General features: G+C 41.3%; 2 protein-coding genes across 6 annotated transcripts; one reads left to right on the plus strand and one right to left on the minus strand.

The window, feature by feature from the left end:
• Nucleotides 1-17,103: 17,103 nt before the first annotated feature.
• On the minus strand, nucleotides 17,104-99,156 carry LOC120406368 (cytosolic beta-glucosidase-like). Of its 4 annotated transcripts, XM_039541110.1 has the most exons (7): nucleotides 99,127-99,154; nucleotides 88,695-88,794; nucleotides 61,801-62,000; nucleotides 54,087-54,314; nucleotides 47,890-48,695; nucleotides 47,086-47,209; nucleotides 17,104-17,352 (listed from the first exon to the last, which is right to left on the minus strand). In XM_039541110.1, the coding sequence occupies exons 3-7, from the start codon at nucleotides 61,916-61,918 to the stop codon at nucleotides 17,141-17,143; spliced, it is 1,488 nt and encodes a 495-aa protein (XP_039397044.1). In that variant the 5' UTR covers nucleotides 61,919-62,000; nucleotides 88,695-88,794; nucleotides 99,127-99,154; the 3' UTR covers nucleotides 17,104-17,140. The 4 variants fall into 4 exon arrangements, with proteins under 4 accessions (XP_039397044.1, XP_039397040.1, XP_039397041.1 ...); XM_039541106.1 differs by lacking the exon at nucleotides 54,087-54,314; XM_039541107.1 differs by lacking the exons at nucleotides 54,087-54,314; nucleotides 88,695-88,794 and having other exon boundaries at nucleotides 99,127-99,156.
• ADGRA3 (adhesion G protein-coupled receptor A3) lies at nucleotides 98,070-212,843 on the plus strand. Of its 2 annotated transcripts, XM_039541104.1 has the most exons (19): nucleotides 98,070-98,629; nucleotides 124,260-124,331; nucleotides 145,653-145,724; nucleotides 148,700-148,771; nucleotides 149,793-149,864; nucleotides 153,576-153,736; nucleotides 155,480-155,693; nucleotides 157,796-157,960; nucleotides 172,257-172,458; nucleotides 177,737-177,886; nucleotides 180,936-181,097; nucleotides 181,383-181,586; nucleotides 184,670-184,883; nucleotides 185,110-185,318; nucleotides 195,884-196,008; nucleotides 197,061-197,184; nucleotides 200,002-200,147; nucleotides 210,954-211,049; nucleotides 211,243-212,843. In XM_039541104.1, the coding sequence occupies exons 1-19, from the start codon at nucleotides 98,409-98,411 to the stop codon at nucleotides 212,483-212,485; spliced, it is 3,924 nt and encodes a 1,307-aa protein (XP_039397038.1). In that variant the 5' UTR covers nucleotides 98,070-98,408; the 3' UTR covers nucleotides 212,486-212,843. The 2 variants fall into 2 exon arrangements, with proteins under 2 accessions (XP_039397038.1, XP_039397039.1); XM_039541105.1 differs by lacking the exon at nucleotides 177,737-177,886.
• The last annotated feature ends 37,180 nt before the right edge of the window (nucleotides 212,844-250,023 follow it).

Consider the following 250,023-nt stretch of genomic DNA (forward strand, 5'->3'; position numbering starts at 1 on the left):
GTGCTCTGTATTTTCTGAAAAAATCAAGCCCCCTTAAGGTGTCTCAAATCAGGCACCCAAAAATGGAGGTGTCCAAAAATCATTGGTCCATTTTTAAAATCTTGGCTGTAATTTCCTTTCACTTCCTAAGTCAGTCCCAGACCAGCAGTGATTATTAAATAATTGGGTTTGAAATGTCCCATGTACAATATTTCTACATATTATGCACTTTAAAACCAAATATTATTTATAACATGGAAAGCATGGTGGTCTCAGGTACAGAAAAATATAACTAAGGAATCTTGAAGAAGTTAGTCCATCATAGCCTCCTAGTCTAGTGAGCAGTTTTGTTCATGAAGATGGACAGATACAACCAGCCTTTCAAACTCATCTGTTGCTGTTACCTGTAATTAATATTAATTAAGGTTGAGGCTCTCAGACATTAAATGACTGAGGGAATCTGCAGGGTTCAGTTTCCTATTTGTCAACTTTTATTTGAAAACAGCAGGTGAAATTCTGATCTGAGCAATGTTTAGCCCCAAACTATCATGCAGATTGTTTTGTATCTATGTAATTGCAAAAAACTGCTTTTGGTCGAAGCTCATGAACACTTTTTATTGCTAATTTTGGCAATAAACCTGTTAATGAGTTAATTGTAAAACATTAGTGAATCAAGCAAAAAGGATCCATCTGTTTATAAAATTTCAAGCATTTCTTCTGGCCATCACATTTAAAAATCATGATGATAGTCACTGTATTACCTATATTGAGAAAATCCTTCATTTTCAGAATCCTATATAGCCAACTTTTATAGCCAAAATGTGAACATTTAATGGAAGCCCATCATATATCAGCCAACGCTAACAGTGCCACACTCTTATTTTAAATACAATTTGGGTGGACTGGATGGCTTGGAGGACTGGTAACAGGACACAAAACCCCAATTGATCTGAATCTAGCCCAGATCCATAGTGACAGAGGTATAACCATCTGACAGCTGTTCTATAACATAAGCACAGACCAGATTTTACTGGAAAGGTATCTATATACTATTCCCTATAAACCACGGTCTCAGTCTTAGAAGCAAGAACAAGGGCTAAGGGTGAGAAAGTTTTACCATTGACTTGAATGGGAGAAGGATCAGGTAGCTTCTCCAGGTCAGTGTTTAAGCACTCTCTGAAATTTACATTGTCGCTACTTATCTATTCCATGGTCTGTTAAACAGTCTTCTTTTCTCAGTGCTTTCAATGTGGCAGCTTTCATGAGCACTACATTCATTTTTAAAGGAGAAAAACATGTAAAAAAATTTAATGTTCCATCAGATTTAAAGATATTGTAAAAAAAAAAATGTGGATTACAAAGTAGTTTTCATACCAAAATATTATATTTCTTTTATCAGAGCCAAAGTAAAGATGATATGATACTGTTGTCTGGGATTAAAAATATATATAAGAATGGAATATTGATAGCACCATACAATATAAAGTAAAGGAGGAGTGGATGAGGTACTATGGGAGCTGATAAGAATTATATGGAAATAAAGAGATAGAGATTGATGGCAATAGGAAATAAGGCTATAAAGTGGATCACAGGAGTAAACAGGGAATAAGTTTGAGCAATTCTGTAGATAGAAGAATATAACAGATAATGTTAATTGAATTATATGCTGTGGCCAGCTAGTGTTCTGCTGCTGGAAGATGAATACTGAGGCAAAGCCAAGGCATCTTGGCTGTCACAAGGTACTTCCTTTTCCCCATTCTGTTAGCAGGATTTAGAATCCTGCACGAAGCAGATGATGTTCTGCTGCTCTATTTGTGGCTGGTGTGGCTTTTCAACTCCACCTAAGATATATGGGAGGTGTGAGTAGATCTCTGGGTAGACAAGCAACAGAATTTTCCCTTCAGAGCTTGGTCTAGGGATGTCTAAACTCAGGAAGGAGCTTAGAAGCTTTGGTTTATCCTGTTCTATTGTTATCAATAAAGCCAACCTGCAGGAAAGCAGTGAAAGTTTGCACACTAACTTGACGTCTGCATGCTCTCCTGAAGATGGGGTGGGGAGTGAGCCATTAACATTAGTACAAGAGACAGGATTTCTAGAACCTCTCTGCACAAAGCAAAGGAAATAGAAGCAGTCCTGGAACATCTGGTGGCACAACAAACGGACAGTGTTGTTCTGCAGCACTACAGGCCTTGAAGCAATTTACAAAGGAGCAGCAAGACCACCCTGACAACAATGGACACACAATAAGCCTGCAGCCCAGCAGTGGAAACTGTTCCAACACCAACTGTTTCAGAAAGTTATTAACTATTGATGCTGCTAGTAAGCCAGCCATTCACTATCCATGCTAGGATCAGAAGAGGACCCAGAGGCTGACTTATTCACTTAGGAGTATGTAGCTGCTACAGCTCAGTGGGAGCTCTGATCTCTTTGTCTGGTCTCTTATGGTGCGTGCACAAGCTGCTTATCCAACCTGAGATGAGGACATTGCTACAAATGGAGGCCATGAAACTGATGGTGCGTCTCTGAGGAAGAATCCCAGTTATGGTTTCAAGGTGATCCTCTTTCTCTAGGAATGTGGCTCTACTCCTTTGCCTGGCACTCAGAGGTGAAAGTAAAACTGAAAACTTACCGGTATGGACGCCGACTCTGCACCCTGCCTCCGGAAGGGCCGTTGGCAGCCGGGGGTGGGGAAGGGACAGCAACCATAAAGTGCTGTTGCTGCAGCGCTTTAAGCAGGGTCCGTTGCTGCCCCTTTTGCACTCCCCCGTCAGTGGCCCTGCCGCTAGAGACCTGGCAGGGGCGCCGACGGGTGGGCACAAAAGCAGCAGCACTTTAAAGTAAGTCGGTAGGGGCCGGTACCAGCGGTATACCATACCGGCCCGTACCGCCTTACTTTCACCCCTTCTGGCACCTGACAGACTTGGCAACTGACTGGTTCAAGTCTGAGACCCAAACAGTATGGAAATGAATGGACTTGGTATTGGAGCAATTCGTAGTGCCGTGCCTGGGAGATTGTGGAGTATGTTAGCACCTCATAGGGCCACTGAAGATACCACTGTGGACATAGCTGTATGCTAAATCTGAAGGACAGCTACACGGGCCAACAAGCCATCGGGAGGGGGCGGGAAATAAGGGAATGGGGACTTTGAGGGAGGGGACAATAAAAGGTGCTTACTTAGAGTATAGGAAGAATACACAAGAGGAGGGTCTGGTGGATTTTTCTTGTGGGAAACGGGGACACAAAGGAACATTGCCCCTATGCCGATTGCAAGCACGGGAAGATAGGTGGTTTGACTAAGGTCATGGACTCCACTAAACCCTGTGAGCATTCTGGGTCCTTGCAACTGAAAGGGGAGATGGTGTCTGGTCTGGTAGTTTTGGGATGTGCCCACATGTTAGCATAGGAATGCTTAGTAAGCCCCATGCCATGTGTCATAGCAGCCAGGGTTATAAGATTAAGAATAATGAAATAAATAAGCTTCTTGGCAGACTTGGAGAAATCTGACAATGCAGCATTCCATAGAAGCCAAATTAATTTCAAATGAATTCAAGAGCCATCTCAGGCACGTCAGTTTGAAAGAAAAATGAGACACATTTCCTCATTCTCAAAACATTTGTCTAGTTGTTTATAACAACTATTTGGAAGCTTGAAACTATTTTTTCTCCAAATCCTGCCCCATTGGTTTATCATTATACAATTTCTCATGAATTCTAGGTATTGGGAATCTTAATACGTAAATCATGTAAAATATTTATTATAAAACATATTGACTGAAATTTTTAAACAAATAAGGGACAATTTAGGAGCATACCATTCTTGGCTATGTTAAATTCTCATTAATCATAAGACAGAGAACAGTGTGAGATAATAGAAATCTGACCAGCCAAAACCCTAGCTTATTCCAATGGGTACTAATGTAACATAGTGAACTAATGAAGCTAATAAAGGTCTCATGCATCTGTTAAGTCCCATTTAAGTGCTTGTACAGTTGCTGAGCACAGAGCTGAATTTTGCCCTTTGAGTTTTGAAAAACTACCTTTCATTCTGATTGTATCAGAAAATTAATTTGTTCAGTGCTTCAGCAAGTCAGAAACTGGTTCATTCATAAAAGTGCAGTTTTGGACAATACATTCAGGAATAAACTGGTTTCAGATTGATTGAAAGGTTTTTATTCTTTTTATCAGTAAAAAAATGGTTAGTTGGTAGAGGCATTGACATGTACAGTATTTCAACTGTCACGACTGGAAACTATAAAATAGAAAGCCCTTGACAATAACATTTGGTGAGACACATTCAGATACGCTAGTACAAAAATATGAAGACAAATGTATGGAAAATTATTAGTACTAAGAAAGCAAAGTGCCCTTAAAGGCTGGAAAATAGCTTGGGGAACTGCATAAAGGAAGAGAAAATGGTGGGGCAAACATGGCATGAAAGGACTGAATTAATAGCACAGAACATTGTAGTTAGGAGGTCATGATGCTGCAGCAAGAGGTAGAACAAAATAATTAACAGGACATTTTCAGCTTACAAAGAAAATGAAACCGAATGTATTGAAACACATAGAGAGGAGATAGTGGGTCAGATCCTCAGCTGGCAGAAATTGCCAGAGTACCACTGAAAGCAATGGAGCGACATTAAGTCACACCACCTTGGGATCTGGCCTGAATGATTTCACCAGCATCATGAGGTTATAAAATGATAGAACAAGAGAGCTTGGTCATAATGTTCCTCATCTTTTATGTAGGTAATTTCTAAATTAAGGTGGAATGGTCCCCAAATGAGGAGGGAAACATACAGAGTGTGCTGGGCCACTTTTAGCCCATAGTGCCTCTTCTCGGGGTGGATGAGAGCAGTGGTCTGTGCAGCCCTCACAGCCAGGAAGGGCAGATATCAATGTTGGCCATAAGTAAAATCAGTAGAGACCGGCCTATTGGGTCTGCAGTTCCTCAGATCCAAAGGCACAAGAGCCTCACATAGGTACTGTACACGTGAAGCTCCTCATAAGCTGTAAATATGGTCATTGTGAGTGGGCGATGTAAAGTGCAGCTCTGTAGTGAGTCTCCAGGTTGGGAGGTGAAGTCTGTCCTTCAGCCCTGGAGAGTTCCCCACACAAGGCCTGATTACTCCAGTTTTGTGCAGGGAGGGTTGAATTTCAATCAATCTGCATATCACATCATCCTAATTATCCAGCTCTTTGTATTAATGATGAAATAATGCAATCTTCTATTTTCTCTAATTGAGTTTATTATGGAGACATTTTATGTGCCTATTTTTAAAAAATGAAATTCCATTAAAAGTCAGTGTCTCAGATCTTATCAATTCTATTACATTACAACATGAAACATTTCATTGGGAAAAAGAAAAGGCTGAATCAAAACCAACCCTAGTCTTTGATAATACAGATAAAAAATCCAATGCATTCACTTTTCAATTTTTTTGTTAACATTCTGAATAAAACTTTCCTTATGTGAAGTTTTTAAATCAAAAGAGAATGAGGTATCTCATTCTCCTAGAGACACATTTTGTCTGCTTTTCTGGGGTTTTGTTGTTTTGTTTTCTTTTCCCTGGGAATGCTATGAAATACCTGTGCATCTCACTGTGGCAATATTTCTTCTCAATTTAATAAAGAAAACTTGATAAATAAATTGACACCAATTACCACTGGGAAAAATGGGTTTGTCTAAAAGATCTTTTAATTATTAGGATGACATTACACTTTGCATGCTGTCAGTGCCCAATGACAATAGCTACAAGACAACTGATACGCTGAGATGTTTTCTTTGTCATTGCTGGACAGTAGGGACTTTAGTTTCAATGATTTTCTGTCATCATCTGAAAGTGATAGGGTCTATGAATGGTAATAGCAAGATAAAGGATTCCTTGATACCCCATAGAGGAGGCAATATGTTTTGCTGTTCTCCCAGCACATTCCACAGATGTGACTCTAGGGTGAATACAACTTAAAATTTTGGCATAGGCTTGAAATCTTATATTTCTCATGGAGCTACTGCACAGCATGGTTGGTATGCTGCTTTGACTAAAGATAGATCACACCGGGTAGCTGACAGCAGTAAAAATATTGGACCTCATTTGCAGCTGCCAGAAGCTGAGGGAGTCTTATTTTACTGTTTTTAGAAAAGAAAGTCATAACCCATTTGAATAGATGTAGCAGGAGAATATATAGACTGTGTCGGGAGAGTAAAAATATCACTGATAAAGCACATAGTAGAATTACTTGTAGCACATATCTAATTGGCTTAAATTGCTTACTTCGATCTTCACTAAACCACAAATTTATGCCATATCACTTGTCTAACCTCAGCTATTTTCCTTATGTAAGAGTTCGTCACTCTAGAAGGAAGTATAATTCCTTGAATTATATACAGTAGAAAGACAGAGGTTTCAGCCTTATTCCTTGTCATGGAAGCGACTGGAATTAGGATTGTTGGTTCCTGTTTCCCAAGGTTGTGGGAAAACAGATGTCTGATTCTGACTGCAATTGTACAGATTCAAAGCTCGCTGTTCTTATACTAGCTTGACTCCACTGACTTCAACAGAGTTACCCCTGATTCATATCAGCTGGACTGAGATCAGATTCAGGCCCTGTAAGTTTATGGTGGGTCCAGATGTTTTCCTGAACTGGCCTTGAAAAAAACCCTGTTTATAATCAAAGACGGTAGTTTCTTTCCAATATTTTAAAAGTGAATAGAAAATAAGGAAATCAGAGGTAAGAGTTCAGAATCATGTATAAATAAAATGAAAACTTGACTCTCAAGTGGACATTTTTAGGCTAACAGAAAACTAAGCACTAAAGCTGGTTATTCAATGGCATTTCAAAAGCAAAAGTTACAAACCCTCAAGGAAAAAATGCATAAATATTTGTGAATTCCCCTGTCCCTCCACTGACTCCCCCTTTTTTAACCAGTTCTACTGAGGATGTATCAGAACTTAGGAAAAACAAGTAATTTATAAAAAAAAAAATACCGGTGTGGTCCAGTGGGTAGGACAGCAGTCTGGGCCTCAGCAGACCTGGGTTCATAGTCCTGGCTCTGCCATTGACCTGTGATGTCACATCAGGAAAGTCACTTTATTTCTCTGTGCCTCTATCTCCCCTCCCATGCTCTGTCTTCTCAATTTAAATTGGAATCTCCTTAAGGTAGGGAATGTCTATAACTATGTTTGTATATCACCTAACTTAATGGGGCCCCAGTCTCATCTGGGACCTCTAGGCACTACTAGCATAAATAGGAATACGTTTTTCCATATGATGAGCGCTGCTTTTTGATCCAAGGCCAAGGTACACCTCTTTGGCCTTGCCTTCACAAATTAAAGTGCAAAGCACATAAACTAACCATCCATATACATTTTTCCCCTTAGGAAGAGGAATGAAGAAGGAACCACCTGTAACACATTCTAGTCATCTTGCTTAATGCACCATTGCTCAGAACTCAGATAGCATAGTGAGGGGTGCAGTTAAAATCTGAGTAGAATTATTTGGCCTTTCACTCAAGCCTATAATGGGTAACAGCATAAAACAAATTACATTGTATCTCTTTACTAAGAAAATCTATGAATATTACTCACTGTTTATGTAACAGCATAAAATGCCTGCTGTCTAAATGGTTGGTAACTACTGAGATTTCAGACCACCGTTTCAATAATGATCTCTCTGTTTTTCTTTCTTAGAAGTCATTTCCTTACAATGGAGGGGTGGGAAGCTAACGATTTTAGCCATTTCCTAATACTGGTAATGAAAGAGTTGCTCTTGCATTGTAACCCCATGTTAGATTGGAGCACAAAGCATAGCCTGTATTTCATTATTGCTTAATTCCAGAATAAATGTTATCATCATCCGTTCACAGAATTATGAACGGGGCTTTTATTTACTTGCATGGCGCAATTTTCACACATTTGACAGACCATTGCTCATGCTCTTCATTGTTAAAGTATTAGTGAAATGTAGCATAAGCTTTAAATTTGCAACTGCTGTCCAATCAATAAGAAGATCACACCATCCGAATAATGCTATGATATGTGACATTATCTATTCAACTGTTACGTTTCTTGGGACTTGTGAATGCTGTCATATTGAAAACGAACACCATTTGTACTGGCAGACTTCCCTTCCCCCTCCCCATTCAACACTTTTCATGAATATATTGAAAAATGAGATACCAGATCAAATAAATTGTGTGTGTCATATCAAAACAAAGATATTAATATTATTTGTAGCAGCAATGGTCCAAGTAAACTGTAGTGAACTTACCTATGCAATGCATTGAATAAGATTTTCAAATAGTATATATCTTGTTAGGTGTCAACTTGCCACAGCGGGGATATGTAGACTTTATTCCCCATATTTTCACAACAAGAACAAAAGTGCCATTTGGCATAGTTTTCAAATGCATCAAATTAGTATCCAAACCAGAATTTATTGCTAATAAAAAAAGTTTAGTAAAGAAGGCCCTGTAAACTGTAATAAAAGGCTCCTATATCTTTGGTGCCCTAGATCCTAACGTGACAAGCGCATTATTATGCGCTCTATCCCCAACGTCTTCTATATAGATATTTTCCCTGCAGCCATGTTATTTTAATTTGTGCACAGCAACAGCATTTTCCCCCCCTGAAAGGTATCTCCGTTAATCAAATTGCACCATCTCCAACAGAATGGCCTATGGCTTACAGCTCACTGGGCACATCATGTATTATCCTGTATGGTACAGAATGTACTTCCTGTGCAAAAAGAATTACTTGTACTGATCTCCCCAATACTGTCAGCTGAGGCCCCACACAGCATGACAATGTTGTAAAGTTACTGTGTTGGAATGTTTCAAAACGGTTCACATTCTGCCAATCTGTTCTCTCAGTTCCGGAGCCCTTTTTCAGTGTCATCACAAAGTGGTCTTTGTCTTTCAGTAAAGGTGATCCTAACAGGATTAAATGTAATTTAGAATCAATAAGGTGAAGACTGGTATCAGGCAGTCTTATAGGAGAATGGTTTATCAGAATGTATAGGATTTGCAAGGTTTTCCATGACCCATTCTGCTGTAAAAAATCAAATCGCAAGAAAGATGTCATTCTCAGTCAAAGCTGCCCTCTCACTGCTTCTACAGTACAAGCAAATCCATTCACAGTCCATTAAAGAAATAAGAACTGTATATTATATTTTATGAGTAAAAGCACATTTGCAAGAAAACTGAAAACATAATGTAGAATTCGCATCACGGTCTCGTTTATTGCGGCTATCATGGTAAATAAAATGTTTTCAGTTCTGCATGATACTCTGCCTTAATATACAAAGGCATGTAAAGCCAACTGCATGAAAAGACTTGAGCTTGGATTCCCAGAGTGGCAGCTCCTAAATCATAACACTGCTAGCAGTAATATTCAGCATATTGGTTCCTCAGGTCTGTCTCTATATGTATACAGTACATGTTGTGAGAAGGTCATTCCTTACAGAAGTTTCCTTCCCATTGGCAAGGCAAAATCAGGAAGGAATGGCTTCTCAGCAGAGAAATGCTGTGCTGTTTAAACAATGGTGGATAAAGACATTAGCAAAATTCTACCACAGGAAAAGTCTGATTTTTATTTCACCTCTGATAGAAGTAATAACACTTTGTACTTCTGTATCACCTTCCACCCAGGGGTCTCCCAGTGCTTTAAAGAGTCAAGGATATCTGTGTAATCCTCATCTACCCATTCGCCTATTCCTCCTACTGTTTGTTGCTCTTTCTCAAGCTACAAACCACTAGAACTTGAGGTTAAGGCGAACAGTCATTCGTCATAGTAGGATGATTACCCTTAGGGTGTCAGCAACCAGAGGGTAATACATTCTCACTCACTAGCTATTCTGGGTGAATTGATGTCTGTTTGCTGGAATTAAGGGTGTGGGCATATCAAAACTGCACTGAAAGGAAAGTTAGTTACAACCTTCACTGTGGTGAGACCTTCTCTCCATAATGTAGCATGTTCCATTTACAAAGCACCTTACTAATTAATCCTCAGGGTTGTCCCTATGAAGCAAGTATTTTAGCCCCATTTTTACAGATGAGGATGCAGAGAGGGTATACATGACTTAGCAGTGTGTGAGAAAGGGAAGGAATGACCCTTATATAGAGGGTGAAATCCAAACATATATAGGAAATAAAATGTTCACATACATAGACAGGTAGATATTACCCCAATATACAAATGGATAAAATGAGAAACAGATGTTAAGGGATTTCCCTCAGTGATACTGTAGATTAGGCATCTGCCTATCAAATTCCCAATAAGCACTTACTGTGTGAGAAAAGTTACCTAAAACACACACACATACTCTCACTCTCACTCTTTCTCTGTGCCTTGGTTATTCCATTTTAAAGTGGGAATCATAACTGTTTACTTCACAGTGGTTATCTGTGGCCAAACTAAATTATATTTTTAAAGTCAGCTAATGGAAGAGAACCCAGGACTTCCTTGTAGCCAGCTTGTGCTCACTCCTTAAACCTTGGGGAAAGTAGTGAAAACAAGATGATCATTATCACTTTTTTTTAGGGTAATTTTATTCAAGATTTTGTACCTGTGGCACTATACCATGAAATTTGCAAGAAGCATAAGTGTGCACTTATAAGCTCATCAGTGCCTGACTGGAGCTTCCTATGCTGCCCTTTTTTGGGAACTATAGCACAATATACAACTATGGCAACAGACTGTAGAAAGTGGTACTTGAGGTCCAATTAAAAGTCTGTGGATTCACTGAGAAGGAATTATTCCAATTTTGTGGTACAGATGTGTCTTTGGTGGTGAGTGGGGCAGGACAGGGGGAAAAATCCCATTGCATTTGTAGATACAATAAAGGGGTAACAAAAAGCAAAAAAAAAGTGTTTAAGGTATCGATTTTTGTGTGCCACAATCCTGATAAGATGCAAATAACTCACACTAATGAAATCCAAATGTAAAGCATTAAAAAACAAAACAGAAAAAAACCCAAGCAACCAGTTTTCCCAAGTACCTTTGGTACTATTTTCTTGGAAATACCACATCTCTTGTGGAAAAATGAAAAACATTTGTAAGGTTATTGTTCTCCTTTCTTGATGGGTGAGCATCATTTATTTGCACCAGTACACACCTTATTGTGTTATGATTGTACAAGTCCATGTACAATTTCTTTATAAAAACCCTCCAAGATAAAAACACCCATTCAGTTTTAAAAATAATTAAGTCTCACGTTTATCATCTTTCCTCTCCGCTTTTTTAAAGCTTTTTCATACTTTATGTTCTGTATTATATGCCACTAAGGACAATTATATCCTAAAATATGGTGATCACTACCAAATATGGTAATCCAGTATTAGACACTATTAATTCTCTCTAACTTGATTTATCATCTGCTTCTCTAGTAATGAAACACAGCATCCTATTTGGCTTGTGCACTGCATCTAGAAATTCAACAACAGATTTTAAGAATTATCAAACAAATTCTGTGCTAGTCATTATGCTGGGGATTTTTTTAGTGTATTAACTGTGGATATCCTCATTTATATACAACATTGTATATAGAATTTGCTCATTTATATACATAAAAAATAATGACTGACTTTTGCAGCCTTGTCTATTTGTGATCACTGTTTCTCATGTGATCCCTAGTCACTTCACTTATCATAGTCTCATTACTTAATCAAATTAAATCTAAAGTATTGCCTCTAATATTAAAAAAGGAAACAAAAAAACCCAGCTCCTCTATTAAATTGACAAAAAATCTCCTTCAGTTTTAACAGAGCCGGTCAACATTTTTCTCATGAAAATATTTACCCTTGAAAAATATGAGTTTTTCAATATCAAACATTTCTTGAGAACATGTTGATTTCAGTGTAATTTTTTTTTCCAATTGGAAAATTTGAGACAACAAAATCTTCAGCTTGAATTGAAATTTCAAAACAAAACCATTTTTGTTTCATTTTGACTTAAAACACTGTTTCCTCCTTTCAGTTTTTGGGAAATGTTTTTCATTTGGGTGTTTGGATTATCAGTTTTCTCCCCTTTCTCTCCCTTTAATTCAACTGCAAAACGTTAGAAAGTGTGGAAAGCTCTACTTCCCTCCCGCACTGCTACCATGGTGGGAAGGGCCAGGGGCATAAGGGGTTTCCTTGCACCCGCTTACAATATTGCACCACTGCAGGAGGTGCTAGAGATCTATTTTTAGCTCACTAGCACAAGTATGTCTCCTCAAGGTGGAAATTAAATCTCCAGCCTGAAGTGTAGAAACAGTCTAAAGACAAGATGTGACAGGATGACACAAGCAAGTGGGTCAGGATGGGAACAGAGAAGACATTGCAACAGTGTCGATTAACACTTCAGTTTTGTTACCTTGGCAAGATTCATATCCTTCATTTATGGACAGGTACTGTAAGGGTGTTAGTCACTTTCAGGTCCCATTGAACAACCAGGCCTCTCGTGTATAAGGATTTAGGCCCCAGTTCTGCAAAGCATGTGGAAAAGCCCATTAATGGGGCAGATCCTCAGCTGGTGCAAATGGTGATCACTCAGCTGAAGTCAATGGAGGTCTAACAAATTAAACCAGTTGAGGATCTGCCCCATTGACTTTGATGGGACTAAACAGGTGCTTAAATGTCTTGCTGAATAGGGACCATTTACTGAATTGAGGCCTTAAAAAGGATCAGTCATGACAGCTTTAATAGGAGTTTTCATGCTGGCAGCTTTAATCACAAATTGAGAATTAACTAATCATTTAAAGTTTAGCAACTTCTAAAATTACTTTCAATAAGCAGACACAATAGTAAAGCTGTTTTGTTTTTAGAGTGATTTTGGGGATGTTAATTTCTGTAATCAATTAAGCGAACGTGAGAAATAAATGTCGCTCTATCCAAACATGTACGTTTTCGTTTAAATAAAACAGAAATAAAATGCACCCTCTCCAGCACTCTGATGACCTTCCAGATTTCTATATACAGTATCTTTGGATATTTAAGTATAATTAACAACTTCCATTTCAATATTTAACTTCTTCAAGTTCTGGGTTTTTTTGGCGGTCAAAAGCTAATCAATCTTGTTCTCAAATGCTAATACAAGCAATTAAAAATAACATTAATTGAAATACTGCAGGGGCTGTTAGGGTTTTTTTTTTTATTTTAACCTCATGGCAACACTAATTTACAGTACTAATTAGTGAATTGCCCTTTGTATTATAAATCTTTGGAAGGGAGAACTGGCCTTTAAAGCCCAACAGAGAGATGCAGATGGTCACTGCACTTTCAGTAAGCCTGCATGCCAGCACTCGGAATATTTATTTTACCTGGTAGACCAAATGTGATGGAATATATTATTTACAATGAAAACTATTAATTTCTTTTGCAGACAAAAATGCATTGCCCATTTGTACTGTTGTAAAACTTATAAATCTGCCCTGTAGAATAAATAATATTCCACCAATGTCCTAATTAAAATCAAGAAAATACCTCTATCTTCTACAGGACTATAGGAGAAGGTAAATTGTAAATAAGATACACTATAAAACGTAACAATGGAAGAATGGGTAAGAAACACAAATAAGATAAAGACTCCATAAGAAACACAAATAAAATAAAAACTATACATTAGTTTTGAGTAAATGTGGTTTAAGAACTTTTATCGTGCTATTTGATATTAACAATTGACAAAGTACAAAACATTAAATAAAAATTAAATCATTCATATTTTACCTTTTTTTTTTTTTTTTTACATAAATCCAGTTTAACATTAGGGCTATTTAACCCTCTATCCCAAGTCACTTAGGGTATCTTCATTGTGTAGAAACTATCTTCAAGTGAACATGAAAGACATCCAGAAGTGTAACATAAGCTCAAGGAGACTTTGATTTAACAGCAGGGCTGAGCACTCTTAGTGATCACACTATAATCTGTGCTAGCAAGTGAGCCCTAATTCTCTTCTTGGGCTACCATTACAGCACTTTCCTGATGATACGGGGCTCAATTTTGCAACATGCTGTCAGCAGGATTTGAGGGTATACGTCATATTCTATCAGGTGTGTGGCATATTCCAGGATCAGGACCATTGATAGGAAGTTTTTTGGCTTTTTAAAAAGACTGGGAATGAAATGTGTCATACTTTACTTCCTATGCAAGCAGAGCACTAGACAGTGCCAGCTATCATAGTGTACATAGGCACATGCTTAGACAGCTATAACAATGGAAGGGTGGAAAGTAATAGTTTCAGACGTATGAGTCAACAAAAAGTGAAGGAAAATTATCTCATTAAGGTGGAGTTGGTCAATCCCAGAAGGACTGTGTAACGCCACTCTAGAATTCCTATTTATGATGTTCATTAGGCAGGTATACCATGGACACAGCTGTAAAGGTCTGACATACCAGAAATCCAAGTAGGGCTCTCTTACAATAGAAAGTAATGCTGTCCCTGACTGTATGGATTAGTGATAGGATCTCCTGCTATGGGAAGCCAAAGGTCTAATTTTGCAAACGCAGGAAACCCAAATTAAGAGTATCAGAGGGGTAGCCGTGTTAGTCTGGATCTGTAAAAGCAGCAGAGAGTCCTGTGGCACCTTATAGACTAACAGACAAAAGCTCATGCTCCAAATTAAGAGAGACTTGAAGCATTCAATAGATCTACTCAGGGATCTAGATCCAAAACCACGGAATCAAACAGCCAGCACACTGCATGAAAATATAAAAACAGGATTGGTTAGAATCCCACTGATATTTCACTGTTTATGCAGTGCAAAAGTGGAACTGTCAAGCATGGTGCAGAAGTGATTAGTTACTAACAAAAATGCTGATTCAATTACACTTTATATTATTTGGGCTGTTGTTATGATGTGCCTTAAAGCCCTATCTTCACCTTGCATGAATATCAAGAGTTGCACACAGTCCTTCTTACACAATATGCTTGAGAGTGATGTTAGATCATACTCTCTATTGTTGGCTTTTATTTCAATAAAAAACTAAAGGAAGTCTGGTTGAAAGGACTCCTCAGGACTCTCCCCTGGCCTGCTTTGTTTCAAACATGCCTGTGCTGTAAATAACCTGGATAAGCAACAGATATTAGCCACAAAAGTTTATGACCCATCTCTTTGGCTGAATCTGAAGTGCACACAGGATAACTCAGGGGAGAATCTCTATCATGCGCTGGATGCTAGTGGCCCTATGGGACCAATCTAGCAGCCAATGATAGTAATACTGGGAGTGTAGACAAGGATTTCATGTCAGTCTATGCTATGCTGCAATAAAAATGCTGGCAGCCAGCGTTGCCTTGTCTACACTAAGGTTCTCAATATTGCCACCATTGGCGGAGTTACACTGGTGTTAGCAATACTGGAAAATTAAAGAAAAAAATGCCTAATGCAAACAAGAAAGTGAATAAAATGCTCCTTGAAACTGATGCAAGTTAGAACAAAGCAATCAGGCAAAAGGAGAGAAGAGAAAAAGAAGAACAAAAGAAGCTTACTCCAAGGTGAGGAGAGAAAAATCACGCCAATGGAGCATAACTGCAGTCCCAGCTTTGCTCTGAAAGCTGCTGCTGCCAACAACCCTCACACTGCAGTTAGTGAGACCAAGTCTTCCATCTCTAATGTCAAGGGCCAGGATGTTAATTTTTACAGAAATAGATTTTAAGCAGATATTCAGATGTTATTGCAACTTGAAGTTTATTATGAACTTTGCCTTTTAGATCTTGATAAGCCGGACAACCTAGAGAGGAGGTATGTGACTCCTATGTGAAAAGAGAGCATGTGTAAGATTTAACTTCAACATAAGAGCTGAATATAAAATTCTTATTCTTCATTAATCTATTTCCCCAGCTGTAAAATGGGAAAATTAATAATAATAATACCTACTGTCCCCATCCTTTGAAAAGCACTTAGAGATCCTGGGATGAAAGACACTACACAGAGTAACAGCAAAGTGTTATTAGTTTCTCTCTTTCTCTCTCCTCTGTGCACACCCAACACAAATGCCAAAGAGAGAAAAATAAAGCCTTAATCCTACCAGAGCACATTGTTATAACAGCGGAACAGGTAAAATAGATGTGGCTTTTATAATAAGAAAGGAACAAAGCCAGCAATCTTACTCGTTTATATATTAAGTCTTCTGGTCTTTTGTGAACAGCTGCACATTGTACACATCACATGTAAGAGCAAAACAACTTGTTTTTAATCTAAGCATCAGAGCTGTGTGTTTCATTTCTAAGAAAGGTTTACAGTTTTTCATATTACTTTTCCTATTGCAAATGCTTCTTTTTTATAAAGAGTGATTTCAACTTTTTTCTCCCCGTTGTTAGAGGCGGAAGGCTGTTTGGTATTGTACACTGAACCCTTTGCTATAACAGGGCTTTTTTCTTTGGCTCAGATGTGAGCTTTGTTACAGCAAGAGTATACTGACAACATTTTCAAAGCTGTGTGAATAAATGTTAAAGGGATCCCATCAACTTCAAGATTCACATTTCTGTCTGACAACTTTTTACCTACGGTGGGCCAAATTGTGCCTTTAGGCACAGCCCTGCACAAGGCTTGGTCTGGAACCTGCCCCACCCCGGAGGCACTGTGCTTGAGAGAGGTCCTTCTGAGGTGCAATTCCCATGCTGCTGCCCCTTCTCCTTGGTAGAGGGTGGGGGCAGTAATTATATTTATAAGATTACTCAAACTGAAAGAATTAGAAGGTGTGTGTGTGTGTGTGTGTTAAATCCTATACTTGTGTTGATTTGCTTTCTTCATTTGTCAACACTTTCTGTATAATTGTTTTCACTATAATCCTTTTCTTCTGCTTGTTTGGGGCTTTCACACAGCTTCAGAAGAAAGAAAAGCATATGAACACAGGAGAAGGTGGCTGTAAAATTACAAGAGCTGGCAGGAAAGTCACAGGCAGTTGAAACTACTAGTAGCTCACATTTAAAACTAATTAGATTTCAAGCTGACAGTGTTCCTTTAAACATACAGTTGCCAAATCCATTACAAAGTAACTTGCCAGTTATTTTACTTTCTCCCTCCTTACACAACAAGGAAAACCATGTATTCCTAACTGAATCTGTCAGTTGAATTATTATATAAAAACACAGAGACTAGTCAGCATTTTGGAAAATATTTTTTTTTATTTTACCATATATGGCTTCTTAGGAAGGAGACAGCTCTTGGTACCAAAAGGCAGATCGTCACAGCTCTTCAGTTGATTTCATTAGCCCATTGTTGGCGATAACTTTGGCATATTCTATTGCTGATCCATAAGGAACACGAGGGAGAGCTGGGTTTTCGAAGTCAACATGGAAAAGTCCAAATCGACAGCTGTATCCACAAGTCCATTCAAAGTTGTCAAGGAGGGACCACACAAAATATCCTTTAAGATGGACATCATCAAGAGAGATGGCTGAAATTAACACAACAAATGTAACCTTACAAATGTAGAACATATATAGCTTGCTTAAATGAATCCACAAGTTCCAGAGAATATTTATAGATAATCCTATGCTCTAATAAGAATATAACAGTAGGGATCTATTACTGACCACCTGACCAGGGCAGTGATAGTGACAATGAAATGCTAAGGGAGATTAGAGAGGCTATTAAAATAAAGAACTCAATAATAGTGGGGGATTTCAATTATCCCCATATTGACTGGGTACATGTCACCTCAGGATGAAATGCAGAGACAAAATTTCTCAATACTTTAAATGACTGCTTCTTGGAGCAGCTGATACAAGAACCCACAAGGGGAGAGGCAATTCTTTATCTAGTCCTGTTTGGAGCACAGGATCTGGCCCAAGAGGTAACTATAACAGGACCGCTTGGAAATGAGGAGATTAGTTAAACAGAAATTAAAAGGTACAGTGACTAGAGTGAAATCCCTGCAAGCTTCATGGACACTTTTCAAAGACACCATAATAGAGGCCCAACTTAACTCTATACCCCAAAGTAAAAAACACGTAAAAGAACTAAAAAAAGAGCCACCGTGGCTTAACAACCATGTAAAAGAAGCAGTGAGAGATAAAAAGGCATCTTTTAAAGAGTAGAAGTCAAATCCTAGTGAGGTAAATAGAAAGGAGCATAAACCCTGCCAAATTAAGTGTAAAAATGTAATAAGAAAAGCCAAAAAGGAGTTTGAAGAACAGATAGCCAAAAACTCAAAAGGTAATTGTGACAGTACCTCCCATAAGGTTTTATGGGACTATGACATAACTGGAATATGTTTTGTGCTGCCTGTGCCATGTAACATATCTCTGTAAAGGTTATGGTCTACTGTATCTATTCATCCTATTTGTACACATATATCATTTTGTACCTGAGGTTAAGAATATTGGCTATATACTTGCTTGATTTCTAAGCAAGCTTTGTGAGGCATTTGGTCAGCTTCTTTAGGAAGGAATTCGCAAGCTTAAGTACCCGATCAGGAAGCACTTGGGGAACAATGCATCTTGGAATGCTCCAATCCACATAAGAAGTCTTCCTGGAGACATACAAGGTACCATGTGGACAAATGCTTCTGCCTGTAAAGACTGTGAGTCATGAATGGACATGTGACTTGCCCAGGTGACTCCAGGTCTCCACCCACAAGAGAAAGTCTATTTAAATCCATGGGAGACCCCTCCATAGTGGTCTTCAGCTAGCTAAAGAGGGAGCCGCTCCACCCCCTAGGATATTTGGAAGAAACTGGAACAAAGGGGTGTGAGTGATTGCTGGACACAGGCTAAAAGGAGATTAGTCTGTAAAAGGGAGCATTCTGGAACTGGTGAGGATCTTATCTGTATTCAGTTTGATAGGACATAGATTTGCACATATTATATATATGACATGTAAGGTTGCCCACTTGCGCATAAATGTGATCACATAACATACAACAGCAGGAAAATAATGTGCACAATTTATTTTGCTTCATGACTTGCTTTGTTCTGTCTGTTACTACTTGGAACCACTTAAATCCTACTTTCTGTATTTAATAAAATCACTTTTTACTTATTAATTAACTCAGAGTTTGTATTAATACCTGGGGGAGCAAACAAATATGAAATTGCGGAACTATTAACTATGGTTTGTAACCTGTTCTATAAATCAGCTTCTGTACCCAATGACTGGAAGATAGCTAATGTAATGCCAATATTTTAAAAGGGCTCTAGAGGTGATCCAGCAATTACAGACTGGTAAGTCTAATGTCAGTACCCGGCAAATTAGTTGAAACAATAGTAAAGAATAAAATTCAGATGCAGAAGAACATAAATTGTTGGGCAACAGTCAACATGGATTCTGTAAAGGGAAATCATGTCTTACTAATCTATCAGAGTTCTTTGAAGGGGTCAACAAACATGTGGACAAGGGGGAATCCAGTGGACATAGTGTACTTAGATTTCCAGAAAGCCTTTGACAAGGTCCCTCACCAAAGGCTCTTATGTAAATTAAGTTGTCATGGGACAAGAGGGAAGATCCTTTCATGGACTGAGAACTGGTTAGAAGACAGGGAACAAAGGGTAGGAATAAATGATAAATTCTCAGAATGGAGAAGGATAACTAGTGGTGTTCCCCAAAGGTCAGTCCTAGGACCAATCTTATTCAACTTATTCATAAATGATCTGGAGAAAGGGGTAAACAGTGAGGTGGCAAAGTTTGCAGATGATACTAAACTGCTCAAAATAGTTAAGACCAAAGCAGACTGTGAAGAACTTCAAAAAGATCTCACAAAACTAAGTGATTGGGCAACAAAATGGCAAATGAAATTTAATGTGGATAAATGTAAAGTAATGCACATTGGAAAAAATAACCCCAACTATACATACAATATGATAGGGGCTAATTTAGCTACAACTAATCAGGAAAGAGATCTTGGAGTCATCATGAATAGTTATCTGAAGACGTCCATGCAGTGTGCAGCAGCAGTCAAAAAAGCAAACAGGATGTTAGGAATCATTCAAAAAGGGATAGAGACTAGACAGAGAATTGCCCTTATATAAATCCATGGTACACCCACATCTTGAATACTGCATACAGATGTGGTCTCCTCATCTCAAAAAAGATATACTGGCATTAGAGAAAGTTCAGAAAAGGACAACTAAAATGATTAGGGGGTTGGAACGGGTCCCATATCAGGAGAGATTAAAGAGGCTAGGACTTTTCAGCTTGGAAAAGAGGAGACTAAGGGGGGATATGATCGAGGTATATAAAATCATGAGTGGTGTGGAGAAAGTGAATAAGGAAAAGTTATTTACTTGTTCCCATAATATAAGAATTAGGGGCCACCAAATGAAATGAAGGGGCAGCAGGTTTAAAACAAATAAAAAGGAAATTCTTCTTCACACAGTGCACAGTCAACTTGTGGAACTCCTTGCCTGAGGAGGTTGTGAAGATGAGGACTATAACAGGGTTTAAAAGAGAACTAAATACATTCATGGAGGTGAAGTCCATTAATAGCTATTAGCCAGGATGGGTAAGGAATGGTGTCCCTAGCCTCTGTTCGTCAGAGGGTGGGGATCGATGGCAGGAGAGAGATCACTTGATCATTACCTGTTAGGTTCACTCCCTCTGGGACACCTGGCATTGGTCACTGTCAGTAGACAGGATACTGAGCTGGATGGACCTTTGGTCTGATGCAGTATGGCCATTCTTATGTTGAGATTAACTGAATTTTTTATATTCCACTTTTTGACAGTACCTGCTATGGCAAAAACTATGTAAATATCAATACTGACAGCCCATGAAAAGATATATTCTTTGCCAGGATAGTCACTACAACTCACTAAACTACAAAAAGGACAGTTGACTTTATGTGGAACTCTCTATAACAAGATAATAGGAGCCTCTTTGGCTTCATTCTACCAAGCTAGCTCAAAGGTGAATACAAGACAATATTCAGTGTAGACCTTCTCTATTTAAAATGTCTTAATTTCTTAAAATAGACAGGCCAAGAAAGTGAAAAATATTCTTCAAACAATTCCTTATAAAACAAAATCCTGAAACCTAGAACATATGCCATGCTCTTTCCTCTTTTCACAGCTAAGACCTCCAACCCCTCAGAAGTGACTCATTGATTTAGAGACTCTGTTTTAAAGTGTTCTCTAATTCCATAGAGTATATATGACATGTAAGGTTGCCCACTTGCGCATAAATGTGATCACATAACATACAACAGCAGGAAAATAATGTGCACAATTTACTTTTGAAACAATATTTTAAATCCCAAATTCTTCAATATGTAACATACATATTTCCTGAACCAAAGCTAAAGTTACCATTCATTGTTTGACTGACCTCTGCTGCAGTTGTACATGATGCAGGGACATACGTGAGAGAAAAAGGTTGAAAAAATAATCAAGTGATAATTTGTCTGACTAGCTGGTGGTTTCCTTGAATAAAATATGAAGAGCAATTGCATGAAATTTGATAATGCACATATAACTTGGATAATCAAAAAGCAAGCAAAAATTAAGTATACGAAAACCTGGATTCCTTTGATTGGTTTAACTGGGAAGATAAAACAAAACTAATCTGCTTCTTTCTTCCATATTCCTGGAACCATAATTGTGTGTGTCACTAATTATATCTTTGCATAAATTTTGAACAAAATGTAACAGAAAATCAGTGTATCAACAATAAATGCTGTTTCTCCTGTAAACCAAAGGGAAGGACAGGAAAAAGTAATCTTTTAAATTGCCACTAGTTCCACAGCAGCCATGAATATTCAGAAGCAATGGTGGGAACATGCCTCTGCTTTTTGTCACAGAAAAATATTTAGGTATAGAATTGCTTAGGTACAATCCAAAAAGAGTCTGACATAGTCTCTGAACTACACAATGCTGTGCTATTGTTAGGAAATAAACCACTGAGGAACCTACTGTACATGTCTTTCTGCGTCCAATAGACAAAATAGGGAATAAAACATCATCATGTGACTTGTCAATTTGATTTATGAGGTACCTAAATCTTGGAGGGGGGGGGAACTTGTGTATGAAATCTCTGCTCAAAACAGCATTGCACACAAAGATAACTAAGACTGACAGGGATGGCTGTTGGTCCAAGGAAGCTGGAAGAAATGTGATAAGCACGGCTCTTCTTGTGTTTCTAGTGCTTTTGACTTAAAACTATTAAAAGGGAGGGGGAGGAGAAGACAAGTCAAATAAAAAGATGAGAGACAAAAATAATATCCATGGTGAACTTTTGATACACTGCTGCCTTGATAATAGGACATTCTCCAAATAGTGAATTTCATGCCGATACTTTGATTAGAAAACACATTAGGAGCTCATTATTTCTAAGCCTTGAGCACGATTTCTCAACATTCCTAGTTAAACTGTGCACTCTCTCTATACTGCACAGACCATTAAAGACTTTTTTTTTGTAAATGATAGTCCCTCCCAAAGTTCAATAAAGGGTATTTTCGCTGCAGTTTCAAAATACAAATACTTCATGCTTCTAACAATTATGATTAATTCGTTTCTCACCACCTTTAGAGCACAGGACAAGACACATCTCTTTACAAAGTCCTTTTCCAGTTTTGACAGGGCTGACAAGCTTTTGCTCACCTAGGATATCTTTTTACACTGGACTCATCTAAGTATGTTAGGAGAGAACAGACCACGACTGGATAGCAACTGCCTCTTTTAATCTTTGCTGTGCTGTCTAGATACTATGATGTCAGGCACGATATAAATAGACATAGATCTCTCTGCCCCCATTATGCCATTAATCACCATAACTGGAAGTTGTGCTAATTACTCTGCCAATGTGGGTGGCCACAATAGCTGAAGGAGATCCTTTAGGTGTACTGCCAAGTATCTAATTTGTCTTGTCATTTTTCACATTAACTATCTATTGCTTGTAGGGTCACTTCTCTGTACTCATTTTTCCTTGATAGCTCTGCTACCTTTGACACCATAAGCCACCTACTCTCCACCATCCTCTCATCCTTGGATTTCTGCAACACTGGCTACTTGCTTCTTCACCTAGTTGACAACTCCTTCAGTATTACTATTAATGGATCCTCTCCTTCCCTTCCTGTCTCTGCTGGCATTTCCCATGCTCTGTCATCATTCCTCTCCACAGTCATCCTTTGGGTGACCTTGTCTGTTCCCACAGTCTCTCTTATCTCCACAGGCTAATGACTCTTTAATCTACTTCTCCACCACTGACATTTGTCCAGGCTTACATCACATGTCTCTGCGATATCTTCTCCTGGACTTCCCACCACTTCCTCCAATGTTATATGGCTAAAAATGAATATCCAGTCTCTGCTTCCAGCTTTACCTGTCATTGACAACTACCCTCCAAATAACTGAAGCTTGCAACCTTGGGGTAATTTGCCTTCTCCTCATGCTTTTCTCTTCACTTCCAGGGTCTCACCAAATTTTATCACATCTTTCTCTACAACACTTCTAGCCTCTTTCCTTTCCTCTCCATTCCCACGGCTTAAAGTTTGCTTCACCTCTTCATTCTCGCCCTCTAACCTGAACCACTGTAAATGCCTCCTCTCTCATCTCCTTCAGCCTGCACTCCTTTTTCAATTTAACCATTGTTTCTGCTCCAACTATAATAAACCCCACTCCGCATCAGCTTGCATTAAGTCAGTGAGTTTTGTGTATACATTTTGCTAAGGTCTTTTGGGAACCATATCTGAAAAAAAGAAAGTGGTTGTACTTGTTCAGTATATAACTATTCTTTGAGCCAATGTGATCAATACATTTGACACAATTAATACTTCAAAACAATATCAGCAACCTGTGCCTTCAGACCAGGCTAGTAAAGGATTTCTCGGGCTTTGCTTTTGCTTAGTTCGTGTCTTCATGAATGTGCTATAGGATTTCTTTTTGCATGCTGCATTCTGTGCTAATCACTGATTCCTCTCCTGTAAAAATTACATCACTAACAATCTTAATATGAATGTCAAAGTCCCAGTCTGCAGGCTTGTTCCAGTTCACTTGATGTAAGTTAGTTCTCCAAGACAGATTCAGATTCTGCAGAATGAAACCTATTATTTAAATAATAAGACTTTTAGCCCTTATGATTACAAAGAAAGACTTCTTAATATAAACTTATGTAGCCATATTTGTGGATCTGGGCCCATATCAATTTACCAGTTCCCTGAGATACCAACTCTCCTGTCCCACAGAACTGAAGCACTTAAAATCTGCTGCTGGTTGTTCAAAGTAGATTTCAAATACCATTATTGACAAACATTTTACATGTTCCTCTACCTCCTGTTTCCTATTAAAGGTGGTACAGTGAAGTTAAACACATAAGCATCAATCAACAGGGTTAATGAGAAGTACCAGGGAATATCTTAAGAATAGCATTTCTTAAAGTGTTATTCTGAGACTGACAACTTTACGGCATCTAATGTCTGCAGAAAGAAAAGCAAAAGATTTGTGAGTATGGAAGCAGACATTTTCAATGAACTACTCAGCATATTAATAAGAGAAAGAGTAGGGGACAACATTGGATGCAATGCAATAAACCTGTTTATTAGAATTCTCCAGCTTTTATCAGTTTAGGGGCTTAACTGGCAATCAGTGCAAGTGCTCCAGGCATTCTCATGTGCTGCCAGAAAAGTGAAGACCCAGAACCGATGACTGGCAAGAAAGTCATGCAGTCACTTGCTGTAAGGAATGTGACCTCAAGGTCCAGCTAGGCAACATTCAATTTGAGAGCTGATGAGCAGAAATACACCTGCAGTACTGAGGGTTAACTGGTGCGGGAAGGGAAAGGAAGTAGGCTGGCTGCTAAAATGCCCCCACTAAGGACAAGTTTGGATGTGTGCTTCCTGTGACATTTGATAGATTTTTAATGCCTTTTTTATATATAAAGCAACTTAAGATCGCCCTAATTTAGAGTGCCTTCACAGCTACTCACAGCTTTTAAAGGTGTTATTACTAATACCTGAACAACACTAGATGCTGCCCAGTCAGGATTATTCTGCACTGAAGATTTAACTGGAGAGGTTGCACATGCATAAACCAATGAGAATACACTGGGGATGATTTAAAATCTTTACAGAAATGGGCTTGTTTACAGTATTTGTTCTGAACATGCTCATTAGTTGCTAATAAGTTCACATTATTTTGTTGGGTTGGGTTGTTTTAAGCAATGATTGGGCTGGTCTTTGCCAGTACAGTTGGCAACACTGTCAAGTGTACAAGAGAGCGAAACTCACTGACATGGCAACATGAAATATGAAAATATATTTCAAGTCTTGCTTTTGATGCAAGTCTTCCAGTGGTGCAGTTCTCACATGCTCACCACTTGAACATCAAAATTTGCATCTGTCTAGTTTCAATATATACTTTAAACCAAGTACAATTATTAAATTGCATGTCCCAAAGTGTTTATCTTCTGTTCAAGTGACAAAAATGATGTTCGCCAACAATCAAATACATTCCTTTTAATTAAAAGGAATGCTTTCAGGTTTGCAGTATTCTTTAATCTGCAATCAGAACTTGTTTGGAAAATAAAATTCCTTGTAGAGTGCAAAGTAGAAACTATGAAATATGTTTCTCCTTCAAAACTTTTGGGACTAGAACATTATTGCATACAAAATCTCTCCCACTGGCCAGAAAAATAATTTAATCATGCAGCAATGGAAAAGTAGAAATCAAGTGAACAGGCAAATGATATATATTGATTTAAATAGATGTTTGTTAATCAAGAGAATGAGAAACAACATTAATTTAATGCTCAAGTACATTATTATACCTCAACATACCTGGCCAGAGTTATAAAATTAAGCCGATCTATGCCTCGGAAAACTTTTAACTTGAACGGTAGAGCTAGTTATCATGACTGACACTTATGCATTCAATAAAGTGAACTAAAAAGTACAGGGAAAAGATCCAAGAAGAAATTTACATTCAGGAAACATTGGTTGAAAGTTAAACCTGGCTTGCCAGCAAAAGGGTGTCACAGGCAAAAATAGCCCAGATAGAATCGTGATTGTAGCTCTAAAGAATGTTTAAACGTTTGAAATAGATTTGTCTGTCCCTTGAAGGAAACAGTAAATACTGCCAAAGGAAAGTCTGTAGGGAAGTTCAAAATGCTGAACATTTACTGAGAGTCAAAAGATATTTATTTCCATTTGTGAGGCACAGATGGAAAATATAGCATAACTATTGAACAGATTTTATATTCACCTGGGGTTAAGTTCGGATCACACATCATTACTTCAATGGCTATTTTCACCCATGTGTCATGTCAGAGATCTGTAGGCTACAACTTTTTCCTAACATCATCATTCAAGTGGCTTCAAAATCAGTGAACCCAGTCTGAAAAAAGTTAGAGAGCCACGTTTTGCCCCTGCTATACCTGTGTGTGGCCTCCTTCCAAGCCTGAGGGGGAGGAACCACTTTCTGCCCCCTTTGGGAGGACCCAGGCCGGGCCCACTCCCTCATGCTGGATGCAGAGAGGCAGAACAGGAAGTCTAAGGGGCGGAGCCTCTAGCTCAGCTTTGAGAGAACCAGGGAAGGAGTTGGATGCCTCTGCCTTGTCGCTGGCCCCCTGCCCAGCCACAGCCCTGGAGGAGTGATGGCCTCTATAGACAGATGGGCTGGTTGAATGCTTCAACAGGACGCTAAAGGAGATGCTCCATATGTTTCCCACACAGGAGCTCTGCCAGTGGAACCAGCTGATCCCTGCCCATACTGTTGGCCATTAGGGAGGTGCCCCAGTCCTCTGTGAAGTTCTCTTCCTTTGAACTACTGTATGGCTGCCAACTCCAAGGGCTGTTAGACCTAATGAGGGAAGCCTGGGAACACACCCTGTCACCGGTCCAGGAGCTTTTACAGTATGTCCGCCAATTAGAGGGGTGCCTGACCTGAGCTGGGGATCTGGCAAAGGAGCTGCCCAGGGGGCACAAGAGCAGACCTACAACCAGGGAGCCCAGATTTGCACCTTCAAGCCTGGCAACTGAGTACTCCTCCTGCTCCCCTTGGAGGAGTCAAAACTCCTGGCCTGCTGGCAAGGCCCCTATGAGGTAATTCGCCGAATGGGCCCAATTATATGTGAGCTTAGACAACTGGAATGATAGAAGAAAAGACAGATCTATCAGGTGAACTTTCTGAGCCATGGTGAGAGCGAGAGGGGCTGCTGATTACACCTTTCCCCCTCCCTTCCGAATCAGATCTGGGTCCACAGGTCCCCAAGACAACTGATCCTGAAAAAACACAATTAGGGGGACACCCTCACAATGGACCAGCAAAAACAAGCCTGGAGCCTGTGAAAGGCCTTTCCCAAGACCTTTACAGCCATACCAGGCCAAACCACCCTCATCCGACACACTGTCCTGACAAGCCCAGGAGAGGTGGTCCAGGAAACCACGTGGCCTCTCCTATGATGGATGCAGGAGGTTGTGGAGAAGGAGGTACAGGCAATGGTAGAGCTAGAGGACATTTAGCAGTTCGAGCAAGTGGCACAGTCCCATCATGCTGGTCCTGAAGCCCAGTGGGGCCCTCTGATTCTGCATCGACTTCCAGAGGGTGAATGAGATCTCAAAGTTCGATGCCTACCCAATGCCCTGAATCAATGAACTCCTCAGCTGGCTCGGTGAGGCCCAGTACATCGTAATTCTTGCTCTCACTGGCAGATTCCCCTTGCTCCAGAGAGAAGAATGTGTTTGCCACCCCAACTGTGCTCTATCAATTCACCCAGATGCCTTTCAGCCTTCATGATGCCGTCATGATGTTCCAGCAGCTGATGGACTGCCTCCTGAAGCCCCATACTAAGTATACTGTGGCCTATTTAGATGATGTAGTGGTGTACAGCCACCACTGGGAAAACCATCTGAAACAAGTGGCAGCTGCTCTTCAGGTCCTACGAGCTGCTGGGCTGACTGCAAAACCTGAAGAAGTACTGGATTGGGTGGCAAGAAACTACCTACCTCAGGTACACCCTGAGGTGAGATCAAGTACACCCCCTCATGGGGAAGGTCCAAGCACTGAAGGCCTGCTTGGCTCCAACCACAAAGAAACAGGTGAAGCAGTTCTTGGGGCTAGCTGGATATTATCAACAGTTGGTTCTCAATTTGCCTCGATCGCAGCCCCCAAGACTGAGCTCCTGACCAAGGACTGCCTACGATGGGTGTGGTGGTCTGTCAAGTGTGAGGATGCCTTCCAGACCCTCAAAGACCACCTATGCCAAGAGTCAGTGCTCTTTAGCTCCGACTTCAACTGCAAATTCATCATCCAGACAGATACTTCCGAGGTGGGACTCAGGGCCATCCTCTCCCACAAGGTGAGAGAGAAACTACTTTGTCATTGAAAAGGAAGCACTCGCCATCAAGTGATACTGTCTCCTAAGTGGCCCCTTTGTGCTGAAAATGGACCATGCCACCTTGAGTTGGCTGAACACTATGAGAGGCACCAACACCAGATTGATGCACTCGTACCTCACCCTCCAGCCACATGCTTTCACTGAGTGGGTAAGAACAATGTGAATGTAGCCTTTCTGTCACACTTGGGGGGAAAGCGAGGATGCCAGCCCCGGGGACCGACAGCTGGATTTTGGGAGGGGAGAGTGTAGTGAGGCAGTGTAGCCTCTCTCCGAGCCTGTGGAAAAGGGACCATTTTCTGGCCCCTGGTGGGCAGAGCCATGCCAGGTCTGACCCTCACAACGGAAACAGAGAGGTGGAACAGAAAGTATAAGAGGTGGGGTCTCCAACTCAGTTGGGCGAGAACCAGGGGAAAAAACAGACCCCTCTGCCTTGCTGCTGGTCCCCTGGAGCAGGGACCGAGTTGCAGAAACCCCCAGCCGTAGAGCAGCTGCCATGACTGCTGTCCAATGAGTTCCCTGAGTTGCTGTTGGGACTCCAGCTGCTGAGTACCCCAAGGAGATGGAGGACCCTTGAACTACTGAGCCCTATCTGCAGACTGTGGTAGGATGTAGTCCAGGGAAACCAGACTTTAGTCCGGTTTTGCTGCCAGAGCGCGAGTCAGCATGTTTCAGTGGGATCTCTGCTAATTCAGTAGCAGAACCCTCCACCACTGTTAGGGCCCTGGGCTGGGACGAGTTGAAGTAGGGTGACCCCAGGTCCCTTTACCCCCTGCTGCCAACACTACCCCTGGGGTAGCAGCCTACCCACCATAGGCCAAACAGCCTGTGTTTGTCTGCTGTCTGCACAGCCATGGAACTGGTCTATAGACTGCTATTGTGCTGCCCTGCCCAGAGGGCTGAGCCTGACTGCATTTGTTATCTGCCTTAGCCAGGAGGCTGGGCTAAATCCTGCTCCTTGTGCCACCCCTGCCCAGAGGGCCAGAACAACAGACTGTATGTGCTGTCTGTCCAAGCCAGGTGACTAGGCTAAAGACTGATTGTTGCTAGATCCCGCCCAAGGGGCTAGGGCTATCTAATCCTCTGCTAATTGACTTTTGACCGCTGTGCCGGATGAGGCTGAGTGGCATCCATCTGAGCCTGAGGGACCAGGAGGGATGACCGCCAGCCCACTACACTTTACAATTCCAGAGGAGTCAAGAGAGTTGTACTGGTGTAACTGAGGGAAGAACTCCCCCAATTACTTTAAGGTCACCATAAAATCCTGCAATGCTACCAACATTATGCAAACAACATGCTAATAAAATATGTCTGAACTGAGTAGATAAAAGATTGGGGTTTGGGGGAGGAAAAAGGTTTCAATGACACCCAGTTTCTCATTGTACTACATTCCCTGTGTCTAGATTTTCAGATACATTTAGCAAAAGAACAATATGGAATAGCTCCTTTGCATTTCTGAAAAGATGAAAGTAGAGAACATAACATCTCAATGGTTATACTGAATGGGTAAGGGCGTACATCTTTTCCCACTGTGATATGAAAACTGATTCCTTAAAGGGACACTGTCACAAATAACACTCAGAACTTGACATTATCTTTTTGTCCCCTTGTAACAGATCTATTTTACGTACATCAATTTGATTTTAAAACAGTTATTTCCTCCACTGCCAATCAAATATATTAAAGATATATTTCTAAAAACAAGGGGGGAAAACTTTGCTAGCACTTCAGCAGCACTCATTAGTTACCCTACAATAACATCCCACAAGCCAGGGAGTGCAGGAAGGCAAGAGGAAAATCATTTTTGGTATGAAAACAGATTTGAGTTTCAAGCCTCTAAGGAATTATTAAAACCCTAATGAATGTTTTTAATTAACTTTCACAGCATCCTTTAAAGTGAAATCATTTAGCAGTTGCAGTGGAAACCTGTTAAACAAATTACTAGTTGAACAAAACAGCTATACTTGTTAATAGGGCTTTTACTCCAACAGACTTCATACAGCCCAGTTGGGGTGTTTGGAGACTGCCATTGCAAGAAGTTACAACGATTAAGATTTTTTTTAAAGGGAAATATGTGCCAAATTCTTTGCTGGTGTAAATTAGTGACAGCGATAGAAAGGCACCAATTTACACCAGCGGATAAATTTGGTCCTACACTTTGAGTTGGTAAAGAAAAAATGTAATTTGAATACATATATTACTTTGACAGATCTATGTTCTATTGTATTTTAGCTTCTGACACACTCAATATTTGGTCTGGTTAGTTTAAAAAAAGACATACCATGATTTCATTTTTTTTTCTGGTACCCTGTACCATGGATCGAACAGTCAGGGTTGTGTTTAAGCACAAGGAATCTTATAACTGAATCTTATAACAGACTTATTCCTCTAGCTCAGCTACAACTAATCTTCTGCTCCTCCTGCAAAATCTCTCACAATTAGTAGAATTCTGCAAGCTAGCAGTCTCTGTTCAGTACTCAGAGTGAACTACTTCTCACCCCAGGAGGGAAAGAGAGGTCACCTCTGTAGCACAGCTAAGGGTATGACTGGCAGGGCAGCTAAAACACAGTGCTTTCTTTTTACAGCCTATAGATTGTAGATATATTGAAGACTTCTGAAAAAACAGCAACCGTGCAGCATATTCATCTCCTATCTATCCCTGACTAAAAGGGATGTCTCTCTTGCATTAGAACAAGACTTGCCTTTGTTGCATGCAGAACTGATGTTATCCCAGATGGGTTTTTTATATATATACAGTAATTTATAAACATCATGTATATTAATAAAACTAAGGTTCCAGAAAAGCTTTTTGTTTAAGTAAAGACATTTTTTCATATCATTTTAATCTTTCTTTCCAATTACAACCTTCCAACAGGTGCACATGCTTAGCTGATTTAAAATCAGTAGATATGGGCTGAAAGAATTAAAGTGGACTTTCCAGGACTAAAACTGAATATGGAATGGATGTAGCAGAACACTGCCATCTCGAGTTTACAGTTCTTGTACAGTATATATAGTGTATATTATATACCCACAAGAATTGAGAGAAGGGGAAGATGCAGAATAAATGAAAAACACAAGTGAACTCTGGTGATAGACACAGAGTTTGAAGGGAAGTGAATGCTTGTGAAGACCTACAGACATACTTCTGTCTTTGATCACAGTTTGATAACTTTTTTATCTTCATATAAATTCCCACAGAAAAGAAAAAATTGTGTTAACACAAAGTTAAGTTGACATGGTGAAATTCTCACAGTCATGTAATGGTCAATTAAGAGTTTCACTGCTAAGTCAATGCTTCCTCACGTAATCCAATTCACCCTTTATATACACTCAAGAGAAACCCATTGCCTCTACCCCTCTACCCTATTGCCGTACCAAACTTCACTACTTCTTGCATACAGGCATGACAAAGATATTGGGAAATAATATAAATCTTCTCCCAACCTTCCCTGATGTATCAGGGGTGTGAGCAGGGGTAGGGTCTCAAGGTCAGAGCAAGTGGGTTTGTGGCCTGTCTGGAAAATATAGCTGGTTCTCCTGCCTACACTGGAAGACTTCTGTAGTGAGGCTCTGTTGCTCACATGCAGAGGGAGGTATTGGTCATATATATATCAAGCTGTTATTTAGAACATGAGAGGGGTTCTTCTGCCCATGGGTAGAGTGGACAAGAGATGGAGGGCAGAGTTAAGGCTGGTGTGGTAATGGGTGTGAATGAGGAGTGTGGTTTGTCCTTATGTGCATGAGGACATGAGAGGATGTTTAGCACAATATATGGAGGAAGGGTGGGTTGGGTAGGCATTAAAAGTTCTGCATTTAAATTCATCATGTTGAATTTAATAGTGAACAATAAATTAGACATGAGCTTGCAAAATCAGACTGCATAAACAAATACATCACCTGTCAGAGCAATGAGGCAACAGTCACTCTCTGTGCAGCTTTGGTGTAAATGTTGTCTTGTGTTCTGGGCATGATGTTTCCAGAAAGACATTGAGAAATTGGATGGAGCGCAGAGAAAAATAAAAATGATCTGGGATGGTGAGAATGACTTATGAGGAAAGCTTTAAAAAGACAAATATGTACAGCTCGGTTAAGTGATGACTAAGGCTGAAGGAGAAGAAACAAGTCTACAAATAGTTGAAAAGTGTAAATACAAAAGAGGGAGAGACATTATTTAGTGTGGTACATTGGAGTAGAAGTAAGAATAGTAGGATGAAATTAAGGAAAGGGAAAATTACACTGAATAACAAGATAAATTTCTTGCAGTGATACATATCAGTGTGGAATATTTTCCCAAGGAAAATGATCAAAGCCCCAATCTTGGGTCTTATAACATTAGGGTTCTAGTTTTAAAAGTTTGTTGACTATGATAATCCCTTTTAAATTTCAGTGCTAAAAAATAAAGCTATTACAGTCATTTAAAAACCTGTCACGGACTGCATACATTATAATGGGTGTCAGAGGGGAAGGCAGCTTAGGACCAACAGCACTGTGCTACTGGGGCACATATTTCCCTGTTATTCTGGAGAAGCAGGGCCTAGAATTCCAATGGGTGCTTCAATGCTATCTCTCAATATTACGCTTTCATAATGTGTGAGTGGTCACAGTAGCCAACACTTGTAAATGGGGGTAGACAGAGGCAGTCTCAGGTCAGGCCCTATGAGGAAGCCTGCCTGGTTGTGGACAGTTGCAAAAATTGCAAAGGGAGGGTGGAGTGGATGAGATATACTTGTAATATTGCACCCAAACAGGCTTAGAGTTGTACTATCTAGATTGTCCTGGTTGTCCAAGGGGTCCCCTGTTTGCCCATCTGGACTCTCCTGAATATCAGCACACTGTAAAACATGGACAATTAAAGTTGCTGAGGGAAACCAGGATGGGCCTGCTGGTAAGCGTGGCCCAGCTTGTGGAACTTGCCAAATTACCACGCTTGGCCAGGTTGGTTGACACTAGCAGGGAAAAGAATATAAGCAAGAAGAAGTCTGAAAGGTTCCATCGTATCCAAAGGAGTAAAAATGAAGGGTGGATTTTATAAGCTTATTTTATACTGGTTTATAAAATGAACCCAATCTTAAAAGTCTCAGGATGCACATGCAGTATTTAACCCAATCCTCTGTCCCCTTGGCAAAAGTCTGAGGAAATAGATTGGCTTTGTACCATGCCCTAAGATCAAACTCTGGTTCTGTGAACCAGAGAGGCAAATATCAGAGTCAAGGGCCCTCCTCCAAAACCCACAGAAGTTGAGACAAAGGCAGAATGTAGAATCTGGGGACTGTTTACTTCAGCTCTAACCTGCTGGGGCAGTACATCTGAAGAAGGCAGACATTCTGAAACCCATGGCCCAAGATACATAGGGCCATACAGTACAGAATTGCAATCAGAAGAAGTCTACAATGTGTGAGTGCTTTTGAATTCCTGCTACTAAAGTCTAAAGTGGTGTCAGAAGCACCTTTCCCCCTTTCTGTACATAAGTAAGACACCTGGGATAGATCTCTGACTCTGGACTTTGCCATGGTTATTCATTCCACGGTAATCTTTAGACTGGTTTCTGCAATACACTGTGCATGGGGATAACCTTGAAGACTTCATGGAAGCTTCAGCTGCTGTAGCACAAGGATTCTTATTAATTGGGCTGTATTAGTCCATTTAGTTGGTATTATGTTACCCTAGAGTAGAACTTCATTGAGGGCACTGGCTCTATTTACTTTTTTTCAAGCAGCCCTGCTATTTACTGGGATTCCTCATATAGAATAGGTAAAATTTACTTCTCTATGAGTGTAGACTCTCTCTACATATATTTAAGCTTTTCACAACAACGTTTATGAGGTTTCTTAGTGAGAAATTGAGTATATGATGTACTGTATGTTATTACACCTCTATATCTTGATCTTTTGATTATATTTTTAAAGCATTCAAACAATTAAGACTTATAAGGACTATAATTGACCCCCTTCTTTTTTTAATTGAAGACTTTTTTTGTTGTTGCTTAACCAAAACACCCCCAAAACACCTGTAACCACTAATTTCTACAAACTTTGTTCCTTGATTGACTCATTTTGTGCCAAATGTCACCCAAACCCCAAAAAATCTGGCAAGACCTAGAAGTTTGGCAGTGCAAACAATGCTTTATTGAAGGGAGAGATTTATGATTTACAAACAGCCTTATTTAATGTTCAGGTTTTTCATTATGCAGAACTGTTGGCATTGGGAAGGCAGTCCAAAGTGTGCCATCTACATCACATGCCAGAGTCAGAAGCTTATTTCTAATGACTGAAACAAATACCAACTGGGTGGGGAAATTTCCATGCATTCTTTCCATTAAAGATCATAAGATGAATGTTTGACCCTGATCCTTGCTTTTAACAGCCATCTCAGTTTCTTCTTTTTCTGGATGTGACCTAGAGTAACATGCAGCTGCATAATTTACATGCCACATTAACCCCTTGAGCACTACACCAGAAAATGCCTCTCATGCCAGTTGTTAAGCTCTTCTGCTCCAGCTTTATTTTATTTCTCTCCTATAATTTTTTTCCACCCAATTTTTTCTTTAAAAGAGTATTCAATGGTTCTGTGGTGCTCCCAGCCAATTTTACATTGTGTGTATGTGCTGACTAACACCCAGGGATGCATAAACTGTGAGTAGACTATAAAATTACCGTAAAAATGATCTTTAAAGGCTTCACTTTTATGAAATAAAATAGTGCAACAACAAAAAATTCCTCCCAGCAGGGGATAATCAGTAGAAACCATATTTAATTGTAACACTGTTGTAGGGAAATTGTATGGAGAAGTAAGCCTTCTTTTCAAGCATTTATAGATATGAAGAATTTAATTACCCTTTAGATTGAAACTCTTTTATTTTTATTTCTTCTTCCCAAAGATATTCTTTTGCAAAGTTTGGCAAAACTCCATTTGTCTAGTTTTTTATTATCCCAGCACGAAGAAGGAGTAAAAAAAGGTATTTTTCCAACTCACATTTTTCAAATTGTTCTATGCAGAGAATTATATAATCATACAGATGAAGGTAAGAAAGATTTATAATATCTTGTTTATCCCCTCACCTGTAATGGATTACACCCTACACTATATATTCTAATACCTTTGCCAGGTTTATTTTCAAAGACTCAGAAATGGGGATTCTTCTACCCTTCCGTAGGCAAATTATTCTAGTCTAATAGACCTAATAATTCCCAAAAATATGCTCTGTAAACATCCACCTTGCTTCACTGAGGAAAAGTGCTCTTGAAATATTAAAAAAAAAATTATATTTATTTTTCAACTATTATGCAGGTGCAGTATGTGATTTTTTCCACTCAATGTTTTTAATACAGTAAGATAAAGATATTCTAATACAGTGTGTATAACTGGACCCCCACACTCTGAAATAAACAAGTGTTTATTTTAAAATGCATGTTGTGTGTATAAATATCTATATCTCAGTTATATATTTTACTCACATACATACCATATAGTATGTGAGTAAAATATATGGTTAGGGCACTAGATCAGAATCAGGAAACCAAGATTTTGTTTCCTGTTCTGCCACTGATCTGCTCCTTGACCTAGGGACAGTTACTTTGCACTTTCACTGCCTGTGTTTCCCCAGTTACAAAACTGAGATTGAAATAATTACTTGGCTCTGTAAAGTGCTTTGAAATCTACAAATTGAGATTGCTATTTATAAAATTGTGGAAAATCTTTTAACAAGAGCAACTTCACTGCAAATAAACTAAAGTAACGTTATGACTCAGAATTTTATCAGAGCAACCAAAATGTGTAAAGGCATGACTCCCACAGAAATTATAAAGTAGGTAATATTGTATGTATATACAGGTAGGGCATAGAAGTAACATATACATGCAATGTGGCTGAGTTACAAATATTGTGGAAATCATGGCTTTACATGCCCTGACATTTGGGAGTTCAAATTCTCAGACATAACACCATACTACAGTTGTTATTTTCATTTAATATTAGTAAAACTTCATAAGAGATAATGCATTGTTTGCATTTTATCCAATCACTTCTGATCCTTTGCTTTATTGATCAATGTGGTTTCTTTTCATTTTATCTTGGCACTATAACAGCACATACATAGAACAGGAATGACTTTGCTTCATTTTGACATTGTAATATTCTCTATGTACACTTGCATTTACATCATCTTGAGACCTTTGGAATGACAATAAGTCTCATTAAAGCAAGCAGTGAAATAGGATATCACAAAAACATCACAAAAAATAACTAGTATGAAATGTAGGTAGCAATTTATCAAACAAACATCCAATTGGTTCAAAACATTGATTTTTCCAAATACATAATAATTTGTCTCTATAGCCACTCCTGAGTCTCTCCTTTCTCTCTCACTCACTCTTTCTGCCACTAAAAGAAGTGGGCTGAATAAAGATCCAAATTCCCTTGTTTGCCACTCTGAATGGCTTCATCTGCCTTCATTCACTGGTGCAGGAGAACTGGAACAATGAGTCTGTCCACTGCCCCAGTGAGTGTCCTGACAATTGGGATAGTTTATCATTCTCTTTCATTCTGATCCAGTGACTAATTATTTATACAAAGGGGAACAGTTTTAACAGATGAGATTGAGAGCAATCCCCAACTGAGTAGTCTATATGCCAGTGCTTAGAGCACTCTCCAAGCAGGTGGGCCAATCCCTTCTCCATCTCAGGCAGAAGAAGAAATTGAACCCAGGTATCCTACATCTTGTGTGGGTACTCTCACCATTGGGCTTAAGGTTATAAAGGGGGGCAGCAAGCAGCACCATCTCCTCCTCAGTTTATGCATCCTCTGAGTATGCCTAGCAGTGTGGGCCACACAGGTGAGATAGGCAGGGGAACGCCCAGTTTGAGGATCCCACTGTAACGTTACACCTCATACTCCTCACAGAATTATGGTTATGATATGAATATGGCATAACTACGATATATGCAAGATGTCTCATGTAAGATATCATTGGAAAGGTTATGATTTACTGAATGTGATTATCCAATTTGTATGCATGTATCATTTCTGTACCTGAAGTTAGGAATATTGACTAGGTAACAATTACAACTGTGTGTGTACTTGGGGAAACGCCCACCCGACAGTAAACAATCAGACTTAATGGGCCATTAGAAAAAGACAATGAGTCTTTGAAGATGTGGATCTCCCGTCTGCCTGGTGTTCCTTCCTGTAGACATTGCAAATAAATCTGGTTTCATAGTTGCTTTGACACTGCAATGTGAGGTGATAAGATCACCTGATACAAAATACCACCTTGGACACTACTGGTACTTTTCCTCTGTAGGGGGATGGGGATAAAACAAAGGCTTCCCGCCTTAGGTAAATCCTTTTTAAGGCTGGGGAGGGGGTTAATCTAGACTCTCCTTCACTGCCTACCCCAGAAGAAAGTGCTGAAGAGACAAAGGAACTAACCTGAGGGGAAAGGCAGCGGTGAGTCCAGACTGAGACAGGCATCCAGTCTGTAAGAAGAAATAACTGGAACTCTAAGCTACAGAAACTCTGCAACTTGCCTAAAATAGCATTTAGGGTGAGAAATTACTTCTTGAAACCAGTCTCTTTAAGATCTTAAACTTAATATGCATGTTCTGTTTTGTTTTATTTGCTCAGTAATCTGCTTTGTTCTGTTTGCTATCCCTTATAGTCACTTAAAATCTGCCTTTTATAGTTAATACATTTGTTTTGTTTATTATTAAACCCAGTTTATGCAATTTATAACTGGGGAGGGGGCAAGAGGTTGTGCATATCTCTCTTCACATTGAGGGGGAGGGCAAATTTTTATGACCCTGCGCTGTGCAGATCTTTCTGTACAGTGCAAGACAGTATTGTTTTGGGTTTATTTCCCCATGTGAGTGCTGTGTGAATCCTCTCACACAGAGATGACTTTAAGTCTGTGTCTGCAGCTGGGTGTAGTCCTACTGTGTGTGTGCTGCAAGAGGCCGGAGAGCCCAAGTCAGCAAAATAGGGAGAGGGAATCCAGGCTGATGGAGCAGGAAGGGCTCAGTGAAATCCCAGTACATCAGGTGGCATCTCAGAAGGGGGAGGGGGTTAATCTGTCACACCCATTGAGGCTTGGGTATGGGTCTAGGCACAGGGGTGCCTGAGTTAGCTGTGCACATGCTCACTGGCAGATTCATAAGTCCCAAGAGACTTTACCAGCTGACTTGTCGGCACCTAAGGATTTTAGGTGCCTACAGAGTTAGGTGGCAGTTAAGTGGACATATTTAGGATCTCAGTGGCACCTAAATGTTGGACTTGAGCATGTCAGTCCTTTTGTTGTCTACTCTTTAGTCTATCTGGGTAAAGTTTTCAAAAGTACCTCTGTGATTTAATAGCCTTAGGCCTGGTCTACACTGCAGGGTTAGGTCGAATTTGGCTGCGTTAGATTGATTTAAAAATGAATACGTCCACACAACCAACCCCGTTCCGTTGACCTAAAGGGCTCATAAAATTGACTTCTGTACTCCTCTCTGGCAAGGGGAGTAGTGCTAAAATAGACTTTTCTGGGTCGAATTTGGGGTAGTGCGGACACAAATTGATGGTATTTGCCTCCTGGAGCTATCCCAGAGTGCTCCATTGTGACCGCTCTGGACAGCACTTTGAACTCAGATGCACTAGCCAGGTACACAGGAAAAGCCCCAGGAACTTTTGAATTTCATTTCCTGTTTGATCAGCGTGGCGAACTCAGCAGCACAGGTGACCATGCAGTCCCCCCAGAATCATAAAGCGTAGAATGTTTCTACACTCCCTCATCATCTCCATTCCTGTGGTTATCGCAGACTAGAAGGCGAAAAAAACTCACTCGCAATGACATGGTTTCCGAGCTCATGCCATTCTCCCGCACTGATAGGGCACAGCTTAATGCATGGAGGCATTCAGTGGAAGAAGCCAGGAAAGAATTAAGTGAGCGCGAAGAGAGGAGGCAGGATGCGACGCAGAGGCTAATGGGGGAGCAAACGGACATGATCAAGCATCTGTTGGAGCTGCAGGAAAGCCAACAAGAGCACAGACCCCTGCTGCATCCACTGTATAACTGCCTGCCCTCCTCCCCATGTTCCATAGCTTCCTCACCCAGACTCCACTGCAGAGGATGGCCCAAGCAACAGAAGGCTGTCATTCAAACAGTTTGATTTTTAGTGTGGTTACAATAAGCAATGTGGCCTTGTCCTTCCCTCCTCCCCCACCCCACCCAGGCTACCTTGTCCGTTATCTCTCTCTTTTTTTAATTAATAAAAGAAGAATTCATGGTTTCAAAACAATAGTTACTTTATTTCGAAGCGGGGAGGGTGGTTGGCTTACAGGGAATTAAAAAAAACAAAGGGGGCGGGTTTGCATCAAGGAGAAACACACACAACTGTCACATCGAAGCCTGGCTAGTCATGAAACTGATTTTCAAAGCCTCTTTGATGTGCAGCACGCCTTGCTGTGCTCTTCTAATCACCCTGGTGTCTGGTGCAAAACGATTGTCTGCTGTTGCTTTCACGGAGGGAGGGGCAACTGATGACATGTACCCAAAACCAGGCATTGGGAGCTTAACCCAGAATTCCAATGGGTGGCAGAGACTGTGGGAACTGTGGGAAAATCGATAAATAAATCGATGCTAGCCATAGTAGTGAGGACGCACTCCACCGACTTAATGCGCTTAGTGTAGACATACACAATTGACTGTATAAAATCGATTTCTAAAAATCGACTTCTATAAAATTGACCTCATTTCATAGTGTAGACGTACTTTAAGTCTCATTTTCAAAAGTGACTTAGGCACTGATGATCCTAAATCCCACTGACTTTGAATGAGACTTAGGTTTCTAAGGGCAAGACTTTAAAACATATGTAGGGGTCTAGAGATGCAGACAGATGCCTAGTGAGATTTTCAGAGTACTTAGGTGCCTAATTCCCATTGAAATCCATTTTTCCTGATAGGAATTTTTTTTAAAGTCACATAACAAAAGTGATGTTGGAGAACAAGTCAACATCCCTTCAAATTCCAATGCCTTCAGTGCATTGGAAATCACCTTTCTATGGTTTGAAGGACAAGGAGCAATGCAGTGCACCATTTGGCAAATGCAATCTAGCTAGTGTAATTCCGAGATGTTCAGTTTTATGAACTTTTCAATTTTATGAACTCTTCAATCCCAATTAATTTGTAAAATAGGAGCTCTATTGCATTTAACATCTATATTGTTGTACTATAGGAAGGCCTCAAACAAAATGGGATACATCATGCTTGGCACTGTACAAACGTAGGCATTGATTTAACACAGCCCTTATGCATATGCATAACTGTGATGGGTGTACCAACCCCACACTGTGAGGTGAGGCTTAGGGAGTTGCTCTGGATGCAGGAAGCCACATCCCCCCATTCCTGCAGGGCGTGCGCCCAGTGGAGGGAGAATTCAAAAGGAGCAACTCAGCTCAGTCTGGATGGATCAAGCAGGAGAAGAGTTGGGTGCTGCAGCCTCCTGTAGAGAAGCTGCTGGGGCTCCAAGTGACTGGGACTGCACTGCATAGTCAAGCCACTGCAAGCCTTTCAACTGTAGCGGCCAAGGAGGACAAGCCACTGCCGAAAGGGGAAGACACGCCGGAGAATGATCCAAGAGAACTCCAAGGGGGACACCAAGCCAGAAGTGTGGCACAGATGGAGGAACAGAAGCAGGGGTAGGAGTGACCCAGGGAACCGGCATAAGGGCATCCACCCCTAGGCCATGTATTGGAACCATTATTTTGAAGGGCCCTGGTTTGGAACCCAGTGGATCAGGGTGGGTCTGGGTTCCTCAACCCCAGTCACAGACTCTGACCATTGGGTGACTGCCACTGATCGTAGCCAGTAGGCAAGGCAGCCACAGACTCTCACTGTGGGGTGACATTACCACTGACTCTGGCTGCTAAGCGAGGCACCCACAGACTTTTGCCTTTGGGTGACTTTGCCACTGATCCTGCTGCTAGGTAAGATGGCCACAGACTCTTGTCATGAAGTGATCTTGCCACTGATTCTAGCCACTAGGCAAGATGGCCACAGACTTTCACCATTGGACAACACTTCCACTGATTCTAGCCACTAGGCAAGGCAGCCACTGACTCTGCATGAAATAGCCTGGAGTATTGCCACTAGGCAGTATTGCTGCCCTTGGGTACAAAACCCCACGACAATAACTTTAAGCATATGAGAGGAGCTAGTGAACAAGAGCGGCTAATAGGGAAGTTTTGTGCAGGACTTCTCCAGATGAAGGAGGAGCGGTTATGTGACTTAGGTAACTTTGTTGCCTAGTGTGTGTGTGCTTGTATTTGTTGTGGTGTGCTTGCTGCTGGACTGAAATATACCGTGTATTCTGTTTGTTTGGGGGACTGTGTGCTGAGAGTGTGGGTGCTGAGCCTAGTGGTCTGCTAAGCAAGACTGAGAGCTGACAACTTCTTAATGAGGCTTTGATCCCTAAGCCCTTTAGCACCCATCAGCCCTTAACCAGGGGGCGGGGCTACTCAGGAAGAACAGGGCTTTAAAAAGCCCACTCCTAAGTGACCAGAGGAGCTAACAAACAGGAGCAGCTAACAGGGGAGTTTTGCGAGGGTGTTGAGGCGGGGAAGTGGGAGAGTGAGGCCTAGATACACTTAACATTCCTTAAATTTCTTTAAACTTAAGCCAAAAAACACCCCCTGATAAAAACAAAACAAAAACAAAGAAACCAGGTACAGGAGTAAAAAGATAATGGAGGCAGAAATCCAGCAACAGAGTGGGGGCTACCCAGTTTATTGCACCCAATGCAGCATGTATGATTACCTGCCTGCCCTATGGGCAGGTGGTATATGTGTGCATTTGGTGCAAGGAACTTCTGGTGCTCAGAGACCATATAGGAGCTTTGGAGACCAGGGTGGCTGAGCTGGAGGAGCTAAGGGAGACAGAGAGGTACATAGATGAGACTTTCTGGGACACAGTAGAATGGTCCCACCCCTGGTATGACAGCCTCTGTGCTGTTGAGGAGGATGAAAGCCTCATGGAAGGAGAACATCCACCTGGAGCAAAGGCAAATGATCACATAGTTGGGACCCTCCTTCCAGATGATGTTGTGGTATCCTCTCGCACTGAGAATATCTCTCCAGGGGAGGGAACTCCAGTTATTAGGAAGAGACAGGTATTAGTAATGGGCGAGCTGATCATTAGAAACATACATAGCTGGGTTTGTGATGACCAGGAGAACCACATGGTGACTTGCCTGCCTGGTGCGAAGGCTGCGGATCTCTCGAGACATCTAGACAGACTTATGTGTAGTGCTGGAGAGGAGCCAGTGGTCGCAGTACATGTAGGTACCAATGACATAAGGAAGGATAGGAGAGAGGTCCCTGAGGCCAAATTTAGGCTGCTAGGTAAGAGATTGAAGTTCAGGACCTCAGAAGTAGCATTCTCTGAGATGTTCCCAGTTCCATACACAGGGCCAGTTAGACAGGCAGAATTTCAGGGTCTCAGTGCATGGATGAGACGATTGTGTAGGGAGGAGGGGCTTAGATTTATTAGGAACTGGGAAAACTTTTGGGAAAGGGGGAGCCTATACAGGAAGGATGGTCTCCACCTAAACCAAAATGGAACCAGATTGCTGGCATTTAAAATTTAAAAGGTCATAAAGCAGTTTTTAACTAAGGGCTGGGGGAAAGCCAACAGGTGCAGAGGAGCATGTGGTTCAGACAGAAACATCCCTTAAGAAAGGATCTACTAATGGAGATTCTCTGTGTCCTAATAAGGAGGAGAGCGTGGAAGATAAAATACAGGTAGGATCTGATGAGAAACAGTCAAATGAAAAAAAGTCTAATTCAATTACATCATGTCATGGGAGACAGCTAAAAAGTGACAAGTTTTTTAAGTGCTTATATATCAATGCTAGAAATCTAAATAATCAGATGGGTGAACCAGAGTGCCTCATATTAAATGAGGATATTGATACAATCGCCATCACAAAACTTGGTGGAATGAGAATAATCAATGGGACACAGTAATACCAGGGTACAAAATATATTGGAAGGACAGAACAGGTTGTGCTGGTGGGGGAGTGGCGCTATATGTGACAGAAAGCATAGAATCAAATGAAGTAAAAATCTTGAATGAACCAAACTGCACCATAGAATCTCTATGGACAGTAATTCCATGATTTAATCATAAGAATATAGCAGTAGGGATATATTACCGACCACCTGACCAGGATGGTGATAGTGACTGTGAAATGCTCAGGGAGATTAGAGAGGCTATTAAAATAAAAAACTCAATAATAATGGGGATTTTCAACTATTCCCATATTGACTGGGTACATATCACCTTAGGACAGGATGCAGAGATAAAGTTTCTTGACACCTTAAATGACTGTTTCTTGGAGCAGCTAGTCCTGGAAGCCACAAGAGGAGAGGCAGTTTTTGATTTAGTCCTAAGTGGAGTACTGGATCAGGTTCACAAGGTGAATATAGCTGGATAGGTTGGTAACAGTGACCATAATATAGTTAAATTTAACATCCCTGTGGCAGGGAAAATACCACAGCAGCCCAACACTGTAGCATTTAATTTCAGAAAGGGGAACTACACAAAAATGAGGAGGTTAGTTAAACAGAAATTAAAAGGTACAGCACCAAAAGTAAAATCCCTGCAAGTTTCATAGAAACTTTTTAAAGACACCATAATAGACACTCAACTTAAATGTATACCCCACATTAAAAAACATAGTAAGAGAATCAAAAAAGAACCACCGTGGCTAAACAACAAAGTAAAAGAAGCAGTGAGAGGCAAAATGGCATCCTTTAAAAAGTGGAAGTTAAATCCTAGTGAGGAAAATAAAAGGAACATAAACACTGGCAAATGACATGTAAAAATATAATCAGAAAGGCCAAAAAAAAAATTGAAGTACAGCTAGCCAAAGACTCAAAAAGTAATAGGATTTTTTTGTTTTAAGAACATCAGAAGCAGGAAGCCTGCTAAACAACCAGTGGGACCACTGGACAATCGAGATGCTAAAGAAGCACTCAAGGTGGTATGATAAGGCCCTTGCAGAGAAACTAAATTAATTATTTGCATCAGTCTTCACAGTTGAGGATATGAGAGAGATTCCCAAACCTGAGACTTTTTTTTAGGTGACAAATCTGAGGAACTGTCCCAGATTGAGGTGTCATTAGAGAAGGTTTTGGAACAAATTGATAAACTAAACAGTAATAAGTCACCAGGACCAGATGGTATTCACCCAAGAATTCTGAAGGAACTCAAATGTGAAATTGCAGGACTACTAACTGTAGTCAGTAACCTACCATTTAAATCAGCTTCTGTACCAAATGACTGGAGGATAGCTAATGTGATGCCAATTTTTAAAAAGGGCTCCAGAGTTGACCCCAGCATTTACAGGCCAGTAAGCCTGACTTCAGTACTGGGCAATCTAGTTGAAACTATAGTAAAGAACAATATTGTCAGACACATAGGTGAACATAATTTCTTGGGGAATAATCAACATGGTTTTTGTAAAGTGAAATCATGTCTCACCAATCTACTAGAATTCTTTGAGGGGATCAACAAGCATGTGGACAAGAGGATCCAGTGGATTTAGATTTTCAGAAAGCCTTTGACAAGGTCCCTCACCAAAGGCTCTTAAGCAAAGTAAGCAGTCATGGGATAACAGGGAAAGTGCTCTCATGGACTGGTAACTGGGTAAAAGATAGGAAACAAAGGCTAGGAATAAATGGTCAGTTTTCAGAATGGAGAGAGGTAAATAGTGGTGTCCTCCAGCGGTCTGTACTGGGCCCAGTCCTATTTAAATGATCTGGAAAAAGGGGTAAACAGTGAGGTGGCAAAATTTGCAGATGGTACAAAACTACTCAAGATAGTTAAGTCCCAGTCAGACTGCAAAGCACTACAAAAAGATCTCTCAAAACTGGGTGACTGGGCAACAAAATGGCAGATGAAATTCAATGTTGATAAATGCAAAGTAATGCACATTGGAAAACATAATCCCAATTGTACATATAAAATGATGGGGTCTAAATTAACTATTACCACTCAAGAAAGAGATCTTGGAGTCATTGTGGATAGTTCTCTGAAAACATCCACTCAATGTCAGAAAAGTGAACAGAATGTTGGGAAACATTAAGAAAGGGATAGATAATAAGACAGAAAATATCATATTCCATCTATATAAATCCATGGTACGCTCATATCTTGAATACTGTGTGCAGATGTGGTCGCCCCATCTCAAAAAAGATATATTGGAATTGGAAAAGGTTCAGAAAAGGGCAACAAAAATAATTAGGGGTATGGAACAGCTTCCATATGAGGAACCATTAATAAGACTGGGACTTTTCAGCTTGGAAAAGAGACAACTAAGGGGATAATATGATAGAGGTCTATACAATCATGACTGACATGGAGAAAGTAAATAAGGCAGTGTTATTTACTCCTTCCCATAACACAAGAACTAGGGGTCACCAAATGAAATTAATAGGCAGCAGGTTTAAAACAAACAAAAGGAAGTATTTTTTCACACAACGCACTGTCAACCTGTGGAACTCCTTGCCAGAAGATGTTGTGAAGGCCAAGACTATAACAGAGTTCAAAAAAGAACCAGATAAAATCAAGCAGGATAGGTCCGTCAATGGCTATTAACCAGGATGGGCAGGGATGGTGTCCCTAGCTTCTGTTTGCCAGAAGCTGGGAATGGGCAACAGGGGATGGATCACTTGATGATTACCTGTTTTGTTCATTCCCTCTGGGGCACTTGGCATTGGCCACTGTCGGAAGACAGGATACTGGGCAAGATGGACCTTTGGTCTGACCTAGTATGGCCGTTCTTATGTTCTTAAGAGTAGTACCATTGATTTAAGTTGGACTACACACGTGCTTAGACCCAAATCCTCAACGTATTTAGGTGCCTAATTTCCACTGATCTGAATGGGAGTAAGGAGCCTACACATCTGGGGATCTGGGCCGAAGTGCTTTGCTGGATTGAGCCCACAGTGAAAGACTGTCTAGACCCAAACAACGTACAATGTAAGAGAACTAAGTGTTATTACTGTGTATCTCTTTACAACCTCTCCAAAAGTCTCAGCAGAAGCCAAGCCCTGTCCTGTTGAGTCAGGAGGGTCAGACCAAATTGGGATTTGGAGTGGGCAGGGAGTGGGGAGGAGAATAATGGCACAAATACGAGCAGAGCTATGCCAATATTGAGCACTTTTGAAAATCCCCTCCTAAGGGCTGAAGCAGAACTGATATGATGCATTAGCTCTGCACTAGAGTGAATTTCACTGTGTGAACATTCCAAACACTGCATGGAGCTAATTGCATGCAGTCTTCCTTAAGCTATATGCAACAGGATCATATTCTATAACAAAGAATATATACTAGATCTAAGGGCCAGATTTTCAAAAGTCCCCAGCATGCAGCAATTCCCATTCTTTGCAATTAGAGTTGCTGGCTGCTGAGCAGTTTTAAAGATCTCTCCCCCAGTTGCAGGTGCTGTGGAAATTGAGCAAAGCTGGCCCTAAAATGTGCAGTTTTGAAAGTGCATTTTTTTTTAAACCAGGCAGGCCATAAAAAAGTAGAAAATAGAAAATCCACCATTTTTGCTTTATGAAGATATCAAAAGAGTACAATTCCAAAATACACAGTGCTAAACATTTTCATTTGATTCCATTCCAAGATTGTGAAGTAGGATTAAAGGTACCTTTCTGCTAAATATTCTGCCTTCCTTTCTGCCAAACATTTTTTTCTAATCACATTACTTTACTCTGATTTACACGAGTTTTAGCTTCAAGAATCAATGGCCATTGCTGAATGCAAATAGGCACACAGGAAAATTATATTAAGTTTGCACAATTGATCTTTCATCATTTAAAAATGTACCTTTTAAAATTTCTTGTAATGTCAGCCTGAAATACTTCCAGCGCTGAGTGTCATCAAGTGGAGCAGGGTCACTCTGGGAAAACCCATTCTCAGTGATGTAAATTATAGGATTATTATATGTATCCTAGAACAAGAGAGCAGAAGTTTTATTCAGAACAGATGTAAGATAACCCATAAAATCAGGTGTATTAGCCTCTATATTCTCTAAGCTACAACCCAAAACTAGTTTTCATCAAATTGCACTGACCCTATTAACTTAATTTTCCATGTGCTGACCTTTCATGACTAACAGTGGAAAAGCAAAACTGTGCAAATATCCATGAAGACAGTGAAATGACTTATTTTAATAAGAATACAAAAATATCTCTCCTGCATTAGCATCTGCGTATTGTCACTGCTCCTTAACCCTTTGATACTAGCAGTCAGAGCATGTCCCACTGTCAGCAATGGGTTGCATGCCAGGAAAACCTGACTGCTGGCATCCAAAAAATTATTTCTGAAGTTCAACAGATGATAGAACACTCACGCATCATTTCAAATTGTAACTCATGCTCAATATGAGTTATCAAGTATAATAGCAACAAAAAATACCCCAAAGTCTTCAACTCTCTCAGTAGTTATGATGCAAAAATGAAACAAAGAATCCCAAGTTAACTTGTTTACACTCTTGCACGGTGCCTTTTGCTACAGCATGTGGGTGCCTCCCAATAACTGAGTCACCCATATTGCACTGCACAAATCCTTTTCCTTGGTGGTGGTTAGCTAACTAAAAATCTGGATGATCCAGTGAGTCTCACACCATACCTTGATATATTTCAGCAGTCTACGTAAACCCCAGGGAACTACAGCCAGCCATGAGCTGCCAGCAGCCAAAGGCCAGGAATGGTCCAATATTTGTTCAGCTTCTTTGTCCCCAGAAACACTTGGTTCACTGCATGTATTTTCTTGATGCTTTACTTTGCGAGTAGTATAATAATTTAGGGCAAAAAAGTCAGCAGTTCCCTTGATCATCTTCTTTTCTTCCTCAGTAAATTCTGGAAGCCTTGATGATAGGTAGCCTTGCTTTGTACTCATTACAGAGATCTGGGATTTCATGATGGCTGGATAGTCACCACTAGTAAATATGGGTTCAGCAAACCAGTCTAAGCAAAAAGCCATATATCTTTTAGTAGCTTCTTGGTCTGCCAGACAAGTTGAATCTAGGGGTTCTGCCCAATCTGAGTTCAGAGATATTGACACAAGCCCCTGTTGCTTTTTTCTAAATAACAAATCATAACTGTGCCAGGCTTTAGCATGAGCCTTTATCATGTTATGAGCTGTCCGATAAGCTCCAATACCAGGGTCCATTATTCCTGGAGCCACAATGCCTTTTTCATAGCCATCTTTAGCAACAACATAAGGCTCATTAATAGTGATCCACAGTTTCACTTGGTCTCCAAATGTTCTGAAGCAAAACTGTGCATAGTTGTCAAAGACCTCAGTGATTGCATCAGAGCTCCAACCACCTTGATCTTCTAAATGTTGAGGTAAATCAAAGTGATATAATGTCACCATGGGCACAATGCCATTTGCCAACAGGTCATCAATAATCTTGTCATAGTAATCAACTCCTGAAAAAGTTAAAAGAAAACAGGTTGGGTTCATATTTTATTACCTTAAAAATGCAGAAACCTCACTTACAAATAATAAATAATGTTATTATCACAGCATTATTTTTCTCTGTCTCTGTATTATGTATCATCCCAATGGTGTACGCTAAATCTATTTTAAAACCGTAGGGACAGATTTTCAGAAGTTGTCTGCACCCAGCAGCTGCTATTTAGGCACCAAAAGGGACCACGTTTTCAGAAGTAATCAGTGCACAGGAGCTTCCACTGAGAACAGTGGGAGCTGCTGAATCCTTATCACATTTGAAAATTTGGTCTCTTCATTTAGTGGCTGAATGGGAAAGTTCTCAAAAATCTGGCCCTAAATGTGGGAGCTGAGCTCTTTTGAAAAGTGTACCCCCAATGTATAGTTTGATCAATACCAAAGCTAAGTCTAATGGAGGGATTTTTCTCCTGGAGAACTATACAGCCACTAAAAAGCAAACAGTGCAGTATTCACCAAGATCAAGGCACGATGTAACCAGTTTGCATTTTACGATTTGCATCTGGTCAGTAGGGTGAGCCATTTCCTTTTGGATGTGGACCTTGCTATTGTTATCCCTGAATTTCTCAACTCCAGATTAGCCAATTGCAATGAATTCTACAATTTACAAGTATCTTGAGACAGAAGCTGGGGCAACATGCAGCAATTCCCTCTAGCTTGGGCATCTTGTCAGGCCTATCTGACATTTGGTGTTCTTCATTGGTTGCTATTGGTCTCTAGATGGTCTTGGTCTTGAGCTACCACACTTAATGGCTTGGGATTAGCTCACCTGAGAGACTAACTCCCTCCTTGTGACACTGCCACGGCTGCAGGCAGCAGAGGCACTCAAGCTAGATCCCTCTGGTTATAAAAGAGAGGAGACAGACAGTTGGTCATTCACTATGAGGATCCTGGCACTCTGAACCCTTCCCCCACCACTTTGGTCTGAAATAGCCTGAACTCGATCACCTGGGAAAGCAACAAAAGCCATTTATTTGACAGGCTTTTGGGGCAAAGCTTGAGAGGATATTTCTGGAGGGCGAATGGGGATTTTCAGTTACTGGGCTTTATCAGCTGGCTAAGTTAATGTGTCTCTTGTATTTTGGGCATTTTTTTAGCTTTGTTTAAATATAAATAAATAAAACTAAATAGATTTTTTCAAGCCTCCTTAGAATGCTGGGTCTTGCATCATATGCAAAATATGGTGTTACTTTTTCAGACGTGGGCTAACAGTTAGCTTGCTCCTTCACAAGAACCATCTGACTTTAGACTTTCCCAGTCGCATTCCTACTAATAATATGAATGTTGAATTATTTATATTACAGTTAAACTCAAAGGGTCCAGTCAGGACAGAGGGTGCCTTATGCAGGTGCCATACAGACAAAAGGCAGAACTTGCCTCAGAGACTTGGATTCACTTTTGAAAATTGCCTAAGTGACTTAGGAACTGCCGTTCCATTTTCAAAAGTGATTTAGGCACTTACAAGTCATTAAGACATAAGCTCCTAAATCTCTTTTGAAAATGGGACTTAGGCCCTGGGACAAGACTTGACACTTTGAAGACTTGAACACAATGGAGGAAAGGAGCAGACAACAATACGGTTTCATATATTAGCTAAGTATATGATTTGGAGAGTTCATAGTGTTTTGTTTTGTTTTTAATATGATAACAAGAGATGTTAATGAATCACTAACAGGCCACCTGTATTAGTGAGTGAAGGTGTTGGTACTATGCTAACTACTTCTTTGCACTGGTTTTTGGATTCAGTGTGTGCTAACATTTAAAAAAAATGCAGACACGATGCCCTGGTCTACATTGTCAGTGTTAGCCCTTAAAATTATCCTGCTTTCACAGTTGTACCATATGGTTGGTCTTGTCTCAAGGATTCTACTCATACTGTTTTTTAATCCAACATCTGATGCAGCAATAAACTGAGAACCCCAGACTTAGTGCACATCTTCTTGCAAGCAGACCAGTACCTACACATCCACTATCACAGCAAGATTTGATGGGCTTGTTTACAATAAGCTTGGCAGGCAATTTGTTTTTCCTCTCTAGCTGCAACCCCATAAGAATTTAGGGAGATGCATGTCTGGGGGCAGAATTCATCAAAAATTCCTTTAATTCTCAAAAAAATAATTTCAAAGTTCAAATTTACAATCAATTAGGGCCAGATTGTGAATCCTTTACTCCCATTGGTGAACAGTGACTCACATGGCTTCAGCAGGGCTATTCATGTGGGTCTCTCTGGTGGGAGTGTTTTCTCCATCTAGCCCTTAGTTGGCAAAACAGAAGTCCTTTGCTGGTACAGCATCCTCTTTTTTAACATGACAGCAAAACTCCCTAGAAATTTATAAGCGGTAGCCTGTGCAATTTTACAGATTACTCAGTAGAATTTGGGTAATTTAAAAGCGATCAAATATCTATTTTCCAGATTTCAATTAATTATTGAAAAAGGCTTATAATCTTGTGTGATCCAGAAAGAGAAATGCAGCTATATCACTGGAAATCATCGGCGTCATAAAAATATCTGGTTACCTGTTAATGCTAAAACTGGGATGACGCCATTTTTACATTTGTACCTATGGATCAGTTAGAAGAGCAAAGAAGGGCAGCATATAGAGTTCTGGCAATATGTGTGTATGTGCTCTGAGGGGAGACCACATCTTTGGGGTGTCCTAATAAGGACCAACTGGCAACAGGAGGTGGAGAGGAAAATGCACTTCATATCAACTGGATGGGAAAGGAATAGGTTAAGGCCTGGAGGAGAGTCAGAGTGCGTCACTGGAGCTGGTATGGATTCCCATGTGATTCTGAGGTTGGGGGTGGTACCCATTCTGCCTGGGATACAGGCCCCATTTCTCTCTTCTTTTCTGCCTTCCTCTTTCCTGGTCCTACCCTAATGTTGAAGTCAGGCACAGAAGAGAATTATATTCTGGGTCCAATAAACCACACACGCTGTCTGCCAGTTCTGGCTCCCTCCTCACTGCAATCTGCCTTTCTGCAGCTAATACACAACACTCCTTGGAGGACACAGGACATAGAGAATTGTAAAACAAAACAAAAACCAGCCACTACATAAAAAACAAAATAAACTCACAGTAGGTTTAAACCTGACATTTGATAGGAGTAAAACCCCTGCAACTTTGTTCCTTTAGAAGAAAACCCCCTTACAACTGGAAAACAAATGTTAAAGGTTTTTCCAAATGTCCCATGTTTTAGGTGTGAAATTAGTAGTGAATCAGTTTGTGGGAATGGTTTTTATTTGAAAGGACATTGCTTTAAGGTTTCTATTCTTCTCATGCTCTTTGTAGAAATGTTTATACAGAAGATAGTGGCCTTTCCATGATATGCAGCTACAATTGCTTCAACAGATCACTGCACAGGACAAGTGAGCGCCTGCCTAATGAAACACCCTTCCAATGCCCTTTCGCTAAATGTAAAGTTCATAAAATTAATCAGGCAGCTGTTTAAAAGAGGGATCAAGTGAACATTTTCAAAAATGTTAGTTGAATTTGGTCAAAATGTTGTTAGCTTTTTTTCTTACCAACTCTATGGCTGTTCACTATCTCCCACCCTTACTTCTAAATAACAAAGCCTGTTCAACAGGCAGCTCTGTGGCAGCACCTGTAGTACTACCTGAAATAAATTGTGTTCTAGGGGGGAAATCTAAGGATACTCAGTCAAATTTAATTTCCATATACCACAAAAAGCATCCAAACTAAAAGGTGAATCCTGCCCTGTGGCACAGGCTTCATGCTTAGAAATTCTGGTGGTGGTGGGAAGGAATCTTCCTATCCCTTTCTCATTCAGCTGGTGACATGAAGTGCATTTTCCTTCCCTCTTCCTGCTGCCAAATTGGTCCTTATTAGAACACCCCAAAGATGTGGTCTCTCCTCGGAAGGCTGGAGTTACTCCTGTGTCCATGCTGTGAAGAAGGAAATGGCTGGTTGGTCTGCTGTCTATGGATGCATCAACCCACTCTCATGGCTCCTGCACGTCCACCATCTCCTTATGGCAGAAGCTGTGCTCTGCAGAATGCAGGAGGTGAATAGAGGTCTGCACGGGCAACCCAAATTCTGCAACCTGAACACTCTTATCAGAACATTATTGGTTCTGTGTGTATGGATCTGCACAGCCCTGGAGTGGGGAATTTGCTAATAAATTTTCCCCCTCATTCTCTTTCCAGCCCTTCCCTTTCTTGAATGGGGAGAGGAAGGAAGGTTGCCCCAGGATGAAGGTTGCCCCAAGAGCACAAAGATTGACATCTTCCCAGAAGGAGCGGGGAGTCCAGGTAGCAACAAGGAAGGAGTGAGGAACGCTTCAGACACAGCTATCATCCAATTCTATTTCCTTTTTGTTTTGTTAGGGACATTTTCCTTGTTTGTTCAGACCCCTCCTCTTACTCTGTTCCTCACAGTCTCTCTGATGCAGCGTCACTCCCCCTAGTCTCCGCATTCTCCTCCAATCCTCCTCACCCTGGATCCTTTTCCTCTGCACTCAATATTGCCTTTCCCTTCCTTTGCTTATTAACTCAGCCACAACCTTTTCCCCTTGCCGATTCTCTCTGAACTTAAAAAGCAGAACAAATGTGGAACCAACATATTTGCTAACCATCAATTTGATCAGTCTTTGTATACTTCGCATCTCTTTTCTCCCACCCTATTCCTGTCTTGCCATCTTACACTATATAGTCTCCTTGGAGCTCTTTGTAGACTCTTTTTCTCGTGTGTGTTTGTACAGCACCTAGCACAATGCCTACCCTGTCCTGAATGAACCTACAGCCATTACTGGAAACCAAATAATAAAAATGAACTGTGAGATCCCCTCTCATTGGCCAGCTAAGGAGTATATTGCTTGAGTACCTGCAGAAAAGTCTGTCCTACTTAGACAATGTATGCTATTCAGTGTGCAATTCAGAATGTCAGTAGATTATGCTGATACACTATCCACATGCATTTGCCAATTCTGTCAAATATGGGATTGATTGATTGATTAATTTGTTTACTTATATTCCATGAGAAAGTTTTTCTCTTATTTGCTTAGCAAGTTCTGCAGGGGTTCATTGTAACTTTGCACAAGCCCATGAAATAGAATTTATAATCACTTTTTTAAAAATTTAGAACAGGCAAAAAATACATGGTAGGGAACATAATACTCATCCCATCCCAAAAGATCATGATATCCAAGGGGATCTAGAGTATTAATTAGGAAGTTGTTGCAAACCTATAAAAAATCATCCCATAATTACTCTGAAAAAAAGTTATAATTTCAAAGCTACACTGCAGAATAGCATACTGGATTAATTATGCCAGACTGCAGCAATAACCTTGAATTAAAGCTGCAACCTTCTATTTTTAAGAAACAATTGCCTTTCTGGTTGATGAAACCTGTCGTCCCATCAGGTAACAGACGTGACCAGGAAAGAGAAAAGCGATAATGAGTCAATCCAAGCTGTTTGATACATTTCAAATCTTCCTCCCACAGAGTGTAGCTGCCACAAGCTACATCACCAGTCTGGTTCTTGAAAACTCGATCTCCTCCCTGATGGGTGAATGTGTCCCAAACATTAGGGCCCTTTCCATCTGCATTCCAGCCTCCTGATTAAAAACAAAACTGAATCATTACACTTTTGACATCAAAAGACATATGTTGAATGTAAATATTTATCATATAAAGTAGACACAAGAATCTTAGTACCTTGTAAGCAAATCAAGCAAGGCTTTCTCCAGTTCTTTCACTTAAAATGAATAGTTTTTTCTCAAGCTATAGAACATTTGTATTAAGTTCTGCATTTATTCATGGTTTTGTCACTGCTCACTATTTGAAAAATCTGTTTCAAACAGCACTTACAGAGGTTCTGACACACTGCATATTATTTTTAGCCAAAGATCAGATGCTTGTGAATCTTCTGAGATATTAACAAAAAGTATTTGCTAATGCAACTTCCACCCATGAATGTAAAAGATCTGGCCATATCAAAGAAAGCCTTTAGGATATGAAAAATACATCCAACAAATAGGCACTTATGGCTTTCTGGATGTCCTTTGAAAGTCCTGACAGTCTGTTAAGAAGAAAGGAATACCATTATGAGCCATGGCCCTAGGCATGTATAACATGAATTAATAACAAAGCTCTGTGAAACTTCTGCCTTTTGCTTAGACAAACGTTCACGGAAAAACTGCAAAGATTTCCACTAAATTAAATTTTACACTAAATGTTCATAATCTCTGCACCATTTTCTGCATTCTGGTTATGCTGGGATATTTTGTAGTGCTTTTGAAAACTGAGGTATATTTAGCCATAGTTTGAGATCTGAGATACCACAGTGTATAAACTGAGTAAATTCAGATTTCTTTACGACAATCATTGCAGTCTTTGCAAAACCATGTTATAATATGTGCAAATGTTTAATGTGAAAAGCCCTGGAAATCCCCATCCCTGCAAAGTACAGTTAAATCACAAAACTCAGAATATGCCAAAATTCTCCAGTTTCCTTTACAAGCAAAATTTTTCAGAGTTCCAGTTAATGCATGTTTCCTGGGTTACTGTCTAAAAACTAAAATGACATTGTAGATTAAAATCATGTATAAATTAAATATCAGTTGGCTGTAAGATTAATACCTATATAATAGCTACATATCAATCCTCAGTAAAAGTGTTTTAATAATCAATTAGTATCATAGAAATTAGAGATGGAAGAACCCTATTAGGAGGTCATCCAGTCCATCCCCTGCCAATGTGAGATTGCTCCCTAAAGTATATTCAGTACTTAATGCACATCTGTCTTGTTAAATTTAAGTTTAATGCAAGGTTAAGCATATTGCAGACACTTAATTTAAAGCGTTACTAGAATCTGTAATATCATTTCTATAGCCTAGTTTCTGAAAGATCATTGTCATATTTCATGTCCTTTACGGAATTTTGTAACAGCACACAAGCACCAATATGGCTACATAAGGTTATTCAGTAAATTGAGCTCTTCTGTGGGACAGCCTTCACACTAGGTCCATTTTTAGATCTAACAACTCTGAGTGTCCCTTAAGGTTCAAGTTTTCCTACAACACAATGACTCAGTGCTGCAGTATTCTCAGATATATACAGTAATGACAGTTTCCCATGGGTAGTATTTGACTTTAGTAGTTACATTTTAAGTCAAGATTCAAATTATTTGTGCAGGAAAACACTCAAAGTAAAGTAAAGAGTAATTATTTTGTATTATTTAAGAGATTTAGAGTATTTAAAAGGCAGATTCTGTTTGCCCAAAACCAGATTTAAGGTGCCCAGTTCTGGGCCATAGCATGGCCCCTTTGCAGTGCTCTTCTTGGGCAGCTAAGAATTCCCCTGGCATGTAGGAATCCCCAACTGGCACAAACTCTACCACCTTCTTTATCCAGTCTACTCAGCAAGTGGGAGAGTGCCAGGGATTGGATGGAATAGGGCAGAAGCACCTTGGTGGTTCTCAGCCAATGATAGCATCCCAGAGTGGGCTGATACAAACGAGCTGTCTGAGGCCAATATAAGATATGCCAGGGCTGAACTGGCCTCCAGGCCAGCTTCAGGACTGAGGAAGAGCAAAGGTCAGGATCTGGTCATACATTTCAGCTATTGTACACACAGTTGATTGGCCAAATCACTCTAGATTATAGTAATATGCCCTCAAATATTTAAAAATAATGATTATAGACCATTTATATTTCAATGCACATACCTCAGTCTTTACAATTATTAAAATGGAATGCATTGGAGTAGTTCTCCTTTAAAAATTAAGTTACAGCAGGAATATCAGTGTGCACTACTTTTAAGGTTTTATGTGCTTTTCCAGACTAATCTCTCAAGTGTACCTTTCCAAAACCTTCACCTTTTGGGCTGAAGTTTTCTAGACTTGGTCTCCACCCAAAGGTGAATATCTGCTTAGTATAGCTCAACAGAGTGAGTGAAGAAAATACGTTTTTACCATTACTAAAAATTCTTGCAACTTCTCTCTCTTTTTTTAAGAGCTCTAATACAGAGTTGAAATTTACCATAGAAATGGCCCTCGTAAGGAGAAGTGCCTTGGAGTGTTCTGGTGAAAATTGATTTTGATTTGACTGAGTCATGCACCTTTGAAAGCTGCATTTTGAGCATACAGAGTACAATTGCTATGATTTTTTTAGCACTTTGAAATATATTAAGTGAAGTAGGCTGAACTGTGCATAAATACATAGCTGACAGTGAAAAATAAAAGTACACTCCTAGACCTCGCCTCATTCACTGTGCAACTTGTGATATGTGCAACAGTTGAGTTGGGACTCCACAAGAACTCTTGACTCAGTCACACTGCCTTGTCAGGTAAAGGCTGCAAGGCTCCTAGGCTTTGAAGTGTGAGTTAACCCCTGTGGACCTCTTCGGTTTTGTGGGGGTAGGGTATTTCCAATAGTGTCTAGCTGAATATTTTCACATTATAGATTTTTTTTAAAAATTAATAAAACCCTAGGAATTTCCATTAACAATTATAGAGAACATTAAAGTTGTGCATTGTCAAGGCTGGGTCACGGGCAGCCAGCCTGAATCTGGAGGATATCAAAAGTGCTCACTCTTCTAAAATCCTGAAAGGACCCACACAATGCGGCAAGCTACCAACCAATCTTTCTGCTATCTGTCATCTTTAAAGTCCTGGAGCAGCTTATCCTCCAGTGTATGTCTCCAGAGGTGGAGATAACTCTCAGCGTCAACCAGGCTGGCTTCCAGAAGAGTCAAAGCATATGTGACCAAGTCCTAGGCCTCACTACAAATATAGAAAATGGGTTTCAACAGAACTTGAAGACAGGAGCTGTTTTCTTGGACCTGACAGAGGTCTATGATACAGTATGGCACACTGGACTTCTGGTAAAACTTTTAAGAGTTCTTCCAGCATGGGTGGTGGACACTGTTGAACTTCTGCTTTCTGACAGTCATTTTCTGGTACATATGGGAGACAGAACAAATGCATGGAGAAGATAATCCAATGGCTTACCCTAATGCTTCATGCTTGCGCCCACCCTGTTCAGCCTGTACACAAATGACCTGCCACTGACTCAGTCATGCAAGTTTATCTATGCAGATGACATCTGCTGTGGTACCCAGTCATTCTCTTTCACCAAATTGGAGAATATCTTGAACACCAACTTAGCCAAGATGGCAGCCTACTGGAGCAGTTGGTGCCTCCAACCAGGTATGACCATGACAGTTTTGAGCATCTTCGAACTCCACAACGCAAGCACTAAAGGTGAGTTAGACGTCTTCCTTAATGGTAAACAACTGAAACATGAGGCAAAACCTGTCTACCTTGATGTCACATTGGACTGCACTTTGACTTTCCATGACCATCTAAAAAATACTGCTGTCAAAGTCAGGACTAGGAATAATCGAATCAGCAAATTAGCTGGTTCGATCTGGGGCACAGGCACACAGACACTTCTGGCACTGTGCTATTTCTCAGCAGAATACTGTGCCCGGGTGTGGTGGTGTTCGCCTCACACTATATTGGTTGGTGTCAAATTGAGCTTGACCAGGCATATCATCACAGGCACTGAACACCCCAATTGTATCCCATGGCTACCAGTTCTGAGCAACATAGCCCCTCCACACATTTGTCACAGAGACTCTACAGGCAGACTGGTGGAGAAGCTGCGTGCCAACCCAGGACTCCCACTGTTCACAGACATTTTTAGTCACCCCAGAGGACAACTTAAGTTGAGTTGTCCATTGTTGTCTCAACTGCCAAATCAGAATCTGTCAACAGCAACCCTATGGTGCAGTGAGTGGTCAGCTGAAGAAGTTTGAAATGTCGCTTTTTACAGATCCAGACTAACACGGCTACCCCTCTGATACTTGACGTAACTGAGATATACTTCATGCAAGATGGCTCATGTGAGATATCATTGGAAAGGTTATGATTTACTGAATGTGATTATCCAATTTGTATGCCTGCATCTGAAGTTAGGAATATTGACTATGTATCTGTATTTCAACTATGCTACTTTGGGTGATGCCCACTGCTAACACTTCAGGTACAACAATGGAAAAGCCAGACAGTGCAGATGGCCCATCAGTGAGGACAATAGACTGTGAAAAGCTTGGCCTTCCTGTGGACCCTCCATACTGCCACTGACTCATGGACACTGTGACCCTACAGAGTCAGGTGGTCTTGTCATCCGATATTAAAACATTACCTGGGACTTCTTGTAACTTTCCACTGTAAGGAAAGTGAGGTCAAGTTTAGGAAACTATTTCGGGTCGGGAGAAAGGCAAACAGGACTCTTCCTCTTCATGTCCTCCCTGCCCAAGAAGAAAGACTACGAAAGGAAAGGTGAGGGGGGAGTCCAGACTGAAACATGGGTCTAGTCTGAAAAGGAATAAAACTGTAACTTTGAACCACAGAAACTTTGAAAACTGCCTGCAACAATATCTAGGGTGAGAAATACTATTTGTAACCAATTTCTTTAGTGAACGAGCTTAGTTTGCATATTTGATTTAGTTGCTTAGAAATCTGCTTTGTTCTGTTTGTTACCCCTTTTACCACTTAAAATCTACCTTTTATAGTTAATAACATTTGTTTTGTTTATTATTAAACCAAGTTTCTGTAATTTCTGACTCGGGGTAAGAAGTGTGTACACCTTTCTCCACATTGAGGGAGCAAGCGAATTTCATAATATATCTTTGGGTCTGCACTCCAAGGGAGATGGACATCTGAGTGCTGGAGCAAGTCCCTTAAGCTGAGTCTTCCCAGAGCTGATCCACAGCTGGGTGTGGCCCTGCCTGTGTGTGTGTTAGAGGAGGTTTTAAGAGCCTGGCTCAGTTTAAATGGCGCCGATGCTGGCAGAAGAGGTAGACTCAGTGGTATGTCAGCATATCAGGTGGCTTCCCAAGGAGTCCAACCCATCACATCATGGTGGCCTTAGGGCCCTTCATTCTGCAGATGAAGCCTCTTCAGGGTGGCTTAGCAAGCACTACAAATGCTAGAAGAAGAAAAAGCCAGCCTAGTGGATAAAGACAGGGCAAAACATCAGGAATCAGAGTCATTTGTCAATCTAGAGTCAGGTAATCAGGAGTAAGAAGCAGAAGGCAAAACCAAATCATAAACTTGGTGTCAGAGCCAGGAGATAAATGTTGGGGTCAGGGACCAGGATCAGCATAAGGAAACAGGATGTGCAGCAGCATCTAGCTGGAGTTCCACTTAGTTGACAGACAACTTTCTTGTATCTTTTCCAGATTAGAATAGTATGTCCAGATTAATCAAGAATTAGCAATGTCCTGTCAATGAGGCCCTCCATAGGTGGTAAATTCTACAGTGTGTGGGGGCCTCCGATGCTCATGATTCTCCAAGTGTTTCTTATGCCATGCATGGCACCAGTTGCCACCCAAGGAATCCTCAGACCCAGTGCTGCTCCATATACTCATCTAGCCACTCAAAAGGCAGGATGTGATATAATACTAAGCTTCCATGTGAATTTCAGCCCAGAGAATAAAGGAGTAGTTCCTACTCTCCCCCAGGGCCCATGGAAGCTGTCCTCAGCAGAAGAAAATGGGTAAGAAAGAGACAGCAGGCTGGGCTTCCCCGAGTTCCCCACCACCTCAAACTTGCAGGTAAAGCTGAATTTATGCTGTTTCCCTCTCTGTGGTTTAAGACCTGCCCCTATTGAGGGTTAGAAAAGAATTTAGAATTAGGCCCCAAGGATGGTGTTTTAAACCTGATATTGTATTTCCCGGGTTTTAGAGAATGAAGAGGTCATAGTTTCCCAATCTCCTTCCCTCCATTGCTCCAAGCTTTGATTATCACTCTCTGGTCTTCAGGGGTTCCCCTGCGGTCTTTTCTCCAGTTGCCCCAGTCAGATCACTTGCCTGAGGATCCTCCAAATCCCTGAAGTGTTGCCATCTTCTCATCAACTTGCTTTCTACTGTCTCCTTCCACCTATCTCTGCAGGGACACTGTCTCCCTCCAAACCCCACTGGCTGCAACACTCACCTCATATACTCCAAACCTGCTCCCCTAGCCTCCTCTGTACACATCATTCTCACTAACACCTGATTCCATGTGCCCCCAACTTCCCCAGGGTGCCAACTAACAAACTCTTGCTGGGCCCTTCTACTTTACCCTGCTCCCTCATCCATAAGCCAACAACTGCTTTGGCTCTGGTGTCCCTACCCTGCTGGTCTCCCAAGCCCCAGCTACACCCACAAACATGTGGGAGGTCTGGGAGCCTTATCCCATCCCCTCTCACAATCTCATGGAATGGTCAGTGACCTACCCTCCATCCGTTCATGGGGAGTCACCAGAGAGGATCACTGTCATTCAGTCCTCTGAACAGGTACTATAGATGTTTATGTGAAGGACATACTCACACACTGAGGATGGCTGAGCTCTGCTTACTAAAGGCAGGTCCCAGAAGAAGTTTGGCACCAGTGGATGAGTTTCCCTGCGATCATAGAAGTCCCAGGAAATGTAGGCAGGGCTTCCTCTGAGCACAGGAAAATCCTGCCCACCGTGGAAGGGGATCCCAAAGGCCTAGCACTGACCTTCCAGTTTGCTGTCCTGCATGCTTCCAGGAGATGGGTTCTGACTTGTGACTCTCCCCCAAACACCTGCTTCTGGGGAATTAATTATGACTGTCACCTATATGCACACCTGTTCTCAATTCTTAGGGCATGAAGAGGCCCTTGCAAGCCAAGCAATCTGCTCATGTCTACCCCAACAGAAAGGAGGGAGTGAAAGCCTAGTGAGAATGTAACCTGCTGCTGCTTCCTTCTCTCACTTTGATCACTGGGAGGAGGAACACACACCTATTTTCCCCACCTGCCATGGTCTTGTTTCTGGGGTTTGGGGATAGGTTTTCCCACCCCAACTGTTCAGGGCAAGGAACAGTTAAGTGAGAAATGTAACATGGAGCCACACAAGACTTAAAAACTATGCAATGGGTCAAAATGGAACATGGAATCCCGTCCCCTCCACCTGTCCTCTCAATATTGGTGACTTTTGGATCCAGACTTCATGACTTGGGTCCCATCTTTGCTTTAAAACTATTTAACCCCCCTTCTTCCTTCCTTTGGCACATGGAAATCTGATACCTTCAACTTGATAAGCTGCTGTAGCAGCACCCCAAGCAAATCCACTGGGGAAAGAAATGTCTTCTGGGTGCCAGTCACAAGGGGCAGGAGCAAAGGAGGCAGCAGCAGCTGAAGCCATGTGGCTGGTGGATCTGGACCTCCTGTGGGGCTGACACCGCGCTTCCTGGACGGACTACTCTTCCACTTGTCGTAAGCAGATTCTGTATCAAACACAAACACAGAAAAATAAACCCTGAGCAGCTTCTCTCTCTGAAGGATAAATAGTTGCAACCATATCTTGCATGTCTCATGATCTGAACACAGAGGCTTAGCTCAGCCTCCCACGCACACTGAAAGGGGAGGGGCAGCAGTGCAGCCAGCTACAAGGGCCTCGTGTACAAGTAGCTCCTTCCAGTGCATGGTACTGGGCTGTCCAGATCAGGCCTCTGTCCTTCGCTGCCCATGTAAGCTGCCAGACTCCCCATACCTAGAGCTACTTACTCTGAATAAGGTGCTGAGCCACCCAGACAGAAGCTCCTCCCACTTTCCTGTAAGTCATTCAAACCTGGACCCTACTCTTTTTCTGGCACAGAGTCCCTGCCATGTCCCCACTCCATACATGGCCCAGATCTGGTCTGGTCTGATCACTTTGCAGCACATGGTAAGGGCTGTTGCCCCCAGTGTGTGGAATTGTAACTGTCAGGCTTGTGTCTGCTGCATGTTTCCTCTATTTATCTAGGGTTAGGTATTCACTGCACCTGGTCAAAGAGAGTCTGAGGAGGCCTTCTGTAGATGGACACTCAAAACTGCTGCCCTCTGCCTCCTTTCACACCCCAGAGAGGCTCCCTTACTCCTAGACTGAAAGTATAAACCCCTAACTGAAATGTGTGAAACTTCAGACATGGCACGCTAGATGGCACTATTGCAACTTATTTTTCAGGCACTGCAAGAGCTGTTTTCCCTCTCTGGATTACAGTAAACACATATTGATTTATGCTAAGGTCAGTATCCCCATTTATTGGACCACTGGGCTACATAGGCCTCCTAGAAAATCAGATGCTAGCCATGACACCCAACTCTTTGTATTTCTGTCTTGTGTTGCATTATTTGCCTTTGCTTCTACCCTTTGATTTATAAACATTTCCAGGTGGGGATCTGTTACAAACAGACTTACCACTGCAATGCATCATGCACATTAATAATAATTTATATAGCATTGTAAATCAGACAAAAAATTGACATTGCCTGAAAAGCATGTATGCAGTTATGTGCAATCTCTTACCAAAACTGGTTTTGTATTGTTTTTTTTTGGTGGTGGTGGTGGTGTTTTTTTTTTAAAGAAACAAGCAACTTTTATCAGAAAAAAGGTCAGGATAAAGTTGTAGAACCGTTGAATTAATTCCAAAAGTGCACATTGTAGAGCCAGACTGTGCTGATACAATATAAAATAAATTGTTTCACAATAGGAGCGCATTTCCTCAAATAGCTCTCCAAGTTTTGCTCACGCCTTAGAGGTAATATCCCTGGAATACAAAGGAACTAAGGGGGAATGAGGCAGTTCATACAAACATATTCCAAAAGCAAGTGCTGATGCACGGTATTGTCAAACATCCATTCTCCTTTACACATTTTATATAAATGGGGGGGAAATGATGCACTGTATTAGCAACTCTTCCCGTGAAAGCAGCCTTCTTAGAAATGTACTGATAAAATTGTTAAAGTGTTAATTTAAGTTCACAGCGGTTAATACCAAATAGCTCCTTGCAACATCCAAGAAGGTGAGCATTAGGTGTTAGCGATGAAACTCACCATGGGACATAATACATCTTGATTAATAGGTGTGCATGAATCAGAATAACTATGTATAATTTTACAACAGTCAACATTACACTAGGTGCCTGGCAAAGATTGTAGATTGCACAAAGTCCCTGCCCAGTAGAACACACAGTTCAATTTCATACGTGACATAATATGTGGGGAACTAAACAATGGAAGTGGGGAGACGGCAGACAGTTGTCACTGGAGTAAGAATACACAGCTCTGTAAAACATACAAAATAGGTTATTTAAGAAAGAATCACTATTGACTCTTGTGGGTGTTGTGGAAGAGGTGGGTCTTAAGGAAGGCTCTGAACCCACGGAGAGCAGTGATATGGGGAACTAGTTCAAGGAAGGTATCCTAGGTACAACAGGCAGCATGAAAAGGGGCCTGGACACAGCTGTGGTAGAAGAGGACAGACAGGTCACTAAATCTGCCATCATTAATCAATCAGAGTGAGTGTGGTGTGATGAGATAACAGACTAGGTCTGAAAAGTAGGCGGAGACAGAAAGATGCAGGGCTTGGAGACAGTCTCTTCTTGCCCCCGTGCTATTTAGTAGCAAACTGTTCCAGCCTCACTCCCGGCTTTTTCTTTCCCCACTCTAGCAAACCCAATCTAATGGGAAATCCAATATTCCAGTGTTTTGTCTGGAGCCTAATACAAATCCAGAGCTGAATTTAACTAGTAACTTTGCACATCCATACCCAAATTCACATTGGTTCCAGACCAGGCTCATTTTTGTTTTTAAACCTGCAGTGGCACAGACCACAGTTCAGCTGGATGGACTTGAACCAGGCTTTCCCAGAACAAGACTGAGCTGGTCCTTACTTCGATGTACCCAGATAGGGATTTTTCTTATTGAGTCAGTTAGGCCTGAAAGTAATTAATTCAAGAGATAGTCACCAACCCAATAGTGTATGTATCTCACTAGGGCTTGGTATACCAACATAAATTGTGAGTGTAGAACTACTTTGTCAGGGGTGTGGAAAATACACAGCTCTGAGCAATACAGTTATACAGACCTAAATGCCAGTGTAGATAGTGCTATGTCAATGGGAAGGCTTCTCCTGTCAATATAACTACTGCCTGTCAGGGAGGTCGAGTACCTACACCAATGGGAGAAGCCCTCCTTTTGGCATAGGTTGAGTCTTCATTCAAGTGCTACAGTGGTGCAGCTGTATCAGTGCACCTACACCTCTGAAGCCTTTTAAGTGTAGGCAAGCTCTATGATGAAGGCAGCAAAGTTTTGCTTTGGTATTTTGTCTGTACAGTTGGGCTGAACTGGTTATTATAAACAAAGATGTATCCTTAAAATGAACTATCCCTGATTGGATCTGCCTTTTCTAATCCCAGATTATTGTTATTTAAAAAAATTAATTCTTATCATGACACAATTAGACAGACACTTCACTATGCTGGTATGGAAATGCAAGTGTCTTCTCCTCAACTCTCCAGTCCAAAAACAGAACAGACACAGAGTTACTTATGAAACAAGACTTTATTACTGAAACTGCTGAATATGGACATTCACAGATCCTGAGGCTTGTCTGAAAAGTGGAAATTGCCATTCAAGTTTAATTACTATCCCTGGTAAAATAGTGGGACAGATATTGAGAAAACAAAGTTACTAAATATCTTCAGGACTTCCAGACAAACAATTGTTTTCTGCATAAATTAATGAATGGCAAGCAGGAGCTAAACTGTAATGTATCCGAATTTTAGTAAATTTGATGATATAGTTGTCACTCTGTCTGCAGAGGCCAATGACTGTGAATGCCAATCTCAGGGCAGACTGTCAAAAACAGGACAAACACTCCAAACTGGTGGTGTGTTCTATAATTAGATATCACCCAAACTGGTAACAGATGTGCACTCCTGGATCATTATACCTGTCTTACCATGGAGTCTCAGACAGTCCCCTTAGGCTCTCCAGTCTATCTTGCTACCCAGACAATCTGGACTTAGTGATAAATGGTCACTTACACCAAAAATCACATGATATTCAGGTTGTTTCCAGTCCCAAGACACCAGTCACTTACCCCAGATCAATTGGTACCCTTTATCTTACACCAAAGACAACGCCTGTAGCCAATTCAGTAATAAACTATTGAAAGGTGTATTAACTAGTAAAAAGAAATAGAGAGTTATTTATAGGTTAAAGCAAGCAAACATATACACACAAATGAGTTATTACCTAAATCCTAAGAGTGACAGAGTTGTAATGATCCATCAATTCAACATTCAGGGCAGACTCAGGCTTAGCTCCTGAGGATCTCTGCCTCAATTTAGAGTCTCTAGTCCTATCAGAGTTAAACAGCAAAGAGAGATGGAAAATTTCCCTGTGTCTTTCTTTTATTTCCTTCATTAAGCTTTCAAGTTCACAGGATGAGCTTCCTTGAATGTAACATTTCCAAGGTGCAATAGGGCCATTGACCAATCCTTTGTATTGTAATGTTCCTTGATGGCCTCTTTTGATTTTGATAATCCTTGTGAATGGGCAGGGAGAGTGATTCCAGTGCCTGGAGTCACAAGTTCGGAGCAAACATTTTCAAAATCATAAAGCAAAATTTACATATTTTCTTATAGCATGGAATACCAATATTACAAGTGAAATTAATGTATGCAGCAACTTACAAGCACTTCCTAGCGTCTAAGCACTAAATGCATTCTTATAAGACTAATACCTACTTTAAGCAAAATTAAAATACAGGTGAACTGTTCTGGTCCTCAGCTACAAGTTTGTTAGTTCTTAGCTAATGTCTGCAGCCTGGGCAAGAGCTGGCATCTGGCCTGTCAGTGTCACAATAGTGTTTGAAAATCCTGTTCTCAAAACTTAATTCAAATCGGTTTGAAGATAAGTCGTGTTGACTGCAGTGAAGAGTAATAATAAACAATAACTTTGAGGGGAGTTGTTCAGTGCAGTATGCAGATTGGATTCTAATCCTGGTTAATAGCTTCAATAATGAGTTAGAAGAGGGAGTAAATGGTACATTAATGAAATCTGCAGATATATTAAAATGGGAGGAGCTGAGCACACTACTGAAGATGGAGAAAATACAAAGGGGCAGAGTTAGATTAGAAACATGGGCAGAATGTAACAATGAGATTCAGCTTGGAAAATGATATCTGGGTAAAAAAACTGAAAAATATTTAGAGAGAGGTAGAAATCTGGAGAGCAATAATGCCAAAAGAGATTTAGAGATAAGAATATTGAGAAATTAGATATGAATTTGCAATCCAATATGGCAGCAAAAAGGTCAGTGAAACTTCAGGCTGGGTATTCAGAGTCATAAATTTGTTAGTCTTTAAGGTGCCCCAAGTACTCCTGTTTTTTTTGCGGATACAGACAAACACGGCTGCTACTCTGAAACCTGTCACAGAGTAAGGAAGTAATGGCCCATCTTAATGCAGCTCTTGTGCCACTGAAAGTGGAATATTGAATTTAGCTCTGGGCAACTTACAACCAGAAAAACAGACTACCAAGAGGATATCCAGAGAACAGCAACAAATTGTTATGCAGCTGAAGGGATCTGTTTATGAAGAAAAGTTAAATGAGCTAGGCATGTTTAGCTGTCAGAAAGTACTTCAGAAAGCTGGGAGACATAGCTGCAAGATCACCTGCCAATGAAGGAGAGGATCAAGAAGGTGGTTGGGTGATAGGGAAAGCTGAGGAAGGTTATCCTAATAGTAATGACAACCACAAACACCGACTTTCCAATGTACCGGGGGGTGCTCAATCCCCGGCTCTGCCCCATGCTCTGCCCCCACTCCACCCCATCCCCCAAAGCCCCACCCTCACCCACCTCTTCCCACCCGCCCTGCCTCGTCCCGCCCCTGCTCCACCCCCGCCCCGCATCTTCCCGCCCCATTCATAGAATCATAGAATATTAGGGACGGAAGAGACCTCAGGAGATGATCTAGTCCAATCCCCTGCTCAAAGCAGGACCAACACCAATTAAATCATCCCACCCAGGGCTTTGTCAAGCTGGGCCTTGAAAACCTCTAAGAATGGAGATTCCACCACCTCCCTAGGTAACCCATTCCAGTGCTTCACCACCCTCCTAGTGAAAAAGTGTTTCCTAATATCCAACCACGACCTCCCTCACTGCAACTTGAGACCATTGCTTCTTATTCTGTCAATCTGCCCCCTCCCCCGAGTGTGCCTGCCCTCACTCCTTCCCCCTTATACCTCAGCGCCTCCTGCATGCCACGAAACAGCTGATTGTGGCAGGCAGGAGGCACTGGGAGGAAGGGGGAGGCACTGATCAGCCAGGCCCACCAGCAGCTGGAGGTGCTAGGAGGGGCTGCCGGTGGGTTTTTTCCCCCCTGGGTGCTCCAACATGTGGTATGATTTTCAGTACCACTAGACAAACTGTACTTATGTTCTAGCCTGGACTTTGAAATGCTAAATGTAGGAGCCACAAAGTGGTATTCCATGTTAGTAGTCAGCCTTCACAAGCCATGATAGTTCTTGGACTGATACTCCCAAATGAGCGATCCTGTGCTGTTAATGTTTGAGCTATCTTCCTCTGTCTGAAGTTTAAAATGGGACTGGCCATTCAAAAGCTGGTAGTTGCTACTGCCACAATAATATTCCACTAGTAGGTAGAACTGGATTTTGGTCCAAAGTCTTGCATATGCATAGATCAAACACAAAGCCCTGTATGTGGAGACCCATCCTTTTTTATATACCACTTCAGATTGTCCTGTTTTCTAGCATTTCTGGATTGTTCGCCTTCTAAGTGATCAAGTATAAAAACAACAATGAATTGTCATGTTAAAAGTGTCAACAATGTTCAGCACAGCTGATGGACTTGAGAATCAATGCAAAACATCCCAGAATCCTTGGTGGCCAGGGAAAGGGTCCTCTTTTGGAAAAAAAAACAAAACAAAACAAAACAAAAAAAACCACACTGTTCACTGGGCCAACACCCATTTGCAAAGGCTAGATGAGATAGCTGCCTAGATTTTCCAAGCATGCACAAACAGTTGGTAGAAGTGCATGGGCAAACTAGCTTGATATGACTTTTAAAGGAAAATATCTGCTGTATTTAATCATGTGTGCTGCTGTAACCAGCTATGATGATCTGTTAGAAATCTGTTACACCCAGCATATTTCCATGTATAAGAGTACAAGGAAACCTAAAAGCCTTAAGTGGATTTGATTGAATCCTCTTTCCTTTTTGGAAGAGGGAAAAGGATGTGAATATAGTATGTTTTTACAATTAACATTGGACAGTGCCTAAAAGCACCCATAGCTCATTCTTCCCTCTCCTAGGATTTTCAGAAGTGCCCTAATCAAGGTCAGTGATTTTGGTTTATCACGTAGGTTGTGATATTTAATTCTTTGCTTGGAAAAAATGAGGAATTAAACATCAAAAATATCACATTAATATTTAGGTCTGGTGACTGAGATAAAGGCTGAAGTGTTTTACTTTGACAACATACATGCTTGTTGGAATGTGAGTTAGTATCTGTCACTATTTAACATGCTGGTCATTTTGGAAGGGTAGCTTCACTTCTGTTGATAGCTAAGTAGCAGCTTGTGTTTGGGGCAAGTTTTTTTCACCTATGAAACCTTGTTCTGTTTTAGTTCTAAGTAGTGCTCTCGCATTCCTTTGGTAGATTTAGAGTATGCAGATATTGATTTAAGCAGACCACTTGCATGAGGAGGTAATATGCTCCAGTGAATGGCACATTGGACTGAGACTCAGGAAATCTAGGCTCCTTTCCCAGCTCTGCCACTGCTATATGAACTCTGTGTGGGGGAAGGAACAGAGGCACAGTCTTTGTTCGCTTTATCTTTTTACATTGTAAATTCTTCAAATCAGGGACTGTCTTATAGGACCTAGCACGGCAACCGCTGGCAGGACACGAGACATTTTGTTTACATTGACAGTCTGCAGACACGGCTGCCCACAGCTCCCAGTGGCTGCGGTTCGCCGTTCCCAGCCAATTGGAGTGGTGGAAAGAGGCACAGACCATAGGAACATGTTGGCCGCCATTTCCTGCCGCTCCCATTGGCTGGGAACAGCAAACCACGGCCACTGGGAGTTGCGGGCGGCTGTGCCTGCGGATGGTCAACATAAACAAAATGTCTCACGTCCCATCAGCGGATTACCCTAATGGGCTGCGTGCTGAAGGTTGCCGACCCTGACCTAAACTGAATGGCACCCCAATCTCAGCTAGCTAGGAACTGCTGCAATATAAAAGCAAAAATAAATGTTCAATTAATATAAAATTATTCCCAAAACTAGAGATATGCAATGAACACTATTGAAACGTTAGCTTCCTTCACCAAAGTTTAGCAGCCTAGGACAAAACTGATCTTCACTTCTGTTTTAAATAATTTCACATATATATTTTTCAATTGCAAGTCATACATATTTAGCTATTAGTCAAAGGAACCTGCTAAGATTGATTCAGCAATGGGCAAACTCTGAATGTAACCAATAAGAATGATCCCAGCATCTTTTACATTTATTGCAAAGTCACTACATTTGTTTTCAGAAGTAGATATAAACAGCGAGGCTTGCTTTTATAGCAGTGAAACTGTATCTTTTGTTTTCTTTTCTCATATAAATGTTATTTCTAATTACACTGACTATGACTCATGATGCTGACTATCACTTCAGAGAATATACTTGAAAAACTTCTGCCACCAGTCAGATTTAATCAATTCCATTATATAAGTACATTTATTACTGTATTTACATAAAATTCACTTCCATATATCAGCAAGATGATGCTACCAACTATTAAGCAGCAGCACTCTATGAGAGAGAGTAGTTGATATTACTTTTCAAAAGATTTGTGCAATGCCATTATGTTGTAAATATTTTTTTGCTTTTGCAAGAAATACTTGTTTATTGTACTCTTCGCTTTTATCCTGCAAAATATTAGCAAACACTATCGCAAGCACCTGGAATGTGAGATAAGTAGCACAGCAGTACTTTAATTTGACAAAGTAATCTAAATACCTATTTGGAATCCAGTAAATACAGGTTATTTTTCAAATAACTTATGCTATATATTTTTGTTGTTGTTCCAAGCACTACTACAGCCATGCAGTGATGTCTGGGGATGATGATGATGTTCTGGAAATATCACAAAACACATACCTGACCCTGAAGCTAAACAAATAGAATCAAAAGAAAAAAATTCAATACATCCACTCTTTGACATGGCTGTCTCTTGCTTGATTTAAAAACATAAATGAAAAAAGATTAAAGGATATGGTATGTATAATGGTGTGGCACTGACCTTTTTATCATCACAGAGGTTGTCTACTTAACAAAAAAGTCACTTGGATGAATACAATATCTCATTCAATTTCAGCTCTTTAGATCTTTCCTCATGTTTTAGTTCAGTTCAGAGAAAATTGAATGGTTGCATAGTAAAGATGAAATCATACATATTTCTCCTCTTCTGATAAAGTACTAAAGACATTTATAAACATATAATGGAAAGAAAAGTGGAGTTTATACTTAAACTGGGTTTTTCTTTGCATCCATTTCTCTCTCTCTCTCTCTCTCTCTCTCTCTGAATTGCTATTTTTGCAATTTGTGCTGGTGACAAGGCCTAGTAATAGCTGCTGCAGCCACCCTTTTGGCTTGCTCTTGGCTACTAATCGACAAACACCCAGAAGGAGGCACTGCCATAAAGATGTGAGAACACTACTACTGGGTGAACTTCCAAAAATCTTTGGGATCATTTCCTGATCATCCTCACTCGACCACCGTAGCTCTTTAGCATCCAGAAATTAGTGGACACCAGCGTGGAATCAGACAAGGTCTTGAAATGGCTTCTGGAAAGCCAACAACAACAAGCAGCACAACAACAGCAGCAACACGCGTAGCTGTTGCAGCAGGTTACTATCCAGATGATGCGGGAATTGGTCACCCAGCATCAAGCCCAACAGGAAAGGCTGGCCCAACAAATGGCAGGCCTTCAGTTACCCCTTTAGTAGACCCTGACCCAGGATCTCTACCACCGGGCCTCCCACCACAGATCATGAAGATGGGGCCTGGGGACAATCCCAAGGCTTTTCTCATGACTTTGAGAGGGTGGCCACTGCTGCGTGATAGCCCACAGGACACTGGGCTACCCTCTTAGCCCCTTACTTAATGAGGCCAGCCCAGGCAGCTTACCACTACCTTGACAACCAGGACTTGACAATGAAAAAATTAAGGCAGCCATACTAGACCAGACCAGTATCATATTGCCAGCGCTTCCATCAGGAATGGTACCTTTTAGTGGCTAGATCACAAGCGGTGGCTCAATATCTCCTGGACTGTGCTTGGCAATGGCTGGAGCCCGACAAGCAGTTCGGTGCTCAAGTGGTGAAAGCGGTAATTCTCGACCAGTCCACCCAAATCCTCCTGGCCAGGGGGCAAAGGGTGGGTGCGTGCATAGACTCTGCCCATGATGCTTACAGAAATGGTGGGACTGATGGAGGATTACTTGGTGGCTGAAATGATGGAACCCCAACCCCACAATCCTGAGGAACCCAGGGGGAAAGACCGCCCAGCCAGGGGGAAACCCCACCCAGCCTCACTGGGAGAACTACGACAGAACTGACCTGACCAGAACGGACTTGCCAATTGGAAGGGCTGTTATGAATGTGGTCAAGAGGGGCATTTTTGATGTGATTGCCTCTATAGGGACTGCAATTACAGCCAGGCCTATGTAGCCTGACCCAGGCTCAGAAGAGGGGCCCAGGGAAGCTCGGGGTCCTGGTGCTCATAGAAGGGATTCCTATGACAGTGCTAATTGACTCTGGCTGTAGCCAAACTCTCATCTGAGGCAACCTGGTACCAGACCTCGAGCCAGATGCAACCCCCATCCATGTACAATGTGTCCATGTAGACCTACACTCTTATCCTACTGCCTGGGTGATGCTGGAGATATACTACCAAAGCACAGACTTCTCAATCAGTGTGACCCCCAGCCTGGCCTATCCAGTGATTCTGGGGCGGGACTGGGGGCCGTGGTTCCTAGAACTGCTGCAAGAGTCCACTCAGTATCCTCTGACAGGAGAAGGCAAAGGGCCAACAAAAAAGGGGCTACTCAGTTGGGACTGGGATGATGACCCGGGGGAAGGGCCCTTGGAGTCCACATTGACTCTACCTACCCAAATGGCCTCCTCCATCAATGATGCGCAGATGGAGCTTGAATGCGATAGTGACTTTATTCAGGAACAAAGAGAGGACCCTACGCTTAGTCACGCCTGAGAGCAGACCACCGCTAGAGATCAAGGGGAGGGGAGGATATTCCCCCAAAGCCCACGGTTCGAAATATGGCAAGAATGCCTCTATCAGCTGGTGGAAGAGCCACAGACTTGAGAATTCCCCTGTCAGCTGCCGGTTCCTTGGAAGGTGTGCCAGGGCCTTTTACACCTTGCTCATTTGGTTCCTTGGGCAGGGCACCTTGGAAGAGAAAAGACCCTTCAAAGGGTGGTGCGGCAGTTCTTCTGGCTGGGTATCCACCAGGAGGTGAAGAATTATTTGTGCCTCATGCTCAGGGTGCAAACACATGGGCCCGAAAGGAGTGCCGAAAGCATCCCTCATCCCCATGGTTGGGATCCCCTTTGAGCGAATGGGACTTGACTTGGTGGGCCACTAGGAAAAAGTGCCTCCGGTCACCAGTATAGCCTCATGATCGTGGATTATGTGACCAGGTACCCAGAAGCAGTCTCACTACAGACTGCCAGTGCCCCTAAGATAGCTGCCAAATAGAAAGGTCTTCACCGGGGTGAGGATACCCTGTGAAATCTTAACAGACCAGGGGAACACCTCCCGCTTGATGGTCAACCTCTGCCATCTCTTAGATATACAAGCCCTCAGAACTTCCCTTTACCATCCCTAAACAGATGGATTGGTGGAGTTTTTTAACAAGACCTTGCAGAGCATGCTATGCAAATTTGTGGAAGAGGACCCGCGACATTGGGATACGCTACTCCCAGACTTGTTGTTTGCCATATGGGAGGTACCCCAAGTGTCAACAGGGTTCTCCCCCTTTGAACTCCTGCACGGGAGACAACCCCGTGGCATCCTCGACCTTCTGAAGGAAGGCTGGGAAGGGCAAGAGACACAGGCGAGGATGGTTGTCCATATGTGCTATAGCTACGAGAGAGGCTTCACATGCTAGAGACCTTCTCCAGAGAAAACCTGAGGCAGGTGCAGCAGATACAGGCACAACAGTATAACAAGAGAGCCAAGCTACAGAGCTTTGAACCTGGAGACTAATCCTAATCTTGCTGCCCTCAACAGACTAAAATGGTTGAACATGCCACATTCCCTGCTATGTTGTCCTAGCATGGGCCACTTCCCATTTACCCACTCCTAGGACTGCTGTGAGGCTTGAGGCAGTGGCAAGCTTCACGGCGGTGCAGCTCTCTCTGCTTTGTTCCCCAGTAAGGTTAAATAATTTTGCTTTCCTGCTATTGTCCTCCTGAATAGCCGGGTCATGTACAGCTCAAACTCCTCCCACCTGGTCCATCAGGCTAGGTTTGTGTCTGCAAAATCCAGAGGGGGGCTTCAGACTGAGTTCTATGGCTCATGCTGCCAGTAACTGCACTGCAGAGAACGCACAGCTCCACTGCTGCCACCATGTTTCAGTAGCAAAGCGTGAAGCTGAATGCAGTTAAGTTGAACAAGTGGAACTATATTAAACCCTGTACATTGTTCTGTCCATGTGGCTGCATTGCTTCCAGCCTAACTCTCCGTGTTCCCTGTGTTCTCATCAATAACAGTCCTTCAAGGAAACATGGGCCCTCTGACTCACAGGTGCCGACTTTCATTTTTCTAGGTGAATGCCTCGCCCCTCCTCTGCCCCCTCTCACCAGTGCCCTGCCCTCGCTCTGTCTCTTCCTGCCCCTGCTCCACTCTCTCCCCTGAGCACCTCCCCCCACCGCCAAACAGCGACTGAATAGCTGATCAATAGCTGCTGGGTGCTGAGTACGCACTATTTTTTAGCTGCTGGGTGCTGAGTGACTCACATGTATGCTCCAGCCCTGGAGCACCCACACAGTCTGAGCCTATGCTCTGACAACTGTTTCACTGATCATGATAGTCCAGTCTCACACAGCATGAAAAGAGAAGCATGTAGCAATAACACAGCACAGCAGCTTTGCAAGCGATGTGGACTGCAGTATGCAAAGCAAGAGGAATATCCAAAAGAAGGAAAAATATACATGAAGTGCCACAAAGCAAATAATTTTGCATGAGCATGCTGGTCAGGCTAACAGAAAAATATGAGGCACACAATTCATGCAATTGAAGAACAGCTCCAAGGAGACGAGTTTCATAACAAAGACACAACATTATTTCTGGCTCCGATACAGAATAAGAAAAAGGACACTGATGAAAGATATGTAACTATCTTAATAGATCCAGAAAAAATACCCATTTAATTTGAAAATTGACACCGGGGCACAAGTAAACTGCATCTCTGATATAGAATATCAGAACAATTGAGCTCATACCAGGACACCAATATCCTGTGTCATCAAGACTATCAGGATATACAGAGCATCCATTCCATATACTGGGGAAAGGCAATGTTAAATGCAGGTATAAGGAAAATAGTCTAAAATCTAAATTTCTATGTAATAAACTCACCAGCAAAACCAGTACTAGGACTGACAGCTTTAAAATTAATAAACTCAATAAAAATCCTCAGAGTAGTAGAATCCATAAAAGGACCTTTCACAGCAAAGGAAATTAAGAAAAGATTTCCTGCTTTGTTTGAAAGTATGGGATGTCTACTGGGATATTGCAAAATCAAGCTGTCTACAAGCACAGTGCTGGTAGTATACACATCATGATGAGTGCCATTAACAATGAAGCCCAAAGTGGATAAGGAACTCCGGCATATGAAACAATTGGGTATAACTGAAAAGGTGGAGAGACTATCAGAATGGGTTATTTCGGTGATTGCAGTAGAAAGGAAAAACACTGGTGTTGTGTGATCCTGATATGCTTAGATCCTTAAGACCTCAACAAAGCATTATTGCAGGAACACTACAGCTTCCCCGCCCTAGGTGACATCACTCACAAGCTATCCACATCTAATGTATTCAGTGTACTAGATGTTCAGTCCGGATATTGGCAGATCAGACTGGATGAAGAGAATAGCAAGTTACGTACTTTCAACACTCCATTCAGAAGATGGAGCTTCAAAAGAATGCCCTTTGGTATATCATCTGCAAAAAAGATATTCCAGAAAAGGTGCACAAAACACTAGAGGGTCAGAGAGGGGTTGAAATCATCATTGATTACATTCTGGTCTATGGCAGTAACCAAAGAGGAGCATGACAAAAACCTAATAGCATAACATGCAAAGTTCAAGGGTCAGTGACACCAGCACAGTAATTGAACCAGTGGAACAATCCAGGTCATATGTAATACAAACCAAGAATGGACAGTTGGTTTAGGTGAAATCGCAGACCTTGAGGCATGTTCCTATTAGTGCAACCATGCCTGATGAGAAAACACAGCCCCTGATGCTGAAATGGCAGGTGAAAAGAATACTAACTGCAATACAAACAATCCCTTTATAACTGCCCACCAGGCACAGAGAAGAGACAACATAGTTACAACCAACACAAGCACAATTACCAGATGGCACTATGGCTGTGCCTACAAATACAGGAAGCAACACTCTCTCCAGACATATGAGAAGATTTAAAACCAAAGAGTGGAAGAACTATGACCTAATATCATTATTAAGCAGGAGCATTAATAATGGCATCCCCCAACTTCTTCTGTTGACAGGGGAAACTGATGTATTCATGCACTGTTAGCTAACTGGTGCATCATCCCTTCAAGAGGCACAGGAAGGGACTCTTGTATACTGGGTCTGTTTGCACACGCATGCATGTGTATGTGCTGAGCTAGGCTGGATTGTTGAGAGCAGAGTGTGTATTTGAAAACCTTGTAAATAAAACTGTTTAGTTTACCCTACCCTGTATGGAGCCCAATCCTGTGAGCAGTCTAAACAAAAGCAAACAGTCCCCTTGGCTCCCACTCTTTTTTTCCTACCTGTACTCCTATCCTTCACACCACCTAAGCTCCAGGCCCTAATCTCTCTCTCTCTTTCTCTCTCTCTCTCTCTCTCTCTCTCTAAAGCTCCTGCTCCTGGTGCCTCTATCTCACATCTCTTCCCTGTCCCAGCCCCACACTTCCCACATCTGCATTCCAGTCAGGCTGCTTCCTCCTTCTCCTCCATGCTGATTGAGCACCAGCAAGAGGGGTAGTCACAGGAAAAGTCCTGCTTATCCCGGGCATCTGGGGATGGAGCATGCTCAATCTCTCTATGGGGATAGTTCATGAACAATCTAGTTGACACATAGCAGCTGTGAAGGGATGGAGCATGCTTAGTGCAGGCAGGATCTTTGGAGAATTTAGCTGCTGTACTTTAGCATTAACTGAGCATGTGTCAACTGCGATTTTTCAAAGGCTTATATTTCGGTGGCTGGGGGGCAAAAGAGGAAATGACGTGAAAGTGCTGCTGTGGCAGCGCTTTAAGGTAGGTCCTTTGCCACACAGTGCTTTAACGTTGCTGCCCCTTTTGCCCCTCCCCCCCGCCCTGTCAGCAACCCTGTCGGTAGGGTCCCTACTGGCAGGGCCGCCAAAAGGGGGGCAAAAGGGGCAGCGATGTTAAAGTGATGCCGCGGCAGAGCTTTAACATCGGCTGTGTATGGGCCGGTACCAGCTTCTTACCGGTATACCATACCGGCCCGTACTGGCTCACTTTCACCCCTGCCAACATGGCAACAGAAAAACATGTTTATGTCTATTACACTAAAGAAGTTGTTCACAAAGACTTCATTCTTTGAATATGTGGGCTGAAGAATAGCATCAGGGCAGTCAGATCTGTGATGATCTCTTGTGTAAATGCTTCTTTGTCTGGCCCTGAAGAAGCTTTACTATCTGCACTGAATCTCATCAAATTTTTCTACCATGTATATAAGAAAACTACAGTCATGTTTCTCTTTTAAACTACCTCTTCCTGTATTTGCTAATCTCTTCTTTTAAGCACACACAGTTCCTATTCTTCTATATAGCTGTCACATTTCCCAGAAAGGGCATCAGCTTCCTTAACAATTAACTTCATACAAATAGAATGAAGACGTCCCAATCTAGAATATGGATGGAATAGAATCTGACCAAACCCCCTTCAATGAAGTCAACAAGAGCCTTTCCATTGATTTTTAAATGGAAATTGACTCAGGCCCTAAGTAACAGCAAAATGAAGCATTGAGTGAAGCAGAGTCATAGCATATTAAAACACCAGAATTTTATTAATTTGTTCTCCTCTGCACAACCGAAGCTGATGTTTTAAAAACTAATTTTTGAAATGGTTTCATTTAGCATGGTTATACTACCAGGATAGCTGGTGTACAAGTTTTCTTAAACTTTTTTTTTTAAACACATTCTCAGGATTTAGTCTACTAACTATTCAAGGCATCGTTATGTAATGCAGATTATTTCTAAAGGTTGTTTTGAAGACTTCAGGATGTGTGTGCACACTTTAAGAGATCTATGTTTCTCTAGTAGTTACAGCGCTCAATCTTGGCATAATGTCTAGAACAGACTGAAGATATGGGTGTCTTTCAGCATGCTCTGTCATGTGATATTGCTTATAAAGCCTGTGATTGTTATAAAGCTGGATTACTGCATTCAGCATACCTTTGTAAATGGCTATACAAGGAGAGAGTTTAATCAAAACAAAAGTATTGTTCTCCTAGGAAAGTTATGAATATCAATACAATCAAGCAGACTGGGAATACATTTCATGAGAACGTCTGGTTAATATTATTCCAACTTCCTTTGTTTCCAGAAAGATCTTGATATTTTCATTGAATACTTTCTAGCCATTAATTTTCTAGCCATTTGTTTATTTCCCCCTTAATACAGAATTTTTTAAAACATGTAACAGCATATTAATGATATCTTAGGTTCTTATGTGTTTTGCATTAAATAAGAATGAGGGTCCAGATTAAGTTGTCCTGTAGAAAAGCCCAGGAGTGGGCCAGAGGGGAAGAAAACACTGCAACAAGCAGGGAGTGTTGCCCTGAGATTCACCAAGATCAGCTTGCATCTCCAGGATCCAATGGAAGCTGGACCATCCACACACAGGCTCTGTGCCTCAGTATCAGCTCCCGCCCAACACAGTCCCTTCACTGGAGCTATACTAGCAGAATCCCTGCCAGCCCTCCAAATGGGCATAGCACAGGGGGACAGATTCCCCACACAAAGGTGAAGTGATTTGTCAAAGGTCACACAGAAGATCAGCAGTAGACCTTGGAAGCAAACCCCTGATTTTCCGAGTCCAGGTCTAGTGCTCTATCCATTGGAGCATGCTCCTTAGAAGCTGAAAGTCTGATACAGTTATGAGCAATTGAAAAGGATGGGATGGAAGTATTTAGGCAACCTTAATTTTAGAGGTCACTGTGCAGGCCAGCTGTACTATCATTGGTGGTACATCCACTAAGCAGTAGAATTACCAGGATAAAGGTGATATGTGAAAGAGTGGACTGTCATTGATAAAAAAGGAAAAGTATTATGATGGCCAGTGATATGACCATGGATCATCCACAAGGCCACCCACTGAAAAGAAGAGGGAAAAAGTCCAAAAATCCTCTATTTCAGCTAACTTCAGTTTCTTATTGAATTGACCCTTGAACAACTGAATCATTTGGCCAGTTACTCAGCAAAACATAACATGATAAATGATGCTGGAGGTTTTCAGCTGGTTGTATTGATTAATTAAATATATAAACAAAATGCAACCGTCAGCTGATTTGAGTTCATTGCTGATTAAGTGATATTTAAAAAAATTAATGAAGTAATGCTTGAACACAGAGGGGAAAAACCTAATTGATATAAAAAACTAAGAACACCAAGTGCTCAATTAATTAATAATTTGCTTGCTAATTGACTTCTTCAAGTTGCCTGACTTGCAAAACCAACTTGGGATCTATAACCATTACCCCACTGCAATGGCTCACTTTTAGACAGACATTTTCTAAAGGTGTCTAAGGTGAGGAGAAGGAGAATCAGTTAGTCCCCAGCCTCACTTGCAGTTATTTCAAGGATGAAAAAATAACTGTCAGGAATATGGAAACTCCCAAGTGAGTCTGTCTGTGACAGTTGTTCCTTGACATGCGCAGCTGTTCCTTGATGTTTGATGCCATTATTGATAATGCTCTCTTACCAAGAGAGCTGTGGAACTCAGATAGAGCTAGACTGTTCCATTAGGCATAGCTTGAGTGAGGAGCAGATGCACAAGTTGCACCACCCCAAGAGGCATTGTGCCCTCTGACATCCTTCAGAGGTACAATTCCTCTTCTGCTCCCCTCTTGCTCTGGTTTAGGGTGAGATAAAGTTATTGCAGGCCTTAATGGGAGTGACTTAATTCAACTCTGAGGTCTGGCTGGAAGATAGAGGGAGATCCAAAGCTCAACCTCCTCCCCACCGCCTGCTTGCTCACAGAGAGTATCTGGATAGCAGGAGCTATGCTCCACAACAGACCTAGCCTCAAGTTCCAGTTCCAGGGAAGTCTGCAGATGGGGTTTACCCCCCTGCTTGGCCAAGACAGATAAGGGGACAATCTAACCATTAGAAAATAAGGACCTATGTTCACCAAGTGAAAACAAATGAAAACTTAGCATGAAAGGAAATATTATTTGCAAGTTTTAAGGGAATGCTGTACATTGAGAATGGCAAAAATTGAAGAATATATTATTGTGGCCCCTAATTTCTTCTCATTAGTATGCTTTTTATTCTTTAAATTAAAGTTATCTGCTCTGCATGTGCTGCTAGTCTTTCCTTGAAATTAATAGGTCTGCTTTGTTAGTCAAGCACATGTAAGAAGTGGTTGGCTGTTGTTAAAAGAAGGTGTCAATATTAACTACTATACAAAGGTTTAAATCTTAACTAAATAGCATTAAAAAGTGACTCAGTAAGCCACCTTTAGGTTATTGGTGCTTCAAGATTTTTCAAAGCAAAAGACCAATATGAAGGATTAATGGCTAAGGTTATGCAAAATCCATTTAATCAGCATGGCTAATTTTAGCTTTAACTAAAGCTGCTGGCAACTACATGCATTTTGCTCTAGGGCTTTACTTTTGAAGAGAGTGATGAATACATTTTAGAGGTAAATATATCTTAACCGAGACTCTACCTAATGCTCTTTAATTGCTGAAAAAGTGATTTTAATAGCATTTGCATTTAGAGAAGCAAGGAGTTCTTCAGCTGTGCATCTTTTGAAGACACTAAGATAAGCATTCCGTTTTCCACATTTGTGTTCAAGAGGTACGTTATATAAAGTAGGTGAGGTTAATAAACAATAGTATCATCAACAGTGGACTTGGTTTGTGATGCCAAAGTTTTTCCCTGAAATACTAATCAACCCCATCAGAGAAAGCCTGGGAAGCTGAAGGGCCTGGCAGCATCTCTGAAGGTTAAGTTACATGGGCTACATCAGACAACTGGGGGAGCAAATGCCAGAAATGAGAGCCTTTCACTGAGAAAGTTCTGCCCCTACCCAAACAGATCTAAGCCTATGTGTACATTACAGAGTTTACAGCGGCGCAGCTGCTGCTAGTGCAACAGGAGAGAGCTCTCCCATCGACTTAATCACTCTAGTCCCAGTGAGCAGCAGTAGCTATGCTGGCTGGAGAAGCTCTCCTGCTGACAGAGCACTGTCCACGCTGCGCTTAGGTCGGTGTAATTTATGTTGCTCAGGGACCATACTGAGTGTGTCCAGAGCCTAAGCACTGTCATCTCAAGTGTCCCAGATTATGTCAACTGGTAAGATAACATAAAGGATTTTTATCTCAGTTATACAGCTCCCAAGCCACAAAGGATTTGGTAGTTCAACTGTATAGAACAACATGAATTCAATCTGTGGTAGATTAAATATGGATACGTTTTCAGATAAATGTGATGCTCCAAACATTAAAACTAAACAGCTGTCTGAGTGATGACAGCCATATAAAATTTGACTAAAATATACTGGCTCAGACAAGGGTGGTTACGTGGGAAATGGAGGCAGTTTTGGTTGAAGTGAGCTTTTTTTAAAAAAAAATTGTGAACACCTTGAAGCAGGCACTGTCTTTACATTTGTGCCTTGCACAATGCCAGGCATACGGTCACCACTTAGTGTTTCCCAATTGTCTTTTTAATAGTGTGGATTTTTGGACGGCTGTTGGAAACTTTGTGGGTTTTTTTTGCAAAGTTAGGATAAAGCTTTAGAACAGTGTTTCGCAAACTTGGGACGCCGCTTGTGTAGGGAAAGCCCCTGGCGGGCTTGGCCGATTTGTTTACCTGCCGCATCCGCAGGTCCGGCCGATCGCGGCTCCCACTGGCCGCGGTTTGCTGCTCCAGGCCAATGGGGTCTGCTGGAAGCAGCGGCCAGTATGTCCCTCGGCCCGCACCGCTTCCCACAGCTCCCATTGGCCTGGAGCAGCGAACCGCGGCCAGTGGGAGCCGCGATCAGCCGGACCTGCGGAAGCGGCAGGTAAACAAACCGGCCAAGCCCGCCAGAGGCTTTCCCTACATAAGCAGTGTCCTATGTTTGGAAAACACTGCTTTAGAAAATCATTCAAGCAAATCAGACCTACAAAGTTTCTTTAAGATTTTCACCACTATTTTTTATTGTAATGTACACTTGTGATCAGTTACAAATATGGGAATTACCAGACTGGATCAGACTCAATATCCATTTAGTCCAGTATCCTGTCTCTAACAGAGGCCAGTAGCAGATGCTCACAGGAAAGATAAGAACTCTGCAGTATGTAGATCTTGGATAATCTGCCCCTACTTTAGGTCTCATCCTAAAAGCCAATAGTTGGAGATTGGCTTAAGCCCTCAAGCATGAAGTTTAAAAAGTTTCCTATAACCAAGTTGCCTCAAGCTAAGAAAAATTAGGCAAGGCCAGTAACTGGACAGGAAATCTGTAGGGGAATCCCAGAATACTGCAGGAAATACTGTTAGCAAGGTTGTGGGTGCCATTTTTCCCTCTGGGAGACAATGTGGGGGGTGTAATGTATTTTTTTGGACCAACTTCTGTTGGTGCGAGAGACAAACTTTGGAGCTGACGCTAAGTAAATTAAAGCTTTATAACCGGTAAACAAATTGTCAACATCACACACCAAAATATACAAAATAAATATAATTAAATCAAGCCCTAGTATTTCTCAAGCAACATTTTCCCTATTTTGCCTATCTGTACGTTTTTATTATTGATGGAAATTTTTTTTCTGTTTGTGCGTGTACGATGAAATCCCCTTTTACTAACATTGACTGATAAAAATCTAATCCTTCCAAGCCTAATTATATTATTAGCTCCTGTGCCTGCAAATGTTTAGCATGGAAGGTATTTGATGACTCATATGTAAGCCACTTTTTGTTAGTCACATTTGTTCATTCACTCTCCTATGGGATTTAAACTTTTTTATCCAATTTTTATGCTCCCCACACAATATTTAATTCTAATCTTTATAATATTTTCTTATAATCCTCAGACTGGACTAGTGTTCTTTTCTCTGCCTTTGTGCTTTTTCCCATTCTTCCCCTGACACACGAGAGGAGCTCCCTGTAAACATTTGCAAAACTAATTCACTATCCTACTCAAAACTCCCCTTTTCCATGATGTCTACAAAAAAACTTGACAATAGTTAGGCGGCTGGTATACTGAGATCATTGCCTAGAATGCTGACTCATATTGTCTCATTGTTTCCTTGTACTCCCCCATCTGTCTATACTCATCTATTATCTCTTGTCATATAATTACGCTCTTTCGGGCAGGGAAAGTAATCGTGTTCTGTGATTTTATAGCTCCTAGCACAATGGAGTCCTGGTTCATGACTGGGGCTCCTAAGTGCTACAGTAATACAAATAAATAATATTCCTTCTGCTAACCTATTAATGAAAATATAACAATTGATCCCAAATGAATCTGATTCCATGAGACACCTTGTCCCTACTTAGTAACAACAAAAAGCCACAAACCTTAACTCAAGCAAAATTATTTTTTTATATATAAGTGGATGCAAATAAGTAAAAAACAAAGTCAGCAGTTGAAACACATTTTAGATGATCCCATACTAATCAAAGCTCATTTTAGGTTATGTTTTATAACATTTAATAAAACAAATACCTAAATAAAGAAATACAGTAGAGTAGCAAAAACTCTAGGGATGGTTTAGAGACAAAATGGCTATAAATTTTTGCTGGTCTGCTGAGTTTCTTTATTTAGGTGTTTCTTATATTAAAGGCTGTAAAAATTACTCCTGTACTAAATTGAGTTTTTTATGGTGTTTGATCATCCAAAATGCTTTTGACCTCCTCTGAACTAGCAGCTGAACAATTCATAATCATTCTCAATGTTTGATTTATTTTACCTGTGTATTCATTTTACAATGGTTCCATCTAATCCACATTTATTTAGTTTCCTTCTAAGAATGTCATGTGGAACTAATATTAGTGTCTTACTAATGTCAAGGTAGTCTACATCTACTACTTTTACTTTACACACTAAGCTCATTATTGCATCAAAGAAATCAATTACTTTGGTTTCACTTCATTTGTGTTTTTTTACAAACATGGCAACAATTTATTTATTGCTGTATTTTCTTCTAGCTGTTTACAGACTGATTGCAGCTGCTTTGCTAATTGTTTTAGTAATTTATCAGGTATTGAAGTTAAATTTAGTGGCCTATAATTTGTCTCTTTCCCGCCACCTCCCGCATTTTTCCTCTACTTTTAAATGGGTACATAATTCCAATTTCCCCTTGGCTGTCAGAGGCAAAGCAATGCAGTTAGATTTTTAATAGCAGTAAACACTAGTAATAGTATTTTGCTAGCAAAATCAGATTTTGATCAACAGTTAATTTGAATGGGGAAAGGAGTGAGGATGGGGTGGGGAAGTAGAGGAAGGAAGGGAAAGAGCTGCATTAAAAACATAGATCACACTGTGGCTTGGGAGGTGAAGAGCAGCAATAAAAATTACAAACACTATACTGAGGAATGGAGCCAGAGAAGGATGTAGTAACTAGCATCAGATGAGCAACAGATGAAAAGCTGACTTAGAATTTATCTAGACTAGGAAAATAGTTAGTGTTTAACAAGTGTTAGCTAGCATATTTTAACTAACGGGTTTTAAAACATTAGTGTAGATAAGGTTTAACGCCTTCTGCAAGTTTGAGGTTGACCCAAGGGTTTAAGCAATTGAAATATGCTAGCTAACATTGAACACTACCTATTTTCCTAGCTTAGAGAGTGCTTTAGGGCTGATCCTGATAGGTGCAGAGTGCTCTCAACTCATATCAACTTTACTACCTCACAGAAATGGATCCAAATGGTTCTTCAGAAGGACCCACTCCAACACTATACCAGGTCCTCTCCATTCCAGTAATTGGTATAAATTTCTAAAAGAATTTGTGGCTTTACACCCAACATGAAGTTATGAAGTGCAGAAAACTGATAAGGAAAACTAAACTCATCAGGGAAAAATCCATGGCTAGCAGGGCTAAGAACTATAAGAAGGAGATTTTTAAAGTATGTTAGTAACAAAAGAAATCCTAGCAATAGTTTAGGTCCATTACTAGATGGAGATGATAAAATTACTAATGATGCAGAAAAGGCAGAAGTGTTCAATAAATATTTCTGTTCTGGACTTGGAAAGAAGCAGGATGACGTACTTGTATCACACGAGGATGTGGCGTACTTTCCAAACCATTAGTAAATAAGAAAGATGTTAGACATCATATAATAGGGATAAACATTTTTAAATCAGGAGGACCAAGTGTCTTAAAAGGGGATATCTGGCCTGCTGATGTTAATTTTTAATAAATCTTAGCATAATGAGGAAATTCCAGATGACTGGAAGAGTGCTAATGTTATGCCAATAATCAGGAAGGGCTAATGGGATGACTCGAGTAACTATAGGCTGGGTGGACTGACATCAATGGTAAACAAAATAATGGAAAAGCTGATATAGAATTCAGTTGATCAAGAATTAAAGGATAGGAATATAATTAATACCAATTAACATGGATTTATGGAAAATAGGTCTTGTCAAGTAAACCTGAATTCATTATTTGAGATTACAATTTTGGTTGATAAAGGTAATTGTGAAAAGGATATATACTTAGACTTTTACAAGGCATTTAACTTAGAACCTCAAGACATTCTGATTTAAAAAATTAGCATTATAAAGTATTAATAGAGTACAAGTTAAATGGATTAAGAACTGACTGACTGACAGATCTCAAAAAGTAGAAATCAATGGGGAAACATCACTGCATGGGGTGTTTCTTGTAGGATTTTGCAGGGATTGGCACTAGGCCCCTGCCCAACACAATCCCACATTTTCATCAATGATCTGGAAGAAAATATGAAATTGCTGTGGATAAAATTTGCAGATGACACAAAAATTAGTGGAATGGTAAAAAAAATTATGAGGACAGAGCAGTCCTACAAAGTGGTCAGGATCACTTTGTGTAGCAATCTACATGGATCTTAGAGAGAGGAACATAAATTACAGGAGGGAAGAGTTTGGATGAGGCACCAGGAGGGCAGTCTTTATGCCCACGGTTTAATGCTAGCTGTAACTGAGACATTTCTGTACATTGTTCTTTTAATAAAGAGCAAAAACAAGTCTTATGTTATTACCCAGCACTTGTTATACTGGGCTCATTCAAACAAAATCCATTTTTACTACAAACAAATGCAAAGTTATTCATTTAGGAACAAGCAATGCTGGCCATACTTACAGAATGGGGAACAATATCCTGGAAAGCAGTGATCCTGAAAAGGATTCAGGGTCATAGTAGAGCAAGCAAGTCTACATCAACTCCCAGTACAATGCTGTGGCAAAAAGGGCTAATATAATCCTTTGTTGTATAAGCAGGGGACTAGCGAGTAGGAGCAGGGAGGTGATTTTACCTTTGTAGGTGGCTGATTTGTGAGACTGATACTGAAATACTGCATCCACTTCTAGTGTCCACATTTTTAAAGGATACTAAAAGCTTGGAGAGAGCACAAAAAGAGCCACAAAAATGATTCAAGGGCTGGAGAAAATTCCTTACAGTAAGAGACTAAAAGAGCTCAATCTGGGTAACTTATTAAAAAGCATATATCTGCCTTGGAGCTGGAGTGTGTGATTTCCAGCCTGAGGAGACTGATTAGTATAAGCTTTCATCAAGTTATGAATGCTACAAATAGAGTGTAGCTGTAGCAGCACGAACTGCGGGATGGACTAGCTTCCTCAAGTACATGCCTAGGGTCTTGGATAGGCACATACTCAAAGCAGCTAGCCCATCCTGCAGGGTCACTCTGCCATGGCTACACTCTATTTTTAGCATGCTAACTCAATAAGCTCTATCATGAATATATCTCCTTGAGCTGGGAATAACACCATCACCTCCAAGTATAGACATTTGCAAAAACTGAGAGGTGAGTTTGTTACACTGTATAAGCACATTCACACAGAGAAAATACTGGATAGTAAGGGGCCCTTTAATTTAATGGAGAAAAGCATAACAAGAACCAGTGGCTGGAAGCTAAAGTCAGACAAATTCAATGTAGACACAATTTAATAGTGAGGATGCTTGAATAATAGAACAAACTACCGAAGAAGGTGGAGGATTCTCCATCACTTGATGTCTTCAAATCAAATCTGTGCGTCTCTCTGGAAGACATCCATGCTTTAGTTATTCAGACAAGTTATTGGACTCAATACAAGGGTAACTGGATGAAATGTAAAGGCAGGTGTTATACCTGAGGTCAGACTAGATGTAACAGTCCCCTCAGGTCTTAAACTCTATGAATCTTGCTTCTTGCCGCAAAAGAAACAACTCACTTCACAGATCAAAAGAACTGCTGTGACAGTCATCACTGACATTAATGTGTAGTTTTTAGCAAGTGTAATTGAGTCAAAATTATTGTAGTCAGCATTATCCTAGAATTTCAAATGCTGCTTATTAAGCAAAGAACTGCAAGGGATACAGTAACTGGTAGATTTTTTTTTGTGGTGATGCTAATTCTTTTAGCAAAACTAAAATTAATATATTCACTACATTTCTAATTTTTGATCTTTTGCTGCAAATTAGCCATTTTGTAAATTCAAAATGTGCATACCCCAGAGGTAGATCTTCACTCACTGGTCCTGATGAACTGCTGAATGTCAGTTCCTGAATCAACAGGGATTACCTTTTTTTAAACAAATGTGTGAAGTCTTTATTACCACCAGGTAATGCTAATTACACTAGAAGACAATAGGAGAGAATCTTAATATCTCTATTAGCAGTGAAGCTTGTGAGAATGTGATTTCACAGGTATTCAGAGTGCCTGGTAACTATATTCTAAATGAAACATGAAACAAATTTACACAGAGTCTTTAACACTAATTTTAATGAAAAAATGTGATACAGAAAGATCAGATCTGCAGGGAAAATAGGTAACCTTTTAAATTAATGTTCCCAAAACCACAATTAATTTAGATTTAATAGGACAGTTAATCTATGTTATTTGAATACTGATTATTAAACATTCACCAAGGACTAAAAACTATGTAATAGATTTGTAACTGTGAAATTGATATGAACCTATTGTATAGTTTTTAATACTCTGCAAATATTCCTTTAACGTGTAGTTTTTATTTATTTAATATGCAATAACAGTTTTATGAAGTCCAATTTAAATACTTGGGGACTTTTAATTGAAAGGGGTTTCTGGGATATAAAAGACAAAAAGTAGAGCATGCCAGTGTCCTATAATCCTGCTTTCTTGGAAAAAGAGGAAAAGTGAATTATCTAGGAGCCCTATATCACAAAAAGGTCTCATTGACTACTGCACAGCACATATGCAGAAGTTCCAACAAAAAATGACTTTATATCAGTTAGAATAATCTTTCACAGTGCAGAAGACATAATGTTGATAAAATGTGCTTTTTTGAGAGAGAGAGAGAGAGAGAGACAGACAGACAGACAGACCAACCTGTAATGCCAATTTAAATGCTGTCTATTATGGAGCTGGCACAAGTTCTTTCTTTTCAGATGAAAGTTTTTAGAACAAAACTTACACTTTTTTCATAGTGTGGACCACTCTTACAGAGTCAGTCTCCTGGAGCACTTCCCCTCATATTCATGAACAGACCACCTCCCATTGGAAAATCAATAACACTGCATGGAAAATAATTAAGGAAGTATTTAGTGTATTTTTTGCATCTGTTAAATGCAGTTTAGCAGTTATAATAAAGGAACAGAGCCAGCACCATGTGACCAGCCAATTTTCTGTAGACTATTAATGGTCAACAGATGACAGTGGTGGGGACCCACCATGGTTTGGCAACCACTGTCCTACAAGAGTCCAGAAATGACAGACATACATTGCGAAATTCACCAGTTTTTGCCATAGTTCAGATCCCATCCAGATAGGAAACATCCACACTGAAATAAGCACTAAAATGGACTAAAATAAGGACTGGCCAAGTTGTTGACAGACAATTGATTTTCAACAAAGTTCTCCCTTTGACTCCCCTTTATGGCAAGTGAAATTTACTTAATAAACATGTACTGAGAAATAAACATTGTGCATTTCTATTACTGTGTTTACCTCCATTTTTCTTACCCCTCAGTCTCTCTCACCCTGTCCCTCTCTTTCTCCAAGCGTTTGTCATCTTCTCCCCACATCTGATGCCCTTATAAATCCCTCACCTCTTGTCTACTTTCCCCTGCCCAAGGCCTGTTGGCAATTACTACTCCTGCCTTTTTCTGCCTACTGTCAGAGCATGGGGTTTTTCTTCTCAGCCTTCTCCCTCTGCCTACTCTTGAGGATGAGCTCCAATAGCATGTCTGAGCATAGCTGTTGTCCGCCTACACTCTGGGTGTAACTTGCCTCTTGCCATTGCTAGCCAAATGTTCCATTTTCACATTCTTTAACTAGTATATGAAAAATCTAAACCAAAAATCTGTTCATTCCGAATTTTCTGTTTGAGCCAGAGAGAATAAAAAAAAGAAATCTCTAGTTTTGGGGACCATTATTCAGCAGTGAAATTTGGACTTTTCTAGAGGTAATGTTCTGTAAAATCTAAAGTGACAGGATTATGGAATGAGAATCATTCTTCAAAGAAGAACGTTGAGAAAGTTTAACTTCTGAACCATTTGAATTCTTAAGCATCAGACACCTTTTCTTTCAAATGCACTTTTCACATAACAATGCAAATTCCCATCCCACAAAATCTAATCACCACCATCTATGAATACCATTTCCTTCCTCTCTTTTCAATTATAAGCATTGATGTGTTAATAATAAAGTAGTTAGCCTTTATTTTCATCAATTACACTTTTTCTTTAAAAAAAAAAAACAATTGTACATATTGTGGCAACTGCTTGCGTTAGTGCAGGGGTAGGCAACTATGGCATGCATGCCAAAGGTGGCACGCAAGCTGATTTTCAGTGGCACTCACACTGCCCGGATCCTGGCCACTGGTCCGAGGGGCTCTGCATTTTAATTTAATTTTAAATGAAGCTTCTTAAATATTTTAAAAACCTTATTTACTTTACATAAAACAGTAGTTCAGTTATATATTTTAGACTTATAGAAAGAGACCTTCTAAAAACGTTACGATGTATTACTGGCACGCAAAACCTTAAATTAGAGTGAATAAATGAAGACTCGGCACACCACTTCTGAAAGGTTGCTGATCCCTGTGTTAGTGTCTAAAGTATTTAGCTAAAGGTAACTTTGGGTAGAACGAATAAATACTTTGTTTCCACTTTGATCAACTGTTTATTAGTTTACAAACTGTTTCAGACTAGCAGCCGTGTTAGTCTGTATCCGCAAAAAGAACAGGAGTTCTTGTGGCACCTTAAAGACTAACAAATTTATTTTAGCATGAGCTTTCATGAGCTACAGCTCACTTCTTCGGATGCATAGAATGGAACACTCAGACAGGAGATATTTATACATACAGAGAACATGAGAAGGTGGAAGTATGCATAACAACAGGAAAAGTCTAACCAGTTAAGATGAGCTATCATCAGCAGGAGGAAAAAAACTTTTTGAAGTGATAATTAAGATGGCCCATAGAAGGTGTGAGGAGAACTTAACATAGGGAAATAGATTCAATTAGTGTAATGACCCAACCATTCCCAGTCTCTGTTTAGGCCAGAGTTAATTGTATCTAATTTGCATATTAATTTGAGTTCAGCAGTTTCTCTTTGGAGTCTGTTTTTGAAGTTTTTTTGTTGCAAAATTGCCACCTTCAAGTCTGTCACTGAGTGGTTAGAGAGGTTGAAGTGTTCTCCCACTGGTTTTTGAATGTTATGATTCCTGATGTCAGATTTGTGTCCATTTATTCTTTTGCATAGAGACTGTCCGGTTTGGCCAATGTACATGGCAGAGGGGCATTGCTGGCACATGATGGCATATATCACGTTGGTAGATGTGCAGGTGTATGAGCCCCTGATGGCGTGTCTGATGTGATTAGGTCCTATGATGGTGTCACTTGAATGGATATGTGAACAGAGCTGGCATCGGGCTTTGTTGCAAGGATAGGTTCCTGGGTTAGTGTTTATGTTGTATGGTGTGCGGTTGCTGGTGAGTATTTGCTTCAGGTTGGGAGGCTGTCTATAAGCGAGGACTGGCCTGTCTCCCAAGATCTGTGAGAGTGAGGGATCATCTTTAAGGATAAGTTGTAAATCTTTGATGATGCGCTGGAGAGGTTTTAGTTGGGGGCTGTAGGTGATGGCTAGTGGTGTTCTGTTATTTTCTTTTTTAGGCCTGTCCTGTAGTAGGTGGCTTCTGGGTACTCTTCTGGCTCTGTCAGTCTGTTTTTTCACTTCAGCAGGTGGGTATTGTAGTTTTAAGAATGCTTGATAGAGATCTTGTAGGTGTTTATCTCTGTCTGAGGGATTGGAGGAAATATGGTTGTATCTTAGAGCTTGGCTGTAGACAATGGATTGTGTGGTGTGTCCGGGATGGAAGCTGGAGGCATGTAAGTAAGTATAGCGGTCAGTGGTTTCCGGTATAGGGTGGTATTTATGTGACCATCGTTTATTAGCACAGTAGTGTCTAGGAAATGGACCGCTTATGTGGATTGGTCTAGGCTGAGGTTGATGGTGGGATGGAAATTGTTAAAATCACGGTGGAATTCCTCGAGGGCTTCTTTTCCATGAGTCAAGATGATGAAGATGTCATCAATGTAGCGCAAGTAGAGTAGGGGCGTTAGGGAACGAGAGCTAAGGAAGCGCTGTGTGTGATAAGTGTACAGACAGTGTACTGCTTTTACTGATAAATGGAACAATTGTGTTTTCAGAAGACCTCAAAATGACAGTTGTAATATGTAAAACACTTTATTATAATGCATATTACATCATATTTTAGCTGAGTGAATGTAAATGTAAGATTCTATAAAGGGCATCTCCATCTTTTTTCATGCTGGATGTATTATTCTGTATTTTGTAGAGATAATAGTAAAATTTCAAATTATAGTATTTTTGAATATCTTTCTAAATAAATGTATTTTAAAACTAAGGCAGAGATAGGGTAGGGTTCTTTTATTTTTATCATGTTTACAGTTTGTTGTAGGCTAATTATAACTTTTAGGATAAATAACTGGATTCTCTCAGTGCAGTCAACTTTTATATATGTAATTCAACCATTTTGTTCAGGCTCAGCTCTCCAGCCCTCTGCTCCATAGCCTTGCATGTTTCTTAGCTTGCCAACTCTCAAATATGGAGAGCAATGAGGAACAAAGACCCAAAATGAGAAAAAAATATTTATGCAAAATTATTCCTTTAGTGTAAATAAGACTTTCTAAAACCTCAGTTTCATGAGTCTTTATTTTTGAGGTCAATAATTTTAAATAATAAAAGTGGGAGGATTTCAAAATTGTCAAACATAGATAACTTTGGGAGTAAAATGAATGATGTCCCTCTAAATGAAGGATATGAGAGGTATGCAGCTCTGCAATCTTTTGGATGCACAATCCTGGCATTCATTGGGATCTTTAAGGTCAACCTGACCGCCTTCTGTTGCAGATCCTTTGTCCCAGCAACCACTGAATTCTAGTATTGGAGCATCTGAGGTACTCAACCACCACTCCGAAAAATACAATTAATGTAAAGTAAGTTTATCTTCAGCCCAGTTCTATACCCCATTCACAACTGTTAAGATAATGGAATAATTCTTTAAGATTAATGGTCAATTTGGGCAGTGACTGCAGTGCCCTGGACTGTTTTGAGCAAATTCCAGGACGGGGTTCAAAAGCAGGAGGAGGAGATCTTTGACAGACTGGGAGCCATTAGTCTGAAATAACCTGAATTTGATGATATTTAGGTCATATTCCAAAGCCCATCTATTTGGACAGGCATCTGGGGTGGAGTCTATCTGAGTGTGTAGACATGCATTTGGTAAATTAGAGTTTTGTGATCTTTTAGTTGAGGAAATTTCAGTTTTGTGAACTGACTTTTTATTGAGCTGCAGAACATCATCTAAAGTGTGTGTGTGTGTGGGGGGGGGCGGGGGGGACATAATGCCATGCTACCTGCCCCACTGGCCTGACCCTCCCCTTCCTCTCTCAGGTGCCCCACCACAACCAGTAGCCTGATGCCCCTAGCCCATGAGCCCCTACTCCCACCCTCTCCCAGAAGCTTCAGTGCTTGAGAGAGCCCCCATATCACCCCCCTCAGGTGCCACTCCCAGCCTGTTCCTTACCTTAGCCCTCCCTGCTGGCGCATCTCACTCTCAGGTGATGGGTCCATCCCTGCCTGTCCCCCATGCTAGGAGAAGCTATCACAGTTTTGGCAGCCAGTGGATGAGGGGATTCTTTACTGAGAGGAACTTTTAAAAGTGTCAGACAATGAGCACATGAAAACTAAGGCAAATTGCAGTGTCCCACCTAAAATTTTGACCTAGAATCCCCACTGGGAGGATGGACTCTGCATGTATAAGAATCTTTTCTGCTGTAGCCATGTGCTCATGCTGATGGACATCTGGCAAACATGGAAATCTTCAGAACCCAGCTCCTCCACAAGAACTGTGCTTTGGGAGATTTGCAATTTTCATTTTATAAAATTTCTATTTCCAATTCTTGCTTCAGAGAGTTTTTATTGATAAAACCAAAACCTGAGAATTCTAAGTATGTGACTGACATCATCACTTTAAAAGATTTCCAAAATGTTTTCCTTAAGAAAACTCAAAATGTTTTACAAAACTGAATCACTAAGCGCTGAGAATCCATTTTGCAGGACAAGGATAGTCTAAGCACAATAGCCTCAGTTCTGCAGAACATGTTTTATCTACCTGTATTTTGACAAAGACACAGATACAGGTTGATAAAGAACCAGAAATTAGCTGAAACATTTTGTCTAAAATATTTAATGTGGATTTACAACTGACAGTCTTAAAGAAATACTTCACCTAGTGATGCAGTTAAAAAAGGTAATAATTGGAGATATACCAATCTCCTAGAACTGGAAGGGACCTTGAAAGGTCATTGAGTCCAGCCCCCTGCCTTCACTAGCAGGACCAATTTTTGCCCCAGATCCCTAAGTGGCCTCCTCAATGATTGAACTCACAACCCTGCGTTGGCAGGCCAATGCTCAAACCACTGAGCTATCCCTCACCCCTATAGTTAGCATTCCAGGAGCTCTTTGCCTCTTGAGTGGGACAGATGTGGGATCAGGGAGAATGGCTCTGGGTCTAAGGTTGGCAGCTGTGTTGGTCCTAGGATATTACAGAGATAAGTGGTTGAGGTAATAACTTATTGGACTAACTTCTGTTGAATGCAAAGAAGAGCTCTGTGTAGCTCAAAAATTTGTCTCTTTCATCAAGAGAAATTGGTTCAATAATAAAATATATTACTTCACCCAATATTGTCTCTTTGAGTCTAAGGAACAATTGCAGGATTTGAGGTGTCCACTGCTGAAAGGAGCCTGCACTTGGAAAAAAGCAGTTGCAAAGTTTGAGTCTGTTCCTTAGGTTGGACCATCTATAAAGTTGGGGGTGGAGTCCTGCAACCTACACTAATGTAAGAAGTAGCTTCAGGGTTTTGGTTGCTATATCTAAGTGACTTTTTCTTCTCCACTCCTATTCAGACATAGTGGTTGCCATTAAAAGATTAGGATGTGCCACCGGTTGCCAGTTATTTCCCTAAACTAATAACAAATAGCTATAGTATTGCAGACATTGCTGAGTTTTAACTATTGCTACATGCTTACTTTTTAACGGCAACTGCTGTAGTAAGCAGAAACATAGTGGGTGATGTTCCATTAACAGAGGGGATGGAATGCTGTAGATGGAAGATTCTATGGCAGTCAAGAGTAAAAAGGAGAAAAATTGAGGGTAGTGACAGCACAGGGACTCCCTTGAGGAGAGAGCAGAGAACAATCATTAAAGAGAAGGGGATAGAAGCTCAGGAAAAATGTGCAGGGATGTGAGATCCTGAGCTGATGAAAGAAAAGGAGAAGAGTCAGCAAAATAAAGAATCAGTGAGAATGCAAAACAGACAGAAATTACCAGTGAAGATAAGTGAGCACTTGTTTCTCTCTCTCTATGGTGAGGACATATGAAGGATGTGAAGTGCTGCCAGACCTCTTTTTTGTTTAAACACTGAAACTATTTATTTCAAATAGGGTCTGCTCCCCTCTTGAAAAATTGCCAACAGCCATTTAAAATAAGAGTGAAAAAAGGACAAACCAGACACAATGGTCTGCAGCCTAGAAAGAATAGAAGTCATGGATGACTCATTAGGTTAGATGCCTGAGTGACAAGGATAATGGTTATTTGTTAACAGTGACAAAGAATGAGGAGAGTGGGGATCATGTGGAAGGAAAAATAAGGAGTTCAGTTTGGGCCATATTAAGTTTACTATCAGACATATATAGACACACTACAGTTCAGGAAAGCACTTAAGCATATGCTTAACTTTAAGCAAGTACTTAAGTAACATTAACTTCCATGGGACTTAAACATGTGCTTAAGTGCTTTCCTAAATCTGTATTTGAGAGGGGAACAAAAAGGTAAATTTGCAAGGGACAGAAGTTGAACCCATCTGCATGAATAAGAGAATTCTAAGAAAGAGTATAGAACAAATAAGAGTAGAAAGAGAAGTTAAGAGTAACACAAAATATCTGATAGGTTCCACTTTTAACAGTAAGATACCATACTGTTAACTGAGAGGGAATGTAATAGCGTGCTTACATGCTTACACTGGGTACACAACATAACTGAATAATTATAACCTTATTTGTCCCACCTTGCCCTAATCCACATCTCCAACTGTTTGTTACTCTCAAATACTGAGTCATATCTAAAATTAGTCTGCAAACTCTGTTTCCTTATTAATTCAAAGAAAGCTTTTAGTAACTAATCTTTTTGTTTTGTTTTACTTTAACTTTACATTCACCCAATAAAACACAAACTAGAGTTTGGTCCTGGCCACAGCTGGCAGCTCTTCTTGTTCTTCTCAGCATTCACAGCTCTGCATTGCTGTGTGCAACAGGAGATTTTGAACTCTCCAGCTGCACCCAGCACTGTTACATAAGAATAGCAGCTGCTCTATAAGACCTCTTGCTTAGGGACCATATCTTTGTATTTGTTATGTAAACAGCTGTCATACTTGGGGGTGTGTGTGCATAAATAAGTGCTGCAACTCTTATCATTTTTAAGTGTCCTGGTAGTTGATGTTTTTCTTAAAGCCCCAGCTGCTGAAGGAAAGTGATTAGGTGAAAATCTCAATTTTCATTTAGAATGAAAGTACATTTCTAGTTCTCATGGTTGCAGAGAAAAGTTTGAAAGCATAACCTGAGTACACCTAAAAGGTCCAGAAGACATAACAAGAAACCAAAATGCCCTTTTTAAAAACCCACTGATTTTTTTGGATCCTATTTTTATAATGCCTGGGGTTGGCAATATTGACTCTCTGTGCCTCAGTTCCCCTACCTGTAAAATAGGGATAATAGTGCTTCTCTACCACACAAGGATATTGTGAGCATAAATACATTGAGGCTTCTGAGGTAATCCATTACTATGGTAATAGAGGCCACATAAGTACTTAACACAGATAATACACCATCATCTGTTGTGGATGATGCCACTTCAACAAGAGAGGATGGAAGATTGCAACAAGCATGAGAGTGAGTGATTGAAGCGTGGAAAGGTAGTGTGGTAAAAAAAGGAAGCAGCTGAAAGAGTAGGTAAGAGAACAGGTCCTGATCACATCATCAGTAGGACTCCCTAGTGATTTCAATGAGGAGACCTAATTAAAATTTGATTGCACAATATGGACCAGTGACACAAATCAAGCTGAACAGATGAAAGGTCTGGAGCAAAGAGAAACCAACAGAATGACATACATAGCTCTGGTCTATACTACAAATATATCTGGTATAACTGCGTTGATCTGGGGTATAGACTCCTGAGAGCAGGTCTACACCATAAACTTACATGGGTATAACCACGTTGCTCAGAGGTGTGAAAAATCCACACACCTGAATGACATAGTTATACTGACCTTAACCCTGGTGTAGACAGCGCTATGTTGATAGGAGGGCTTCTTCAGCTAACAAAGCTATGGCCTCTCACAAAGGTGGATTAACTACTCCCCCTGTCGGCATAATAGTGTCTTCACTGTAGCGTTGCATCGGTGCAGCTTCACCTTTGTAGCATTTTAAGTGTAGACCTGCCCTGAGTGATGCAGCTATACCCACCAAACTGAGGATGTACATTGCGCTATGCTGACAGGAAGGTTTCTCCCATTGACATAGTTACCATCTCTCAGGGAGGTGGAGTACCTATGCCAAAAGGAATAGCGCCTTTGCTAAGCAGTACAAACAGTGGTTTGGCTGCACTGCTGGATGTGTAGACAGGGCTGAGAATGAAAACGAATCTCTGCAATTCCCCCTGAAGGGATAAGTGAGCTGCCCTGAGCAGGTGGAAAGGTTTAATTAATGTTACTTTAGTACCCCAGAGACAGTTCATCTGAATCTTAAGCAGTAAGGAGTTGACAGGTGCAGGGGGAGATGCCAGGACTGAAGCATCTGGGGGGGAAGGAAAGTCTTTGCGTTGGAACACGGGATTACGAGTCTCAACGCTGGGACATCCTCCCTCCCGCCCTTAACTCTGCCCCACACTGCGTGCAGCTGAGCTCGGGCAGGTCCCGCTCCCTCTGCTCTGGGGCAACGGCGGTCCCCCGTAGGGGGCTCTGAGGGGCTTAGCCAGGGCAGGGAGGCAGCATACACCGGGAAGGCGCTGGCACCATGGCCTGAGTGCCTCCCCCCCCGCCACAGACCCGCCGGACCGGCGCCTCCAGCTGCCAGCGATCCCTCAGCTCCGGCCCTGGCCACTGGCTTCCTGCCACCTCCGCGCTCCCCCGAGCCGCGGCTCTCAGCGCAGGGAGCGCTCGCGGCTCCCAACCAGCAAATGCGCCTGCGCAGCAGCTGCCAGGCGCCTGCGCGTTGGCCGCGAGCGAGGAACAGCGCCGCTGGAGCGTTGGGCTGCCGCGGCGTCGGCTGAGGGCGGCGCTGTAACTCCCGCTCTGGCCCTGGAGCTGCCCGAAGCCCGCTCCGCGCCCCGCAAAGCGAGGGGGGAAGCGGCGGCGGCTTCAGCCCGCCGCCTTCCAGCACCACATGGCGGCGCCATTAGCAACACAAACGCCGCCGCCGGCCCCGCCCCCGGGGCGCTCACGGCAGCTCTAGGCGGCGGGGAACAGCGACTCCCGGCCCGGAGACTCCTCCTCCTCCTCCTCCCGCGGCGCCTCCGGAGTCCCCGAACGGGCGCTGCGCTCCCCGCCATGCCGCGCCCGGGCCGCTGCCCCTCGTCCCGGCTGCTGCCCGCGCTGCTCTTCCTCGCCTTGCTCGGCGGCGGCGGCGCCTCGCTGCCGCCGGGATGCAAACAAGACGGCCGCCCCAGGAGCCCCGGCAGGTCCCCGGCCGAGGGGAAGGTGGTTTGCAGCAGCCTGGAGCTCGCCCGAGTCCTGCCGCCCGACGCGCTGCCCAACAGGACGGTCACCCTGTAAGTACCGGGGAGGGGACGGGGTTCCTCCAGGTAGGCGCACCCCGCTCCAGGCAGCTCCTGCCTGTGGGACTTGGGCCCGCCCCTGTCTGCGGGGCTGCCCTGCCAAGTACCGCGTTAAGCGCCTGCCATCGGCCTTAGTGCAACGTGTGCGGGGAGAAGTGGCCAAAGGGAGGCGAGTCTGCTCCTGCCCAGCCATTGCCCCCCAGCCCCACCGAGCATGTAGCGGACGGTGACTGGGGCCAGGAAAACACGCCCACTTGGGAGGTGGTGCAGAGGGGCACCCTTTGTTTTGGGATCAGTCCAGGCTTTGTCGCCTATTTTATTTCTAATATTTATGCCCTTGTTTACTTTCCTGGCGCTGGTGGTTGTTTTTAAGGAAAAGAAACCTAGAGATAATGTAGGTTGTGGAGTTTACAAGAGTAGAGCATCTCTCCTGGGATGTATCATCATCTCAGGAATAAATCAAAAGGAAAACAGAGGCTAATGTTACTCACCAGCTAGGAGGGCGTGTGGAGACAGTCTAGACTAGAGCAACTGAATGTGAACTAGCACTTAGGGGTTGGGCTGCAGTTGGGTGTCCTGCCCTCACAAATTTAAAGGGCCAGCTACTAACTAGACAAATATGCTGGGAAGGCTTCCTGAAAGAGGGTGAACCCACACTTGAGTGCTTATTAATCCCTTCCCTATTCCGGTAGTTCTAGTTGAGAACTTGTTCCTGTGGTGGAAGATGTGCAGAAGACTCCCTGATGTTTTCAGTGCTAGAGTTTAATACTGGCAACAAAATTCCATTGTTTTGTCTTTTTTTGCTAGAACAAGAATTTGATATTTGCTTTGGGTGTTAGTTTAAAGATTATTGCTAGTACCTTGTATTAAGTCATTTAACATTTCTTTTTTTAGTTGTAGTGTGCATGCTAAATAAAACATGTTTAATACTATTAGTGTGTTTTCTTTTCATACTTGGCTTGATTTTTTTAAATGTAACCGAGATTTACAACCAAAGAAAAAGCATAGCCTAAAAAATGTCAGTTATTGTATTTGAGATGGTTGGAGGAAAAATCTCGGTGTGCTAAGTATTTTATTCAACTTTGAATAAAAAAACCAAAACTTGAAGGCACACAACTTCAGATTTATCCTAAATATAAACAAGTCTGCTAGAAGTTTCACAAGTAGATGGCACTACATGCTTACATTTTTTTAACAGTAGAATTTAAAATGAAAATGAATGGCCTAATATTAAGCCAGTTTAAAAAAACAACCCACAATTTTTATCATTCTGGTTTCCTTGAGGTCTTAGTTTGATATTGTATAAAATCCATCTACTCCAGGATACTGTTGCCTGGAAGCACTGAATCTGCAGCTGTTGTAGCTTGGATAGGATAACATGGTTTTGGAATTATTAGAATGTAAGGCCCCTCATACACTTTCATGTGCTCTGTGCATGTGAAGTAGTCCCGCTGATGTCAGGTGGACAACTCACATTTGTAAGGGTCCGTAGCATTAGAGCGTAGATTGTTCTTGTGTTTGAAGCATAGCCCTTGGAGAATAGGGGAAATGGTCTCATTCCAAGGCAAGTTGGATTTACTGTAGCAAAAGGATGCGTGTCTCTGCAAGCCTAATGTGAGTTAAAAATGGATGTAATATCAAGAAGTCCATGAAAATACAGTTGGAAATTAATATACCGGTAGTTACATCTTTTGCTAGAACTTTGAAAAATACACTCTCCAATGGCAAGTGGAAATCTTTCCTAGAAAACATGGAGTCCTAAGCCATCAGATTCTGCAGAATTAAACTTTTAATTTAAAAAAAAATTAATGTAATATATTTTCCTCTAGTGCGGATAGACCACTTCAGTAGGAACACTCATAGCTTTGCCCAGTAGTAGCAGCATGAAACTAACAGGAATCTGGTCAGTTTCACCTCTGTTATTCAGAACAGGGTGGACAGCAGTGACATTTTTAAGTATGCCGTCCATGTCACACTGTTACTGCTTCTGGAAAGCTATCAGCAGCAGAGGCATGAACTACAACTATGGGAAAAGGGAGAAGGTAGGATGGAAACAAAACAAAAAAAGAGGACGGGGAGGTGAAAAGTATTGGAAACCGCCAGGAAGCTCTGGAGTGGAAGGGAGAGAAGAAACAAAACATTTCCATCAGCTAGAGGCTACTGGAGCTACACGTTCATCCAGCGCCTACTAACCAGAGACAGATGTGAAAAATAATTCCCAAGCAGGATGCAGGTACAGTCCACCATGGCAGAGATCCTCAGATCCATCTGCTCACGTTGAGAAGGGGTTGGGCTTCTCGCCAAGTTACTACTCCAGGACTTGAGGGTGGTGGACATCTTTCTTTCTTTCTTTCTGTCATATCTACCTCTGGCAAATAGATGTCAGGTAAATTTTCAAGTACTGTTTACTACTATCACAGTTTTAGGACTTTAAGTAGCTCAGAAGAGAGAGAGAAAGGAGCATGAAAACATCATCGTTGAACACACACTCACACTCACACTCAGAAGAATTACTTGATTCATTTTGTGGTGCAGAATTTTTTCATTAGTCAATAGAAATAGTAAATAGAAAACTTTGTAAATTGCTTTTGTTTTTAACTGGATTGAGGTTTATAATTCCTGATGAAAGTTGCTTTTCCTCTCATCGTATTTTCCCTCTTTCATGTATACTCTAGTCTTTGTACATTGCATTTTTATCACATATGATCTTTAAATACAGTGTAAAGAAAAAAATGGTTTTCCATAACTTGTCTGTTTCTAAAATGAGGATAATATCTACTACACAAATATGTTGTGAGGACTAATGTATAATAGTGCTCTGAAGCTGGAAAAGCTAAATATTTAAAAATCTTTGCCTTGTTTTTAAATTCAACACATTTTCTATAAGACAGTTGCCACCATATTCTGTTATGGAATATACTTCTTGAAATATATAGAACATTGTGTTTGTAATTTATGACCCACCATATCTTTTGAGAGGTCTGTTCCTTTATTGAGTTTACCAATGGTGAACATGAAGAATGTTTTAGATAATAAAGGTACTGAAGGCTTCTGAAGTACATCGTTAAGCACCATGGATGCTGGGAATTGTGCCATAGAACCCTCACCTACAACATTATCAGGTTGGATTAGTAATTGTTTAGGATTTGAACATATTTTGCTGGCAAGTAGCATATTTTAAAGCTAACATACCACTTAATAGTTTATAGTCTGGGTGGGTAGGGGAAAACTTAATGGAAGGTTCCTTCTTGTGATTTGGGACTAAACTGTTCATTGATTCTCTTACTGAAAAAATCCCACAGGAATCTAGATGCAAGAGAAACTTTGTTGTATTATTCTGTAAACTTTAATTCTACTGAAAAGTGACTTGCAAAAAGGGGGTAGGAAGATTTGTGTCCTTTCACTTCTTTATTATGTATAGGCTTGGCAGAAATCAGTTTTTATATTTTTATGATTTTGATGGATAATATCAATGTTCATTTTAAATTGATACAAATAAAAGTTTAAAATATTCACAGTTGCAGGAAATTATGGGATTGTCAGACTAATTATTCGATAATGACCACATCTAATAAGTTCTCAAGGAACTTTTTTTTTTTTTTTTTTTTACTTTGCCTAGCTGTAAATTTTTATTATTGCTGGAAATATTTTTTCATCAGATTGAGTGCATATGATGAAACTGGTGTTTACCAACATTTAATGATAAAATCTAACACTTCCAAGCCTAATCATGTTTAATATAAGGCCTGAAAAGGGCTTTACATTTTTTAAATTAGAAATTCAAGTCTAGTCTGTCAAGTCTTCCAGGAAAAGGAGAATTATGACAGGGAACCTGGTAGGATTATGACATCAGATGCACCAAGCCAGTGAGGGAGGAAGCAATATTTTAGGAACATAGGATTTGCCAGACTGGATTAGAGCAGTGGTCCATCTAATTCAGTATTCTGTTTTAGCCACTACCAGATACTGTCAGAGAAAAGTACACAAGTAGAGAGTTATGGAGTAACCTACCCACAAAGAAAGTTTCTTCCCAACCCCACTAGTTAGGAGCTGGTTTATGTCTTGAAGCATGTGGATTTATCTCTTCCAGACTCTTGATTTATTAATTTTGCTTCTTTTTTTAATCTCTGCTATTCTATCTCTGTTCTTATCTGTATAGCCAATCCTTCTTTGAATCATGCTAAGCTCTTTGCCTCCGTGATATATGGCATTCCACAGGCTAACCATGTGCTGTATAGAAAAAGTATTTCCTTTCTATGTGTGTTAAACTTGCTGCTTTTCAGTTTCATTGAATTTCTCCTTACTCCTATTATGGGAAAGATCAAATATTTATAGTAATTCTACCTTCTCTATACTATTCATTATTTATTATATACCACATCCTTAAAATTCTTCAAGTTCTCCAGCAAAACCAGAAAATATAACCTGACATTCCTGTTATCTTCAAAATAAAATACAGCAGAAAAAGAATCTTTCTTTGTAGAAACAGGAAGGCCAAAAATAAGAGAAAAGGTGGGGTGCACACCATAGCTTTTTCTTTGTTATGGTTGGGTAAGAACTGTAAGCTCAGCTGTTGTACCCTGATGATTATAGTGTCTGAGAATCAGTATACAATTAAAAAAGTAATCTGGAAACAGGCACTGTTTTGTTATACATAGCCCTTGTTTTATTTGTTTCCCACTCTCTTACATATGTTCAGAATTTACTGGGTTTATAATTCTTATCTTCGGTTATCAAGCAACAGGGCTAAGGCATCACATCCAAATGGGCTTAGAATAAGGAGGGTGTCAAGTCAGCAGAACCTGTGTAAGTGTGTTTGCATGTGTTATATAATTTAACTTTTTGTCATAAAAAGCAATGGTAAATTACAGAAAATAACCTCTTACTTGCTGTTTTCAAGATTAACTTCGAGGGAAAAATAGTACATTTTAAAATAATAGTTCCCTTTGAAACTTTATACTTGTGAAGAAAAGTAAGATCACTAACAGATTAGAGAAAAAAGAACAGGAGAGAAGTTTTTTTTGTTCTTTTCAGTTTCTGTGCTTTGTGCATTTGAGAACTGTTTTTGTCTTGTTAGTAGTTTCACTGTTTCTCTGTATAATCAGTTGCTTTTTCTTCCTGTTTGTGTGGGTCTTTCACATAGCAAGAGAGGATGAAGGATTTTTTAAAAAAAGTTAAGTGTTTTTAAAACCACAAAAACTGGCCTGGGGGTCTAAGGGCAGATGTAGGGCCCCCTGGGGACCCGCGAGCAGGTTTCAGGGGGTCCACCAAAATAAACCAGAGAGCAGGGGCGGCTTGCTGCAGCCCAGGGAAGATAGCTGAAGCCTGACCCCTGCCACCCAGGGTTGAAATCAAAGCCTGAGCAATTTAGCTTCGCAGAGCCACCTGTGGTGTCAGGCCTCGAAATTGCCCTGCTTGCTATCCCTTATGCCAGACTTGGCTTTTAATCTACTGAATATGGAGAAAAACAGTTGTGGTACAGGTGGGCCGGGGAATTTTTATAATATGGGGGACTGCGGGGGGCTCAAAAAGAAAAAGGTTGAAAACCCCTGGATTGGAGATTGCCAGAGAGATGAGTGATTGAAAATTGGTCACTGTCATGTAGATGGGCTTCATTTTAACTAGATGAAAAAAGCTGTATAGTAGCTTTTAGCTTAAACTCTTTTTACTGTAATGCTAAGATGCTTGGTTTGTTTTGGTTTGTTTGAGTTTTTTGTTTTTTGTTTTTCTAGGGATATTAAAAGCACTGGGTGAAACCCTGACCTTGTTGAAGTTAATGGCAAAACTTCCATTGACTTCAGTGCAGCCCATAGTGTGTAACTTGTCACAATTCAATTAATAAACTTTTCTCTTGAAACCATTTACTACAGTTGATTTGGGGACAAGACAGGCAAAAAATGGAGGGGAGATTGAAGGAAGGAAAACTCCAAGAACCTTTAGATGAAGTCTATTTGTGGCTATTGATTAGGCTCTTTCATATTTCTTCCTTCTCCTTAGACTGGTAGTAACTGTTGCAGATGTTGGCAGGGTTGGCAAATGCATTCAACTAATCAGTGCACTGGCATCCATTCTTTCTCCTGTGACAATTCCAAAGGGTAGTAAACAATGGTACTGTCTTTCTTAGCTCATAATGTTTTTTTTTCTTTCAGGAATATTGAAGTTTAATTTTTTAGTTGGAGTCTAGAAAGACAACTGCCTAGCTAGATATTTCACACTGATGGCTATAAAACAAATCTGGTTTCTCTTTTTTCAAATTTGCATTTCCCTCTTAAAAAGATAATCCGGAGAACAGAAAAAAGTGCAGGAGAGAAGAAAGGGTATGTCTAAACTAATTTATGGTCTTATCGTAACTTGAGTTGAATGTCTGGATTAGCATTTACAAAGGTGCTGGTTAACTCCAGTTGGTTACCAGTTAACTCAAATTACAGTAAAGCCACAAACTGTAATCTAGATCAGTAGTTTTCAAACTTTTTTTTTTTCCGGGGACCCAGTTGAAGAAAATTGTTGATGCCTGTGACCCAAGGAGCTGGGGATGAGGGTTTTGGGGTGTGGGTGGGGCTCAGGGCTGGGGCAGAGGGTTGGAGTGCAGGGGTGAGGGCAGCGGGGTGGAGCGGGGAATGAGCGGTTCAGGGTGTAGGAGGGGGATCAGGGCTGGGACGGGGTTGGGGTGCGGGAGGGGATCAGGGCTCTGAGCTGGGGGTGCAGGCCCTGGGCTGGGGTTAGGGATAAGGGGTTTGGGGTGCAGGAAAGTACCATGTTGGGGGGGGGACTCAGGGCTGGGGCATGGGGTTGGGGGCAGACTTACCTCCAGTGGCTGCTAGTCAGCGGAGCCCTGTGGCCCGACTGCCTAGAAGCCGGACCTGCTGGTTGGGGTGCAGCACTCTTCCCTCCCATCCCTTATCTTTTTATAATGCCAAATGCTGAAGTCCTGGTTTCAGTCCTTGCCCAGATACGTTGTATTTCCTTCAACAGGAATACTCACATGAACAAGGCAAGTAGGATTTGATCCTCTTTATTATCTCAGCTCACTCTCCTGGGCTAAAGAAAACCTTGGATTTGTCTAAATAGTATTCTTACTTTTCTTTTTTGCTATCCAACATGCTTCTTATTACTTGGCCAAAGTGCTTGGGGGGAGAGTTGGTTCAGATGTATTAAATAGAAATTTATCATGCATATAAAGATGGTGTGTGTTTATTTGGAGGGGGGAAAGAAAGTATTGAAGCCACAGTGATCAAAGTGGAAATGGAAAAGTCATGTGACCAAATCACTCAACCCCACTTCCTGATCCTCCTCCTATCTGCCTCATGAATGCCAAAATCCTGGCTCTGTGTGGACTAGGGCAACTACATTTTAAACCTGAAAATTAATCCAGCTCAAATCAGGATTAGCTGCCACTGAAGCATCAGGACACCAACCAGATGTTGCTACCCAGCTGGCAAAATGCCACCAACATCTTTTTAATTCCTTTTTTTTCATTTAAGCTGGGTTCCTTTTTTGCTTCAATCTAAGGCAATATATCCTGAGGATCCCTTATCCCTGCCCCTGCTGTACCTGGGAAGATAGGGATAAGGGATCCCTGGGAGGCTGCAGGGAAGTTAAGGGGCTGGCTCCCATTCACCACCCTGACAGCTCACACAGCCCGGGCACCCCTGCACAAGCAGCACTGGGGGTGGGGGTGGGGGGGTAGAGCGAGGACCAAGCAGCTGCCCTGCAGGGAGGGGGAGCAGCCAGAATGTTTGGGGTCATCCCTCCCTGGCTATGCTGAGCTGGGAGCTCTGCTGCTCCCCCTCCCTGCAGGGCGGCCACTTGGTCCCTGCTCTGCTCTCTGGCCCTTGCTCCCAGGGGTACCTGGGTTACGTGCATTGTCAGGGCAGCGAGTGGGAGCCAGTGCCAAAAGTTCCCCACAGCGAGGAGGAGCCAGAGCCAATGCCACAGGAGGCTGCGGGGAAGTTTTGGGGCTGGCTCCCACTCACCGTCCTGACAGTCCATTCTGCCTGGGCATCCCTGCACATGTAGCCCCATAATGGCAGAGGGTGCCTGGTAGCAAGGGCCAGAGAGTGGAGCGGGGACCAAGCAGCTGCCCTGCAGGGAGAGGGAGCAGGAGAGCTCTCAGCTGGTGGAGGGATGACCCCCAACATCCTGGCAGCTGCGAGCCGTCTCCCCCTTGGCTCCATGCTCTGGGCAAGCTTCACTCAGCAGTGAGGAGGAGCCATAGCCATGAGAGGAACAGGAATAGGGAGTGCACTCAACCAGGCAGTAATGGCACTTCTGGCCACTGTGCTATCTGCCTGCAGTGCTTGTCGTCTGGGAGCAGGAACTCTGGGATAAATCTGAAGGACTTCTGGGACCTGAGTCAGCCTGGGGCCGCATGCACACAGGAAAGCAATAGGGCTCAGACCCTAGGTCCCAGATTAACATGGGCTCGGACTTTGCAGGGTCCTGGGTTAACCCATTTTCTATGTGAAAGCAAAGGGGGTTTGGCTTGAGCCTGGGCTCAGACTGTGGCTTAAATTGCTGTGTAGGCATACTCTGTGTGTACTACCCACTAGAGAGGGATTTGGCATGCTTTGCCAGTGAGTTTATGGCTGGTCTTACTGACACAGTTGAGGAATGTTGAGACTCAGGAATACTGGGTTCAATTCCAGCTTCTGGAGGGGGTTCAGCTTGAGTGGTTAAACTCTCCTGCTCCTGACCCTCCCTTCTATTCCCACTTCTCTACCAATTCCTGTTCATGTCTGCTCTTCTGCCTCTTATCTCCCTCTTCCTCCATGCTGCCTGGACATTTGGGGAGACAGAAAATGCATCAGGAGCACAGGAGAGGCAGTCTCTGGGCTCTCATTTCTGGTGCCCCATGCCACAGTGGCTGTTGAAAGGAACAGTTACAGGGAAGAAACATGCTTGGTGTAGATGGATTATTTGCACAATGCTTCTAGCCTCTCACAAACCTCTACTGAACATGTGTGACCTCTGAGTTTCAGAGGCTTATAGCTTGGTCCAATCTGGATGATTTTTTAACTGGGATGGTAAAAGGCACATCCTTGAAACTAGGTTAATTCCCACCCCCAACCCCCTGTCAGATATCAAGTCAAGCGCAAGCATGGGGGCCTTACAGCTTCTCAGCGAAATGTTTATAAGACTTTATCAAAGGCAAAAAAATGGGTTTTCCTCAGAATGTTCTCACAAACTGCTGCACAGTTTTACCTTAAACCTTACATTAAAAAAACAGCTCGAGGCATAGAAAACGTCAGTCTGACCAGTTAGTTTGGAAGTTATAAGTAACTAAATATGTGGTCTTATGATGGAAAGTGGTAGTTTTTCCAGTAGTTAAGGGAGTCTGCTCCACCTATAATAAAGAAGTAGTATGTGAGTTTAGGCCCTGATCCTGTAATTGACTTCTTGGACACAAAGCCCCATTGAAGTCCTACGTTATAATCAGAAAAAGGGTTGGGGCTTAGACTGTAAAATATGAGGGGGGGCAGGGACCATTACTTTTATGTTTAAATAGTAGTCAGTACACTGGGTCTCAATAACATATCTGAAGACTGATCCTATGATTGGTTTGGCTTGTATGTTTTAGAGCTCCTTAAATTCAAAACTCAAATGAGCATGCTTAGTTTGTGGGATATTAACGTATATCTGGTTAACAGGGAATTAGTTTCACAGATTAATTAAGATGAGTCTGTGAAACTCCCATGATGGATTGTTTGTCCAGCTGCAGACTAGAGTTCATTGGTTTTACATTAGTAAGTTTACCAGAAAGAGTCTAAACAAAGAGAGGTGAATGTAATTCCTTTTTTAAAAAAGGAACCATATTTTCAAAAAGTTTCTTCACTGGTCTGCTCACAGCTTTGCATATTTAAATACTTGGGTGTGAACTTTTGAGTACTAATATGTGCATGTGCAAATGTTAGAGCTTGAAGCACAGAACTCTTGTTTGAGTTTTCACATAAAGTTACACATGCACAAATGGAGACTTCATTGAATTTAATATCACAACTGTAATTTTGTCTAACTCCTAAATATAATCATGCTCAACTATATCTAATACATTAAACAGCTGACAGGCACCTATCTAATCTATTCACCTGGACATTTGAATAGCCCTCCCATCTCTCTAGTACGAGTTCCTCCTGCTTCCAAAGTAAAAGGTCATTTTTATCATAAGATAAATCATTTATAGGAAAAGGGCTCTTGAGCTTTATAAATAGAGCAAATGGTTATAATTCCTTCTCCCTTTGGGGCATCATCTGATTGCTTGCTAAGCCTGAGTCCTGAAGGAGCTGGGACATGCCACTTGCTGACCTGAAGCTTTGTTCTTGAGCAATATGCTGCCATCTAGTGAAGCTCCACCTACTTTGGTTAGCAAGTAGCATGTCCTCCTCCCTTCAGAACAGTCTGATGGTCACTGGGATTTGTCATTTGAGGTGACCCAAGACTTTTTTCACATACAGCCAGTCAAAACCCATTTCCTTATTCATATTCTATGTACCATGTGGAAGGGGGTAGGGATGTTACATTCTGCAGCATTTTGCTCAAGAACAAACCTTCGGGTAGCAAAGTGGCATGTTCTGTTTCCTTCAGAACAGTTGGATGCTTATGGGGTCATAACTGTTGTGGTGACCCAAGACACATTTTATCACATACAGTCAGTCAAAACCCAGCTCCTTATTCAAACTCTATATACAAATTGTGAGTGGCATATGGCAGCATATTATGTAGGAACAAAGCTTAGAGTCATGAGTGGCATATCCCAGCTCCTTAAAAACAGGCTAACGGTTGTGGGGAAGTGTCACTTTGGGTGACCTGAGAGTTATTTCATCATGTGAAGTCAGCCTACCCCCAGTTCTTTACTTGATTTAAGTAATAAAAAATCTAAATTTCTAATTACTTATCATATACATTTGATGACATTTCTATAAATTTAATCTTGCATTGAAATATTTTAAAATAATGTTGGCCTTTGAGTAAGGAATTGCGAACTACATATCAGGAGTGGGTACTACAATATGGTACACTATTCCGTACTAAAATAAGGAACAGAGAACAAGGAACAAACTTCACCATTGTCAAAAACCATCCCTCTTATCAAGAGGAGGTGCGACAAAGTTCCTCCATTTGCAGCTGTTTATGCATGAATTTTCACCTATAACAATTAACTGCTGAAAGTTACCAGAAATACATTTTTTTCAAACTATGAATTTTGCAATATCTACTCAGGAGATACTCTTTGACATTTTGTGCAGATACACAATTTTGTTGAAGAGATGAATATCAACAATGGATGGTTGGACTACCAAGGAAAAAATTAAATTTCAGAACTTTCCTGTGGAAAATGTATTGGAAAAAAATACCAAAATTTCATAAAAATTCAAAGGGCCTACAAACTATTCACCACTATTGCTTTCTAAAGTGAAGTTTTGGCATTTTGATTAGATGGGCTAACCTATGTGACTACCCATAGTTCTTCTTCGAGTGATTGCTCCTATGCATTCCAGTTAGGTGTGCGCGCCGCGCATGCACGGCTCTTCGGAAGATTTTTACCCTAGCAACTCCGGCGGGCGCGCCTGGAGTGGCGCCGCTATAGCGCAGAATATATACCCCAGCCGGCCCGTCCGCTCCTCAGTTCCTTCTTTCCGCCCGTGACGGCCGTTGGAACAGTGGAGCACAGCTTAGCTGACCTCCACTTCCCTAGCTACTCGTAGTTTTCTCTCGTTCTGTTTATAGTTGTAGTTAACTCTGTTTGTTTGTAGAATAGTATAGTGTATTTATTTTGCAGGGGTCGGGGTTTATCCCCTTCCCCTCACCCGGTGCCGGGTCCGATGCCCGGTCCACAGCGTTTTCTAATGCTCGGCCGGCCACAAGACGCTGCCGACAAGGGATCTTCTCCTAAGTGCCTCGAGGGATCTTACCTCACAGATAAGTTCCGCATTTGTGAGGCCCTTAATCAGTGAACAAAGGGGAGCGGGGCTTTCGTTTTAAACAGCTCCTGAGGGAGGCAGCTCTTGCTCCTCCGCTCTCGGCGCCGAGCGCTAGTTAGTTTTCATGGCGCGCTCCCTCGGCACCGGATCGCCGGTACCGCCAAGGCCTCCTGGCACTACCGTCGCTACCGACGTACCCTCAAATGGACCCCTCTCCTGGAGGATGAAGAGTTACTCCGGCCAGGCAAGAGCCGTCGAGTCCGGTGCTGGAAAGCTCCCCGGTTCGCACCGTGGTTGAGCTCGCCCGGAAGCTGCGTCCGAGCCGCCTGCTCCGCAGCTGAGCGCTATGCTCAGTCGGATCGCCCGGCACCGATGTCTGCCGCGGCACCGACAATATCCGCACCTTTCACTCCGGCCAGGCAAGAGCCGTCGAGTCCGGTGCTGGAAAGCTCCCCGGTATGGACCGTGGTCGAGCTCGCTCTGAAGGTGCGTCCGAGCCGCCTGCTCCGCAGCCGAGCGCTATGCTCCGTCGGATCGCCCGGCACCGATGTCTGCCGCGGCACCGACAGTATCCACACCGTTAGCTCCGGCCAGGCAAGAGCCGTCGAGTCCGGTGCTGGTAAGCTCCCCGGTACGGACCGTGGTCGAGCTCGCTAGCATGCTGCGTCCGGGCCGCCTGCTCCGCAGCCGAGCGCTATGCTCCGTCGGATCGCCCGGCACCGATGTCTGCCGCGGCACCGTCAATGTCCGCACCGTTAACTCCGGCCAGGCAAGAGCCGCCGAGTCCGGTGCCGGAAAGCTCCCCGGTACGGACCGTGGTCGAGCTCGCCCTAAAGCTGCGTCCGAACCGCCTGCTCCGCAGCCGAGCGCTCTGCTCCGTCGGATCGCCCAGGACCGATGTCTACCGCGGCACCGACAATGCCCGCACCATTAACTCTGGCCAGGCAAAAGCCGTCGAGTCCGGTGCTGGAACGCTCCCCGGTACAGGCCGTGGTCGAGCTCGCTATGAAGCTGCATCCGTGGTGCCAGTTAGGGTCGAGCTCACTATTCCCTCCACGCCGGAGACAGTGTCCACGGCGAGGGGGCTGATTGCAATGACAGCATCTATGCTGCCTCAACCCCCGGCACCGCCGGTGGGGCTTACATAGTCGATGGGCAAGCCTGCCTTGATCAAACCACCCTACCTCGGCACCGCAGAGCGGCACCGTTCAGGGTCGCGGTCCCGCAGATGTTCTCGGTCCCGTCACCGATCTAGGTCTCGGCACCGTTCTCCATGTTGATACCAGTAGTGCTCGCGGCACCGGTCAGCATTCTGATCCCCGGTCCGGGACACTCAGTACCGATCAAGCCCCAGGCACCGGGACGCTCGTAGCCACTCCTGATCATCGAGCCTCGCACCCTCGGTCGACTGCCCGGCACAGCTTCGGTGGCAGGTCCCGTTCTCGGTACCGGTCTGTCTACCGGTACCAATCCCCGGTGCCGCATCGAGCGACGTCAGTTACAGACGGAGACTCTACCAAGAGCTTTTCAGCTCCCCCAGGGCCATCCAGCCACGCATCAGTGTCGTCCCGTGCGGACACTTCATATGCGTAGCACTCTGTTTTCCGATGTGCCCTCCAGAGTCTTCCAGGAGACCTATCAGTGGTCATTCTGGATGCCTTGAGTGTACTCCCACGCCAGAGGCGTACCGGGGACCCCATCTCGCTCCATTCCCTCGGAGCTCCGGGTGCCAGAGGTGACAATTAGTCGTCCCCGTCCGACCGGTACAGAGCAACCCCCGGTTCGGCACCGGGCTCCCAGATCCCACCGGATCAGCGTTCGTCCAGGAGCTCGAGCCCACACAGGACCCGCTTGTCCCTGGCCTTTCTTCTTCCTCCTCCCCAGATGAGGCGGGGGCAGGAACATACCCCTCCGGCCCTCCTCTAATCGAAATGCGACCAGCCCCTAAATCCAAAGAGGCTGGGCGTGTGGTCTTACTGGGCCGTAAGATGTACCCGGAGGGGGCCCTGCAATTTCGTGTAGCGAACCAGCAAGCCCTGCTTATCCGCTACTGTGGGTGGCAGTGGGCAAATTTACAGAGTCGGTTCTTCGGAACTCCCGTCAAGAGTTCGATGCCCTCTTGCAGCAAAGGACGGAGCTGGAAAGAGCTTCCCTCCAGGCCTCGTTGGACGCAGCTGACTCCACTGCCATGACTCTGGCCTCGGGTGTTGCCACGCGGCGCGTTTCATGGCTCCAGTTGTCGAGCCTTCCCTCGCAGCTGCGGCACGCTATACAGGTCTTGCCCTTCAATGGCACAGGCCTGTTCTCTGAAAACACTGGCCCTAGGCTGCAGAACCTAAAGGGCAGCAGGGTCACTTTGCTCTCTCTCTCTCGGCATGCACACGCCGGTGATTCAGCGCCGATGTTTCCGTCCCCAACCTCCGCTCTTTCCCTGCGCCTTGACAAAGTCAGGACTTGGCCAGCGGGCGTGGCTTACACGGTCGTGGCCATCAATCCGCACCCCAAAGGAGCCGGAATTAGGGTCCTTCTAACCACCAATGGGGCAAAAGCCTACCCATCCTCGCCCCTCTTGGGGACTCCTCTCACGAGCGATTCCTCTGGCAAGAGGTGCGGACGCTCCTCTTCATCGGAGCTATACAGGAGGTACCTAAGGGCGAAACCTAATCCCCTAGGCGAAGGGAGGTCTCAGACCTACCCTAGACCTGCGGGAACTCAACAAGTCACGATGCAGAGTTCCGCATGGTACCCAGGGCGACCGTCATCCCATCCTGGGATACCGGAGACTGGTCCGCCGCCCTCGATATGAAGGGCGCGTGTTTTCACGTCGCCATTTCTCTTCCACACAGAAGGTACCCTCGGTTTGGGGCCTACCATCGTTATTCCCAGTATACGGCCCTCCCGGTTGGCCTCTATACAGCCCAGGGGTGTTCAAAGTGCATGGCTGTAGTCGCTGCCTTTCTTCGCCACCGTCGCATACACGTTCTCTGTATCTAGACGAGTGGCTCATTCGAAGAACCACCGGGCCCAAAGTACCAGTCATGTGGGCATCGACACGAACCTATTCCTGTGTCTAGGCCTGATGATCAATAGTAAAATCCACTCTGATTCCCATTCAGGGAAGGGAATTCATTGGGGCCGTCCTGGACTCCAGACTCGCCAGAGCCTGCTTACCTCAGCCTTGGTTTCAGGCGAGGGTAACAGTTGTATAAGGTCTATGGACCTTCCCGCCAACTTGGACTCACACTTGCCTACGTTTCCTGAGTCACGTGGCTGTCTACACGTTTGCAACCAAACATGCCAGGCTTCGCCTCTGTTCACTTCAATCGTGGCTCACCTGGGTGTGCCACCCGGGCAGAGATGCCATACTCGTTGTCGGCTCGTTCCCCCCGAGCAGCCTAGGCTTCCTCCACCGGGAGTCGGCGTCCTCCCCGGTGTATCCGGGGATGCTGTTTCATTCACCCCTCGGGGTCCCTCATGACAGACAGCCCATCTCTCGGCTGGGTGCGCACCTGGCGTAGTTTCGCACTCACGGCCTTCGGTCAGCGCAAGAGCTGGCCTTACACATTAATGTCCGAGAGCTGAGAGCAGTCTGCCTTGTGTACCAGGCGATTCAGCGGGCAGATCGCTTCAGCAGATCCTTCCTGTCTCACAAGTTGTGGTTTCTTCCCGTCTTTATCTATTCCGTTTTCCAGAAGTGGGTCTTTCCCCGCATAGCCCTCCTCGCTCTCGCGAGAACGGAAAGAGAGAGAGAGAAATTCTCCTCGTTCCAAGGCCTCTCCCCAGGCTCGGTCTTGGAGGATTTTCCTGAGGCCGTGGATCAGCCATCTACCGTACGCTTTCCACTGTCCCCACTGGTTCACAAGGTCCTGCTCAAACTCCGCAGGGACAGAGCGCCCCTGATCGGGATCGCTCCAGTGTAACCTGGGCAGCACTGGCACACCATGTTGCTACACCTGTCGGTAGCAACCCTCTTGGCACAGACCCCATGACATGGAATCACGGCAACCTTCACCACCCGCTCTTGTAATCCCTGCACCTCACAGCAGGACTCCTGCGTGGCTAAACCGATCCGAGCTACGTTGTTCGACCTCGGTTCTACGGGATTCTCCGGGGTGGTATAAAATCATCCATTCGGTTGAAGTATCTGGCCGAGTGGAAGCGTTTCTCATGCTGCTCCGAAACGCGCAAGGTTTCTCCCGCCGAGATCCCGCTCCATTCCATCTGGTTCCTCAGGGCTTGGAGCGTTTATGCACCCCCCCCCCCAGTGGGGCCCCGCCATAAACCTGGCTCTTCAATCTGGTTCTAACCAGTTTTATGACTGCCCTATTCGAGCCAATGTCTACATGCTCGTTGACGTAACTGTCCTGCAAGACAGTTTCCTGTAGCCTTTCCTGCGGCCACACGAGTCTCCGAGCTTCAGACTCTCACAATAGGCCCAAGGTATACTGTGTTCCTCAAGGACAAGGGCAGTTATTACCACGTCCGACCTGCCTCCCTAAGGAGGTGTCGGCCTTTTATATCTACCAGGATATCTTCCTTCCGATCTTCTTTCCGAAGCCACTCTTTTTGCAAGGAGAGCAACGGTTGCCCTCCTTCGACATCTGTAGGGCGTCCGCAATCTATATCTAGCGGACAGAGCCCTCTCGTAACGCCCCCAAAACCTTCATCATACCGGCATACCGGACGAAGGGCATACCTGTCTCCTCCTAGAGGTTTTCATCTTCAATGACGTTGTGCATCTGCACCTCTTCTGTTTTGGCCCATGTTCCATAGAGCCACATTGCTGCACATTCCGCCAGGGCTCACGCTTCTCAGCTGCCTTCCTGGCTCGCATTCCCTTTTGGGGGATGTGTTGTACACCTATCTGGTCCTCGGTCCACACCTTTGCCTCATTGGTCCCGGAGTCCAGAGCTGTTGCAGCCTCTGGCTTAGCGGTTGCGTTCTGCAACATCTAACTCCGACCCCACCGCCTATGTAAGGCTTGGGAATCACCTAAGTGGAATGCATAGGAGCAATCACTCGAAGAAGAAAAGACGGTTACTCACCGTAGTAACTGTTGTTCTTCGAGATGTGTTGCTCCTATCCATTCCAGACCCGCCCTCCTTCCCCACTGTCGGAGTAGCCGGCAAGAAGGAACTGAGGAGCGGAAGGGGCCGGCTGGGGTATATATCCTGCGCTATAGCGGCACCACTCCAGGGGGTGCCCAGCCGGCCCGCCGGAGTTGCTAGGGTAAAAATCTTCCGAAGAGCCGTGCACGCGCGGCGCGCACACCTAACTGGAATGGATAGGAGCAACACATCTCGAAGAACAACAGTTACTACGGTGAGTAACCGTCTTTTCTGAAGACACTGTATCATATTGCATCTACACAAGGGACCAAAATTAAGTTTGCACAGGCAGTCTTAATTCTGGCATTTCTTAACCTTTGAGTGCTTGACTTTGCAAACTTAGTATTCTTTTAACATAGTTTTTGTGTGTGTTTGCTCTCTTTCTCTCTGTCTCTCAAAAAAAAATTGCAGTTAAATCAGTATATACAGGTATTGGCTTCCTTCAACTTCTTAGCTATCTATGTAAGTGATGGCTGAATTCTTGTGGCTATTACAACTTTTTAAAAAATTATTTTCATTAAAACTTTAGTTTTCTTTGTAATAAATAGTGAAATTACTTGAACACATGCTTTGTACTTCATAGACACACCTACATATTCTATTATATATAGGACAAGGATTTTAAACAAACCAGCCATGTTGATTTCATCTTAATTAAAAATTGAGGAGGAGAATCAATGCTGAATTATTTTTTTCCCCTTACAACAAAAATGTCAAACTTTTATACTTGAAGAGGGTCATATTCAATTATTAATTTTTGTCTGAAGCCGAGTGTAATACTTAGGTGTACATACTGTCTTTGTTCCACTAAGGAACCTGTGTCCAAGGGGCCCTTGGTGCCAACTAGCAGAGGGCATAGGGAGTGCATAGGGTTTTCACAGAGATCCCCTGGGTTAGATATATGCCTAATCGTTCACTGAAGGATGTCATGTGAAGTCTTTACCAAGAACCAGTAGCCCATTGGATGTTATAAGTATTGCAAAATGTGTGTATGGATGATATTTAAGGAGTTAAGTATATATACTGAAAATTAGGTTCTTAAGGTCTTGGAGTTAAGACAGGTAACCAGGAGATGACATACCTCGGAAATATTTCAGTCAGGATGTAACAGATGCTTATCTCCCTGTGTGGTAATTTGTGTGTTGTATATCCTATGCCCTGTAATGTCATAGGGAGCTAGGAGCAGAATGAAAGATTGTGAAATCTGCACAAGAGGAAACTTACAGGGTGAAACAAATAAGCCACGTGTGTGTCCTCCTTCTATGAATAGAGACAAAGGATTGTTATGGTGTATCTTGGGGTGCAAAGAAACACATGGGATCCTTCACCAAGGAGGCAAACTGATAGTGTGCTTGTCTCATGGAATGACGGTTACAGGCAACCTGGCTGTAAAATGCTGCAAGGATTTTGGGTGAGCGATACTCTAGAAGACATGAGAGTATTTTGGTAATTAAGTCTAAGGTCTAGAATGCGTGTTATGATTTTATTTTCTATGTAATTGTTTTGAATACTTGTACTTGTTACTACTTGAATTTCAGTGCTTTGTTAAATAACAAAGCTTTGCTTCTCTTTCATTGTCCCGTCTGTTCTCCCCTGTGCAATTGCTTCCCTATAGTAATTCCCAAGTTATACTACGCCTCCATTCCATCCACTAAAATAAGCAATTAAATAGTTAAAGCCAACATTGTAAAAAGTGTAACTAGATTTCATGCCCCATTAATAAAGGACAGAGAAGTTCATACCTCTCTTTTCAGGCTGTCTGCCCTTTGTTCATATTTGAAAGGTTATCTTTGCAATCATGAGGGCTAGACTCTTTTAATATAATGGAAGCTTAGATTTTGTAAGATCTAAATTTGTCAGATGGGCCACTCAAATGCATGAAATGGGCCAGATCAAATCTGCTGCTTTGTTTTCGCTGTACCAAAAAAGGTGTGCATATACGAGTGCTATTTTTACCACAGGATAACTGAAGTATTAGGATTTTACAATGGGATAGCTAATATGATATCAAACCCCCTGTAGCTTTTACTGTGAGCTAGTTAGGCAAGGTCAATGCTATATTCCCCCCGTGGTTGACCTCACCTAGCTAATTTCCATAAAAACTATAGTGCTTGTCTCTGATAGTACTTTACAGTGGGATAGCTAATGCACATTAGTTATCTAGTGCTAAAAAAACAAACTTTTTTTTTCACTGAAGACATGACCTGAGTTAATCTTTTTCCAGTAGTTTAACATTTAAAGAGTATTGCAAACAATGAAAAGAAGAACTTGATTGTTGTTTTTTAATTACTTGCATAAAGAAAGCAGTGAAACTAGGTGTGGCTTAAAAAGTTACAGTGCATATCAATAACTACTACTTCAAGGCATAAGTAGGATCCTAGGCAACTGAGATCAGAGAGAAGCATTTTCTACCCTACACGTAAAATGATATTTAACTGCAAGCAGGGTGCTTTTTTGCATTTTTCTGAAAAAATGGGGATAGGGTCATTGCCAAAGACAGGATACTGAACTTGGCATAGGAATTTTTTTCCACAAACTACTGAAGAAATAAATATTTCACTTCAAACTTAAAATCAGCATAACTGTTTTGCTGATTAAGGTATGCAAACATTAAGATCCTGCAAACCTTTAATAGTCCTTAATCAGGATTAATTTAGTTTCACTGAAGTCAAGGGTTCTACCTGGATGAGTGAGGATTTGCAGGATCAGACCCTTAGTTTAAGAGGTGATTTAATAATATTAACCACAGGAAAGGCTTTTTCATATTTACTTTGGTCATCTGACTAAATAGTTTGATGTAATAGTCTCCTGAACTCCAAGCTGTAGTTTTAAGGAGTAATAAAAACAAAACAAAAAAATTAGCTTGCTTATCTTCACTGTTCTTACTTCACACATTTGTAGTATGTCTGGAGTCTGTACTTTTCTTGTGGGCTTTTGAGATCATACTGTAAATTAATTAATTCTTCAGAGAATGCTTTGAATAGTGTGCAGTAAATAAGTCATGGGGACACATACTGAACTGCAAGGAGAAAACAAAAATATTGAATAGTTGGTCATTGTGTCAATCCTGAACACTGACTGAATCAGGCGGCCGGTAGAAAAAGGTATGTGATTGTGTAATTAAAGATTATCATCATACATGTGCACAAGGGGACCTAATTAAGGTTGTACAGAAAACCTTGATTCTGGTATTTCGTAACTTCTGAATACTTGACTTTGCAACATTAATAGTGTTCTTTTAAGGTAGTTTTTTGGTATGTATTATTGATTTTGTTTAATTCATGCTAAATCAGTATCACCAAGGTTTTGGGCTGCTTAAATTTGTCTACATGAAGAGTTTGGACTTTTTTTGGCTAGATGGATTTTAAAATCAATTCAGTTTATCTGCTGCAAACTTCCAGTATAGAAAAGGCCAGTGTCTTTATTTTCCCCATTTGTAAAAAAGATAGAACAAAAAAAAATACCGCCTACCCTTGGAGGTTTGTTGCAAAGTTTCAGTAATAACAGCTCTTACGGTGGTTTTCTTCCATATGAAAAAAAGGTCCACAGTTAATCCAGTACTGTAAATGTACTGCACAGTAACTAATTTACTCTTTTTTGCTTTTGACAATAATTCATTACAAGACAAAATGCTAGTAGTCTGAAAATATTGGGTTTATATCCTTGTGTAAATCACAGCTTTTCCAAAATAAGCTTGAGAAAGAGTATTTATCTTTTTGCATGTTTACTGTTTTCAGCAGAAAACATTTTTCTTGGTTGTACAGATGAAATAGTAATTTTACTCTGATTTTTTTTGCTGGTGGCAGACTTCCTAGCCCCCGAGAGCATATCTCCTCATCATGAAATGATCTGATTTAGTCTCCTTTTCCTTTCCAGCTTTCCATCATTTGGATCTCTTGAGTTGTGTTTTAGTGGATCATTCATTACTGAGCCCAAAGTCACATAACCTCAATTATTTGCATGTTTATTAAACGAACATGTTTAGAAACTTTTTGCAGCAGTATTGAGGTGTGTATTTTTATATAGCCCTTTAAGCTACTTGTGTATCTCACTTGTACTATAAGAGTTATAATCGCAGAGTTAAAATTTAATTTTAATATCCTATTTTTGTTACAAGTATGATTAATATAATTAAATTATGAAGTATGGCTAAGATTAGTTGTACAGTATGAATAACATTTTTTTTCTGGTGCCAGACATTTTATTGTCATCTCCTAAAGTGAAAAATAGTTAAATTTCTATTGCTTTGTCATGAAAAAAATGATAGTTGTACCACTTTTTCCTTGCATTGTGGAAACAGCCTGTTCTACTCTTCCCTAGTACTACCAAGTCAGCACAAGTATGAGAGAATGAGCTGGATTCTATTCTTGCTAATTCTGTTGAAAATGTATTGTTAGCCAAGTTATAATTGCAGGCCCAGTGGAGTTACCCAGTTATAAATGTGGGCAGATACTTTATTATTTGTGACAAGTCATATTAAAAGGAAAGAACAAAGCCTGGCTGAGTTTACAAGCCTGGCGCTTACGGTTTTTTGCTTGTTTGTTTGTTTTTTTTCCTATTTGTAAATTGAGTAAATGTGTTATGGAAATCCTTGACATCCACATGCAATACAAAATGTTGATTTTTATGGAGTCACTTTTTAGAATATAACTGTGCTTAAAAGAAGGAAAAATGAGATGTGGTGGGTAAAGAGAGCTGATTATCCGTTTTACCAATATTTCTAAAAACATTTAAATTTTGTATTTGGTGAGTTAGCATATTTTAAACATTTCTTTTCTTCTAAAAGCATTAATATTTTAAGTTAATAATTTAGCAGAATTATTGATCACAAATAGTTGTCCAAGTGATACATTTCATTGTGCATTTATAGTTATGAATTCTAAAAGCAAATATAACTTCCGTTTACTTTGAATTGAAGTCTTTATGGTATTCTGTCATCTTATGCCACATCTGTAAATGCTTCAAATAATGTATGGACTGAATATATTAATACCAAGTTGTAAACTGCTTTTTTTTTTTAAGATTACATTTTAAAGTCTGAAATGCCATCGCTTTCTGATTATACTAAAACCTTTATGGTTGAGCAACTAACAGACCCTGCAGAGAAAATACTAAATTAGATTGATTGTAATTCATTCATCACACTCCAGAGAGACGCTTACCTTGTAACAGGTATTCAGATACTTCTACATTTGAGCTCTTATTTCATAGGTAATGTCAGCAAACAAAAGGATTTGTAATTTTTATTTACTTAAATTCAAACTCTAGAAAGCCGTTTCATGGTGTCTTCTGCTCTATGTTGAGTGGCTCGTTTTTCTGGAAGAGAGACAAATTAATTCACTAAGGTTTAAGAGGATAATCTGAAAGTAACAAGTCACGTACAAATAGTTTTTTCACCTTTGAGATAAATCATATATTTTTCCGATTGTTTACTTTTGATTAAAAACCTGTTTGTTTGGCTTTCTTTTGTTAGTGCTTGTCTGTCTTCCAGCTATGTTAGCTATTAACTCATCTAATTAAAGTTGATGAATTTTCCACCCCCAAACCTTCCATTGTCCTGATTTGTGCACATTCTAGTCAAGACAGAATTAGAGTATCTGAGGGTACTTGCTGTGAATATTTTTGGGTAGGCAAAATGAAACCCTGGGCCACGGCTTTTGACATTTTGATGACCTACTAAATTTAAGGCCCAAATTCAGTAGTTTTCTGAAGTTGTAAGTACTTGTTAGATTAACTGATTTTTTGTAACTTTATTTGTTATAGCAGGGGTGGCAAAACTTTTTGGCCTGAGGGCCACACCTGGGTATGAAAATTGTATGGCAGGCCATGAATGCTCACAAAATTGAGGGTTAGAGTGCGGGCTCCGCTGGGGGTGTGGGCTCTGGGGTGGGACCAGAAATGAGGAGTTCAGGGTGCGGGATGGGGCTCCAGGCTGTACTAGTATTTCCAACTTGCCCAGTCACAGAAGATTTCCCCCCCCCCCCCCCCGTAAAACAAATTCTCTCGTTGTTGTGGTTTTTTTTTTTTTTTTTGCAGTTTAGGTAGGCTTGGCTCTTTCTGTGTAGGGTTAAAATCCCTAAGTGGGCTTTAGCCTTGCTTCTGGCAGCACTAAAATTTAGCGTAATCTCAAAGATCTCGATAAAAAACATGCTCAAGTGGTAGTTTTCTTACCCTTCCATGTTCCTGCAGTCATATACACACTTGCTGTTTGATATGCATAAGCAAAAGCTAATCCCAGGATTGGTGTTTGGTGCATCTCTCTTTGCTTCTCCACCTCAAATCCTCTCTTGCAGCTATTGGACAGATAACATTCCTTCACTCTGCTTCACCTTGCCAAATTACAAGGGATGGGGTTTTCTGTTGTTCTACCTTTCAGTCATCTTGGCTGCTGCGATGTGTTTGGGGGCACTTCAGTTACTCTCTGTTTCAGCTTTCTAGCTGCTGCAGTAGAAGTTTTATGCTACTTTACTCCTCCCTAGCCTGCATTTTTGGATCCTCTTTCCAGTGAATAGGTCCAGATCTTGCCTCCAGTGTCATTCAGATCTGTCCCAACCAGCATCAAAGTGAAACTGATCTGATTTTCTTTTTTTCCAGTTTCGATACACACCCAGTGTTCTAAAGAGCAGCAGTGAAACAAGAAGACTGGTCAGTTTTTGCTGCTTCAGTTGGGATAGTTCTGAGAAGCACTGTTGAAGCTCTGCAGACTTTGGAAGACAGACCTGCATTAGTTTACATTTTGCTCACCTTTTGAAAGTTATCTTTCCAACCAGGGGTGAAAGTGAGCCGGTACGGGCCGGTACTCTGTACCAGTAAGAACCCGCACTGGCCCATACCCAGCCCACATTAAAGTGCTGCTGGGGTCCATACCGGCAGAGCCGCCAACAGGGGAGGCAAAGGGAGCAGGGACATTAAAGCACTGCCACAGCAGCGCTTTAAGGACGGTCCTTTGCTGCGGCAGCGCTTTAATGTTCCTGTGCCCCTCCCCCCTGGTCAGCGAGGGGCGCAGCAACATTAAAGTGCTGCCCCGGCAAAGGGCCCTGCAGCGCTTTAATGTCCCTGCCCCATTGGGCCCCCCTCCCCCGCAGCCTCCAATGGGTGGGGGTTGGGGGGCAAAGGGAGCAGTTGCCCTGGGGCCAGCGATTTAAAAGGGTCTGGGGCTCCGGACACCGCTGCCGCTAGTGCAGCAGTGGCATCTGGAGCCCCGGGCCCTTTAAATCAACACGAGAGACCTGGGCGGTGTGGGCCAGGCAGCCTGAAAGAGCTGGTTGGGAGATGCTGACCCCCGGCCCGTACCGGTAAGTGGCGTAACTTACTTTCACCCCTGTTTACAACCACAAGAGGTAGAAATTATTTAACTAAAGCTTAGATTCTTTTGAAGGATGAGATGGCACTCATCCACTTGCAGTGGATGAGTGGATTTTTCAATCTCTGATGAGACTTCCAATTTGGCCTGGCAGGAATATTTACCAACATTATTTAAGCTTGCTTTATGTCAGAGTTTGTGGAAATAATTTTTAAAAGTTAATATTGTAGTAGTTAAATGCTTTTAAAATTAAACCAGGTAAAGAAAGTATACATATCAGGCATAATCATGGTTCTGATAAATTACAAATACTCTACTTAAGAGCTGCAAGAACTGTTTTGAAAACCATTTCTTTGGAAAAACAAGAGGCCCCGCTCAGCCTCCTGCCAGGCTGGGGTTCCATTCACTCAGCCAGCAGCGGGCTGAGCGGGGTCGGCAGCCAGGACCCCGGCTGGCAGCCGCGTGCCAGGCAAAATTGGCTTGCGTGCCATCTTTGGCACGTGTGCCGAAGGTTGCCGACCCCTGGTGTATTATAACTAATGTGGTATATAAGCCCTGATTGCATTTATATATGTTGTTAGCTAACAATTAAGGTTGCGAGGTACTAGCCCAAGGAACATAAATCATTACATACATCTTTTAAAAATGGAAATAACCAGTAAAGTTTACTATATAGTTCTGACACCAGTTTGTGGGTGTGCAATAAGATTGGAATTTTCTGTCTTAGCAATACTCAAATGACCATATCTTTGTCCTATAGTGATACCCTGACAAACTAAGCTCTGTAAAAACCTTATCCATCCACAAGAAACAGTTTAGTCTCATCAGGGACTACAGACACTGAAATATCTTACTATTAATCATACATTTGTTGAGCAAATGCTCCCCTATTTCATAGCCATACACAGTTCACAGAAATAAAGTACCTGGTATGTCTAAATTCTTAATCGTACAACCTACTATCAGAAGGGCTTAACATGTCCATGTTTACAATCTTTGATCGTGTGCTCTTCCCCAATACTTCATATTTCACTCTTCTCAACTTGTAAGTGCTTCAGGGCACCTAGCATAGGGGGGACCCCACTGTTTCTTGGGGCTAATGGGTACTATTATAATAATATAGTTAATTATTATGAAGGTATTATACAGTAAGTTTTTCTTTGTGTATCTTGATAAAAAGACAATCTTTTTAAAAGACATAATTATTTTCATAGTACTTAGAAGAAAGAATAAATTTTAGCAAATGTCGTTAGGGTTGTTCTTCTGACATCTTTTGTTTTTGATTCTATATGCAGGATTCTGAGCAACAATAAAATATCAGAGTTGAAGAATGGTTCCTTTTCTGGATTAAGTCTTCTTGAAAGATTGTAAGTACTTATTTAAAAAAATAATTGTAATTCACCACTAAATCTTTTGTTTGTATATTTTAAGTATCACATAAATATACAAAACAAAACATCTCCTTTTAAATAGGATCTTCTGTAGTGGGAAGTATGTAGCCATGTCTGCTTCAGCATAAGAATTACTTGATAGCTGAGTAATCAATGTACTTAATAGTCTTTTTCTCTATGAAGGTTAAACTACAGTAACAGTTACTACAGAGGGAGTTTTGCAAAAGCCATTTTCTGAGACTTAGTTGAGAGAGGGGGAACAATAAGAAAGTGCAGAAAATGATCTCTACAGTACCATAGACATGCATGGCACTTTAGAGAGAATGATTACATAGCTATAATTTCATTCTGAGGTGGTGCTGGGGCAAACTCTGTGGGAAGTTATTTCGATTATAGTGATGTGACACTGAGATTGCTTTACCTTTCCTCTTGCTGGCAATCCTCATCTGAATGGCCAAAAAGGCAAATGTGGCTAAGGGCAGGCTAAGAATAGTGTGTGTATGTACTTGTTTGGGTACAAGTGTGGCACTTCAGAACATAAAAGGGGAGGAGAAATCAAGTTCTTTTTGAAAGGGTGGCAAGTCTGAATGGGAGTGTACACTTCTCTGCAGCCTGAAATTTCCCTCTCCCCTATAGGTTTAGTAGTAGCATGTACTTTGTGAGTGTTCATTGTCTTACAAATTCCATACATGTCAACTTGATGGAAAGAAAATCAGGATGATCTGTAGCACCGAAAGTGGTGGTTCCTCCTTTCTTTTTCTTCCTCCTCCTGCTCTCCTTTGGGTCCCCTCTCTCTGATTCCCATTGCCGCTCTTGCTTCTAGATCAGTGGTGGGCAACCTGTGGCCCACGGGCCACACACGGCCCATCAGGGTAATCCGCTGACAGGCCACGAGACAGTTTGTTTACATTGACCATCCGCAGGTATGGCCGCCTGCAGCTCCCAGTGGCTTCAGTTCTCTGTTTCCAGCCAATGGGAGCTGTGGGAAGCAGCGGCCAGCACGTTGCTGTGGCCCATGCCGCTTCCTGCAGCTCCCATTGGCCGGGAACGGCAAACTGTGGCCACTGGGAGCTGCAGGCGGCTGTACCTGCGCCTGGTCAATGCAAACAAACTGTCTTGCGACCTGCCAGCGGATTTCCCTGATGGGCTGCAGGTTGCCCACCACTGATTTAGATGTTGCTGTGTCACCTACAGGTTAAGAGAAAGCACTTCAGCTCGTATTTCAGGACGGAGTTTCCTTTTTCTTTTATGGATGATGCTGATGAATTCAAGATAGGAAGTGTAGTTGGTGGATGTTCAGGGTTGGCAGAGTATTTTTTATGCGGAAGAGCAATGGAAGAAATGTTGGAAGAGTGTGGATCTCTAAGCTGTGCTGACTGATTAGGAAAGTAGCTAGTCCCACCTCCTTATCCTAGTATCAGATTCTTTTGGTTTCAAGTCAACTTTAAAATATCCAATTCATCCTCCAGACCTTAAAAATAAAGACAATGAAAATATTAGCGAGTGAGCAGATGGAAAATTGAATTTGTGGTATTGCTTACAATAAGCACATGAGTTGAACATTCTTTATAGTTTGCTAGGTGATGGGATATGACTAAGCATGTCCAGAAGCCAAGAATTATGGGAAGTGTATCAAAAATGGTGTGTTGAGTTGCCTAAAGCCTTGTGTAAGCTAGAGAAATCTTTCAAGAGAAAAAAAAATAAAAAAATCCAGCCATGCTAACTCTGGTTCAGCTCCAAAGGCGTTAGCAATATTGGGAGCTCTGATGTATAGATAGGCCAATGGCTGCAGACAGTGTTGTAAGCATTATATCCTATAACTCTGCTCACTGTTTGATTAACAGTGTTTAAAACATTGGCAGCTGATAACTTACCTACATTAGGACTCCCTATGTTCGTAATACCAGAGGACTGTGGACGCTTTTGCAAAATTTCCCTAGATTAAACTTTAGAAATGTACCAGAGAAGCTGTTCTATTAACCGGGCAGTAAGTGGTAGCTCTTCTCCGCCCCCACCCCGACCAAAAAAAAAAAAAAAAGCATGGAGTTGAAAATGTATTGACAGCTGATAGATATAACGTAGCTGTAGACCAGAAAATCCAAATAGAAACTCATAGTGTTGTCTTTGATGAGGAGAGAGCAGAGAACAAAAGAATATCTGGAAAAGTGAAGGTTTACTTCAAAGGACAAAGCATCTGTAACTGCCTAACTGTAATGAAACAGAACAAATATTTGGCTAAAAGATCCGGAAGCAAGGTGAAAGCTTGGTTCCACTGAAGTCAGTGGCAGAACTCCCATTGATTTCAGTTGGGCCGGAATTTCACCCCAAATGTTTTGTCTGCCAGAACCCTGGTGCCGATGCCTGTCAGCTTAAATGAAGAGTGTTGTATTAAATTGAATTAAAAAAATACATATGTGTGCAAAACAGAAATAGGCAGTGGTTATAAAAAATACAGAAACAGGAAAAGCGTTAACTAGAAATAGGCAGTAAGTTATTAAATATTTTTGAAAGATTTGAAATAACCAAGTATGAATTTTGGTAGATTATGTAAATTTGTAATCATATTACTGTTAGCTCATCCTCCTTCTCACGTTCCTTATGTTATTTGTCACAGTCACTTATTAAATATTTTCTTAGTCCCTGCCTTCAAGAGCCTGCAGGCAAGTTTGTCTTCCCCATAGGATTTGTACAATACTTGGTAGTACAGCTCCAGTCCTGATTGAAGCCTTTGAGTGTTACCTTAACATATATTATAATAATGATGAAGTGGTGGGTACAGAAACAAAATTGCTGTGTTATGGCAACTTTTCATTTTGTAGAAAGGGGAAAAAAAGATCACATTTCTGCTGTATGTAGGTTCTTGTACCAACCACACTCATCACTGTAGTATCTGAGTGCCTTCCACTCACGGATTAAGTGCCATGATTAACGTCTATCATGTGTGGTTTGTTCTTTCTCTTATCCTCTTCCTGGGGCTGGTAATTGTGTGTGTGTAGCGGAGTATTTTTATGTTAGGATTTTTTTGGTGATGGATTTTTGTTTTGTTTTCATCTTTTGGAAATGTTGCTTGGGTTTTGTTAGATAATCATTTATTCATGTGTCAGTTTATCAAGACTTAATCTTTCCTTTACAATAAATCTCACTAATATATTATACAATTTTCATTAATAGCTATATGAATCCAGAGTAACCTCTGGAAATATTTCTGTTTAAAAATTCTTCTTATTTTTTGGATCATCGCACCAGAAACCTGTTAGGTTTGTATATTCCTGCAATATGTGATGCAAACTCAATGCAGAAGTTACAGCCATGTAAATGAAATGAAATCAGTTTTGTTTAGCAAGTTTAAATTTGTACTTTGCAACTTTGTACTTAAAGCTGCTCTCTGTCTCTCTGGAGATGGTAATAGGAGCTGGTACTATAACAGTACCTTACCTCTGCCTAACCAAACCTGACATTTTCTCTCTGTTTTTCTGTTCATCATTGTGGATCTGGGAAGTGCTTGCTCATGACTGACAGAGGCTGAGAAAAGGGTGAAGTACTACAATCTCCCTAAAAGGGAGCAGGGATGAAACAGGGCAGAGTAAGTTTGTGTGGGAAGTTACACCTTAACTCTGAATTTCTTGTTTTTAGAGGTTTAAGTTTAGTCATCTTCCATGTTCTGGAATGGTGTAAAACATTTCTATGCAAGCTTAACTCTGCATTAACAAAGGTTTTTTTGGCAGTAAAATATTTCCGTGAAACAGAATATTTCTGTTTCTGTGGAACATTCTAGCTCTGATCATACATCATTCTGTGATTGTAGTGTATTGTTTGTTTATCTAGCTCATATTCATATATTGTATAGCACTGTGTGTTCATACATTCCTATAGAAATAATGTGTTTGAGAAGAAGCTGCTGTGGATGTTTTCCCTTCTATTGTCTACACACACACTTTATCAGAGTAAAAGTAATACTGACATAATTCAATGCATTTTTGTAAAGTATTTTCATGATTTGATCTTCAATTTGCTTGTGAATTTTTCTTCCACATTTTGGATTAGAGACCCCTGTTCTCCTTTAGCCATAGATCTGAAAAGCTGCAATGATAGCATTTTACCATTACCTTTTATATTGACTCTTTATCATGGTACTTCTAAGACAATAGCTCTTTTCACCTTCTGGTTAAGAAAGGGTATGTGCTATTTTGATATATTGCTGTGCTTGCTAGTATCACGATAGTAAAAGATGGATCAGTAGTTCTACTATAAACTGTGCAAATTATGTTTTGGAGGCTTGTAATTTGGCTACAACAATTTTATGTGGGTTGAAACGTGGAATACAAGTTCCCAGTTTGGGGGTGAATTATTCTTACAAAACTTGAGGGGGAAATCAGCCAAGATATATTGCATTTTTATGTTAATTTATCAATTTGTTCCAGAATCATCTCTTGATACCTCAGTCTGTGACAGTGCCTCATCTTTATTATAAAAAAATCAGAAGATTATTTGTTTCATTGTTTGCAAACTCGAACACCACAGTGAGAAACATGTTATAACATGCCATAGGTAGACCTATCAGTTCTCTGTTAATAATTTTGTGAGTTTATAAGTTGCTAAGTGATTTATGATAATATAAAACTTAAGTGATGCATTACTTCAGAAACCAAATGGTAGCAATTTTTTTAACCAAAATACCAGACCTCTATTTTATTTGAGTGAAATGTTAATACAGTAGACTTATGTATTTCCGTAATGACAATAGTGCTGTTTCCTACAAGAAGATTAGATGTAAATAATTCCTGAAGATGAGAGCTATTTTTAGGCTATCTTTGCTACTGAAAATAGTAATTGTAAGTTTTAAAAGTGCATATTTTTAAAAAATCAATTTATGTTGACCTTATGAGTGATGATAGAGATCTATTAGTACACCTAATTTTCTATCATTTTTAGTGACTAAAATAGTGAGTCCTGTGTTGCTTGTAATTGGAAAAGTATAATTAATATGCATATAATTGCTGAAGTTTTTTATACAAACACCTTACAATTTATGTGTTCAGACTGGGAGCAATGGGTTCTCTCCCAACCAGTTTTTAAGAAAAGGGGGAAAAGTCTCTATATCCAGCAGTGACCCAACTTCACCTCTGGCAGTACCTGTAGCCCATGGGGCTTAAAGGCACACATCCCCCTCTCCATTCAAGGATAAATGAAGACCAAGTGGATTTGATTTAAATCACTAGTCAAGAAGACTCGATTTAATCATGGATTTCTACATAAAAGTGCATTCTTGTTGGTTGTTATAATCTTAATACATATTCTTCACAACTCAGAGATAGATGTAGGTTTCATTTTTAGAAGGTACACATTATGCATTTTTAAGTGATATATTTTAAAAACTTTTCAGATTTGTTTTACAACTATATCAGAAAATGAATGATTGGTTATTTCATTTACTAAAGGTAATTGAAGCAGATATTTATGAAGACATTGGGAGGCAAACTACATCCAATTCAACAGGTTAATCATTAATATTTGGAGGATTTTCTTGCCATGCTGTATTAGGAGGAGAACATTACCAGACAGACATTTAAGTTGTTTTATTTAACTAAAACAACAAAAAATCCATATTTTTTTTTCTTCAACAGCATAGAACAAAACAAGCATATGAATTTTTGAATTTAGTTAAACATTCAAGTCTTTTAAAATCAGGTTTGTTTTTGTTAAAATTGTTTTTTAACTAAAATAGTTAAATGAAGTGTTTTAAAAAAATACAAAAAATAAATCGACTATATCAGCCAGGTCAACATGAGAAACTTAAAATATTGGCCTCTGCAGCTAACTCTGTCATCTTCACCTTCATTTTCCTGTTTGTTCATAATCTGGAGAAGAAAAACAAGGAAGAAAATATTCTTTCTACACCAGCAGAAGAAGCTACTGCTGTTAAAAGTGAGATTATCACTTCAACAGTCTTTGAATCCAAGTGCTTAAGTGACTTCCACGAGTTCACTGGTATGACTTTCTTTAAAACATCATCAGCAAACATATATTTCTTGAATGGTTCACCCTTAGTTCTGAAGTTTATTATAGTTGGCATTATGGAGGCATGATTGCTGGATGTCCATGTCATAGCCAACTCTTCTTCTTCAGCAGTTAATGTTTGACCTTGATACTGAGTATTGAGAATATTTGCAAGAAATGAGCTGGAGATGGTGCTTGTCCCATTTGGTTTTTTTAATGCTTGTAATTTAACTCTGTCATTATGTATTTCTCTTTTTAAGAGCTCACTCAGTTCCTTCCAAATTTCAACAGTGCCCGCAATAAAACAGCTATTTCCCTGCATTTTGTTCAAGGCTACAGAAATAGACTTCAGGCTACTCCGCATGTGTTCAACATTTCTCTTAAGCCCAATGTTGAGAACTTTGGCTGTGACAGTGCCATCTATTTTTTCATGATTTTGTTCACAAACTGTCATCAGATTAGGCCAGTTCTTGATACAGTCCAATGCTGAGTTCCATGGCATGCCTTGTGGGAGAATTAGCTTGGTTCCTCCCACTTTTTTCAAAATAGCTGCTGCATAGTGGTTGTTACGGAAGTATTTTGCAATTTCAACAACATTAGCCTTTATTTATGGAACACTGAAGTCTTTGGCTAGGAGGTGCATCAAATGAGCACTGCAACCGTATGTTATTAGCTTGGGACTCTCTTCTAAGTTTCTTTTCATCTTGGATACATTTGCAGTATTGTCTGTGACCAAGCTGCGTACTAGACATTTGAAATTTTGTTCACAGTTTGTTATAGCTTTTACTACTACTTCTTGTAAGTACTCTGGTGTGTGTGCATTTCCTGATGTATCAGTTGTTTCTGTAAGGAAGACATTCCCTTCTTCTGTTGTCACACAAGCACATACAACAGGATCATTGTGGACATTGCTCTACCCATCAAGACTCAGGCTAACAATTTCACCCTCTAGACCTTTTGCACACTGCTCAATTTCTCTTTCATGCACTTTATCTATCAATTTGGCCTGTGACTGCTACTCTGTTGGGTGGACTGTATCCTGGTCTTAATGACTGAACCATGTTAATGAAGTGTGGGTTCTAAATCATACAGAAAGGAGAGTATCAGAGGGGTAGCCATGTTAGTCTGGATCTGCAAAAGCAGCACGAAAGCTCGTCTGTTAGTCTATAAGGTGCCACAGGATTCTTTGCTGATTTTACAGAAAGGATAGTTTGTTGCATAAACAAATCGGGCAATTTTTTCATCAATTACCTCTTTTTGTAATCTGCTGGTTTTATCACAAATTTATCTATGGTTGTTTCTGGATAATGGAGATTTTTTTTTTTCCTTTTTCTACAGGTGATATACTGTGGCTATGTGACACACATGATGTGATTGAAATATTATAATTGGCAGATAACTCTGAAACTATAGAAAATGATAGTGATCTTGAAGCTTGATAGTCTTCAAAATCCTGTATGTTGAGGATGGATTATCCTAAACAAAATAAGTCAGTGCAGTTATTTAATTATTATTCCCATGCTGCTCATTTACTCATTGCATTCACTGACACTCAGTACTACTTTAAAGGTGAAATTGTAAAAGGAAGATCTGCCTATTTCTGCTATTTATTTTTTATCATAACTTCATCTAAAATTATAGTACTGTAGAGTAACTACTATATTTTTTGCTCAAACATGAGAATTCAAGAATAGTCCAGAAAGAAGACAGGCAGTCCTTAAGAAAAAAGTTTGAAATAAAGAAGTTTACCAACCTGAAGATCCAGCGTGCTCAGACATGTTCCTTTCATCATCTTCAACGCAGCTTCCTCCTGAGAAAGAACACTTCTCATGATGTTGTTTCATTTGGGCAACCAGGCCTTGCATTTCTTTGTTGCACAGTTTGCATTTTGCACACGTGCCAGTTTTACCCACAGGTAGAGGAACTTCATTAAAATATTCCCAAACTGGGTCTCTTTTATGGCCTGCTGCCATTATAGGTTTTCCTTTCTAGTGAGCGAATGGTATAGTAGATCTCAAATCAATGAAGGCTACACTCAGAAAGACCTCAAGACTTCTGGAATATGCTGCTCAGACTGTTTCACTTTTGTTGCTACTGCCTGTCCCTCCCTTCTCACATTTATCTCCAGACTTCTTCTCCTTGTCCAGATCTGTTCCACCCCCAACAGTCTTCTATTTATTGAACTTTTTTAAACTTTGCACTTTTAGAGAGAGGTAAGGGATTGTCTGTGTACACAAATTTGCAGAGGGACAATAGGGTTGCGGTCTGTTATTTCTCACCTCTATAATTTATGTAAAAACATTTTTACTGTTAACAAGCATATTATCTCTGGAGACACAAATCCACAGTTTGAGAACGGCAAAACTAAGCGTCTCTGATGGTATCGTCTAGACTGAGCACTGAGTCCCGTTGGGTAGATAGAAAGATTAACCTAAATAATCTATACAGAAGCCCCTGGAACCCCATAAAATTAGGTCCCTAAACCATGAACTATTGGAATTTATTTACAAAACTTTTCTTAAACAGTGCATGAATATATTGTCTCATACTATAGAATTAGAATTCATAATCCCTATTCCATGATGAGATATCTGAGCTATAATGTATCTTAATTACAAATATCCTTATGTTGCTGTTTTCCTTAAAAAGCATTTGATCAAAAAAAATCCAATTTAAAGAAAAAAACTGATTTATTTTATTTTATTAAATCACTGATTTTTTTTCCACTCTGATGAAGAGTACTGTTTCTGATTTTGAGAATGAAGGATGTAGTTTTGTTTTTATGTATAGGTAAGTATGGAGTTCAGTGAAGATATTAACTAGCAAGAGAAAGTGTTAGTGGGACTCTGAATGTTGTAATTATTAGTGAGCTATAACAATGGGCAGGATCTTTGTATTTTTTATATTAGGAAGGGAAAAGTGGCCTCATGGAGTGTAAGTGAACAGTTATTTGTGGGCATTCGTTCTCCTATCTTTCTGCATATGCATTAACTCACCCTTTTGTAAGGGACATACGTTCTTTTAATATTTTAGTTCCTCTTGCTGGAGGCGCATCGGGGCGGCGGTGGGGAGGAGGGGCAAGACAAATTGTGAATGGGCTAATTGTGAGGTGCCACAAAATTGTGAGGGAATTATTTTTTTTCCATTTGAGAATATTTTTAGAGTTGGTTGAAAATGGGGTGCCTTCAGGTTTTCTACTTCTGTTTCTTGCCTAAATGTATTTTTTTGGGGTAGAGGAGCTACTGTTTAAATATTAATAACGTATGTGTCCTGCCCTACTGGTTCATAATTCTGCATCCAGTTGCAGAAGCTGTACTCCTTCCGTAGCCAAGGTCAAGGCCAGTGGTCAGGGTTTTGTAGTCACTTTTCTCTAAGGGTATGCCTACGTTCCTGGTAGTGCATGTAGAGTATATGTCACTACACACCACAGTGAAAAGCAGGCTGCATCCACACTGGTGTGTAGCTACACATGGTAGAGAGAGACTCCAGCAGCAGGCAGCTGTTGGAGACTTTCCCCGTTGCTTCCGTGCTGTCGGAATTTTTCCCTATAGTGTAGACAGGAGAGACTCTGCTTAGGCAAGTATAGGGCTGTGTGGGTATCTATCCTAGTGTTTCAGGCGTGTTTTTACTCTTCTAACCTAAGCTGTACCTCACTGTGTTTATACTTGTTTTAGGGGGACACATAATGTATGTACTCCACACGATGTCGTAAGGAGTGTGAAGTGTAGACATGCTTTTAGATTATTTGACTCTTGAGTTTGACTTTTTCAGGGAGAATGCAGTACATCAATGGGTAGTTAATACACCAGAACCCCGTTTATCTGATCTAATTGGGACTGGGGCCAGATTAGCTAATCAAAAATCTGGATAAAGTGGAGAATGCTGCAGCACCAGAGAGAGTGCCCACTTCTGGACCTGTGTGCGCTGGTTGTCTGGTTATCTGTCTCTCCATGTTAATAAATGGGGTTCTACTGTATTCGTCCGTTGTTGATATGGTGACTGCTAAATAACCACTCTGTTTCCACTATACTTATAGGTCACTTTAATATGTAGATTTCCTGTAATAGATGAACCATAAATGGAGACGAGCCTGTAGTGTGCTGGCAGACAACATGCTCTGAACTTTAATAGTTTTGACCATAAAAAAAACTTCTTGAAATCATATACTGTGACTGAAAGAGGCTTTTCTCTTGCTTTATCATGGTCTCTCTGAAGTGCATATCCACAGAAGTGTTCTATGTGATTCAGTCTGAACCTGGATTGCCTACCTTTAAATATTCTTGTTGTTTCTTGGATTAGATTTTTCAAAACACTTTGATTGCAGTCTCACCTAGGGAATAACTTGATTCACTAATAAACTTTGTCAGATGAAGTATAGGAATAAGGAGTAGGAGACCAGAAAGCAAGTGACCTAAGTCATACTTGATTGCTTCAGGCACAAGGAGTTCAAGAAAGCCTATACCATGGCATTGTGAAAGGCCAAGAGAGCCATTTTGGCTTTAGCATTGCTAAATTTCTCTCTTCAGAGCTGTCCAAGGTTGTGAGCTGACTAATCGTACCTGGCTGTTTGCCCAGGTGCTGTCTGCTGCAAAGACTTCTCCTTCTGTTCTGCTCTGTTCTGCTGACAAGGTCACTAGAGTCAGTGATGGCTTCAGTTATTGTTTTTAAATAGCTAAATTACTTTGTTTTGCAAAATTCAGGATTTTTCTGTCCATTAGTTGTAGGGTAAGCTAGAGATACTGAGATTACTGTATCTATATCTTAGGGAAAACTGAAGGCTGACCACTGTAAAATAATTTTTTTTATTTGACCCTGGCTTTAACCTCTCATGAGATGCCCACTCTATTTCCTTGAAGCATGCGATAGTCTGTATTCAAGGAACTGCTGTTAGATGCTGCCAGTCTTGCTGAGTACTGTCCTTCTTCCAATTTTCCATTCCTGGACAAGGTTTCTTTGACCATATCTACACTATCACTCATGTCAGCAAAACTTGCATTGCTCAGAGGAGTGAAAAAAAACAAACACACCCCCGAGCAACATGACTTTTGCCGACATAACTGGCAGTGTGCACAGTGCTATGTCAGTGGGAGAGCGCTCTCCTATTGGCATAGAGCGGCTTCATAAAAGGTCTTACAGCAGCGCAGCTGCATCAGTACAGCTGTGCCGCTGTAAGTTCTCTAGTGTAGACATAGCTTTAAGGTGGTGGTGGACCAACTTCCACAGCACTTGATCTCCACCAGCTTCCCTGACTAATACCAGTACTTCACACCACTGTATGATTCAGGAACTGATGATCACTCTAGAAACTATCTCAAGTCCATTGACAATAGACAGACATCCATTGGAATTCTATCAGTTCTTTGTAGGTCACATTTAAAATGCTTTTTCCTTGATAACATTGTTTGTTCTTCAAGTATTGACCCTATGAGTGCTCTGATGTAGGTGTGTCTGCGTCCCTGCATTGCTGATGTGAGAACTTAGGTAGCAGTCCATCCCACCTGCGCATGCGCTGCTCCTTACTTGCCAGGAGGAGCAGCCAGTGTGTGCAGGCAATCCTCCTCAGTTCCTTCTCAACCGCCCCTGGCTAGAGACTGAGCTAAAGATGTCCTTTCAAGGATCATTAACTCCCTTTAGATTTGCTAATTTTAGCTTCCCTTGAAGCCATTTTCTTTCATTACCTTGTTTACATTTTATTTGGCAGTGCCTTAAAAAAGAAAAGAAACTAAGGGCTTGGCTACACTTGAAAGTTGCAGCGCTGGGAGTTACAGTGCTGGTCGTGCAGCTGTGCAGGAACAGCGCTGGTGTGTGGCCACACTCACAGCTACCAGCGCTGGTGTGTGGCCACATTTGCAGCATTTGCAGCGCTGTTGGGAGTGATGCATTATGGGCAGCTATCCCAGCGTTCAAGTGGCAACAACGTGCTTTTCAAAAAAGGGGGGTGGAGTGGGGTCTAGTGGGACAGGGAGCGGGGGGGGGGAGAGAGAGAGAGGGGATTTTTGGAGCCAACACTGTGTGTTTAGCTTCCTGCCTTGAAAAAATCAGAAAATGTTTCCAACCCCTTAGTCTTAATTGCAAACAGCCTGCAGCCAACACGACTCCCCGCTGTTTCACTCACTCCCTGCCTGCCTCTCATTTGATTGTTTACAGCCAGGTACAGATTGATCACAGCAAACAGGAGCTCTGTTTGTTTTTTAGATAAGCAGCACCGACAACGGAGCTCCGCACGGAGCTCGTTCACAACAAAACAAAGAGAGGCTGCATAACAAAACAAAGAGAGTAATTTAGTTAAAAGCATTCTGGGATATCTCCTAATACCCTGGAGGCCAATTAAAGCGCTGGTGTGTGGCCACACTTGACGAGCAGTGCTGGATCACCAGCGCTGCAATGCTTATTCCCCAAGCAGACCAGGTGTTCAGCCAGCGCTGCAGCCAGGGAGTTGCAGCGCTGGATGTGCCTTGCAGGTGTGGACAGTTACTAATTGCAGTGCTGGAAAGCCTCCACCAGCGCTGCAACTTGCAAGTGTAGTCAAGCCCTAAAAATGAAAAATAAAGTGTTTTCCTCCTGCCAACCTTGGTGTGGGGGACTCCTTTTTGCACAAGGGTATGCCTGGCTCCCCAGGATTCAAAAAGTGCCTCAATTGCAAGGAATCTAATCCAGCAGCTGACAGATACTCGCAGTGCGTTTGCTGCTGGGGGAAAAGCACATTCCACAAAAGTGTGGCTTATGCCAGCAATTGAAGCCCAGGTCCAGGAAAGACAGAGTTAAGGCTCAAACTCCTGCCCATGGAATCAGCCCTTCAAGCCCCAGAATCCTGGTGGGAACTCTCACTGCAACGTTTTACCTCTTAGGGAGGTGAGCCCAGAGAGACAAGCCACTCACACAGAACCGCTAAGAGAAGGTCTGTGAGCCGAAAACAACCTTCGTGTTGTGACAGGGAGAGCAGATAAGTTGATGGACCAAAGCTGAGGTATTGGCAACATTGCTTTATCATATGAACTGTTTTTAATAGATTGCTACAGGAGTGTTTGACTGTATTTATTTCAAAATTTACTTTAGATTAGTAAACAGTTTATATAAAGATAACTTCATCATGCTGGCTGAACTTTTATTCAAGAGAAATATTTTTAAAGTGGTGATAAGTTGTCTCGTTTGTTGCTAAGATTGTAAATGCATGTATCAACAGAATGGCTAGTGGGGGGAAAAAGCAACACCTTCTGACAAGACTCTTTATCCTCAGAATGGTTCTAATGTGGTTTCTCCATTTGCTCACCACTGTTATATCTTTATTGAGAACCTGCTCTTGAACCTGGAGGCTGTGACAGTTTCACCAACTGTGGGTACATTCAGTATCTTTCCAGAATGCTGAAGAGCTTCCAGAGATAACTTCTGTATTTCTCACTTTTCAAGAGCACAAAATTAACTCAGTACTGACAGCTAATTTATTAGTAATTTTTTTTAGTGAGACATAATTAACTGCTATGTTGATGCATAAGAGGTTTTAAATTGATTATTTTAAGACACTCATGTAGTTTAAATCCAAAGTTAAGGTTTTGCTTTTTTTAAGTACATACCTAATCAACAGAATTCTAGTCAATATGCATGAATTTAGAAATCTGAAAGGTGTTCTGTTTTTTTAGGGGGATTTAAGCATTCCTCTGCAGTGTTTGCAGCCTAAACATTGCAACATTCTAATTGCATCAGAATCACAAAGTAAAGCTGACTATAAATTAAAATTAGACTAGTCTGTTGCCTAAAGTGCGTGTAATGCAAAACCAAGTAGCATAAATATGAAAAATAAGTAAAGTAGTTTTTTAAATTATTTCAGTGCTAGTAATTGTAGCTATTTTTAGTCACTAAGTCAATGGCATTTAAGCATGTTCTTAAGTGCAGACTTGAGCAAATGCTTAAATACTTTCCTGAGTCCAAGCATGAATGTTTTGTATAGCTTCTGTGAAAGGCCTGGCAAGTGTTAGATTTTTAAGAGCTTTTGGCACTTTTTCTTTGAGAAGATAGTTTTAAGTTTGGCACATTATTTATGGTTATAAGTAAAACCAGCTCATTTCCCTTCCAACCCTCAAATCCCATATCCACTGGCTTCCAGAATTTTTAAAGTTAAGTTCTTGTTCCTTGCCACCAGCCTGTATGTATAATTTTTAAGTGATAAAATTCTAAACATCCACCTCTCTTCATATGGTTCTGTGGCAGTTGAGATCTGGTGAGGTTCTTGAACTAGCAGTTCTTCTTCAAGTAGTGTCCCTATGCCCACTCCACTTTAGGTGTGCTTGTGTCCCTGCATCTAGGATTGGAGATCTTTGGTAGTAGTGCCTGTTGGGCCGCATGTGCACTCTCCCCCATCTTGCGCCGTGAGTGGCAGCAATATAGCGCTGTGAAGCTCAGTTGCCCTCTGTTCGTTTTCAACAGCCCTTAGTCCAGGATAGAATTTATAGAATGCTCCCCCTTCCAGTAGTTGAAGGCTGCTATCAAATTCCCCCTCACTCTTCTTTTCTGCAGACTAAATAACCCAGTTCCTTCAGCTTCTCCTCGTAAGTCTTATGCCCCAGCCCCCTAATCATTTCTGTTGCCCTCTGCTGGACTCTCTCCAATTTGAAGAGAAGACGGGGTAGGTACCAACCTACCCCAAGATCTCGACCTCTATCTTTCCTCCTACAATGAAACTACAAAATACAATGCACTGCAGACAACAGAGGCCTCCCTCCCTCCCTCCCCAAAGCATAGCCAGACCTCAACACACTTCTGTGTGTCCCACCCACCTACCTCAAAACAAGTTTTGAGAATTTAGTTGAAACCTTGAGACAATTCTCCTGGGCCATGTGGTGCAACCATCAAAAATACTGCTTCAGTTTGGCAACCATTTGACCCCGTTCTACCCAATGTGATGGAAGATCACCTCTGACAAGTGGGTACTGGGAATCACCAGCAATGAGGTACTTGATTCCATTTTTTTCCCTCCTGCCTTCCCCCCCCCCCCCCCGCCATCGCTCTTCAGGGATCCTTCTCATGAGCATCTTCTTCGAGATGAAAGAAATCGCCTCCTACGATTGGGTGCTGTAAAGCCAGTCCCATTCCAACTCAGAGGGAAAGGATTTTATTCCAACTACTTCATAATCCAAAAGAAAAATGGTGGGTGGAGGCTGATCCTAGATTTAAGAAACCTCAACAAGTTTGTGAAACTACAACGGTTCAAAATGGTCATGTTATCAACAATAATCTCAGCACTGGAACAGCGGGGGCTGGTTGTCTGCCCTCAATCTCCAAGATGTATATTTCCACATCACCATACACTCTTCTCATGGGAGATTCCTCAGATTTGTCTTGGGGTTGGAGCATTATCCTTTCAAGGTATTGTCCTTTCCACAGCACCTATGCCTAGATGATTGTCTGATCAAAGCTCCTTCTTCAGCTGATGCACTTGTAGTCATAAGAAAGATGATGGACCTCTTCCCAAAACTAGGCCTCAAAATAAACACGCTAAAATCAACATAGAAAATGGTACAACTACTGGAATTTATCGGCGCCCATCTCGATGCAGTAGAGACCAAAGCCTTCTGGCCAACCCACAGATTTGCCACAATAGTCAGTCTAATTACCCGCGTTCGAATCAGTCCACAGGTTTTGGTCAGAATTTGTTTACAGTTGCTCCGTCATATGGCAGTGGCCTCATTCATGGTAAAACATGCCAGATTACATATATGCTGCCTCCAGGCCTGGCTCCAAACAGTTTGTTCCACACAGACACAGCCTCTACAAATCTCTGTAGATACCACTGAAAGTCAGGTGACACTAGACTGATGGACAAAACCCTACAATGTCTGTACTAGAATTCCCTTCCTGCAGCTATCACCATCTCTTATACCGACAGCTATACTCAGCTGTGGAGCACACCTACAGAACCACACGGTACAGGGCAAGCAATCCCCATCAGAAGCAATGTGCAGTTCACAATGCATGCCTACACTTCTACCAGTACTCAGGAACAAAAACATAAGGGTAACGATGGACAACATTGCCTGCATGTTTTATATCAACAGACGAGGGAGAGAAGTGTCAATTCCTGTGCACTGAAGTGCTAAAAATTGTGGAACCGATGCATCCAGCATGGCATCAGTATCTTGGCCACATGCATACCGAGTCACCAAACACCCCAGTTGACTCTTGTTAAGCAGGAAAGTCTCACAAGAGAATGAATGGAAGATAGATACAACAACCCCACTAGCAGTCTTCAGCTGGTGACAATTCCTGAACATAGATCTATTCGCTACACCAGGAAACACGAAATGCCCACTATTATTTCAAGGATGAGCCTGGGTCACCAAGCTCTGGGAGATGCCTTCCTTATCAAATGGAATGCACCTCTCCTCTATGCCTTTCCAGCTTTTCCCTTACTATTCAAGGTGCTACACAAGGTAAAAGTAGAAGAGGCCAGAGTAATCCTAATAGCCTCAACGTGGCCCTGAAAATGTGGTATCCTTACCTATTGAGCATGGTGGTTTGTCCACTGATATCCCTTCAACTGGCTCCACACCTCCTCTCTTAGAACGCACACCAAATTCACCATCTGAATCTGGAGCTTTAAAAAAAAAAAGCTTCGTCTGAAGGCATGGTTCTAGGCTCATGCGGTGACCTGTTCTGAAGGAGTAAAGGAGACCTTTTTAAATAGCAGATGCTTCACCGCATGCTATATTTACCTTCGCAAATGGCAAAGGTTCCAGACTTGGTGAGACAACAAACATGTCACAGCGCTGAGCTCTCTTTTACCACACGTACTAGATTACTTCATAGAACTCAAAAAGTCAGGACTATTCACAAGTTCCATTAGAGTACATCTCGCTGCCATTATAGCATTCCATCATAAGACTGATGATCATTTGGTATTTACCCATTTGATGATACAAAGATTCCTCAAGGGCCTTCGAAACCTACGCCCAGAAGTCTGAGATCCCATCCCACCTTGGGATCTCAACCTAGTCTTATACTGCCTCACCAGCTCCCCATTTGAATCCATGGCGACCTGTTACTACATACACCTATCCATGAAGACAGCCTTTCTCATAGCCATCACATATGCTCGATGGATAGGGGAAATAGGGGCCGTCATGGCATACCCCCATACACAGTTTTCTTCCAGGAGAAGGTCACACTATGACCACACCCAAAGTTGCAACCCAAAGTATCGTCATTGTTTCATCTGAACTAACATAGTCAGCTTCAATCCTTCTTCCCCAAACCACATGAAAAAAAGCAAGAAGCCACATTACACACCTTAGATATTAGAAGGGCGCTGGCCTTTTATCTTGAAAGAACTAAACTGTTCAGAAAATCACCAGGATTATGCCTGTCTTTTGCAGAAAGATCAAGAGGATCTGCCATATCCAAACAAACACTCTCAATATGGATTTCAGATTGCATTCATCTTTGCTACCGGCAACATAACCTACAACCACCACTAGGAACTCAAACCCATTCTACTCAATTGCTTTCCACTTTGATAACCTTCCTGAAAAGTGTGCCGGTTATGGACATTTGTAAAGCAGCTACCTGGATGTCAACGGATGCATTCATACAACATTACACAACAACCCAGGACTTGGCATCAGATACGTACTAGGACAGACTGTCCTATCCTCTTAAACAAATCCAACTCCAAAGCCCCAGCCTACTAACTAAGAGCACTGCTCTACGGTTGCCTAAATTGGAGCACTCATAGGGAGACTACTTGAAGAAGAAGGGAAGGTTATTCACCCTATGTAGCAACTGAGGTTCTTCAGGATGTGTCCCCCTGTGGGTGCTCCACTACCAGCCCTCCTCCCCTGTCCTTAGGAGTTAAAACATGGACTCTGCAGTAGAGAAGGAACTGCATGCGGGTGGTTGGACTGCTAAGCGCTATATACCCGCTGCTCACGAGGCGAGATGGGGAAGAGCGCACATGTGGTCCAACGGGCACTGCTACTGAAGAGCTTCAATCCTAGACACAGACGCAAGCGCACCTAAGGTGGAGCACCCAGAGGGGAACACATCTCAAAGAACCTCGGTTACTGCACATGGTGAGTAACTCTCACTTCCCAGGTTTAAACAAGAAAGGGCTGCAGGAAGTCTTTTAGGAGTCTTTGATCTGGAATTCACTCCCTCCACAATGGTCTGTAATAATCTGGATTAATAGACTGCCAGGGCATGTTGCTAAAATTTGTTCTCATAGGCTTTTCCATGGGGGAGAGTTTCAGTTTAGGTGGATATAGGACAGTGAAGAAAAGGTAATATGGTCCATATCTACAGTTCTATTTATTTGTATTTTGTGCATTTGTGAATGTGCCTAAAGCAATGTAAGGGGATTTTAAAATAATACTAAGAAATAATCCAAAGAATAAATGCCTCCTGTTCTCCATGTGCAAGATATGGGAGATGGGAAGATAGTGTGTAGTCTTCTCATATCTATCATAGCATCAGTAGCTAATTCAGCAGCACCCTTGAGGGAAGCTGGCCGTATTGTCCTCCAGACTCCTGGGTTATTGTCTCTTCCCACTGTTGTTCAGAGAGAAGGTGGACTCCTAGTCATTGCACTGGGAAGGATAGTCCAAATAAATGAGATGAGAAGGAACACTCCATGGAGTTATACTTCCATGAGACCTTACAGTCAAAGCACCAAGCTACAAAGCTCTCCTTGCCTAAAAAGGTCCTCTCCAGATATTGGAGAATCGTTTAGTAGTGAAATTTACACTTGATGTAAGCATACATGCGTGACAGTAGAGACTTTATCCCCTTGTTTGAGTGATGTGCGCTTTTATCTGGTGGCAGAATATTCATCAATGTAGTAGATTTAGGAGAGACTTCTATCTCCCCCTCCCCATCTTTAACTTTAACTGAGGATTTTAGATTTCCCCCTCTCCCCAGCTTTATAATTTTTTGGATTGCAGCAGCAGTTCGGTAGCCCTAGTGTGATAAGCAAACATTTAGAAATAAATGCATCAAATCCGTGACTAATCAAAATAAATACAGATATGTATTTAGACTTCAAGGATGGAATCTTGGCCCCACCGGAGTCAATGAGAAAACTCCCGATTGATGTCAGTGGGGCCAGAATTTTACCCCAGAGAAATAACATAAGAGAAGTTTGAGATTAAATGGGTAAGCAACCAAGAGTTTGAATGAATAAGGAGTTGGGAACATTTTTTAGAGTTCTTCTGCTATGGCTGTTTGTTCTAAAACTATGTAAATAGTGGCCAGACAGATAATTTCTCTGTCTCAAATTAAACTGTAATGTGTATTAAAGATAAGAACCAAAAGCACAAATCAAACTTAGAGCTCATAAAATAACGAGGAGTCCGGCGGCACCTAAAAGACTAACAGATTTATTTGGGCATAAGCTTTCGTGGGTAAAAAACCCATTTCTTCAGATGCATGGAGTGAAAATTACAAATGCAGGCATAAATATACTGGCACACGAAGAGAAGGGAGTTACCTTACAAATGGAGAACCAGTGTTGACCAGGCCAATTCAGTCAGGGTGGATGTGGTCGACTCCCAATAATTGATGAGGACGTGTCAATACCAAGAGAGAGAAAATTGCCTTTGTAGCGAGCCAGCCACTCCCAGTCCCTATTCAAGCCCAAATTAATTGTAGCTCTGCAGTTTCTCTTTGAGGTCTGTTGTTGTTGTTGTTGTTGTTGGACAGCTACTTTTAAATCAATTGTTGAATGTCCGGGGAGATTGAATTGTTCTCCTACTGGCTCTTGTATGTTACCATTCCTGATGTCTTATTTGTGTCTATTTATTCTTTTACGTAGAGTCTGTCCTGTTTAGCCAATGTACATGGAAGAGGGGCATTGCTGGCACAAGATGGCATAAATCACATTAGTAGATATGCAAGTGAATGAGCCCCTGATGGTGTGGCTGATGTGGTGTGGTGTCTAGAGAGAGGATATGGGGACAGAGTAGGCAGGGGGGTTGTTACAGGTTTTGTGTTGGGTTAGTGTGTTCTGTGGTGTGTGTGTGCTTGCTGGTGAGTTTTTGCAGGTTAGGGAGGCTGTCTGTAAGCTTGACTTGCCCTGCCTCCAAAGGTCTCTGGGGGTGAGGTCATTTTTTCAGATAGGTTGTAGATCGTTGATGATGTGCTGGAGAGGTTTTAGCTGGGGGCTGTACATGATGGCCAGTAGTATTTTGTTATTTTCCTTGTTGGGCCTGTTCTGTAGTAGGTGACTTCTGGGTACCCGTCTCGCTCTGTCAGTCTGTTTCCTCACTTCCCCAGGTGTGTATTGTAATTTAAAAAATGCTTGATAAAGATCTTGTAGGTGTTTGTCTCTGTCTGAGGGATTGTAGCAAATACGGTTGTATCTTAGGGCTTGGCTGTAGACAATGGAGCGTGCGATGTGTCCTGGATGGAAGCTGGAGGCATGTAGGTAAGTATAGCGGTCAGTAGGTTTCTAGTATAGGGTGGTGTTCATGTGACCATCGTTTCTTTGCACTGTAGTGTCCAGGAAGTGGATCTCTTGTGTGGACCGGTCCAGGCTGAGGTTGGTGGGGTGGGGTGGAAATTGTTGAATCCCAGGTGGAATTCTTCCAGGGCCTCTTTCCCGTGGGTCCATATGATGAAGATGTCATCAGTGTAGCTCAAGTAGAGGAGGGGCGCTAGGGGACGAGAGCTGAGGAATCATCTTTCTAAGTCAGCCATAAAAATGTGGGCATACTGTGAGGCCATGTGGGTACCCATAGCAGTGCCGCTTACTTGAAGGTATAAGTTGTCCCCAAAGCAGGACACATCACATGATCCATTGTCTACAGCCATCCTAACTTCATCTGGTGTGCTGATCCAAGGCCCTGATCCTACACCATTGAAGTCAGTGAGAGCTTAGACATTGAATTAAATGGGCACAGGATGTTGCCTCACTTTCTTTGCTCAACAGTTCGTCAATACAGAGCAGTAAAACTCAGGTAGCAGAAAAGAAAAATCAGATTACATATTGCTCAATTCAGGTTAATAGCCACTCTAATGAGCATGATGTAAGGGTGGGAATCTGTCAAAGATATAATATATTACAATATGGTAAGAAATACAATTGATGGTATTTAAATGAAAACAAGAAATGTTTATATTCCTTATTGTGGAAAAATATCAAAGATAATGAGTAAAATTTGAAAAATAAATATGTATTCTCTGCTTTCTGACAAAAGTCAGACAGAAGCTCATTTGCAATTTAAAGGTGTTCAGTTCTATATATAAAATGTCAGTTTCTCTGCCATAAATTTTAATATTTGACCTTTCTCTTTTACACTTTTTTTTTTTTAACAGGGACCTAAAGAACAATCTTATTAGTATTATAGATCCAGGTGCTTTTATGGGGCTTCCGTCTCTTAAAAGATTGTAAGTATCTTATTTAGTTATATGATTTTTTTTTTTTCAGATTCCAGGTTAGGTTTGAGGGGTTGGCAGTTTAAAAGCAAACAAGATCCACCATCTCCTGTAATTGAGCACATTTAATATAGAAATCATTTAAATACCATACACAAAACTTTGTTACCATTTTCAGAGCTGCTTTTTTGAGTCAAACCATGCTTTGGAGAACTACCTGTGGCTTGCCAACCTTTCATAACCAGCTTTATTGGATATTTTCTGTCAGTAATTGCGCTATCACTCTCCCTGTGTATTATGTCTTGAGCCACAAGTGGCTCCATATTCACCTAAAGCTTTGATGTCATCAGGAATAACCCTCTGAAGTACCGAGAACTACTTTGTGGTGGCTTCCTTAAAAAGGTCATAGAAGAATACCAAGTCCCTAGTTATTAATATCTTAGTGAAAGTTACAGTGCTGTTAATGCCACTTTATTAAGGTTGTGCCAACTGTCTTATTATACATATTTCTTGGATTTATGTCTAGGCTATAAAAACTTTCCCCAGGCTGAAACTTAGAAAACAAGATCCCAGCAGGAGAACCATCCTTTTTTATTCCTTTCTCTGAAAGATTTTCAAAAATCTGTGGGGCAGCTTTTAAGTTACAGAATTTTTAGTGATGTTTAGTATCCATGAACTGTGGTGACCAATGCTCTAGAAATATCTTGGTAGCTCCTAATTAGCTAATGTTATAGGCACTAAATAAATTGGTCAGTCAGGTCTCAGCTCAGGAAAGTACTTAAGCATGTGCTTAAAATTTAAGCATTTTAAAAAAAGTTAAATGCTTAACTGGCTCATCTAACAGCTTGTTTCTTTGGTACCTGTAACCTGCCCATGTGAAATAGTGGGAGTAGACAGCACAACACTACAATGGCTCAAATCATTCATCTCCCACAGAACTCTGAGAGTGATGACTGGTAACTGCTCCTCTTCCTTAAAGGTCCTCACCCGTGGAGTGCCATGAAGAGTTATAAAACTGCCAACAGTATACTGATGATTCAGTTGTATGTCTTGTTCTCCATTGATGCAGCCACCACCACTATGGGCTAGTCTACACTGGCAATGATAAAGCACTGCTGAGGCAGTGCTTTAACGTGTCTTGTGTAGTCACAGCAGAGCGCTGGGAGAGAGTTCTCCCAATGCTCTAAAAGAACCACCTCCATGAGGTGCGGCTCCCAGCGCTGGTGAACTGTCTACACTGGTGCTTTACAGCGCTGAAACTTGCTGTGCTCCCGGGAGTGTTTTTTCACAGTGAGAAAGTTGCCATGCTGTAAAGTGCCAGTATAGACAAGCCCTAAGTTGTCCAAATATTGTCAAGACATCAGGTCTTGGATGAAAAGCAGCTGGCTGAAATTCAGCTCAGGCAAGACTGAGATAATGCTGGCTGGAAGGGAGAAATGTTTTGGAAGAGCTTGTTGGAAGTGGTGTGAAGCCTCTGGGTCCTGTTTGACTCCTCATAAGGCTTGGATGTTCATGTAACAACATAAAAATACCATTTTTACCTCCATTGTGCAATGAGCACCTTCCCACAGTGTTCTGTGTATTTATCTTCTCCAGATTGGGTTAGGGGGAGATGCTGTATTTGAAACTTAATGTGAAAACAATGCACAGGCTGCTGCTGATCGAAAACCTCTATGGTTTGGGCTGCTGTGAACTCATCAAGCCCATCAGCTGTTGCCAGTTTAAGACCTTGGTACTATCTTCAAAACAACTAATGGACCAAGCCACAGCTATATTAAATCTACTAACTAGTGAGACAGTTGTGCATCGTTGGGGCAGTGCAGATTGCAAAGACCATAATGAAGCACCTGACAGCTAGAGACAAAGCATTTTTGTTTGCGGGGTTCTGACTATGGAATGAATTTCCAGAGGAGTTTAGTCAAATCTAGAGATCACTTTTAGGAAATGATGTAAAACCTTCTTCTTTGGCAAAGTGTTTCCACTATTTAAAAAAGAATACCCACAGTACTAAAACCCCATCTGCCTGCCCTGCTTCCTACGTAAAAATGCAAACAAATCAATCAGCCAATCAAAAACGTAACATTTTATACTCCAAAATAGGGAAGAGCCAGAGAATCCATGAGGTTTATTAGGGAGTTAATGTTGCTAATACATTTTATATGGAAGGTGTTGTGATACTTCAGTGATGGGTGCCAGCATAAAACCTTATGATAGATAGATAACACCCTAGGAGCCAAAAGTCCTCTTCCAGATCCATAAAATTTGGAGGATCTTAAAAGAAAATGGTTGATAATAATTAATTTTTGAACTCCTCAGAACTGTAGTGATTGTAAAATGAATGTGCCTTCCTACGATTTTCAATGGTGAAAGTTGTCACATGGATTCTAGCAGTTTATCTGTCATTGGGGGGGAAAATGTCTAAAGGGAAATTAAATTAGGTAGTCATCTTTTGAAAACTTAAAAAATAAGCAGTTGGGGGACCAAATCTGTGTTCCTTACATTAAGTAGTATTTACATGTACAAATATTCCGATGCAAATTTGGGCCAATTTGAATAAGGTCAGATCTACACTAGAAACTTGCTGGTGTAATAGTGTTGGTTAGGGGTGTGATATTTTTTACATTACTTGCAAAAGCCTTAGTGTGGACAAAATTTTATAACAGCATAACACATTTATAACACATTTTGAAAGTGTCACATATTTTGCTCTGGGAACTTGTATAAACTATATTGGCAAAAGCACTTCTTATTGGTATAAGCTGTGTGTCTGCTATGAGTGTATGCTGGTATAGTTATGACAGCAAGCTTTTTCTGGTGTTGACCTGGTCTAAATAATAAAAGCCTTTTAAAGGAGTTCAGCACCTAGTCAACTTCATGAAGACTATGTTTAGCATGACCCATTATTCAGTTAAGTACCTTTTTTGTAGTGTATATGTATTGTATGATGAAATGAAGCTATTAATATTTGTTTTGCTTTCTCCTTGTAGAGACTTAAGTAACAACAAAATAGGCTGCCTGAATGCAGATATATTTAGAGGACTCATAAATCTTGTTAGACTGTAAGTATAATTCTGTTGTACATGTTTTGAGAATTTATAATTCTCATTTAATTCAACCTTTCTTTTTTATTTCAGCAGGACTACTAATGCTTAAAGTTGAGCACAAGCTTAAATGCTTCTCTAGATAAAGGCCATAGTGGTTACATTGCGTTGCCTACAGTCGCCCAGTTGGCTAGTCAATGGGAGAATAAAGAATAGAACCAGTCCCATGCCCTGTCTGCTGCTGCCTCCCCTAGTTTTGCATTCTTGGAAAATATAGGAAAGAAGAAAAAGGGGTACTTGTCTATAATACGTATTTTCCCTAAAAGACTATTTCAGCATTTCATTATCTCTTAACTTTTGTCCTTTATCACAGAGCATCAAGGTGACTATCCTCCTTGCGGAGGACTTGATGAGATGTCCTTGGGACACATTGAAGGTTTGGCAGGGAGGGGGGTTGGGTTTTTTTTAGTTGGCAAAAAGGGTTGTATTCCACAGACACAGAACATTCCCTTTGCCCCACTCCCCTTGCTTGATGTCTCTGCAGCACTTGCAGATGAGCCACCTATGAGAAAATCTATGATGTGTTTTTATTTATTTATTTATTTAAATGGGATATCTAAGCAGGTTGTTTTCTTGCACTACCTTTCTGGTAACACTGATTATTTGCCAACTTTGAAATAAAATTTAAATATGCTTTTTTCGGGTGTATATTTCAACATAATTCTCATTTTAAACAAAAATGAAATATTTGAGCTGACTAATTTATTCTCAGACTCATAATACTTTCAAATAAAAGAGAAGAATGGGGGAACATTTGAGTGTTAGGGTTCTCTAGGTGGGCCATCAGGCTTACGTTGTGATGTCTAATGTTTTAAAGATTGCACCCATGTCCTCTTTTGATGATTGGCAATTCATAATTACTTTTAAGAAATAAGAAAACACATTTTGAAAGAGGAAATTTGTGTTTAATTACATAACTTAGTGTCAAATGCATTGCTTAAGTATAAAACAATGTAATTATTGCCATTTTATGTCCTAGAAATCTTTCAGGGAATTTGTTTTCTGCACTAACGCAAGGAACTCTTGATCATCTTAACTCACTAAAGTCTTTGTAAGTAAATATTAATTTTGGTTTTAATTTGTCTGACCTTAGATAAGTTTTTCAGCAATTTTAAAAACCAGTTTAAAAGGGTAAACATGGGGAGCTTCAGTAGACTTTTTTTGAGTGCAAAGCAACTAAATTAAAGCAAACAATATTTTTTATTTTGACAGAACTACACATTCAATGCTATCCCAATTAGATATTGGCAATTTAGATTTTGTTTTGTTTATTAAACATATTACAACTGTATATTTCTGAGTAGGCTTTGATTGATATAGGTGCAGAATTTTGCATGAGGAAATGATACAAGGGTTAGACATAGTTTGAAGATGAAAAGTACACTGGATGTAATTTTCAAAAGCACTCAATCTTTGCCTAGGTCTTGTCTGTTTTGAAGTCAGTGGGATCAGAGTTAGGCTATCATTGAGAACTTTTGAAAATTCCACCCTACATATGCCAATTATTATTTTGTATTAAAGAAAGTTTTGTCGTCTTTTATAAATGAAGAAAGATACTCGCCAAGAGTTTACAGTTCTCCAAGAACAAAAAGTGTGACTGTTGGATATAAAAATGAATGTGTCTCAATCTCAATCTGTTTTTTCTCTTCACTCCTTTAGCAGTCCTTAGTTCCTTATTGTGATACTGTGTATGTAGAAAGTGGATGAATTACTTCATCACAACCTGACTGTTAAGTTGGTATATTCTATGACAGCTATATAGGCTGGGCTGCCATATCAGGAGTCTTGCAGATTCTCAAGGTGCTGGCGCTGGTCATGAAGTTAACTCTCTCCTTATCCAAGGCAGATAGTGCCTCCTTTCAAGTCTGATTATTATTCATAGTTTATTTCTTGAGCTCTAACAATACTCTCAGCACTGTACTAATAAAAATGGTCCCTGTCCTGAAGAGCATGAGTCTGTTTAAGAACTTAATGAGCCTGCGACAACATCCTGGATATCAATATTAGTATTTAAAATGTGTCCCTAGGAATTCCTGTTAATAAAGACTGAAAGGCTTGTATCAGAACGCCCCAGTTAGGAATATATATTGTTTCAATGTTAAGTGTTTGTGCCTTGGCTTGCATAATCTTCTGGGCACTGTTTGCTGTTACTGGTGAAATAATAAAATACACATGAAGTAGAGATTTTTAACAAAGATGAAAAACAAATCAGTTCAGACTGAGGGGCCCTTTTTTGAGACTATATTTAGATATCTAAATTATTGTTTCCTGACTGTAGCAGACTGTTTTAATGGGGATTTGGATGTCTTTGTACCAGGAAGTGTTATGTTATACATACAATGAGGGGATTTTATGAATCAATTAAAATCTGAAATTATGTGGAAAAGGACTATTTTAATCATAGCAAAGTTACTGGGGTTTCTTTTAATGGAGGAAAAAAAAAACCCACACGTGGTTGCATGAGTAATGAGTAGTAGCCTGTAATGAGAGAAGCAGGCAACACATTTGAGTGACCACTGCATAAAATTTGTTTTTAATCTGTATCTTAACCTTATACCATTATAGATTTTTTTTCTCTTGCTTCTCTACTAAATAAACCTCAGTCAAGTGGATAGTATTATTCAATTAAACTGTTGTTGTGCCCATGAATTTGCTCATGTAAGCACCAGAGTTACTGTACTCCCTCTGCCAAAGAAGTTATTACAAATTCTTTTTTGTCTACAAGGTCCATATATCTGTTAAACCTGGCTTTGGCTCTGGCTCTGGCTCAAGCAGTGTATAGCTAGTTAGGCAAAACCAGACCCGTCAGACACTGATAGGAGAGGCCATGGTCAGCTGTACCTGATAGTTGTTCATTGCCTTCATGCCTTCAGGAAAGTTTGTGAGCTCTTTCGTTTCTGTGTGTGTGTGTGTGTGTGTGTGTGTGTGTGTGTACACATACGTACTTGCACACAGTACTACACACTTACATCCCCAGGACCAGAAACACAGCTACAGAATGTAAATATATGGCCAAAATAATTCATTTATTTTGTGTGTGTGTATATAGATATAAAAATTATATATATAAATAAAAATATTTTGGACATAAATTTGCATTCTGTAACTGTTTCTGGTCCTGGGGATGTAAGTGTGTAGTTCTTTCCTACTGCTGAGGCACCATCAGTGCCCCCCTCCTGATTTCTTCCCCCCCCCCCCCAACATCATCACAGAGTGAAGCACGGAGAAGGGCAAGAAGAAGGGGAAAACACAGACATGTTGTTTTCTCTACCCCACTTGTGGAATGAATGCCTGCATGGGGATTGCTGTGTCTTCTGTGAGTTAGGAGCCATGCACATCTCAGAGAAGTCAACTCAGGCAGGGTCCTTCATGGAATCCCTCTCCCAAGCCAGGAGTGGGATATCTAGACCCACACCAGTAGAAGCACAGGACCCCTGGTACATTTTTCAGTCTATCGTGTGGCAAAGGGAGGAGGAAAATGTACAAAAGAGCCCATCAGAGCAATGAGACAAACTCCCTGCCTTGGGCAGTGGTATGCAGGAGCACAGCTGCAACCCTTGTCCATGCCGATCATTCATTGCCCTTCCTCAATAGTGCTTGAGGCAGAAGAGTACTCAGGTGGACTCAGGAGAAGAACTTAAGGGTGCAGGCAACACAGAACTCCCTCCTTCCTCCTTTTTAGGGATTTCCCCAGCAGGTTGCTGTGAGCTCAGCTCCAGGGTATTCCTTGCCCTTCTAGGGCAAGGGGTGTGATTCCTCCAGCAGGTTTTGAGTTACTGCCAGCACTCAGTAGAGCACTGAGGTCAGAAAAGGGCCAAATCCTGAAATTTACCAGATGACCCAGATCTGGCATCGTAATTTTTCTCCAGGGTTGGCCACCTCTGTATAGATTCAGTCAAAGCTTCCCTCTCAAGAGATGCAGGAAAAGCATTCAATTCTGGGCATAAGAAAGATCAGGTACAGGGAATCAGATTGCTGCCCCTCAGTTAGCAGATCCCCATCTGTTCTCCCATCTCATGGTGAGCATTCATTCAGGCAAACAAGAAAAGGAAAATGGGAAGGACGTACAGGGACTAATCTCCATGGTCATTGGGCACCTTTTCTTCCCCAAGTCCTCACAGGGAAAAGAAAGAAAAAAAAAAAAAAAGAGAGAGGGGGAAAAAAAAAGCATCCCTAAAAAAGGCTGTGGTATGCCAGAATACTAAACTTGGGTGCAGGCACAGGAGTCCTTCCTCTTGTCTCTTCAGATGCCAATTCTCTAGGGAGGGGCAGATTTAAGAGAAGGAAATACAAAGTGTTCTCCTTAGATTCAGAACAGGAACCCCAGGAGGAAGAAAAGCAGGAAAACTCTTCTAGTTAAAAGTTTGTGTCCAGGCAATATTGACATGGATCCAATTCATGGCATGAAACCCTCACATTTGGTGAGTTACTGCACAAATAAATGACTTTAGTTTAAATCACTGCTGAATAATAAGCTAGAAACTGTTTTTTAAACATGGTACAATATAGTGCAATATTTTTAACTTCTGCTATTACTGACACTTTTTGACTTTCATGGTCTAGGCATACTTAATCCTGCCTCAGCACGGATGGGGTGTGTTATTAGATGACCACTTAAAGTCCCTTCCAGTTCTACATTTATATGATTTTATAGGAAATTTGTAGCAAATTGTTATAGGCATTCTAAAACTAATAGAGGGTAAACATAAAAAACTGAATATTACATGTATTCTTGTGATTATCTGTCTTTTGCATGTTACAGAGAATTTCAGACTGATTATCTTCTATGTGACTGTAACATTTTGTGGCTACATCAGTGGTTAAAGGAAAGAAATATAACAGTGCGTGAAACTAAATGTGCTTACCCCAAGTCATTGCAAGGACAACTAGTAACATCAGTTAAGCAGGAGCTTCTAACATGTGGTAAGAATTCTGGATAAATGACACTTAATAATTAATGCATACTGGGTTTATTTAGTGTGAGTAGCTAATCCTTTATTTTTTCTGCTTTCCTTCAATTTGGCACTTCTATGTAGTGTTTATAGTGATCTTCTACTAAGCTGGTCCACAGATTTACAATAGTCTTCAGACTGCCTTGCTGCTTCTGGTATCAGAGAGAGAGAGTTGTTATCTAGGCCCCTGATCTTACCTTTGGAGGAGCAATCCTCTCAAAAACAGCAGTTAAACTTGACTTCTTACATGAAAAATAGAGAACTGGTGGATTTGTCCTCCAGGTTTTTTCTGTCAGACTGCTTAGGTCTGAGTTATGCAAAACCCTCCAAGTCTAAAGCCCTAATAGTTAAAAGGAGAAAGAGATTCTCCTATTCACCTTCCTCCTTATCTTTCTTGGAGACCAGTCAATCCATAAAAGAGACAAATAAGAAATCTGAGATGTCCTGAAATGAAACAGTAAAATCCAAGAGAAGAAAATCAGAAGAAACCTGCTGCTTTGCTGGGTCAGTTGTCTGGCTCAGAGCTAGATGCACAGAGAAGGAAACTCAGGAGAAACTTTCTTTAGCAGTTTTTTAAAAGAATATTGAGGAGTTTGTTAGCATTCCTAGATCTTCCCCCAGATGATCCTTAAAGAGGAAGAACAAGAAGAATCAAGTGGATGGGTCACTGAAACCCCTAGAAGTAGTGCCCATCAGGCTCAGAGAAGACTCTTACATTCCCCTAACATAGCTATGCAGGCACACTCAAAGCTGAATTGAGTGGGACTGTGCAGCTGAAATTGATCATGGCCAGCTAAGACACTTTAAAGGTATTTGATTGTGTCTACAATAGGTGTAAAGTCAAGTTTAAAAGACACATTTAGGTAGCATGTTTTCCAACACTACCTATTTTCCTAATCTAGATAGTTCCAGTGGTTATGTGAGTCTTGAGAGGGCTACATAAATCATGTTATTTATGCTCTCTTTAAGTATTAAACTTTTAGTAAATCCCACCTGCTTTTGGTACAGTTCACTACTCTAATTCAGGACTAACTTCTCTGAATCATATGTTGAGAACTGCATACAAATGTCCTATTATGAGGATTACTTCTCATTCTGTTGTCAAAACTGGGAGTTATCAAGAATATGAAGCTCTCAGTGTAAACCAAGTATACTACTTTCATGTCAATCAGTGATTGTAAAGTTCATGCAGCATGGGTCTCTGTTTGTAGCTGTGATACCAGTTCACTCTGGGATCTTGAGAAAATTGCCTAAATTTACCTATCTGTAAATCTTAAACATATTAACATATATCACTTGGAATTTTGAATGTTGCTCAATATTTGTAAAAGAAATAAATGCACAGAATTGTTTTATTTGTATTGCTTTTTTTTTTCTGGAACTAGGCTGGCAAACAGCTTCTGTAATTCATTAAACTGACTGAATACAGTTTTTGAAAGATACAGTTAGCCCACTCGAGGTCAATTGAAGATGTGAATCATTATGAAATACAGTTTATTTAAATCCTTCCAAGCTTTTTTTTTAAAAAAGCCAGCTGAGAGAGAGATCTGATTATATCAAACTATATTATAAAGAAAAAAACATATTTCTTCTTTTCATGAATATTAAAATTAAGGTTTTTTTGGTCAGAGTGGGTGTATAAAGCATAGTATCTAACTATATTTTTAAATTTGAAGTTTTGTTGATTTTTTTTTTTTGGTCTCTTGGATTCTAGAACCTCCTCTTGAATTACCATCTTTCTACATGACTCCATCCCATCGTCAGGTTGTCTTTGAAGGAGACAGTCTGCCCTTCCAATGCATGGCTTCATATATTGATCAAGACATGCAAGTGTTATGGTACCAGGATGGGAAGATTGTTGAAACTGATGAATCTCAGGGTATTTTTGTTGAAAAGAACATAATTCATAATTGCTCATTGATTGCAAGGTAAATTCCTTGTGAAAAACATCTGCGTAGAGTAGCCCCCCCACCTGCTCCACGTACATCTTGGTTCATATTGCTTAGTAAAGTAGTTGGTGGCAAATAGCCTCTTCTCAGTTCTTATTGATGTGACTGTATAAACTACAATAGTGAGGGTTTGGAAGAAATGCCCTCTGTCGAACAGTATTACATAATGGCAATTCATAGTCATTATGACAGTGGATAATCATTGGGCCAGAGAGAGTGTGACTGACCCTATATAACCTGGTGGTTAAGGCACTGAAGTTCAAGTCTCTGCTCCAATGACCATTTAATTATTTATACAGCTTCAACAGGAGAGATTGAGACCCACACCAGAATTTCCCACATACCAGTGCCTATAGCACGCTCTTATGTAGTAAGGGAAATGCAAGTTCAAATCCCTTCTACACTCATGGGATGGGGGGAGTTGAACCCACGTCTCCCATGTCCCATGTCTCACCACTGGGCTAAATGGTTTTCTTTGAGTGGTTGCAGATGTATATTCCACTCAGATATGTGCATACCCAGGGCATCAAAGCCAGAGAACTCTGCCTAGTGGTGTTTCTCAGAGCAGTGCTCATGCTCTGTGCCTCCAGCCCCTCCCCTGGTTAATTAAGGCCTGAGAGAACACCCATGAAACCATTTATTAACAATGGATAAGATAAATTAGGAATGATGAGATAAATAGCAGATTGAGCATGAACAATGCATGGACAGGGCATGCTGCACAGGGATTGGTTCCTTCAGAGTAACCAAACCAATCCCAAAATGTCTGATGCAATGTAATATGTAGATGTATATAAAGGAAGAGGTTTTCTGTGTAACTTTGGGTGTGTGGTATGCCCAAAACCCACCCCATATACTTGAGTCTGATCAACTAAGCATAGCTTTGCTGTATGCCAAATAAAGGAACCACAGTGACAAAATCTGGAGTTGGATTGTAATTTTTGGATCCCAGAGAACTGGAGGAAGTGTTCTCCTAGAACTGGACAAGGTGTTCTGGTTAAGCAGAGTGGAAAAGGTCTCAAAGGAACTCCCAGTAAACTTCCTGTATTACATCAGCATATGGAGTAGCTCCAATCATGCCTCCACAGAGACTGCGGGCGCATTCGATGAGGGCCAAAGCAACGTTGATAGCATGCCTCAGTGATATTTCAGTTTTGGACACTTGCAGGCCTGCTACCTGGTCTCTATGCATACTTTTTTTTACCGGTCACTATGCAATTTCTGCTGTGTCTAGGTCAGATGCAAAGTTTTGAGAAGGTGGTCCTGCTGCAGACATTTTTAAGTAGACTTTGATTCCCAGCTCTTGAGTGCTGCTTGTCAGTCACCTGCGTGGAATATACTTCTGCAAACCCTTGAAGAAGAAAAGACACTGCCTGTATTGTAAGTGGTGGTCTTCAAGATGTGACTACAGATGTGTATTCCATGACCCATCTTTCGTCCTTTGCATCAGAGTCTCTATTTTTGACATTCAATACAAAGGAACTGTGGGGGGGACGGGGACGCAGCAGTCAGGGTAGCTCTGCTCTTAAATAGTGAGCACTACCCCATAAGTAACGTTAGGCAAAGTTCTCTGGCTTTGGTGCACTGAGTGAACGCACATCTGAGTGGAAAACACATCTGCACCCACACCTTGAGGGACAACAGTTACAATACAGGTAAGTAACCGTCTTTTATGAGACTACGACCTCCCCTCCTCAGTCAGTTTGTTAGACCCAAAACAGATATTTTCTACTCACTACATTTTTTTTGCAATTTTTGTATTCAGATCAACTCAAACCAAAATTTTCTTTTTGAATTTTTGTATGGCTTCCAACTAACTTAAAACTCAGTTTTGCCTGTCTGTAACTATAGCAAACAGTTCTGCCTTCATAGGGTGATGGATTACATGACTTATTAGATCTCTGCTACAGTTAATTACTAGTTCTTGGGATCATGGGTAGTTGGTCCCCAGTTTTTGTAAGGCCTTCACAGACACATTACTGAGCTGCTTCTTCTATGGTCTTTCTGAGCACTGTTAATCTTTTAATAAATGCTTTTTATACATTTTGCTGAAGTTCAATAATTTTTTTTTGTCTTCATAGCGCCTTGACTATCGCAAATATTCAAGCTGGATCCACTGGCAACTGGGGTTGTCATGTGCAAACCAGACGTGGGAATAATACAAGAGCTGTAGACATTGTGGTGTTAGAGAGCTCTGCACAGTATTGCCTTCCAGAGAGGGTTGTCAACAATAAAGGAGATTTCAGGTTGGTGACAGCAAATTTGTTTCATGAAGAAGTGTTGTCTGTTTGATTCTGCTTTTCAATTAGGAGGTTATGCTGAAAGGCACCTTACTGGTGTGTGCTCCTGCATAAGATATAATGAGTTCTCACGTTTCTAATTATACTAAATTAGAATATGGCCGACAGAAATGTAAGCAGTGATATTGTGAAATATGGGTGCCTTTTAACCCATATTGCAGGAATCCTTTAGAAAAGAAATTGACAGTAAAGTATGATATTCTAAATATGTAAACATAGCTGAACAGAGTTTTTGAGGTGGCTTGTAACTTAAACTTGGAACACAGTCTAGTGCAGGGTATTTCTTCAATATTAGTATTTTACTTCCAAGTTTTTCATTGTCTTCCATATATGAAATCACTACAGCAGTACTATGAAATATCTGGTCCTTTAAAATAGTACAATAATTGTAATGAGTGCCATCTCCTCTTTAGAATTGTTTGTACAGCCGGTGGCTGCTCTAGTTTTCCATTGTGTTGGTTATTGTTTTTATTCTTTACTTATGTATCTTTTCACCTGTTTTCCCTTTTCTGATCTCTTTGCTGCTGGTCACTCTAACAACACATTACTTCTGGAGGTGCCAGCTATCACAGTTAGATTCCCTATATGTAAGGTAATTCTTTTTCTAACTTCTCTTTTGCGCCTTACTGCAGTAGTTCCCAGTGAGAAACAAAATGTTGTTAGCATGTCTCTCTTCTATTGGTGTTAGTTTTCTTACATTTATAGCCGTTTTTCTTATGAAAAAGAGCAATCTCTCTTATGATTCATTTACTTGTGCTGGCTTAGAAGGTACTTCCTGGTATTGTTTTTCTTTTGTAAACCTCTTTCCTATTATCCCACCCCCCATCACTAAGTTGGAGCACTTTGTAGCTTGTATCTAACTTCTTTATAGGCATTCAAAAACGGTGGTTCTCAGACTTATTTGATCATGTCCCCCATCTTTTTGTCTGTAGTAGTTTACTCTCCCACCACATAAGTACGTATAGAGATTAAAAAAACGGCAACTCATTAAATATTAAAAACAGTAAAGCATTCAGTTATACAGAGCCATTCAGTTATACAGTTCTGTGAATTTTAAGTGAGATACTGCTTATTTGCGTCACACTGTTGTTGTTAGAGTAATAGTGCTTTTTGGAGCAGAGCAATTCCATCCTGGGTTGAATGCTTGAGACAGTTATTGATCCCCTTCTATCTTCAATTAAATGTGCACACCACATTGTAGCAAACTGATTAATGTATAGATGGCAATGACTTTGTATAATGCTATGCAAGCTTAACAGAAATCCATCAAAATGCATGGTGCCATCTAGAGTCAAATGCACCATGCCATATGAGGACCTGATATGTCTAGAGGAATCCGTTTTGCTGGTTATTCGTTACTGTGGGTAAAATGTGCACAGTAAGGGGTTTTTTTTGTTTTTTTTTCTTTTTTCCCCTTCCTCCCTAAAGGCCCCAAATATATTCAGCATCCCCCAAGGCACGCTCTCCAGTTAGAGAACCTCTGATCTAAAAGACCTTATATTTTTCAGCAGGATTCATCACCGAATCTGGTCTGCTGGTTGGATCATTAGCTTCCCCGGCTTGGGGCCAGCTACTGACAGAGAGTGCGAAGTGAACGCTGATAGGAATCAAACCTCTGGTATATAAGTATGAGGAAATACTCTTAGTTAGCCTCATTAATCCATTTTGGGATGAAATTTTGGATTCTGTTGAAGACAGTGGGAGTTTTGCCATCAACTTCAGTGGAACCAGATTTCACCCATGATATCTAATGTATCTGACTTTCTACCTTTTGGATTGATTTTAAATCTCAAGACTTCCCTTTTTAAAATTAAATTATTTTGTAGTTGAAAGGCTTACTCTAATACACTTGCACTCTGGCGATACTGCGACCATCCCTGTGTAAGCTTGTAGAAAGGGTCTTCTCAGGTTCTCCTTGAAGTGATTGTCCCTGTTGTATTCCACTGAGGGTTATGCACATGCACCATGCACCCGGAGCTGGAGTGTCTGATGGTCCACGCCTCCGCCCTTGCATTGCCTCATGGTTTCGCCCAAGGTGATAAAGTGCGGGGCAGACCGACCATGTCTTGAGTTCCTTCTCACCATCGCTTGATCCAAGCCGGAGCTTCTGCTTTTCTCTTGTTGGTGATGCGCTTTCCAAACTTTCTAGGAAAACTGTTTTTATTCTTGTACATAGTTAGGATTTTACTGATTTTTGTAGTAATTTTAGTGTTCATGGTCATTTTTATAGGATTAAGGACTTTATGGCGCTGTTTCAGCAGTTTCGGCTGTTTCCGTGTCTGGGGATGGGAGCGTTGCTGCAATAACTGCAGGATCAACCAGGTTGGCCAGATTGGAGTTGTGGCCCTAATATTCGCCTTCAGAACCATCTCACTCAACCTGGAAGGAATCCTCAGTCTCACTGCCCCATCCTTTGTTGAGTAGATGTCCGGAACCGGGGCTGGACAATATGCCAGTCAGCCCGGCTCCTACAGTGCCAGCGGATCTGGAGAGGTTCCCCTCGTTGTCCCCAGACGAAGCTGTGTCATCAGTGCCCTCCTTTTCCCCCAGATGACTACTGTCAATTTCAGGAGACTAACAATTGTTCTTCAGATCCCATTGGAGGGAGGTGCAGGACATCTTGCATGCATCAGTATCGGCCAGAGTGACCCTTTCGATCAATTATGCCATTCTCCAACCGACATGCACTGTGTGGCCTACCCTGGCCATGTGCGCTCACCCCGAAGGGGGCCAAAAAGAGCTTCTATGTACCTCTCCCTCCCCGCACCACCAAGGAGGTCTGAGTTTCTGTTCTCCTATTCTCTGTCTAAGTCCCTGGTGATCTAGGCTGATACAGAGCAGGCCAAACAGCTTCCACGCTCCACCCCTCTGACAAAGGAGGGCAAGAGGTTAGACCTTTATGGGTAGAAAGGTCTTTACCTTGGCCAGCCTCCAGTTCCATATCTCAAACTACCTAGCACTGATGGCCAAATATGACTTTTTGACCTTTGGGCAGATGGCAGATTTTTGCAGATAAACTACCTCAGCACGATTGTGCCTGCTTCCAGGCTATTTTGGAGGAGAGCAAGTTCGTCTCTAGGACCATACTTCAGGCTGCGATTGATTCCACAGACACATCCTCGTGTACAGTGACGACTGAAATCCTCATGAGGAGGGAATCCTGGTTACATTCCTCCGGCTTGTCTAGAGAGGCACAGAGCACAGTTGAGGATCTCCCTTTTGATGATTCACACCTCGTCAGCCAGAAGACAGACGATTCCTTACACTCACTGAAAGGCTCTGGAGCCACCCTACAATCCCTAAGCATTTATATACCAGTGCCTAAATGAAAATTTTACCACCCCCTGCCTGTGCAATGCTATAAAACTCCCCAGATCTACCACCAACAGGCTTATTAACCTCTACAGAAGCACCTGAAGGTCTATAGATCTCATCTGCCTCGTCCGCCAGTGCAATCCTCTGCATAGCACACCCAATTTTCGGGTAAGTGATATTTCTAAGTGCATCTAGAGAGCCTTCAATTTTGTAGCCCTATGCTCTTGCCAAACACCCGTTTCAAAGGCCATCTCAAACTCTTTCTGCCAGCATGGAGTGTGATAACAATGGACAAGTGAGTTCTGGATGTCATTTGACACAGCTATATGATAAAGTTTGACACCACCTCCTTTACATCCCCCATTCCAATCCTGTTTCAGGCATCAGTCTCACGACAGTATTCTTACCCTAGAGGTGGTCTGTGATGGGTTGGATCACAGAAACCCCCTTTGGGACTGCCACCTGATGTGTTGAGACTACCCCTAAGCCCGTTTTCCCTGGCAGCATGGGACTTCAGAATCCTTCCTGGTTGTGCCAGACACACTAGCCTGCGACAAACACAAACCCAGGTCTGAACAACGTCCCCCAAAAGCTGCAGGCTTAACTGAAAACAGCTTAAATGTGTTCTTGTCTCCAGCATTCAAATACCCAAGTCCCAGTGGGGTCCAAACCCCAAATAAATCTGTTTTACCCTGTATAAAGCTTATACAGGGTAAACTCATAAATTGTTCACCCTCTATAACACTGATAGAGAGATATGCACAGCAGTTTGCCCGCCCCCCCCCAGGTATTAATACATACTCTGGGTTAGTTAATAAGTAAAAAATGATTTTATTAAATACAAAAGTAGGATTTAAGTGGTTCCAAGTAATAACAGACAGAACAAAATTAATTACCAAGCAAAATAAAATAAAACACGCAAGTCTAAGCCGAATACAGTAAGAAAACTGAATACAGATAAAATCTCACCCTCAGATGTTCCTGTTTTACAGACTAGCCTCCTTCTGGTCTGGGTCCAGAAAATCACTCACAACCCTGTAGTTACTGTCCTTTTTTCCAGTTTCTTTCAGGTATCTGTTGGGGTGGAGAGGCGATCTCTTGAACGAGTTGAGGACAAAGTGGAGGGGTCTCCCAGGGGTTTAAATAGACTTTCTCTTGTGGGTGATCAGCCCTCCCTCCCCCTGTGTAGAATCCCTGCTAAAAGATGGAGTTTTGGAGTCACATGGGCAAGTCCACGTGTCCATGCATGACTCAGAACTTTACAGGTGGCAGCCATTGTTCACATGCTTCCTTGAACGTCTCCAGGTAGACTTCTTATGTGGATTGGAGTTTTCCAAGGTCCATTGTTCGTTAAGTGTTTCTTGATTGGGCACTTAACTTGCAAATTCCTTTCTTAAGAAGCAGCAAAGAGTCCTGTGGCACCTTATAGACTAACAGACGTTTTGGAGCATGAGCTTTCGTGGGTGAATACCCACTTCGTCAGATGCATGTAGTGGAAATTTCCAGGGGCAGGTATATATACGCTGCTAGAAGAGGGTCTCATCCTCCCTGATTGAACTAACCTCGTTATCTCTAGCCTGCTTCTTGCTTGCATATATATACCTGCCCCTGGAAATTTCCACTACATGCATCCTACGAAGTGGGTATTCACCCACAAAAGCTCATGCTTCAAAACGTCTGTTAGTCTATAAGGTGCCACAGGACTCTTTGCTGCTTTTACAGATCCAGACTAACATGGCTACCCCTCTGATACTTTCTTAAGAAGCTGACCAAATGCCTTACTAAGGCTATTACAAATCAAACTAATACATAGCCAATATTCATAACTTTGAATACAAAAATGATACACACATACAAATAGGATGAATATATTCAGTAGACCATAACCTTTGCAGAGATATATTACATGGCATGTATTCCAGTTATGTCATATATACATTCATAAGCATATTTCCATAAAGCATTATGGAGTGCAATGTCACATGGTCTCCCTCCTGCAGAGAGGAGCAGTGGAACCAGTCCCTGCAGGCTTTCAGGGCACAGGGTTCTATTCCAAATATTTCCTGGTGCTTGAGAAGCAAGGGAGATGGAGATCCATCTTGGATTTCTGATGCCTTAACCATTCTTCCACGTCTGCTTCCATGTTAATATCCACTCAACCCACAGACAGTTCCTGAAGTTCACGGTGGTCTGTGAGACTTCCAATACAGGGTCCTCCCATTCAGACATACCACTACTCCACGAGTCTTCACAAAAGTTTTTTCTGTGATAGCGGCGTGCCTGCGATGGCAAGGAGTCCTTGTTTTCCCTTACCTAAATGACTGGCTGTTGGCGGTGCGATCCAGAAAGGAAGTTCAATGTATTGACATCCCAGCTCCTCCTACTCCTCTCCTACCTAGGGGTAAGTGTGCATGTTGAAAAATCGAATTTGCACCCTACACAGTCCCTGGAGTTCAGTGGAGCACTCATTGATGCAACCTCCGCATGTACTTATCTGCCAAAAGTCAGGTTCCAGACCTTACTGGACCCGATTCCTTCAGTGACATCCAATCCCTCAGTCTCAGCCAGAACTTGCTTTTCCCTCCTCGGCCACATGGCAACATGCACGTATGTCACGACCTTTGCTCACCTGTGCTTCTGATGTCTACAGATATAGCTGTAAGGTGTCTACTCCCCCATGCACCAACCCATGGACGCCGTTATCACCATCCCAACAGAAGTCGTCATCTTCCTCTGATTGTGGACAGTCCTGCTCCAAGTTTGATGCAGTCAGCCCTTCCTCCAGACCTCACTGAGTGTGACAGTCATAACAGATGCATTGCTTGACAGCTGGAGAGCCCACGTGAGAGATCACATGATACAAAGAACGTAGACCACTCAAGAAGGTAGGATGCATATCAAGATCCTGGAACTTTGGACGGTATGCAAGGCATGCCGCATATTTTTTCCATCCATCCATTCTGATCATGTTCTCGTCATGTCTGAAAACTACAGTTTACTATATAAATGCGCAAGAAGGTTCCAGTGGTGTGCTTGGAAGCAGTGTGCCTCTGGAAGTGGTGCATTGCCCACAGTATCTTCTTGTCGGTGGCTGGCCTACCTACCAGGGACCCAGAATGTGATTGCTGATGATCTCCACAGGAACTTTGCAATTCACCTTGAATGTGAATTGTGCTGCATGGTAATGGACATTTTTGGTCAATGGGGAGCTCCTGTCAGGGACCTCTTTGCATCTCAGACCAACACCAAGTGCATTCAGTAGTGCTCAAGGAAGGGACTCAATGCCCAGTTGCAGAGCGTCACCCTGGTCGTTGATTGGTTGGACTGGATCAACTATGCTTTCCCTCCCCTACCACTTTTGCCAGGTGTCCGTCACAAACTCTGGGTTATCCTGATCACTCCATTCTGACCTCACCAGTTCTGGTTTCCTCTGCTTCTCTGCATGTTGAAACATCTGCTTCTGACTTTTCCAGAACTGCTCATACAACACAATGGTAGACTCAGACAACCAGCTCCATGGACACTTTATCTGACAGTCACTTTTTGACTACCTGATTCTGGAAGGGCCTTGTATGTAAATACCAACCCATTCAGCCTGTCACTCCTCAGTGGGACCTCAACCTCATCCTTACGTCCTGTCCTCCTGCCCCCTCTCTTTTCCATTAATGTTGCTTGCCTGGTTTCTTTCACCTCTGCAAGAAGGATTGACAAACTGGGAGCCATGATGGCAAACCCCCTTTTCACCATGTTTCATAAGGACAAAGTTTCACTGTGCTTGCATCCCAAATTTCTACCAAAAGTGGTTTCCGACTTCCACCTCAACCAACCCAAACATTTGCCAACCTTCTTTCCCAAACCACATGCCTCAAATGAGGAATGGTGGCTTCACACCCTTGATGGCCATAGGGTTCTGGCCTTTTGGGACAAAGCCTTTCTGGAATTCTCCTAGAATATTTATTGCCATAGCAGAGAGAATTAAAGGGCAGGCCATCTCACCCAGAGAATCTCAAAGCGGGCCTTAGGGTGCATTGCGCTCTGCTATCAATTATTGAGATGGTCCCATTCCATGAGAGCATGAGCATCAACTGCCGCTGCACTTCACAACATGCCCCTTGCGGACATATGTAAGGCGGCCACGTGGAGTTCAATACACACCTTTTCTTCTCATTATGATCTAGTGCATGATTCTGCATGGACGCCTCGTTTGGTGCAGCAGTCTTCTGTTCCACAGTTCCGTCCTCTTCCTCACCCCTCTTCCTAACTAGGATACTACTTGTTAATCACACTCAATGGAATACAAGAGGAACCACCACTCAAAGAAAAAGGGGAGGTTATTTACCTGTTCTGGAGGTTCTTCAAGATGTGTGATCCCTATCTGTATTCCAGTCCCACTCTCCTTCCTCTCTGCTGGTAGATGTGCGTTAGAGAAGGATCCAAAGATGATGTCAGTCTGACCCACCCTTTATCGCCTTGGGCGAAACCATGAGGCAATGCAAGAGCGCACATTGGCCTGCTAAACCCAGGGTTGTGAGTTCAATCCTTGAGGGGGCCATTTAGGAATCTGGGCAAAAAATCTATCTGGGGATTGGTCCTGCTTGGAGCAGGGGGTTGGATTAGATGACCTCCTGAGGTCCCTCCCAACCTTGATATTCTATGATTCTATCCAGGTGCATGCTCATAACCCTCGTTGGAATGCAGATAGGGACTACCCATCTCAAAGAACCTCACATTTTCTGCAGTATTGTTTGGGTGCATCACATCCTTTTCGTTGAGTGTTGCTCTGCAATTAGCTCACTTTCCCTTATCATCCTCTTTCCCTTGTCTTCATCGTTCCTGATGAAATACATGATGAAATTTGAGAGCTGGGAGCTTTTTTAACTTTTATTTATATTTGGGGGAAGGGACTGTTACTTTACTTTAATGTTCCTTAGCCTCTTTCCTTCCCCACTACTCCCTTCAGTTGAGTCACTGTCTTACTTTGCTTCCCAGTTCTGTGCTGAAGTCCTGCAAGACTCAATCAATAAGCCTGTTTATTTCATAGTTAATATTTGCTAGTTAAGGGTTTACACTGACTCCCAAAATAGCTACAGTCATGCAAGCATATAGGAAGCTCTTTTGTTGTACTTGTCAATTTAAAAAAATTAGAAAGAGATACATATAAAGGACTAAGTGCCAGACTATTTTTTAAAAAAATCTTAAAACTAGCTTATGTTTTGACTAGGGAAAAAGGGATTTATTTGTATTTCTCAAACTAAAACTTCTGTTGCATTTTTATAATGTCTAAAAGTACTTTCACTGAGCTAAAATTAATAGTTTGAGACATAAGTGTTGGTCTAAAGGATACTTTGTATGGTCAAGCTCCATAATGGAATTACTGATAAATTCAATTATAATGGTGTAATGTGAAAATAAAGGAGCACAGTAAAAATCTTCCTCTTACATTGATTTCTGTTTGTTAGGGGAAATGTATTATATTGGGGAATAGGAGTTCACTTCCTGTCTTAACTCTGAAAGGTGAAGAAAATTGAACAGATGCAAGCTGTATTCATTAAAGAACATACAGAGTCATTTAAATCACTTATTTTTTTTTATGATACAATTGTGAATTTTTCCTTTCTGATCTGCCATTAGAGGTAGAAACAGATGGTAAAGGCTTATTTTAAAGTGTATTCCATTAAATTAACCTGTGCTGCTCAGTGATTGTTCACTGTAATAGGATTTTGCCCCTCTGGAATTCACTGGAAGGAAATAGGGTTTCAGAAAATTCTCATTCTATCAGGGGGTTCACTATAGCTGGGCTTACTATAGCAAACTTCCATTTGTAGTACTGAAACAGTAGTAATAGAGGAATTTTTCACCTTTGAGACTATATGGAAATCAGGCTTTGACTCAAAGAGGAAATTATTCTGAGCAGATGGCTGTAAATGTTCCTAGGTGAATTTACTTTTATAGTTTTTAGTTTAGTCAGATAGGATATAGTTGGAAGTGGCTGGTTGTTTCTGCTTAGAATTTGTTTCAGCAGTGAAGTAGATGACCTGAAATGCAGCTCTTGCCCCGTCAAAAAATAGCATATGGAGGATAGGGTAGAGGAATATTTATATTCGGTTCATTTAGCGGTAGTTTGGTTGACCTGTGAATTTATGAAGACCAGTTCAACATTGTCTTCATAAATACTACTTTTACATAAGTAGGTGTTGTTTAATATGTCTTATTCAACTAAAAACCTTGAAGTAAGTTATTACTCATAACTATTAAATATAAATCATATGTATATCAAAATATATACCAGCTTTTCTGTTTCAATAAATCCTTCAGCTATTCAAATATCTTGAATATAAAAGATAACTTGGTTTGAAAATTGCCAAAGATGAAAAATCTGAAGACTGACTGGCCCACTGGATTTATAAGATGGTAACCTAAATATTACTTTTTTTTTTAAAGTACCTAAATGTTAGATCATTAAATCAGAATATATTATTATAAACATATTTTGAGAGTTGTTTACATTTGGTTTTGTGTGAGGATTGTAGTTTACATTTGTAAATATTTTAATTTCATTTTGGGGGAAAGAAGACGCACAAGCTCATAAAATAGAATCCACTTTTCCTATTTTAAATTCTGTTTTGTGACAGTTCATTTTTTAAAAATTGTAATTTCGACCTTTATGCTGTCATCTCTTTTTAGCAATAAATGACTTTTTTAAGGAATCTTATTAAAAACGAACAGTGTGGTTGATCCAATATGCTTGTTAGCTATTGGATAAGTAGAGAAAGATACGCCTACTCCAGGGTGATTAGAAAATTAAAGGTGCAATAAAACTTTCATTTCCACTTGCTGGCTTTGCAGCAGGTGAGTTCTCCATGACTAGTAGCACATTTTCCACAAAAGAGGCTCAGATCAGAGGGCCTGCATGTCCTGCCTTGGTTTCCTCAGAGAGAGAATCAAAAGCTCAGTCTGTTGGCTCTCGTATAACTCAAATAACTCAAAGTGTAGATCTAAGATGGCTGGGAGATCCTATTCTCCCTCTTGGGAGGATTCCAGTTCTCACACACTGTTACCCAAGGTTCTCAGAACACAAAGCAGTGGTAACTTAACTGTTTCTTTCAAGGCAATGTCAGGAATAAATCAGTGGGGACACAGCTCTTCTGTCTGATAAATGATTGGTACAACAAGAGTGCTTTTATTTAAAACTACTTTTTTATTAAGTCTCAAGCACACACATACATATATGCTTTCACAATAGGTTCAGAGCATTCCCGACATTTATATTTACCCAAAGTCTGAGATAGCTTTGAGGAATCAGCAACCAGCCTTCCGTGAACCCTCCTTCCATTCAACTGCTGGGGAGTGTAGGTGCCAGATCCTTGCCCAAAGAAAAGTTTCCTCAGACAGCTCCAAAGTGTATCCTTTTGCCTAATCTTTTATAGCTAACAGAACACACAACTCATAGTGACTCCTCGTGGGTTACCATAGTAACCTGGTGGGTCACCAATTTTCCTAGTTTCAGCAAACTATTCATTATCTCTTATCATTCAAGCATTTCTATTCATAACAATAAAAGTATATAGACTCAGACTTTAAGGTCAGAAGGGACCATTATGATCATCTAGTCTGACCTCCTGCACAATGCAGGCCACAGAATCTTATCCATCCACTTCTATAACAAACCCTAACCTATGTCTGAGTTATTGAAGTCTTCAAATTGTGGTTTGAAGACCTCAAGCTGCAGAGAATCCTCCAGCAAGTGACCCATGCCCCACGCTGCAGAGGAAGGCGAAAAACCTCCAGGGCCTCTGCCAATCTGTTGGGGCACTTAACCAACGTTGACTATCCAAACATTCCTTCCATTTTTATGGTCCGTTAACTCTGTCCCATCCTCACATTTCTGATTACCAGAACTGCAAATATGCAGCTGTTTAACCTTGCCTTTCTGAGCCTAAGATTATTCCTAGTTATGTGGTATTTTATTTTCAGCTAGCAATGGCTGGACACACACAAATGGCTGGACTGCAGTAATGTTAAGTTCTGGGATTACGCCTCGTAAAGTTTGATCTGCTAAAAGGTTTTAGAGAAGTTCCCCTTTCTCCTTACCTAGTGTGATATAGACTTACCAGACAGTAGACTCTGAAATAGAGAGCATAAGGAGGATCTTAGTGCTTGGCTAAGGAACTCCTGGAGTTCCCAGCCTTCTTGCTCAAAAGGACCACCTGGTGGAAGAAGTACAGGTGTCCCAGATGGGAATCTCCCCTGTCTAAAGAAAGATGTTTGTCTCCTTGTTGGCTTCCACTCCTCTACAGAAGGAAAGGAGAAGTAATATGCACTTCTTGCATAAAATATCTTTTTGGAATGTCATAATATGTTCCAGAATGTGGGCAAGTACATCCAGGATTTTAAAACTGTGCTGGGAAAGATCCTTTACCCATTACTCAATCCCTTTAAAGCAGTGTTGCTCCAACTTTTCCAGTCCTGCCCTCCTTACCAGTAGCAGAATCTGTCCATAACACCCCCCCCACACACACACACACACTTACTCACTCTCTCTCTCTCTCTCTATTACTGCATACCCAAGGCTTCCTTAGAAGCGGAGCTTGGGCTGAAGGCAGAGTTGGGGGCAGAATCTGGGGATGAGGTCAGAGCTGGGGCTAGAGGTGGAGCTGGTCTGGGGGCAGAGAGGGAATGAGGGTAGTGTGGGGTTGGAGATGGAGCTGGGCAGGGGGCAGAGCAGGACTGGAAATGTGGTACTTCCTCCCTGCCCCCAATGGGGACTGTCCCTGCTGCAGGCCCCCATGAATGTTCCTCCTTGCCCCCTAGGGAGGCTCACGCCGCACTTGGAGAACCACTGCTTTTAAAGTGTTTTCCATCCTGATTAAGTCTAAATGATGGCATTTATAGAAATGGAGGTGGGAATGATAAACAACTCTAAACAGCTCCACACATTGCATGAATGTTGATGGATGCCCACATTTGTGTGGGTGGTTACAGGCCTGCTATTGGGGAAATGAATTTCTTTAAGATAAATTTCTTCTCTTGTCTCTATTGGGTCTTGGCTACTGTAGCAATGGCCACAATATACAAATATAGTCTTGTCCTCTTTCCCACACGGCATCATGTCACCATAAAATGATGCAACACTTCATTACCACATAATGTTGAGACCTCTGACCGCCACTGAAATTGAAGAGCTCCCTCTCCTATTTTGATGTACTCTGACAACTGATACAATTTTCCCCTTTGGACTTCTTACTCGCTTTGGGGTTCTTTTTTGATACCACAGCCAACGGTGACCCTGTGATACCAACTATCAAGTCCTCACCCATTTATGGGTTGCTCCAGTCAGAGGTCTCCACCTAAACTTGCTATATCTTCTTCAAAGTGTGCGAGGGTAGACACTTGCTTTTCAGCTCTTAAATCTGCTTGCCCACCACTGAAAAGCCTGGAAGGTGACCTTTGAAGACAAGTAGGAATTTGATGATACAGAAGACCTTCAATGTGTGACAGAAGCTAATGTCACTCTTCTGTGTTACCTGTGAAAATGAAGACTACAGCCATAATGATCCTCAAATTCTACCGCCTCCTCTTTTTGTGGAACCCCCTCTAGTGTGTTCATTCTATTCCTTCTTCAGACACAGAAATGTACCTTTCAAATTTAGACATATTTTGAGATGATCTTAAACCAGATATAGTTGTAATTAAATATGTAATCATGTACTGAACTAAAAGTTCAAGTCTAAAATATTACTTTTTTTTTTTTACCTGCTTTAGGGGAAAATGGCTGGGTTTCAAACTGTTTGAAAACCAAAACAGTCCCTGTTTAGCAGTCTGCTAATTCCTAATTCTTTTCAAGGAAAGCTTGCTTTAATCCTATTTTGCTTTCTAGGTAGAAAAATGGAGGTGGCAAGAGAAACTTCAATTGCTCATTCTCAAGAAGGGGACCATGTTTTAATTAAGTTCATGTGTTGGGTTGATGGCCTTGAAGTATTTGATGTGCCAGATATTTTTCATGGTTTTTAAATCTTACATGGTTCATATTGATGGAAATATGCTAATTAGCCTAACTGTTTAACTGTGTATTTTAGAATATCATTTGAACTCCTTTTTTGAGATGCTGAGTGACTAATCAGTGCAATGAAATGTTGCCATTTCATTTTTTTCTGCATTATCCTATTTGTTTTATGCTTTTAAAAAGAAAGTAAAGGTTAGAGATAGAGAATTTTGTTTGGGGGGGGGTGCATGGTCCACGAACCAAATATGGGTGTAGAACATCTGTTTCCTTCCAAAGAAACCTTTTTTCTTCCTTTTCCTTGTCAATGTAGATGAGAGGTTGTTCTCACCTGAAAATTAATTTCTATTCACTGTGACAGCAGAAAATGGTGCAATAAGAGGATATCAAAATTGTGTTGTAGATATATGATGCTGCTCTAGTTGCTTTCTGCTCACTTTGAACTGTCTCCTGTTGATATCTGCAGCTGAGAATCAGCAGACAGATGGAGTAAATCTGAGTTACACTGACACATGTGAGCAGGACAAGTAGAAATGCTGCAGAACATCTCATAGTATATGTAACATCCAATTATAGAACACTTAATCTGGAAATCTTGCCACAAAAGTTGAGTAAATTCCCATTTGGAGCAAAATTGCAGTCTTTTCTAATGGGTTTTTATTTAACTTTTCTTTCTCTCCAGTGTCCAGACTGATGAAAGAATAGAAACAATAGAATACTGACATTAGAACTCATTTTTGTTAATAAATTCAGGTACAAATTGCCTGAAAATACTGAAGGCTAGCCAATGTGGCCTTTTAAATAGTTTGCAGATATTTCGTTCTGAAGTGTCTTTTATTTGGTGCCAAAGTGCTTAATTCTTTTATTTACTCAATTTTTTACACTTGTCATGTAAATTTGTTTAATCTTTTGCCTTCAACTCTATAGGTGGCCTAGAACATTGGCAGGCATTACTGCATACCTACTGTGTACTCGTTACTCTGCTGGCAGTGGGATATATCCTGGCAACTCTCAGGATGAGAGAAGAGCTTGGCGCAGATGCGACAGAGGAGGATTCTGGGCAGAAGAGGACTATTCTCGGTGCCAATATGCAAATGATGTTACTCGAGTCCTGTATATGTTTAATCAGGTAATTTTCACTTCTCTGTCTTTTGTGAAACAGTTTTAAAATAACTTCAATCAAGATCTTCAACGAAAATAAGATTTACAGAAATCTGCCTCCCAACTGCAACAGGGCTACAACTTTATCACAGAAGTCACAGAATCCGTGTCTTGAGCTGCACACCTCCCAGCCTCAGAGCGCAGGGGTGCCCCGGAGCAAGAGCTGCCAAGTCCAGCGGGGTTGCCCCAAGATTGGAGTCGCCGGTGATGTGGGGGAACCTGCAGTTCTGAGCCCACCACCCCTGGGTGAGATGGGAAGCCTGCAGCTCCCCATTTTGTCATGCGTATTTTTAGTAAAAGTCCAGATAGGTCATGGGCTTCCGTGAATTTTTCTTTATTGCCCGTGACTTGTCATAGAATCATAGAGTATCAGGGTTGGAAGGGACCTCAGGAGGTCATCTAGTCCAACCCTCTGCTCAAAGCAGGGCCATCCCCAGGCAGATTTTTACCCCAGTTCCCTAAATGGCCCCCTCAAGGATTGAACACACAATCCTGGGCTTAGCAGGCCAATGCTCAAACCACTGAGCTATCCCATTTTCACACCCCCTCCCACGACTTTTACTAAAAATATGTATGACGAAGTTACAATATGTTAGCCTTAGTTACAAAGTATCTAGTATTCACTGGATCAATGTATGCACCATTTGTTATCTGATCATTTCTCTTTATTAGCATTTCACAGCTCAGAGCCTAACATTGAAACCTGCAGGATTACACAAAAATTTGGTTTAGCTTTCCTTTAGAGGCCATCAGATTTTTTTAGTGAATTGGAGAATTCTGACAACCTCCGTAATGGGGTGCACTCACCTCTCGTGAGTGCCCCTGATTATCGAGTGTGAGTGCATGCTGCAGTTTTTTCTCACTTTCCTCCACTAGTTGCCCCCTGTCAGCTGCTGCACTCCCTCTGTCTGAGTCATGCACAGTCCATACACAAAATTAAACAAACTCCTTCTGGGGTACACAATCCAAAATGTCTCCAGTGTCCTGCAGCCCTCCCTGGGCTCAGTCTTTACCCAGTCCAACAGTGCCTATTATGGTACCCTGGTTTGGTCTGGCTAGGTTGCAAGGCTTCGACTCCAGACTTGAGTCCCAGAGGGCATCTTCCTGGGGACTCATTACCTCTCCTAGAGTCCTCAGTGACCCTGGCTTTCCTGCTGAGCCCGCAGTTTGCTGACCACAGCTCCCCACTGAGTCAGTCTCAGTGCAGCCCACTTCTCTGGGGTGCCACAGTTCTAATTCTCTTCCTTAAGGCATAGCTACTTCCTCCCAGTGGCTAGTGGTGGGGGGAACTGGTCCCACCCACTGCTCTGTGTCCCTTTACTAATTGCTGCTCTGTGTTTCCCTGGCCCATAGCCCATCTTAGTTGAGTCCCAGCAGCAAGCCAGAAGCTCCTTCCTCGCTCCCCTGGTCCCTGCAGATAACTACTTGTTTAGTTCCAACAGCCAGCCAAGAGCTATTCTTGGGCTCCCCTAGTCCCTGCCAGCAACTGATCTGTCCATTCCTTTCAGCCCCTGCAGCCAGCCAAGGAGCACCTCTTGCTCCCCCACTCCCTGCCAGCAGACTGAACTCACTCTGGCCCTGCAGTTCCTTTTATATGGGCCTGCTGAGTCCTGATTGGCTGCAGCCTCTCTCTTTGGCTGCCTCCCCTGCAGCAACTCTAACACACTTGGAGGACCTCTCTACTGCTCCTTTCCTGGGAGGAGTGTTGAAGGAACCTGAGGCCTCTGGGCCTAGTCCACCACATCTCAACCTCAAACACTCTCCCCAAAATGTAAAAGGTTAAAAGGTTACTCTAGCTGTCTAATCAAGTATTGCACTGGGTTAGACTTATTGAATTCTGAGCTGCTCTTGTCTCCAATTTAATCACACAGACTCTTGGAACATCACTTTGCTGTAGACAGTTTATTGATTCTGTAAATCATTAATATTTATTTACAAATGCAGATACACTTTAAAAATAGAGATATTAATCATAATCAAAAATATACCATACATTTTTTTACTCTAAAGTTTTTTGTGTTTTGAGATACTTTCAGGCCCTGTCTAGATTGTAGTGTTTTGTTCTTTGGTATTTGAGTTGATTTGACAATTACTTTGAGTTAACTAACACCATTGTAAATGCAATTGTAGGCACTCTGAATGATGAACCATAAACGTTCATGAAGTGTCACTCATGTTAGTTAAATGACAATCATTCACCCAAAAACTGGGGCTCTGGGTTTGAAAAACAGTGCTGAGTAGCAGCAGCAATCAGGAATTTGCAGCCTCTAATCAGGGCCTAATATGGTTCTCTTTATGCCCACTCTCACTCATTCACCAATGTCTTGTAAGAATGTTGTAACAGCTTATACCTAATACTTGAAAAGAAATATTAAAATGTCAAAATATCACTGCACAGAAAATTGAAATGGATTAATACTCCTTTTTGTGAATTATGAACATTTACAGATGGAAAAACAGGAAATCTGACATAAGTACAGACTACAAGTTTCTGTAGTCCTTCCACTAGAAATTAAATTTTAAGTAATATGAAAATGATCCAGGATGTGGTCAGCCTTAAATCTTACTTTTCACTTAATCCTGTTTATTCTTTGTCCCAGAAATATTCCATTAAAGAAAATGAACAGAAAGTGAAAAAGAAAAGAAGAAAAAGCCATCCTAAAAATATAGAAGGAAACTTTAATTTTTAAACAACTTGCAAATTAATGCTGGATAAAAGAATTACACACACAACACTGGATCTTCTCAAGTCTAAGCGTGCATTTACTTTTAACAAGTAAATAAACCTACAAGGTTCCAAATTCCTGGTGCAATTTCTTTGCATGTTTTTCAAACCCAGAAACACTCATAATTGAAATCTCGTCCAAATAAATTATTGAATTTACCTGGGAGTTTTAGTCAGCATGGTCTCTTATGTGGACATTTATAAATGAAACACTTTCCTTAAAATTCTGAATAAATTTCCATTAACCATTAAAAGCAAACAGCAAGGAGAGAGAGCCTTAACTATAATCTTCTCCAAATATTACTATGTGATACACATGCAGAATCAGTAACTATGGTTCAATGGTGTTGCCAATATGACATGGTATTAGAAAACTAGCACCAAAACACCATCTGGAATTCAGGATATCTGGGTTCAAGTCCTTGCTCTACCTCCGACTTTCTGTGTGTAACTTTTTGGGAAAAAATCACTTAATAGCTGTGTGCCTTCATTCCCCATCTGTAACATGGGGGTGATAATACTCCTTTCTCTTACTCTTTGTGTTATCTGTGATTAGGGAGCCTGGCTTATATTCTACGCTACTACTACTGCTCTTTGGTGGGCAATATTTTTTTCATGGTTAGGGAGAGTTCTGCAAGTCTCACATTAGGAAACTGAAACCCAGAGTGAAAATCCTGTCAGGGATATCTTAAGAGAAGCAGGATTACTGGTCTGATTTTTCCATGTTTAAACGTATAATTATTTCTCTGCTCTGTCAAAATTGTAAGCAATGTTCAAAGATGTTATCTTAATATTGAGCTCTGTGATTTAATTATTCCTTTAGAAGAAGTAATCTAAACATTATCATCTTTTCCTGTGTAACACAATTTTAGGTAGGTCAGGAAAACTTGTTAGTCATTTTTTGCACAGAAAACATTTCGATCTCCCAAGATAGTTAAGTTTAATAATTAAAACCCAAGTGAAATCTAGAGAAGATTTTCAGTGCTAGATTAAATAGTTTTTGGGTCCTGTGCACTATGGAAAGTGGGCCTCCCCCACAACTTCACTCAAATTTGGCCCAGCTGCCCCCACCATGACAGAGGGGAGAACGGGGCACACCTGAGCGTCACTGTGACCCTAGTCTAATTCTTCTGCAACTGCTGCCCGCCCTGCACAGCGTGAACAAGGTCTGACCCAGTACGGCCGTTCTTATGTTCTTATAACAGGGGCGATTTAGCAAAGCACCCTCTCTCCAGATGTTCTAGACACAGAAACAAATGCCTCTCACCCCACATTTATCCTAGCAATCCTCCACCAGCTCCCACTTACACTGAGAGTCCCCATACACATTCCAGGAGCTCTGACATACATCCCACTCACCACAGCCCTGAGTGCCTCCCAACATCCTGGCCGCTCACCAGCATCTTCACTCCACTCCCACCCCTGTGGTAGGGCAGCTCCTCCTGATTTTGGCCACCCAAAATGCCAAGTTGCAAAACCACTCACTCAACTTTGGCCCCATCATCGTTCCTCCCTTATCCCCTGGCATCATGACAGAGGGACAGGCCAACCAAACCTGAGTGGCATTGCAGGGACTCAGGTTTGGCCCTTCCCAATGCCACCCACAGAAATCTGTTGGTTGGGAGGCCCTCTGACATGGTAAATCCAGGCCCAAAGATTTGTTTTGCTGGACTGTTTTTGTCTTTATTTACAGATATTATTATCTTTTAAACACCTGGTAGTTTAAATCAAATATTGGTCTGGCTCTAAAATGGAAGGAAACCCTTACTAAATAAAATGCTACAATTAATTTTGTATTAAAGGGAATTCTTCATTACCTTAAGAAAAAATTATGGAAATATTGCATAATCCAGGCAGATGGATATACAATGTGACCTTTTAATGAAAAATGAATTCATTAGTTTTAAAAAAAGAAAAGCCCAGAGAGATTATATGCAGTATTTGAACTCTGGAACTTGATTTTTTTTAATGATGCATTATGGCTGCTGAACTAATGTACACTAGGGATATCTATCATTGTTTTCTAAAACCATGCTTGCAAATCTACTGGTGTAGGCACTGATGCTGCAAAGAGAACCATGCAGGTGAGACCCTGTGCAGTGCCGCAGGAAGTCCATAGGACTCTGGGAGGATGCAGGAGTCTGTCTGCCTGGTTCTTGTTGCAGGAGTCCGACCTTGAACTTTTTCTTATATTTTAGGGAGAGCCTCTCATTAATTTCAAGTACATTTTCTATTATTTTAAATATGTCAGTAGATATTGTGGCTGTGGTGTGTGTAACTTTCTCTTAACTTACCTAGCTCTGAAACATATTTTTCATGCTCTAGGAATTTTGGAAAACAATTTTGTCTATATACACAGGAAATGTGCAAAGGAGGAGAAATGTATTAATTGTACTTTATTTAAAAAATTAAGGTTTTGTTTTTGTTTTACAATAGTCTCAAATTTGAAACAGGCATTCTCCTAAATTGTATTTAGATTTAAATTTTCCTTTTTCAGTGCTCATATTTGTTCTTTATATAGATGCCACTCAACCTTACTAATGCAGTTGCAACAGCAAGACAGCTTTTGGCTTACACTGTTGAAGCAGCAAATTTTTCTGATAAGATGGATGTTATTTTTGTGGCTGAAATGATAGAAAAATTTGGAAGATTTGCTGAAAAGTACAAAGAGGTACCTTTAACGTTTGATACCATTTTCAAGATAAGCGGATTAAATATTTGCCTTTTATTAAAAATACCTGTTTTAAATAATAAAACCTTCTAAACCTTTGAGGAGCTCAAATTTCAGATTCTTTTCCATTTTTTCCTTTGTTTAGTAGGTTCCTGAAGTTGCTGACCCATGGTCAAAGACTTTGTACTCATGCTGAGATCCTCCAGCATTCACTGGACTTGTAATGTCTCTGGTCAGCACTGGAGCAGGGAGATAGGTACAGTAAGTCTGGTTTTATTTAGTATAGAGTGGGTCACCCAGGTTTTCATTAGAATGATTTTATATAAAAAGATGAATAATGAAAACCTCCGAGATCCTCTCAGTAATGAATAAAACAAGACTTATCTTTCCCCCCCATGATAGCCTGGCTTTATTCAATATTGAGCTGTATCTCTAAGGTTTTTCAGTCATCTTATATCTTATGGGATATAAGACATTAAAATACACTGCTACCTCGATATAACGCCACCCAATATAACACAAATTTGGTTATAACGCGGTAAAGCAGTGGTTGGGGGAGGGGGGGGCGAGGCTGTGCACTTCGGTGGATCAAAGCAAGTTCAATATAACATGTTTTCATCTATAACACGGTAAGATTTTTTTGGCTCCTGAGGACAGCATTATATCGAGGTAGAGGTGTAATATCTTAGAGTGCTTATTGTTGAGAGGGAGTAGGTAGAAACTCTGTTTCACTGCTGAACAGTGGTCTTGATCTCACTATTCAGTGCATTTTGGAAAGTTGGAGATCACAGTGCAATTATTTGGAACTTGGCCAAAAAACACCCCCAACCCATGCACATACCGAACAAATAATATAGTCTAAAAATTCACAGTAAAACTCTTTTTGGAGGATTTTCACATTGCAGTTCCCTTTTAAATATATAGCTCAGTTAATTTGTCCTAAATTTAATTTTTCTATATGTTTGTGAAATAATTAAAGTAATTTATTAAATGACTGTTTTTAGTACCTCACCTAAAATATGGATTGCTGCATTATTTATTATATTATAAGGGTATTGTTTTCTCAGCAATGATTTGTCAATCTGATGTCACTCTGCCACTACTTGAAGGCAATAAAAGCGATAAAACAGTCAACGTTAAATTCATAAGTAGTGTTTTTAATAGTAGCTGAAGTTCCTCAGTTCCTCTGTTAGATGATGTATTGTTCTTTTTGGGTTTTTTTAAACCATATTTAGTGAAACCTGTTTGATTTGTTGATATGTTGGAAAGTTGCAAGTGTTAACCCATTCTCTAGCATGAATAGCCAATACATATTGGCTTTAATAATCTTCCTTTAGTCTAAATAAAAATAAAGTTTTAAATTAATCACTACACATTGCTTACCTGGAATTAATTAAAACGTAGAGCTGAAAATATATGAAATACGTTTTCAAATGGCTCTTCATTGTGCAGTTTGAATAGTCTGAAAGATGTAGAATACATGAATTGTAACCTTAATAGCCTCCTCAGTGTCAGGTGTCCACTAGAAAAAACAAACTTTCGGGGGTGGGGAGGGAGGGAGTCAGTCTGTATTTGACTATTCCACATTAGAAAATAAAAAAAAATAATGTCATCAAGACTTAGAAACATTTTAAGAAAATTCTTGATGATATTGACGAAAGAGTGTGCAAGTGTGACTTTATAATAAGTTCATGATTTATGCCAGCGGTTTTCAAACGGGGGGTTGGGACCCCTCAGGGGGTCATGAGGTTATTATATAGGGGGTCGTGAGCTGTCAGCCTCTACCCCAAACCCCGCTTTACCTTCAGCATTTATAATTGTGTTAAATATATTAAAAAGTGTTTTTAATGTATGGGGTGGGGGTCGCACTGAGAGGCTTGTTGTGTGAAAGGGGTCACCAGTACAAAAGTCTGAGAACCCCTGATTTATGCAGAGAGAATCAATGAAGTTTGATTCCTATAATTTTAGGAATTTCTGGTTGACTTTTACAATAAATTATCAGTTTAACCAACAGACTTAAAGAAGTGTTATGTTTTATAATGAAATTAATAAGCATTTTATCCATTTGGCTTAGTTTTGATTGATTTCAGAAATATTTATTAAATTAAGGGCCTGATCCTGCAAAGTATTGAGTGCCGCCCTCTCTCTGTTGACTTCACTGACAGTTGAGGGTGCTCAGCACCTTGCAGCATCAGTCCCTAGCAGAGCAGTGGAAAAGATGTGGCAAATCTTCACTTCCAGGTATGGACTGTCTTGTTTGAAAAGCTTAGAAATCTCACTGCTGTCTTCTTACCTGCTATTGTTAAAAAGTAACACCCCAGATTACAGTAACTGAAAGAGGTCAGGTTTTTTTCGTTTTGTTCATCTGACAGCATTCGTGTATAGTCTCTGCTGCTGTTTCCTCTCTATGAGGCACTGATCCTGTAAAATCTTAGTGTCCTTTACTTCACAGAGCTGTTGGCAGTGCTCAGAGTTAAGAATGTGCATATATGTTTGCAGGGTTGGGGTCTAAATTAGTAAATTTCCAGGGCCAGAGGGAAGAGGAGGGAGAGAGGTTGTGGCAAAAGAGGGGAAGAAAGAAAAACTTAAACTACCAGAATTGACAGTATCTGGGTATTAGGAGTACCATCGAAAACTACTTTTAATTATTGAATATATTAAAGTTGAAGTTGATGGTGGCCCTCTTAAATGTCTCATGCTGTTTTGCCTTTGGAATATAGTATTGCATTTATCTGACAGAAGGGGAAAACAAAATATATTGTCTTAAAAATAATGCTACAGCAAGGTAAATATCTGACTCTTAAAAGCCACTCCAGTAACTCATACCTGACAAATAATGGTTGATGTGGTAACAACTGTGGGTTTTTTTGTTGTGTTTTGGTTTTGTTTTGTTTTTGTTTTGTTTTTTAAAGATGCTGACAGTAGTATTGGGTTTCCAATAATTCTGTCTTGAAAAGGATCTTATGCTGCTTATTGATATGCCAAAAGATGAATTACCAAAGCTGACAGATTTCTTGTTTGGTGTTTTCTTATTTCTGTCCCATACTAGCTCGGTGATGTGATGGTGGACATTGCAAGTAACATCATGCTAGCTGATGAACGTGTATTATGGATGTCACAGAGAGAAGCCAAAGCTTGCACTAGAATTGTTAAGTGTTTACAGAGAATTGCTATGTATCGACTAGCAAATGGGGCTCAAGTTTACTCAACAGTAAGCATAAAGTTCCATTAATTTAAAGTAAACATTTCTGGTTTATTTTGAAATGTGAATTTTTTTTCATACTTAATAGATTTTGACATTGTCTGATTCATGCTTTGAGGTCTAGAATATTTGGGATTCCTAAAAGGAAAAAAAAATTATTCCGACCAAATTAACCTGATAGTTATACAGAATGCTTTTCTGGTTTTTGTATAAAATTAATGTGCAGAATCCTATGAAGATTGTTTTTATGTGGTATAAAGTTATTTAATGTTTATATGATTTTTCTTGTCACAGTACTCTCCAAATATTGCTCTGGAGGCTTATGTAATAAAGGCAACTGGCTTCACGGGGATGACATGCACTGTATTTCAGAAAGTGGCTGCAACAGACCGTACAGGACTTTCTGACTATGGGAGAAGAGATCCAGATGGAAACCTAGATAAGCAATTAAGCTTTAAGTGCAATGTTTCAAATACACTGTCAAGTTTGGCACTAAAGGTCTGACACTCATTGTTTCTATAGTGACTTATAAGACTTAATTAGAGATTAATTGGTTGGAAAGCAAGCGTAAATTGTTTCCAATGTTAAAATATTCTTACTGCATTGTAATACAGAACAATTATTTAAAAACAAGGGCAGAGAAGCTATGAGAGGAATAAGGAGGTTGGTTTTGTGTTGCGTTTGGCTTAATTACTTAAAACAATTCTTAACAGACTAGTGTCTACATTTAAAAAAAAAAAAAGTACCACCACCACCATACTCTCAGGCTATATCTACACTACAGAGTTCTGTCGATAAAAGTTATGCCTCTGTTGCATGTCCACACTATGTTCTTTGTGTTGGCAGAGTGCTTCTACACTGGAAGCTCTTGTATCAACATAGAGAGCAGTGCACTGTGAGTAGCTATCCCACTGTGCAACTGGATGCAGGGTGCTTTGGGAAGGGTTTGCAATACCTCGTGTTTCTTTTGCCGACAGAACTGTAGTGTAGACAAGGCATTAGACACGTACAGGATTTCAGCAGCATGGAAATTGAATTACCTCCTGACCTCTCTTTAATGTTCAGTACATTTATTTTGATATGCTATCTGCATGTTACACTTAACTTTCAAGTTAAAATAAGTTACCTTTTAAGATGCATTGACTTAACTCAATTTTTTTACTTTGACACACAGTCTAAACAAGTCTCTCTCATATGGTGATTGAGGACATATACATATCTAGATAAATACTGACAGTGTGAAGGAGTGCAAACTAGAAAACAACTCTGACAGATTCATTTGTCTGTATATAGGGGAAAGTACTTAACTCTGACTCCCTGGAAAATCTATTTGTGATTAAATGCCAGTGTAGCTTATCAATTTGCCATTACTGCTTAATATTTTGGACCTTCACTGCAGATATGTACTGTACCAATAACTTGTATACAAAATTGTAGATAATGCCCAGTGCTTGAATTATGGGGGGCAAAAAGTAGGAGGACCCCTACGAGCAGTCCTTCAGGGAACATGGAACGAGGTGCCAGAGTATCCTCTGGCTGGCTCTTGTGCTGCTACTCTTTGCTCTGCCAAGCTGAGTCTTCTCCCTGCCGCTGTAGCCTCCCACCACCGCTTCTGTCCTGCCTCTTTCTCTACCCCAACTGCCTCCTCCTCCCTTACCAGTTAAATCCTGCCTTCTGCCCCTGCTGCTAACTCTTCCCACCTACCCCTCCTTCCCTGCCCCAAGCTCCCCGATTTCCTTTGCCTGTTGCCCCACCATCTTCTGCTCCTGCCTCTTCCCCCTCTCAGGCTCCCCCTGTTGTACCTATCACAGCACTTCTTCAACTCCCACTACCACTTACACTGGTGTGCCTTTTGCCCCTGCCTCCCCCCAGTCTTCTACACTCAACAAACAACCCCATCTTCCCTGCTCTAGTCCTGCCTCCAGCTGCGCCTGACACCATCCTGCCTCCCCTAGCCCTACACTTGCCCACCATCTTGCCCTGCATCCACTCTGACTCTACCTCACCCCACAGAGCCCTCTCCCAGTGCAGATCTCCTGGAAGGGAAAAGGCTGGATTTTTGCTCCCCTCATCCCCCAGGTCCTCCTGCGGTGACTGTTCTATTCGCTGTCCTCATTCCCATCTTGTAGGTTCCCCCAGTCCTCCTCCCTGCCCCGCCCATCTCTGGAAGCAGAGTGGTCAGGACCATACATGACAGGCATGAACTGATCTCTGCTGAGCAGCTGGCCAGGGCACTGGACAGCACCTCTCTCTTGCTGATGGTTTGAAGGGGCTTCTCCAGAGTGGGCATTGGATTCTAGTATCCACCAGTAAAGTGCCAAGCATACTCAGTGGGACCTGCTTGCTCTCGTCAGGGGACCCCTTGCCCCTGCAGTGGTGGTGCCAGAGTTGCTGATCAGTCCAGCATATTCCTACTCACTTTGCAGACCCTTCCCTCTCTGTGCCTCCCCACCATAGGTTTTTGGCACGTGTTGCTGCTGCTCTCTCTGAAGCTCCTGGCCCTGCTGCTGGCCATACAGGGAAGAAGTAAGGGGGCCAAACATGTCCCCCGGTGCCTTTGAATAAGTCAGAAATGGTGTAGCTCCTAAAAGTAGTAAGAGGGCCCAGCCCCCATAAGTCCCTCCTGTAATTCAAGCACTGATAATACCACTCCAAATGAAACAATTACAGCATTTACCTTTACATTTGCCTGTGTGCATGTTTTGCATTTGGCCTTGCCTTTTATGTCTAGCTCCCAAGAGATCTCCCAAAACCTTCAGCAAAGGCGCTGACTGGCATAGCCCTGAAGCACCCAAAGAAAAAAATTAGTGGGTGCTTAGCACCCAACAGCAGCCAAGCTCCCCACCCCTCCCCTCAGTGCCTTGCCCGCCAGTGGCCCCGCTGATCAATTCCTCCCCCTCCCTCCCAGCGCCTCCCACCAGCCGCGTTTCAGCTTTGTAGGAGGCGCTAGGAGGGGGTGGAACTGGATAGGGAAGGGGCAGGGGTTTGGGGGAAGGGGTGGAGTGGGGGCAGGGCCTGGGTTGGAGGGGGAGGGGGTAGAGCACCCCTACCCCACCCCCCAGTGTAGAGAGGAAGTCAGCACCTATAACTATAGGAACTTGTTATTAGCAATTTGAGCTTTACTGGCTATCAGAAAGGAAACTATGTACAAAATCTCCCGCCATCTTAAGAACATAAGAACGGCCATACTGAGTCAGACCAAAGGTCCATCTAGCCCAGTATCCTGTCTTCCGACAGTGGCCAACACCAGGTGCCCCAGAGGGAATGAACAGAACAGGTAATCCTCAAGTGATCCATTCCCTGTTGCTCATTCCCAGCTTCTGGCAATGATTAACAAATAATTCCATATTAAAGTTGTGCTAAGATTTTTAGTTAAAGCATGTTTTGGTGGATTATTTGAAGCACTTCTCTGTCCAAAAAAATAATTACAGTCCTGAGCTCTGTATAAACTTTGCTTCCTTCAGACACTGTTGCGCGGAAGGAAGCCCAACAGTGATGAATTGGAGGAGCTGCTAAATAAGACTTAAAAAATCCCCTTTTTGTTCAGAGATTAATATTTCTTAAAATCTGTTTGTTTATAGAACACTATTATAGAGGCTTCTATTCAACTGCCACCCTCCCTTTTTACACAAAAGCAGAAAAGAGAAATTAGACCAGCAAATGAGTCCATCTATAAGCTTCAACTTATTGCATTTCGCAATGGAAAACTTTTCCCAGCAACAGGAAATTCAACAAATCTGGCAGATGATGGGAAACGACGTACCGTAGTAACACCAGTTATTCTCACCAAGATAGGTTTGTTTTTTATTATTATTACATTTGTATGACCCTTAGAAAAATACCAAAGCGTTAGAAGCCTGATCCTTGACATCATATTCAAGAGGTGTGCTAATGTTGTTTCAATTAGTGCACTTCTAAGAATCAGATATTATCCAGCATTAATATTTACAGTGTGTATTGAAAATTAAACATTTAAACATTTTTATATAAAATCAATTCCATATTTTTTTTTTCCAAACAGATGGTTTAAGCCTTGCCAGTCACCACATTGCTATTAACGTGACACTGCGACGTATTGCTCATGGAGCAGATGCTGTTGCGGCACAATGGGACTTTGATTTGCTCAATGGACAGGGAGGATGGAAGTCTGATGAATGTCACATTATCTCTTCAGATGAAAACATTACCACCATTCAGTGCTACTCCCTCAGTAACTATGCAGTCTTGATGGTATGGTATTTTAATTTAATCAGAAATAAAAAAATGTTCAGGAAAAATAGAGAAGTAAATGTTTTGCTTTTAGTATAATAAAATACCGTGGGAGTGGGGGTATTCTCACACAAACGAACTTCAGAACAATTTTAATGTGTTATTTGTATTGGTTTAGATGTTGGCATAAGGTCTGGCTGAAAATGGTAGACTGGCAACACTAAATTTTACTGCAGAATATTTTAAAGACACAATAGGTTTTTCTTATGAAACGTTTCAGTATGGTACTATGATATATAAATCTATTCTAATGAACTAATAATTGCCAGTCTGCTTTTGTGAACTTTAGATTCTAGGTCTAACAATGACAGCCTCAAATGAAGAATAGTAGGCAGGAGAGAAAATAATAGGAAATACTTCTAGGCAACAATAGAACTTGTCAGGTTAGTTTTAGTGTCCATGGATATGAGGTTTTTGTCAGTTTCTACACCCTGGTTTAGAGCCACTGAATGAAGATTGGTGTAAAATGCCTATTCATCTGGTATTCATGATCATACTTCCTGGAAAAGTGGATGAATATATGAATATAAGAAAAAAGATTATGGTGTTTAGTTACTACACAAGTCAAAGTACAGTATTTGTTAAAGACATTCCTACAAATATTTTGATTTGAATGTCTCCCGTGTATTGAGCTCAGTAAAATGATTACACCAATTCTGAAATACAGTGGCAGGAATGAAATAGTGAATTGAGGGAAGTGCCTTCCTCATAGTAGGTTATCTTTTTGTGACTGCTTGTTCCCAGAAGACCCCTTCTCTCTAACTTAGCAAACAGTTGCTATTCTTCCTAAATCTATGTCTCCCAAGATATCACCCAAGGTGAAACAGTACATTTTGTTTCTGACAGGTAAAGCAACAGGGACTCTGCTTGTCTGCTTCCTTGTGCTGCTCTGATGGTTCCTACCACAGAGTTATAAGAGCAGACCTCTAACAATCGAAAGTATAGATTGGGATACAAAATTGAGAACATCAGTATAAGAGGAAATGGTGTGAAATACAATAATAAATAACATTTACAAGTTACACTTGCAAAATTACATTGCATAGAGGTATCATTATCAGTATTTATTACATTTGAGATGCTACATATGGTCTTAAAAATAAGTCAAACATTCTCTCCAAATCATGTTTTGAAGGAAAAAGAATAATTTGGGATAAGTAATGCATGAAGAATGTGGTGGCTTTTTATTACTATTTAGCAGAACAAACAGTTAAACTTTAAAAAATATATATTTAATAAAAGAGAAGATTAAATGGTAGAATACCAAAAAGCAGTTTTTTTAAAGGGGGGGGACTTTGTAAGATTTGGCGTGATGCCCATAGTTTATGAAGCCTTTTAAATGGGAGACAGCTTAAATGAAAAGTTTCTATTTTTGAATGGTTGAAGGTACTTTCATCAGTACAATCCTAGAATTGGATACTCTATTCTTTTATCTTACTTTTTACATTTAATCCTCTAAAATGTAATAGACTTTTTTAAACCTGAAATATTTTACCTACGCTTGTTCATCTTATGTTCAAGGAGGGATTTTACTTCACGTTAAATATAATTCTGCCACCTGGAGGAAAGAAAATTAAGGAGATATACTATCTATATGTTTGCATAGACCATTAATCTGATTAGATTTCTATATTCACACATAAAGATTACATAGAACGTTGTTGCTATGAGTGCATACACAAAATTAAGTTTCCACAGGAAAAAAATATTTTGAAAAGGTTTAAGGTGACAAAGCTAGAAAATGACACTTAAGGATTTGAGCCTCAGTGCCTGACCACAACTTTAATGAAGAAAAATTACAAGTGGGCTATGTTGTAATTTTGTATTTTGACAGCAGAGCTGGGAGAAAGTGGTGTTTCTCAATAATGAACTTGCTTGTTCAGAGACTTCTCCTACAGCTCTAACTTTCCCTTATAGAAAGGGTGATTGCGTGATTTTTCTTCTCTTAAATTAATTGTTTATTATAGTGCCATTATTTAAGGCTTTAATGTTGATGGACAAATATCAAAAGATTTGATTTAGATAAGCATCAGAATTTATGGTAGTTTTTCAGAACTGCCACATCATTTGAGCAATTACCTTCCCCAAGCAGGCATTGATCTCGCTTTACCTTTTGATACAATTGCTCCATTTTACAACCTTTAGAGGTTGTAGACAGTTTACCTTTTGTTTTTCAATTAATGGTTTTTGTTTAACTACTTTCTAGTTGTGAAGACTGTAAGACACGCAAGCAATATCTTATTCGTTATCTGAATCCCAGTACTTTGCATTTGTACATGCAAGATTATGGCATGTGGTGAGACCACTGTGCTAGAGATGTATAGGGAAATATTATCTCTATTTTCTCCTGTAGTCTACCTCTCTGTATGTATTTCAGAACATTAAACTACATCTTCTCTACATCTACACTAATAATAAGGAGACACATAGTGCATACCCAATTCTAGCTGTTTTTAATAAGCTGGAGCATAAGTATGATTTTTATATAAGTAATGTGTATAACAAATGTTCAGTGAATTTATTAATTTGAACTAATAGTACAGGAAGCTTCATGTGGCTTGGTGAGTTCTGTGGGCTATGAAGTGCTTGCAGTGGAAGGAGCCCATAACCGCTGGCAGGTTACAAGTGCCCTTCAATTTCATCTATTTAATTCTAGTTGTACATGTCCAGAAACACCCAGACACAAGAAGAGTCTGTCACAGATTTGCCAATAGAAACAAAACTGCTGAGAACCACGATCTGCTGAATTTAAGACAAGATAGTACTGGCGAAGCAGTAAATCCTGCCAATGCTGGAGAATCAAAGTTGCAATGAAGTTCATCTGAAATGAGGTATTTTTACAGCTAAGGTTAAGACAAGAATTGGATTCTGGAATATTAGAATACTTTGGAGCACAGGGAGGCTGATCAAGATTATCACAGAAATGTAAATCTTTGGCATAAGTATTCTTGGACTGAGTGAGATGAGATGGACTAGATGAGGCAAATTATCATGGGAAGAGACGATGGTTTTATAATCTGGAAGAGAAGATGACACACCAGGAAGGCACAGTCTTATTACAAATCAAAGAAGCGTCTAAAGCACTGAAGAATGGGAACCTGTAACTCTAGAATGTTGACTGCACGCTTGTTGATGAACCATGCAAAAAGTCACAGAGTTTGTGTTATGCGCCAACAAATTATACCGATGAACAGATCAGGCTGTTTCTATGTAAGCTTGCAGAGCATCCTTGGCAAGATCAATACTTATGACATTGTTAACCTTATGGGAGAGCTAAATGCACAGGTTGGTGGCAATAATATTGGATATGAGCGCATTATGGACAGACATGGTATCCCAGGGCAGATTGGCAATGGAGAACATTTTGTCCAGCTCTGCAGCCTTAACAGTCTTTGTTTTGGGGATACACTGTTTCCATATGAGGAAAGAGACAAACTGACATGGAGATCAAATTATGGCTTCACCCAGAAACAGCTTGTTCATATTGCCATCAGTATGCTCTGGAGATCAATGCTGGCTGCCAGGGTATACACGAGTACTGAGTTCTTGTTGTTGGAACAATCAAAACTAAAGCAGGTAACACCACGTGAGGTAGAGGATATGTATGATACTAGAAAGTTAGTGGATCCAGAAGTGAAAACACATTTAAGCTGCTGCTTAGCCATAGATCTGAATAGCTAAAGATATGGATGGTCATAGAAGAACAGTGACAGTTTTTCAAATAAGTAATTTGTGAATGCTACCAGGATCACAGTAGAGGTAAGAAGATCTAAGAAAAGAATGGCTCCAACCAAATACACAGAGGCTTTTTGAAGAGAGGAAAGAATTAAGAGAATTCAGGAAGAATGAGACAGCAGCAAAAGAGCTATTCTGCAACAAGAGTATGCGGACAAAGGGAAGCTAAAAAATCAGCCAGAAGAGGTGAGAGAATGGATGGAAATCAAAGTAATAGAAGCCAAGGAGCCATACAAGAGAAGAGATTCTTAAAAGCTTTTTCTAGTCTCCAGACAACTGTCATCACAACTCTTAAACTGTTGTGGCATTGTGAAGGCTCAAGATGGTACAATTTTAACCACAGAGGAAGGACAGAAAGCCCATTGGATGGAACATTGTAGCTGGTTGAGTACAGCCTGGTAATCTTTAACACACTGAGGGATCTGAAGAAATAGCAGACTTACCTATATCAGTAGAAGTAATTGCGTTTGAGGAAGTAACTTGAGGAAGATAAGGGGTAAGACACCAGGGTATGATAAGATAGATGCTGAAATGTTAAAAGCTGGAGAGGCAGTGATGGTGAAGTATTATGTGCAGGTTGTACAGAACGTTTGGGAAAAAGAGAGCTGCCCTAAAGACTGGAAAAGGTGTCATCTGTAGAAATCCCTAAAAAGGATGACCAGCTAATTTGTGTTAACTGGATCTGTTTGTACCTGGAAAGTGTTTTGCATTATTATTTTGAGTAGGATGAAAATAGCTGTTAATTAAGTACTCCGGGAAGAACAGATTAGATTTTGATCTTGTTGTAGGTAGTGTTCAGACCAGATTTACACCTTGAGAAGACTTACAGAAAAAGGTTTTAAATACCAGCAGAAGATGGTTTTTAACGTCCTTGATTTTACAAAAGCATTTGATAGTGGCCCCAGAGAAGCCATCTGGAAGATCCTGATGCTATGGAATTCCAGCAAAGATTCTTTCTTAAGGTCTGATCCAAACCTCATTGACGTCAATGAGAATCTTTACATTGACTTCTGTGGGCTTTGGATCATGCTTGTATCCTGTTGCAATATGCATACTTAGAATATTTCCTCAGAAGACAGTTCTTGCTGCCTCTAATAAATGTTATTCTCCTCCTCTGAGTTCCCCTAACATGTCACTGTCTCCTGTAATGTGTTCATTCCAGAGGCTAAATTGCTGGGACTCTTGGGTGTGTTTTGTTTTTTGATGCCTTATTGCACTGTAAATTCCTGTCTGGTTTTTTTGTGCAAGGCTCTTAGTGTTATTGCTTGCCAGATTTTTACCTCCCATTTGGGTCAGATTATTTTCTTCAGAAATATTAGCTTGAGTTGTTCCAAGTAGTAAAAATTCCATCAGATGGAATGAGACCGTATTTTATATGTAATGCTGTATTAAAATGACGTTTTGGTTGCAAATTCAAGCAATTCAAAATTAGAAAATACCAGAATTAATATTGCTCATACAACCTTAATTATGTCCCTGTGCGTGTATGCAGTATGATAGTCTTTAATTACATGATCATAACCTATTTATACTATAGAATCCCTGCCTCAATTATTGGACAGGATGGACAGCAAAAGAGGCAGAGGATTACAAGAGGGGAGAGAATATCTCCTGTGAATAGGGTGTTGGATTCAATCCCAGGAGAGTCGAATCCTATTCATGGCTCTGCCACAAACTTTCTATTTAATGGTTGGAAAGACTGTCATAGTACATATGCACAGAAGGACCAAATTAAGGTTGCATACTGCATGAACCAGAGGGTCCACTTAGAGGGACTGGATTAGGTTCCTAGGCAGGTCAGCTGATACCCACCAGACATTCCTAGTGGTTATGTCCCAAGTTATTTATTGAAAAAATGTGATCCAGTATCCATTTTATAAATGTATTGCAGTTAATAAAGATAAATTCAAGAAAGCATGTTGCCAAAACAAATGTGTATATTATTGCCACTAAACTGTTAAATAATATAATTATCCTATTAAAGTCAGGTCAATGAGTTAACAGTGATAATGGATTGAATCAATGAGTCAGATCATCAGATTAATAGCACAAAAGCCAATCCTTGTAAATCCCAAAACAGGAATCTAAGGAGATAGCTGTGTGTTTAGTTATAAACCCCAATTGAAGAACTCAAGGCAGTGAAATCAACAGAGCTGGTTAAATGTTTTAGTATCAGTTTTACTATTTAAAACAAAACTATATACATCAAAGTCATGTATCTGAGCCAACTGAGGTTTCCTCCTTAGATTTCACTATTCTTTTTCGAGTGCTGGTCCCTGTGTGTGTTCCCTGTGGGTACACGTGCATTCCATGTGCTTGGAGCCAGAGAATTTTGAAAGCAGTGTTCATTGGTTCACACATGTGACCTTGCTCACCTTGTGTCTCCAACTGAGGAGATAAAGGATAGGGCATACAGACCACCTTCCAATTGCTTCTCACCGCCGCATGGCCTGGGTCGGAACCTCCAGTGTCTGAAGCTTCAGCTTTCTCCTTTATCTGTGAATATATTTAGATATATGTAAATAATTTTTATAGTTCAGGTTTTCAGGTTTTTGTCTGATAGTTTGTATTTTAGAGTGAGTGAGTTAGTGTCTGTTCCATACCCCCACAAGATCCATCTCCAGAGCAAGGGAGTCTGCCCTCCTAGATCCCTCAGTGGGGCCTTGCAAGGAGAGCAGGGAGCATTCTCATAAGCATGAGGCTACTTTGAAGAAGTATGTTATGATTCCTGATGTCAGATTTGTGTCCATTTATTCTTTTGCGTAGAGACTGTACATTTGGCCAATGTACATGGACACAAATCTGACATCAGGAATCATAACATTCAAAAACCAGTGGGAGAACACTTCAACCTCTCTAACCACTCAGTGACAGACTTGAAGGTGGCAATTTTGCAACAAAAAAACTTCAAAAACAGACTCCAAAGAGAAACTGCTGAACTGAAGTAATATGCAAATTAGACACAATTAACTCAGGCCTAAACAGAGACTGGGAATGGTTGGGTCATTACACTAATTGAATCTATTTCCCTATGTTAAGTTCTCCTCACACCTTCTATGGGTCATCTTAATTATCACTTCAAAAGTTTTTTTTCTCCTGCTGATGATAGCTCATCTCAATTGATTAGACTCTTCCTGTTGGTATGCATACTTCCACCTTTTCATGTTCTCTGTATGTATAAATATCTCCTGTCTGTGTGTTCCATTCTATGCATCCGAAGAAGTGAGCTGTAGCTCACGAAAGATCATGCTGAAATAAATTTGTTAGTCTCTAAGGTGCCACTAGTACTCCTGTTCTTTTTGCGGATACAAACTAACACGGCTGCTACTCTGAAGTTTATATCAGATAAACATACACACACAAATGAGTTACAGTGTTACGTTTCAAAAGGTAATAGAAACTTCTATAATAAGCAAGCTGTATGTGTCCTTCGGGGCTAACCCACGCCAAACACTGGGTATCTTTTGCTTATGCTTAGTAATCCTTGCCCTTCTGAGTCCAAATAGCATAAAGATACAGTTTTTTTTTCTTGTCAGGGATTTTTATTCCCTTCCTCCAGAATTCAAGCTGATGGGATGAGTACATATGCACATCTCCTCATGGATGTGGCGGGAAGCACTCAACAAAGTCTGTCTTTTGTTCTCTGATATTTCATAATGGTTTGTCTTTCTATGGGCCTTCCTTTGCTGGGCAAGAGATAACACTTACTGTGGCAAACTAGTATTTCATATTTGGTAGTGCTTCTCTCCTGACCAGTGGTTTACAGTTTCAGAGCAAATACTTTTAGTTACAGAGCAAACACTTAAATATTACCTTATAACATGGGATGCAGCTATCATAAGTGAGATTAATGCACACAGCAACTTACAGCATTTCATAAAGTCTAAACATATTCTTACAAACCTAACACCTATTTTAACAATTCTAACACAGACCTGAGATAGACTGTTTTCCAGCTATGAATTTGTCAGTGCTCAGTTGAGGCCTAAGGGGTTTGACATGAACTGGCACCTGGTCTGCCAGAGTCACAGGTGTCTACTTGAGATTTCCATCCACACATTTGCGAGACACTATGCCTTGGTACAGGACTCCTCAGCTAATGCTTTTTTTGAAATGTCAGTCCTTCATTCGTCTCTTGCATGTACAATCTCTCACCCTCCTCTTTGAGTACTGCTTGTCAGTCACCCACAGTAGAGTAAACATAGGAACCAGCACTCAAAGAATGAGAGAGTTACTTACCTTATAGTAACTGGAAGCTCTTTGAGATGTGGGGGCCTTATCTATTCCACTACCCACTCTCCTTCCCCTCTGCTTTGGATCTTCTCTGATTTGAGATAAAGAAGGAATTGGAGAGGTGGTTGGCCCACCTAGCCTTTTATCTCCTCAGTCAGAGGCATGAGGTGAGCCAGGGCCCATGTGTAGACCAACGGATACTGCTTTCAGAATTCTCCGGCTCTGGGCACATGGCGTGTGCGCATACCAACACTGGAATACAGATAGGGGACCATGCATCTCAAATCTCCAGTTACTGTAAGGTAAGTAACTTTCTCTCATTTATAATGGCTAATCTATTCTCCCCACTCCAAAAAAACAAAAACAAAATCCACAAATACAGACTTTAACAAAATACTCTGAAAAGTGGATGTTTAGCAGCTCTCACTTAAACTGTAGCGGACAGCTTGCCTTCTCTGGACATTTTCACAGAACACCATATTCAAAGATTTTACAACACAGCATTTTAGGGCTATTTACGTTTGGGGACTATTCTTTCTCATGAGATCTTTACATGCAGTAATACATGCATGCACTCAGCCACACATTCACACCCTAAAATAATAAAAAGGACGGGCCAGCTCCCAGCTAATAAATACAAGACAAAAAAAATAAAAAGAGGGGGGAAAAAGAGAAAAAGGAGTTAGAGCCCTTCAGCTCTCGTGGCTGTGAAACTGATACAATATAGGAGTTTGTAAATTAAGTCAAGGGATCAGGCAATGAAGTAACTGTCATGGTACTTCATGCTTCTAGGGTCTTTGGGTACTGGGAGACAGGTCAGGCCCATGGTTTTGACTTCCAGGGAGCTAAGAATGTCAGTCTCTGATCAGGTGTCTTGCTGGTCTGAAAGTCTACAAGTCCTTTTGCATTTACCTTGTTGTATATCATTGTGGTTCTAGCTTGCTGCCCCTTACAGTACTTCCCACAGGGTCTCTGGGCCTTGGGTGTGAAATACGCCTTGAAGCCCTAAAACATGGTCCCTTCACATCGAAATGGCAAGTTTTGGTCAAATGTGAGTCTAAGAAAGTCACGCTTGAGACAGCAGTTTCCTTAAAATATCCATTGTTGTGACCATATGCAGTGTGAATCCTGAAATATCAAAAATGAAGCCAGCTTTGAGGGAGTTGCCCTAGTTCAGTCCTCCAGGTAAACAGTTCAGTGAAACGTGGTAACAGCATCCAAAAGAAGGCCTCAAAAAGGTTCATCTAAAAATTGTCCAATGGAAGCAACCATTTCATCATGCATTCCTCAGCATTTCTTTATTGTAAATTTAGATATGTCTTGACAGCTGTCACATCTTTTCCTTTGCAACAAGAGAATTGGTGCAGTCGTTCTCAAAGCCGGTCTGCCGCTTGTTCAGGGAAAGCTCCTGGCAGGCCTGGCTGGTTTGTTTATCTGCCACATCCTCAGGTTCAGCTGATCGTGGCTCCCACCGACATCCCAGGCCAATGGGGGCTGCGGGAAGGGCGGCCAGCACATCCCTTGGTCTGGGCCGCTTCCCGCAGCCACCATTGGCCTGGAGCGGTGAACCGTGGGCAGTGGGAGCCGTGATCGGCTGAAACTGCGAACATGGCAGATAAACAAACTGACCCAGCCCACCAGGGGCTTTCCCTGAACAAGTGGTGGACTGGCTTTGAGAACCACTGCTTTAGTGTAGTTTCCCTTTAAGTTTATACTAGCTCTGTATTCTCATGTACACTATTTCTCACAATAAGCAATTTTAATTCTAACATTTCCTGAAAAGTTTTGAATGCTTAACTGTGCAACCTCAACATCCTTTTAATGTAACTTTTATTATTTATTAATATACATACACAAACACATCTATGATTCTACTCATTTTGTCACTATCAGTACTAAAAAAGGACACACATACAGCAATTTAGTGGTTTTGGAATATTATCATACTTAAATTTCAGGACTCCATATCTGTACCCTAAAGAGGTGCTTTTTAGTAATCTTAACCATTTTACAAAAAATGTGTATATTATTGTCAGTTACTGAAATGTAATACCACTACCTCGATATAACGCCACCCAATATAACACGAATTTGGATATAACGCGGTAAAGCAGTGCTCCGGGGGGCGGGGCTGCGCAGCGCACTCCGGTGGATCAAAGCAAGTTCAATATACCTCCCAAGGACAGCGTTATATTGAGGTAGAGATATAGTAATTCAAATGACTTTTTTACTGCTTGTGCTAACCAAACACATATAAGTACTATGTGTGTTGAATGTATTTTAACAATAAAGTAGGTGAATTCCTAATAGCGCCATTGCAAATTGCTTACTTAATTAAACTTGAATACATGAAGTTAAGATGTTGTGTTAAAGCTTTTATTATTCATTCACACTGAACTGCAGTGACTTGCAGACTTGACTACATGTTTACTATAGGACTTGAAATATATTCCCAGTATGTTCTTTTGGATTTTAAAATGAAAGTCCCAGTTACTTATTTTGCTCATCACCAAAGTGGGATAAAAATGCTGACTAATGCCACATTTTTTTTCTGTCAGGATTTGGCAGGAGGTGAATTGTATACCCAACCAGCTGCTCTCTTGCATCCAGTTATTTATGCTACTTCTATAGTTCTGCTAATGTGCCTCTTGATGATCATAGTCAGCTATATATACCACCATGGGTAAGAAATAAAAATAATGGAGATTTATGTAATGCAGATCTCAAGTTACACTTACTCTGAGACTTATTGTATGAAATCAAGCAAATATTAATATAAAGAGACTTGGAAGGATTCAGGTTTTTTTCCCAGTAAATGTCAGTTTTATCACACACGTACATACAAACAAAATATTTCCGTTAATGATGATCAGAGTTTACAGATAGGCAAAGTAAGACACATACTGCTTGAGAAGTTCAGAATTTGATTTAAGGCTGGCTTTAAATATTTACTTTGTATATTTTGACATGTGCTGTTGACAATTTGCTTTTAATGGTTATAAATCTTTAACTGTTTGAATCTCAGTGTCTCTTGTCACTGAATAATAGTCTGACAACCACCATAATTTCCCCAAATGTGAATGTGAAAATCAAAGAAAATTGAAAAAATGCTTAAAAATAAAAATCAATATAGAAAACAATTGAATTCTGTGAAGCCTAAATGTACATCAGTGTTAAGAATTACTAGCCCAGGAATATATGGTATTGAGCCCTGTCAAAATCTAATTTTTAAAAGGCCAGCTTCAGACTTGTACACAGTTCAGAATGTTGTCACGTATTATCCTTTAAGTTATGAAATCCTACAGAAAAGTTGTCTCATACATGACTCTCATACATACCATATCACAAATAGTGTTTTATATACTAAAGCCGAAATCTTCAGCCAGACATCCTTTTTGACTGCCACATTTTGTACCACAGAATTGTATCTGAATATTTTGCTCCTGCAAACAAATTGTTGGTGCAAATATCAGTGATTAAATGGAAATGGATTTGACAACTAAGCCTTAATACTATATATGCCTACATTTCTTTCCTCCTTGTACATGAAGTAAGAAACACCTCTTTAGAATTAAGGGCCAGTTTTTAGAGGTATTTGAGCGTTGCAGCGCTGAGCACAGCAATGCCTAAGTCTCATGTTCAAAAAGGATTAGGTACTTAGAAGCCAAGACTGTGTTTCTGAAAGATAAGCATGCAATGATGTGTTATATAGACTAAAATATTTTTCTTCAACAGTGTGATCAGGATCAGCGTTAAAAGCTGGCATATGTTAGTTAACCTGAGCTTCCATATTTTCCTGACATGTGTGATGTTTATTGGAGGTATAACTCAGACCAAAAGCACCAGCGTCTGCCAAGCAGTAAGTAAACATAGAAGTAAGATTAGAAATGTAAGAAACTGTAATAAAATATAAATACATGATTCATGGCTATTTTAAAAATAATGAATTACGGTCATGTTTAAGCAAATATTTGCTCAATTATTTTACCCTGATTTCTGCTGAGAAAGCTAAGGCAAACCCAAAATTTGCTTAGCAACATTATATGGAAATTATTTAAATCTGGTATGTAAACAGAGTATGGATTTTTTTTTCCAATCATACCTGATTCCATTTGAGGAAAGAAGTTACCAGCTTCATCACTCCTCTATATGATTTGCAGACCAGCAATAACTTTTGACTTCAGATGGAGGTTTCATATATCTTCATCCACTCCTGAGGGAAAGAATTGGAGCCAATCTGAAAACTGGAAGATTAATAGGATTGGGTGGTGAGAAAGAGAAGACATATTTGTTTTTCTAAAGTTTTGGAGGTAGTATCTCAAGTTCCTTTATGTAGTCGTTTTATTTCTAAAGGCTATCAATTATAAAATCAGTTGTTTCAAGAACTATCAGTGGTTTGAGCAGTGGCTTGCTAAACCCAGGATTGTGAGTTCAATCCTTGAGGAGGCTACTTAGGGATCTGGGGCAAAATCAGTACTTAGTCCTGCTAGTGAAGGCAGGGGGCTAGACTTGCTGACCTTTCAAGGTCCCTTCTAATTCTATGAGATAGGTATATCTCCATATATTATATTATATATGGTTTTGTATGCCACATGGAAAAAAAAGTAGTAGAATATTTACTTTTTCCTACTACATGATCTCTTCAGGTTCCTTCCAGCCCTACAGTTCTATTATTCTACTTAGAATGAGAAAGTGACTTCTCATTCCTTCCCTTTTTAGGATTTGTTTCCACTCCAAAGACCTGTGGTTTTTATAAATAAAAGCCACCAGTTTCATCTGTTCTGTGATTTTCTATAATTTCAGAGTGTTCATTTTATATAGAGTTTGAGTGTTCGTAGCTCTACTGAGACTGATGTTTGAGCTCACAAGGTGATGTCTAAGCCAGTTTCAGGGTTTCAGCTGTAATAGCAGGTGCCATCTTGTATCAATGTCAATTAAATGTTTCTTGAATTTTTTATCATTTCTGTTTCTTACATCCATTTTAAAACTCACTCTGAATAGTAGGACACCCTCTGGTGACTCCTGGAGTAGCTAAAGAAAATACTTTTCACGACACATTCATTTTTCTTTTAATTTCCTGTATATAAGGTTAACAATTCAATAGGGCAGCATAGGTTCAATAAAAAAAAATGCTCAGCCTTTTCCTGCTGCTGCCCCACTGCCGGAGCCTTGCCCTGCTGCTGGAGTCTCTTTGTCTGGAAGGGGAAGGCCTCTAGCAACAGTTCCCTGCTGCAGCCTTTCCCCACTGCCTCCCATCTATCGGAGCTTTTCCCTACTTCCAGAGTCTTTTCCTATGGTAGGGAAAGGCTCCAGCAGTAGGGAGGCAGGGTGACAGTATACTGTTTAAAAAAAAAAAAAAAGTGGAGGAGGAGGAGGCACATCTTAGACAAGTAGAGAGCCATGTAGGGTATATACTCAGGCACATACCCACGCCCTTTATGTGTGTCTTTACTCGGCTAAACCATGCCTCACTGTCTGCACTGCTGTTTATACCTGTGCTAGAGGAACTACACGTGTATGTACACAAAAAAAGGGTGCAGTGTAGGTGCGCGCGCACACTCACACTCCCGTCCTCCAGCAAACGATGCATATCATTTCTACCTTTTTTGTTGTTGTCACTAAAGTCATGTGTGAATTCTGCTCCCCTGCACTCTGTTCATTTCAATAGAAGTGTGAAATTCAAAGTTTCAGTGGGCACAGGCAGTTTTTTCTTTTTTAAACACTACCCAAGAAATTTGAATTTTAGAAAAGCAAATGGTCCATGCACCTTTAATGTTACATATGTAAACACACAAAGTCTGAATTCAGCTACTGTTTTCCTAATAATAATTCATACTCATTCCATGAATCTATTAATTTGAATTACTAAGACTGTTAAATTTGTATCCAAATATATGTACTGGGGCTCCTGGTTGCCTTATATTAAAGTCAGTGGGTTACCAGTTTCTAGCCCACTACATGCAGTGTCTACAAGATAGTTACCACGAGAACCTTACTTTTACTGTTCCATCACTTCTTGGTATTTAAATGTCTAGCCGTAACATTATATTGACATTTTAAAAAACTTGTGTTTCATAAGATATAAATATATTTGGTTTATAACAAATGTTATTACATTTGTGAATAATCTACCTGTTTTTCAGTTTATTTTTAAATGCCTAATTCATTCATGTAAGAAAGTCATTTTACGTGGTTTGTCATTTAAAACTAAGCCAAAATAAAACAAAAATATTCTGTAGAAGAGCTGAACTTTAAAAAAAATTAAAGTACATTAGGTCAGTGGTTCTCAAAGCCGATCCCACCGCTTGTTCAGGGAAAGCCCCTAGCGGGCCGGGCTGGCTTGTTTACCTGCCGCGTCCACAGGTTCAGCTGATCGCGGCTCCCACTGGCTGTGGTTCACTGCTCCAGGCCAATGGGGGCTGCAGGAAGAGGTGCGGGCCAAGGGATGTGCTGGCTGCCCTTCCCGCAGCCCCTATTGGCCCAGCCAGTGGGAGCTGTGATCGGACGAACCTGCGGACGTGGCAGGTAAACAAACTGGCCCGGCCCACCAGAGGCTTTCCCTGAACAAGCGGCAGACCGGCTTTGAGAATCACTGAATTAGGTGCTGTATAAATAATTATAAAAAAAATTTTTGTCTGAACTAGTAAAGCTTGTGTTTTTAACATTTATTTTCAAGGTTGGGATAATTCTGCATTATTCTACTCTTGCCACAGTACTGTGGCTGGGAGTGACATCTCGTAACATCTATAAACAAGTTACTAAAAAAGCAAAGAGGTGTCAAGATCCTGATGAGCCGCCTCCTCCACCTAGACCAATGCTCAGGTGAGAGCACTATGTTGTTTAATGTCTGCTTTATCGTTTGTCTTTCAGTTAGAATTTCTGAAGTAGACTAAACATAATTTTGGATGCTTTGAATGAAATGGGAAATATTATCATGGGAAACATCCAATAACACAGTGCTATAATATTTGGCACACCTACAATACCTTTGTTGCAAGGCTTTCAAAGCTGTTTCCAAATTATTAATATAGGCCCCAAACAATCATGAACTTGAAAAAGAGGATCATTCTTATTAGAGGAGGGTGGTATTCCTGTTTCACAGATTAAGAAACTGAGGCACAGAGTCATGAAATTATTTACCCAAGGTCCTACATGATAGCAGTAGCAGAGGTGGGATTGGGATTTTGGGGTGGAATTATCAAAAGTGCTCAGCTTTGGTCTCACACTGTTCCAATTTAATTTGAAAATGTCACCCTACATCCCCCAGACTCCTAGTCCTGTGTTTTAAACACAGAAATTATTTTTTTTTTAATTTCAATTCAAGATGAAACTGTTCAGCAAATTCTCTGATTAGAGAGAGAAAATTAGAGAAAAGATTAGAGAAGAAAAATGTGTTAGACATGCTACTAGTACTTGGTAAATAGGAAAATTACAGGAATGCATTTCAGTTAAGATTTTCTTCATGCCTTCTAAAATTACTGAAATATAATTTTTTTTCTTCAAGTAAATTGTTGTCTTGTTTACTTGAAAATACGATTTTAATCTAGCATTAAAAGTTTTTATTCCAAAGCTATGCTGAACTCATATCAATATTAATTAAACCTTGCTAACCCAGAATTCTCCACAAGGTGGCAGAAGTTGATTGGCTTTGTTTCCATTTAAAGCCAAATGAAACACTTATTTCAGAAATTTGATAAGTCAGTAGCTAATATCCAAGTGCTTTTCTTATTTAGAACATTGGATAAATTCGAATTCAATTATGTTTAACAGTTGAGGGCAGAAATACTTAGTTTATACATTTAGTCAGAGAAAGTAGGAGGTAATTACTAAATAACTAATGCAAGAGTTAGCAAGTGTTCGTTTTGCTTTCCTTGAGTAACTTGTAAGCACATTTTCTTTAAATAAATAAATCTATTCTAAATGGGTTCTTGTACCATACTTATCACTATAGCATGTGAGCACCTTCAGTACATCATTAAGCAATGTGACTAACATCTGTCATGTTGCATCCAACGAAGTGGGTATTCACCCACAAAAGCCCATGCTCCCAAACGTCTGTTAGTCTATAAGGTGCCACAAGACTCTTTGCTGCTTTTACAGATCCAGACTAGCATGGTTACCCCTCTGATACTTAACATCTGTCATGTTTCTTCGCTCATCCTCTCACCAAGGGAAGAAGTGTGTGCAGTAGAGTATCTCTTTTTGGAAGGTTTTTAAATATATATACTGCTGCTCACAAACAGGGAAGAATTGGTAGGGGAAGTAGAAGTGGGTGGCAACCTGGGCAGCAGTGACCATGAGATGGTTGTGTTCAGGATCCTGACAAAAGGAAGCAAGGAGAGCAGCAGAATACAGACCTTGGACTTCAGAAAAACAGACTTTGATTCCCTCAGGGAACTGATGGGCAGGATCCCCTGGGAGGCTAATATGAGGGGGAAAGGAGTCTAGAAGAGCTGGCTGTATTTTAAGGAAGCCTTATTGAGGGAGCAGGAACAGGCCATCTTGATGTATAGAAAGAATAGCAAATATGTCAGGCGTCCAGCTTGGCTTACCAGAGAAATCTTTGGTGAGCTTAAACACAAAAAAGAAGCTTACAAGAAGGGGAAACTTGGACAGATGACTAGGGAGGAGTATAAAAATATTGCTTGAGAGTGCAGGGGTGTAATCAGGAAGGCCAAAGCACAATTGGAGTTGCAGCTGGCAAGGTTTCTACAGGTATATTAGCAAAAAGTAGTAGTAAAGTGTGGGACCCTTACTGAATAGGGGAGGCAACCTAGTGACAGATGATGTGGAAAAAGCTGAAGTACTCAATGCTTTTTTTGCCTTGGTCTTCACAGACACCGTCAGCTCCCAGAATGCTGCACTGGGCAGCACAATATGGGGAGGAGGTGAGCAGCCCTCAGAGGTGAAAGAACAGGTTAAGGACTATTTAGAAAAGCTGGACATGCACAAGTCCATGGGGCCAGATGCAATGCATCCGACTGTGCTGAGAGAGTTGGCTGATGTGATTACAGAGCCATTGGCCATTATCTTTGAAAACTTGCGGTGATTGGGGGATGTCCTGGACGACTGGAAAAAGGCAAATACTAGTACCCATCTTTAAAAAAGGAAAGAAAGAGAATCCAGGGAACTACAGACTGGTCAGCCTCACCTCAGTCCCTGGAAAAATCATGGAGCAGATACTCAAGGAATCCATTTTGAAGCACTTGGCAGAGAGGAAGGTGATCAGGAACTGTCAACATGCATTCACGAAGGGCAAGTGATGCCTGACCAACCTGATTGCCTTCTATGATGAGATAACTGACTCTGTGGATATGGGGAAAGCGGTGGACGTGATATACCTTGACTTTAGCAAAGCTTTTGATACGGACTCCCACAATATTCTTGCCAGCAAGTTAAATAAGTGTGGATTGGATGAATGGACTTTTAAGGTGGATAGAAAGCTGGCTAGATAGTTGGGCGCAACAGGTAGTGATCAATGGCTCAATGTCTAGCTGGCAGCAGGTATCAAGTGGAGTGCCCCAGGGGTCAGTCCTGGGGCCAGTTTTCTTCAACATCTTCATTAATGATCTGGACGATGGGATGGATTGCATCCTCAGCAAGTTCACGAATGACACTAAGCTGGGAGGAGGGGTAAATATGCTGGAGAGTAAGGGATAGGGTCTAAAGTGACCTAGACAAATAGGAGGAATGGGCCAAAAGAAAACTGATGAGGTTCAACAAGGACAAGTGCAGAGTCCTGCACTTAGGATGGAAGAATCCCATGCACTGCTACAGGCTGGGGACCAACTGGCTAAGCAGCAGTTTTGCAGAAAAGGACCTGGGGATTACAGTGGACAAGAAGTTGGATAGGAGACAACAGTGTGCCCTTGTTGCCAAGAAGGCAAACAGCATATTGGGCTGCATTAGTAGGAGCATTGCCAACAGATTGAGGGAAGTGATTATTCCTCTCCATTCAGTACTGGCGAGCCACATCTGGAGTATTGATTGTACCCCAGGAGCAAAATTGTCAACCCGGGTCTCCATTCTGGAACTTTAGGTGATGTTTTAGATATCCCGGCCCAGGCCATTGAACATTTTGAAGATAAGGACTGAGATCCTGAACTTGTTTTGAAGTTCTGTGGAAAGCCAGTGTAGAAAGTGGAGGGAAGGTTTAATATAGTCATGGCAGCCTATGTTGCTGAGGAGATGTGCTTCAGAGTTCTGTATCAGTTGGAGTTTCCTAAGGGCTGAAGGCTTCATGCCCGTGTATACTGTGTTACTGTGATCTCGCCAAGAGATGACAAAGGCATGCATAACTGAGTCCAGATCACCATCCATCAGGATGAGACAGTCTCCTTGCTGACCAGACATGGTAGAAAGCATTACCCTTGGGTGCTGCTAGGTGAGAGCATAGTGTCAGTGAAGAATTCAGGATCAAATCTAAACAATGGGCTGACGAGATCATCCATCGGTGCCACTAAAGTTCTTTCTGTCCCATGCACTGGCCTGAATCCAGATAGCGCCAGATCTAGGATATTCACTTCAGTTAAATGAGCTTGTGGTTGGTCTTTGGGCTAGCCTCTCTGAGATTGCTCAGGAATAGATCAGTTGACACAGGGTGCTAGTTGGCTAAAGCCAATGTGTCCAGGGTGGGTGGATTTTTTTCAGTGTTGGTCAGATTGTTGCATGTTTGAAGGAGGAAGGAAACCCTGAATGAGTTGTTAGCTACTTTGGTCAGGAGTGATACCAGTTCATAACTCTTTCAGAAGATAGGAAAAGCAAGAGTTGGATTCACAGGGCTTGGAGCCCGATTTCTTTAGGGTGTCCAGAACATCTTGATGAGTGAATGTACTGAACTTTGAGAGACAGTCTATTGGTTGGTGGGTGTAGGCAGGTTGTATGTAGCTTGCTTGGGAAGACTTTCCAAATGTGTGTACTCATCAGCAGAGTAGGGTGATAGTTCTTGTTCGAGTGATTGTTCATGTGTATTCCACAGTAGGTGTGCATGCTTGCCACGTGCACTGGTGCCAGAAGTTTTTCCCCTAGCAGTACCCGTAAGGGAGCATCCCTTACCCCTGGAGTGGCGCCTCAATAGCGCAGTATAAGGGGCTCTGCACGCTCTCCCCACCCTTGGTTCCTTCTTGCCACCAGCGAAGGGTGCTTCAGAACTGCTCTGCTCCAGTTTTGCTGTAGCTTGTCCCTGAAACTGCTTGTTCATTCAGTGTATGGTACCTGTAGTTAGTTGTTTAGTTAGTTTAGTTTAGCTAAAGCACCTGGGCAGGGGAATGCCTCGTGCCCCGGGTTTTAAGTCGTGTGACACTTGTAGGCGATCTATGCCACTGAGTGATCTGCACGTGGACTGTCTACGCTGTTTGGAGGAAACCCATCTCAGCGATTGCTGCAAGATTTGCAAGTCGTTTAAGCCTCGTAAAAAGGGAGAGAAGGACATTAGGCTCCAGGCTATCCTGATGGAGTCGGCGCTGACCCTAGCTCTGGTGCACCACTTCGAGTCGGCACCGCGGTGTCAGTGCGCAGCGACCCTTTGGCGCCATTGACTAGTCGGCACTGTTTCCCATCCACGGGGCACACCAAGAAGGCTAGGAAGAGGCCTTCTTTGCCACGGCACTGGAGTAAACCCAGGACAGAGGCTAGACCCACATCGGGTGGTTCTCGATCCCCTCCGGCCTCCAACTCAAGTCGAGCGGAGTAGCCTGGCCCATTTGGAGCAGGCCTCCCCAGTTGTCCGGATGCCATCCACACCAGAAGTCCTGCAAGCAGCCCAGGACGTTATGTCCATGCTGGTACCAGGAGCACTGCTGATGGCCCCGCGCTCCAGAGGCAAGCTGCCACTGGGATCTCTGCAGTTGCCCCGGCTCGGTACCGGTCTTGGTTGAGGGAATGTTCCCAATTCCATTTGCCACCCAGCGACTGTTCAGGGCAAAGTCCACATGGATCGCCCTCGACACCCACCAGGCTGTCTGGTTGGGTTCCATCTGACCAAGACTCTCGGCACTGCTCCACCTCGAGGAGCGAACACTGATGGGACCGAGGCAGACGTCGCCAAAGGTCCTCGTCTCGGAGGGGCTATTGCATCCAATCACAGCACGAACTCTGACATCATTCCCATTCAGCGTCCTGCTCCAAGACCCCACCATGGCAACGCCTCCGCAGCCCCAGGCGTCAATTGCCAGCATCTCACTGGCGCGGGTCCACCTGCCTGAGCCAATCATGGAGCAGCTGTTACCAATGGTACCGGTTCTCCACATCGGGATTGTGGTCCCATGGTCGGCATTGCTCCTGGCGCTGCTGCTCCTCCCGGTCCAGTAACAGGAGGAAGGCATCAGAGTAACAGTAGGGGAAATAAATTAGCATGGGGAAATAGGTTTTACTATTTTTTACTAATTTTTTACTAATTTTTCCCCCTACTATTACTCACACCTTCTTGTCAGCTGTTGGAAATGGGCCATCCTGATTATCACTACAAAAGTTTTTTTTTCTCCTGCTGAGAATAGCCCACCTTACCTGATTACTCTTTATAGTTAGTATGGCAACGCCCATTTTTTCATGTCTGCTGTGTATATATATCTTCCTACTGTATTTTCCACTGCATGCATCCAATGAAGTGGGTTTTAGCCCACGAAAGCTTATGCTCAAATAAATTTGTTAGTCTCTAAGGTGGCTAAAGTATTCCTCGTTCCTTTTGCTGATACAGACTAACACAGCTGCCACTCTGATTCCTCCAACAGAAAGTGTAGCTTATATTTTTATGATTATTACAGTGGAAAGAAAAGATGGTCTCATGGTTAAGCATTATCAAGACTAACGGAGGACTTGGTTGTGATTCTAAAGTTTAAGGTAATTTGGGTGAAAGTGATCATGAATAGATAGATTGATCATGATAGACTTCATGATTCTTAGGAAAGGAAGGAAATGAGTGAGAATAGCAAAATGACACTGAACTTCAAAAAAAGCAAACTTTAACAGATTCACAGAACTGATAGGTCAAGCCCCATGAGAAGAAAATATAAGGGAAAAAGGAGAGCTGGTAGTTTCTCAGAGACTATCCTGGTGTGATGGAAAGATAGGAAGGAATAGTAAGAGGCCAATATGGCTCCATCAGGAACTCTTTAATTACCTGAATATCAAAACGATAAAAAGTGGAAACATGAACAAATTGCTAAAGATGAGTACAAAAGAATAGCACAAGCATGTAGGAATAAAATCAGAAAGGCTGAGGCTAGGTCTCCACTGGGGGGGAGGGGTTGTATCTTAGGTCAATTTACCTGGCCGCTCCCCCGTCAACTCAGCTTCCGCCTGGCAACGCGGTGGAGTTCCGGAGTCGACGGCAGAGTGATCAGGGATCAATTTTATCGTGTCTACACTAGACGCGATAAATTGATCCCCGAGAGATCAATCACTACCTGCCGATCCGGTGGGTAGTGTAGACGTACCCTAAGGCACAGAATGAGTCACACCTAGCAAGGGACATAAGTTAGGAAAAAGGGGTTATAGAAATGCATTAGGAGCAAAAGAAAGACAAAGGAAAGTATAGATCCTCTACTTAGTGGGGAGTGGGAGAAGGAGAGCTCATAGTGGATGACATCAAGACTTGGGTGTTTAATGCCTGTTTTTCTTCAGTCTTCACTAAAAAGGTTTATTTTGACCAAATAAGTAACACAGTTAATTAATTAAAGTCAGGCTTGACAAAGCCCTGGCTGGGTTGATTTAGTTGGGGATTGGTCCTGCTTTGAGCAGGGGGTTAGACTAGATGACCTCCTGAGGTCCCTTTCAATCCTGATATTCTGTAATTCTATGACAGTTAATATTAACAACAAGGAAGAAGGAACATGAACCAGAATACCAGAAAGAGCAGGTTAAATAATATTTACATAAGTTAGATGTATCAGAGGGGTAGCCGTGTTAGTCTGGATCTGTAAAAGCAACAAAGAATCCTGTGGCACCTTATAGACTAACAGACGTTCTGCAGCATGAGCTTTCGTGGGTGAATACCCACTTCTTCAGATGCAAGTGGTGGAAATCTCCAGGGGCAGGTTTATATATGCAAGCAAGAAGCAAGCTAGAGATAACGAGCTCGTTATCTCTAGCTTGCTTCTTGCTTGCATATATAAACCTGCCCCTGGAGATTTCCACCACTTGCATCTGAAGAAGTGGGTATTCACCCACGAAAGCTCATGCTGCAGAACGTCTGTTAGTCTATAAGGTGCCACAGGATTCTTTGTTGCTTTTATAAGTTAGATGTATTCAAGTCAGCAAGGCCTGATCAAATTAATCTTAGGATACTTAAGGAACTAGCTGAAGCACTCTCAAAATCATTAGTGATTATCTTTGAGAACTCATGGAGGATGGGTGAGGACCCATACAACTGGAGAATGGCAAGCTTAGTACCTATATTTCTTAATAAAAAGCGGGGGGAGGGGACAAAGATGACTAATTCCCTGTGTCCAATCAGCCTAACTTCAGTTCCTGGAAAGATACTGGAACAAATTATCAAATAATCAATTTGTAAGCACCTAGAGTATAGTAGGGTAATAAGTAATAGCTAAGCTGGACTTGTCAAGAACAAATCATTGCAACCAACCTAATTTCCTTTTTTTGACAGATTTACTGGCCTAATGGATAGCAGGGGAGCAATAGACATATGTCTTGATTTTTAGTCGAGTTTTTAACATAGGCTCACCTGACATACTCATAAGTAAACTAGGGAAATGTGTCTAGGTTAAATTACTATAAAGTGGGTTCAACTATGGTCATCAATGGTTCATTGTTGAACTGGAAGGACATATTTATTGGAGTCCTGGAGAGATCAGTCCTGGGTTCGGTACTATTCTGCATTTTTTTTAATTCTTTGAGTGGAGAGTACACTTATAAAATTTGTGGGTGGCATCAAGGTAGAAGGGGTTGCAGCATTTTGAAGATAGGTTTAAAATTCAAAATAAAGAAATTGGAGAATTGGTCTGAAATCAACAAGATGAAATTCAGTAAGGACAAATGTGAAGTAATATACTTAGGAAGAAAAAATCAAATGCACAAATACAAAATGCAGAATACCTGGCTAGGCAGTACTACTGCTGAAAAGAATCTTGGGTTGTAGTGGATCACATCTTAAACGTGAGTCAGCAATTGGTGACGTTGGGAAGAAAAGCTAATATTCTGGGGTGTATTAACACGAGCAGTATGCAAGACACAGGAACTAATTGCCTAATGAGGCCTCATCTGGAGTATTGTGTTAAGTTCTGGGCACCACACTTTAAGAAAGATGAGAAATTGGAGAGAGTCCAGAGGAAAGCTACACAAATGATTAAAGGTTTAGAAAATATATGTGGAAAGGTTAAAAAATTGGGTATGTTACGTCTTGAGAAAGAAGATGGCGGGGGGGACGGACGGGACTGTTAAATGCTGTTATAAAGAGGACGGTGGTCAGTTTTTCTCCATGTCCACAAAGGTAGGACAAGAAGTAATCAGTTTGATCTTCAGCAAGATAGCTTTAGGTTAGCTATTAGGGAAAACGTTCTAACTCTAAGGATAGATAAGCACTGGAATAGGCTTCCAAAGGAGGTTGTGGAATCCCCATCATTGGAGGTTTTTAAGAACAGGTTAGACAAACACCTGTCAGGGATGGTCTAGATTTACTTGGTCCTGCCTCAGCTCAGGACAGCTGGACTAGATGACCTCTTGAGTTTTCTTTCAACCCTACATTTATGCGACACTATATGTACCAATAACCTTCTGGCCCCCTTACTTGTAGTTTGTTCCTTTTCCGTATCACTCCATCTTTCTGTTTTAGATTGCAGGATCTTCAGGTTAGGAACTATGCCTTCTATTCTGATATATATATTTTTTAACATATTTAGGGTGCAACTAGTGTGGCATGGGACTGGGAGTCAGTCCCAAATATAATCCTCTCTCAGCTGCTGGTTTAGTATGACGTGAGGTGACTTAACCTCTCTGTCCATACCACCAAGAGTCCTCATCACTTAGACTAGTGATTGGATATCTGAAGTTAGGTACTTAAATCCATACTTAGGCAACTAAATAAGTGGCCTGATTTTTAGAAATGCTGAGCATCCAAAACTTCTGTTGACTTCAGTCAGAGCTGTAGGCATTCAGCACCTTTGAAAATCAGGTTGCTAATTTACATCCTGAAAAATAAACTTAAGGAGCTAATTTTGAAAACTTTAGCCATAATGTCTTTTCAGTTTCCCTGTCTATAAATTGGAAATAATACCTAAGTCCCAGGAATGTTGGGAGGAGCAATTAGCTAATGTTTGTGAAGCCTCTAGCACCATAATATCTAAAAGCTGTGCTTATCAACTTACTTAGCACTCAGAATATCCCCATTTGATCTAATTGGTCTCCTGGTTCAGGAATTTTCACGCTTTTTCCCTTTTATCAGCTCTTCCTCTCCTGTCTTTCTTTTTTTTTATTATGCCTCTGATGACTCCTCCTTCATCTTACTCTGTATCCCTGTGAGATTCTTACTATCGTGGTGTTGGGGTGTGTTGGAAGAGGCGGGTCTCACTTCTTGAGCTTAATATACTCAGGGTTGGGTTTGTTCTGATGTCCCCTGGCAAGCTATTCGATGACCCACTGTTATGGACGCTCTGTCCCCAGGAAGTCAGTCAGTAAGACCCTTTTGTCATGCATCTGCCTTAGAGGCTACAGGCGGTGAGGCAGTCACTGAAATAACAAGGAACACCAACCCATTTATGGTCATGTAATATAGAAACAGGACTTTACTTTGGGCCAAATTCAAACAGGGAGCCAGTGGATTATGCTTAGCAGTAGAGTTGCCCTTTGTTGCTTAAGAGTTGGTGTTAATAAAGGCTATGAGCCCTTGTCTATGCCTGTTCCCTTGTCAGCTGCCCTAGTTCCCCCCATCCTCTGTTCGATCCTGCTTCTTTGAGACCCTCCAACTCCTTCCTCCTTCCCAGAGAGCTCCTCCAAGTCCCCCCTGCACACACATACATGCATGTTGTCCCTGGAGCTAGTTGAACACTTTCTAAAAATTTTGTTTTGTGAAAGAAGCTGCTGCTGTGTCTGAGATCGTCCTCCTTTTCTGAAGAACAAGACTTTTCCAAAACTTCAAATGCTTGAGAATTCATACACAATAATCTCTTTCCTTGTCAGATATGGGTGATCTTCCCGTAACAAACTTAACACAGCACCAAAGCAAAAGGATGAAAGATTAACAACCTTCCCCAGGTTGATAGCTTAGAATAATAGAATCACAGAATTCTGCCTCTGCTCTCTGCGCTCTGCTGCTGGCTTCTGTGACAACTGCTCCTGGGCCTGACTCACTGAAGTGACTTACCCTTTCTCTTCCCAGTCTGAGGGAGAAGACATCAATTGTTAGCAGGTGAAGGCAGGTTATATCATGAGGGAAACCTCAAGATTGTGGGGAATGATTTCACCAAAGCCCCAACGTGCCAGCCAGCTACCTGTGACTGACCTTGCTTTTCTCAGTAAAGCACTGTCTAAAGTCTCCAAATTCCTGGGAATGTATCTGATTTTCAGGTGGATGATACCTGGATAGTAGCCTTTTCTTAAGGGCCATTTAGCTCATGCTGGCTAAATAAAGTCTCTAAACTGTTGGAAGAGCCATTAACAACTTTGCCCTATTTTTAGATTCTACCTTATTGGCGGAGGAATCCCTATCATAGTTTGTGGGATAACAGCAGCAGCAAACATCAGGAACTACGGCAGCAGGCCTAATGCCCCATAGTGAGTATTGGATATTTGACAGCTTTGTAATAAATTGTTATATGATTTTTGGTTGGCATTTGGCATATAGATTCTGATTCTTTTGGAAGATATGCCACATAGCCAAGACTTATTTCAACAATTCATAATTTATACTTAAAAATTCTGAGGGGGCATCTGTCTTGATATGCTATCTTTGTTGTTTTTTTCCCAGTTGCTGGATGACATGGGAACCTAGCTTAGGAGCCTTTTATGGCCCAGCTAGCTTCATAATTTTCATAAACTGCATGTATTTTCTCAGCATCTTTATACAATTGAAACGACACCCTGAACGCAAATTTGAACTTAAAGAGCCATCTGAGGAACAGCAGCGTTTAGCAACCAATGAACATGGGGACCTGAATCATCAGGATTCAGTGTCAGTCTCACTGGTTTCTACATCAGCTTTGGAGAATGAGCACAGTTTTCAAGCTCAGCTTCTGGGAGCAAGCCTCACTTTGTTTTTGTACGTTGCTTTGTGGATTTTCGGGGCCTTGGCAGTTTCTCTGTATCATCCCATGGACTTGATTCTTAGTTGCTTTTTTGGGGTCACGTGTTTAAGCCTTAGTGCCTTTCTTATGACGCATCATTGTGTTAATAGGGAAGATGTCAGGCATGCCTGGATAACAGCCTGCTGTCCTGGAAGGAGCACATACTCAGTGCAAGTTAATGTTCAGCCTTCCAATTCCAGTGGGACTAATGGAGAGACTCCTAAGTGTACCAACAGCAGTGCAGAATCTTCATGCACTAATAAAAGTGCATCGAGCCTAAAAAATTCTTCTCAAGGTTGTAAACTAACCAACATACAGGCTGCAGCAGCTCAATGCCATCCTAATTCTTTACCACTGAACACAGGTCCTCAGCTTGATAACAGTCTGACTGAGCATTCAGTAGACAATGACATCAAAATGCATGTGGCTCCATTAGAGATACAGTTTCGAACAAATGGACATCAAAGCCGGCATCATAAGAACAGAAGTAAGGGACATCGCTCAAGCAGGCTTACAGTGTTGAGGGAGTATGCATACGATGTCCCCACCAGTGTGGAAGGAAGTGTACAAAATGGCTTATCTAAAAATCGACAAAGCAACAGTGAAGGGCATTCAAGGAGTCGAAGAGCCTATTTAGCATACAGAGAACGCCAATATAACCAGTCCCAACAAGATAGCAGCGATGCTTGCAGTACACTTCCAAAAAGCAATAAAAATAGTGAAAAATCCATTGCTACAAACAACAAAAAGGATGTTCTGAGGAAACCAATAGTAGTTGAACTTGAAAGCCAGCAAAAATCATATGGCTTAAATTTAGCCATTCAGAATGGACAACTTAAAGGCAGTGGACAGGATGGTCCCTTGCTCACTGCAGACAGCACTGGCAATATTAGGACTGGGTTATGGAAACATGAAACTACTGTGTAGCAATATTGTACTTCATCATGGGAGAAACTCATGTGAACTGTGATTCACACATTCCCTTAAGCTATTAATGCCGTTAAAAACTGTTTACAAACAATTGGTACTTCATGCAAGGAGGAGAAAAGAGAATCTGCCGTGCAAAATGTTTTATACATTTTGGGAATATCCTTGGTGTTTTTTTACAAAGAAACTTCTTCTCTTCTGTGAATTTTATTTTTTTTTAAAGCAGCAGGTCCAGTTTTGAGATGCAGATCAGAACTTTTTAAAAAATTCTTACAGATAGCCCCCCCCCCCCCAGATGTGTCCACAACACATTTCAAGTGTGTATTAAAATGTGTATTAAAGAGTATTTTCCCAGCAAGCATTATGTAATGTGCAAGTTTGTCAAGATTATTAGCTGTAGTATGTCTCTTTGGATTTACTATTTAATTTCAGTGCCTGGGAATTTTACCACAGCTTTTAGTTGCTTTAAAAAAAACAACCAAAACAAAAATAACTGTTTCTAAACATGCTGATATTTCACATGTAATGCAGCTGGTTGCATTAATCCTGAAGTTTGAATGAAACAGAGAAACAACTTTTTTAAAAATAAAAGGTTTGTGACTTAAAGACAACTCTGCTGAAATTCCAAGCTCAATTTTGTAAGTGATACTTGAATTAGTCATGTTTTCATGTAGTAAAAGTGAATTGTGTAGTAAATGCATAATTATGTTTCCTTAATGTTTCTGGCTGATATTTGCCAGTTGACATCTGTATGTAGCACAGTCCCTAATTCATTGCCCTTCCATCTGCTCAAGCTATTATGTTCATTTGTAAATTGCAATAATTCTACATGTTGTTATTTCTATAATCAGAACCAGAAGTGCTCATCACCCATGGCTGGGGCTAGATTTCAAAAGAGCTCAGCATCTCTTGTTGCAAACACATTCTGTTGTCATCTTGTGAAAGAGTGATAGCAATATCTTAGTAAAGAGTTACCATTTAGATGCTCCAATTTTGATTTTTACACCAGTGGGAGAGCCAGAATCAGGGCCTTTGAGTTCACCCGTCCCTCAAAGGTTGACTACTAGTCAGGGGCGGCTCTAGGCAGTTTGCCGCCCCAAGCACGGCAGGCATGCTGCCTTCGGCCTTACTGGTTTACTAACTGGTTTACTAACCCGGGACCAGCGAACCCTCCGCAGGCACGCCTGTGGGAGGTCCTCCGAAGCCGTGGGACCAGCGGGCCCTCCTCAGGCAAGCCGCCGAAGGCAGCCTGCCTGCCACCCTCGCGGCGCCGGCAGAGCGCCCCCCGCGGCTTGCCGCCCCAAGCACGCGCTTGGCATGCTGGGGCCTGGAGCCTGCTACTAGTCACCTGCAATTCAGTTGACATCACTGAAATATCCAGTCACTAGTTTCCTTTCAGAGCATTTAAATGTAATATTAAGCAGCAGCTGTGTAAGAAAATAGTTGCTTCTTCTTTATTTTACATTACTCACTTACATGAAAGTTAGTAAACCAGTAAGTGCCCTTTATAGCATCATCAAATTGATAGGAACTAAGAACAAAGTGGGAAGAAATGACAGCTGGATGAAAATGCCATTTTTAATTCAATTATACTAATCTGGGCAGCAATGTCAAAAATATTTGAATCAGCACAATGATGCAGAGTTAATTTTAAAAAGTTAAACTGCATATTTTTAAGAATATGGTGCAAAGTGGAATATGAAAGAAAGGCCAGATAGTGTTAATAGGTATTTATTTAGTTTCCTGTATTTCACTTTGTTCATATTTATTATATCTCAACAATCATTCTACATTTTGGTAGTTTGTGGGGACTAGAAGACAGTATAATGTTTCAGTCTATAAAGCTTATTCTTTTGCTGCTTTGAGGATTTTGTAGCTGTATATGCAAAGTGTCATTTGTGATTTATTACTTGTTGGTTGATGTTCCTGTATCTAAAGCTATTTGTATTCATATGTTAGCAGATTTTTCTTTTGCTGTTGTATAGTACTAGCATATAATTGGGGAAGACACTCACCTCTTGAGCATCTTCTGCTGCTGTATGTGGTGCTGCAGGCCTCCTCTTGCTTTTGGTGCTTCCTGAAGGTTGTCAGCCTCGCTTGGCGGGTCTCCAGCGCTCCGGCCAAGTCACAAAGTCCAAAAGAACCCCGTCCAAGGTAGTAAGGAGGCCAATAAATTGAGTGTCTCTGCCCTCACTAGGTCGTTGGTCCTGCTGTGGGCCATTTAAATTCAACACTTCACTCAGGCTTCCAAACAAGCCTGTCCCTTTTTCGGGATTTACACCACTTCACCTGTGACCAGTAGTAGAGCCCGGGCCTGCCTGCTACTGTGCATTCCAACCCAGGGACCCTATAAATAGCAGCCATTCACTTCAATTCATTGCTGTTACTTCCCTGGGCCTCTTCCCACCTGACCTCTTTATCTTCATCCCTTACCTTTAAGGTTAAAGTTCTCATGTTCTCACTCTCCCAACCAAACTCTGGTTGTCCCTTGAGCTCCTTTGGCCAGAGAGAAGCACCCTTCCTTGCTCCTCTGGTCCAATCCAGGAACTGCCCTGCCAAAGCCTTGCATCTCCTTTTATCTAAGCCTGCTTGGTTGCTTCTGTGCAGCCTCTCTCAGAAGGCTTGAAGGACCCACCTTCAAAGCTCCTTTCCAGGGGCAGGGTGTAGTAGGACCTTGGGGCCTCCAGCAGGGGGTCACAAAGAGCCTGGTACACTTAGTCACATCACATCATAACTACTCCTTTCAAGTTGCAATGTAAATATGCTCTCTGACTGGTGAACGTCAATTCATAACCTGTCAGAATCCCTTTATTTATTTAATTTTAACATTTCAAAGTTGTCCCTGGAGGAGTGACAAATTAATTGGTGAGAAATTTCTAAGGTATGCTTCCCCATTAATCCTGAGACAATAGCAATATTAAAATGGAATTATAGTTGAGAATATATGTGAGTAATTTAGTGTAAAATATATTTTGGAAATATTAAAATTATCCCAAAAGCAAGCATTTCAAACCCTGGAAATTCAGAATTGGGGTTAATCTTAAAAGAACTTAAACCTGTTACATATAGAAGTGCGTGGCTAGTGCCTCCAAACAATATTAATTCTACATTGTAGTGACACCATATAAAAACCCATTATTATAATTATGAACCATGATTTTAGTGATTGTGGTCCCAGATTAGGTTAATCTGTTTTGTTTTTTACCCTACTACACTATCACTATGAGACAGCGTTAAAATTATGTGTCCTCCCTAACTGTGCATTCCCACACTTCAGTGTATTAGGATTTCTTTTAAGTAACTTAAACTCTGAATTTTGTGGGTTATAACACTTGACTTGGCCATAACAACATCTTTCTAATGTATTTTACTCTAAATTGCTGATGTGTACTTCAGCCTTAACTCATTCTTAATGTCGTTTTTGTCTGAGAATTCCTGTAGGGTTTGTTGGTTTTTTTAAATTACAAAATGGATCTATGAATACTAAATAAGAAATGGAGAGAAAATATTACCATGTGATATTTAATATTTTTGAATTATTAGAAATATCAACCTTATGTTTTTATTTAAACTTTTTATAGCCAGATTCACTGGTATACTTTAACTGCCACACGACTCCTGAGCAGCATACACGATCCAAAGCATAATGGTCAATTCAGCTAGATTTACAGCTGCTTTGTTTCACCAGAGCAATGCAAAGCAGCTAGAGTGTAAACTCAAGCTTTCTCCTGCTTTTTGCACCCCCTACATTCCTTTGCACACAACATTCCCTGCTCCTGGGGGAATTCTGCACCAAAAATCCAAAATTCTGCATATTTTATTTGTCAAAATAATGCAATATAATCACACCAGTTTCACTTATTTTGGTAATTTATTTAAACTACCATAAAGAAAAAATATCACGTTAACTGTTCAGCATTTCCAAAACACATGAAAGTTAAGTTACAAATACTTGGTAACCAATACCCTGCATTCCAGTTATAATCTTGGATTTTCATTTAAATTACATTACTTTTATTTTGGTGTTCTGTAAAGTAGAATGTTGCTTTAAATGGCTCAGATTTTCACACATGAAAGTCGTACAGTTTTGCTAATCATTGTCCTGCATTTTTTTAATGTGTAAATAAAATAGATCCTGAGCTGTAATCTAACCCAATTATGCCTCTCTGTCACAGTAAAAAAAAGTGAGAAAGTACATAGACCTTCCTAGCTGAGGATTCCGTTACTGTCATTTACAAGAAGGCTCCTTTACACCAATGGTTCTCAAAGCTCATCCGCCGCTTGTTCAGGGAAAGTCCCTGCCGGGCCGGGCTGGTTTGTTTACCAATCGCGGCTCCCACTGGCCAATCACGGCTCCCACTGGCCGCAGTTCGCTGCTCCAGGCCAATGGGGGCTGCGGGAAGCGGCGCAGGCCGAGGAGTGTGCTGGCTGCCCTTCCCACAGCCTCCATTGGCCTGGAGCAGTGAACCGCGGCCAGTGGGAGCCGCGATCGGCCGAACCTGCAGATGCGGCAGGTAGACAAACCGGCCCGGCCTGCCAGGGGCTTTCCCAGAACAAGCGTCGGACCGGCTTTGAGAACCACTGCTTTACACCACTCTGGCAAGGTAAAGGAGCCTTAATTGACTAAGAATGGGAACAGTTAAGTAACAATGAGAACATTAACAGCCTGTCTGCTTAGTTGTTACATTTCTGCTCTGCCTCAGGGACAGAGCCTGCTTCACACACCCCTAGCCTCCAAGCCTGGGATGCAGCAACAGCGAGCGAGAGGGACAGCGCGAGTCTCTCACTTGTTCTCATGCAGGCAGGCATCCAGCCTCACCCCCTTAACGTCTCTCCACTCACGCCCAGCCTCCCTCCTGCCCCTCGCGGTGATATGCTCTCTGCTGGCGGCTGCTCCCAGCAGACACGCCAAGTTACCGGGAAAGAGGCGTGTGTTCCCCACAGATTTCTTTGCTCCCCCATATTTCTGCAGGAGAGCAAGAAATCTGCGGAAGGTATTACCCGAGGAGTAATTCCCTTGTGCACACATCCAACTTCCTTCCCTCTGTATCTTTTGGACCTGCACATGCACCCTGAATGACCTTTGCACCCCTTCCCTCCCACAAGGGTATAAAATGCAGAGCAGCCCCAGTTGCCAAGCAGTTCCTTCTTACTGTCTGTGGCAGCAAGATGGAGTTACACAGTGTACTTCTGCATCCCCATAGCTACTTAGATGCAGGGTTTTGTAGTTAGTTTTCATATTATTTCTTAGGTTTCTCTCTAAACCCACTGAGGTAAAAATATAAATAGGTATATAGACTTAGTAACAAAAAAAGGTTATCTTGGTATTGGGGTGTAAGTCTGATGGACTTTAAAACCTTCCCTGCCTATGAGACAGCTATGCGTGTAAATAAGGGGCATACTAAATATCTCTTGTGTAGGGGAATCTCATCCCAATCAAATATTCAATGTGTATATCCTTTTCTAAGTACATACAAAAACCTTGTGACATCCATTGGAAAATGTTTTTTTATGGAAAGATCAATGAAAAAGCATCTCTGACTCCTCCAAAACAATCTACTGCTGCCGCCTCAAAGCCTATCTCCTTTCAGTACTCTAGCTACATGAGATGCTACTCTGGAGCTCAGTGGTGGTGTGACACTAAGACATGCATCTGAGAAATGTTCCAAGCCTTCACTTCAGATCTCTTTGGGTTAATAATTGACTTATTGTGCAAGCTTGGAAGCAGCAGAGACCTTCAGATAGAGCTCAGAATTGGTCACCGTCCTCAGTACCAGCCAAGAAGTCTACTCTTCTGACTTGTCCAAGCCTGTTCCTCTGAAACCTGACCAGCATGAAGCATCTTCAGACGCTGCAGTCACATTCCCCCTGCTACAGTACCGCATGGTTACTCCTTGGCCATTGGTGATTACATTGATACTGTCTACCTCACAATCTTCAGTACCACATCTTGATAGGAAGGTTTTTTCTGCTGAGAAATCTGCATCAGTATCATCATGCACAGGATTGTCTTTGTCAGTACCACTGTTGTATGTATTCAGATGGAATGTATGGGTTCAAGGTATTAACATAACTTAGTCATTGTCTAATATTCAGCAGTATTAAACAAGGTCTGGACCTGTTATAGAGAGACCTTAACCTGTATAAAATTAATGCCAAAGTTTAGAAATGTATTGATTGAAACACACAAAAGGAAAAGAATCAAAATGAGATAGAGCATTGAAACTGAAATTTGTTTTTTATGCAAAAGTCCCTTTAGATACTACGATGCTTACTACCATGTGTCAATCCATCCAGGTTACAGGAAGCATCTGAGTTTTATTGTCAGTGCCTTCATTACCAACTCAGTCCTACCATTTGGTGTGTCTGTGGCATCACAAGTATTTACCAAATGCTTATCTGTGGTAACAGCTAACCTGAGGATACAAGGCCTTCACACACATTCTTAACTGTTGTTTGATTCAAGGTCACTCATCACGGCAGGTCTTCAAAGATGTTCACATAATTTTCCAGCAGTTTTCCTGGCTAAGCCTCAAAATCAGTCGCAACAAATACACTTTCACCTCTATTTTATTGATAGAGTTTATAGGAGTGATGTTGGACTCTCGGTCAGCAAGAGCATATCTTGCTCAAGGAATCATCACGTTTGAGATCTTTCAGAATGAAGAACCTCTGTGAAAATCTGCCTCAGCTTGCTGGATCACATGACAGATTGCACTCACATGACTTTGTCCTATTGAGGAATAGTTAAGATCAGTTTACACAGCATATACGTGCCTGTAGAAGTTCCTTTCAAAGTACTGACTTCCCTGGTTTGGTGTACACGCCTTTTGAAACATCTGCCAAGGTATTGTTTCACTCGCCACCCTTTTCAAAGACTTTTGTGGCAGATGCCTCCAAACCAAGCTGGGGTGTCCATTTAGACAATCTTCACATTCAGGACCTGTGGTCCTAGGCAGTGTCTGCTGGGTGTCACACTTCCAGGTGGCTTGTTCTACTCCTGTGGGCATTTCCACTCAAAACTACAGCAGTGCTTTACTGCAGGCAATACTACAGCAATGCACTATATAAACAGATGAGGGAGAGAGATCTTTCCCTTTATTTCAGGAAGTAATATATAGGACAGGTGCGTCCTTTATCAAATCAACCTCCTAGCCTTTCACTTACTGGGTTCCTAGAATATCTTGGCCGATCAGCTTATTGGGAAGGGCTTCACCCATGAAGAACTCAGAGACTAGATCAGATATTTCTAAAATAAGGGGTCCCTGCCATGGACCTGTTTGCTGCCAATGTAAACACTGTCCCATGGTTTGCTCCAGAGGAGAAGTGAGGCCACACTGTCTTACAAATGTTTTTCTGATCTGGTGGGGAAAGGATCTGCTATATGCTTCCCCCCTGCCCATTCCACTAATTCCCAGAAAGATCTTAGAAAGGTGTGTCAGAACAAGACACAGAAGATGATGGTGGTGATAATGGTACCAGCCTGGATACGTTGATTTTGATATTCCAACCTCATGCACACATCACCTGACCACCTCTTCCACTCCCAGACATTTTTCAGAACCAAGGCCTAGTATTGCATCCAGACCTGATGTATTTACATCCACTGATGTGAAGGCTAGTTAGGTATGTTGACAGGAGCTGTTTGGTGGTAGTACAAGAGGTTTTCATTCAGAGTACAGCTTCTACAAGACTGTCATATAAAGTCAAATGGAAGCAATTTTTGTATATAAACGTTGTATATAAACAAAGTGATTAACAAGTGACAAAGAGTCCCGTGGCACCTCATGGACTAACAGATGTATTGCGGGTGAATACTCACTTTGTTGGATGCATGTAGTGGAAATTTCCAGAGGCAGGTATAAATATCCAGGCAAGAATCAGTCTAGAGATAACGAGGTTAGTTCAATCAGGGAGGATGAGGCCCTCTTCTAGCTGTTGAGGTGTGAACACCAAGGGAGGAGAAATGGGGAGGATGTTTACCCATTGTCCTGGAAAAACATAATGCATGGACTGAAGATGATCCAGCGGGCTAGAACACTTATTTGGCCACCTTACTTTCCCATCCACACATTCATGCCCCATCTAGTCTGCACATTCTGTTACCCCACATTTTGGACCCAAGACACTTCAATATTGGTCTGCCTATAATTATAAATTGCTTTATCAATTTATTCTGCCCAAATGGGGAGAAAGGTAGTGACCCGCCCTATGGGAATTGCCAGGATATTATCAGGAAGTTTGCCTCTGACCTGCAGAGGACTCCCCAGGGCAGGCTAATCCTGCTAACCCTTGAAAGGGCGTGAATACAACCCTCTGATCTAGAATAGGCACACAAGCAGCAATGCTTTGAAAACAAAGTCTTATTTATTAAGAGAAAGGCGGTTACAATATATGTAATAATGCAAGAAAAGTTACAATGTATAGTAGGCAATAAGGCACAATAAGATTACTTTTAAAAATCATGCGTTTAAATGGTACAAGAGACTACCAGCCTGTAAGACAAATACAATGTTGCAATATTGGTACACACTGAACCTTTTGTACATATGCATAAGTCCTTTAATATAATAACCTTAGACACAGTACAATGTAACATACAAGTACCTGGTGTATATGCATAAAACAGCTCTACAATACAGCATTCTGCAAGCAGTGGCCGCCTCTCACAGGGTGGGGCAGTTCTCACTCAGTAGCAGGCATCCAGATTTATTGACAGGCATGCACACAAGCAGTCTTTTAGAATAAGCAAAAGATCAGATTTACACTCCTTTCAATTTCCTCTGACCTGTCTAGGTCCTTCTGATCTGTCACCTGGATCACCGGTATGCTGCTTGATCTTATTCTTCTTTCTCTGCTCTGCTTCCTGATCTGCTGGTCTCCTTGATCTCCTGCTTGGCTTCCCGTAGTCTTCTCCTCCTCTCTTCTCCTACCACACACTCCAGCTTGCCAGCTGTCTCCTTATATTCCGTTTTCTGACCTTTTCTGATTGGTTGACCTTTCAAGCTGCCTGCTCCCTGTGTGGGAGTTAACTCATTCAGCCAATCAGCTCTGCCCTTACATCATATCTGCTCCTCCTCCTCCTGTCCCCTCCCTGCAGGTCTTTTGAGTCATTCTCCCAAACTTTGTTCAACCCTTGCTATTGGTTAATTTAGTCTATATCCTCCATCTTGGGAATTCCTAATAGAAAATAATAGCAACAGCCACATTGTATTTTTAACTACTAACTGTCATTAACTATAATTTCCCTAAAGCATCTAGCTTGAAACTACCTACTGTTCCCTGCAAACTAAAGCACTCTAATGCTAACACTAGACTAACACTAATGCTAATTGGGAGAGGTGTATTGTTACAATGTTTCTCGCTCTTCACACCACCATCCACCCCAGCTGTCAGTATCTCTCTCCAGGGTGCTGCAATCTACACAGAAGCCAAGCAAGTTGTTATTAAAAAAAAAAAAAAAACCATCTGGTAACAATTCCCTTGTATGACTGATGGACAGATTTTTGTTTTCCAATTGTTATTAGTCTCTTACAGTGGGCTTGGGAACGTTAGGCCCGGGACTTTGATTGAGGAATATAGTTTTATGATTGAGCCTTGGGGCACAGTCAGATAATTAATACATATGAATAATATGGAAATGTATATATTTGTAATGTATATGGGTATAGATGTATAGATGTGTACATATGACACCACCTTATATGCAAGCATAACAGTATTTTTCCAGTATGGTATTGTAGTCTGGCCCTTTTACTTTGGTGCCGCAGATAGCAACACTCTCCTATTAGGGCAATTACAGTTATCACTTGTATCGTTGTTGTTTGTAGGCTGAGTGTTTTGAAATACTGAGATAGGCATTGCTATAGTGTGTCCCACAGTGCTAAGTATATGAGAATTAAAACTGAAATTTGGAGTAGTGACATTACAAATACGGTGACCATAGGGACAGTCCCAATATTTGGGGCTTTTTCTTCTATAGGTGCCTATTACACTTGCTGTCTGGTCACCCTAATTACAAATGAGGTCTTCATATATAATTTTTTGTGTGTTTAGATAGCACACAGTACTGTCCATCCATGTTATAGGTTACCCTTACTGCTGGTTGTCACCCTTGGGAAGCTTTGCTGGGCAGGAAACAGGAACTGCTAGCTTTTCTGTTCCATTTCTTGCATTGCTCTGTGATACACCAGTAGCTGATGTAGATCCATTTATTTTTTATGGATGCTGTCTTCCTGATAACCTACTGAATGAACGGTAACCAATTTATCAAATATTTGGTACCCAGACACTGAACAAGATTGTTTTGAATAACATGTGCCTCGCTTAGGATGCCGTGACACAGACCCCAAAGTGTGACTGGTACTACCAGGGAATTTGTTTACCCAATCTGTAGTTACTATGTAACTTAATTTTTTTTACAGTTTGTTTTTTCTTGCCTTCATTTTGTTTTCTGCCATTCGCCTGTTGATTTTTACCTGTGTGTTGGTTAAACAGTTAAGCAATGTTATGCACATTGTAAATGATGTACAGCAATAATATAATAATACAGTAATACAGCAATAATACAGTTGTTTTTACATAGTAGCTAAGTTTAAATTAACTGACATGGTTTTTAACTGATTGCCAACTTAGTTATCCATATATGATAGATTGAGGTATATTTGACCAGTCTCTTATTTATAAAGCACATCATTTTTCTTTTCTTGATGCTTGGGTATTCCTTCACTGTATACTGATATATTCTGATGTTTGTGTGGTGTAATATCTTCTGGTGTATTTGGTCGGTGGGATGCAACCTTAAACAGCTAGTTGGTTAACATCATAAAGGTTTTTTTTGTTTTACATTTTTTTGTTTTCAGTAACCCAAATTTAATACATAGATTAACTTAGTGTGTTTACGATATAATAGGGACCAAGTCTTTTTTATAACACAAGTTGCAATTATTGTATAGACATTTATTTTACCTGAAGTGCATTGCTAATATTTTATACTAAATATAATATTTAATTGCTAAAATAGAGGCTCACAATCTTCTATGAGAATTTGTATTACTTTCCCTTGCTGAACACCCTGTTTTAGCAAAAGAGTAACATAATTGTTACCAAGCTTTTTAGAGTTAATTTGCTTGTGATACCAATTCCACTTTTAACTGTTTAGAAACCCAAATGTTAACAACCATGGCTTCCATTTAACATAACAAAAGAAAAGTGTGTAAAATTAAACCCAGATGAATTATGAATGCAAGTTCATGCAAACACTTTGAGAGTATTAATGTTTTATGACACTTTGTGTTTAGGAGCCAAAGGTGGAAACCTGTTGAAATTGTTTGGTTATCTTTATGCATAAGCTGTTGTTTTTAAACATTTTGCTATGACATTCTTATAACTATATTTAAAAGTGCAAAGAAGTTTATAAAACCCCAAACAAGAAATTGACATTTTGTTAATATTTCCTTTACATTAATGTTGAGGATTCCCCTTACATGTTTTTCTGTGAATAAAATATTTTTTAAAATGTAGAAAAAAACTGTGATTAATATGAGAAATTTTTTTTGTGGTCACGGGTTACTCCCCTGACGCCCATCTTCTCCCTCTCCCCCAAAAAACATTTCCCCACCAGTTGCTGTCCCAGCCCATCAGGATAAGCAGCTGGTGTACCAGGACACTTTGTTTACTTAGGTTTACCTTCGTGCTGCGGACGCTCGAGGTAAACAAACCATCTCGACCCACCAGCGGCTTATCCTGATGGCCCGGGAGCCAAAGTTTGCTGACCCCTGAATTATAGGGTCGGCTTATAAATAGGTCATAAAAATTTTTCATTTTTACTTATCCATCTTGTGGGGGTCGGCTTATAAATGAACCAGCTTATGATCGAGTATATATGATAATTTAGTAATATACGGCATTTTATGTTACTTTATATTAACTTAATTTTAAAACTCTGCTGTGTGATAATAAGGAAAGTCCATGTTTCAAATATTAGTGGTTCAGATTAGAAGCAAAATCTGCATTTCTGTTGCTTGGCAACCATATCTTTAAGAAAGTTAGGAGTAATTCCAGCTGTTGCATTCCTAAAGGGTTAAAATTATGAATTTACTGGATTTATTTAAAGTAAAATGTTTATCTTGTTTTCTATTTGTTTGATGTTTTATTCTGTTTTCAATTGCTTTATCTTTTGGAGGTTTCTGTAAAAAACTATAACTTTTAAAACAAAGAGAGCACACGATAGGAGACCCTGGGGAAAACTGGGTGTGAAGAGCAACCTAGGAAGATAGCGAGATCTGAGCCAAGAGAGATTAACTTTATCAAGGTATCTTAAGGTAAAGGTGACAGCAGCGAGTTTAGCCAATTGAGAAAGTATATAGAGGAAAACTTAACCAGTATGTAAAAATATTTGAGAAAGAATGTTACATTTCTAACTCTGAGTGAAGAGTATCAGAGGGGTAGCCGTGTTAGTCTGGTTCTGTAGAAGCAGTAAAGAATCCTGTGGCACCTTATAGACTAACAGAAGTTTTGCAGCATGAGCTTTCGTGGGTGAATACCCACTTCTTCGGATGCAAGCTTGCATCCGAAGAAGTGGGTATTCACCCACGAAAGCTCATGCTGCAAAACTTCTGTTAGTCTATAAGGTGCCACAGGATTCTTTACTGAGTGAAGAGTGTGGTTCCATGGGTCAAAGCAGTTGGGAACCTGAACCCTGGGTTTTTATAGGGCTCTAAGAGGAAAGTCGGGGACTTACCTGCTCTTATAAAACCTGAGTTTGTTCCCCCGGTGTATGTTGCTTTTCTGTGTGTGCCAAATGGATTGTGGGATTAACTGTCCATGCTGCAGTTAACTGTTTTTAGGCAACTCCATTTGTTAATGCATTAATTTTATATGTTAACCTGCTCAATTTTGGTTTATGAAATTCTTTTTTATTGACTTCCCTGCAACCGAGTCACAACTCCTGTCCCTAATATGCTCTGTGAACCATTAAATTTTTTCCTTCATTTGATTTACCAATTTAGTGAAAGTATTGTTCGCTATTTTTCCCTCTGGTGCACTTACTTCTCTCATTCTCACAAGCACCAGTCTACGTCCCAGTTAGGTTTTACTAGAACCTGGCTTTTTATCATACGATGGTGGTTGCAATGCAGTGGACCCTGTTTCATCTTTTAATTTTGCTAAGGCCACCTTGCTCAAGGTCTAACTGATCACTATATTTGGGGGTCCCTAGGTCAGATTGGCAGAGACCCTGGGGTGGGGGGGTTGCCTTCCTCTGCAGCATGGGGCATGGGTAACTTGCCGGTTTAAACTAGTGTAAATGATGAATTCTCTGTAACTTTGAGGACTTCAGTAATTCAGCCAGAGCTTAGGGGTCTATTACAGGCGTGAGTGAGTGAGGTTCTGTGGCCTGCAAAGTGCAGGAGGTCAGACTAGATGATCATGATGGTCACTTCTGACTTCAGTAAGCGTATCTCAGTAAGAATATACATTACAATTTTTAAACCTAACCTGTGCCCCTTAAGTAACTTGCCACAAGATGTCAGAACATGGTACAATTAGAGCTGAGTGGGTCTAATATGAAATTTTCTTTCTTGATATAGGAATTAGATACAGTGCTCCTGTCAGATAATGTTTACTTTTTTTCCCCCCACATAATGACTTAGAGTTTTCAGTTGCCTAGGTAGCCTGTGGAATCATAGTTAAAGTTGTCCCCCCAAAAAATCTGTGGGCAGGCACAGAATTCCCTCACCCCTTTTAAAAAAAAAATAAAATAATTGGAGATATACCTATCTCCTAGAACTAGACGGGACCTTGAAAGGTCATCGAGTCCAGCCCCCTGTCTTCACTAGCAGGACCAAGTACTGATTTTTGTCCCAGATCCCTAAGTGGCCCCCTCAAGGATTGAACTCACAACCCTGGGTTTAGTAGGCCAATGCGCAAACCACTGAGCTATCCCTCCCTCTTCCCCCCCATGTGCTTGGGTCCCATTGGCATGACTGGAGACTCTCACACCCCAAATATAGAAGTCAAAATATGCCTCTGACTTAATTAACTTACTCTGTCTGACAGACTTACTCAGCTGACTGCACAGTATCTTTTTCTGTTTTCTCTCCCTTTCTCTCTCACTCTGCTGCGTCCTTCTCTTCTTCCTCTGCTGTGTCCTTCTCTTCTTCCTCTGCTTGCTTGCTTCTTCTTTGTCTCACCCGTGCCTCTTACGTGCCTCCCTCTGCCTAATTAGTTCTCTGCTCAGCTGCCTTCTCAACCTCTCAACTGTCAGCTGCTGCTGACTTTTATACCCTACTTTAACGGCCACATGTCAATTGACCATTTTACTGTTATTTCTGTTGTTTACCTCAGTGTTGTGATCTATCAATCGTTGTTTACCACCTTCTTTTTCCTCTCAATTTGTTTTTCCAGCTAATTCCTAGTGCTACATGACCGGCAGCTGTCAGCCAATGGCAGAGTGACTCTTGCTTATTTAAAATGGAAGCCAGGAATCTAGGGACTTCAAAATGGGAGTTTCTCTGGTGTCAATCAAGGTGGCTGAGACCTGTTTAGCATCCAACCAGATAGCATAAACTTACCAGTAGAAGTTTTTTCTAAGGGAGCTGACATCTCTACATTAGTGGATGGACCACCTTCAAACCTGTCAGGATGTCTTATTTCACTCACCATCTTTGTAGGCTATTCAAAGGCATACACAGTCTTTTGTATCAGACACATCTAAGAAGGGCTAGGGTGCTGTTAGACTTCCTCCAGATTTCAGGGCCTGTGGTCTCAGACAGAGTCTTGGTTGCACATAAACATAGGACTCAGGACAGTTTGTTTATCCTGCAAAGCTTTCCTACCCCTCCTTTGAGGCATCGTTGCCTAGATTCTAACAGGCAATATGGTAGCAATATGGTAACAATCCACTATGGAAAGAGACGAGTGTATGTGTGTGCACATGCAAAATCTTCCCCCTTTGTTAGGAAGCCGTTCTTTTGTGGGACTGGTACATTCTTCATCAAATCAATCTGATAGTCCTTCCAGGGGCCCAGAACAATTTTGCAGATCAGCTTAGCAAGTAGAGCTCTGTGACCCACGAGTGACTGACTTCTGTTCCCTTCTAGATCAAGTGTTCAGGCCTGGGGGGAAGGGGGAGAAGGAGTCACCTCAATAGATCTGTTTGCCATTGTTGTGAACAATTAATCTCCCATATTTTGCTTCCAAGAAGAAGGCCAAGTTCTTTGACAGATGTGCATCTGATTCAATGTGAAAAGGAGCTGCTATATGCTTCCCTGTCCACCCCATCTGGCTAATTGCCAAAGTGCTTGGGAAGATATGACAAGACAAGGCCCGGGTGATAACTCCAGCCTGGGTACATCAGTTTTAGCTCTTTAACCTGACTCATGTATCAGTCCACTCACCTGTTCCACTTACATACTTTCTGGACATCATTTCACAGAATCAAGGCCTAGTGTTGCATCCTGACCTATTGTTTATACATTTGATGTCATAGAGATTATATGGTTCATAGAAGCTGTTTGGTGGCAGTTGAAGAGGTTTTGACTCAGAGCTGAAAGTCTTATTGCAAGACTGATATATAAAGCTAAATGGAAGCACTTTTCGCTGTAGGCTATTCAAAGGCACATTCAGTCTTTGGAGTCTTTTATCTCACTTATCTTGAATTCTGAAACACTAGGGAGTCTCAGTCAGTTCTATTAGAGCTTATTTGGCCACTTTCTGCATACCATCTGCAAGGTGGGGGCCATTCTGTTCCCTCCCACCACCACCACCCCACACAAACACAATATCCAGATTTCTATTAAAGGTGGCTCATATTTCTACTAGTATTAGAGCCTTTTCCTACCTGGTGCTGCTGCTGTTAGTGGGCCATCCCTTTGAACCTGTTGTCATGCTCATTATATCTCTCCAAAGACAGCACTTTTAATTGGCTATGACTTCAGCATTGTAGACACTACTCAACCTTGTCACTGAGAGACAGATTTTTCAAAGGTATTTAGGCATCTAAAGATAAAAATAGGTGCCTCACCTTTTGAAAATCCCACGAGGCACCTATCTGTATCTTTACATATCTACCTGCTGCTGAATCTCATAAGTGTTCTGATTCTATGTATAATCCAGTATAGCACTCTTTAAGCCAAATGGTTTGAGACACCCCAAACCTTCAGAAAATAGACTTTTGGATAACCAGGGAACGATGCTGGATGCACATTAGGAAGAAATATGTCCAACCTTTGACTAATTGGCTCTTTTTAACCTAAAAATCCATTAAATTGAGCTATCCTCTGCTTGAAATTTGAAGGAAAATGCTTACTTTCAGATTGGATAAAGAAATCTGGCAGTCTAAAATAGGGAAAACCGGATAACTGCAGCTGGAATATGTTTTCTAATGAATTTCTGACACTGTGTGGTTCGGTAGTTTTCAGGTCACTCCTCAACAGTTCTCTAATTTAACTAGAAAAAGAATAAAGTGAACTTGGCATTTCTATTTTGACAAGTGTTTTGTTGTTGTTAAGATGTTCTGATCTTTTATGCAAATTGTTTTCATCAAGTGACTTTCAGCATTGTGTACCACTTCAGCATTCGTTAAAGTTCATGGCAATGCAAGGAAGAGGTGTGGGAGAATTGCACAGAATTAGCTGCCTAAGCTTCCACAACTTTGATGGAGAGGCTTTTTTCCATCTCCCACATCAGCATTTTATTGCCTTTTTAATGTCCCCTTCATCACAGCTATTGAACTCATGCTGCTTCAGTGGCCTTTTTTGTGGTTGCCTATAAAGGTCTATGTGAAGTTCTTGATCATTAGATTAGTACTTATTGCAAAATATCTACCTTTGGTGTAATATTAATGCATAAAGAATTCTCCTATAAGAAAAGCACAAGAAACACCAGAGGTAAATTGTATGATCATTGGATGGATGTAAAGAACTATGTTTCCATCAAATAGGCAGCAGGATTTTGAACCTAATCAAAAATCTAGGGGGAAACCTGGTGGGATTGCCTTGAACAACCTAGCTGTATTTGGAGAGGGAGAAATTCTAATGTCCTTCAGTGATATGAAAGATGTTAACATGACAAAGATACAGCTGCTTTGAGCTTAGTCCTCAGAACATCCAGACTTGTAAAGAAATTTTGACAATGCTAGGTTTTTAATTGTTAAAGTTTGCTGCGGATAATTCAGTCCTTAGTGGCCTGGCTTTGAAGTTCTTGTCTGGAAGCTGAAGAGAGCAGCCTCAGTTCTGTCACTGAGAAATAAGATGAAAGATGCAAAAAAATATTAATTAATGACTGAAGCTATCCAAAGGGATATCTGTGTTCCCAACAATCTAGTCTTATAACACCATAATTAACGTGATCCTAATGCTGATGGAGTTTTTTCTCCCTGTCATCATACAGGCTTATCTTCAACTTGGAGAGGCCTCTGTTTTGTTTTTTCCTATAAAGTTTACAGAGAGCAGCTGTTAACTCAGCAAGTTTGTCAATACATATGTCAAGTATCTTTCCTGTCTTAACAGCACAAATCCAAGTTGTTTGCTTCCCAAGATGCTGCTTTTCAGGCTTTTCTAACATATGAATCTGTTCCTTCAGCTGCACTCATTAAGCCAAAACAAAGAAATAAACACCTGGTGCAAGATGTTTCATTTAATCAAGACAGCACAAGTCAAATAACTTTCATAGATATTACCAAAATGAATGCAGCTATCTCAATTTTAAACTGTTTTGAAAGGCCAAGAGATTGCATGGATATAGAAGCAGCTGTTCCCTAGATTGAGGCTAATGGAATCCTACTAAACAGTGGTGAGCGATATCATAATCCATTTATCCGAAATTTGAAGGGTTGTCTAATAGGCCTCCATAAACTTCCTATGTATTTCCAGCTAATTTTCATTTCTTTCCCACAACTGTCAACTTGAGCCTTGCCTCCCTACTCCAGTGTCAAGGGAATGGTAGGGTAACTTCACTGACAGATAGTAAGAATAAAATGAAAAAATCCTGTTAGATCATGTTGTCCATCCTTCTCAAGAACTAAATCCTACTAAACTCACTTTATCTTTTCAAAATGAGATTACAAGTTTGGTGATAATGGTAATAGGAGGATGTAATATTTAGACTTCTGCAAGGCATTAGACTTGGTACCACATGGCCATTTTTATTAAAAAAAAACTAGAATGATATAAAATTAATGTGGCACAGATGGATTAAAAGATGGCTAACTGATGGGTCTAAAAATTTAATTGTAAAGGGAGAATTGTCAATAAGAGAGAATCTCCAGTGGGGTCCTGCAGGGGTTGGTTCTTGGCCCAATGCTATTTAACATTTTTATTAAATGTTTATAAAATCACTGATTAAGTTTGCAGATGACACAAATTTGGGGGGGAGCAGTAAATAATGAAGAGGACAGGTCACTGATTCAGAGCTATCTGGATCACTTGGTAAACTGAGCACAAGCAAAGAATATTTGGCTAACTATAAATATGTATATATATCTAGGAGCAATGTAGGCCATACTTACAGGATGGAGGACTATACCTTGGGAAGCAGTGATTCTGAAAAAGATTTGGGGGTCATGGTGGATAATTGGCTGAATATGAGCTCCCATTTTGATGCTGTGGCCAAAAGATGTAATGCGATCCTGGGATGCATAAACAGGGGAATCTTGAGGAGGTGTTGAGAGGTTATTTTACTTCTGTATTTGGGACTGGTGTGACTGCTGCTGGAATCCTTCATCTAGTTCTGGTGCTCAAAATTCAAGAAGGATGTTGATAAATTGGAGAGGGTTCAAAGAAGAGCCATGGGAATGATTAAAGGATTAGAAAACATGTCTTATAATGACCAACTCTGAGTTCAATCTAGTTAGCTTAACAAAAAAGGTTAAGGGGTGACTTTCTTACATTCTATAAGTACATGGAGAAAATATTTAATAATGGGCTCTCTCTGCAGAGAAAGGTATAACATGATCCAATGCTGTAAATTGAAGCTAGATAAATTCAGACTGGAAATAGGGCATAAACTTTTGACAGTGAGGGTAATTAACCAATGGAACAATTGGATCAGGGTGGATACTCCTTCACTGACCATTTTTAACTCAAGATTGGATGTTTTTCTAAAATACATGCTCTGGGAAGTGAGAAAGTTCTATGACCGGTCTTATACAAGAGGTTAGATTAGATGATCACAGTGGTCCCTTCTGGCCATGGAATCTATGAATCAAATTGCAAAATTGCTCCCCATGTTGTTGTTCATTGTGTTTATTATGGTAGTCCCTATCGGCCAACCAAGGGCCCCACTGTGCTGGGCACTGTACAAACAGAATAGTTTACAGTTCGAGTGATTGCTCATGTCTATTCCACAGTAGGTGTGCGTGCTCACCACATGCACCGGTGACAGTAGTTTTTCCCCTAGCAGTACCCATAAGGGGGAGCGCCCCCCGTGACCCCTGGAGTGGCGCCTGCCTGGTGTGGTATACGGGGAGCTGCGTGCTCTCCCCCACCCTCAGTTCCTTCTTGCCGCCAATGAAGGTGCGTCAGAACTGCTCAGCTCCAGCCTTGCTGCAGCTTCTCCCCAGAACTGTTCGTTCAGTAGTACCTGTAGTCAGTTTAGTTTTCAGTAAAGTTTAGTTAGTGAGCCCTGGCCAGGGCATGCCCCATGCCCTGGGATTTAAGTCGTGCGGCTGTTGTAGGTGTTCTGTGCCATGGAGTGACTCACACACAGACTGTCTGTGCTGTTTGGGAGAAACCCATATCAGCAAAAGGTGTAAGATTTGCAAGTCATTCAAGCCCCGGACTAAAAAAGAAAGGGACATTAGACTCCAGGCCATCCTGAGGGAGTTGGTGCTGGCTCCGACCCCAGCACGTCGCTCCGATCCGGTACCCAGCACTGCGGCGTTGGTGCCCGGAGACCCTCCGGTACCTTCGACTAGTCGGCACCGCTCCCCCTCCTCGGGGAAGGCCAACAGGAGTGGAAGGACTCCCTTTTCGCAACGGCACCGAGGGAAGTCTGGGACACCGACTAGACCAATGTCGGGTAGTCCTCAGTCCCCATCGGGCCCTAAGCCTCCGACTCACGCGGAATGGAGTAGCCTGGTCCCTTCAGAGAAGGCCTCTCCAGATGTCCGGATGCCCTTGTGACGGTGCTGCCCGGGGGAGCCAGCTGAGGTTACTCAATCAGGGTGAACTGCAAACAGAACGGGGCAGACCAGAGTACTTAGCACAGAGTAATTTATCCATTAAACAGTTCAAATACAGGTTAGCACAACCTTCAAAGAGACACATAGACAATAATACAATTTCACTCAAGTATCATCATAAATGTTAATATTCCTTTTTTGATCTTTGAATTAAAACTATAGCAATAGACAAGACTTGTTTGCTTACATCACAAGATCTGAGCAAACATCTCCCCTTCTACCTCTAACAATGCAGACTTGCATTTCAAAGCTCTAGTCATTTACATATCTTCCTAACCAGTCCTTAAGGTTCACCCATGGGTTAGGTCAGTCTGTGAGTTAATTAACTCTTTCTGGCCCTGTTATCTTCCAATGAAATATTATATTACACTCATAACGTCACAGCCCTCTACGCCCAAAGTCCTCCAGGCGGCTAAGGACATCATGTCCATGCCGGTGCCGGGAGCACCACCAATGTCGGCCCCACGTTCCAGAGGCAAGCCGCTGCTGGGATCGCCGCAGTCACCACCGGCCCGGTACCGGTCTCAGTCGAGGGAATGTTCCCGACACCACTCGCCACCCAGTGACTGTTCAGGGCTCAGTCCTTGTGGATTGCCCTCGACACCGGCCAGACTGTCTGGATGGGTGCCATCCGATCGGGACTCCTGGCACTGCTTGTCTTCACCAACGGTCCTCGTCTCAAAGGCGGTACCACAGTCAGTCACAGCATGACCGTTGACGCTGTTCCTGCTTGGAATCCTGCTCAAAGTCTCTGCCAAGACACCATAGCTCCAGGCGTCAATCACCAGCTCTTCACCATCGCGGGTCCACCCGCCGAGATCACTCACGGAGCAGCCACTGCTGTCGATGCCGTTCTCCTACCTCAAGGTCACAGTCCCATACTCGATGTAGATCCCGGCACCGCTACCACTCCCGGTCCGTAGGCAGCAGCGTGTCGTACACTAGCCTGTCCTCTGCTCACAGTCGTCCGTCTACACGCCAGACTAGCCAGCCCAATCAGCTGGCCCCACCGGTGCCTCAGCAAGTTCAATGACACTATGCGTCATGGCCAGCCGAGTGGTACCAGTGGGCACTGTGGCCTCTGGCACAGCCCCCCGAGGGGGGTTGCTCGGTGGGGTGGGGCGTCGGAAGCACCATCGGCCTCCATCCGTAGGCCACCAAGAAAAGGGTCAACGGGCCCCACTTCCTCGGTACTGTGTCCAGAGTCTGACCAGGTGGTGAACGCTCCGGTGCCAGCTGACACCCAAAGCTCCGCACCGGCCTCCTCGCACCATCCTGAGGAGATGGTTGCAGCCCCGCCCCCCTCTGTCCTGCAAGAGGACTACCAGGCCCATCAGGACTTACTAAAAAGGGTGGCAGCGAGCCTCCATCTCCAGGCTGAGGAGATAGAAGAGCCCTCAGACTCCCCTGTTCAATATACTGTTCCCCTTGGCAGGGTGGCCTTGCCGCTCCATGAAGGGGTGGCGAAAATTTCAAATGCCCTGTGGCAAACACCAGCCTCGTTGGCTCCCATCTCTAAAGAGATTGCACCACAGTATTAATATGAGGTGAATTGAAAAATTTTATTTTTTATCATTTTTACAGTGCAAATATTTGTAATAAAAATAATAGTGAGCACGGTACACTTTGTATTCTGTGTTGTAATTGAAATCGATATATTTTAAAATGTAGAAAAACATCCAAACATATTTAAATGAATAGTATTTTGTTATTAACAGTGTGATTAATCATGATTAATTTTTTTAACCGCTTGACAGCCCTAATAATTTTGTATTGTAAGTTATTCTCACCCACACATAACATTGTAGCAAAAGTCTGTACATAAAACCCAACAGAAAGAAATATAAAAATAATCCTGCCTCCTAGCTCCCTCTGTTTCTTTCCAATACCATACACAATTGAAATTTTCAGGTTAAATAGTTATACATCACGCACTGCTATGGCACACCACAACAAATGTTCTAAAAGTATTTTTAGATGTTGGTGCCCAAGAGAGGCTCCTAAATGAAAATACCTGTCAGCTCCAAACATAGAGGAATTAAAGAGAGATGCTTGTATAGAGTTCTTGCATCTTCAGTCAGTATAGGTGGGGAAAAGAATCAGATAATAAACTATGCATGCAGAATTGCTAACTGAACTATCCGAGGAAATATGAACAAGAAGAATGAAAACCAAATCACTGATATGGCTTTTATAATAATAGCATATATATAGAAATGGGTCCACATCAACAAAGGTATGTAGGCTCCTAGTATACACTGATTTCTTTGCTGGAGCCTAAATACTTTTGTGGATGTGAGCCATAGCATAATCCAGGATCCATGTGGCCTCAGGTCTTCTGTTTTTCTTTTTGGACCATATACACCAATGGCATGTGTGCAGAAAATATAGCAATTCTATGCACAGGCATCTATTTGGTTTGGCTGCTATACCAACTAACCGCACAAAAAAATGGACCTATGGAGAATATCTGTGATCTCCAAAAAGGGAAAGTGGCTTGAGAAGTGTAAGAAGAGTCGGGAAACAAGGTTCTACATATACTACATTGGAAGAATAAAGTAAGTTAATGGAAAAAGCTGAGGGTAATAGAATCTGGCTTTCCACTCTCCATGAGCCATATTGTGTCACTGGTTTTTAAGCAGAACTCGCCATTAAATTCAGTGCTTTTTTTTTTTTTTGGTAACAAAATAACTACTAAGACAAAATGCAAGAGTGGGTCAACATATTCCAGTTGTCCCTTAATATTAGAGGGTTCTCTCCACAGGTGCCGACTTTTCAAAGTGCTTGGGGGTGTTTGAACCCCCAGCTCCGCCCCAGGCCCTGCCCCCACTCCATCCTTTCCCCCAAGGCCCTACCGCTGCTCCGCCTCTTCCTGCCCAGTTCTGCCCCCTCCCCCAAGTGTGCTTTGTCCTCACTCCTTCCCCCTCCCTCCCAGCCTTCTGCATGCCACAAAACAGCATTGAGGCCCACTGGAGGTGGGGGAGGCACTGGTGGATGGGGGGAGCCAATAGGAAGACTGCCGGTGTGTGCTCCAGCACTTATGGTTCTGTACATACCAGCGTGGTCGTCTGTCCACCTATCCTGAGCTCCTATGTGTGATTTTGTACTGGTGGATCAGTGGACTTAGAATCAAAGCAATGTAGGACTGAAAAAAGGACCTTAATAGGTTATCTAGTCCAGTCTCCTGCACTGAGGCAGGACTAAATATTATCTACACCAACCCTGACAGCTGTTTGCCTAATCTGTTCTTAAAAATCTGCAATGATAGCAATTCCACAACCTTCCTAGATAATTTGTTGCATTGCTTAACAACCCTGACAGGAATTTTTTCCTAATGTCTAAGCTCAATCTCCCTTGCTGCAATTTACAGTAAAGCTATGCCACAGGGTGCTGGAAGACAATAAAACAAAAGGTCAATTTTGAGAGAGATGATATTGCATTGATGGATGACTATAAATGTGTTCTTTGCCATTATGTGTTAAGGACACTGTAGTGGGTAACAACTGTTTTTCTAATTACTGCAGTCTGTGTAGAGTATAAGGAGGAAACTATAGATAGAAATAAATCCTGTTCCAATAAAATAATTGGATACTCTTGTTCCCAAGTTTGTTTTTACTTTGTTTAGTTACTTTGATTTTTTTTCCCCAAATAGCCTCCATCTCAAGCCTAGTCACCAATGGTTAAACTCTCATTGACTTTGATAGGGCCAGGATTTCACACTGGGTCTCTTTCAAAACTGCACTGAGGTAACAGCAGAATAATAGATACTCTCATTTTTAATTCATCTAAGTTTTGAGCTTCATTATCTAGGATGTTTCAGCCAAAACACATGAAAATACATGAGTGAACAAGAATGCAATACAAACTAGTCTTTACATTTTTAATCACTCTGGAATTTTGCCCCTCCCGTTTTTCCATCTATTGTTCCGAGCTGTACATCTCATGAGCCTGCAACTGGAGAAAACTAAACATCTGTCTGAATCAGAAAGCAGAAGATATTGGAAAGATTTCAGGTGTCTTAGGAATCTGACTAGACCCTCTGAAATATGTTTTTATTCCCCGGTCATCCCTTCTAAAAGGGAGATTTGTATTAGTTTATTATAAGATATTAAATTAGGAGATCCATGAACACAGTGGAGCATTACAAGAGTGAATGGGGAATTTTGAGAGTGGTTGAAGAGCTGAGTTATAGAACGCTAACTAAGCAAAAGACTGTGTGAAAATATTCTGACACAGAAGGCCTAATCTTGCTTGTTTTACGCTCTCATGACTAGATTCATCAAAGGCAGTGGATTCTTGATTAAGGTGAGCAGTGTTTGGCCGTGAGTTTGTATTCTGTGTCCTGATCACTGAACAGAAAGGTAAATAAGTTAGGGCAACTAAGACCTACTAAGAGTCAGCATTCTCGAGAAGCATATGAAAAGTGACCTAATGGACTAAATAGGCAGGTACTTTTGATGCCGGTCATAGTTAATCTTTAAACTGAAGTGCTGTTCCAGTGTTGCTACTGTGTTCCCAAAGACAGGAGGTTTCTCAGTCTTACCACTTATGCTCCCATCCTGATGATCTCATTGCATGATATTGAAAAACATGATGTGTTTGCTCATACTCATGGTCTGTGAATATCTTGTGGTATTTTCTGAGAACACTTTCAAGAATCAATTTGCATTGCCACTGCACTGGGGAGCCAGTCTGAGGTTGACCATAGTATGCAACAAGCTAATCAGGGCGATGGATGGTGGCAGGCTCTGATGTACACTCAGCAACATTTTCTGACTCTTTAGTGCTTGGTAAGAATAATTCTGAAATCATGGTAGATGTTAATGTACAAACTGGTCCCTGTGTATAGTTTGTACACCAGCTCACTGTAAATTGTTTGGCAGCTTTGGAGATGAAAATCACAAGATAATCCACCCCCTAGTACATTGGCCTCTGAGTGAGCATAATGCCCTGTCGACCTTTGTACCCTGCTCATTCACAAGATCTTCATGGGATAACACAGAAGGTACCAACAGGGCTTCTAAGAAGAGGGAGGCATACCAGATCTCCTCAGAAAGAGCCTGATTCAAAAGTCTGTCACCTCAGAAACCAACTGTTTCAGAGACAGCAGAAAGGATACTGCTGAGGCTTCAGGCTTCCCAATACCAGGAGTTCATTCTCAAAGACTTCAAGTTCTTTGAAGACCCATGATACCAAGCATGTTGTCCTCAGTACTGTCTAAGCATGATTGCATTAGCAGAGATTCTAGAGACTCTACCATCCAAGAAGTTGGTATCATCTACTGAGCTTTGGTCACAGCTACCCTTGGTACCTAAGTTGGCGTCACAGACTATTGGACTGGTACTACCAAAGTAAGCAGCATCCCTGGTACATCTGCCAAACACTGAACAGTCTCATATAGTTTCAGCACAAATTCACCCTGTACTCCAGGAATTTAGATTCTCTATAGACTAGTTTGCCTCAGACAAGCCAGAGTCATCTTTATTAATTGGAACCAAAAAACTCTTGGTACCAGGATCCGCTCAGTCACAGAGACCTTATCCTTTCCTGGTAGCCCCTAGTTCTCTGGTACATTCAGGATGAGGCAGACAACTGTCATCCCCTCAACTGTCTGCTCCTCCCTTGGACTATGCTGAAGACACCTCTTCAGACTCTCAGATTTCTGTGCAGGGATACTTTGTCATAGAGACACCTCTTCTGATACGTACACCAAGAAAGATGCTCTGAAGGTGAGGCAATATCAAGTTCCCCCTCACCCGACCTAGTATGAGTGGCATTGGATGCCCCCTCCACTCCCCCTTATGGTCCCCCTCAGTTGTCATACTGGGGGTCATGGGCTGCCTATGACCAACAATTTTGTTTTCACTTGGGGACATCCTGGAAAACAGTCTTCTGCCCCATCTTTCCCTCCTTAATAACCTTAAGCCCAAGAGAAATCTTTTGAGGAGCAAGAGGCTAATGCTGGTAAGGTGGTGACACCATTAATATCTCCTCATCCTCTCCAAATTGTGCTGTGATGTCTCCCCTGCGTTCTTATACTGATTTTAAAGTTTCATAAGCTTATGAAACTAATTGCACACTCACTCCATATCCCCAGGGAGGAGGTTGAAGAGTCTCAGAATAAACTTTTAGACATTCTCCCCACAACGTCCAGTCGACTGACCTTACCAATGTATGAGGCTGTCATGAACCCACCAAGACCATTTCATAGAATCAGAAGATTTGGGTTGGAAGAGACCTCAGGAGGTCATCTAGTCTAACCCCTTGCTCAAAGCAGGACCAACACCAATTAAATTTAACAGACTCTGGCCTCTGTACTGCATGCGAAGGAGTCGCCAGCAAAAAAAAATTAGTTTTTATTTATGAACCCTGCAGTTAATTATTTGGCTGTGTACACCATCAATAAATGTGGCAGACACCACCATTCAAAAGCTACACCTTTAAGATAGGGGCCAAAAACTCTTTAGTTGTAAGAGTTACTCCTTCATGATGCATCCGACGAATTGGATATTCACCCATGAAGCTCATGCTCCAAAAACGCCTGTTAGTCTATAAGGTGCCATAGGACTCTTTGCTGCTTTTACAGATCCAGACTAACACGGCTTCCCCTCTGATCCTTCATGATGCTGCAATTTAGGATTGCAAATTATCAAGTTCTGGTGGCAAAGCCTCATACCAATTACATCAAATTTCATTATTTTATCAAACATCTCCCTATGGAACTTCACAATTTCAGGCAATCATAGTGATGACTCAGCTCCTAGCAAGGACCTCATTGCAAGCTTCCCTAGATGCAGTCCACACTGCAGCTCATTCTATTTCCATTGCTGTCATCATGTTTCGAGCATACCTACATGTCGCAATACACCCCTCTCACAATAGGTTCCTTTATTTCACAGTCTGCCAGGATCACTTCACGTATCAAGTGCTCCTCTTTCCTCTGCACCCTGGGTATTTTCTAAACTCCTGGTGGTGGTGTTGGCCACTCTCCTATGGCAATTGGGAGTAATTGTCCTCCCTTACCTCAACAACTGGCTCCTCAAGAGCTGTTCATAAGAGGGTCTCTCTGCAGTAAAGACAGCTATGTCCCTGTCCCTCAGGTTAGGACTCTAACTCAACTCTGAAAATCCACTTTGACTCCAATACAGCAGCTAGACTTTACAGGGGGTTTTCTAGATGCAGTAACGTCCAGAGCTTACCTTCCATCAGACAGGTTTATGGCACTGGCAAACCTCATTTCCAAATTCAAATAAGTCCTCAAATGATAGTAAGAAATTGTTTCCAATTGCTAGGTCATATGGCATCTTGCAATTTTGTGCCACAACACTGGGTTGCATCTTCATTGCTTTTATGGATGGCTCAGAATAGTCTACACTCCAAACAATCTCAACAAACTGTTCCTCATCGGGTGCTGGGCTTCCCTCAATTGGTGTAAGGACCCATCCAAAGTTTGTGCAAGCTTTCCTTTACTCAGCCTTTCCCTACCAACACAATAACTTCAGATGCATCCTTCATGGGATGGGAAGCACACCTCAGGACAGACACCCTTCAAAGCAAATCATCCGTTCAGGAGTCTCTTCTCCACATCAATCTTCTGTAACTAAGAGCAGTCACAGTGGCATAGTCGGCAGGATCCAGAGAACCAGGTCAATTAAGCTTTGGATCAGATTCCCATGCTCTCCAAAGTTGGAATTTTGACATTGAGAGTTTTGGTGGTTAAAGAGCAGTTACAATGAGTGACGTATTGACCTGGGTGTGTGGCTGGTCCTTTGGGATCAGAAGAATCCTTTGTTTGATTAAACTGATTTTAAGGAGCCATTCATCAGTAAGTGTAGTGTTTGGGTGGTGATACCAGGACTGGACTACCTAAGGAAACTGTTTTTCTGACTTCTTGTTAGCCAGTGTGGTGAAACAGAAGTTTGCTTTTGTTGCTGGTTTGGTATATCTTATGGGGGATTAACCACCAGTTTTGGGGTGTATCTGCCCTGTTTCTCAGCAGTTTGTCCTGAATTTGGCATTCTTAGTTGTTACCCTCTGAAACATGGTTACACTTCCATATACTCCCTGCACAATGGACCAGATTCTGGTATTTTATTCTGTCTAGTAATTCCATTGATGGAACTGTTTGTTAAGTAAGGCTATCTGTAAATATGGCACCACAATAGCCAGTTTTTGCAATGTACATATATTTAATGAGTGATATCAGTGCGGTGAAAATATAAGACAAAGTGAGACCTGACTTGCCTAATGCATGTGAACAAATGAGCTCAAATGTTCACTACAAATACAGTTCCGGTACTTCAGCAGATATGCAAAAAAGAAGTACATATCTGTGTCCACCAAACAGATGCGACTATATCATAGTTAGAAACAAATACTCACTGTTTTTCATCAGTGGTGATTAGCCTAAATGGGTTTCAAATTTCTGTTCTTCATTTATATCAGTGGAAAGCTGAATTGGTTCCAGATAGCTAGGCACATTTCTGCTTTTGAGATCATCCTGAACATGTTGGGTTTCTGCTGCTCTTTTAGCATTTGTTCAAAGTAAAATCAAATGATTTACATTTGTGGATAAACTTCTCTGCAGTTGGTAAAGGAAAGTGGAATTCTCCTGGTGAGATTTTCATAAGTGCCCAAGTGAATTAGAAGCATGAGCCCTATTGATTTTTAAGGAACTTGTGTTCCTAACTCATGTAGGCACATTTGAAAGTCCTACCCTGCATTCTTATTTTTATTTTAGCCATCATTCTTTTATTTGCTTATCTTTCCTCTTGATCTATTTTAATTTTTTAGCAAGATGTCCTCTGAAAAGTTAGCTTCTAAGGCAATATTGCAAAGTATACACTTCCCTTTCTGCATTGCAAAATTCTTTCATATGTGATGCATTGCAAGCAATTCAGCTGTGAGCTTTATGGCCAATGTACAAATAATTCCCAGAGTACAGTTTGTTTCTTTTGTCCTTTGTGGCACTGTTGCATAAATAATATTTTGATTCTTTGCATAACATGTGAATAACCTTTGTGGAAGGTCCAGAGAAGTGCTGAGCTCTACTCTCTCCAGTGTTAGTTAATTGGTTGTCCTGCCAGTCAACTGGTCTACACCAGTTGAATGCGCTATATAGCATTCTTACTTATTATCTCTACCAGGGTCTGTTGAACAGACCACTGTAAATCCCCAAAATCCCTGTCTTGGTGAAAGAAGGAATAAAATCCATCTGAAATTAGATTCTTTGTTAAATTAAAATCTTCCTAGGCCTCTGTCTTGCACCACATACTGTTCACAAAATGTAAATCATTTTGTTAGGCAGGAGTAAGAGTAATACAAATAATAAGAGGTGAGAACTTAATTAGTTTTCTTTGACAGGGCTGTATTTTGCTTATCTCCAAACTATGCACAAGGACAAAGAGAAAAATATTCTCCGCTTCTGTGATTTCCCAACCTCCATCTCTGAGAGATGCTAAATGCTGAACAAGTTGAACCACCACAACACCAGGAGACAGTGATGAATTAAGGCACTCAATATTCTCAATAGTTTGCCTCAGACTTATTAGTTATTCATGTTTTGGATTTTAAATTTATTTTCCTTTTTAATGGCAATTCTAGGATTTATTGCCATCATACGAATTTTTTAAAGAAATTTTATGATGGATACTCTCATTAAAACCACTGCTGCAGTTTTCCCATTTTAATAGAAAGCAGGCAGTGATGGGGTTTGTTACAAGGTCTGTGGCAATATTAAGTCCTAAGAATATGAGTTTATGCCTCCTGGCCATTTACACCTCTACCCCAATATAACGCTGTCTTCAGGAGCCAAAAAAATCTTACTGTGTTATAGGTGAAACCGCATTATATCGAACTTGCTTTGATCTGCCGGAGTGTTATATGTGGTCGCGTTATATTGGGGTAGAGGTGTAATTTGACATTTCTTATTCCAATGTAAATCTTATGTAGATTGATCAGACAACTGAAATGAATGAGACCTCCACTCTATTTGTTTCAATAGGTCCTTATGAAACTAGTTAAAGTGGACCTTGCATTATCACCAATTTGTAGTTATGAACTCCCTTTATGTGGACTTAGGCAGCATAGTTTCTTTTCGCTAGTTGCTTGTTGACTTGATTAAAGAGATGGGGCATGACTGCCGCTTGGGGATTTGGGTGTCCAGTTGAGAACCAATTCTGGGATTAGGGTTTCTGTTATTTTTCCCAATACCTATTGTCATTGGAAAGCTGGGAGACCATGCAGGAGTCTTGATGCTAAAGGTTGGGTCATGGACAGATAGTGATTCTGGATCGTGATGTTTAATATGATCTTGGTACTCACCCAGGGTGGTCTTGGATGAGGTTGCCTAACCTTACTTGCAATGTTGAGACCTGTCTGGATGACTCATACTGGCTCTGTAAGGGCACAGAATGAGCCTAGAGGAGTGGCTATTTCCCTTCTATAACCTCAAATGCGTGATTTGTCCCACTCTTAAGATGGCTTCATTGGAGCATGTTCACTTAGCATTAGAGTTATTTATTTGAATTTTGATAGCACCGAGAAGCCCCACTCACAAACCAGGGGACACGTTGTGCTAGGTGCTGTACAAGCATAGATTAAAAAAAGATGTTCCCCAAAGAATTTAGTCAAAGGAGATTTATAATCTAGTAGACTTTCATTAAAAGGTACTGTAGATATTCTGTTAATGTGCAGGCTACTCTTCTACCCTACACATTTCTTACTAGTGCCAAAGCTAAATGAGCTTCTGTTGACTGGTGCTGGAGTCATCCAGCCACAGTATCTTTATGGACTTCAGTGTCTAAGCAGACAATGAGTCCAGTATTTTGGATCTAAATCTTAAAGTCTTTGTGACGTTGTGCACCTAGCACAACGTGTCTTTTTTTTTTTCTTCAAGTTGGTCCCTGGCCCCATTCACGTAGCTAGACGTGGATCTCGCATTTAGCATGGGAAGTTGTGAGTACAGCTGTATCTTTCTCCAGACTAAGTTCAAGGCTACCTTGTTGTGGTCTATTTGCAGACTCCACAATGCTACTGGATGCTAGAACTTTATGGAAGAGAATGCTGTGCACCCATCAGACCAGTGCATTCATGAGTGGTTAGGACATTACAACTATCTGCTGCCAATAATGCATTTGCCCCTAGCTGTGCTTCTGTCTCCATACTGTCCTCATCAGATACCCAGGCTTCTTTGATCTTTGGAGGAGGAATGGCATTAAATTCAGGCATTTATGGCATAGGCAATTCTTCTAATCCTACATGGGGAGATCTATTCTCTCTTTTCCTGCTACAGATTAAGTTCTCAACTAGTAGAACTGTTCTACCTATAAACCTGGACATCCTTCATCTGGTTTTCAGCTCAGTGGTTTTCACTGCAAAGCGCTGCAGACAAGGATGTTCAGATTAAGTTTCTTTGGTGCCCTAGAAGCAGCATCAGAACAGTTTGAAACAAAACCCATTGCTGTCTCTGGTTGAATTTCACAATGACACTTATTCCTGTCACACAAGAAAATAAATCATTCCCTTCCAGATTGGTGAAAGCCAATGGGAAGTGCCTTCCATTCATTGTTGCTGGAGTTTTAGTGATTCTATTAGAAAGATTAAACTGCTGGCAAACTTCAAACTCCTTGTGATCCAGCCCATGTTCAAGATACATTGACTAATCATTAACTACCTTGCTCAATGCTGAGGTGATTAGTCCAGTATACTCTGCTTCCTGGATAAGGATATTGAGAAAAGTAGCGTAGGGGGTGTAATAGGCTGGCAGTGTTTGCCTGAAATACCCCATCCTATTAATGGGTGTCTGACATTGATGGGAAAAGGTTAAGCAGGTTCAGTGGACACTGAGCAGGAGCGTGGTGGGCCTTGTAGCCCACTTGGATATAAAAGAGGTAGGAGTGTCTCAAGAGCAAGAGGATGAATATGTGGCCTGAATTGAGCAATCCAATGGCAGTATCTTTAGGAGGCCTCTCCTCCAAGCTTATTGAGAAGGTTTGAATTGAACCTTACAGTCTTGTTAATGATTTTATTTAATAAAGCTAAATCCCAGGAAGGGGCCTTTGTTTGAAACTACACTGGGAAAGGCACATGATCACATGGCACAACTACATAATTAATTTGAGTTTTAAGATGTCTCTGTCAAATGTTAACAGAATAGTTATTATCTTGAAGTATTTTGTTGGCCCAAAATGGGAATCATTTGTTTTTATTGTCTGGGAGTTTGCTCTGCAGCCTTGCCAGAGCAGTGAGGATCCCTGCCCACCATCACGTTTTTACAGAGAGAAGACAAGACATCCTTGTCAATGCCAGTTCTTAACAGCAGTAAGGATGGGCAGTCCTGTGGTTAGGGTGCTGCTCTCGGACTGGGGAGCCCTATGTTCAATTCCCTGTTCTGCCACAGGCCGTGTGTGTGTGTGTGTGTGTGTGTGTGTGTGTGTGTGTGTGTGTGTGAGAGAGAGAGAGACACACCTTGGACAAGTAACTCAGCTTCTCTGTGTTTTTTGGTTCCCTGTCTGTAAAATGGGGATGATAGAACTTTTCCACCTCACAAGGGTGAGTGAGGATACATAAAAGTTGTGAGGTGCTCAGATACTGTGATGATGGGGGCATGCAAGTACCTAAGATAGGTAGATGTTATAGTGAAATGATGCTCACAATTCCTTTGACCCATGGCTTAGTTTCTACCAGTGCAGGGAGTGGGAGTTGAACCTGGGGCACCTGACAGCAATATAAAGCTTCACCACTAGGCCAATGTCTCAGATCTGGATTCTCTTCTATTTTATCTTTTTCCTTTTTCATCTTTACTCTATATTGAGAATCAGCAATCTAAATATAAAACTTTATTTTAACTCCAGTTTGAAACATCTGAAATACTAAACTATATAAAGTTAATAATTGAAATAATAATGATGCATAATGATTAACAACTCAAGGTTGGATTTTTTATTTCTGATCAATCTGCCTGACATCTGGTTTGCCTTGCTGGAAATAGTAGTTTTCAAGCAACAGTGAAATTCATGAGGATTCTTAATGTAAGGAACTTTTTAAATAAAAATTTACAGCGTCAGGTTGACTTTGAGCAGTGCATGGAACATGCATTTGTCGGCATTCACCATCAGATATTTTGATGTGGATGTGATTTGACCTAATATCATGTAAAGAAAATGGCCTCCTCTTTAAGACCTTCTGGAATCGAAGCCTGTTAATTTAATTACTCAAATGGGAAGAGTTCAATAGAAGCAAAATGAGAAGATTTGGATTTGCACCACTCTTATAAAAGTGGGCATGATAATAAAACTGGTGAGACTGAATATTTTTATAGACTTTCTTTTCCCTCATGGCTATAAACTGAAAATGTTACTTTATGCTGGTAGCAAATTGTGAATCATAAATGACAAGATGCGAAAGAGGAGCAGGTTGCAAAACTTACCAATAAACATTTTTTTTTAAATTAGGTTCTGTGTGGTTTTCAGGTTTTTTTTTAATTGAGTAAATGGTTCCATGATAATTTTGTTTAAATTTCAATGGAAAGTTTCTTCTTAAGTAAAGAAAACTTCCCCCAAACTTTTTGCAATCTAAAAATTGCAGCACTGTGCTAGTCCTGTGACTCTCAACTTGTTGTATGGCAGAACCTGCTGGAACATTCCTGGGAACCCGACATGTTTAGCAAGAGGGAAGGGCAGGGTGGTAATGAACCCATGTGATAGCTTGACAACTGCTCTTGGGTCAACATGCTAGGGATTGAGCTGGGGACCTCCAGAGGTAAAATCATGACTTGCTACTGCTTGAGCTAAAGAGGGAGTTGTACTAATGTAGCCCATTCTTGTGTGTCTGTTACATGAGAATCTGAAAGAGACTAGAAACTGACTATAACTTGGTTTTTTCATTGTCCAAACTGAGTAAAACATACTATAGGACAGTCTGGACCTATACATTGAATGCTTCCGCCGACGTGCACAGACAGAAATTGTGGAAAAACAACATCGCTTGCCTCACAACCTAAGTTGTGCAGAACGCAATACCATCCACAGCCTCAGAAACCATCCTGACATTATAATCAAAGAGGCCGATAAAGGAGGTGCTGTTGTCATCATGAACAGGTCTGACTACCAAAAGGAGGCCGCCAGACAACTCTCCAATGCCAAATTTTACAGACTACTTTCCTCAGATCCCACTGAGGAATACACTAAGAAACTGCACCATCTACTCAGGACACTCCCTACACTAACACCGGAACAAATCAACATACCCTTAGAATAACCCTGGTCGGGGCTCTATCTACTACCCAAGATCCACAAACCCGGAAATCCTGGACGCCCCATCATCTCGGGCATTGGAACTCTCACTGAAGGACTGTCTGGATATGTGGACTCTCTACTCAGACCCTATGTTACCAGCACTCCCAGCTATCTCCATGACACCACTGATTTCATGAGGAAACTACAATGCATTGGTGACCTTCCAGAAAACACCATCCTAGCCACCATGGATGTAGAGGCTCTCTACACAAACATCCCACACACTGATGGAATACAAGCTGTCAGGAACAGTATCCCTGATGATGACACAGCACAACTGGTTGCTGAGCTCTGTGCCTTTATCCTCACACACAACTATTTCAAATTTAATGACTATATATATCTCCAGATCAGTGGCACCGCTATGGGCACCTGCATGGCCCCACAATATGCCAATATTTTTATGGCCGACCTGGAACAACGCTTCCTCAGCTCCCGTCCACTCACGCCCCTTCTCTACCTACGCTACATTGATGACATCTTCATCATCTGGACCCATGGGAAGGAGACTCTGGAAAAATTCCACCACGATTTCAACAGCTTCCACCCCTCCATCAACCTCAGCCTGGACCAATCTACACAGGAGGTCCACTTCCTAGACACCACGGTGCAAATAAGTGATGGTCACATTAACACCACCCTATACCGAAAACCTACCGACCGCTATGCCTACCTTCATGCCTCCAGCTTCCATCCCGGACACACCAAAAGATCCATTGTCTACAGCCAAGCACTGAGGTACAACCGTATCTGCTCTAACCCCGCAGACAGAGACTAACACCTAGAAAATCTCCACCAAGCATTCTCAAGACTACAGTACCCACATGAGGAAATAAGGAAACAGATCAGCAGAGCCAGACGTGTACCCAGAAGCCTCCTACTGCAAGACAAACCCAAGAAAGAAACCAACAGGACTCCACTGGCCATCACATACAGTCCCCAGCTAAAACCCCTCCAACGCATCATCAGGGATCTACAACCCATCCTGGACAATGATCCCACACTTTCACAGGCCTTGGGTGGCAGGCCAGTCCTCGCCCACAGACAACCTGCCAACCTGAAGCATATTCTCACTAGCAACTGCACACCGCACCATAGTAACTCTAGCTCAGGAACCAATCCATGCAACAAACCTCGATGCCAACTCTGCCCACATATCTACACCAGCAACACCATCACAGGACCTAACCAGATCAGCCACACCATCACCGGTTCATTCACCTGCACGTCCACCAATGTAATATATGCCATCATATGCCAGCAATGCCCCTCTGCTATGTACATCGGCCAAACTGGACAGTCTCTAAGGAAAAGGATAAATGGACACAAATCAGACATTAGGAATGGCAATATACAAAAACCTGTAGAACACTTCAACCTCCCTGGCCACACAATAGCAGATCTTAAGGTGGCCATCCTGCAGCAAAAAAAATTTAGGACCAGACTTCAAAGAGAAACTGCTGAGCTCCAGTTCATCTGCAAATTTGACACCATCAGTTTAGGATTAAACAAAGACTGTGAATGGCTTGCCAATTACAGAACCAGTTTCTCCTCCCTTGGTTTTCACACCTCAACTGCTAGAACAGGGCCTCATCCTCCCTGATTGATCTAACCTCGTTATCTCTAGCTTGCTTCTTGCTTGCTTATATATACCTGCCCCTGGAAATTTCCACTACTTGCATCTGAAGAAGTGGGTATTCACCCACGAAAGCTCATGCTGCAAAACATCTGTTAGTCTATAAGGTGCCACAGGATTGTTTGCTGCTTCTATCTTAGGTCGGGATCCTGCAAAGACTTATGTACTTAATTTTTACACACTGAGCAAAATAGTCCCATTAGTGTCCTTTTAAGGAAGTGCAGATGAGAGGAAAAATTTTCAAAAGTGCCTAAGTTCCTTTTGAAAATGGGACTTAGGCGCTTTTGAAAAATGTACTCAAGTTTTCTGAATGTTCTACAGTAGAACTGTAAAGACTAATTAATGACTTTTGACTAATGAATGCTCATCACCTCTGAAAATCATTCTGTTAGGTCCTGAAGGTTGACTGTTTCATTAATTGTACACAGAACTCCTCTGTAAGTCCATTGGAACTGTGCACACACAAGAAAAGGGATAATTAGCTCCCTGATTTTTTCTAATGTGGCTATTGTTAAACATGTAGGATAATCTCTAATGTGCTTTGTATTAAGTTCATGGTCTACAGCGATTGGACTGCATGTCAACTTTTAAAAAAAAAATCCTGCAGAGGGGGGAAGATATTAGATAATAAGTTTATAAATATGTAAAGCCTTCATACCACAGGTGAATGGTGTCTAGGTATTCAAAGTGGCTTCCAAGGGAGGGCTTTTACAATGTGTTTCTTAGTTTTTTCCCTTCTTGTTCAACTCCCCATGTAGGCCACTTTTACTTGAGCACACGTCCCAGACTTAGCACTTCACAGAACCTTTCAAACTCCTGGGTTTTGAAGAAAAGACTAAAATAACCAGCCAGTGGAAATGGATGCTTTTGAGATGTGCCTGGGTGTGACCACAAACACCACGTATTCACGTCGTACACATCATAGTAATCTTTGTACAAAATATGCCTTGTGATGTATCATTTGAAAATTAAGAACTCACTTGCCAGTAATACCATTGTGAAATGTATGTAGCAACATTATATGTAAAGTTAAAAAAATCCCACTGTGTGATATTCTTAGTACGTGTTCAGAACAACACAGCCCTGCCCAATCAGAAGTATCCTGAACGAAGAAATGTGTGTGTACTTCAATTTACATATAAGTAGTGTGATGGGGCAAGGCCAGATGGCTACAGTAAAGTAGTGAGGAACAGGTATGTTAAGCCCAGGCTAAACAAATCGCTGGTACCATGGTAACCAAATGGCAGTTGCTCTAGGTTAATCAAGACACCTGGGGCCAATTAAAATCCTTCTAGAAGGCAGTGGAGATAGCTACATTGATTGGGACACCTGAAGCCAATCAAGGGCTGGCTGGAACTAGTTAAAAGCCTCCCAGTTAGTCAGTGAGGCACGAGTGTGAGCAAGAGGCGCAAGGAGCTGAGGG

Source organism: Mauremys reevesii, linkage group 5, assembly GCF_016161935.1.
Source record: "Mauremys reevesii isolate NIE-2019 linkage group 5, ASM1616193v1, whole genome shotgun sequence".
In the NCBI taxonomy this organism is placed as follows: Eukaryota; Metazoa; Chordata; order Testudines; family Geoemydidae; genus Mauremys; species Mauremys reevesii.

Excerpts from the sequence above, each read along its gene's own strand:
- ADGRA3 (XM_039541104.1), top strand. The coding sequence starts at position 98,409 with ATGCCGCGCCCGGGCCGCTGCCCCTCGTCCCGGCTGCTGCCCGCGCTG. Across the intron at positions 155,694-157,795 it reads AATTGCTCATTGATTGCAAG|CGCCTTGACTATCGCAAATA; the intron begins GTAAATTCCTTG and ends TTGTCTTCATAG. Across the intron at positions 172,459-177,736 it reads TCCTGTATATGTTTAATCAG|ATGCCACTCAACCTTACTAA; the intron begins GTAATTTTCACT and ends TTCTTTATATAG.
- LOC120406368 (XM_039541110.1), bottom strand. The coding sequence starts at position 61,918 with ATGGCTTCAGCTGCTGCTGCCTCCTTTGCTCCTGCCCCTTGTGACTGG. Across the intron at positions 47,210-47,889 it reads GACTGCTGAAATATATCAAG|GATACATATAATAATCCTAT; the intron begins GTATGGTGTGAG and ends CTCTTGTTCTAG. Across the intron at positions 17,353-47,085 it reads ATTACAAGAAATTTTAAAAG|CCATCTCTCTTGATGATGTC; the intron begins GTACATTTTTAA and ends TGTTAATTTCAG.